Source organism: Dermochelys coriacea, chromosome 4, assembly GCF_009764565.3.
Source record: "Dermochelys coriacea isolate rDerCor1 chromosome 4, rDerCor1.pri.v4, whole genome shotgun sequence".
NCBI classification, from domain to species: Eukaryota; Metazoa; Chordata; order Testudines; family Dermochelyidae; genus Dermochelys; species Dermochelys coriacea.
This window is the reverse complement of record NC_050071.1, coordinates 21,241,339-21,529,696: the sequence shown is the minus strand read 5'-3', so window position 1 is coordinate 21,529,696 and position 288,358 is coordinate 21,241,339. Positions and strand designations below refer to the sequence as shown.

Genomic DNA, 288,358 nt, shown 5'->3' with positions numbered 1-288,358 from the left:
GTGTGTGTGTGTGTGTGTGTGTTTTGGAGAGGGGTCACACACACACACACACACACACACACACACAGTGTACATCCTAACAAAGGATGACATTAAAGTCATGTTAGGCACTGGCTTAACCCCAGAACAGTAAATGGAGGAATATCAGTGTTAATCTATTGTGGTACAGATATAGCAGATATTCATTATCTTAGCATAAATGGGCAATGTCTAATAGTTTGTGACTGAAATAATCCTTTTCCATCCCCTGGATATAAAGGGTCCAGAAAACAACAGCATTGGTGTGTTCCTCTCTGCATGGGGGCAGGATGCCAGCATCCATGTGAAACTCTGCTCCTGTGTGGAAGTGGGATCCTTTCTCTCCACAGCAGAGGAGTTGAAGGGTCCAGGAAAGAGCAGGTTGAGGTAGGTGTATCAGCTATTTCACACCTCCTTTGGATGTGGTCCATTACTGCCCTGGGGTAGCTGCAGAGCGCTCTGCAGCCTAAGGGCAAGGATGCTGGCCTTGATGGAGATTCCCAGCGCCTCTCTGGAAGACAGCTAACTGATCTTGGGGTCCAGATCATCAAAGGAGTGTGCAACGGATGAGCCTGCAGAAATGCATGCTGGCTCAGTGCGCCTGCAGAAACCCACATTTGCACATGTAAACTACCCTGTGTGCATAGAAAATTGGTAATTGCAAACAATAGCCCATTTTGCACACATTGGTGGAGTTTTGCAACACGCCCACAAAACCTCCCCACCCTTTGAAATATTTGGCATTTAATGTCAAACCCTGGAACAAATGATGTATATCATAGGAATGTTGCCAGCAAAGACTCTAGCAGGTGTTGCTACAGAATATTATCCATTATTTACCAAACCCTTCTAAGCAGTTCTGACACAGTAATTTATCCTTTTATTCTGAGAGAGTTCTCCCGATAGCTTTTTCCTTTATAAGTAACGAAGGGTTTCAAAGTGCTATATGAAACTCCCAAATTTAGAAGCTGTCTTGAAAAACTGCACCTCTGTGGAAGAGAAGGATCTGTCCACTTGTGGTACACAAAGCCAACTATAAAAGCAAGAGTTAAAGTCTCAGCAGCCCACTGACGAATTAATGGAATTTGACTCCAAAGTTAAATGGAGAGATGGGGGTGAACTTTTAAATGCCTGGCCATTCTAAAATGTCATTAGAAAAATGGCCACAAATCTGTTGTCAAAAGATTAGAACCTATTTATGGGTCCTAATGCTGACTAATGTTCTTTTGGCTTCATTCTTTTTCTAATCAAAATGACTGAATGTGGCATACTGTACAAAGTAGAGCTAGTTCTAGGCGTCAGACTGTACTTTAGCGTTAATTTTAGACCTAACATTAGAAACGTGCATGTAAAGAAGTTGTTCAGTGATACTAACATTGCATTATTGACCTGGTCGTATCCCTTAGGAAATCCTGTTCACTGTTTTACATCACTTGGTTTCCACAATAAATACAATAAAATAAACAGTCTTAATTACTTTTGGGTCTCTGGGTGTGGACTGGGAATGTGGAGAAGAAATAGGTTTATAAGAGTCACTGTAAGAGTTTGTTGCATCTAAGCCTATGAGTATCTACATGCACCAATAAGAAATGAGTGCTTTCTGAAATTACGTTTGAAGCTGGCTGCCTAGCAAAGACTACGGCTATGTCTACAGTTGGAGCTGGGCCTATGATTCCCAGTTTTCATACACATCCTTGCACGAATTCTCATCAAACTAGTGCACTAAAAATCGTAGTGTAGCCACAGTCATGCAGGGAGTGGCGGCACAGGTGAGGCACCTTGAGTTCTTCCCTACAAGGTCCAGCCGGCTTTGTACCCATGGAGGCTAACCCCTGCTACCGGCTGCTGTGGCTACGCTACTATTTTTAGCATGCTAACCCAATGGGAACTAGCCTTAGTACATCTACTTGAGCTGGGAATCATAGCCCAAGAGGGATGGAAAACCAGCATACTTAGTCCCTGCGGGGGAGGAGAAGAGATTGTAGCCAGCTTTTATGGAGCTAGTTCAGATAACAGTAGCTGTACCTTCGCACCTGCCATCCTGACTACATACCTGTTGAGTTCTGGGAGGTGGGCGGGTACAAGTCCACCCACATCAAAAGGCCCCTCTCCCCAGCCTAAGGTGAAGAGCCACTAAACCCGGGGCCCAAATGATTTTGGGGGACCACTAATAAAGCGGGAAACCACGGACAGTACCTACTGCTCCTCAAAGGTATCTAGGGAGACAGCAGACTAGGTAGTCCATGCTGCACTGACTTCTCTGCTATTATTATTCAAACTAGCTTGACCAAAGCTAGCTTAGGTGGACTGTAGTCACACCTCTGATTGCAATGCAGACACGCCCTTAGCTTCTTCTCACCCCCTGTCCAGGAGAAAAGTATGCTACATCCAGCACAGTTCCCCAGGAGGCATATCCTGTTTCCAGGTCAAACAGTTGTTTAGCCCTATAGAAATGTAACTTAAGTCACCACAGCCGTGGAGGAAGCTGTCCTCCATCTTCCCCACATTTCTCCTGTGGAGGAGGGTGTTCAGAGCGCGGGTATCAGACTAACCCTCCCGGAGACAACAATACTGTTGTCACAGCACAGAGGATGACTGACTCACCCATTGTCGCAGTTTGATCACATAGGGAGATGTGGTTTTTGTCATATGCCTTCCTGCTCTCTTCCAGCAGGTGTCCCAGATGGCCTGACTGGCTCGTCCGTGCATTGACACCGGGGAGCAGGTCCATGAGTTGCATTCTGCTCTCTAATCTTGCCTGGAGTACTAAGAGCTCATCTGGTGTAAATTGTCATCACTGTGTTGACTCAAATGGAGCTATGACAATTTACAACAGATGAGCATCTGCCCCCAAAGGTCACATGATGATGATGCTGCCTGTGCCACATGCACATGAGGCCTCACACGCCCTTTTGTTAGATGAAATAGCATGAGCCCAAACTGCTAACAACCATTTCTTTGGACAATTACACAACTTGTTTTATTAATGAGCTCTCCTGGATCCTATTGAGTGTGGTTCAGTTCATCCAGGTGCCATTGTCTGCCAGGGATTAGCTGGCACATGGAGCTCCTGGAGCCTATTGTATTTCAACAACAGATGTGGCTTTCAAGGGTTTTCCAGCTATCTGCTGCAAATGAGTCTTTTGGTTATCGCCAGCAAAACCTATGAGAGCTCTCCCTTTCCTACCCTGCTAAGGGATGCTTAATATGGTGCACATGTACGCTAAAGTTTAAAGAGCCCATCCAGCCCACGGAGGGGGCTTGCAAAAACATGACACTTCTTGGGTTGCTTGTATAAACCCATCACTGCCCAATACCATCCTGCAAAGATAAGCGGACAGTAAGTTGGGAGCCAGTTCATGTGAGCGTGAATCTAAGCAGCCAAGAAATATGGCCCATTTTCACTGCTGATACAACGCCAGGAAACAACTCCAGTGGCATTGCATCTGCCTACATCAACTCAAGAATCAGTTTGGTCTTATCTCTTATAAATCTTATCAGATTTATTCTATTTATTGAGGCCACAAGATTCACAACATAAAAGGAGAAAACATCAGAATAACCCGAGCTTAGTAAACTATGAAACCAGAAAACAAAAGTGCAAAGCGGTTTGGGACTCAGTTTGTGTCAAAGACACTGTGCAACATGTACGATAAGTGGAAATCTCAGGAGCTTTCTCATGAGATTTCAAAGCTTAAGTTACACATAGATAAGCAATCTGCATTTTAAATGCTTCTCACTGTTTTCTAGCACCAACATATTTAAAGCTAGGCACTGAAATCCATAAGCAGGCACTTAAATAAAAATGACTGAATTTTTAGTGGCAGTGAGCACCCAAAACTCCCACTAAAATCACTGGTATCTGTAATAGCTCAGTATCTCTGCATATCAAGCCACTTTTCATTAGATGCCTTTATACAACTTAGATATTTCACTGTAGGCAGTTAGGATTGAAAAGGTTAGCGTACATTTTCAAAATGTGGGCCTGCAGTGAATTGTGCATGCAGCCACATGTCAACTGGCCATCAAGAAATGGTAACGTGTTACCCTTTTTTATACCAGTACTGGTAGGCATGTGTGCAGGGGAATGCGTTTGCCACAGAGATGCACATTTTTGAAACTAGTCCTGTATGTTTACTAGAATCCAGGAAGGTGAGATCAGCGAATCAGAGCTGTGGGGCTAGCTGTAAAGGAATTTGCCTTTGCTATTCCAGCTCAGTGTTGAATGAACTTTGAAGAAAACCCGTTGCTTCATGGCCTGCTGTGTGCTCCAGCACAAAGACGGGAATTGGGTCATTCGTGCTGAGGTTCTGCTTTAATTCTGTCACTCCATTTATTTCCTTTCCTAATTAATGCTGAGAACTCTGCTCATGCTAATGGTTTGTCTCGCTGGTTATGCCTGTTACTCAGTCCCAGCTTAACCTGTTATTACAGCATATCAGAAAAATGCAGGTGAGCGATGATTTTAAGAGCTCAGTTCCCAAAGGCTGCTGAGCAGGGGTGGAAAACGTGCAGAGAGCTAGAGAACTAGCATTCATGGTTTCCTTGGCACCTATATGGAAGGCTTCCATATAGAAATGCCCACAGGGCTCAGTAAAGGAAGTAAAGCTGTGTACCTGCACTGTTGCATGTGGTCATTGTCATGGGATGGTTAACCCTAAGGGAGTCAGGGCCCACTCAACCTGTGAAGGGCTTCTTTAAGGAGAATGAGCCCAACTCAGCCCTCCTATAAGCAAGTAACTGCTAGCCAGGCAGCTAAATAACAATCACCTGAAGCTGGTAAGAAGCTACAGAACTCTGCCCAAGAAGGTTGATTTTAGAGATGGAAGGCTCCTAAGGAGAGGAGCTCCCAGAGAAGGCAGTAGCAGCAGAGGGTGGCTGCAATTACCTGCCTGACAATCTCTCCCAAGCCAGCAGGTGACATGACTGATTTAAAGGGAACCAAGGGAGCAGGGTTGGATAAGCTGACTAAGGTTTATAGCTAGCATGAAACACTGGTCTAGTAAGAGGAGTGGCATCCTTATTTGAGGAGTGTGAGTTTGTTTAAAACTATAACCTTGCTTTTGGGGAGGAGGATGCTCAGAGAAGATGTTTGTTCGGGTTGGCCTTGAGGGACTAATGAGGTAGGTTTGCACTTGGTAAAATGAGTTAGTAAACAAGACCCCACAAAGGGGGCATCTTGTTCTCAATTGCTGAGTCTGAGTAAATGATTTTAAGCACCCACCGGGCTGCAAGGTGAAGTGCTTGATGATGGTGCCCTGTGATAATCAGTGTATGGATCGCAGAGAGGACCCATGTGATGCTCAACAGAGGTAAGTTTTCATTAGTAATAATCTGGAAATAATAATGCATGTCAGCACTATCTACAGCACTAATTTTTCAAATGCATGTCAGCAAATTTCTTCTAGACCTTCTGGCAGAGGTGGGCCTTGAAGTGAGGGTTACAAATCAGTCCAGGGAGAGCATTCCATGTGCCGGGGAGATGAGAGAGGTTTTTTTGAAGAGCTGTCGAGTAGGCAGATGAGGATGGAATCACTGGCAGAGCAGAGAAGACAATAACAACTCAAGAAGAGCAGACATATTTCTTCCCCTTGGTTGTGGAGTTGCCCTTCACCTTCTCATGGACGAGCTTTCTACATTTAGCTTGCTGGGATGAATTCAAGGCACAAGTCTTTGAGGCTTACTGTCTATATCTTACCAACCTGATCTCGAGGAACAAGCCACTGTGAAGTTACCAGCTAAGAATATCTAGCGTACTGCTCTTTAGTAAAGGTCCAGAGTTGCTGACTCAGCAACTCCTATTCATGTGGCTAATGTCAGGGGACAAGATCTATGGGTATCTGTATCTCCACGGGATATCTGTGATTCAGTAGCTCTTACATGCTGCTCTGGCATCAAGGCACAGGCCTGAGGGGTGTGGCACAGCACTTCTAGCTGGATAGGCATGGGGAACAGTGCTGACACTTGCTCAGGTGTGTCTCTTTCCCTTCCATGTATGAACCTCACCACTGCTACTGTTTTCCCACACTCTAGTATCGGTCCCCTGATCAATTAGTTACATCAGAAATGGTGACTTATGAAACTAAGGGTTTGCAGAGGTTGGTTTTTTACTAGAAAAGAGGACTGACTTTTCCATCTCTCATAAGTCAAATTAAATGAGGGCCAATACAAGGCTGTTCCCTAAAGTATGTTCTCAAATGTTTTGCCCACATCTAAATATCCCAAGCAATGGGTGGGGAAAATTCTGCATTCTAATTTACTTCCTGTCACGTTGTAGGGGTGCAATCCAGACCAGTGAGGGGTTGTCACTGCCTGCCCTGGAATCCTGGATGCCTCAAAATGCCCTGCTACTGTAGCTCACAACCTGGACACCAGCAACAGCAGACAAGCATGCAAGTCACACGCTGAGCATCTGTCCACTAGACAGCCCTGGTTCAGCAGCTCTGACCCCAGCTGCCTGTGTACAGCCCCTCACTGGCTTTCACCAGCCTTTATTTAAACTAGCAGGGTGAACTCAACACACTGGCAGTCCTGAATTTCCCCCAAACTGTGTGCCCTGAAGCGTCCAACCCTCACCTGAACCACTCAGAAATAATAAGGTTTGTTGCTCCTTTAAAGAGATTAAAGCTTATTAACTTTGAAGGGAAGGGGTTACTTACTCCAGTAAACACTGCACTGAGTTGGCTTATGGTAAAAATAAAACTTTTTTTGCTGGGTCCCCCTTTGAAAATATTTCAGGTTGTGACAACACTTTCCCCTCCCCCCCCCCCAAAAAAAGTGACAACCACCCTATACCATGCCACCCTTACTTTTGCACTGCTGTTGATGGCAGCACTGCCTTCAAAGCTAGGCACCCAGCCAACGCTCTCTGGCCGTCCAGCTCTGAAGGCAGCACATAAGTAAAGGTAGCAATGTCATAAACCCCCTATTAGCTTGTGACTCTCTTTTGGGTGAGGACCCCCAGTTTGAGAAATGCTGTGTTAAGTGATGCCAAGTAAAAGGAATAGAAGTAGAGCTTGTTGTAGGCAAAAGTGAAAACGTGCATCTAAAAGTCTAAAACTTGATCTAGCAAGGTACAGGCTTTGTTCAAGGTAGTTTCTCTCACTAGCCACTCACCAACTATGGCCAACTTCCCCTCCTTCAGAACCTTCTTCCTCAGAAGAACAAGAGGCTGGCTTCCCTTGTCTTCCTAAAAAGAGGTCTGCCTAAGCAGGTTTCTTGCCTATATTCAGATCCTAGAGACTTTAATCTCTTTAATCCCTTCACTGAAGGACCCATCTTTCCCAGCTTGCAAAAGCTCTGGACCCTTATCTGTCTAGTGATTGATGTCAAAGATGGCTTCGGTCTTTGCTTATATTGTCCCCAGTTCAATGGCTTTGTTTCAAAAGGCAGGATGACCTCATGCTGTTTTTTCCCCTTCCTGTGGGCCTCCCATCTCCCTGCATGTAAATGGGCTTTCCATTGTTTTGATTCTACCATGTTTAATTTATGTAGGAATCAGGTACATTGTGTGATGTCCCCTCCTGTCCAGGTGATTTCAAACAATATAGTGCATATCACCTTTTAAAATAAATATCATGACATTAGTGTCTGAGGTGCAGTATGTCAGGCCTGACGAGTTGCTGACACACGGCAGTGAACCACAAATGGGCCTCTGTGTCACACCTCCTTGTTAGGAAGTTTTCCTGATATTCACCCTAAACTTTGCTCTTTTTTTCAGTTTAATTCCACTCTATCCAGTCATGTCCCTTCACTCACCCTAAGTAGAGGTCTCTTCTCCTGGGTGTATATGCCATTCAACCACTGTGCTTACATAAATCCCACATTTGTACATCACTACCTGCCTTATTGTTTCTTTTGCCTCTGATAGTCAATATTACTCCCACATTTGACCTTGGCAGGTTCATTGAAGAAACATGCAAGAATTGCACAGCAAATATTCTGTGCCAAAAAAAAAAGTGACAGGGAGCTGAATGACTGGAAAATGTGCTTGAAGCAGTAATTCAGCTCCATCCTTCTGCTATATGTTTAGATGCTGCAGTTCTGTATTCATGGCAGAAGGCTGCCCTTCCAGCAACAAGAAATATGATCCTGACAACGCAGTTTTCCCCTTGCTTCAGTGTTTTATACAGAGGGCTTCCTTAATGGAAAACATGGAGAAGCAGCCAAAGCATGCACTGGAATTATTGTGCGGGGTGGGGGAGGGTAAAATGGGGCCCAGTCAAAAAGCAACCCCTTTTTGCTTGTGATTTTTTTTTTTTGTAAGCAACTAGTTTTTGAATGTAGGTGAAACTTGGGGTATGCAAGACAAATCAGACTCCTGAAAGGGGTACAGTAGTCTCAAAAGGTTGAGAGCCACTGAATTAAGAGTTAGATCAGAGGGGTCAAACATGGCCTGTGAGCTGCATCTAGCCTGTAAATCTAGTCAGACTCAGAGCCAGCAGACTCCCATTTAAAAACAAGTTTCTATCTTTCAGGCCTACAAAGAGAACCTTCTAAATGTAACTCAAGTGTAATCAATGCAGTCCTGTTTGCCTAAATCTGCAAGCAGCCTGAAACAATTCCTCACAGTGTGAAATCCTCTCTCCCTTATTAATCTGATAGGAGTGCTACCTGTAAAACCCAGTGATGATATGTTCACGTTTTAGTGAAAGGCCTGGAGAATGGGGGTGGGTGGGCTTGAAGCCCATGGAGTGAGGGGAAATGAGTGTCTTGCTGCAGGGAAGAAAATGTAGAGGGGGGGAAAGAAAATGGGGATCATTCCAAAGACAGGAAAGGAGGAGAGGAAGGAAAAGAAACCCAGGGCAGAAATACCAGCTGCTTAAAGAGAGGCAGATTTTTCTTATGGAATGATGAATGTGACAATAGTGCCCTGAACAAATAAACACTTATGACACAGGTCATTTTTTGTCTTGAACTCTCTGCAAATCTCTTACTGACGTCAGTGAGCATTGCACTGTGTAGAGTGGGGAGTACCTAGTCTTAAGTTTATACCCTGGCCGAAAGACTGCAATTTTACACACGCAATTCGCTCTCTCCTCTGACTGAGTTTGATCCCCCTGAGCTAGATCCTGCTGTTAGCTTTGTTGTGGCACACGGGAGCCAGCGGGTGTGGCGGGCATCTCTTTTTCCCTATGCAAGTAAAAGGTTAGAATCTCTTCCTAGCGATTGCATCAGGAAGCAGCCAAATCTTTGGAGTAATTCTGTTGGTTCACTGCAGTTTCACCAGAGATGATTTTGGCTCAGTTCTACATTTATGTGTTTTCAGGATTTGAGGATCACACTTCAAAACTTTCAATGAGCTGTCAAACCTTGACAAGACTTGAAAAGACAAAAAGCCTTGGCAGCACTTTTGCATTGCATGGCTAACTGTCTGCCAGGAGCAAAAGTGACCCTACTCATGTCTACATAGTCATGTGATCAATGAATTTGCATTCTTCATGATAAAATATTGCTACACACTACCGCCTAAGCTGCATGTGTGACAATTCTATTGTGGTTTGAAATGTAGAATGTGGTGTTCACAAAGAGTTAAATCCTCAATGTATGCACAGGCTTTGCAGAAGGGGAGCATCAGTCAGTCACACTGCTCCATGGTTGCTATGACAGGGTTTCAGTACTTAGTATCTGGAGCCCCTGTGCCTCCCTTCCATGAAGAACAGTGTAAATGCATCAGTGGATCTGCTGCAATCCCTTCCCCCTCATTTACCCCCTCCCTTCTGCAGTGCCACAGAGTGAGCCATGGTGGAGCATAACTTAATAGCATGTAGTAGATGCAGAGTCTACTCATGAAGCCTGCTCCTCCTGCTCACAAGAGCAACACTTTGGCTGCATTTGATGCACATGGCAGGAAGGAGGCAGACTTCACCCTAAGAAGCTGAGCATTAGACACATGTTTGTTAGGTCTAGAGCTTAGTTCCAGCATTATTGCTTTAGTAAATGGGGAAAACCAGCAGTCTACCATTTACCCACCAAACCAGGCAGCAGTGCCGTCTTCGCACCAGCACCGTCCGCCAATGCGCCTCCAGCCTGACTTAGTGGACCTGCCTCCAAGGGTGAGCCTGTTCTCCAGTGCCCATCCACGCCTTCACAAGGTGGCTAAATGGTGCCAAATGTAGTGGCTGTTTTTGGAGCTGCGGTATCTATCCACTGGAAACTGGACTGAGACAACCGTCCCTTTCACCTAGACCACCAAATAGCCACCAGGCAGTAAGAACTTTTGGCCGCCAGTGCCTGGGTTGCATTTGAATTGATGACCTAGAAGTGAAAGGTTCTTCTATATTCCATTACACAAGTTCTGGCTTAATGCTGGATAACCTTGTAATTACATAAATCTAAATGAAGTCCTTGCATGTGATGAGTGCACCAGCCCTCACTCAGAGCCTGAGGGAATATTTTTCTTCATGACACTCATAACAGGAGCCAGGGCATGAGTTCTTTACCAAAGGTCATCCAAAAGTCACGCTGCTTGTCGCAACATATTTCAGCTTCTCTGCTTTGTCCAAGTGTGTTCGTCCATCTGCTTCAGCGGGCACAAATGTCGGACAGGAAATTTTTAAAGCCATCCAACTTGCAACTAAGATCATCTTCCAGAAAATTTAAACAAGATTTAGTGTCTAGAAGTTAAAGCTAGATAAACTGGGGCTAGCAATAAGATGCATGGTTTTAACAGTAAGAGTAACTAATCATTGGAACAACATACCTAGGGATGTGGTGGATTCTCCATCGCTTGGAGTCTTTAAGGTTGAATGCGTTTCTCAAATATATACTCTACCTCAGCCCCAAGATATGTGCTTGACACAGAAATTACTGGGCAAGATTATCTGGCCTGTGTCATGCAGGAAGTCAGGCAAGACTATCGTAATGGTCCTTGCTGGATGTAAAAATCTAAGGAGCTCCTCTTCCTCCCTGTGGCTGTGCATGATGTCATAGAAGGTTTAAACTTGCAAGATACTGAATGTTTCCTCCCCCTCACCTTCCATTGAGAACAGCTGAGAGTTGTGATGCTCAGCACTCTCAAATTGGTCTGGAAGTAAGCTGACGGAAAGGGGAACACAACACAGACCATGTGGTCTAGACACGTGCTCTACAGTTTGAAACACCAGCCTTCCAGCAGTGCATGTTTTGTTTTGTTTTGTTCTGTTCTGTGTATTGCTACGTGTGCAGCTCTTTGCTGATTAGCACTGAGAGCCTTTGTGGGAGAAGTGGGCTTTATGGTGGGTCCAAGCGGTGGCTACGGTGGGTCACAGCTAAGAATGCCAAACTGAGGGCAGAGTGGCAAAACAGAGCAGACACACCCAAACTCATGGCTTATTCTATAATTAGATTCACCAAATCAGTATCAAAATTGAGCTCTTGTGTCACCACACTGGCTAAAAAGACAGTCCTCCAGGCAATCCAGCCCTTATCACCACCCAGACGTGGACTGGATTGGGGCTGGTTGGATAGCCCTGGGTCTGGTAACGGACAGCACCTGCCAGCCTCATTAGCCAGGCCTATAAAGGCTGTGAGGAAGTTGGGGACAGAAAAGGCTCCTTCTGTGCCTGGCCTCTAGTCTGTTGCTGGCTAGACCTGCACTTGGCAAAGTTAGCTGCACATAGGTGGAAAATGGTGGTGGGAAAGCAATTGTAAATAAAGAACACTGGTGTCGCATTAAGCTGAGGCATTCCTGACTGATTGGAGCGGGCAACAGGGGCCGAAACCAGAGGGACCCAGTGTGCACCTCGCTACAGAATCATATCCATGGCAAGTGATTTTCAAGGTTCATAGATGAGGATCACAGCAGTGATGTTAAATGTGGTAGCTTGCAAAAAAGTCTCTGGTTTACCCAAGCAGGTTGGGGGTCATTCAGTCCATTGTTTAAAGCTCCTCTGTGTTAGAAATCCCATCCAGAGATGTGGAACAGAAGTCAAGACAAAGCAGTGATGTCACAGCTTGCTATTTATAGCTCAGCTTCTCTGTATGGAAAGTTACATACTAACCAATACGGAATCTTTGATCATATGTCCTTACATGCTTTGCTGAATCATAGGGGTAGCCATTGACTCCACTGTCTCTGAGGTGTCTTCAGGAAGGACTGACTGAAAAGCTGATTTCCTTCAATGGCCCATCAGCCAATGATAGCTAGCCTGAATGTAAACTTTCATGGGGGGTGTCACCCAGAAACACAACACATGGTTGAGATACAAATACTTAGCAAATATTCCTAACTTCAGATACAAAGATGATAAATGCTTATAAACAGGATTATCATATTTAACAGAATGCAACTTTTCCATTGATAACTTGCATTACGTACTTTATCAGACTTAGTGCAACTGTGCATCACTAGTGATTGTAACAGAATTGTGCACCTGGTTATCATTCTTTCTATATAGCATCACAGTGGGATTTGTATGAACACAGGGTATTCTCGAGGCCTGATCCAAAGCCCAGAAGTCATTGAAAAGGGTCCCATTGACTTCAAAGGGTTTTTGATCAGGCCCTTAGCGTGCTAGGAGAGGACTCAGACTACATAATGCATGTCACGGGGATGAGACTGTACCTACAGGAGAAGTGACATGGTTCAAGGAATCGGACTCTAGACTGGAAGCCAGGAGATGTGGGTTCTTTTTCCTGCTGTGTTACTACATCTCAGCTTTGCTTCTCTTTGTCTGTTTAGACTGTAAACTCTGTCTCTGAATAACACAACAGAACTCCAATCTCTGTTAAGTAATAGTGATAAATGAGACTGATAGAATATCAGTGAACCATTTCAGGAGGGCAGCTGGACTGGATAGCTCCTATTCGGGAGCAGGACAAAGGGGAGGTCAGCAGCAGCTTGAAAAGATCACAAGTTTCTAGAACAAAAGCCGCTAAAGGGTGCTCACTGAAATAGTGCATCCTGGGTACAAGAGCCCTTCAGATGGATTACAAAGAATCTCACAGGCCCACGCACAATGGAACAGGTGGAGCTTCCTGGCTAGGAGTCTGTGCTATATGGAGCAACGCTAAGGGCCTGAGACTGACCTGACCTGACAGATGCTAATGTATGGTAACAAACTTCCCCACTAACTGGGAGGAGGTCTACGTTGTCAAGGCTTTTTGCACCATTTCAGACTGTTCAGTAAACGTGGGAGATGCTGTGCTATAGCTAATGCCATCCATAGCACCCTTTGATATACTTTGCGATGTTTTCTGTCATGCAGTTTTCTGGTAGCTTTCTTTCCACTGAGCATAAACTACATTCTGATTTTCCCCCCCCCCCCCCCATTGAGGCTGACTGACAGAGGGCATCCCTCTGACCTTTACCTGTGAGTGATGTTGAGATTTAAATACAATTCCTAAATTCTTTGGCCTCCCAGAGAAACTCCTGCTCTATGAATGCTCTGGTGGTTGATAATTTTATGCAATTAAGGGATTTTCCAGGAAAAATTAAGTAACTTGATCTCCATCTGGGAGCCATAGGGAATGTGCCTTTTGCTTTTACCTATTTCCTGGAAAAAATTTCATCTCTGGGCCAGTCAGCCTCCAAGTTCCTAGCTTCTTCACGGGTTACAAGCAGATCAGAAGTTCACCATGGCATGATGTGAGAGCCTTCTCCAAGGGACACCTCACCAAATACTGCACATCAACACAGGCTTTATTAGCTATATATCTTTCATGTTAAACTTTGGTTTAGATAGCATATCCTAAGTAGAGTATTTAAAAAATAAAATCTAAGTACAAGTTAGAGCTAAAGCATTCACCTCTTTCTGAGGGTGCATGCAGTCCAATACATCTGTCTCATTGTCTCATAAGTTACAGCTGAGTCTGAATCAAAACCAAATGGGCTAGATCCTGAGCTTGGAATTAATTGGTGTAGCTCCATTGGCTGCAAAGGCACTATGCTACCTTTCACCAGTGGAGGCTGTGGCTCTGATTCAAAATACCCCTTCAGATCTCAATCTGAATTTCACTGCTGGCCTCACAATATATTAGAAGCCAAATCAAAACCCTAGATCCCAAAAGGTTTGGGGAAGCTTAGATTTGATTCTGATCCCAACTTGGAGGCTCAGGTTTATTGACCCATAATTTGGTGGCCTATGCTCCACTTCAGTCAGGTCTATTTTATTATCTATTTGCTGTCTCATCCCCTGCCCCAATCTCTCTTTTTTTACTTCACTGTTTTGTCATAATCCTTGATTATGAGCTCTTGCGGGCAGGGAAAACCTTTATTTTTATGAGTCTGCATTGCACCTAGCACAACAGGGCTCTGATCCCTGATTGGGGCCTCCAGGTGCTATTGCAATTAAAAATAATGTATTTGTTAAATGCTGACAGCGCAGTTAGACAGTAAGCGCAGCACAGTTAGTGCTGACCGTCCCTGCCCTGACCTGCGGCTTGTTTTGTATTTCTGTGAATTGAATTTGCCATTTGTCATTATGTTCCTGTTTACAGTAAAAGAGGAATATTTTTCAAACTGTTTGAAGTCCTAGACAGTTCTTTTAGAACTATGGTATGATGAATTAACAGGCCTGGAGACTGAACTTTGGTCTGACACCTGATGTTGTCCCACAAGCAATGAGGCGCACTGCTGATGCGCCATAGGGAAGCTTGCATGGCTCTTGACTGTGCTATACTTTATTTCCAGGGCTCTTATGGTCCCTTTGAAATGCTCTTAATCCACTAGCTAATTGCTCAGTATACAATCCAAGAAAGAACATGGGTTAAAAAAGGTGTAAACAATTAAATGAACAGGCTATAAACTGTCTTAAAGCAAGCACTATTGCAGAAGCAGGGTGTCGTTAACTCTTCCAGGCACCGATGTATCTGCCTTTGGGGAAGAATTAAGAACTTCAAGTAAAGCCCACAAGGGCTTAACAAGTTGCTGTGACATTGCTTTAATATTTGCTTCTCTCTCTGAGCAGCAGCTCTGTGTTTGGGCATTATTACCACTGTGCCTTAAAATATAAACTATGGGGGGCTCCTTGGGCAACACACAGTACGAAGGATGACTGCAGCTTTCCCTCTGGTTTTAATGTCTGTCTCAGTCCTGATTTCCTGAGTCTTTACAAAGAAAAAAGTACATCTAGCAGTGAATTTGCAGGACTGAAGTAACTCCTGCTGGGAGGGTTTAAAGTAATGTCTGGTCCATCTCTCCCAGTGATGGAATATCATTAGGTTGTAACAAAAGCTGTTTGCACTAGACACTTCATTCGATTGATTAATTTGCAATACTATAGTAATTCTTTCCGTGGAAGGGGTAGGGAAAGAAGTGGATATGAAGGGGAAAGGGTCTGAAATTGCCCAGCAGTAACTACATTTGCACCCACAGAGCTGGCTGAAAATCTGGCCTTATGGAAGTCAATGTTAAAATTCTGATAGACTTCATTAGCGACAGGATTTCACCGCAGGTAGCTAGATGTTTCCCAGCATGCATTTCAAGCAAAAAATGCAGTAAGAATTATTTGCCAGGTTGAGGCTCAGCTGAAAAGCAGACTCTGAAAGCTTCCCATCCAGACTTTAATGCAGTGAAGTTCTGCTAGGAGTCAAGTTCTTATTACCCCTTTTGCCCCAAGTGGCTACCCAAAATTTAGGATCCTGTAGGTTGTCCCAGTCAGGAGGAGAAATTGATGGAGTCTGGTACCTTTTGATTCAATCTTCTTTACAAAGAATGTACGAATTCCTCTTTCCGCAGATGAGAGGAGGAACCAAATCACTGTTTCCTTGCACCAAACTCCCTTCAGCCAGCACCCCACCCAAAAGCCCTCTCCAGTCTTTTCTCAGTGTTGTGCTACAGAGAGTCTGTTCCAGCTGTCTCTTACTTCCTGGTCTCTCGCTCTCTCTGTGCGCCAAAACAATATCCAGCAACACCAATCTCCCCACATCGTTTGAACTCCTGAGTGGACTTGCATATCGGTGTTCTGCGCAGTGATGTGTTTACCTGTCTCATCTATCTTAAATGAAAGGTGGCAATTAACTCTATAACATTATTTACATTCCTTTATCAAGCATATGTCAAGGTTCCTTCCCCACTCTGAACTCTAGGGTACAGATGTGGGGATCTGCATGAAAACCTCCTAAGCTTACTTTTACCAGCTTAGGTTAAAACTTCCCCAAGGTACAAACTATTTGCCCTTTTGCCCTTGGACTTTATCACTGCCACCACCAAGTGTCTAACAAGTATATAATTGGGAAAGAGCCTGTTTGGAAACTTCTTTCCCCCCCAAAATCCTCGCAACCCTTATACCCCCTTTCCTGGGGAAGGCTTGATAAAAATCCTCACCAATTTGCATAGGTGAACACAGACCCAAAGCCTTGGATCTTAAGAAAAATGAAAAAGCAATCAGATTCTTAAAAGAAGAATTTTAATAGAAGTAAAAAGAATCACCTCTATAAAATCAGGATGGTAAATACCTTACAGGGTAATCAGATTCAAAACAGAGGATCCCTCTAGGCAAAACCTTAAGTTACAAAAAGACACACAAACAGGAATCTACATTCCATTCAGCACAGCTTATTTTCTCAGCCATTTAAAGAAATCAGAATCTAACGCATATCTAGCTAGATTACTTACTAAGTTCTAAGACTCCATTCCTGTTCTGTCCCCGGCAAAAGCATCACACAGACAGCCCCAGACCCTTTTTCTCCCCCCCCCTCCAGCTTTGAAAGTATCTTGTCTCCTCATTGGTCATCTTGGTTAGGTGCCAGCGAGGTTATCCTAGCTTCTTAACCCTTTACAGGTGAAAGGGTTTTTCCTCTGGCCAGGAGGGATTTTAAAGGTGTTTACCCTTCCCTTTATATTTATGACAGCATAAAATGACTCCAGTTACAATGAAACAGTCTGTCAGATCCACCCATGACATTGGCCAATAAGTATCACTTTTGCTGACCGACAGCCCGGTTTGTTCCTTATCACAGCCTGAGTAATCATGAAGCATGTCTTGCCAAGACCTGAGAGGTCAGCTTTGTTCAGAAAGGTTATCTGCTTTTATCTGTTATGCATTTTCACTTCACTGCTCAACTGAGCCCCTGACACAAATTCCCTGTGAATTTCCCTTCCTTAGTATTTAAAAAATTATTCCAAACCATTAAGCAGCTTGCTATAACTCTTTTCATGCAGTGTTTGTGACATTTTTAGGAGGAGAAGGGATAGCTCAGTGGTTTGAGCATTGGCCTGCTAAACCCAGGGTTGTGCGTTCAATCCTTGAGGGGGCCATTTAGGGAACTGGGGAAAAAATTGGATTGCTCCTGCTTTGAGCAGGGGGTTGGACTAGATGACCTCCTGAGGTCCCTTCCAACCCTAATATTCTATGATTCTAAGTGGATGGTGCACCAGACTAAGCTAAACTAATCAGCACTGTTATTTATGAGATGTTCCTTGCCTCAGCAGCAGTGAGCAATCTTGCCTTTCCTTGCCTTCCCAGGTAGGTATGTCTCAGATTTATACATCATTCAATGACAAAAATGCCCCTCAAATTACACTGAGCTAGCATTCTTCCTCAGTGGTTAAAAAACCCACTATTAAGCAGTAAGAGGAAGTGTGCCTAAGAGAGAGAAATAGACCACTGTCCTGAACAAAAGTATTTTCTGTGGTCATTGAAATGGCACTCTCCAAGAAAAAGTCAAGGACGCTTGCACCAAATGCCCTGTGATAAATATAAATGCAGCCCTCCATCAGCAAATGTAAACTGTTGTCTACTGTCATACCCTGAGGGGCATTGTAACAGGAGGAATTGTTTGTGTCTGTTTAAAGGAACAGGAAAAATTTCAAGCACAATATCACTAGATTTGAATTAGAGGTGAGTTACAAACAGAGCTCAGACCTTATTTTACTACAATCTTGTCTCCCTTTTCATTCCTTCCCATTTTCTTCCCTTCAGATTTGGTTTGGGAGACTATGCAAGAAAATGTAATGGTCCTATCAGTATCCAGGCCCTGATTCAGCAAAGCATATAAGAACATGGGTTGGGTGTTTTGGGTTTTTTTTAAAGCAAAGTGTATGCTTCAGGGCTGCTTTGAATAGGGATAGTGGTATGGCTGGCTGGCCCCATAATGGGAGACAGTAATTCTCTAGACTCAGGTGTCCATATAAACTATTCCCCAATACTGGATTAAAAAAATCATTTTTTTTTAAAAAAAGAACAAAACAAATATCACTATCAAAAAACTTGCTTGCTAGATCAGCAGATTGAACACAGAAGTGACATATGAACAGTCAAAATGTATTTGTTTAAAAATACAGCTCGGCTTCCAAGAGTCAGATTTTAAAGCAACATCAACCATATTTTAGATTCACAGACTTCATTATGAACATCTGGTATCTCCTTCTGTATACACAGGCCATAGAATGTCTTCCCAGTGATTCCTGCATCAAGTCCATAACTTATGTTTGAGTTAGACCATATCTTTTAGCAAGATGTAAACCATGATCTAATAATGTCTTAAGCCACATCTACACTAGAGACCTTACTGTGTGTGGCACAACTGTACTAATGCAGCTGCGCCGTGGTAAAATCTCCCATGTAGCTGCTCTGTGTCGACAGGAGAGGGCTCTGTCATCAACATAGTGCTGTCCGCACCTGTGCTTCTATCAGTGTAACCTATGTCGCTCACAAGGGTGTTTTTTCACATCCCTGCGTGACATAAGTTATACTGACAAAAGCGCTAGTGTAGACATAGCCTCGCCATCTCTTGGATAAACTGAATAGACTGAGATTCTTGAGTCTCTCGCTACAGGGCAGGTTTTCCAGACTTTGTATTGCTCTTAACTCTTCTCTGAACCCTTTCCAATTTGTCAACCACCAATTTTTGAATGTCTTCTCATTTGGCAGATTTGAACATGGCCCTAGAACAGTCAGTCTCCAGCTACAGGTTCAGAGACATTGTTAATGCAAGCATTTCCACTCCCTCTGCTGTGTGCCTGTCCTGTGGATGCATGGACAGTTCTCCAGAGTTGTTGATGCAGAAACTTTCACCAAACCCACTTTCACAAATAAATACATGTTGTTAGGGGGGCTTATTCCTTCACCCACTTACTTCCCTGGTCCTTCTCGCATGAACAGAGAGCAACAAAACCCAAGTCCAAAGGTGCAAACAATTCAATGTTTATTGGGATGAACTTCCAGCAAGCATGATTCCAGTTTCCTTCTTTAGTATCCCCCTTCCCAGCTCTGACACCACAGAGCCTTACACCTGTGTCCCTGTTCCCATTCCTGCCCTTAGCCAAACATGATTCCAATTTCCCCACCTCCATTCCCCGTTCCCATTTCCCCCCACCCACACACCCACTCACTTCCTGATTGACTGCAGATTATATAGTAAAACTTGAGTTCTGCTTAGCTATACCTTAACCAATCATTTTACTGAAATTTAACTAACCAATCCTAACATATTGTAACATGATTATTTAATCAATTATATCCCAACACCTTAATTAGTTTACACCCAGCAAAATTAATTATACAGCAGAAAGAAATAATCACAGAACCAGACAGAGATTATACAGACAAACAATAGGGAAATGGGGACTACAGTGATAGAACAAAAAGAAAAGGAGTACTTGTGGCACCTTAGAGACTAACAAATTTATTTGAGCATAAGCTTTCGTGAGCTACAGCTCACTTCATCAGATGCATGAAGTGAGCTGTAGCTCACAAAAGCTTATGCTCAAATAAATTTGCTAGTCTCTAAGGTGCCACAAGTACTCCTTTTCTTTTTGCGAATACAGACTAACACGGCTGCTACTCTGAAACCTGTCAATAGCAAAGTGGGAACTATAATGACAAATCAATACAGAAGTGAGGATTTCACATCCCAGCTATTGATAAGTGAGTTCTTGCCAGACAGGATGCTATCCAAGTTTCCTTTTACATTTTCTAGGCACTTCTCTTTCTCTGGAGGTGATAGGCACTATCAGGACAGGATTACAATCCGCCCAATAGCACCTTATTTCAGTGTGACTAGTTTGGAATGTGAGGGGGTGACCGGTCGCTTCCCAGCTTATGGTGCTTCTGCTGCTTAGCCAAAGGCCTTAGCCTAAGCACAGGGCCTCAGACTGTCCCAGTAAGAGAAGGACCTTACACTGGCAGACAGTGATTTTGATTCTCTCTTTTATACCTCTAACTAGCCAAGTGATAAGAATACACCTAAATTCTTAGAGTATAGGCCTTTACAGACAGGCCTGAATATCTATATCCTAACATATGTGAAGACTTTGGCAACAAGTTGATTGAAGAGAGCAAATGCTGCCAAAATGGCAAATCATGCAGTATGAGGGACTGTTTGTGTTGGAAACTTTTGTTTAATGCCACAGACAACATAAGTAATGAAAACAAGATCCCAAGAACTGCTAGTTTTCCTAAAGAAGCCTTTATGTTGTTCCTATTTTTGACTTTGCTTATAAAAATAAGAGCTGTGCTAAGTAAGCAGCATCTTATGACAGTTTTCACTTCATTGTGTGCTTGTCATTTTTTGCTCATTTATTTGAAGCCCTTTTATACTTAGACCTTTCCTGTTTACTTTGTTGGAGGCATTTTGAATAGTGGATTCAGAATTTTAATACCCCAGATTTCTCACTTTACAGATGTTCATTAAGGTAATGACTAAAATGATTGTTGCAGAAAACTAAATATCCTTGATTACATCACCCTGATCACTCTTAGAGGTCTATCTCTTTCCCAAATAACACCAAAGCCTGACAGCAGCACCACTGCTATTAATGGTGTGTCAGCACTGTCATTATCCACACCTGGTATTTTAGGGATTTGCACCTAGGCTGTGAAAGACAAACAAGGCGGTGTGATCTGTCATCTCAGACCTGGTGCACACCTGAGAAATCATTTCCTCTTAATTAATAAATCAACACTAATAAAAAGGGAACTAAAGCTGTGAACATAGTATTCTGGAGCATTATTTGACGACAGGTAGGGGATAGTACGTGTAGACAGTTATTACTTGATTGTTGTTGTTTATACTCTGATTTCAGAGAGACAAGGTGTGTGAGGTGATATCTCTTATTGGACCAACTTCTGTTCATGAGAGACTGAGACACAAACTTTTGAGCCACACAGAGCTCTTCTTCAGGTCTCTGTGTGGACCAAAAGCTTGTGTCTCTCTCTCTCCTCCAAAAGTTGGCCCAATAAAAGGTATTATCTTACATTTTTAAACAAACACACACACACACACACACCTTTGTCTCTTTAATATCCTAGGACTGACATGGCTAAAACTGCACTGTATTGATTTCAGTAATGCCAAATCCACCCCCCCACCATTCATTCAAACTTTAAATCAGACCCTCCCCCAGAATAAGACAAGACTAGCTTAAAAATAATTTTAAAATCTGGGCTCTTTCTCTTCTGGTTTCTGAGCTTTTAGGGTTCATGTTTTCAAGATTTGGTCTACAACCATGAGGCTAGAAACTTCTTCTTTTTTTTTTTTTTTTTTTAAGTGAAAGTTGAATCCTCACACATTCACGTGACTCCAAAACTTGGGCTCTAAGAAAAACACCAAATAGTGTGATTCTGGCAATCAATTCAAGAGAGCTGACAGCACTGTTAATACTTGGACAAGACTTTTCAGAATCTTCTATTTTAATATGTAAAACCTCAGGTCCCGCTCCTGTTCCCTGTCAAGTCAATAGCCAAACCTGAAGCAAGACTTGCGGCCTCAATACATTTTCAAAACAAGCTTTAAAAAGGAAAATTAAATACAGACAATATTTTTATAATAGGCCAGACCCTCAGGTGCCATAAATCAGCATAATTCCATTGACATCAATTGTGCTATGCACATTTAAACCAGCGGAGGATCTGACCCATAGGGGTTCACTGAAACTGGTCAAAGTCAGGAAATGTAGAATTGAGAGGATTTTTGTTCTCCTTAACCTACCCTGTGTATAGCTCTTGCATCTACTCTAGGCTCTATCTACAGTAATCTGTTTGCTCTAACATCTCTTTCCATGGTATCTGAGCACTAAAAGGAAAACCCACCACTGTTTGCTTTTCCATGTAAAAAAAACAAAATTCTCTGATAACATGAAACATGGATTTTTGTTTTTTTTAATAGTGGGAAAATGCTGAACTTTAGTTTACCTATTTATAGGTATCAGTTGAACACAATATTTTATTGCTATATTTACAATTTTTCAGCAAGTTTGAAACCTACCAGTGCCATCAGTCATTATAATAAAATTAATGCAATGATCCAGTAATAGTGCATTGTTTCTTTATTGTTGTCAATGGCCCTGCTGTTTCAGCCTCTTGTTTTCAGTTTGTTTAGTGCTTTCCATGTGTTCTACAATTGTTTGCCTTCGAACGTAACCCACCGCCTTGCTGCTTAGAGTACAGAACAGCACATTACCATCAACATGAAATTTGTCCTTGGCAAACTCAGTGACATGGTCTTTAGGGGGGATTTTTAAAGTTTTCGGCATCTTTTCATAACTTTAATTACTCACAGCTGAAGGCTGAAGTAAAATTTGTGATGCGTTAAAACACAACCCTATGCACCGTTGAGTAACCTATATATGCCGGAAGCAATTTATTGGAGCTTAGCTGTGTAAATTTAAAGCACATTCAAAAATCAACTACAAGAGTGGGAGGTTGTGCGCCTTGAATAAGTGACACCGGGTACTTTCAGTAAAATTTTAGTATTTATTTTTTCACAAAATGTAAAAACTAAAGAGTCTCTGTGGGTTTTTTTTTGTTTTTTGGTTTTTGTTTTTTGTTTTTAAAGTGAATTCTGCATTTTTCCGTGGCAAATGGATTTTTAGGATCCCTGCTGTTCAGTGAACACAATACTGAGGCAGAACATGTGGGTTAAAGATGCTGTTTTTGTGCATTAACTGTGCATGTCATGGTTTGAATTGGGTTCAGCCTAGCTGTTCCTACACTGTTTCATTTAAATTATGAACTTTGTCTGAGATTGAAAGAACCAATTTGGCAAGAATTGTCTCAAATGTTCATCCATCTCTTGAACTGAATGGAAAATGTGGGGCAATGCTCAGCTGTCCTTATGAAGATAAATATCTTCTAAAATACAAATATGACTTAAATTTGCAGACCAAAATCTAAGAGGTAGTTTTCTGCCCCTGAGAAAGTCATGTTGCTTGGCTCCATTGTTACGAAGTGTGATGTTGCCACTAGAGGGAGCTTTCATCTAAACACAAGAGCCTTGTGCTGTATTTTTAGTAGGAGAGCATCTGCAGAGCAAGTTAGCATTTCTACTTGCTAACTCCAGCAGTTTATATGCTTCTCATAGGACACAATCGTGAGTCAAATAAGTAATAGCAGCCTGTTCTTTATATTCCAGTGTGACCTAATTTAAGAACAATCTGAAGACTACTTATCTGATCGGCCCTCCCCCAAGAACCAATTAAAAATGTTGGCTAGTTTCCTTTCCCCTGGAGATGGTCCAACTTTGGGGTGTTGTTTTGTCATAGAAGTAAATGTTTCAAGATCACTTTCTACTAATACAACTTTTTTGGTGAATTTCCATGTTAATGGAAATATTTTCGCAGTGTGTGTATGCACAGGTGCAGAAATTAGACTTGCAGACTGAAATTGAATCCAGTTGTGTGTGACTGGCATGAAGCTGAGATGAGGCTCAGGGTAGAGTCATTAAAACCCTGCTGAATGCAGGCTGCCATCCAGCTATTTACTGAAATCTGTTTGTTTTTCTGCAGACCTAGGTACTGCAATCTGACACTGCTTATAATTAAAACTAGGAGAGCTGCAATTATAGCAGGGAGTGATTTCTTTAGCAGAGATTTTGTTAACTAAACAAAAGCCTAAGAATCAAGGCCCCATTTATTATATGGCCATAGCATTTATCAATGAATCCGCCCCTTTCCACAAAATTGTACACACAGACTCAGGCTTTCATTTTATAAACAAAAGTTTCATATACTTAGAATTGTGAAGAAAATCTTGAAAGGGTGACCAATGCAGTGTTGTCTTCCTAAATTTTCAGATAGCCTGAAACTTTAGCTATGGGAGGAGCAAACTGCCCAATTCCACTCCAATGAGTGGCTGACTCTGAAACCTAAAGATGACAATTGAACCAGCAACACTGTTAATTTCACTGCTGCTCAGTTGAGTAGAAACATCCACCTACTGTGCTGATCCCAAACTTACTCCTGCTCCTCTACAAGTGTCAAAGCCTCACATGACCCTTATCAAGCTGCCAGAAACTCGAGCGTCCTACTTTTATGCTGGTGTGTTTTGTTGGCATGAATGTAGGATTGTTGTATTACTTACAAGGGGAGAAATCAGGAGTGAATAATATAGGGACTCCTCTGCTGATAATACCTTTGTTACAATACACCATCACAGAATTTGTATTTGCCATGTATGTTACAGGAAATTCTTTTAGAAATGTTTGAGAGTTTTTAAACTTTGTCAGGACTATTTTTATATATCTTCCATCTGTAAAGCCTGGTGAGAAATAAATGTAAAACACCCCCTACAATGATTTGAAATAGTTTTTCCTATATCTAGAAATGTCATGATTTTAAAGTCCAATATCTTGGTCTCTTTGAGAGGTAGAAGCGAGTGCTGTGTGTTCCACTGAGAACCCAAGAATCTTTGCTTCACAGTAGTACAAAGTGTTGGGAGGGCAGCTCCCTATTTGGAGTAAGGAGGAGGAAACATTTTCCCGGCAGGCTAGCTGATTTTTAAAAGATATTGAAAGCAGGTTGCAGTTGTTCACAGTTCTGGAATGTTTGTCCATCTCTTCAGTATTTATTCTGGCAGACAGAGTACCGGTGATGTGATATTGGTATACAATTATTATATGATTAGAAAGAGTGAACAAAAGGAATCCTATTTTGTATCAACCGGTAATACCATTGGGTTCAGACCTAATTTGCATACTGTGGGGTGGGGTAAAACACCAGTTACAAGCTAACTGGCTTCAATGTAAATAGACTACACTAATGGTGGGTTTAGACACTGGACTCAAGTGGTTATATGTCCCAGTAGGAAATATGAATTTGAATTCATAGTGCTGTCTGCAGCTGCAGCTAATGGAGCAATTGGTGATGACACCGTAAATTGGGATTATCCACCACTGATCAAAATGGTGAATTTCTCACGAGGCCTGAGGAGAGCTCTGTGTAGTTTGAAAGTTTGTCTGTCTGTCTCACCAACAGAAGTCGGTCCAGTGAAAGATATTACCTCACTCACCTAGCCTCTCTCCTGTCCTGGGACTGACACAGCTACAGCACCACTGTATGCAGGAGAATCCTACCGTGTTTTGAACCGGGAAGAGTTGTTCACCATGACAGGTCACTTTCCCACTGAATCCAGTGAAAAATAAGAGAGCAGAATTTAAAAATGTTTCTTTCCATGGTCAGGTGATTGTTAGAGACACTTAAATACCATTGATGGATTTAGATTATAGAAACTAGATAGGTATCCATCTAAAGTTGTCCATTACTGTGGTCAGTGAGTAGGTAGGTTGCTCAACTCATAGATGGTCAAATGTTTTGTTTCCACTTTGGTCAGCAGAGCTTACTCAGTTTTTTGCTCAGCTTTGGTGACACTGATTTCTACAGTCCTGATTAGTCCCTCTTTGAATAACTGATGTCCCAAACTGATTTTTATTCATGCATTATTATTTGTAGTGCTATAGCACCTAGGAGCCCATTGCACTAGGTGCTGTACAAACATGGAACAAAGACAGTCTGTGCCCCAAAGAGTTTACAATCTAAGGCTAAGACAAGAGGCAACAGATGGAGACAGACAGATCAATGGGGAAGTACAAGTTTTGTTAACTTGATTTTAACAGTTCCCTTAAAATATCTGTTAAAGAAAACTAGATGATGTACCATATTTGAGCCCTAATCCAGATAAGCACTTTGAAGCCAATGGGTTTACTCATACGCTAATCAGATGACTTGTGTGCTTAAAGTTAAGCAGATGCTTAAGTATTTTGGTGGACTGGGATCTTATTTTTGTCACCATAGAACTCTTGAAATTCAAAATACTATTGTCCTGACACATCCATAAAAAATAGAACAGATAATAAGTTAGGGCCCAACATGACCCATGTATGTTGTACATGTAGCTTGCAAAACTGGAGTGATTGATTTATTTGGATATATTGAAAAAGTACCTGCCTCAAGCCCTAGACACTGATTTAAAACATAACAAACTTCAGATAAACATCCAAACAAATTATGACTTCCTCCAAAAATTCAGTTCAGCTCCTAAAATAAAGAGCACACCAAAAATGAATCCTACTTGTCATACTGAGGTGTGAATTCGTGTTTATTCTTTGGAGTGCCTACAGTCCTTGCCTTTAAGCTCATGCATAAATAACATCCTGCCAGGTGTTTAAAGATTTTGGTGTTCCCACTCCAGGTGTCCCCTGAGAAGGAGTGATTTGTAATACAGATTGGTGGTAACCACAGTGTTCCAAGTCTTCGGATATTTGGTGGTTTTCTTAAAGCCCCAGCTGCTGGAATCCTTTGATTGAGGGAAAACTTCAGCTTTGATTTTTTTAAAAAGTCAGTTTTCTAGCCTTCGTGGTTGCAGAGAAGTCATATAAATGTAAAATGTTAATCAAGGTATATTTTCACTAGACACCCCATGTTATTATAATGATACAACATGTCTATATCACTAGCACTGCCTGCTAACTTTAAAATGGTTGGAAACACACTTTTTTCTTTAAAGCCAGTTAGGTGGTACAGGGACATTAATAAAAGAGGCTTTTCTTCAAACAGCACCTCTGTTCCTATTGGTTGAGAGATCTAAAGCTGTCTGCTCACCCATGTCAGGACTCCGTATGATGCATCTACACAGCAGAAATGAAACCTGCGCCAGCGAGTCTCAGAGCTGGGGTCTGCTGAGGATTCGCACTAGTGGGGCTTGCACTGCAGTGCTAAAAGTAGCTGCGTAGACATTCCAATGTGGAGTGGAGCTCAGGCTCTGGGGAGAGGGGAGGATTTCAGAGCCAGAGCTGGAACAGCTACATAGCTATTTTTAGTGCCATAGCCTGAATCCGCAGACTTGAACTCTGAGACTTGCTACTGTGGGATGGGTTTTTTGGCTGTATAGTTGTATCCTCAGTGATGGAGGGGGAACCTGCTGGAATCCTGGGATGGCAAACATCTTCCTTCTAATCTCAAAAAGAAAAGGAGTACTTGTGGCACCTTAGAGACTAACAAATTTATTGGAGCATAAGCTTTCATGAGCTACAGCTCACATCCGATGAAGTGAGCTGTAGCTCACGAAAGCTTATGCTCCAATAAATTTGTTAGTCTCTAAGGTGCCACAAGTACTCCTTTTCTTTTTGCGAATACAGACTAACACGGCTGCTACTCTGAAACTTCTAATCTCAGTGCTTCTGAGTCCTGTTTTTCATGCCTGTTATTCCTCTGTTTTCATACATGTGTCCTTTGAAAACCCCACCCTCAGTCAGTAACACATTGGAGAAAATAATATTCTTGCTATATATTTTTCAGACTTCTCCATGAGCCTCTAGCAGCTCTTTAAAGCTATCCTTTAGGCGCTAATTGGCTTTGACTTCATTTGTTCCGGAGCTCATCAGCCACAGATAACAGCTGAAAGGTTCAGGCTGAGACAAAATCCTATTTTTGCCATGTTACACTCATGGCATTTGTATTTGATGGGGGAGAGGGTGCATTTTTTTTTTAACCGTGTCCCAAATACAGTTACAAAACTGATATAAAACACAGAAGCAGGTGGAAATTAGCAAGTATGAACAGGAGGGAAATGAGAGAACTTTGAGGATCAAATTTGAAAAAAGATGAAAAGTCAGTGAGATGGAGAGATACAGGAAGGCTGCTACAGGAGAGAATGTTCATACACCAAGAGTGGTGAGCTTATTTAGCACTTTCTGGCCCTTTACCTAAACGGAGCGAGCAAGGGACCAGGTTTTCAGCTGATGTAAATACAGGATCTCTTATCATTGTGATCTGGCCCATGGTGAAGTTACACCAGAAGAAGACCTGGCCCAAGAACTATGAGGTAGGCTGAGGCAAGCCCTCAGACCATTTTTTTTTTAATTAAAGGAGCATATATTTTAATTGAGTAATGAAATTAATGGGCAGGGGGAGGTCAGAAAAGCTGCTTGAGAAAGAGGGTGATATGGTCATGTGTTTGTGCACATAGATTATGGGCTGCATCATGGGCCTCGAGGTTTCTTCCCCAAGGAACTGCAAGATCTGTGCAGTTTGGAACTCTCTTCTCTCACACTCCTGTAGAACAGGTTTCAGAGTAGCAGCCGTGTTAGTCTGTATTCGCAAAAAGAAAAGGAGGACTTGTGGCACCTTAGAGACTAACAAATTTATTAGAGCATAAGCTTTCGTGAGCTACAGCTCACTTCATCGGATGCTGTAGCTCACGAAAGCTTATGCTCTAATAAATTTGTTAGTCTCTAAGGTGCCACAAGTACTCCTTTTCTTTTTACTCCTGTAGAACATGATTTGAAGTTCTTTCCAAGATGAACCTTTCAGAGATTATGGGCCCTTTCATCCCTGTCCCAGGGGTTTATAGTTTCATTCCTCCCCACTGTCACTTACTAGAGCTGTTCCAGATTTACCCTGTGGTAAATAGGAACAAAAACTAGCCTACTGAATTGTTATAAGACAGCATGCATCAACTTAAATTTTAAGAGGAATTTAATTGGTTACACAGATGCCAAATGTCCTCAAAAGGTCACGGCGTTACTATTCGGTTTGGGAGTAAAGAAAGAAATAGACAATGAAACAAGATCTCCTAGACAGAGCTGGCAGTGATGCTGTGGTGATGTGTCATTTAAAAAAAAAAAAAAAAAAGCCGGAAGGAAATGTATAACTTCTGTATTCAGTACAGCGTTTGGATGATGTGCAGTAAATAAGGCCTGGGGCCGCACATTGAATGATGAGCATAAAAATAAATATTGAATAGTCCATCTGGTGCACTGAATGAGGGGGAAAATAGTAGGTGGCCATGTAATTAGAGACTGGCATTGTGCATATGAGCAAGGAGGCTGCATTAAGGTTGCAGCGGGACAGAAAAGGACAAATAGCTGAAAACCATACAATTCCCATCCACACACTAATGTTAACTGGCCATTGTAGATAATTAGGTGGCTGTATCAAACAAAGACAGGAGTGACCATAAGAAATTTGAAACAATGTTTGAAATAATTATGTGATTGAATAAAAATGAAGTCCCTTAGGCCAGATCCTCTGACTATCAATCATTGTTGCTTGATTACCTTCAATGAAGCTATGGCAGTTTACACCAGCTGAGAATATTTGTGGTTGGTTAGGTCACCAGAGCTACAGTTAAGGTTATGGGCCTGGTTCTCATCCTACTAATACTAGTTTTACACCAGTGTAACTCTATGAATGTCAGTCAAGCTGTTCCTGATTCTCACCAGAGGGAGAGGAGAACCAGGCCCTGTATATTTATTTCAAGATTCCAGTGATTTTGTTTTGTTTGTTTGTTTTTTAACAAACCATTTATGTGGATAAAAGTGCAACCTTATCAGACAGCCGAACATTGTAGGCCCTGATTCCCCACTGCCTGGCACCTTGTGTGGTCATTTACACCTGTGTAAAGTGGATGTAGCAAATCAGAGCAGTTGTATTTCTCATTTTGCCCAGCTTTAAGAGAAAACACAAAGTGCCAGGTAGTGGAGATTCAGGTCCTTGTCTATTTCCATAAAATAAAAGCTTCTGTTCTGTCCATTGTCTAACGGCTGTGAAAAAGATTGTACCTGTCTCAGCCTTGAGTACAGGGACAAAATAATTGCCAGTTTCAAGAACAAAAGAGCCCTTCGCAAATGTGCTTTCAAATAGGTGGTTTGCAATGTCACCAAGCCCCTGCTCTGAGACACTTTATAGTAAGACAAAGGCAATTGAAAAGGTTCAAAGCTTCAAAAATGATATACTTCACACGGCCATGTCATGGGAAAACCATTTACAATCCAATCTTTTATCAGCTAATGTGGTTTCATCCCCTTTATTTTTACATCAACTCTCATTTGGAAGGGAGGAGTTTCATATGGCACACGTTCTTTGAGCTGCTTGACCCTTCAACTCCATTTTCAGTACGCAATGGTCTGAGTATCTGGGGAACAGCAGACCCACTGCAGCATGAATTTCCTGATGGGACTGAACACTTTGGTCAGGAGCATCTTTGGGATTAATGCTAACCCAGAACAGAGCAGTAGTCGGAGCTCAAGAATCAGGAGTCTGTCACTCACCAGATGAGAAGCCAAAGGGTAGGGTCTGACTAACTCCATACATGTGTGTTTTGGGATGGGGGTGGTGTCTTGTGAATCTCTTGCTTAAATAGTTCATCAGTGGGTGTAACTTGGTGTAGCTCCATTGGAGTCAATGCAGCCATGCTGATTTACACCAACTAGGGATCTGTGTGCTATAATAGATTTAGATATCCATTGCTGCCAACATTTAGAAATTTGGGGCTCTACGATTTCTCCCCAAAATAACACTTGTTGAAGAGGAAAATCTGATGGCTTCCCTTCGTGGTACGTGTAGGTGCCTAACCCTTGTAACTGAAGTGGTAGTTCATTGGTGGTGTGCAGGCAGTGGTGGTATTTTAGGCCAGGTCCTCAGCCTCCAGCATGACTGCTTTGCAAAGCTCATGGCTGACCTAAGAGGCCTCAAGGAATCTCCATGTGGCCTAGAGCCAGAAAAATCAGCGCTGTCTCACCCTCTCACAGTCCTCAGCACAGCGGCAGGTGGCATTTAGGCCCTGGTTCAACCCCCAGTGTAAGTTAGAACTGAATCCCATCCGTGAAGAATACTTTAACCTTGGACCTCGTGCAGGTCATTCTGACTTTGTGGTTGGCTTTGTGCCAGGGGAATGGCAGTTCATAGATGGAGCTGTGGTTGCTAATGTAGCTGGATTCTGATACTTTAACTGCTTTCAAGGTTAGGACCAAACCCTTAAATTGACAACAGAAGCAGGCTGAGAGCCTGAGGAGGGACCAGAGCATAGGCATCTGTGTGACCTCTCAGCCCTTTCCTCAGGTAAAGTCTGCATGTTCTATATCTTCTGCTTGGTCAAATGGCAGAGTAACCAAGGCCATCTGCTGCTTAATCCCTGCTGGTCCTGAGTACATCCTGGCAGTATGTGAAGGTGGGGGAGCAAATATTTTTCAATACTTTGCATTTTCCATCACCCAGAGTCAGTGCATTGTTTTCACACTAAGTTTAGATTCAGTGAATTAGTTATCTAGTGTGGAGGTGACAAATGCATTAGATCACTGTGGCCAGGTCCTCATCTGGGAAGATATAACCTCAGTGACTGTTACCTCATCTGTAAAATGGGGTGTATGTTGCTTACTCGCTCTGATGTTGTGCACTGAGATCTCTGAATGAGCAGTGCTCTAATTGCAAAGTGTTGTTGTTGTTGTTTACAGACTACATGAATAGTCTACTGTTCACTTCATAAAGTACATAAAGGTAAAGCCATTCAGGAACTAAGAAATGTAGCTGGGATCATTTGAGCACAGAGACCTCCTGTTTCTATTGAGGACAGACTGAGCAGTTAACAGCAAGTCCCTATGCTGCATATTCCCATGTATAGGCAAGGGTGCTAGACTTCACTGGCTAGAAATCACTGGCCGCTCCATGGGGGAGAGACAGTAGAAGTAACTTTGTATTCTCCAAACCAGCACTGACAGCTAAGTCAGCTGTCAGCTACAGCAGGGAAGGAAGGCTGGGGAAATTGGGGTAAAGCAGAACAATCAGTCGCTGATGTGTCAGGTATGTCGACAGTCTTTCCATGCAGCCAGGGTCAACTGGGGACTTGCTGACAGAGAGTGAGCGTCGGATTCTGCTACTTCTCCCGGAAACTCTCATGCATTTGGAATCCATGAAGAGAATACAGTCAGTGTTTGTGTGTATTTCATAGCGGCTGAGATGGCTTTTGAGCCAAATCCTGGATCAGGATCAAAGCATACCTGAACTCTGGGAAATAATGAGTTTGGATCCACCTATAAATTTTCAGGCTCAGCAACCTTTCTAATGTGGTGTTAAATAAACGGGGTTTTAAAAAGTAGTGTAAGAATAAATCCAAATACAGTGCTAGTTCAGGCTTCGTGAACTACATTTCCCAGGATGATGTTGGAGCAGGGGGTGAAATGTACACAAGGATGGTAAAAAGAAAAGGAGGACTTGTGGCACCTTAGAGACTAACACATTTATTTGAGCATAAACTTTCGTGAGCATAAGCTTTCGTGAAACAATGGGTGTGTTCTCTATGTATATAAATCTCCCCACTGTATTTTTCACCGAATGCATCCGATGAAGTGAGCTGACGAAAGCTTATGCTCAAATAAATATGTTAGTCTCTAAGGTGCCACAAGTCCTCCGTTTCTTTTTGCGAATACAGACTAACATGGCTGCTACTCTGAAACAAGGATGGTATTTACAGTATGACTAGAAAAACAAGAGAATGTGGAAAAAAATATTTCCTGGCAAAGGGCCAGATTTTCAGAAGTGGTCAGCAACTGCAGCTAGTGGGAGCTTCTGGGTGCAGAGCACCTTTGAAAATATTGTCACTTCATTTAGGTGCCCAAATGGGAGCAGCTGTGGGCTGAGCCCTTCTGAAAACCTAACCTAACATGTATTTGTTTTCCAATTATCTAGTATCTGTCTCTACAGCTAACATCTTCAAAACGTAGGCTCCTACGCTGGAATTTTCAGAGACCTATGGGAGTTGGGTGCCTAACTCTTTTAGGCATTTTTGAATATTTCCAGCCCTGAATCCTTATTTAGACTCCTTAAAGAGTAACTGAGTGTTCAGCACTTTTTTGAAAATCAGGTTACTCAGGTGCCTAAATATCAACTTGGGAGCCTCTTTAAAAAAAAATCTAAAAAAATAAAACCTTGGCCTAGAAATATACCAATTCTTTTTACCAGTTTACGGTGGGACTACTCATGTATTTCCAATTGCTGAACGACATTGTAAATAAGAACTATTCGGCTAAATCCGTCCTTGGTGTAACTCCAAACACTTCAGTGGAGTTACATTAAGGATACATTGGAATCCTTGCTCTGAGGTAATTTTGCGCTGACCATGGAATCCCTTCCAAAAATTTGAGCATATTTAGTCAGGCAAATAATTCATATTGTTTCAATTACCATCCTGGAATGCTTTGTAGTTACAGTGGAGCCAGTGAAAAACAAAACCGCTGTTGACGGGAAGCTGATGAACCCATTAAGGGGAGCCTGCAGTGAACTGCCTTAATAATACCAAGAGTTAACTTACTGCTGAAGAATGTTAATACTTTGAAAAGTGACTATGTAAAAATGGCACCTTCTTGCTCACAGCAGGGGTGTGTATTTAGATTCAAATCTACTTCCTCTAGTCCTCCAGAGCCAACAAAGCTTAGGGAGAGTGAGCTGGATTTTGTTCCTTTTTCAGGACCCACAGAATTGCTTACAGTCAGTAATACCTGTGCAGCCTCATTGAAGGTAATTGGGTTATTCAGGTGTCACTGAGGACGCATTTTGGCTTGTAAAATACTGTTATTCCTGTTGAAGATATACTGAGTTCTTTCAATCTTGTGTAACTCAGATCCAAAGGTAAGTTTGCAGGGCTGGTACTCAGGAAAAAAAAATAATCGCTTTACCAGAAACAGAGTACGTTGATATGGAAATCACAAAGCCACTAAAAGTGGAGCCTTGCGACACCGTTGGCATAAAGTTCTGTTTCAGAGTAGAACTATACTTTAAATGACTATTGCCCTTCTAACAAATCTGAACACCTCGTGCTGGATTCACTGCCATATGACTCCACTGAAGTCACCGGGACTGCTCATATAGGTAAGGATTAGCTGCATGAGTGTAGGTTCCCAATGCAGTTTGCATTTTGATTAGAAAGCACTTCACAGGCTCTTTGTAGGCCAATGCTGATCACTAGTGAAAAGCCCAACTCTGCTCCCAACGCAGTTAATGGGAGGTTTGCAATTGACTTCCCTGAGAGCAGTGTTCGGCTAATGCTGAGCACTTTTGAAAAGCCCACCCTCTGTGCAAGGATCACTTCACCCACCACTTAACAGCATCTACTTTGGGAACATGGCAGCTCTGTAACGGTGCACAGCAATACACAATACACACAGGTGGAGAAGGAAATTTATTAAACACATCTTAACAAATTAGAAAAAAGTCTGTATTTAATATGGATATTACAAGCCATGTAGCTACTGTATGAGGTGAATAGGATACTATTCATATAGCCTGCCTTTATGGGCAGACCCTAGATCAAATGTAATATAATAATATTGAGCTCAATGTGCTTCACTAGTGTAGGTAAGGAGGATAACCCCCTTTTACAGATGGGGTAACTGCCAATATCTCGTTCCTGAGAATATTTTTGACCCCAACACTTTGGTTGCATCCTTCTCAGGTGTCTGCTCGGTCTTTGCAAGTTCAATAGACAGAGTGTATCTTGCAGATATTATGAGAGCACTGTCATGATTCACAATGGGCCACTGTAAAGCATTTCACTGACAGCTGAACGCAGCAATAGAAAATAATGTAAGTGTATAATGAGCTGCAGGTTGAACCCAGATAGTGACAAAGCTAGGAGTAGATGAATGTGGAGAAAAGACTTATTTTTAGACTCCTTAAAGAAGTGGATGCCTTTGCCAGGAGGGCTGGAAGTTCAGAGAGCATGAAAACTCTAGTCAAGTGATCCTGAGTCTGAGTGATAGGTTTTATTATTACTATGCTATTTCTGTATTGTGTTTATTCTTCAATACACTGTACCTTGCCTTTCAAGCCCACCCAACCTCCTGGGTCTGAGCTTGGGTGGCTAGCCTGAGTCTCCCCCAGATCTTCAACATCCACTCCGCTAGTTCGAGCGAAGTTAGTGCAAATCTGTCCCCCGACACGGAGCACCTCAACCCAGATCTGCCCATAGTGATCAGGCTGAGGATAATGGGTGGTTTAGAGCTATCTTCCCCTCAGCCCAGTCCAGGTCATGAGCTGAGTAATGCAGGGATCTGGCCGTATGTGCTTAAATACTATACAAGGGCTAGCAACATAGCTATTACACAAAGCAAAAATGGAAAAGGCCCAGGAATCACCCACTGCAAAAGACACGCTTTGCGAAGTAATGTCATGACATGTTCTCCCCTCCATATTAATGGGAGTTATATGCATCCAGTATCTAACGTAGAATAGGTTTCCCCCAACACAGACTCTCTGCAGGCATATGTTGAATGGAGGCACTACTAATATTGAGGTTGTCAAGGTTCCTTCCCCACTCTGAACTCTAGGGTACAGATGTACCCTAGAGGAAGCAAAAGTGGATGGGAATCTGGGAGGCAGTGACCATGAGTTGGTTGAGTTCAGGATCCTGACGCAGGGAAGAAAGGTAAGCAGCAGGATACGGACCCTGGACTTCAGGAAAGCAGACTTTGACTCCCTCAGGGAACAGATGGCCAGGATCCCCTGGGGGACTAACATGAAAGGGAAGGGAGTCCAGGAGAGCTGGCTGTATTTCAAGGAATCCCTGTTGAGGTTACAGGGACAAACCATCCCGATGAGTCGAAAGAATAGTAAATATGGCAGGCGACCAGCTTGGCTTAATGGTGAAATCCTAGCGGATCTTAAACATAAAAAAGAAGCTTACAAGAAGTGGAAGGTTGGACATATGACCAGGGAAGAGTATAAAAATATTGCTCGGGCATGTAGGAAAGATATCAGGAGGGCCAAATCGCACCTGGAGCTGCAGCTAGCAAGAGATGTCAAGAGTAACAAGAAGGGTTTCTTCAGGTATGTTGGCAACAAGAAGAAAGCCAAGGAAAGTGTGGGCCCCTTACTGAATGAGGGAGGCAAGCTAGTGACAGAGGATGTGGAAAAAGCTAATGTACTCAATGCTTTTTTTGCCTCTGTTTTCACTAACCAGGTCAGCTCCCAGACTGCTGTGCTGGGCATCACAAAATGGGGAAGAGATGGCCAGCCCTCTGTAGAGATAGAGGTGGTTAGGGACTATTTAGAAAAGCTGGACGTGCACAAGTCCATGGGGCCGGACGAATTGCATCCGAGAGTGCTGAGGGAATTGGCGGCTGTGATTGCAGAGCCCTTGGCCATTATCTTTGAAAACTCGTGGCGAACGGGGGAAGTCCCGGATGACTGGAAAAAGGCTAATGTAGTGCCCATCTTTAAAAAAGGGAAGAAGGAGGATCCTGGGAACTACAGGCCGGTCAGCCTCACCTCAGTCCCTGGAAAAATCATGGAGCAGGTCCTCAAAGAATCAATCCTGAAGCACTTAGAGGAGAGGAAAGTGATCAGGAACAGTCAGCATGGATTCACCAAGGGAAGGTCATGCCTGACTAATCTAATCGCCTTTTATGATGAGATTACTGGTTCTGTGGATGAAGGGAAAGCAGTGGATGTATTGTTTCTTGACTTTAGCAAAGCTTTTGACACGGTCTCCCACAGCATTCTTGTCAGCAAGTTAAGGAAGTATGGGCCGGATGAATGCACTATAAGGTGGGTAGAAAGCTGGCTAGATTGTCGGGCTCAACGGGTAGTGATCAATGGCTCCATGTCTAGTTGGCAGCCGGTGTCAAGTGGAGTGCCCCAGGGGTCGGTCCTGGGGCCCGTTTTGTTCAATATCTTCATAAATGATCTGGAGGATGGTGTGGATTGCACTCTCAGCAAATTTGCGGATGATACTAAACTGGGAGGAGTGGTAGATACGCTGGAGGGGAGGGATAGGATACAGAAGGACCTAGACAAATTGGAAGATTGGGCCAAAAGAAATCTAATGAGGTTCAATAAGGATAAGTGCAGGGTCCTGCACTTAGGATGGAAGAATCCAATGCACCGCTACAGACTAGGGACCGAATGGCTCGGCAGCAGTTCTGCGGAAAAGGACCTAGGGGTGACAGTGGACGAGAAGCTGGATATGAGTCAGCAGTGTGCCCTTGTTGCCAAGAAGGCCAATGGCATTTTGGGATGTATAAGTAGGGGCATAGCGAGCAGATCGAGGGACGTGATCGTTCCCCTCTATTCGACACTGGTGAGGCCTCATCTGGAGTACTGTGTCCAGTTTTGGGCCCCACACTACAAGAAGGATGTGGATAAATTGGAAAGAGTACAGCGAAGGGCAACAAAAATGATTAGGGGTCTAGAGCACATGACTTATGAGGAGAGGCTGAGGGAGCTGGGATTGTTTAGTCTGCAGAAGAGAAGAATGAGGGGGGATTTGATAGCTGCTTTCAACTACCTGAAAGGGGGTTTCAAAGAGGATGGCTCTAGACTGTTCTCAATGGTAGCAGATGACAGAACGAGGAGTAATGGTCTCAAGTTGCAATGGGGGAGGTTTAGATTGGATATTAGGAAAAACTTTTTCACTAAGAGGGTGGTGAAACACTGGAATGCGTTACCTAGGGAGGTGGTAGAATCTCCTACCTTAGAGGTTTTTAAGGTCAGGCTTGACCAAGCCCTGGCTAGGATGATTTAACTGGGACTTGGTCCTGCTTTGAGCAGGGGGTTGGACTAGATGACCTTCTGGGGTCCCTTCCAACCCTGATATTCTATGATTCTATGTGGGGACCTGCATGAAAACCTCCTAAGCTTACTTTTACCAGCTTAGGTTAAAACTTCCCCAAGGTACAAACTATTTGACCTTTTGCCCTTGGACTTTCGCTGCCACCACCAAATGATTAACCGGGATATAATTTAGAAAGAGTCCGTTTTGAAACATCTTCTTTCTCCCCCCCCCCCCCCCCCCCCCGCCTCCAAAATCCTCCCAAAACCTTGAACCCCCTTCCTGGGGAAGATTTGATAAAAATCCTCACCAATTTGCATCCTCACCAATTTGGGTGAACACAGACCCAAACCCTTGGATCTTAAGAAAAATGAAAAAGCATTCAGTTGCTTAAAAGAAAAATTTTTATAGAAGGAAAAAAAGTAAAAAGAATCACCTCTGTGAAATCAGGATGGTAAATACCTTACAGGGTAATTAGATTCAAAACATAGAGAATCCCTCTAGACAAAACCTTAAGTTACAAAAAGACACAAAACAGGAATACCCATTCCATCCAGCACAGCTTATTTTCTCAGCCATTTAAAGAAATCAGAATCTAACTCATATCTAGCTAGATTACTTACTAAGTTCTAAGACTCCATTCCTGTTCTGTCCCCGGCAAAAGCATCACACAGATAGCCCCAGACCCTTTGTTTCTCCCCCCCTCCAGCTTTGAAAGTATCTTGTCTCCTCATTGGTCATTTTGGTTAGGTGCCAGCGAGGTTATCCTAGCTTCTTAACCCTTTACAGGTGAAAGGGTTTTCCTCTGGCCAGGAGGGATTTTAAAGGTGTTTACCCTTCCCTTTATATTTGTGACAGAGGTTAAATGCAGTGAGGCGTCCTTGTGGCACCTTAGAGACTAACAAATAATATTGAGGTGGTATCTATCAATGCTCAGAAATTAGGCCATCCAGTTTTCTTTGGGCTAGAAGGTAACTTACCTACCCAACAAATCCGTAGATGGAAATATCTGGGACACGCTTTGAGAATGAAGCCAGAGCATTTGCCATGGCACACATGCCATTGGGAAGCTGGAGGAATGCAGAAAAGTGGTGGACCCCAAGAATCCCTCCATCAAACGTTACTCAGAGAAGGAAAACTTATGGCACTTTACAACCGAAAGGCCTCACAAAGAGTAGCACAGTATAGACAGGGATGGAAGAACCTTGTTCATGCCCTCAGCAATGTCTCTCAGTGCAGGAAGGATTCAGAACAAAAGATGACGACAAAACCACAAAATACCAGGACCCTTTTTTTTTTTTTTTTTGTCCAGAGTCCCAGGCCAAACATCTCTTGCCCAGTCAACAAACTGTGACAAACCAAAGAACAAAAAATCCAAACATGGGTAAATCCTCCCCGTCGCTAGCGAGGCAAGCATCCTTCCTGTTTGCTTTCGGGCCTGTCTCTGTGATCTCTAAGCCCTTTCCTCAGGTAAAGTCTGCATGTTCTATATCTTCTGCTAGGTCAAATGGCAGGGTAACCAAGGCCATCTGCTGCTTAATCCCTGCTGGTCCTTAGTACATCCTGGCAGTATTAGGAGTTGGGGGTGCAAATATTTTCCAATATTTTGTACTACTCCCCTCTCCCCTACCCCCCCCTGACAATTAATGACTGCCTTGGATCCCAGTTTATAAGACCTAATAGCTATCTCTGAAGCCTTCCTATTCACACAAGGAAAAAGTAGCCCTGCAGGCAGAGCAAAGATCTGTGCTGGATGGCTCTACTTTATTGCATCTCCAACAAACACGGAATAGTTTAATCTGATTTGAGGTTTCAAGGGGATTGAACATATTAATAACACCCTGCAGAGCTACAGGGATATTGAGAAATAGTTTCTTCTGATGGACAGCCTGGACTTGCTCACTTACAATGAAGAGTAGTAATAAAAAAGCAGAAACCTAGTGAGCAATGGAAAGTATGGAAGCATGGCTGACCAGCGGCTGTGTTAGGATATTGTGATGCACTGCCACCTTGTGTTGCATTGGCTATAAGCAATCAGCATCTCTATGAAACAACAATTATGGCTCAAATGTCTGGCCTAGGGTGACCAGACAGCAAGTGTGAAAAATCAGGACAGGAGGTGGGGGATAATAGGAGCCTATATAAGAAAAAGACCCCAAAATCGGGACTGTCCCTATAAAATTGGAACATCTGGTCACCCTACCCTACCCTGAAGTGCCTGATTAATGACTTCTTTGCTCATGCATAGTAATTAATGCACTTCCAAAGCAAAACTGATTAAGTTGGAGTCAAGGTAGCAAATTTGTATCAATTATGAAAAGGGAGGGGGAAAGTAGAACATTGTAGTTTGTTGGAAGGCAAAGAAATTCTAAGTTATTGTTACAATTTCAAAGTGCATCAGATCATATGGAAATAGAGTTAAGGTTTCTCAAATAAAATTCTGTCCTTCCTCCCTGTATTCCCACATGCCCTCCACTTGAATTCATGAGAACTTTTCACCTGTATGCCAATTGCATTCACAAATTTTAGACATAAATCTCCACGATGTTGTCTCTCGTTAGACATACTACTGTATGTATTGGAAAACTACTACATGTATGCCCTGGATATTACACAATATACTCCTCCAGTTATTCTTTCCTTGATGAGTCAATATATGCCAACCTCTTGCCATTTTTTATATGTCCATCCCAAAGCCACAGGTTAGACCCACCCCACTTTCTTGGTGTTTACTCAAGAGTCCCCAGTGCTACACATCTTGGGCTTGAGTCATCCCTGAGAGGCTAGCTTTCACCAGGAAGGAGGGTGCCTGATAGTAGAATTCACCCAAAGGGGTTCACCACTGGGCCAGATGCCTACAACCCCACTCACCAGGGATCCATACCCAGCAAAAGCCATCCCACAGCTAAGCTTGTTCTTGCTGAGACAGAGCTTTAACACAGTGACTCACAGCTCTGGATGACCCAAAACATGCTAGAGAGGCTTAAAATAGGAGAGAGCTGAGAAAGAACAGAAAGTGGATCCACTGCTCTTAGTTGTGCTGTCATTATCAGCATTTTATTTTTCCAAAAAGGGTGAGAGTGACTAAAAAAGGAAGTGGAACAGGAGTTTAGTGCACAGACTGAGCCCCTGAAAGAGTATTAGTGAGTTTCTTTGGGATGTGGGCCTGGACTGTCTCCAAATATAGAGAGTAAAGCAAAGAGCCGACTCTTCCTGTCACAGCTGCTCTCAAAGGATAACTGCAAGACAAAAACTAACACGCATATCTTCCAGAGTCTAACAACTTCTTCAGGTGTTAAGAAAAATAACTTGTAAGACTTTGTGTCACTGTGCCATCTGGCGATGTCTGTCATAACAGTGTTTCCTACAGTTGAACATTTTTTAGGAATTGGGGTAAATAGTTAATAACTCAACTTCAGTTACAATCAATCTATTGTAAATGGTCTGGTTTAATTGATTTATGAACACTTATTTATTATTACTATTTGAAGTATTTGCCTTATGGCTGTCCAAATGACTTTTGCTTTGTTCAGAGGGTTTAGTACCGTACCAGGAAATACAGTAGAGAAGGGTTTTCTGCCCTAATGTTTTTGCTTCCCATCCCACTGCACTGCTGGTCAGTATGATACTCTGAACTGATGGGAAAGCGGCGCTGAAAGCTACTTCCCTTGATTTCTGGCATTTGTTTGGATTGTTTATTGCTTTTTAAACTCCAGCAGCCCCACACTCAGAGAGGTACTTACCTTCTCCCAACAACCAGCGGCATGGATAGGCCAGCACTGTGGGCTCAGACTCTCTTTTCAGTAAAGCAGGGGTTGCAGCTGGATTCTAGTGATATCTAGTGTCCTATTAAATCAGCTGACCTCTCCCATCATTTGTAGTAATGCATAAATACATATCCAAACAGAATCTGTGGGTACTTAAGTTTCTACGCCAGAAAGAGAGGAATTGAACTATCAGCTCTTGGGCCCAGATTTTTAAAGGTATTTCAGCATTGCTGTGCTCAGTGTTGCAATGCCTTACTGATTTGCTGAGCACAGCAATGCCTAAACACCTTTCAGTATTTGGCCTGGGGCTTTATGGTGTGTGTTTTTGAGGCAGCTGGGAGGTGGGGCTTGGAGAATAAGTCCATATCATTTTGAACTAAAAATATTACAATCCTGATACAAGTGCACATGGGGCTCATCATTTCATATTCCTACACTGCTTGTCTCATATGCCTCCTAAAAATCCCTAAGCAGGCTAGATCCTGCCAAGTGCATGCACAAAATATGACGGGTTTAGAAAATCTGGGCAAGGTTCATCATATATCATACCTCACTTTTCTAATATTATTGCCATTTATCACTGGACAGCATTTCATTACTGGGTAATAATGCCATCAGGCACCAGCATTTATCTCCTCTTGTAATGTAATTCATCTTCAGTAGTTTAATCATTCAAGTAGGCTCAGTTAGTGGGGACAACACAGTCTGTTGTCTGTTCATAGAACTCTTTTCATTGTTCCCAAATGGTTGCTGGCAACTCTGCACTACATTATGGGGCCGCATTTGTACATACGGTACATTTGTTACAGGCTTTCTGCTCTCTTCCTTCCCCTCCCACTATCAGAATGGTTATTCTTTGATTCTTTTTGCAATGCCCACCAGACTAATTATGTAAACAGTTTATAACCCTTCCTATCTCTTGGGACTCAATGTGCTGCATACTTCAGTCCTCTCCATGCCAAAGCGGCAACATCAGTCGTCCAATGTAACTACTAATCACTACAGAACCATGGCTGCCATGTCCTTGTTCTGAAGGTGAAATAAATGTGTATATACTATGAATGAGCCAACCAGCAATCCAGTGTACATTCACAACAGCCTTGGAGGCAGTGTGGTAGGGGCACTTGGTGGCAACGGTTGCTGTTGTGTTTGGCTTTTTGTATGAACTCTGTCTGAGATTTGCTTCTTCTCCCAGGCCGTTAAATTTTAAAGATGTTTCCCAAAACTTAGCTGGAACGAATTCTGACTAAACAAAGGGAAGACAAAGCGATCACCAAAGCCAGAAAGTTATGTTTCTAGAACAACTGGGACACAGGAACCTTGGAATTGCCAGACTGCTTCACAACTGAGGTCCATCTATTTCAGTATGCCGTCTCTGATGGTGGCCTCTGTGACAGATAGGGCAATTTCTTGCAATACCCTGGTCAAACCTTATTGAATTAAGTTAAACAGTGAATTAGGCTTATGTATCCTTGTGGTCCCAGGGCTGGTATGTATTTTCCATAGGAGAGAGGGACCACAGCCTTTCCTGAACTAAGAACAGGGGAGGGCAGTTAGGCAAATTCACTCAGGTTGCAACATCTCTAGAGATGTTAGTTACCACTAACTGGAGAGAGGCATGAATATACTGTTTTAAACTGGATTCTCCAGGAACCCTGTGACAAGAACCCTGCAGCAGGCAGATGTGGGATAATTTCCTCCTCCCTGTCCCCCACAAACATTAGTTCTCATCCTGATCTCTAATTGTTAGAGATAGTCTTAAACCCTGAAGTTTGAGATTTAATATCACTTCCAGAAAATTATCATTAATTCTGATAACTGAATATTCTTAATGTCCATATACATGCCCATCCCTTTTTGAATCTGGCTAAATTCCTAGTCTCAGTTTCATGTGGCAGTAAGTTCCACAATCTAATTATACATTGTGTAAAAAAATGTTTCATTGCCTGTCCACTTCTTCTTGTGTTATGGGAAAACAGAAGCTCCCAATCTACCTTCCCTAGACCATTCATTATTTATATACTTTCACCATGCCCCCTCCTATTCTTCCCTTTTTAAGGTAAACAAGCCAATCTCCTAGATCACTCAACACTGACCTACACTGCATGCAGTATTCCGGACGAGGTCACACCACTGATCTATAGTCTCCCTATTATTCTCTTCTTTAAATCTTAATGTCTTTGCTTTTTTGACTGTGGCTGCGCTTTGAGCAGTGATCTTCACTGACCTATCTACAGTAATACCTATGTCCCTTTCTTGGGCTGAAGAGTATAGGTATGTGAGTAGTCTAAATTGTTCTCTCCAGTGTGCATTTATGACACAGAGGCCCATTGATGCCAGCTGGTAAAAGGTTCACTACTCTATCAGCAACTCCTACCAGGCCTGACAAACTCACTACACCTAGCACACTCCTTTCATAATGTTCACCCATAAAGAATAATACATGAGATATCTAATAGTGGCTGATGTCATAATGATCCGCATAACCATTGTGAGATGTATGTAGGCCACTGGGGCTATATAAATTGCAGATCCACTAGCCTCACCCTTCTGCCCACACCAGGCTGCTTCTTAATGCACAGGGAAGTCACAAGGAGCAGAGCTGTTCAGCACAAGGGAATCACACATTCCCTCCACAGGCTTTCTAAGTTTTGCCCCCAGATGCAGGGGTAACTGCTCAAGGGACAGTCACGCAGGCAGAAGGGGTGGATTTTTGCCATGGAAGGACTGATTTTTCAAAGATGGAAATAAATAATCATTTTGCACGTAGGACCTAGACCCGCAATCCTTAGTTACGTGAATGGATCTTCATGTGTGAGAAAGGGTTTGCAGAACTGGGCCTTTATATAGCACATTTCATGTAAAGGTCTCAAAACAAATGTGGAAACTGAGGCACAGAAAGGTTAAGTGACTTACCCCAGCTCACACAGCATGTCAGTGGCAGAGCTGGGACTGGAAACTGTCTCTTCTCCTATTTCTGTGCTCTACACATGACTCACTAACTAATTAATTAATTACCCTCTTGCACACACACTCATTGAATGTACAGGTGGAAATAATGCTGATTTATGGATGCACCGTTATTGCTCCTCCACTGAAAATGTGCCATGTTTTAGATCAGAATTGACTCAGGTCCCAGTGCTGTAGTGCATAGTCCAATGAGAGTTTTATCTGAATAAGGATGGACTAACCACATAGAACTTGGGCCCTGAATGCTTTTATGCTCCAGAAAGAGGGAAAATTTTCTATAGTAAAATTTGAGAGATTCTCTTCATAAGAAAATCATAGATTTTTAAGGCCAGAAGGGACCTTCATGATCCTCTAGCCTGTTTTCCTGTATATAACACTGGCCACAGAATTTCACCCAGTTACCCCAGTATTGAACCTAATAACTTGTGTTTGTTTGAAATTATCCACCACTTCCCTTGGTGGTTTATTCTAGTGGTTGATCCGCCTCTGTGATAGTTTGGGGAATTTGTCTATGTAAAACTTAAGAAATTCGGACTGATTTTTATGAAGTCTATGTATAACACTGACCATCAATGTGTATTGAAATAGCCATTTGCTAGCAAAGACTGGTCATGTATCTCACAAATCCTGTGTGGAAACTGCTATGGGAAGACAATCAAAATGTTAATGTGCCCTAATAGAACAATGAATGTGCTAAAGTGATTGTCTACCTTCACAAAAGCTGGTTCTCACAGGTTCTTTTGCAGGGTGGGGCTGGAATGGAAAATCCCCAGGAAAGAAAAGGGACAAAGAAGTGTTAGGTGCTGATGTTCAAAAAACACATGCTTTCTGTGTGGGGAGGCCTTTTGACTGTGGGACCTGAACAACCGAAGGACTGAGCGCTCCAGGGTTGTGGGGACAAGACCTTGACTGGAACCTGAAGGCTAAGCAGGAGGAGAGGTATCTGGGGAGAGCCTGAGACCCCAGAAATGACTGACCGATGACCAGAGGGCTCTTGGAGTGGCAAGGACAGTGGAAGAGAGATTTGTGTACAGGTTTTGTTGTTCTATAGATCTGTATTCCTCTTGTACTTTCTCTGTGAGGAAAGTGTGAAATCCCTTTGCAGAGTCCAGGTGTTACTTGCTTACACTGTCATGCACTCCCTGAAGAGGGAAATAGTAAACTAGAGAGTCCACAGCTTTGGTGGAACTCGGAACACATAACAGCTACTAGGGAGGCTTGGGAGAGCTGGCACTATTCCAGGGCCTAGGCAATTGGCCTAGATAGTCTCTTCTGCCAAGTTATCTGCACTCTCCGGGAAAGACCCAGAGACACTGCCTCAGCTCTACCCAGCAAGCCAAGAGCACATGGTTTGGGTCTGGAACAACAGCCTAGTGAAGGTTCATGGGGGTTATTCAGGAAAGTTGTAACAAATTGATGGTTAAAAATGTGTGCCTTGTTTCTAATTTTGTATTTGTCTGGCTTCAGCTTCCAGACATAGGTTCTTGCTATGTCTCTTTCTGCTAGATTAAAGACCACCACCCCCACTCCCCCTTTTCTTTTTCCTCCCAGGGTGTTTTTTTTCTGTGAAGGTACTTACTCACCACCATCAAGTCATCTCTTCATCTTTTTGATACCCTAAGAGCTCCTCCAGTGCATGGTCTCCTGAGGTATCTCCTCAAGAAGATAACAGCAGCTGGGAGAAATAGGTTTGGACTCCCCTGCCTGGCCAATTTTTGCTCCTGACCAACAGTGTGCAAAGGATCAGGGTGGTGGAACACCATCTGTCGCCTCAGCTCCAAGAGGAAACCACTCTCAATACTGAGCACCCCAGGGCCAGCATGCTGGAGATTTCTCACATGCACTTGGTTGGTTTGTTTCATTGGCTATATATGTATTTAAAATTAGGATAATTTCCTAATGTTGTTAAAAATGTTGATAACATTTTAAAGTCTCTACAGAGAACACAGATCTGACATTGAAGTCTAGATTAACTTCCATCAGACAAGTGTAGCAATCAGCTTTCTACACTGTGAGGATGAATCTCCAGGGCATTCTCCCACTTGGGAACTTATTTAATATTGCAGCTATTATCTGTAGAGTCCACACAAGCAAGATTTTGTTCATTTAGAAGTACCAGCTTGAATTCTTCCCTGTAATTATTTTCAGAAGTCTGCATCTGAAACACTCCTTCCCTTCACTGAGGATAAAACATCTGTCTCATGTAATCTATTCTATTTTATATAATATATAAATATTATATTTCATATAATATTGGCTTGTGACAACTCCACATCAGAATTACAATAGCATCAGTAGGAGACAAGCCTCTATCTAAAGAATTTTATATCCATAAATACAGGCTAATATTTTCCTTACAGACAGGTAAAACTAAAGGAGGCTAATCTGAGACCCTTTTAAATTTTGCATCAGTACGTATCAGTAATACTGTAGTTATAATATGGCCACTGAGGGGGACAGTCCAGTCTTAAAAACTCTCTGCATTAGACTGCTATCCAGCAGATTTGCCCTGTAAAGCTGGAGGATCTCTGAGCTGTCTTGCTAAATTGACAATTACTTGCTATTTGTGTGAAAGTGGGGAAATACAGAGGGAGATAAACTGGAAGTGGCTGACAAGTTGGACACAATAAGTATCTCATTACACATTGTATCATAATGCTATAGTCCTCCCTTGCTGTTTTTGGTGGAACTTTGGCATTACTTATGTGTTTGTTTGTTTTTTTTTTTAATTTTTGTACCATGTATTCTCCCATCCCCTTCTGAGCTAATTCAGTGTCTTGCACTCTTGGCCAGCGTCCTACTAAATCTTTATCGCTATGTGTTAGTCTAGTTCATTAACTAGCTCACTCACCACTGTAGGTCTGATCTCGTGCTCATAGACGTCAATAGGAGTCCGGCCATTGGATCAACTTCAATCACATTGTGAGATCTCTAACCGGTTTATGCAATAGTATTTGGAGAAAAGAGATAATGGTGGATTATTCCAAATGTCCTAAACCTTCAAGTACTATCCAAAACAAATATTATATGTAAGTACCTGTATTTTATTATCTTCAGCATTTCCTACAGGCAAGAAGTCAAACAGCAGATTTACAAATGATTAGACAGATAGATATTTGGTGTTAGCAAAAACAATTTCTCCTAGACATTGCCACTTTTTTTTTCTTCCTGAATTGATAACTTTTAGTCTGACAAATAGTCAAGAGACAGACTTTTCAAGCTATTTAGTTTTTTCATCAAAGTAGCCACACCTAGGAATTTATTGCCTCCAACAAGAATTAACATTAAGTGAAATAATCGATATATCAGTAAAGTGGGGGTTAAAAAGACAGCTCAGGGGAAAACTCATCCTGCTGAACAACATCATTCTAGTTCCTCACGTGGTTAATTTTATTAAGAGCTAAAATAAATACAAGTGTCCCTCCTCTGTTGACTTTTACATTGGTGTCCACCCTCATAGTAGCTGAGCACTTCCTAAGAGTAAGAATAATGATCTCTCCCTCTCTCCTCCAGCAAGAAACAGGATGAGTTTGAGGGGGGTGGGGTTACATTGATGTAAAACTGGAGTAACACAATCATATCTCCTAAATTATTGATTAAAACTGGAAGCATTTTCAAGATTTAATTTATTCTTCACTATTTGTGCTGCCATATTCATTTCTCTAAGTCTGGACAATGAACATAGGCTAGTCAGTTTAGTCCATTTTAATTTTTGATTTTCATACATTAGCACAATGCTGGCACGCTACATGAGTGTTTGCTTGTTTTGGTTTCTTATTGTTTTCAACTAAATCAAAATAAAAACAAGGACACAGTTCTATGATTCTTAGGTTTTCAAAAATGTTTTGATAGTTTTTATCACAAAACAAAAACACATTTTGGGGGAAGGTTTGGTATTCTATTGACCCTTCAGTGATTGTATTTGGCAGGTGACATATGACTGTCATCAAGCAAAGATGAATGGAAAGCTGACTAAACCAGAGTGGCAAATAGAACCTCATCCACACTCAGCTTAACAAACTAATTTTTCAATAATGGCTGTATAATTGTGCCAGTAGAGCTTGAATTTGCATGCACTGATTGGATCTATAAGTATCAATTTGTGTGCAGTTAACTAGTTTACAGGCCAATTAAAGCAGTCAATATTGCTAGTCTTAGAGTTCTGTGATTTTTTTTTTTTTTATTGTAATCCACAATATTTGGTGGAGGTTTTTTCTTAAAGCCCTAGATCTTGAGGTAAATACACCTGGATCAGAGCTTTCTTGCTTGTTTTTTTTTTTTTTTTAAATCAAGTTTCTAGCCCTTGTTGCAGAGAAAAAAAATTGAAAATGTAACCTCTAAGGGTTCAAAATCTAGACGATCAAGAAAAAATGCAAAATCCATTATTTCAAAATGTCATGTTTTAAAGCCAGTTTCATGATTTCTAGGGAGCCTGATGCATGATTTTTGAATGCCTAGGGCTAGCAATACTGCAGTTTCCCTCTCTCTCCTAGCTGCTATTTGTGCAAATAATTCTGCCTTTTCCAAGCAACTGGTGATTTTTGTGGCCCTTCTGCAGGAGTTTTGCAAATTGAAAAATGGTGTGTGCAACTCAAACTACAGTTATTTTCAGTAGGTTGCTGTAAGAATCTTTTCTGGTAAGAGTCTGAGTTCCTGAACCTTTGCCAAAAAGCTTGAGGCATATGACTTCAACTATTTTCTCTAGTATTGAAATTTGACTGCCAGCTCCGAGGGACCCACTGTGATGTAGCCATGATGTAGCCTCCCATCATGAAAGGTACTTGGGCTCCTTGTTGAGCTATGTAGGAGTGCTCAATGCTGGCATAATTCCAGCACTACTCCCTCTCCTCTCCATTTTTCACCCTTTCTCATCTGCTTGGGCCTGATTGTGCATCCACTGCATATGAGAAACTCCTGAAAAGGCCAATAGGAACTGCTTGCATTGCAGCAGCTGCAGAATCCAAGGTGTATGAACTTTCTTTTTAGAGTCTGAATCAAAGTCATTACCATAGAAGTGTCTGGGGAAACACATCACAAGAACTGTCAGTGCCGTCTTTACGCAATAATGTCATTGACTCCCCAGACTTCCACTATTCAAAGAATCTTTCACCTGCAGCTCTTCCTCGTTCAGGAAGCTAGGATTGGAAATGATGGGTTTGGCTATCCTCCATGAAAGAAATACTCAATAAGGAAAATTGTGGTTTGGGGTAGATTGAAGAGAGAGGGAAGCTGAAACTGTGTGTTTAGAATTAGTGCTTTGTTTTGTTGAATGATATCTTGACTATAACACAACCCATCCTAGAATGCTTACTCTACAACAGCTTACTTGCAGCTAATTTTCAGGTCTCTCAACATGTAATGCCAAGAACACTCTTGGAAAGGTGAGACTGTTCTGATTTTGAATCAGAAATAAATCTTACAAAAGTTTGACTTCTAGGAATTTAGTTTCAGAGGAGGCAATCCTCAGCTGTTCTGACAAAGTAATGGTTAAAAATTTACAGGTTTCAGAGTAGCAGTCGTGTTAGTCTGTATTCGCAAAAAGAAAAGGAGTACTTGTGGCACCTTAGACTAACAAACTTATTAGAGCATAAGCTTTCGTGAGCTACAGCTCACTTAAAAACTTACAGTAACTCAGAAGCACAGGAGAAGGGATTAAAGGGTTTAGGATTAAAGTCCATTAGAAGAAATTACTCGTCTGGTTCACCAGATAAACTGTTCCTCTGAACAGAATGTAGGCAACTATCTTCAATTTCTAAAAACTGGGATGAAAAGGGGGAAGGAAGGAAAAAAAAAAAAAGTAAAATCCATAGATTTTTTTTTTTTTTCCTTTGCTGAAGACGCATTCTGTCACTCCTTCACTGAGGTCGGAAAGACCAAGGCATGGATCTTCTGTAGGCTACAGATGGCAGGGATCAGATCCCAGCACGCAGAGAGAACTAATGTACCACAGCAAGCTTCCCAAATGCCTCCAGCCCTAACACTACTTCTGGGGCCTTTTCTCTCTTTGGGATCAAATGGTTGTTTTAGGGGCCATAAACTTTCATCTACAAATTTTCTCCTTAGCTCAGCTGAGCTGAGGACAAGTTGTTTTTTTTTTTTAAAGCAGCTCCCAAACAAAACATCATTTGGATTTGCTGTTTGAGTTTATTGTTATATTTTGTGATTTTTTTTTTGTAGCCAAAGAAATAAAAAAATTTAAAAGGTGAAGCATACATCATTCACTACAATTGTATTAAGCAATCAACTTCTATTTAAAATGTGCAGAAGTAATACTTGTGTAGGCTCCTAGCCAGCAAAACATGAAAGCATATTTCATTAACTTTATTCAGCTAGGACTATCCATGTACTTAGTGTCACAGTTGTTGGCTATCTGCTTTGTAAAGTTGTCAGTCCAATAACTGAAGTGTTAATTATCTCTCAATGTATGTGTATAGGCTGAGATGAAATTCAGGTGAGTTCCTATTTGCTACAGGTGCTTTAGATCAGCAAAATGGTGATGCTTGCTATTGTTATTCCACCCTGTGTCAAAGCAGTTCCAAAGCACTTGCTTCTCAGCTGATTCTACTGTTGTTTGGATAATTTATTCTTTGGCATTCTTCATGCTATTAAGAAGTGCCAGAACTATAACACTTGTGTACAAATGTACCTCCCTTGCTATTAGGAATGGTAATAAGAAATATTTATTAGATAAGTGCCCAAAGACTCCAGTGGGGCTTGGGGCTGCGCAAATATAAAGACAGTCCCTGCTGTAGAGGGTTCACCATCTAAAAGGCACCAACCAGGAAGAGCTCAGGGAGGGAAAATAACGTTAAAGAGAGTGAATGTGGTGAAGGATGGGCATAGCTGGCTAGTTCAATGGGCCCAGATTGTCGATGGAAGTTAGGAGTCTAAATATCTGTAAGGAGCTGGGCCATGGTTTTTGTTTTTAGGTGGGAGAAGCAGTAAGGTGAGGCAGGGCAGGAGCAGAGGCATTAATAACCATGAGTGTAAAAAAAGGAGGGTAGGAGTGGAGGGATGGTCAGAGTTCCTTGCTTTGCCATGATCAGCAGACAGGGTTTGGTAGGCAGCCAAGGACAAGCTGTTGTCCCCCCTAAGACAATGGCCTTTCTACTTCCTCCTGGTGGAACACTTCTTTTTCCTGCTGCTATTGCCTAGCCTCCCCTCCCTCTTCCACATCAAGCACTATTATTCTCTACAGGCTTATGTATTCAGTGATCCAACCCCACCTTTTCCCTGGGGCCAGGCTAGGAAAAGGTATCTAACCATGAACCCTTCCACTGTGCCTGGGCAGGCAAGGTGCTGCACTTTGCTCCCTTCAGCCTGCAGTGATGGGGGCCATGCAGCATCAAGCCACTAGTGAAAGGGAAAAAATGTGGAGACCCTATGTCACTCTCCATGGTAATCTGCTCCCCTAGGAAGCCCTTAAGTTTTAGGCTAGTACTAGTTATGGAGTCAGTTTCACTGGCAGGTTCTCACTTTCACAGGCGGCCTGTTGCAGGGCCAAATGCTTGTCTGGCAGGGTACCCTGGGAAAGCCCGCCCTGCTGTATGTCCCCTTGTAACCCTGCACTCAGCAGCGGGGCAGCGCTGCAGCCAACCTAGCTGCGACTGTAGTAAGAGGGGGCAAGTTATGTTTGCTGCAGGGCTGCGCCCCTTCCTGCTGTGCGCCTGCAGAGGCGGGGAGATGCAGCTGGCATTGAAGCGAACGGCAAAGCTCCCATGGATTTCACAGACTGTCATGCGTGCACCCCTACCCCGCTTCTCCTCCTTTGTAGAGCGCAGCAGGCGCTGGGACGCGATTAACCGGCTTTGGGCGGGCTGCCCCTCCCCGGGAGAATGGAACGCTGGGTCGGCAGGCGCGAGCCAGGGCCGCCGGGCAGCCACCGCAGCTGCTCGGCGGGCGCCTGGCGGCCTCGGGCGGCGCCTCCCCAAGCGCGCGCGGCGGTGAACTGCGGCGGAGCGGGAGGGATGCGCACGTGGAGCGTGTTTACAAAGGGAGCTGGGACGGGGAGGCGGCCCCGCTTTACCCCACCCAGGCACGGCCCGGGGAGGGGACGGGGGAGGGGGGGTCCCGACCGCGCTCCCCCGCCTCCGGCTGCGGACAATGAGGCGGAAGGCGGCACGTTAGGCAGGGAAGCGCCTTGAGCCGCGGCTGCAGCTTTCCGCGCTGCGACTACTCAGGTAGGAGAAGGCGGAGGGCCGGAGCCGCTGGCGGCGCTCGGCCCTTTAACCCAGGCACGGAAGCGCCGCCGCGCAAGGCAGCGGCGATTGGTCTAGGCGGAGGAGGAGCCCGCCGCGGCCGGGGGGGGGGCGTGACCGCCCGCCCGCCAGCCCGCCCCTGTGGCTAAGGGCGGGCCGCGCTCTCCAGCCTGGGAGCGCCCCAGCTATGGAGCGGCGCGGCGGGGGTCGCCCTGCTTCCCCCCACGGGAACCCCTGGACAACCCCGGGAACCTCTGTCCGGCGCAGGCGAGGAAGGAAGTGGGTTGGCAGCATCGCCCGCGCCCCATGGTCCCTGCTCCGGCGCCGGGGGAATGGCGCTTAGAGGAAAACAAGGGGCTGTGCCTGGTTGCGGGGGCGGGGAACCCCTTCGTGATCTCTCCGCGTGGGGGGGGGGAGCGCTCAGCTGCCTGTGCCCTCGGCCGCCCTCTTTCCGGGGGCGTTGGAGATGGGGAGCTGCAGGCCCGGGGCACAGCGCCGCTACGAGGCTCGTAATAGCGATCGTACTTCGTGCGTGAACCAGTGAATCCTCCCAAAAAAGGAAAGGAGGACTTGGGGCACCTTAGAGACTAACACATTTATTAGAGCATAAGCTTTCGTGAGCTATGCATCGGATGAAGTGAGCTGTAGCTCACGGAAGCTTATGCTCTAATAAATGTGTTAGTCTCTAAGGTGCCCCAAGTCCTCCTTTCCTTTTTGCGGATACAGACTAACACGGCTGCTCCTCTGAAACCTGAATCCTCCCAGTGTCCCGTCTGTGAAATAAACAGCCCAGCTTTGCAGCTGGTGTAACTGAAAACAAGGAGGCCAAGACCTTCATTTTCAAAAGTGACCCCTGATCGCGGGGGCTCCAAATTTCCAAAACCGAAGTGTGTGAAATCGGATCCTCAACCCTTGGACGCAGCGTCTGGGAATGTGGCCCTACAGGATTTGTGGCAAAGGTGTGAATGGAATCTAGGCGCTCTGACTCCACTCTCAGCCCTGCCTTCTAACCCCTGGGCAGACGAATAGGTTTTTTTAAAGAGGTGCTGTTATCTAGGCCAGTGGTTCTCAACCTTTCTAGACCGCTGTACCCCCTTCTGGAGTCTGGTTTGTCTTGAGGACCTCCAAGTGTCGCTTCAACTTAAAAACGACTTACTTACAAAATCAGACATCAGAATACAAAAAGTGTCTCAGCACGCAATTACTGAAAAATTGCTTACTTTCTGGTTTTTACCATATAAGTATACAATAAATCAGTTGCAATATAAATATTGTACTTGCATTTCAGTGTATAGTGTATATAGACCAGTATAAACAAGTCATTGCCTGTATAAAATACTGGTTTGTACTAACTTTGCTAGTGCTTTTTATGTAGCCGTTGTAAACCTAGGCGAATATCTAGATAAGTTGATGTACCCCCTGGAAGACCTCTGTGACTCAGAACAAATTAATTCAATTAAAAAAATCAATCTCGATTAATTACAGTTTTAATTGCAATGTTAATAATAGAATGCCAATTTGAATTTATTACCTACATTTTCAAATATATTTATCAATTACAACACAAAATACAAAGTGCACAGTACTCACTTTGTGTTATTTTATTACAAATATTTGCACTATTAAAAAGATCAGATAAATGGTGTTTTTCAGTTCACCTTATACAAGTACTATAGTGCAATCTCTTTATCAGGAAAGTGCATTTACAAATGTAGAATTGTTTTGTTACATAACTGCACTCAAAAACAAAACAATGAAACTTCAGAGCCTACAAGTCCACTCATTCCTATTTCTTGTTCAGCCAATCACTAAGACAAATAACTTTGTTTACATTTACGGGAGATAATGCTGCCTGCTACTTATTTACAAGTGAGAGTAGATGTTTCCATGTCACTGTTGTAGCCAGCATTGCAAGGTATTTATGTGCCAGATCTGGTAAACATTTGTATGCCCATTAGTGCAATCTACAAATCAAAGCACAATCTTTTGTTTATCTTTTTTTAGAGTGCAAATATCATTTGACAGCCCTACCGTACAATAAATCAAACTCTTCTGCCATCCCCAATTCAGAAAAGGGTGTGTACATCTGGCAGTGGTATTTGTGGTATAGTTGATGGGCTGACTTTTTTGTAAACCTTCTTGTCCTTTGTTGCATTTTCTTTTTCATACTTCTGAGAGTCCCAAATTCAGCTGGTTTTAGTGAGTATTGTTGCATTCTTTTATAAAGTCACATTGCAGGGGATGCATGAGAAGATGCACTAAATTTGTAGAGCTTGTCTTCTATCTGTTAATAAATTGTTTCCTGTATCAATATATCGGCCCTGGATTTTTTTTCATGTTCCCCGGCTTTCTGAAACTCCACCACACACTGAACTAGTTCTAGAGCATGAAAACAGCAAGGAGTTTCAGTGCTGGTGCTCTGCCTGCACAAGCTGTAAAGCAAGTGATTATGAATATATGCCATACTTTCAGGATGGGGGACTGTGTCATGGGAAGCAGTGACTCTGAAAAAGATTTGGGGGTCATGGTGGACGATCTGCTGAATATGAGCGCCCAGTGTGACACTGTGCCCAAAAGAGCAAATATGATCCTGGGATGCATAAACAGGAGAATTTTGAGTAGTAGAGAGGTTAGTTTACTTCTGTATTGGGACTGGTGCAACCACTACTGGAACACCATGAATTGTGGGCACTAGAGCTGGACACAAAGGACGTTGGAAAATTGAAGCGGGTTCAGAGAAGAGCAAAGAGAATGGTTAAAGGACTACTTATGGTGCCAGAGAGACTGCTATGAGAGGAAATGGACCAGATTGGGTCAGTCTGTACATTTCCAGTGCTTTCTGCACTCCGGCCGCACCTGAGGTTTCTTGTCCTGTCCAATTCCCTTAATCTTTCTCCAGATCTGTGCTAATCACCATAGTATCTGAGTTTATTTTTTTTTCCACTGTTCTAAGTTGTGGTATCCAGGGATGCGCATGCCTCCCGTCCCACGGGAATTATTAGTGGGAAGAGGGAACTTAAATTTAAAAAAAAAAAGGAATTGGGAGTGTGGAAGTTCTTCAGCCCAGCAGAAGGTCAGGCAGTGTGGTCAGCAGTAACTGTTTTCTTATTGCGGCTGTCCATAGCATTTTCCACTACATGCATCCAATGAAGTGGGTATTCACCCATGAAAGCTTATGCTCCAATATGTCTGTAAGTCTATAGAGTGCCGCAGGACTCTTTGCAGCATTAGCAGAGAATCCTCTAGTTCTTTATCTGTGTGGGCAAGAAAGGAATGAAGGGAGGGTCCAGGAATACATAGACTGGCTGTTGTCAAGGCCAGCTCCCTGTTATGTATGGGCTGTCATGGTAGCAATGCTGTATTTTGGTGTCACGGTGGAACCCGTGAACAATAGTCACTTTTTGAACCGTTGTGATATCGCGTACTGTGGAAGAGGGAGATTATTTGTGGGAGGGGAGAGATGTGGGGAAGTTCCTTTGAACATTTAAATACTTCTCCAACCTTTCCTTTCCTCTAGGGAGTATTGATTCATCACCTGAAGTTTAGATTTATATGCCTAGCCAAATAATTTTGGAGTTAGCTTGTGCTCTTGAGTGTCTTTGCATCACGTGCTGGTTATTACCTCTAATTAGAGAGCTGATAATATAGACCTGTACATCAAGCTGTGCAAAGTATGTCCTCTGGATTACAACAGAGTGTATTTATTCAAAAGCCTTCGAGCAGCATCTTCTGCAGGCGTTAATATGGTGGTACAGTTGCGTGCTGCAGGAAACCTCTATGTGATTAAAGCTAGCTGGCGGCCAGTGATACTCAGCTTGTGGCTCTAGAGGGCCCTGGATATATCGCTTGTGAAATGCACAGTCTGATCGGAATCCTTCATGTGCTGGCTGTTCTTGGGGTCGGAACAGTGGTTGCATAAATGTTTCCCATACAGGAGTACTCTCCTTGCTGCCTGACACATTTAAGTGCGTAGGACTTGCTAAGATCAAAATGTAATGTCTGTTCTTATCAGTTTAATATCTGATATGTCCTTTATTTGAGGACTGTATATTTAATTGATTTTTGAAACAGGAGGATGGAAGAGGAGCTTGCTTTGTCCACCCCATGCATTGACCAGGTATTGCAGTGTTTCCAGAAATGGTGCATCTCCTTTTTGGGGGAGGGGGCTAGGGGGGAGTAAGGAAGAGAGAGAGAGAGGCCAATGTTCTGTCAAATGGTGGTGTAGAAGCAAAAAGCAGTCATGGTGGAACATGGGATTAAGTTGCAATGTTGCATCACTGAGACTTTACCACATTAGTTTCATGCAATACCACAACCAAATACCCTGAAGCAGTGTTGGGATGTCTTACAGGAATTATTTGGTGGCTCTCTGTGATAGGGATGATTGCTACTGATTTTGTTCTATACAGATTTTGTGCGTCACTTATGGCAAATCATTGAAGGTTTCCTAGGTAGGGAGATTCACTGCAGTTAAGAACCTCAGTGTGTCTGTGTCTGCCTTACTTCTCCAATGGCAGAAATATGAACTGATCCTTGGAGCTGTTGATGCAGCCTGCTTTCCTTTTGACAATTCTCAGGCTGACCCCTGGTCCAGTAACTGCTGGGAGTGGGGGGAACAAGTCACCCAGGAGCATGTATCCAGGGGAAGGACCAGGGAATGCTTAAACCTAGGCTGGTATTAGATGGTAGGTGTAAGAGAAGATTGGACTGCATCTGTGTGGACAATGGGACGTTGAGTTGCGGTGCTGCAATGGGCAAAGTAAGTGGAGGTGGGATGGGGATAGCAGCATTTGGGAAGCATCTCTGGTTTGGAAGAGGGATAGAGGAGTAGACGATGCATGTACTTGTCAGCTCTCTGAAGAGGTTAAGCAAGTACATAATAATAATACTGAAGGAGGAGACCCTATGCATTTTAATGAAGATAGTGAGTTTAAAAAAATGTAGGCTCTGGCTCCTGCCCATTCTTGTTAATTGCATCTTTCAGTTGCAGTAACTTCTCCTTGGTGAACACTACTCACCATTGCCACCTTTGGCCAACCGATAATTTTTTACTCTTCCACTATTATGGAAATGAGAATTTCTTGTCCACTCCGATAAATAGGTTTATGAAAGCCTTTTAATAAATCGCTTGTTATTTATCTTGGGATCATGGTTTAAACCCATCACTCTGGCGGTCCACATGGACAGTCTGTTCTCCAGAGACTGTTGACTAGATCCTAGTCTGAGATGTTATCTGGTTTCACCTTTGTAACTACAATGAAGGTTAAGAAAAACGCGGCTTTGTGTGATTTTTGTGAAAAGTACATTAGTGGCTTAAGGAGGGGAATGGAATAGGAGGATGTTGACTCAAATCCACTCTTGAGTCCTATAATTCCTTAAAGGAAATAGAAAACTAAAAAGACAGTTGATGTTACTGTTACCTTCACTTGCAAAGTGAGGGAATGAACATATTAAATTGACAAAACTTTTCTTAAAGGAGAACTGAAATTTAATATAGGAGATTCTAATAATTTCACCTAATTACAAAAAAAGACTCAGTCACTTACAGAAAAAATCTCCTTGGTCCCAAGGCAATATTTATATGGCTGATATCAGTTGTGGCTATCCCCTTCCCCTCTGACTTGCAGTTCAGTTCCTTCCAACCTACCCCTGAAAAAACTCTTTTCTCTCTGCTCCGTTTTCACTCAGTCTCTGGACACCTCATCTTCTCTCTTGAAGTTTAATGTTCCTGTACCTGATGGCCCAGCCCACCTCTAAGGGCCAGGTTTTCAAAGGAGCTCAACCTCTACTTAGGCACCAACGTCCTGATTCAGGAAAGCAGCAGGTATTCCTGAGAGTACTATAATCACATGTTTAAAGTTAAGCACATGCCAAAGTGCTGTTCTGAATAGAAATGGACTTCAGTACATGCTAAAGTGCTCTTGTGAAGTGCAAAATCAACGAGGAGTTCTTGTGGCACCTTAAAGATTAACTAATTTATTTGGGCATAAGCTTTCGTAGGCTAAAGCCCACTTCATCAGATGCATGGAGTAGAAAATACAGTAGCAGGTATATATACACAGTACATGAAAAGATGGGAGTTGCCTTACCGAGTGGGGGGGGGTCAGTTCTAATGAGACAGTTCAATTAAAATGGGCTATTATCAACATGAGGAAAATCACTTTTGTAGTGGTAATGAGGGTGGCCCATTTCAAATAGTTGACAAGAAGGAGTGAGTAACAATATGGGGAAATTAGTTTTTGTAGTGACCCATCCACTCCCAGTCTTTATTCAGGCTCAGTTTGACAGTATCCAGTTTGCAAATTAATTCCAGTTCTGCAGTTTCTCGTTGGAGTCTGTTTTTGAAGTTTTTTTGTTGCCACTTTTAAGTCGGTTATTGAGTGTCCAGGGAGATTGAAGTGTTCTCCTACTGGTTTTTGAATGTTATATTCCTGATGTCAGATTTGTGTCCATTTATTCTTTTGCATACATGGCAGAGGGGCATTGCTGGCACATGATGGCATATATCACATTGGTAGATGTGCAGGTGAATGAGCCCTTGATGGTGTGGCTGATGTGGTTAGGTGAAGTGCGGTTTCAAAAGAGTGCCGAATATTCAAAAGAGCTCAGCACTTGGAATGCAGTTGGAAGATCTGGGCCCTTATTTTAGTGCCTAACGGGAGCTGAGCTGTTTTGAAAATCCAGCCCGGAATTTCAACTCCTAGTTGAGTAATTTCTGACCCTTGCTGGAAATCAAACTCTGGTACAAGCCTGTATGAAAGGGAACTGGGCAGAGTCTGGAACTCTCCAGTTCTCTTCTGAGTGTTGCAATCTGGAATTTTATGGATGCTTGAATACTGTCAGTTACTGGTAGCATGTCTCATGCTCCTTCCCCCTCGCTGTGTTAGGGCCTGTGTACATGGAGCTCTAGTGTGCGGCAAGCAGGGATGTGAATCCAGAGCACATTAACTTGCCACACACAAACTGGCCATGTGGACCCTGGTACCATGTGCTATAAGTTCTGTAGTGCACTTTGATGTATGTGGTAACAGAGTCCACTTGTCCAGTACATGACAGGCTACCATGCTGTAGATTTAAACCCTGGCTTGACATCCACTAAGTCTCTGTGTAGACAAGCCATTAGTCTCTCTGTTCCTTTTGCCATCTGACCAATACCACAGGAGAAGAGGACCACCCAGGAGGATTGTTTGTGTCGTTTAAGCTTTAGGGGAGAGGAGAGAGGAATGAGAGATATCACAGGCATTTCAAAATTCAGGTCATGTTTCCTAGTACTGTACTCTACCCTGCCACTTCTAAGTACATTACTGGATTGAGATGAAGTGGCATATTAGTGCTGAATTTCAGGTTAATAGAATTATGCCTTCAGAAACCTTACATGAAAATTAATCAGCTCATGCACCAATCTACTTGCCTACCCTTTGCCGTGATTGAGACTAATAGCAATGGGAAAAGATAACATTCACCTGTGTAAAAATAATAATTCTCTCTGGGTGAATGGAGACATTTTGCAAGGCTGATCTAATCATACGTTATATTGGTGACAGAACTGTGATGTCTAAGACTTTTTCACTTTAACTGTTAAATGTATCAAGTGAAAAAATGCCACTGTAAATTGCTGTAGGAACATGCCCCATCAATGCAAAAGGCCTAGATGTTGCCCCTGTTCTTATGCCATCCAGAAAGGTGTCATGGTTATTTGTCTATAGCTACTTAATTATTTTTGTTGCCAAAATGTTAGAAGGAATGAATGCATTTGCTACTTTGAATTGAATGGCAACTGCAGTTTACTAGGTGAGGCTAAATGGAGCAGTTAAAATGATATAGAGGGAGTGACATATGCTAGATGCACGCTATGCAGAATGAAAAGGAGTACTTGTGGCACCTTAGAGACTAACAAATTTATTAGAGCATAAGCTTTCGTGAGCTACAGCTCACTTCATTGGATGCATTACGAAAGCTTATGCTCTAATAAATTTGTTAGTCTCTAAGGTGCCACAAGTACTCCTTTTCTTTTTGCGAACACAAACTAACACGGCTGCTACTCTGAAATCTATGCAGAATGTATTTTGTTTTGAAAAATCAGCATTGCTTCAGAAAGTTGAAAAGTTTGTGTGTTGACGTAGTGCAGTGTGGAGTCTTCGCAAAGGGATTTGTTCAGCCTGAAGGTATGTTTGAGTTTTGTAACAGGCTGGAAGAAAGAGCGAAGTATTAGTGTCACTAACTCAGAAATGGGAATAATGATGCTAGTGCGGCAGAGTCACTGAGCGTTAGCCTCTGCCTGCCTGTAAGAAATGCCTGGTAATTAATGAAGAGATGTTAACGACTTAAGTACCAAGTCACATGACTCCTCCAGACTGCCACTAAAAGACTCCCTGGAATCAGATTTCAACTGCAGGGGGCTGATCCCAGTCATGTGTATTGAATCAAAAGCTAACTTCGCAGGAGATTCATCCAACGAAATTATAAGAGTTCTGTAGCAATTTTTGGCCCATTTTGGGGAGATATTTTTGTCTTTCCTGAACTGTAAGACTTTCATGGCATGGAATCGTAATAGCCCTCAGTGCTCTGTTTAATGCTTTCATCCCATCTTCATCAGTTCATCCAGACGCTTCCTGAAAGAATGGGGGCAGGCGCATTAGCCATCTGTGTGAGTACAGACTGTCTGTTGTATGGTGTGATTACTCCGAGTATGCAGAGGGAGGCCTCTTCCAGCCACTAGTTTATTAAACTGCGTATACTTAACAATGGGTTTCAGAGTAGCAGCCGTGTTAGTCTGTATTCGCAAAAAGAAAAGGAGAACTTGTGGCACCTTAGAGACTAACAAATTTACGCATTTGCAGGGGAAGATGTTGGATAGTATCAGTATGTCTCAGATTGGCTGGCTTACTTTTTTATCTTTCAAATCTAAACTAACCAATCACTGTGGATCCAGTCAGGATTTTCCTCTTCTGCTCCATCCACTACATCCTTGCACTGTGAGCGATTGTTAATTTCATGGGGGGAGATGAGTGAATATTTCCTAGTTTTTCTCACTTTTACTCTGAATTGAAATGCAAGCGCTCTCTCTCTCCTGTTTATATTAGACACCCTGTCTCGGAGGCTCTTACACTGGGAGCATGATACATATACTAGAACTGAAATGTTTTTGGTTGATTCAGGAAACTAAAATGGTATGATTGGTATTTCTCCTCTCTTGTTTTTGCTCTAGTCTTTTCGCTATATTTTATGTTTAGATGACCTGTTGCCCCTTCAAAACAGTGTCTAGTGATGGTGAAATTGATTGACAGTGTTGTTTTTTAACCACAGGCCAACTGCAACATGTAGTTTAATTAAGATAAATTGAAAAGGGAAGATGTGAAAAAACATTGTTTCTGAAGTGTGTGACTTGTCTTCTAAAATTCATACTGCTGTCTTTTGTTTCACTCTGCAATGCCATTAAGCAAAAGTAGTTAAGTGGGCCAATCATTTATAGCTTTATCTAAAAAAAGCAACTGGTTACAGGAATCAGTGAATTTAAAAAAGAGAAGTATACCCATATTTTGAATTTTTTTTTTCTCAACTGAGACTAGGTAGGATTCAGTCTGCTGCTTAGAGACTGCCACAGGGAATGATAGGTTTCAGAGTAGCAGCCATGTAAGTCTGTATCCGCAAAAAGAAAAGGAGGACTTGTGGCACCTTAGAGACTAACAAATTTATTTGAACATAAGTTTTCGTGAGCTACAGCTCACTTCATCAGATGCATTCCACAGGGAATGGTTTCTTATCACTTAAGTAGGGGTTTTTCTTTCTGCTAGAGGCAAGACTTTTTTATATTTTACATACTTAAGTCTAACAAAGATTTATAAATATGTCAGGAATTACACAGGATATGTCAGCTTTAAACAATTTCCTTTTTCTAGTCTCTGTTAAAGGATAGGACTGGGAGATTTGAATTCTGTTCCTGGATCTTTTACAGACTTCCCTTGTAAACTTGAGCAACACACCTCACCCCTCGGGGCTTCAGTTTCCCCATTGTGAAATCGAAATGGGTTGCCACTTACCAGCCAATGATTCTTTGAGGCTAAGAAGAAAAGGAGTACTTGTGGCACCTTAGAGACTAACAAATTTATTAGAGCATAAGCTTTCGTGAGCTACAGCTCACTTCATCGGATGAGGCTAAGCACATGCATAAGAGTTTACAAGTTTGAGGCCTTTACTGGAAAAGCGTTTCAAGATCCTCTGATGGAAGTATTATTATTTATTTGTCTGGTCCTTACAACCCAATCTTTGCACTGGCATATATCTTAAATGAAAATAGCTTATGGTACTCACTTGTAATTCTCATAAGAAATATTATTTCTTAAATGGCATCTTGGCAACAGTCAGTGGAAGCTGGAACTTGAACATTAACTATACTTATTTATCATATGTATTTTTAAGGTGATCGTTACTACATAATTTTTAATTATGTTGACTTAAACCCTTTCTCAAAAGTATGGAATATTTATAACTTGTTCCATAGCCTTAGATACACAAGCAACATCTTCTGTATATGTCAGACCAACACAGTCCAAGAAAGTCATTTATATACCAAATAGAATGAAGTTGCCAAGTCCTGGTATCAAATAGATGATTCTAGTACACATTTCCTCAGAGAAGCTGTGCTTAGCAAAAAGATGCAACAATCTTGGTAAGAAACAATTAATGCAGATTCTGTCTTGTACCGGGAACAAGGTACAGCCTGGCTTAATAGCAAAGTCTGGGCAAGTGTTCAAGTTAGTTAATGAGGTGGAATTGAAACATCTTGTTGCATTTAAAGAGATTAGAAAATAGTCATGTTTATTTGAAAACAAAATCATCAGTGTGAGTATTGTTAAATTGCTCTGTCCCTATATGTTGTAACGTACAAATCACAGACAAGACTTGAGACATTTCTACCAGGTGTCAGCGAGGTATCAGTGCTTGTTATCAATACATTCCCAGATTCCGCTGTTACTTATGAGCCACACTTTGAATTCCATTATGTCATGGATCATGGCCACAGGTCTTGTTAACTGCTAATAAACTTGATGCCAGAAATACGTGCAAACACTTTTTTAAATATGCTGGTTGAATGGATTTAGGTGAGTTATATTCTGCTTACCTATAATAAATAAACCAAAGATGATGTGATGTATGGTGCGTTAAGCTACTGCTAGATGAAAAGAGTTCCTCTTTCAACAGCAAGCTACCCTATCTTGGTTTCAGAGTAGCAGCCGTGTTAGTCTGTATTCGCAAAAAGAAAAGGAGTACTTGTGGCACCTTAGAGACTAACAAATTTATTAGAGCATAAGCTTTCGTGAGCTACAGCTCACTTCATCGGATGCATTTGGTGGAAAAAACAGAGGAGAGATTTATATACACACACACACAGAGAACATGAAACAATGGGTTTATCATACACACTGTAAGGAGAGTGATCACTTAAGATAAGCCATCACCAACAGCAGGGGGGGGAAGGAGGAAAACCTTTCATGGTGACAAGCAGGTAGGCTAATTCCAGCAGTTAACAAGAATATCAGAGGAACAGTGGGGGGTGGGGTGGGAGGGAGAAATACCATGGGGAAATAGTTTTACTTTGTGTAATGACTCATCCATTCCCAGTCTCTATTCAAGCCTAAGTTAATTGTATCCAGTTTGCAAATTAATTCCAATTCAGCAGTCTCTCGTTGGAGTCTGTTTTGAAGCTTTTTTGTTGAAGTATAGCCACTCTTAGGTCTGTGATCGAGTGACCAGAGAGATTGAAGTGTTCTCCAACTGGTTTTTGAATGTTATAATTCTTGACGTCTGATTTGTGTCCATTCATTCTTTTGCGTAGAGACTGTCCAGTTTGGCCAATGTACATGGCAGAGGGGCATTGCTGGCACATGATGGCATATATCACATTGGTAGATGCGCAGGTGAACGAGCCTCTGATAGTGTGGCTGATGTGATTAGGCCCTATGATGGTATCCCCTGAATAGATATGTGGACAGAGTTGGCAACGGGCTTTGTTGCAAGGATAGTCTCTACGTAAAAGAATGAATGGACACAAATCAGACGTCAAGAATTATAACATTCAAAAACCAGTTGGAGAACACTTCAATCTCTCTGGTCACTCGATCACAGACCTAAGAGTGGCTATACTTCAACAAAAAAGCTTCAAAAACAGACTCCAACGAGAGACTGCTGAATTGGAATTAATTTGCAAACTGGATACAATTAACTTAGGCTTGAATAGAGACTGGGAATGGATGAGTCATTACACAAAGTAAAACTATTTCCCCATGGTATTTCTCCCTCCCACCCCACCCCCCACTGTTCCTCTGATATTCTTGTTAACTGCTGGAATTAGCCTACCTGCTTGTCACCATGAAAGGTTTTCCTCCTTCCCCCCCCTGCTGTTGGTGATGGCTTATCTTAAGTGATCACTCTCCTTACAGTGTGTATGATAAACCCATTGTTTCATGTTCTCTGTGTGTGTGTATATAAATCTCTCCTCTGTTTTTTCCACCAAATGCATCCGATGAAGTGAGCTGTAGCTCACGAAAGCTTATGCTCTAATAAATTTGTTAGTCTCTAAGGTGCCACAAGTACTCCTTTTCTTTTTGCGAATACAGACTAACACGGCTGCTACTCTGAAACCTGTGATTATGCAAGGCACTGAATTTAGCCGTATAGAGTGGAAATCTGTCAACTTCATGAAAAAACTCGCACAGATACAGACAGACATCATCTTCCTCTCCAAATGCAAACAGATGGACATCATACCGAAAGGACTGAAGGTAAAAAATCCATTACAATCTACATACCACACAGACTATGCTGACAGCTTGTGCCACACACTCTCAAGGAAACTGCGGAACCACCTGATCAACATCCTCTACAGCAAACAGGGAAAGATTAAGAATGAGCTCTCAAAACTGGATACTCTCATAAAGAACCAACCTTCCACACAAACTTCCTCGTGGCTGGACTTTACAAAAACTAGACAAGCCATTTACAAAACACACTTTGATTCTCTACAAAAGAAAAAGGACACTAAGCTATCTAAACTACTATATGCCACAAGGGGCCACAACAATGGTTCCCGTAACCCACCCAGCAATATTGTTAATCTATCCAACTATACTCTTAGCCCAGCGGAAGAATCTGTCCTATCTCGGGGCCTCTCCTTTTGCCCCTCCACCCCCACGAACATGATACAGTTCTGTGGTGACCTAGAATCCTATTTTCGACGTCTCAGACTCAAGGAATATTTCCAACACACCTCTGACCAACATATTAACCCACAGAGACCTTCCTGCCAACACTACAAAAAGAAGGATTCTAGGTGGACTCCTCCTGAAGGTCGAAACAGCAGCCTGGATTTCTACATAGACTGCTTCCGCCGACGTGCACGAGCTGAAATTGTGGAAAAGCAGCATCGCTTACCCCATAACCTCAGCCATGCAGAACACAGTGCCATCCACAGCCTCAGAAACAACTCTGACATCATAATCAAAAAGGCTGACAAAGGAGGTGCTGTCGTCATCATGAATAGGTCAGAGTATGAACAAGAGGCTACTAGGCAGCTCTCCAACACCACTTTCTACAAGCCATTACCCTCTGATCCCACTGAGAGTTACCAAAAGAAACTACAGCATTTGCTCAAGAAACTCCCTGAAAAAGCACAAGAACAAATCCGCACAGACACACCCCTGGAGCCAGGACCTGGGGTATTCTATCTGCTACCCAAGATCCATAAACCTGGAAATCCTGGACGCCCCATCATCTCAGGCATTGGCACCCTGACAGCAGGATTGTCTGGCTATGTAGACTCCCTCCTCAGGCCCTTCGTTACCAGCACTCCCAGCTATCTTCGAGACACCACCGATTTCCTGAGGAAACTACAGTCCATTGGTGATCTTCCTAAAAACACCATCCTAGCCACTATGGATGTAGAAGCCCTCTACACCAACATTCCACACAAAGATGGACTACAAGCCGTCAGGAACAGTATCCCCGATACTGTCACGGCTAACCTGGTGGCAGAACTTTGTGACTTTGTCCTGACCCATAACTATTTCACATTTGGTGACAATGTATACCTTCAAATCAGCGGCACTGCGATGGGTACCCGCATGGCCCCACAGTATGCCAACATTTTTATGGCTGACTTAGAACAACGCTTCCTCAGCTCTCGTTCCCTAATGCCCCTACTCTACTTGCGCTACATTGATGACATCTTCATCATCTGGACCCATGGAAAAGAAGCTCTTGAGGAATTCCACCATGATTTCAACAATTTCCATCCCACCATCAACCTCAGCCTGGACCAGTCCACACAAGAGATCCACTTCCTGGACACTACGGTGCTAATAAGCGATGGTCACATAAACACCACCCTATATCGGAAACCTACTGACCGCTATTCCTACCTACATGCCTCTAGCTTTCATCCAGATCATACCACTCGATCCATTGTCTACAGCCAAGCGCTACGATATAACCGCATTTGCTCCAACCCCTCAGACAGAGACAAACACCTACAAGATCTCTATCATGCATTCCTACAACTACAGTACCCACCTGCTGAAGTGAAGAAACAGATTGACAGAGCCAGAAGAGTACCCAGAAGTCACCTACTACAGGACAGGCCCAACAAAGAAAACAACAGAACGCCACTAGCCATCACCTTCAGCCCCCAACTAAAACCCCTCCAACGCATCATCAAGGATCTACAACCTATCCTGAAGGACGAGCCATCGCTCTCTCAGATCTTGGGAGACAGACCAGTCCTTGCTTACAGACAGCCCCCCAATCTGAAGCAAATACTCACCAGCAACCACACACCACACAACAGAACCACTAACCCAGGAACCTATCCTTGCAACAAAGCCCGTTGCCAACTCTGTCCACATATCTATTCAGGGGATACCATCATAGGGCCTAATCACATCAGCCACACCATCAGAGGCTCGTTCACCTGTGCATCTACCAATGTGATATATGCCATCATGTGCCAGCAATGCCCCTCTGCCATGTACATTGGCCAAACTGGACAGTCTCTACGTAAAAGAATGAATGGACACAAATCAGACGTCAAGAATTATAACATTCAAAAACCAGTTGGAGAACACTTCAATCTCTCTGGTCACTCGATCACAGACCTAAGAGTGGCTATACTTCAACAAAAAAGCTTCAAAAACAGACTCCAACGAGAGACTGCTGAATTGGAATTAATTTGCAAACTGGATACAATTAACTTAGGCTTGAATAGAGACTGGGAATGGATGAGTCATTACACAAAGTAAAACTATTTCCCCATGGTATTTCTCCCTCCCACCCCACCCCCCACTGTTCCTCTGATATTCTTGTTAACTGCTGGAATTAGCCTACCTGCTTGTCACCATGAAAGGTTTTCCTCCTTCCCCCCCCTGCTGTTGGTGATGGCTTATCTTAAGTGATCACTCTCCTTACAGTGTGTATGATAAACCCATTGTTTCATGTTCTCTGTGTGTGTGTATATAAATCTCTCCTCTGTTTTTTCCACCAAATGCATCCGATGAAGTGAGCTGTAGCTCACGAAAGCTTATGCTCTAATAAATTTGTTAGTCTCTAAGGTGCCACAAGTACTCCTTTTCTTTTTGCGAATACAGACTAACACGGCTGCTACTCTGAAACCTTGGTTTACATTGTTACCCTTATCTATTACTTACCTTGTTACCATTAGGTTTTTATCTGGACACTTTATCTTGTGGATTCTTTATTTCTTGCAGTCTTAAATCAAGGTGGGTTATCTTTCCAAAAGATAATGCTGTCGTTCAAACAGAAGTTATGGGCTTGATGCAGAAATTATTGGGTGAGGGAGGTTCTTTTCTCTGTGTTATAAAGGAGGTCAGACTCAGTGGTCAGAGTGGTCCCTTCTGGCCTTAAAATCGGAGTCTAAGTTGACGATTGAGATTTTGCAGCTGACCTATGTGATCTCTTCTGAGTCTGGCCCCCTGGCTACTGTAGCAGTATCGCTTGGATACTCAGCAGTGTATTATCCACCCTATCTCTTAGTTACAGATAAGTTGTGGATTTGGGCTCCTCCTCCTTACTTTCCTTTTCCTTTCTCTCCCCTTGTTCTCTGTCCTACCAGTTTATAATGTGCTACTTCATAGAGATTTTGTTGTGGATTAAAGTAAAACAAAACAAAAACCCAGCCCTGCAGACTGTTCTATTTCAAAACCCAAAAGCTTAATTCTTAACTGACATGCTTGTGCTGTAACTATGCAAATAAATGTAGAGTAAATGTGACTGACTGCTCTCTTTTCTTGTACTACCTTAAGCAAAGTAAATCAGCAGTGAAGCTGAAAGAAGACATGAAAAAGATAGCAGCACTGCCACTGAACAAGCAGAGGGACGATAGCTGTCAGAAGGTGTTCGGTGTGAGTCTCCAGGACCTCCAGCAGCAGGGACTTACCAAGAATGGCCTCCCAGCAGTGGTGTGGAATACAGTAGAATATCTGACCCAACATGGTAAAGTTAACACGGTCTCTTTCATTTAATAGTGTTATTTATGTAAGCTTCTGCAAAGGAAGTTTTCTGTTTATTTATTTTTGTTTATTTGGCATGAAAACTGAATTAAGTTGTGGATCAAACTGTGTGCTGAAAACAACACTGCATTTGGCTTTCCTTTCTTGGTTTGGTTGCCTTTATGTGGAAGTATATTCAAAGGGACATTCGCAAATGTAATCTGCTGTGTTGTAAAATGACTATAAAGAATCTGTTCATTTTATAATGTTTTTATAACTAGCCTTCCATTATTGCTTGATTAAAATTAACCAGATATGCCCATCATTTCTGACTCTAGGTCCTACATATAAACATAGTAGTGAATGTGTATGATAGTGAATAAAATGCCATGTGTAATTATAAGCCCCAGAATGGGCTTTTGGTTTTTATCAACTAGCACTGGAAGGTTTCATGTAAGCCTCTGAACTTCCAAAGTCTGCTTACATACATTTAAGTTGTAGAATAGAATGAACTTCTTTCTCAGCAGATAAAATGCACCTCTTTGCAGAGGGCCAATGAAGGCCATTGGTATGTATGCAAAGCCCTTCTGTGGCTCTTAAATGATTGGCTAAGCCTTGTGCTGGCCTGCTACATAGGAGTGAATTTCACCCTGTGAGAATTTACATCTTCTCGTCTGACCCTGGAGAGTGGCACAGTGTCCTTTTTTAAGGATCCTCCTTCATGCCTGCTTTTTAAAAGCCCTGTAACACTGGTTAAATTGCAGTGTTTTGGGTTTCCAGCCCACACTTTGAGAAAATAACCAAGCTTTTAAAAACAAACTCATAATAAGCTAACGGGGATTAATATAGGAGGTGAATTCCCAGTGCAATAGCTGTTCGTGATTAACTCTCAGCAAATAACTTTCCAAGTAGGTTAAGCTAAACAGGGACAAAGCACTCTTCTTCTGGAATAAGTGTCCACCTATAGTTATTTAGGAACATCCATTCCTGGATAATTCCACGGTCAGACAAGCCGTAAGATATTTCAGATGTGAGGGAAGAGGGAGAAATCAAGGGCCTGAGTCTCTTTTCACTTAAACTTGTATAACTCCATTTCAGTCACTAGAGGTACACTGGTATAAAAGTGGTGTGAGAGCTCAGTCACCCCCCAAGACCTTTTCATAACAGGTGATTTGTATGATTGCTGTTTGGGGCATGGTTTGGACCTCACTTTTGTTTAATTAATTTGGTTAGTGGGAAGAAGGGTTGATCATTTTTAGATTAATTTTCATTTTGCGTCATAGCAATGAGGAGGCCAATTTGGTAATATCTTGATGTAGTACTTGTAGCATGTACAATCCTTTGGAATTGGAGGCACAATACCAGTCCACTGGTATTATATTGTACATTGGAGAATGATTATGATTCTCTGCATACTTTATGGTGAAATCTTCCCATAACCCTTGAGAAGGTTAGTAATAAGTATTCCTCTGTTATATGCGTTGTGAAGGGCCAATAGTCTGCCCTTGGGAAGTAACATACAGTGCTTGGGCCAGATTCTCCACTACTTTGTCTGTCTGACACCAGGGGAGGGTCATTGTCATAAACAGCAGCGCAGTGGGGTCTCAAGCCACGTGTATTTTATAGTGCACCTGTATTACCCCATAAGCTTTCGTGAGCTACAGCTCACTTCATCGGCATCCGATGAAGTGAGCTGTAGCTCACGAAAGCTTATGCTCTAATAAATTTGTTTAGTCTCTAAGGTGCCACGGGTACTCCTTTTCTTTTTGCGAATACAGACTAACACGGCTGCTACTCTGAAACCTGTATTACCCCATGGCTAAAGTGTGGTCGGGGGCCGGGGATGAAGATTGACTGTTGCTAACTGGCATGAGAGAGCGTTGTGGTGATAGCACTGTGATAGCATACAGCAATGGCAGTAGGCTGGAAAACTCAATTGTTTTTGTAAGAAGGTTCCTAGAGCAGATGTTCCTGTGGATTTTTCTCCTCTCCACTGAAAACATTTCTCTGCAACTATAGTTGGCTCTCCCAAAGTCTCTGCGCAAGACTGTGGACTTTGTTTAGAAGGCTTCTTGGCATTGATCCCCAGTCATGGGTGAGTGTGAATGAGCAAGCCTCCTACAGTGCCATGACCACTCAAATGAGTATTTCCCTGCGTACATGAGATGCCGCTGGGTTTTGTACAGCTTCTTCAGCTCCTTCTGTTTTCCCACAATACCCTTCTGGCCATCATCTTGTCTTCTTTCACTTGGGTTTCCTCGGGGACTCTTCCTCTGGTTTTGTTTTTTGTTTGGATTCTTCTTTATCCAAACTTAATAGCTTCACATCTTCAGTTAGTGAGAGAAACAAACTCCTCTGGAGTTTACAGGCTGAGAATGGCTCCCCATTCTGTACCTCTGAGCGTGGCCTCTTTATGTATCATCTGACAGATTTCCTTTTCTTTATTGTCCCAACACCTTGCTGTTTGAGTTTAATATTACATTACATATTTTCCTTTTCTACTGTCACTTGCACGAGGATGGCAGGGGAGCAGAGATGGACGAACCGGAGCAGTCAATTTCTGTGGGATTTAAAAAAAAAAAAAAAAAAAAACAACCCATGAACCCTGTTCTAGTCTGTATGGCTGGCAACATAACCTTCCAAATGTGAATCAATGAAGTGCCTGATTTTGTCACCCCTATTCATTCTGAGTAGTGTGTTACCATGCAGAACACAGTGCCATCCACAGCCTCAGAAACAACTCTGACATCATAATCAAAAAGGCTGACAAAGGAGGTGCTGTCGTCATCATGAATAGGTCGGAGTATGAACAAGAGGCTACTAGGCAGCTCTCCAACACCACTTTCTACAAGCCATTACCCTCTGATCCCACTGAGAGTTACCAAAAGAAACTACAGCATTTGCTCAAGAAACTCCCTGAAAAAGCACAAGAACAAATCCGCACAGACACACCCCTGGAGCCCCGACCTGGGGTATTCTATCTGCTACCCAAGATCCATAAACCTGGAAATCCTGGATGCCCCATCATCTCAGGCATTGGCACCCTGACAGCAGGATTGTCTGGCTATGTAGACTCCCTCCTCAGGCCCTTCGTTACCAGCACTCCCAGCTATCTTCGAGACACCACCGATTTCCTGAGGAAACTACAGTCCATTGGTGATCTTCCTAAAAACACCATCCTAGCCACTATGGATGTAGAAGCCCTCTACACCAACATTCCACACAAAGATGGACTACAAGCCGTCAGGAACAGTATCCCCGATACTGTCACGGCTAACCTGGTGGCAGAACTTTGTGACTTTGTCCTGACCCATAACTATTTCACATTTGGTGACAATGTATACCTTCAAATCAGCGGCACTGCGATGGGTACCCGCATGGCCCCACAGTATGCCAACATTTTTATGGCTGACTTAGAACAACGCTTCCTCAGCTCTCGTCCCCTAATGCCCCTACTCTACTTGCGCTACATTGATGACATCTTCATCATCTGGACCCATGGAAAAGAAGCTCTTGAGGAATTCCACCATGATTTCAACAATTTCCATCCCACCATCAACCTCAGCCTGGACCAGTCCACACAAGAGATCCACTTCCTGGACACTACGGTGCTAATAAGCGATGGTCACATAAACACCACCCTATATCGGAAACCTACTGACCGCTATTCCTACCTACATGCCTCTAGCTTTCATCCAGATCATACCACTCGATCCATTGTCTACAGCCAAGCGCTACGATATAACCGCATTTGCTCCAACCCCTCAGACAGAGACAAACACCTACAAGATCTCTATCATGCATTCCTACAACTACAATACCCACCTGCTGAAGTGAAGAAACAGATTGACAGAGCCAGAAGAGTACCCAGAAGTCACCTACTACAGGACAGGCCCAACAAAGAAAACAACAGAACGCCACTAGCCATCACCTTCAGCCCCCAACTAAAACCTCTCCAACACATCATCAAGGATCTACAACCTATCGTGAAGGACGAGCCATCGCTCTCTCAGATCTTGGGAGACAGACCAGTCCTTGCTTACAGACAGCCCCCCAATCTGAAGCAAATACTCACCAGCAACCACACACCACACAACAGAACCACTAACCCAGGAACCTATCCTTGCAACAAAGCCCGTTGCCAACTCTGTCCACATATCTATTCGGGGGATACCATCATAGGGCCTAATCACATCAGCCACAATATCAGAGGCTCGTTCACCTGTGCATCTACCAATGTGATATATGCCATCATGTGCCAGCAATGCCCCTCTGCCATGTACATTGGCCAAACTGGACAGTCTCTACGCAAAAGAATGAATGGACACAAATCAGACGTCAAGAATTATAACATTCAAAAACCAATTGGAGAACACTTCAATCTCTCTGGTCACTCGATCACAGACCTAAGAGTGGCTATACTTCAACAAAAAAGCTTCAAAAACAGACTCCAACGAGAGACTGCTGAATTGGAATTAATTTGCAAACTGGATACAATTAACTTAGGCTTGAATAGAGACTGGGAATGGATGAGTCATTACACAAAGTAAAACTATTTCCCCATGGTATTTCTCCCTCCCCCCCCCCCCCCACTGTTCCTCTGATATTCTTGTTAACTGCTGGAATTAGCCTACCTTGCTTGTCACCATGAAAGGTTTTCCTCCTCCCCCCCCCCCCTGCTGCTGGTGATGGCTTATCTTAAGTGATCACTCTCCTTACAGTGTGTATGATAAACCCATTGTTTCATGTTCTCTGTGTGTGTGTATATAGATCTCTCCTCTGCTTTTTCCACCAAATGCATCCGATGAAGTGAGCTGTAGCTCACGAAAGCTTATGCTCTAATAAATTTGTTAGTCTCTAAGGTGCCACAAGTACTCCTTTTTCTTTTTGCGAATACAGACTAACACGGCTGCTACTCTGAAATCTGTGAGGAATTGTACTGAAATCAGGTAGGGTATTGGCTGAGACGCATCTGGTGAATGTATCCTTTTCTTTAGATACATGACTCCTTCCTCTTGGTTGTTCTGTGTATCTCTGATCTTTAGATTATAAACTTTCCAAGGCAGGGCCTGTATAGATATTGCTGACCTGTGCAATAGTAAGGATGTAATAACAACTAATGTGAGATCATTCATCAGCAAGCCTAGCACAGTCACCTAGGTCAAAAGTGAGACTGATGGAAGACAAATGGCTTCTGTGAGTGAGCGGGGTTGTGTAAGGAGGGGTCAGGAGGGAGGAAAGGGATCTTTGCTATTCACCCCTTCCTTAACCTTCTGGCTACACTTATTGAGAGAAAAGGGAATGTATCTGCTACTGTGTCCTTCTTCCAACCTCCATTGTTGAACCCAGGGGTGTCCTCTATTTTTCTACAAGCAACAGGAGAAGAAAATCAACTTGCTTTTTTATTGATCTAATCTGCATGATGAGAAATACTCTTCTTTCCCAGTAGATTCACGAGGCCATGGGCCAGGGTTGCCAATTTCCTAATTCCAGAAAACCGAACAACCTTGCCCCTCCCACTGTCCCACTCCTTCCCTGAAGCCCTTCCCCTTCCCTAGGCCCTGCCCTCGCTCACTCCTTTCCCACTCCCTCCGTCACTTGCTCTCCCCCACCCTCTCTCTCGTGCTCATTTTCACTGCAAGGCCTAAACAGGCATATTTATTGTTTTGAGAGATGTATTATGCTAAATTCGGTTTCATTTGTTACAGGACGCTAGAGCTGGCAGCAAAATAATCAAAAAGGGTAATTTAAAAAAAAAAAGAAATTTCAAAAGGTTTTCCTGATTCTTTCCCTCCCCTCTTCCCATTTTTCATAACCAGCTCCATGCACAGAGATGCAGTGAGGGGGATGGGAGCGTAGGGGGGTTGGGACGGGGAGGGGTACAATGATGGGAGGTGCGCAGTGGGACACAGTGAGGGGGACAGGGGTGTGGCCCCGTTCCCAGTACTCGGAGACAGGGATATACATACCTCAAACTCCTGGGTGCTGGCAATGGGGCGACAGATAGACCGCGGCTTGCCTCAGGGCATACGTCGCAGCTCAAGCCCAGCCACACGAGCAGCACGAGGAGAAGAGGGCCAGGCAGCAGAGAGAGAGGAGAGACGTGCACCACGCGACCCTTCAACTGCCATCTGCTGAGTGCTCGTGAGTTGTGCTAGTTCCTCCCCTGACTTGACCCAGCCAATGGGAGCTGCGCCTGCAGGTGTGGGGCGGGGCATCAAGTGGACCCCCCCCCCGGCCACCCCTAAGACTAGGAGCCGGACATGCTGGCTGCTTCCAGACCCGGGAGCCGCGCGGCCACTAGCAGGGAGCTTGCCGACCCCGCTGTGCGGTGCAGCACCGCCGCGAACCGCACAGTCAACGGCCTGCCAGGATCCCTTTTGGACTGGGTGTTCCGGTCCAAAACCGGACACCTGGTCAGCTTACTGTGGGCTGCCTTTGACTGCTAGGGTTAACTGCTGACATTCTAGGGTGAAGAGACTCTGTGGGTTTGTTTCCACTGCAATTAAAAACCCGCTGGTGGCCCATGTCAGCTGATTTGGGCTCATGGGGCTCGGGTGAAGGGGCTCTTTAATTGCAATGTAGGTGTTTGGGCTTGGGCTGGAGCCTTGGCTCTAGGACTCCATGAGGTGGGAGGGTCCCAAAGTTTGAGCTGCAGCCTAATTCCAAATGTCTGCACTGCAATTAAACAGCCCCTTAGCCTAAGCCTTGTGAGCCCGGTCAGCTGTCCCAGGCCAGTCCCAGGCATCTCATTCAGTATAGACATGCTCTGTATATTACAGATGATTGGAGCGAGATTACCACCACCATGCTTCAGTGTTGTTTTATTCATGTGGCCCGATGACTTGTGAGGATGATGGATAGGGAGAAGATGCTTGGGAGCCAATCAACTAGTGGTCAAGGGGAAAAGATCATGGTAGTATCCTACTGGTGTATTGATAAAATGGACTGGTGGCAGCACACTACGCTCCCTTAAAGAAACCTGAAACCCAAATACCCCCATCTGTCTGCAAATATAAACTGATTGAATTAGATCCTTGTTCCTGGTGGAAACTTAAGTGAGCCCTGGGTTCTAAACTGAGAAGGCGATGGTCTGATAAAGATATAATCCCCATCCTTCTCCAATGTGAAGATCTAAAAGCTGTCCACTTGTGTGAGAAGAGCCTGGGATAAACTCATGGTTTTCAAGACAGCCATGAGCTCCTAAGCTAACCTGGAAGAGCAATTTTCTGCATAGATGTTGAAGTTAACTAGGAAGAATAACTAACACAGCCCTCCATGTGAATTTGATTAATTTAGATGGGAAATAAGAGGTACACAGTGCACCACCACTAATGCCAATTCAGTTCCATCCTGGAACTCTCACAAGAGTGAAGACACACATGAATGGTCGCTGCTGACAACTGAAGTTAGATATGGACAACCCACTACAGATTTCCTCTTCAAATTCATCTTGAACCGAATACTTATCCAAGCTAGCTGATCTGGCTGTAGATCAGCTGTATCATCTAGTGACGCTCTGTTATACAGACAGAATTGGCATTTTATGGGGGAAGTTACCTCTTCAAATGTTAAAAATAGCCCATTTTTTCCCAAAATCATCTAGCCTAGCCTTTTTCCAGAATGACTTTCTTATTGGAAGGTAAAGAACGTCTTATCTGTGTGGGGAATTTGTTACTTTGCCCAACTTCTCGCTCAGAAATGTCATTTGTTGATGTTCTGCAGTGCTTCCCATTGTCCAGTAGATGTCAGAATAGCATTTCACATTGCAAGATTTCAGAGTAGCAGCTGTGTTAGTCTGTATACGCAAAAAGAAATGCATCCGATGAAGTGAGCTGTAGCTCACGAAAGCTTATGCTCAAATAAATTTGTTAGTCTCTAAGGTGCCACAAGTACTCCTTCACATTGCAAGACTGCTTTCTGTGCACAGGTGTATTGTGCAAGTTGGGCCTTGTGTTTTAACGATGTCTCTTTCTGACTCTTTAAAATGATCCATGCTTTGTTCGTAACCCTCTTAGTATTAAGCTTCAGCATGAAAGAGTAATTCTGCAGAACTGGTTTGAAAGAATGCTACGTTTTGGTTACTGGGGTGCTTTTAAAAAAAATATACTGACGCTCTTCAGTTTTGTGGAGTTGTTCTACTTAAGTGTTTGAATCTAGGAATGTCCTTGGAATGTAGTGAACTTTTTAATATGATGTAGTTCTCCTGGTGTCCTCTATGGAAGATGTAAATTTCTTTTACTTACCTGAACAGGTCCACTGAAGCAAATAGGGGACTTTTCACATGAATTAAGTTACTCAAATAAGTGGTAGCAGGATCAGCACCTGACTGGGCACCAACTGAAGTATGTGGAAATAGGTTCCAGCCATTCGTGCCCAAATCCAGAATGGTGCTGAATATTGACAAGTTATACTGAAGTCATTAGGCATTGTGGGTGCTTGGTAGATATTTGTAGGACTCGGGATCTCGTCTTCAACATTTTTTATTACTTCATCTAGAGAATCCATTGGCTAATAGCTTTCTGATATTTGTGGTGTCTTGGTTACTTACAGAATAGTACTGTTATCAACAGGGTGTGCTAATTGAAAGCCAAGTGTATGTTGTTTGTTTTTACTCATGATTAATATGTAATTACAGGGCTGACACAGGAAGGTCTCTTCAGGGTGAATGGTAACATGAAAATGGTGGATCAGTTGCGTCTGAAATATGACCGAGGGGAGGAAGTGGAGCTGGCTAAAGATGCTGATGTGTGCTCAGTAGCCAGTCTGCTGAAATTATTTCTGAGGGAGCTGCCAGATGGGGTGATCACTTCTGCATTGCATCCCAGATTTATACAGCTTTACCAGGGTGAGTACAAGTAAAATCCCTTGATAACTTTACATGTAGTGGCTTTCTTGGGAACCAGAATTTACAGACTCTATCTGCCTGTATAACATTTCTTACTGTCTTGCTCTTTCCATTTTGGATTTCCCTTGGCATCAACCACCATCTCCTCCCAATGCATATGCTTGCTTGCATGTGCGCGCACACACACACTCCGAACAATTTGAGTGCAAAACATCATGGTTGTGTAAGAGATGGCTATTGCATCTTTAGATAGAAAATGGTTTCTTCCATAAATGGCAAAACCTGCGTGGTTTGATGTGACTCCTATAATCCAGTTAAAGGCTGCTGATCTTAATTTATAAGTTTTCTAAAATGGACAAATAAGTTTGATAACTGTTCTTGTAGACATGAGCCCTATATGGTAAGATGTGGTCTTTTCTGGACCAAGCTTTGCTGTCATTCTCTGAGGACAGGGACTTGTTTTTGTTAAAAGACTTGCTGGTGGATTCTGGGAAAGGAAAATCTATAGCTGAACGTGACCTGCTTCTCAAACTGAACACCTACAGGGACCCAAACATTGTTTATCGCGCAGTGTGTCACCCCGGTCTCAGTCCCCACCCCAAGTTGGCTGGAGGAATGAGTAGGGATGGGATTCAGTGCCTCCAGTCCTCCTTGGAGGCGGATGAGAAGAGAAAGCAAGGCCACAGTCCCACTTTCTCCGTGCCCCCCTTGGGGTGATGTTCTCTTGGAAATGCAGTGAAGAAGCAGTCCAGGAGTGCAGGAATTGCTTTTGTAACTGGCCCTTGTGCAGGCTGTGCAAATGAAGGAGAAAGTTCTTTGTGCCCTTCTCCACACTGTGTACACACACACACACACACACACACACACACACACACACACACACACACACACACACACAAGGACACACTGTCCCATCGTTGAAAAGAAGGTGTCATTGTTTAGAAGGGCCCTTTCCTGGTTACAGCCATACTTACTGATTATGATGATGATGATTATTTTAAGATTTCATCAGCTGCGACTTATCTACCTATAGTGCCTCTTGTATTTCATTGCTGTTATGAAATGGAAAATTGTTTAATGCCTCATCCTCCAAAAGGTCATACCAGTGCATTATGTTGGGAATTACCAACATAGGTAGCCAGCCATTTGGAAAGCTCCATTCATACTTTGGAATCCACAGGCAATTTCCCCTAGGAATGGAGAATTCCTCTGGATATATATATATCTCATTTCCTCTCTAATTAACAGAGAGATCTGGCCACTGAATGCCACTGTTGCATTTAAAACACATTGGTACAGTGACAACCTATATAGAACAGCAAATAGAATCTTTGGAAAACTGAGAATCTTGTAGAGCTTTAGAGTTCTGCATGACAGAGTCAGCTCGTGGGAAACCAGAAACGCTACCTGTTAGTGATCTTCCACTTTGCAAGGCAGGGTGGATGGGTCCATAGTGCTCCAGTGGCCTAATGGATATGGCATTGGCTTCCAAAGCCAGAGATTGTGGGTTCAAGTCCCATCTGGGGTCTCCTTCCTCTAGAGATTAAAGAAACCTTGGTCTTATTTTCAAATGTGTGTTAGGGGTTGGTCTGGAAAATTTAAAGGGAGGGGAGGGATAGCTCAGTGGTTTGAGCATTGGCCTGCTAAACCCAGGGTTGTGAGTTCAATCCTTGAGGGGGCCATTTAGCGATCTGGGGCAAAAATTGGGGATTGGTCCTGCTTTGAGCAGGGGGTTGGACTAGATGACCTCCTGAGGTCCCTTCCAATCCTGATATTCTATGGTTCTATGAAAGAGAGAGAGAGAGGGAACTCCTAAACCCCACAGTTCAGTTTAAAAAAATTGTTGAAGTGAAATTGACAACCAAGTGTGTTACTATTTATTTCCACTAAAAAGAGGATTAAAATGTATGGAAATGAACACCAATACACTCTCAGTTCATACAATCCCAGATAAAATATCACAACATACTCTAAAGGCACCCTTAGCTCCGCTCCATAGTCTCACCCAGGCCCAAGCACAAGTCTTCCAGGAGAGGGTTTGCAGCAGTGCAAGTCGCTGCCACACCTTTGGCAAGGTGCTTGTAGCAGGCCACTATTGCCCCCAAAGTGGGTGGCATTGGCCAGAGAAGATGCATGGGTAGGTGATGCACTGGTTCTAGCACATCCCCTATTGCAGCCTCTGCCAACTGGCTCCTGTGGTGCACCTGGCAGAAATTAATGCTCCCTGCCATGGTGGAGGACATGTCCGTCCGTCCGTCCATCCGTCCCTCCCTCCCTCCCTCTGTCTGTACAGAGAGTCTCATTGGTACAGGGAAGTGTGATTGGTACTCGCCCACCCAAGCAGTGTGAATCAAACCTATAGACTAACAGGAAGCATCACTGCTTGGATATTTTGTTGTTGTGATCAAGTCCCCCTTGGAAGTGCTCTGCAGCCCCCCAGACTAGGATCCCCTGTCTAAGATTGTTTATTCATTCATGTCTTATCTTTTTGCTTCTTGATTTTTGCCTTGTAAAGACCTTGGTACATTCTAGGAACCAATCAAGCACAAGCTCTGTACATACAGCCCTAATCCCCTTTCAGAAGTCACTTCCTTTCAGCAGGCCAAGTTGTTACGGTAACTTTCCTTCCAGAACACAGGAAGCTTTTTCTTGTATAAGCCTTTTGTTGCATTCCTCCCTGGAGTAGGTATGTATTGTTTGTTTTTGGCACTCCGTGTATTTATGTTGAAGAGCAACCTAATTATAATGCTTGCTAAAGATTGTTCATGTGCAGTCATGGCTCCATCTGAGAGTGTTCTTTTCTTCATATGTTGCATCTAGAATGAGGTCATATATTCCCCATTCTCATCAGTAACCTTGTTTGGCAAGATGAGGCACATTTCTGGCTTTCTGTAGTATCATTGGAAGGGATTCCTAGTATGAGAGAAGGGAAGATCTGTTCTGCAACAACAGTTCATTCCGGTGCATCCCTTTATATCCTGCTTCATAGCCAAGCGCTGTCCCAATTAACTCCTTAAAGACAGAGCTAAAATATGGGTTCTCAACTTCTGTTGGCCAAGTTTCAGCCTGAGAAATGGTCCAAGAATGGAAATGGAAGCGGATCTCTTCATCAAAGTATTTCAAATCCAGCATTGTAATAAAGCTGGCCCGACTTTCTGCATGGTGCATTGTTATTGGCTATTGCTGTTCATTTTTTTCAACGTTGTATTTTCATTTTGATTAATATCATGGTTAGCAAGGAGCTAGAAGAACAACTTGTTTGTTGTCTAAATGCATAAGATACTTATCAACCAATAATAACACTTGAACCTGCATTTCATGTGTAGATAACATTTAGTGCAGCAGTAATAACAGTGAGGACGCAAAGCTGTAGAGAGGGAGAATAAATGCTGCTTTATGAAGTGGATTATGAGACCCATCTCTGCGTCATTATGTTCCTGTTTTGGGTGGTTTACCCCTGAGCTATTTACATTATTATAGAAGGTGGGGTTTTGGTATTTCTTTTATTGACTTAAACAAGGTGTGATCTGTTGCCCTAAGGCAGGATGTCATCTTAAACATGTCACTGTGTCTGACAAATGAGCTGATGTAGGTATATTTTTAGGATGGTGTATGAAAGAATAAAAGAGGGTTTCAAAGTTTCCCAACTCCCCATTAGCCACAGTGGCAATTGTAAAACTTAACTCATTGCATGGCACTTCTTAGTTATGCTCAGTCATCATGTTTTGAAATCGGAGGGAAATGAGTAAGGGGCAAAAGGGATTGAATTAGATGATTAGCTCATGCTTACTGCTCGTTCAGAGAAACCCAATATGTATAGCAATATGATGACCCATTACAAAGCTGTCCCTATTGTTCAATTATGTGAATGGGTAGTGACATGCCATGAGACTAAAAACGACCACACAACTGTATCCCTCCCCTCACGGACTATAGTCTGTTTACTTCTCTCTCTTTAATGCACACAATCACAATTCTGTGCATTTCTAGATGCTGTGCATTATGGCTGGAAGTAGCTCCCTTTTTCTCCAACTTCTCTCTCTCCTCCTTTCTTCAAGTCTTCCGTCAAAGCGCACTTTTTCTAGCTGGGCTTCTCTTGTTCATCTCTGCTCCATCTTGTTGCCTGACTTTTTTATTTATTTATTTATTTATTTATTTATTTTTTAAATAGTATGTGTGCTCACACACAAACTAAGCAAACCTTGTTGTCACTATACTCACCAAAGAGCAGTTTTCACTCGTTCCCTGTTACCTTTCCTCCTCCTTTCCACCATTTAGGGCCAGATTTTCGAAAGAGCTCAGCACGCTGGATCCTGTACTGTTTTTGAAAATCTGGCTGTGTATGTCACAATAAGAGCTGCTGGGTGCTGAGCACTTCTGAAAATAGGGCCCTGATTCAAGTGCCTAAACTGGAGCTGTGCTTCCTTGAAAATCTGGGCTGTCACGTGTTGTTGCAGTGATGTTCACCTGGTAATTTAGATCACAATGCTGTAAAGACTTAAGTACATGCTTAACTTTGTGCATTGTATGTAGTCTTATTGAAGTCAATAGGACTATACAAAATCCATAAAAGTTACTGACTTCAGTAACATTACTCACAGTGCATAAAGCTGAGCATAAGATGCATAAGGATCAGAGCTTTAGATTGTGAAGTCCTGAGGCAGGGACTTTGACTACCTGCTTTTTACTTGTCTGTATAGTACTGTGAACAGCAATGGCACTCAATAAATAATTGTGTTTTCTGTGCTGTCCACTAGTTGTTAAGTGGTTCTTAATGCTCGATTTAAAATGGAATAGAAAACTTTAATAGCAGATGATCAAACAAGCCAGGAGTAGTCTGTGTGCTTGGTTGTCATAGCACAAAAACATTTGTGCCCTCTGATAAGCTTCAAAGAGAGTGCCCCATTTAGAGAGATACGGTCAAGTGTGGTTGAGACAGATTTACCCTAAAACATTTACAAAGCCCATGCAATGCTATGTGAGTGTTTCCTGCCTCCTCCCAATTCATCAGTCTTTATATTTATTGTAAGTATTAAGAGGACTGAATAAAATGAAGAGTCACTAGTGGAGCAACTTGTAGATTTGTGCCTCTTTTTTAAAATTGTGGTGGCGAGGGAGGGCTTGACTTCCAGCCCCTCTTATATGCTTCTCCCCCCTTCCCCCTGCCTCGCAGGGGGTGTCAATAGAAAGCAGTCACCTTTGCATATCCCCCTTTCAGGTTGATGCGGAAAAGCCACTATATAGATACCTGTTCAATGAAGGAGAAGAGGGATCGGTGCTTCACGCTGTTCAGTAGAAATGAGTTCTCACTCCCAGATTGTTCCTGTCTGATGACCAAACAATCTGAGCTTCTCTTGAAATCACTGGACATGGCATGCCTAAGATCAGAGTAATGCTGGGCGAGGGTGAGGGTTGGATCCTGCGCAGGGCTAAATACTCCTACTGCTCCTGATCAATACCTTGCAGAATACTACACTTAATGAATAGGGAAATCAAGCCCATTGAATTAAGTCTGCTTCTGTGATATTGGTAGCTTTGTTTACAGCAAGAATGCCCTCCTGGCTTCAAAATATAGCGTCAAGGGGATTAGCATCTTGCCAGTTTTTCCAGGAATGAAAGAACCTTCAGTAGATGGAAAAGTACCTAACAATCTCAGTTGCCAGTTGGAAGGTGAGAGAGACAATTAGCTCTCAAAGGCATTTCCTAATCAGGTAGTTAGGTGTGGGGAGACACGTTTTCCCTGAGTGTTAGGATTTGGCTTTACTGATCATAACTGTAAGCTTCTTAGGGGAACAAATATTTAGAATAGTAGGCAGTGTTTGCTGCCTAATCAGAAGTATTTGTGGAGGTTTAATTCTAATGTACTCACAACCTCGTGGCAGTGATACTGACTTGGCTTTTTAACCAGTTGTTAAAACAAAAAAGGTAGTTAGTAATCAAATCAAAGGGATTACCCAATTATCTGTGCAAATTGAGATACTATTAACTTCCTTATTATTATCCCTTATTATCGCAGCCTTTCAAAATTGTCATAAAAGTCTTACCAGTCCTAGTAAAAAGAAAGAAAGGAAAAAAAAAACACCCTACTGTCTCACCATATGTTGATGGATGATAATGAGGCATCTAATGGTATTTTAGCATATTTCTTTTAAAAAAAAAATTACTTGCCCTGGATTAAGTGAGAGAGCAGAATTTTGCAAATCTGCTTCATGCCATGTTTAACCTTTTCCCTTTGAGGAAGGCGCTAGCTTTTGGCTGCAGAGAGACAAGCACAATTAAAATTAATGTGTGTCCTGGAATTGTCAGGTATGTTTACACATACATTTGACAACACAAACTATGAATGAATTCTGATTTAAGCTTGTAGTGTAAAAAGAGATAGAAATAAGCTTAATTTGTAATGTGCATTGAAATTTTTTTTAAAGGGCTTCTCAAATCAGTACATCATATAATCACTAAACCACAGCCTGAGAAACAGTTGTCTCTGATATTTCAACATGCTGTAATTCCAGTTAATCTAATTTATGAGAAACTATATTGAGTGACAGATGTGAGAACATTTATTGCCTGGCCTTCCTAAATTACATGCAAGATAAGTCTTGTTTAATTTTTAACTGTAAGAATGTCTGACTGTGCAAAATATAAAGCGCATCCCAACCTAATGATCATGCCCTCAGTCCCCAAACTGTGGCAGTTTTAACAATGTTGATCATTCATATTTTTCTACTTAGCGCTCTTCTTTCCCCAGGATACTCTGTAATTCACCCTGAAAATAGTTACTGGACACAAAAGTGTTTTTTAAAACAGCAACTACTTTTTTTTTTATTTTATTTTATTCACAGTCTCTGTTAAAGAGGTTTGGGAAAATGTAAGCCAAAAATATGATTGCTTTGAAAGTCCTTGTACCTGTGACTTAGTGTACGGAATTGTCCCCTACTGGTATTTGAAACTGAGGGCACTATATCAAAAACATCAGTTCAGGCATTAGAGTTAAAGCATAACCGCCATCTCTGCTGTCAGTAGAAGTAACATCATTTTACGTATCTTCTATCCTAGCCTCCAGCCATGAAAGAGCAAGCCCACAACACAATGTCCTGTTCCTTCTTTTGCAAAGCACTCTGCACGAAGTGCACAAAACATAGAGCTGTTCCAAAGCAGCGTGTACTTGGCACGTATATTGTTCCAGTACGCACTTGCTGAGCTGCCTCAGGCACAACATGCATGGTTTAGGCTGTTTACTGGACACGGGTCTCAGAAGTCCCTAACCTCGTTGGGACTGAGCCAGAGGATGCTCTGTTCCAAAACCAGAAGGCTTTACCTCTTGAACTAAAGAAGCTCTTTTGACTCTCACCATTACGTATTCTCTCTTCAAACCACTAGCTGCTTCGGGACAAGACACTCTTCTGCTAGGAACACGTAGTACAGGGATGGGCAACTTTAAGGTAGTACACAGTGACAAAATCCTCTAAAACCGTTTGGTGGGCCTGGGGATGTGATGTGGTGGGGGAGAGAGGTCAGGTCCTGGGGAAAGGCTGGGTAGAGGTGCTCCCACCTCTGTGCTTACCCCTCAGGGTGGCTGCTGTCCTGAAGAGTTGGCACAGCTCCCCGCTGTGGCCCGTCGGATCTTGCCTCAGCATCACGTGACATGCATGTCTGCACACAGGTGGGGCCTCCCCTTGTGACTCCATGTCCTGCCCCCTTCTTGGCCCTGTGCTGCGGGATCGCCTGCCCTGAACTAGTAAAGTTCAGGCCAAGTAAAGTTATCCAGCAGATTGGGTATGGCCCCAGTTGTCCATCCTTGACAAAGTAGGTCAGTATCAGTGAGACAGAAGAGTTCAAGTGGGGTTAGATGGAGCAAGGACGTCTCTCCAGTAGGAAGAGAGAAACATGAGGAGCTATAAGTGTTACTGAGTACATCTTAAATCAGTCTGAGGGAAAAAAACCTTTGTTACTCGTCAGTTTTACTTGCAGCATTAAAACTAGGTAGAAGCAAAACATTTCTGAACGAAATGATTTTGTCAAAACAAAATGATCTGATTGATCCAAAATGACTTTTTTAAAAAAAATCAGAGAACCTTCTTCATACAGCCACAGAGCAAAGGGAATGGTAGAGCTGCAGTAAGATACGTGGCAATATCCAAGAGCCATCCTCTGGGACTGGGAAAAAGTCCATGGATGAGTGGGAGAAAGCGATTGGATAAATTAGAAAGGTATGGTACAAAGAGAGAGATTTTGTGACTAGTGGAAGAAGCAAGGGGAGTAGAGAGGGAGAGCAGGGAAAAGGGAATCGTAGCCCCCTCCCCCACACAAAAAACGCCCTTATGAACCGGTGATGGTGTGGCTGATCTGGTTAGGTCCTGTGGTGGTGTCGCTGGTGTAGATATGTGGGCAGAATTGGCATCGAGGTTTGTTGTATGGATTGGTTCCTGAGTTACTATGGTGCAGTGTGTAGTTACTGGTTAGAACATGCTTCAGGTGTCTACACCAGTGACACCATCACAGGACCTAACCAGATTAGCAACACCATCACCGGTTCATTCACCTGCACATCCACCAATGTAATATATGCCATCGTGTGCCAGCAGTGCCCCTCTGCTATGTACATCAGCCAAACTGGACAATCCCTACGTAAAGGGATAAATGGACACAAATCAGATATTAGGAATGGCAATATACAAAAACCTGTAGGAGAACACTTCAACCTCCCTGAACCCACAATAGCAGATTGAAAGGTAGTCACCCTGCAGCAAAAAAATTTCAGTACCAGACTTCAAAGAGAAACTGCTGAGCCTCAGTTCATTTTCAAATTTGACACCATCAGCTCAGGATTAAACAAAGACTGTGAATGGCTAGCCAACTACAAAAGCAGTTTCTCCTCCCTTGGTGTTCACACCTCAACTGCTAGAAGAGGGCCTCATCCTCCCTGATTGAACTAACCTCATTATCGCTAGCCTGATTCTTGCTTGCATATTTACACCTGCCTCAGGAAATTTCCACTAAATGCATCTGACGAAGTGTGTATTCACCCACGAAAGTTTATGCTCATATACGTCTGTTAGTCTATAAGGTGCCACAGGACTTTTTGCCGCTTTTACGGATCCAGACTAACATAGCTACCCTTCTGATACTTGAATGGTAAAAGTGTGTTTTGAGGCAGGATTTGTGGGCAGAGGTTTGTCACACAGGTATAACTGCACTGAGTTTAATTTGAGTTAATCTGGATTTAATCTTATGTAAATACGGACTGGTCTACACACAAGCTTGCATCAGTTTCTAATCTAGTTATTTCAGTGCAAGTTTGTGTGTAGACTAGCCCTTACAAAAGAATCTGATCCTGATCATTGAATTAGTTTAGTTAATAATGTCCATCAATAAATTGGAGGTGATGAAAGATGGAGCTCAGAAACCATGTTCTTTCTCCCCCTTTTCTTCCCAGACACTAGAAACAATGCTGAGAAGGAGAACAACTTGAAAGAACTAATAAAAGAGCTGCCTGATGCCAACTATTGCCTGCTGAAGTACCTGTGCCGGTTCTTGACCCGAGTTGCTGAGCATCACACGGCAAACAGAATGAACGTTTTCAATCTGGCCACCATTTTTGGACCAACTTGTTTTCAGTAAGTTCATCGGGTTTTTTTTCCTCCCCTTTCTTTCACTTCAGCTGAGCACATTTTGAAGCAGGTGGCAAGAGACACAGCTCAGAATTCTCACTGTTTCAGTTGATCCTATAAATTCCCTGAACAATGGATGCAGGCTTTAGCGGTAACATTTGGGGTTTGGGTTGTCCTTTTGGGGCGTGAGGAGGGAGTTCTTTGGCATTTTGAAACACTTTTTTTTAAGCAGTTTGTTAGGTGGTGTAGACAGGACAAAAATGCAGCAGAAAATCCCCCAAATTTGTAGAAGGAAGAAAGTTGCATCTACCCAACTTTCTTCCTTTTCTGCCTCATACCATGGAGGCTTCTCTACACAACATCTAGAGAGGGGGGCATTTAGGGAAGAGAGCATCACAGGGCAGCTGCTGGATGCTCCCTGCTCCACGCTTCCAGGTAGTGAGACATGCAAACCCTCTTGATTCAGGAGTGTGTGATCCAGATCCAATGGCATTGTGGCGCTGACAGGAGCTGTGCTCCTAGAGGATCCAGAGATCTATCTGGAGGGGATGGGGCTCTGCAGAGAGAAAGGGAGTGGGATTTGCCACTAAATTCATTGGTTCTACTGACCGCTTCCTTCTGATCCAGACTCCTCCTCCTCCTTTCTGGAGGCAAGGATGTAATGGACTCCTCCAGTGCTAATGTGAACTTTGGAGTACATTGTGATGGAGTTTCAGATAGTAGGGCCCTGCGCAGAGATGCAGAGTTTCTTCCTACTCACTTGTTCTTACAGCTATTAACCTCCATGCTTCAAAATCCCAGGTGGTTGCTGAAGTAATGATTATTTTAGATAACCTCACTGCATTAAGTGACGAGTATTCTAAGTCCGTGCTGCCAGAAGTGTTAAATTATTGTCGTTTGAAACTTTAACCAGCCTGTTGGTGGTGGGGACATGGTGTGTTTGGTTTCCTTTGAGGTAGAAGAGTCCATAAATAAATCTGGAAGTTACAGATAATCTTGTAAATTTTATTGTGTTGTTAGTCTCCATCACTGGAATCAGAAAAAACAAACTCAATACCACACAATTACAAACATTGGTGTATACAGAGTCGCATATGTAGGTCACCATTAAAAAGCCAACATTTACCAGCACTTACACCCCGGGGTAGAAATGGTCATGAATCGTGTGACTGAAGATTTGCATTGGAAAATGCTGCTTTGTTGAAACCAAAACTTTTCCTGGAAATAGGCAAGTTTCGATGAAATTTTCGTTGGGGAAAGTTTCTGAGGTCCAGGATGGAACTTCTGTTCGGAACACAAGAATAGTTAAATGCCCAGAGGTCCGGGCATTTGCCTGCGTTATGAGAGACCCAGTTTCAAGTGTCTGTTCCGAATCAGGCAGGACTTGAACCTGGGTTTGCCGCATCGTAGGTGAGTGCCCTGACCATCAGCCTGTTGGCTAGTTTGGGTTGGGTGTGTCTTTTGGGGTTTTTTTGTTTTAAAAAAAAATTTGAAAGGTCTTGGTTTTTTCCTTAATGTGCAATGGGGGAAACATCTGAAATCTCAAAGCTTTGCAGGACAGGAAGGCTGCTGCCACCCAGCGCCAGAAATGGGTGTCTCGGCAGCTATGCAGGGCATAAAAAATATGTTCTTGGGCTTCTTTTTGTCATTGGAGTCTGTGGTCTTGCTCATCAGTAAGCAAGCAGAGAAGTTAATTTTTTACCAAAGCAGAACAAAACTCTTTACAAGAAGAAAGTGAAGTTCTGCATTGTAGCCTCCAACTCCTCATCACTCCTCATTCGTTTTCTTAATGAATGACTCTCAAGATGATGTTTCTGTCCAACAGAGCTAGGTGGAATGATGTATTCTGATGAGAAGGGAAGGAAAAGGTGGCACGACCCACAGGTGGAAATGGAAAACTTCCAAAGAAAAGCAGATCAGTGGATTTCAAACCTAAGGTATTTGGGTACGCTCGAGCTGAGGCTGTGCCTGGACACAGGCAGACGGGGATGCCTTTGGCCTCATGTAGGTTAGATTTATTTTGCCAGAAAATTCTCCACCATTGCTGCCATTGGGAGTGCTAGCATAGATGGTAGCCTGGTCGCTGCTGGCGTTTTAGACCTGCTCTGACAGGGTTGAAGGACCGGGTGGTTACAGTGCTGTTGTCTGGTCTGTACTAGAGCTCTGCCACTGTTGTTGGCAATGGTCAGAATTTAGAGACAAAGGAAAAGTGACTGTTGATGCCAAGGAAAGTGAAGTGCCAGGATTCTGTGTGTTTCCACCGTTTTAGTCACTCTTTCTCAAGTGAAAAAAAGAAAAGATCAAAATACCAGGTCAGTGTAGTTCTCCATACAGAAAAAATAAAGCCCCTATGCCTAGTTACTGTTGTTTTAAGGTTGAAGTGACTGAGAAGGACATGGGGCTGATCTGTATTAATTTACAAACTGTATGTTACCCAGTGTTGGGGATGGTAACAGTATGACAGTACTGGGTTAGTAGAATGTTTTATACGTATGCTGGTTTAGTTTAATAGCAGGGCTGATAGGAAACTAACAGGAAGGCAACACAATGGCCCCAGATGAGCAGCCTCCTGCCTGAGCTATTAACTGGGAAGTACTAGCAGAGTAATAAGCCTTGTTTTGCCACGGCTGGGATCCAAACACTCAGAAGGACACTAAACAATTCAATAGTCCCTCTCTTGGGCAGGGGAGTTGTTGTCAGGGAACTGTCCCTTGGGAACAAATTGATATAGAGACATGCTCCACTGGAGGGTCTGAAGAATCAAAACCTCCCTGGCCCCCTGCCAAAGGGTGATGAGGCTTGGATAAGACAGGCACGCCTATAAATGTGTTGTTTTTATGCTTTGTTCCAGCTGCTAAAATTAAACAATACTCTCGTTTAAGAAAAATGTCTGGTATTCACTGCTGATGGTAATCTCCCAAAGGGAAGACATGCAGGTGCCGGTCCCTGTTGGCTTATTTTTCTTCTTAGCTTTTGACAGTTAGCTGCTATATCTTTACAAGATCGAGACATGTCAGAGAGAAGAGATATAGATTCTTATTCTAATAAGTCCACATTTACTTTCAACCCAAGAAAATTCTTTTAAGCATTTCATCAGACCCATTCTTCTAGCAGCATGGTGCCATTGAAGGAACGGTCCTCAGTTGTTCAGGGATATGCTGTTAATAGGTAATTATACACTATAGTGAGGAGAGAGAGGTTCTAAACCATGAGCAATCATTCAGATTTCTTCAGCCCAGTTTTCTGGTTGTGTAAGTGCGTGAAACTGCAACTCTGTGGTACGACATCCTGTTCAGCTCTCCTGGCTAGCATGGAAAGGACCAAGGCTCTGTCCTCACGCTGCTCTTCCCTACCTTCTTTGCGTCCAGTACCAGAGGCGCCCAGATGTGTCCTGTTCTTGAGCTCCGGAAGCGCTAAATTTCGGCTCGTGGATGGTCACCTGTAAGGGGTACAGTGAGGAGGGAGGCTTTTTGCACTGTCTTTTCTCCTAGTCCCCTTTCAGGGTTCTCTGGCTAACAGTACACTGTGTGTCACCCCAGGGTTTCTGTCCTGAACAAATCTATCTCACTCTGAAGTAGATGAAGAATATTGTTGGTTCTTTTCTCCCCCACAGAGAGGTTTGTGTTGAGAGGGAGAAGCTCATGTATCCAACTGTAAGTGTTGATATAAGTTGTCCAGTGATGCCGGTTACATTGCTTGGAAATAGTACAGGAAAATTTCCTCATCTGATCTGTGGAGTGGAGCGTAGTTAGCAATTGGATATTTTCCTTTGAGACTTCCCTTCTTCTTTAGTTTAGCTTGCCCAATCATCTCCTGAGCTCCATACTCCTGATCAGGCCTCCTCTACTTGTGAGGGAGAGGGTTCTTGGAAGGTCTTCTACAGGGGCCGTGGTGCAGAGATGGAGCCAGGATGCAGCCGCACTCCATGGCATTCTACTCTGCAAAGCCTGCTGACAACAGAGTCGATATTCATACCCAAGTGAGTGCTGCTGGAATAGTCCATGCCTGCATGCCAGTTAGAAAAGGGAATTTTGTGTAAGAACTGGGTGGGTGGTGAATGGTGGCATGCTCCTGTGGGGGTGAAGGGAGGAGAGAGGAGGAGCAGGCAGGAGCTAACCATGCATAGAGGTAGGAGCCAACACAAGGATCTCTGGGGATTAGGAAATTCTTCCCTTCATGGGAGTTGCATTAGACGGGAACTCCGTAGGTGAGCTTCTTGGAATCACCTAGGTCCTCTGTATACCTCCAGTAGGTATTTCCACAGGAGGGTATGGTGTGGTCCCTCCAGTGTATGTCTGTTTTTATTTGGATAAGGCCATCCCACCTGCCATTGTGGAGCCAAGAAAAATATAATAAAAATGCAGGTTTCCTGCTTTCCCCCAAGGCCTTGTCTGCAATTGGAAATTGCTCTGACTAAGCAGTTGATGGAGCTGTGCTGGGACTGACCCGTAAGAGTAGACAAGGGCAAACCAAGTTTTGCAGTGATTGAACTAATCAGGTTTTACCCCGATTATGAGAAGGGATAAACCTCCATGAGCTCGGTCTGTGTAAACCCTTGCATGCCTTTGTCTATGCTTAGGGGTCAGCATTGATGCAACTATATCTATTGCTGAATAAGACTATTCCTGAGTGTGGGCAAAAGCTAAGAGTTGCAGACATGCTGATTTTTCCACTGAGGAGTGGAGCTGGAAGGAAGAGGAGTTCAGTAAATCCTAACCACTAATTCCAGTTCCAGTATAGTCCAAAGTGAAATATTTAGTAAGGGTATATTTTGAACTAGGATAATAAGGGATTTATTTTGTACTGTTGTTTGTAATACTCTCCTAGGTCCTTGCACATGTCTTTCATTTCTATCAATCCTACTTTATAATCACTACATCGCAGCAGCTGTTGGAACTGGTGGGGATTTTCATGCCCAAACCCTTGACTTTTTTTTTTCTTCTCAATTTCTTCATGTAAAGACGGAGGCAGCATGCTAGAAGTTCTAGCCCCCACAGGACAAAAGACAAAATTGCCTTCTGACATGAACTAGGAGAATAGAAATAGCAATTAAAGCATGAAAAGTTGCAAAACTGCCCCAGAGTTTATGCTTCTAAAAATTAACAAGTACCAGAAATGTGATACTGGTGTGTAAATAATTATTAGATCAATCATGAATATTTTTTGACGTTGTTGCTTTGCATGCTGCATGACAATTTCCCCCTTTCACTCCTCCTTTTCTGTTACAACATTAAAAGGTTGCCTGTTGACACATTTACAGTGCTCACTGATGACTGTTCATTTCCCAGTATTGATTGAGAGAGGTCAGTGAATGCTAAAGTGATTTCTGGTTGTGTCGATTACTTGATGATTGTTTCAAAACCTGATTGTCGACTAACAATTTAAGGCCTTGATTGTTTAATGGATTGTTTTACAGAAACATTTCCTTATTTGAGATTGATTGCATGGTAAATGAGTCCAGAGTAATAGCTTTATTAAAAAAAACCCATCCCATTAAATTGTTAAACAATGAACAAGGCTCCCAATGTCAGCAACATGGAGATCCGTTTTTATTAGTAAATTAAATGCTGGCAAAAACATTCGGGCAGAACAATGTAATATACTCATTTGACTTCCTTTTCTCCTTTGGAACACAGTTGCTGCATGTATTTGTGAACTGTCACAAATCGTTGCAAAGTGTTACCATCCAGTGTAAATGGTGCAGAGAGAACCTTTAGAAAGATGTGCCCAGCTGAAACAAAGAGAGAGACCTTGCACAACAAACTAATAATTTGTTTATAAAATAAAATGTAGCCAAGGGCAGCATCTAGCCTTGAATATCAGGACTGGTGGTGATCTAGTGTTTGTGTCATAGTCTACAAATTAATGACAATAAAACCTTGTAGTTATGTAGCACTTGGCGTCTGGAAGGACATCCAGACAACTTTTCAAGCTGTATTTAGTGTGACAAAGCTCTGTCCTTGCCTCCATGGGTCCCGCATTTCCTGGCAGATTTCGCTAGCCTCAGAGGCTCACTGTGATCCTGCACGTAACCCTTCTCTCTCTAGAGACAAGGGTCGCAGTCTACTGAGCCATTTTCATCATAAGCCAGCGAGGGAGATGAGGAGAAGTTATCCTTCCTTGCACAGTCTCTGTTGTCTCCCAGTCTCAGTGATTAATCAGGGGGCAAAGGTGGGGGGGGAGCCCGGGCTCACCCTCTACTCTGGGCTCCAGCCCAGGGACCCTAATAGTATCAGCTATGGTAACTGACCTTTTAGAAACATGACATGTACAATTCCCTGGGCTACTTCCCCCACAGCAGCCCTCACTTCCTCAAGCTCCACTTCACCCTTACCTCAGGGCCTCCTTCCTTGTGCCTGTTATGGTGTGTACTACTCAGCCCCTCCAACCGCGCAACTTCTTCCCACAGCTCCTGACATGCACCCCCACCTGACTGACTGGTTTTAACTGACTTTTAACTAATTTCAGCCAGCCCCTGATTGGCTTCAGGTGTCCCAATCAACCTAGCCTTCTCCCTGCCTTCTGGAAAGTTCTTAATCGGCCCCAGGTGTCTTAATTGACCTGGAGCTGCCATTTCACTTGTCCTGGTACCAGGGATTTGTTTAGCCTGGAGCAAATCTCTCTCTCCCTCCCACTGCTCTTCCATAGCATTCTAGCTTGGAGGGAGGTGGGAAGCTGCTGCTCCTCCTGCTACTAGGCCCTAAGCTCTCCCTGCTGCTCCAGCTGCTCCCCTGGCTGGGCCATTCTCTGCTACTTGGCTGCTGGACCCCCCACTCTTGGGTGCTGCTACTGCTGCAACTGCAACCCTGGGGTGGGGAGGGGGCTGCTAGCCCACTCCCCAGAGAGGAGGAGTGAGGGACCCCAGCAACTGCTGTTGTGGATACCACCACCACCACCACCTGAGAGGGGTCCATTCTGCCTGCCTGGACGACCACCTGGAGTTCCTGGAGCTGCTGCTGCTGCTGCTGTGGAGTCTGCTGCCTGGAGCTGCTGAAGCCCGAGGAAGAGAAGAAGAGGATCATCTGCCAGTGGGGCAGCACCTAGAGACTTTGCAGACCACCGTGGAGGGGGCCCTAAGACTGAGTAATTTTCAAACTGTGCTCTTGTGGTGGGGGTTTTGACTGTGTTTGTAGGGACACGGGGGGTGTGGCGTGGAGCTGCCCGCCGATCCATCTGTGTGTCCCCACCACTGTTACCACCACCGCTGCCCCCTCCACCACCCCCACTGGCTGTATACCAGCTGCCTCAGCTCCTGCCTCTGGCCTCAGCTGCTTGCTTGGCTTGCCACGCCCTATTTCCACCCTTTGGGTCAGAAGCAGCAGCAAGCTAAAAAAGACTTGTGCAAGTGCACATGGGCACATGTGCCCCCCCCGGACTGCCTACCCCCCAGCTTTGCCCTTTACTACCTGCCCCATTTGCCACTTGCTTTGCCTCCTCTTTTGCTCCAGCCCCCCTTACTAGCTTCAGTTTGTTTGCCTGCCCCGCCCATTTCCTTCTGCAGCCTTTGTTTGTTTGCCCCGCCCCAACCTCTGAAGCTAGCCCCTTGGTTTCCCTGTTCTACCCCCAGACCGCTTAGCCCCTCGCTCCGTGTGCCCATGCCCCCTCCCATGCGCTTGTGCAATTCCCCTTTTTAGTTGCAACCCTCTTCACTGCACCTTCAATGTTGTTGAATCCCCCCCCCCACAGTGCACCAAGAGGAGCCGGAATTTCCACCTTGTGTCGGTGACTGACTCCTAACCCCTGATTGCCCCCCGTCCAACCCACCCCTTTTGGCGCCCTCCTCCCCTGCCTGCAGCCTAGCGGGGAGGAGTGGTCGACCTGCTTCCCCTCTCCCCTCCTCCTTTTGATGTCCTCCCTTTCCTCCTTGCTCATGATGGCGGGGGATGAGACGGGTGAGACCTCTCCAGTAGCCCGAGCTCCCCCTCCCCCGCCTGCCCCTCTGTCACCCCCCCAAGCTTCTACGTCCGCTGCCAAACCATCTGCCATCGCCCCCGCTGGGGCACCAGCAGCGACGGGCACCGGGGTGACCTCCACTGCTGCCACGTCTATCACCCCCTCAGATTTGGGGGGAGTCCTCCCAGCCGGCGGGAAGGGCCAGGGGAAGAAGAAGGGGAAGGGCCCCGCTAAAAAGACCAGGTCCTCCATGGCAGGGGCTGCCCCCAATGCCCCGGCCCCATCTCCAGCTGGGGCGCCCCTCCCCGCTGTTCCCTCCACCGGCTCTGCAGGTGTCCCTCCCCCGGCCCCTAGAGCATACGCCCAGGTGGCGGCAGCCCCCCCGCCTGCCGCTACATCATTTCTCCAGCCCACCGCCTCCGCTACCATCTATAGCGGCCGGGGCCCCTTTCCCACCATGACCAGGAAGCACGGCGTCCGTTGCCTCCTGGTGCCCGCCTCACCCCACGTGGAGACCTATGTGCGGGCATTGGCGAGGGTGGTGGGGCCCACGGCCATTGTGGCGGCCTCCAAAATGTATGGCAAGGTCGTCTTCTTCCTAGCATCGGAGGCCGCCGCCCAGGAGGCGGTGGAGAAGGGCCTGGCGGTGGGGGGCGTGTTCGTCCCCTTAGAGCCGCTAGAGGACCTGGGCGTCCGCCTGGTCCTGACCTCCGTCCCTCCCTTTCTGCCCAATGCCGCCCTGTTACCCACCCTTTCTACCTTGGGAAAGCCCATCTCTGTCATCAGCCCGCTCCCGTTGGGCTGCAAAGACCCCGCCCTCCGTCACGTCCTCTCGTTCCGCCGGCAAGTGCAGCTTCAACTGCTGCCGGCGGCGCGCGACGGAGAGGCACTCGAGGGGTCCTTCCTAGTCCCCTACCAGGGGGCCCGTTACCGGGTGCATTATTCCACGGGGGAGGCCCGGTGCTACCTCTGCCGGGCGATGGGGCACGTCCGGAGAGACTGCCCCCTGGCCCGGGAAGGAGGGGCATCCAGGACACCCGAGCCCCGGCAGGACACCGGCCCCGTCATCGCCGACGCCCCTGGCTGCCCGGCACCTGAAACCGCCCCTCCTCCTTCCCAGTCCACCATTGCTCCCGCTCGGGCCCAAGGGGTACCTCCCCCACTATGCCCAAACGAGCGGGAGAACCCCGCCCCCGCTGTTTGCAATATGGCGGGGCCTGTGGAGGAGGGTGCGGCAGGGACACCGCCAAGTATGGGAGAGGGCCCGCCCCAAGGGGAATCTTCCCTCCCTTGTGCTGCCCCACCGTTACCCCCTCGAGTCCCTGAGCCATCGCCTCTGCCCCCTGACACAACCCCTGCTAGCCAGCCCCCGGATGATGCCATGGAGGGCTGGGCCCTAGTCCAAGGGAAGCGGGGCAAGCGGAAGGCTCGAGCTCCGCTCCTCCCATCTGATGCGGAGACCCCCCGGAAGACCAGGAAGGGGGGCACCGATGCCGAGCCTTCCGCTCTACCCACGGGTGTGTTCCACCCACCAGAGCCGGCTGGGGAAGACGTGGCAGCACTGGAAGGCGGTATCTCCCCTCCACGGGAGTCCCTCCCCTCCCAGACCCCCGAGGCACCATTTGAAACCCCAGTGTGCCCCGAAGTAACCATCGCGTCAGGTGCCGGCGGGGAGAATCCCGGGGTAGCGGAAAACAATTTTCCCTCTATATATGAGGAGATCGAGGCCCTGGGTCTGACCCCGGTCACCCAAGGGGAGGACGATCCTATGCCAGCGGGCCTCGATCTGGGCGACTTCTTTCCGGCCCCCTTTTCCCCATACTCCCTCCCCGTAACCGTTGCTTCTGCTCCCACCTCAGAGGAGCCCCTGGACTCCTCCATCAACCCGGCTGCAGAGGGCACCCCGCTGAGAGCCGCCAAGCCAGTTAAGGCGACGGCCAGTGCCACGCGGCTGGAACCTGAGCCACCAGGGGCATCCCTCGCTGGTGAGGAGCATTCGACCTCCTTTCCGGGAGAGGACCCTACAGAAGAAAGTCCACCTCCTGATGCCGTGGCTGCCAAATCCACCAGACAGCTTGCGCCCGGCATCGGTGAGAGCCCTCTCCCGACCCAGAATCTCACCTCTACCCCTGCCCCTGCCCTTCTCCCGCCCACCTCCCGAGATATTATTGCCACCCCTGGGACAGTCTCCTTCCCCTTTCCAACAGATGACTCCCAGGGAATGGCCTTTGTGTTTGCCCGTCCCGACCCACCAGGGGCTGCTATCCTCCCTCCGCCGCCCCCTATCGCCCCAGCATTCAGGTCAACCCATCAAGAGCCCCGTCGGGGGTCCGCACCCTGTCTGCCCGTCCCGCTGGGCCAGGGGGCTGTACCAAGGGCCCCATCGGGAAGCAACCAGACCATAACCCCAGCCCCCCATGCGCTGCGAGAGGAGTTGCGGGAGTTCCTAGAAGACGTCCGTGGCTCCCGCAACAAAGTCCAGCTTGCCCTCCAGCGATGGGGGGACTTTAATCAAATCCTCCGGGCCGCAAGGGCCCTCATGGGGGAGGGGAAAAGGACCGGGAGACAGGGCGCCGCGGCCTACCAGCGGGTCCGCCACTTCCGTGACTCCTTACTCACCTACGGGGTGGGTCACGGACTGCTACGCGGCCCGCCGGGAGCCACGAGCATTCCTGCCGGCGAGGATCCCCCCCAGCCCTCCTCATGGCACCCTTTACCATCGCAACATTGAACACCCGTGGCTGTAAGATGGGTCTCCGCAGGTCCCAGGTGCTCTCCTTCCTTCGAGAGGGGAGGTACTCTGTGGTTTTCCTGCAGGAGACCCATACGGATCAGACCGCCGAAGACAGCTGGCGGCTGGATTGGGGAGACAGGGTCTACTTTAGCCACCTCACAGTTCATACGGGTGGAGTGGCGACCCTGTTCTCCCCCGACCTACGGCCCGAGGTGCTGGGGGTCGCCGAGGCTGTGCCGGGTCGCCTGCTGCACCTCCGGGTCCAAATGGAGGGGCTCGTAGTCAACCTCGTCAACATCTATGCCCCAGCAGCGAGCCCAGAGCGGCTGCAATTCTATCAGCAGGCATCCGCCTTCCTCAGCACCTTGGATCCTCAGGAGTGCCTGGTCCTGGGAGGGGACTTTAACATCACCCTTGAGGAACGGGACCGCTCGGGAACCGAGCAGAGCCCGGCCGCCGTCGCCGTCCTCTAGGAGATAGTCGAACACCACTCCCTGGTGGACGTCTGGCGCGACCACCACCCGGATGACACTTCCACGTTCACCTTTGTCCGGGTGGAGGCCCATCGGTCGCGCCACTCCCGGTTGGACCGCATTTATTTATCACGCTTTCATCTTACACGAGCCCACTCCTCCAGCATCCGGCCGGCCCCATTTTCTGACCATCACATAGCCACCGTGACAGCCTCCCTCTGCGCGGAGAGGCCGGGGCCGGCCTATTGGCATTTTAACAACAGCTTGCTGGAGGATGCGGGCTTCGTGGCGTCCTTCCGGGAGTTCTGGCTGGCCTGGCGAGGGCAGCGGTGTGCCTTTCCCTCGGCACGGCGGTGGTGGGACGTAGGGAAGGTGCGCGCCCGGCTCTTCTGCCGTGACTACACCCGGGGCACCAGCCGACGGAGGGATGCAACGATAGAGCAGTTGGAACGGGAGGTCTTAGAGCTGGAGAGGCGTCTGGCCGCCAGCCCCGAGGATCCACCCCTCTGCGGAGCGTGCCGGGAGAAGCGGGAGGAGCTCCGGAGCCTCGAGGACCATCGGGCCCGGGGTGCCTTTGTTCGATCCCGCATCCGTCTCCTTCGGGAGATGGATTGCGGCTCCCGCTTCTTCTACGCCCTGGAAAAAAAGAGGGGGGCTAAGAAACATATCATCTGCCTACTGACTGAGGATGGCACCCCCCTCACGGATCCGGTGGAGATGTGCGAGAGGGCGAGAGCCTTCTACGCAAGCCTTTTCTCCCCGGAGCCGACCGATCCTAACGCTTGCAGAGTGCTGTGGGAGGAGCTCCCGACGGTCAGCGTGGGCGACCGAGACCGGCTAGAGCTGCCCCTCACTCTGGCTGAGTTCTCGGAAGCCCTCCGTCGCATGCCCACCAATAAATCTCCAGGCATGGACGGGCTGACCGTGGAGTTCTACCGCGTGTTCTGGGACGTCCTGGGCCCAGACCTAGTCACCGTCTGGGCCGAGTCTTTGCAGAGCGGGGTCCTCCCTCTTTCGTGCAGGCGAGCCGTGCTGGCCTTATTGCCAAAGAAGGGGGACCTCCGCGATTTACGAAATTGGCGTCCCGTCTCGCTCCTCAGCACGGACTACAAAATCGTGGCAAAAGCCATCTCCCTGAGGCTAGGGTCCGTGCTGGCGGACGTGGTCCACCCAGACCAGACCTACACCGTCCCGGGCCGCAGTATCTTCGACAACCTATATCTGGTCCGGGACCTATTGGAACTTGGGTGTAGGGATGGTCTGTCATTCGCCCTCCTGTCTTAGATCAGGAGAAGGCGTTCGACAGGATGGATCACGGGTATCTAATGAGCACTCTGCAGGCATTTGGCTTCGGACGCAGGTTTGTGAACTTTCTCCGGGTGCTGTACGCTTCCGCAGAGTGTCTGGTAAGACTCAACTGGACCCTGACCGAACCGGTCAACTTCGGGCGAGGAGTACGGCAGGGGTGCCCCCTCTCAGGCCAGCTCTACGCTCTGGCGATCGAGCCCTTCCTCTGTCTCCTCCGAAGGAGGTTGACAGGGTTGGTGCTGAGGGAGCCGGAGCTGCGGCTGGTCCTGTCGGCGTATGCTGATGACGTGCTCCTCATGGTCCAGGACCCGGGCGACTTGGTGCGAGTGGAGGCTTGCCAGGCCATCTATTCAGCAGCCTCCTCCGCGCGGGTCAACTGGGTCAAGAGCTCTGGCTTGGTGGTAGGGGACTGGCGGCAGGCGAGCCCCCGCCCACCCGCGCTTCAAGCCATCCGGTGGAACACGGGTCCGCTGCTCTATCTGGGCGTTTACCTTTCTGCCACGCATCCCTCTCCGCCGGAGAACTGGCAGAATTTAGAGGGCGGGGTGATAGAGCGGCTCCGGAAATGGACAGGACTGCTCCGGTGCCTCTCCCTTCGAGGGAGAGCGTTAGTGCTTAATCAACTAGTCCTGTCCATGCTTTGGTACCGGCTCAACACCCTGGTCCCAGCCCCGGCTTTCCTGACCAACCTGCGGACATCGATTCTGGAGTTCTTTTGGTCAGGACTGCACTGGGTCCCTGCAGGGGTTCTCCATCTACCTGTGGAGGAGGGAGGGCAGGGCCTCAAATGTCTGTTTACTCAGGTCCATGTCTTCCGCCTCCAGACCCTGCAGAGGCTCCTTTATGGTGCAGGTAGTCCGGCGTGGAGCATACTGGCGCACGCCTTCCTGCGCCGCTTCCGAGGGCTCCGATACGACCGGCAGCTCCTTTATCTCCATCTGAGAGGTCTTCCGCGAGACCTCTCCGGGCTGCCGGTCTTCTACCAGGACCTCCTCCGGACCTGGAAACTCTTTACAACGAGCAGGTCCGTGGCGGCCACCGAGGGGGCAGATCTCCTCGCGGAGCCCCTGCTACACAACCCCCAGCTCCGTTTGCAGGTGGCGGAGTCCCGCTCGGTGCGCCAGAGGTTGGTCCTGGCAGAGGTCACAAGAGTCGGAGACCTCCTGGACTATGACCGGGGAGACTGGCTGGATCCCCTAACCTTCGCTCAGCGCATGGGGCTTTCCAGACCTTGTACTCCCCGATGCATACTTCAGGAGGTGAAGGCCGCTTTGCCGCCCGCTGCTCGGGTTTATCTCGACCGGGTCCTGCACGAGGGCACGCCCCGCCCACCCACTACCCCAGGCCCGCCGGACCTTTTAATTGGACCCCTCCCTCGTGGACCCAACCGATCCCTTCACCCCTTCACTAGAAGCCGGCTGCACGAGATGCAGCCGGTCTGTTTTCAAACCGCGCCAAGAAAACATCTCTACACACTCGTGCTCCACACCCTTCACGCCCGCACCCTCGTGTCCCGCCCCGATACAAAATGGCGGGACCTCCTGCCACCTTTGGAGGGTGCAGAGCCCCGGTGGGGCAGCCTATATTCCATCTTAGTCCCAAAGCCCGCCGGGGATGTCAGTTGGCGGCTCCTTCACGGAGCCGTGAGCACGGGCGTGTACTTGGCGCGGTTCACCACAATCCCAGACACCTGCCCCTTTTGCGGCGTGAGGGATACCCTGGCACATGTCTACCTGGAGTGTGCCAGGCTGCAGCCCCTATTCCGGCTCCTCACCAATATCTTATTACGTTTTTGGTTGCACTTCTCCCCTCACCTTCTCATTTATGCACTCCCTATCCGTGGCCCCACAAAGTCCCGGGATCTCCTGGTCAACCTCCTCCTGGCCCTAGCTAAAATGGCCATCTACAAAACCAGAGTGAGGAGGTTGGCCGATGGAGTCTCCTGTGACTGTGGGGCCTATTTCAGATCCTCGGTCCGTTCACGTATCCGGGCAGAGTTCCTCTGGGCGGCGTCCTCTGACTCCCTTGACGCCTTTGAGGAGCAGTGGGCTCTGTCCGGGGTTCTCTGCTCGGTGTCCCCGTCCGGTTCCCTTCTTTTGACCCTTTGACCGCACTCCTGTCCCTGTTATTTTATTAGTTGTCCCCCGGAATTTTTTGGGTATCTAGGTCCTGTGGATCCCCCTTTTAGGCTGGGGGGGACCCTTTAGCAGTGGACGGGCTTCGCCCGCCCACTTCCCGGATCCCAATAAGACTGCTCTTCCATAGCCGCCTAGCTTGGAGGGAGGTGGGAAGCTGCTACTCCTGCTGCTGCTAGGCCTTAAGCTCTCCCTGCTGCTCCAGCTGCTCCCCTGGCTGGGCCAGACACCACCCCCCTGTTCTCTGCTATCTGGTTGCTGGACCCCCCACTCTCGGGTGCTGCTACTGCTCCAACTGCAGCCCCGGGGGGGGGAGGCTGCTAGCCCACTCCCCAGAGAGGAGAAGTGAGGGACCCCAGCCACTGCTGTTGTGGATACCACCACCAGCACCACCACCTGAGAGGGGTCCATTCTGCCTGCCTGGATCACCACCTGGAGTTCCTGGAGCTGCTGCTGCTGTGGAGTCTGCTGGCTGGAGCTGCTGAAGCCCCGAGGAGGAGAAGGAGAGGACCATCTGCCACCTAGAGACTTTGCAGACCACCGTGGAGGGGGCCCTAAGACTGAGTAATTTTCAAACTGTGCTCTTGTGGTGGGGGTTTTGACTGTGTTTGTAGGTACACAGGGGGTGTGGAGTGGAGCTGCCCGCCGATCCATCTGTGTGTCCCCCCGAACCCCCACCACTATTACCACCACCGCTGCCCCCTCCACCACCCCCACTGGCTGTATACCATCTGCCTCAGCTCCTGCCTCTGGACTCAGCTGCTTGCTTGGCTTGCCATGCCCTATTTCCACCCTTTGGGCCAGAAGCAGCAGCCAGCTAAAAAAGACTTGTGCAAGTGCACATGGGCACATGTGCCCCCCCCGGACTGCCTACCCCCCAGCTTTGTCCTTTACTACCTGCCCCATTTGCCACTTGCTTTGCCTCCTCTTTTGCTCCAGCCTCCCTTACTAGCTTCAGTTTGTTTGCCTGCCCCGCCCATTTCCTTCTGCAGCCTTTGTTTGTTTGCCCCGCCCCAGCCTCTGAAGCTAGCCCCTTGGTTTCCCTGTTGTACTTCCAGACCGCTTAGCCCCTCGCTCCGTGTGCCCATGCCCCCTCCCATGCGCTTGTGCAATTCCCCATTTTAGTTGCAACCCTCTTCACTGCACCCGCAATGTTGTTATATCCCCCCCCCCCCCAGTGCACCAAGAGGAGCCGGAATTCCACCTTGTGTCGGTGACTGACCCCTAACCCCTGATTGCCCCCCGTCCAGCCCACCCCTTTTGGCGCCCTCCTCCCCTGCCTGCAGCCTAGCGGGGAGGAGTGGTCGACCTGCTTCCCCTCTTCCCTCCTCCTTTTGGTGTCCCCCCTTTCCTCCTTGCTCATGATGGCAGGGGATGAGACGGGTGAGACCCCTCCAGCAGCCCGAGCTCCCCTTCCCCCGCCTACCCCTCAGTCACCCCCCAAGCTTCTACCTCCGCTGCCAAATCATTTGCCACCGCCCCCGCTGGGGCACCAGCAGCCACGGGCACCGGGGTGACCTCCACTGCTGCCACGTCTCTCATCCCCTCAGACTCGGGGGGAGTCCCCCCAGCCGGCGGGAAGGGCCAGGGGAAGAAGAAGGGGAAGGGCCCCGCTAAAAAGACCAGGCCCTCCATGGCAAGGGCTGCCCCCAATGCCCCGGCCCCATCTCCAGTTGGGGCGCCCCTCCCCGCTGTTCCCTCCACCAGCTCTGCAAGTGTCCCTCCCCCAGCCCCCAGAGCATACGCCCAGGTGGCGGCAGCCCCCCCGCCTGCCGCTGCGTCATTTCTCCAGCCCACTGCCTCCGCTACCATCTATAGCGGCCGGGGCCCCTTTCCCACCATGACCAGGAAGCACGGCGTCCGTTGCCTCCTGGTGCCCGCCTCGCCCCACGTGGAGACCTATGTGCGGGCGTTGGCAAGGGTGGTGGGGCCCACGGCCATTGTGGCGGCCTCCAAAATGTATGGCAAGGTCGTCTTCTTAACATCGGAGGCCGCCGCCCAGGAGGCGGTGGAGAAGGGCCTGGCGGTGGGGGGCGTTTTTGTCCCCCTAGAGCCGCTAGAGGACCTGGGCGTCCGCCTGGTCCTGACCTCTGTCCCTCCCTTTCTTCCCAATGCCGCCCTGTTACCCGCCCTCTCTACCCTGGGGAAGCCCATCTCTGTCATCAGCCCTCTCCCGTTGGGCTGCAAAGACCCCGCCCTCCGTCACGTCCTCTCGTTCTGCCGGCAAGTGCAGCTTCAACTACCACCGGCGGCACGTGATGGAGAGGCGCTGGAGAGGTCATTCCTAGTCCCCCACCAGGGGGCCCATTACCGGGTGCATTATTCCACGGGGGAGGCCCGGTGCTACCTCTGCCGGGCGATGGGGCACGTCCGGAGGGACTGCCCCCTGGCCCGGGAAGGAGGGGCATCCAGGACCCCCGAGTCCCGGCAGGGCACCGGCCCTGTCATCGCTGACACCCCTGGTTGCCCAGCACCCAAAACCACCCCTCCTCCTTCCCAGTCCACCATTGCTCCTGCTTGGGCCCAAGGGGCACCTCCCAACTATACCCAGACGAGCGGGAGAGCCCCGCCCCCGCTGCTTGCAATCTGGCGGGGCCTGTGGAGGAGGGTACGGCAGGGACACTGCCGGGCATGGGAGAGGACCCGCCCTAAGGGGAATCTTCCCTCCCTTGTGCTGCCCCACCGTTACCCCCTCGAGTCCCTGAGCCATCGCCTCTGCCCCCTGACGCAACCCCTGCTAGCCAGCCCCCAGATGATGCCATGGAGAGCTGGGCCCTAGTCCAGGGGAAGGGGGGCAAGCGGAAGGCTCGAGCTCCGCTCCTCCCATCTGACGCGGAGGCCCCCCGGAAGACCAGGAAGGGGGGCACTGATGCCGAGCCTTCCGCTCTACCCACGGGTGTGTTCCATCCACCAGAGCCGGCTGGGGAAGACGTGGCAGCACTGGAAGGCGGCATCTCCCCTCCACGGGAGTCCCTCTCCTCCAAGGCCCCCGAGGCTCCATCTGAAACCTCAGTGTGCCCCAAGGCAACAGTCGCGTCAGGTGCCGGCAGGGAGAATCCCGGGGTGGCGGAAAGTGATCTCTCATCAATATACGAGGAGATTGAGGCCCTGGGTCTGACCCTGGTCACCCAGGGGGAGGACGACCCTATGCCAGCGGGCCTCGATATAGGCGACTTCACTCCAGCCCCCCTTTCCCCATGCTCCCTCCCCCTAACCGTTGCTTCCCACCTCCCAGGGGCCCCTGGACTCCTCCATCAACCCAGCTGCAGATCGCACCCCACTGAGGGCTGCCGAACCTGTTGAGGCGACGGCCAGTGCCACGCAGCCGGGACCTGAGCCACCAGGGGCACCCATCGTTGGTGAGGAGCATTCGACCTCCTTCCCGAGAGAGGGCCCTACAGGAGAGAGTCCACCCCCTGATGCCGTGGCTGCCAAATCCACTATAGAGCCTGCGCCCGGCATCACTGAGAGCCCTCTACCCGCCCAGAATCTCACCTCTAACCTTGCCCCTGCCCCTGTCCCATTCCCGTCCACATCCTGAGATGTTATTGCCGCCCCTAGGGCTGTCTCCTTCCCCTTGCCAACAGATGACCCCCAGGGAGCGGCCTTTGTGTTTACCCGTCCCAACCTACCAGGGGCTGCTATCCTCCCTCCGCCGCCCTATCGCCCCAGCATTCAGGTCAACCCATCAGGAGCCCCGTCGGGGGTCCGCACCCTGTCTGCCCGTCTCGGTGGGCCACAGGGCTGTACCAAGGGCCCCGTCGGGGAGTAACCAGACCATAACCCCAGCCCCCCATGTGCTGCGAGAGGAGTTGCGGAAGTTTCTAGAAGACGTCCGTGGCTCCCGCAACAAAGTCCAGCTTGCCCTCCAGCGATGGGGGGACTTTAATCAAATCCTCCGGCCGCAAGGGCCCTCATGGGGGAGGGTAAAAGGACCGGGAGGCATGGCGCCACGGCCTACCAGCGGTCCGCCTCTTCCGTGACTCCTTACTCACCTACGGGGTAGGTCACGGACTGCTGCGCGGCCTGCCGGGAGCCGCGAGCATCCCTGCCGGCGAGGATCCCCCCCAGCCCTCCTCATGGTACCCTTTACCATTGCAACATTGAACACCCGTGGCTGTAGGATGGGTCTCCGCAGGTCCCAGGTGCTCTCCTTCCTTCGGGAGGGGAGGTATTCTGTGGTTTTCCTGCAGGAGACCCATACGGATCCGACCGCCAAAGACAGCTGGCGGCTGGAATGGCGGGACAGGGTCTACTTTAGCCACCTCACAGTTCGTACGGCTGGAGTGGCGACCCTGTTCTCCCCTGACCTATGGCCCGAGGTGCTGGGGGTCGCCGAGGCTGTGCCGGGTCGCCTGCTGCACCTCTGGGTCCGCATGGAGGGGCTCGTAGTCAACCTCGTCAACATCTATGCCCCAGCAGCGAGCCCAGAGCAGCTGCAATTCTATCAGCAGGCATCCGCCTTCCTCGGCACCTTGGATCCTCAGGAGTGCCTGGTCCTGGGAGGGGACTTTAACATCACCCTTGAGGAGCGGGACCGCTCGGGGACCGAGCAGAGCCCGGCCGCCGTCGCCGTCCTCCAGGAGATAGTCGAACACCACTCCCTGGTGGACGTCTGGCGCGACCACCACCCGGTGGTCCACTTCCACATTCACCTTTGTCCAGGTGGAGGCCCATCGGTCGTGCCACTCCCGGTTGGACCGCATTTATTTATCACGCTTTCATCTTTCACGAGCCCACTCCTCCAGCATCCGGCCGGCCCCATTTTCTGACCATCATATAGCCACCGTGACAGCCTCCCTCTGCACGGAGAGGCCGGGGCCGGCCTATTGGCATTTTAACAACAGCTTGCTGGAGGATGCGGGCTTCGTGGCGTTCTTCCGGGAGTTCTGGCTGGCCTGGCGAGGGCAGCGGCGTGCCTTTCCCTCGGCGCGGTGGTGGTGGGACCTAGGGAAGGTGCGCACCCGGCTCTTCTGCCGTGACTACACCCGGGGCGCCAGCCGACGGAGGGATGCAGCGATAGAGCAGTTGGAACGGGAGGTCTTAGAGCGGGAGAGGCATCTGGCCGCCAGCCTCGAGGATCCACCCCTCTGCAGAGCGTGCCGGGAGAAGCAGGAGGAGCTCCGGAGCCTCAAGGACCATCGGGCCCGGGGTGCCTTTGTTCGATCCCGCATCCGTCTCCTTCGGGAGATGGATCGCGGCTCCCACTTCTTCTACGTCCTGGAGAAAAAGAGGGGGGCTAAGAAACATATCATCTGCCTACTAGCAGAAGATGGCACCCCCCTCACGGATCCGGTGGAGATGTGCGAGAGGGCGAGAGCCTTCTACGCAAGCCTTTTCTCCCCGGAGCCGACCGATCCTAACGCTTGCAGAGTGCTATGGGAGGAGCTCCCGATGGTCAGCGTGGGTGACCGAGACCGGCTAGAGCTGCCTCTCACTCTGGCCGAGTTCTCGGAAGCCCTCCGTCGCATGCCCACCAATAAATCTCCGGACATGGACGGGCTGACCGTGGAGTTCTACCGCGTGTTCTGGGACGTCCTGGGCCCAGACCTAGTCACTGTCTGGGCCGAGTCTTTGCAGAGCGGGGTCCTCCCTCTTTCATGCAGGCGAGCCGTGCTTGCCTTATTGCCGAAGAAGGGGGATCTCCGTGATTTACGAAATTGGCGTCCCGTCTCGTTCCTCAGCACGGACTACAAAATCGTGGCAAAAGCCATCTCTCTGCGGCTAGGGTCCGTGCTGGCGGACGTGGTCCACCCAGACCAGACCTACACCGTCCCGGGCCACAGCATCTTCGACAACCTATATCTGGTCCGGGACCTACTGGAACTTGGGTGTAGGGATAGTCTGTCGTTCGCCCTCCTGTCCTTAGATCAGGAGAAGGTGTTCGACAGGGTGGATCACAGGTATCTCCTGAGCACTCTGCAGGCGTTTGGATTCGGACCCAGGTTTGTGAATTTTCTCCGGGTGCTGTACGCTTCCGCAGAGTGTCTGGTAAGGCTCAACTGGACCCTGACCGAACCGGTCATCTTCGGGCGAGGAGTACGGCAGGGGTGCCCCCTCTCAGGCCAGCTGTACGCTCTGGTGATCGAGCCCTTCCTCTGTCTCCTCCGAAGGAGGTTAACAGGGTTGGTGCTGCGGGAGCCGGAGCTGCGGCCGGTCAAGTCGGCGTACGCTGATGACGTGCTCCTCATGGTCCAGGACCCGGGCGACTTGGTGCGGGTGGAGGCTTGCCAGGCCTTCTATTCGGCAGCCTCCTCCGCGTGGGTCAACTGGGTCAAGAGCTCTGGCTTGGTGATAGGGGACTGGTGGCAGGCAAGCTCCCTCCCACCCACGCTTCAGGCCATCCGGTGGAGCACGGGTCCGCTGCTCTATCTGGGCGTTTACCTTTCTGCCATGCATCCCTCTCCACTGGAGAACTGGCAGAATTTAGAGGGCGGAGTGATAGAGCGGCTCCGGAAATAGACAGGACTACTCCAGTGCCTCTCCCTTTCGGGGGAGAGCGCTGGTGCTTAATCAACTAGTCCTGTCCATGCTCTGGTACCGGCTCAGCACCCTGGTCCCGGCCCCGGGTTTCCTGGCCAACCTCCGGACATCGATTCTTGAGTTCTTTTGGTCAGGACTACCCCAGGCCCGCCGGACCTTTTAATTGGACCTCTGCCCCCTGGACCCAACTGATCTCCTCACCCCTTCACTGTAAGCCCGCTGCACGAGATGCAGCCAGTTGCTAACAAACCGCACCAAGAAAACATCTATACACGCTCGTGCTCCACACCCTCCACGCCCTCACCCTCGTGTCCCGCCCCGTTACAAAATAGCGGGACCTCCTGCCACCTTTGGAGGGTGAGGAGCCCCTGTGGGCCAGCCTATATTCCACTTTTGTCCCAAGGCCCGCTGGGGATGTCAGTTGGCGGCTCCTTCACGGAGCTGTGAGCACGGGCGTGTACTTAGCGTGGTTCACCTTAATCCCAGACACCCGCCCCTTTTGCGGCGTAAGGGAAACCCTGGCACATATATACCTGGAGTGTGCCAGGCTGCAGCCCCTATTCCGGCTCCTCACCAATATTTTATTACGTTTTTGGTTGCACTTCTCCCCTCACCTTCTTATTTATGCACTCCCTATCCATGGCCCCACAAAGTCACGGGATATCCTGGTCAACCTCCTCTTGGCCCTAGCTAAAATGGCCATCTATAAAACTAGAGTGAGGAGGTTGGCCAATGGATCTCCTGTGACTGTGGGGCCTACTTCCGATCCTTAGTCCGTTCACGTATCCGGGCAGAGTTTCTCTGGGCGGTGTTCTCTGACTCCCTTGACGCCTTTGAGGAGCAGTGGGCGCTGTCCAGGGTTCTCTGCTCGGTGTCCCCGTCCGATTCCCTTCGTTTGACCCTTTGACCACATTCCTGTCCCTGTTATTTCATTAGTTGTCCTCCGAAATTAATTGGAATCTAGGTCCTGTGGATCCCCCTTCTAGGCTGGGGGGGATCCTTTAGCAGTGGACGGGCTTCGCCCGCCCACTTCCCGGATCCCAAAAGGACTACTCTTCCATAGCCATCTGGCTTTGCCCCATCACAATAGGAATCTCTCTGCTCCTCAGTGGAGTTCAGCCATCTTTAGAATTGAATGTGACAACTATTACTATTAGTGCTCACAACTGACATAACAATTTAGGACAGGAAACAAAGAAAAATATTTCAGCTAGTTGAAACTGATGGAAGAATTTGTAGGCAGAGTGGGCCTGATCCAAAGCCCACTTTAGCCAATGGGTATCGTCCATTTGGTTCAGGCCCATTATGATCTCTCTAATTGGAATATGGCTGAAATGCTTGGGCTAACGCTCCTGTTTCCATAGGATCCCACAGAGCACATGTGGTCATGACTGTAGTTTTGTGTCATCTGAAAGACAGCCCAGTGCCCCTAACACCATGTTGGGACATTTCATGTGTCACCCAAAAATTCATTAAACAAAACATAACTTTTTAATTAACCACAGTGGCTTTCACTGGAGCAGAGCAGCAGCAACAACAAAAATAAAGTGTCAAAGTGAGTTGAGTTGGCACAGTGTGAGGGATCCTTATTTTTGGGTGTTGTCTCCAGATTCCCATCAACTGCAACTGATTGCCTTAGAAAATGTCCCACATCTGAAAGGTGCGCTTACCATGGTTTATAAGATGTATGCTGCTCCCCTGTAATTTTGAAAGGATACACTTAGCCATTAAAACTCCACCTTGTTTATAAGCGTCACAAAACATTTTGTAAACTCCATAGTTTGTGGAGTTTGTAAACTGTAAACCAAATAGCCTTATTCAAGGAGTTTGGAAGCTTGACAGATCACAGAGCAACATTTGTACGCTCTGCAAACCAAACAGCTTCTATTCTGGAAACATAGCTCTTTAGGAAGGTGTAATTTTATACCTTCCTCTGCCAGCGCTGGTAAACTGTGGTCCTGTATAATTGTTTCTTGAAATCATAGCTAAAAACATGTTTTTCTTTTATATCTTCTGATTTTTTCTGCTTATTACTTTATTCTGCATTTGTATTACTTAAATATGTAAATTGGTGATGAAGGTCTATAGGAAAGCTCCTTTATGGAATGATGATGTGATGGATCATCAGAAAAGACAAAGCAGCCACAGTGATGAAATTTAAAATAGTGCAAAGTGTGAGTGCCTTTAAAAACAGATGGATGCTATTTTAAAGCGCAGTATTAAAAGGCGTTGCCTCTTGTTGCTTTTTCTGCTTGCTGGATATTTGCCCTTTTGTGATGACAAAATAAGTTTAAGTTTAATTGCCTCAAGTGAAGGCTTATTATTGTGATGGACAAGAACATTTTTAATTCTGATATTGTTGTTTTGCAGCTGGTTTCCATAAATAGGCATTGTGCCCTTTTCTCGTCCCTTGTGTATTTCTTTTTTGTTGATGGCAATGTGGTAGCTGAAGAACGCTTTCCAGAGGATGGTGTTAACTCTTCAGAAGAATTTTGTACATGTACATTTGGTTGTTGTCATACATGGATTTTGACGCCTCTGGATTTTATAACACATCTTACACATTTTATAACAGGGAATAGAGGAAACTTACAGAGATCAAATGCACAACAAATATTGGCTGTTTAGTCCAGTAGCTATTGGTTCACGCCTAAAAGGTATGCATATGTTTGGTTTCAGGAGGATTACTTGTGCTGAGTAATTTTTTCAGGATCTGGCCCTATGAATATCTGAAATATTTCATATGGAAGATTACTGTGGGTTCTGAATAAGGGTCCCCCCTACTCCGTCCTCTTAATCAAACCTGTATGGCCTAGTACTTTGTGCAACTCTCAATTTATGTATCTGCAACTAATAAATTGCAGCCTACCTGAAACCCACTCACAGATGATGGTGTGGGGCTGCACATGTAGCCTCCTGTCAAGAAAAAGCCATCCCTTGGGGTTTCTTTTCTTTTTTTAGTGAGACATGTTCTTTTGCTTGGGCAGGTAAGTTTGGACATTGACAGATGCCCTGCTAGGAATAGGGTTGAAGTCATGGCCAAACAACAGTAGTTTGACTTGTGATCTCTTGGAACCAGGCTCTGGCGCATGAATGGAACTTTCAGAGAGGGTGCATATTCTCCTGTTTGCATGCACCTTGTGTTTTCTGCTCCCACAAATTCTCCTGTACTCAAATCTGGCTATGGGGTTTTAGGCCAACAGTGAATTGCACCATTGCACAGACTGCACTTCTGTTTCATTTATTTGCCCTAGATAACTATTTCACCCACAGCTAAATAATTATACCCCCTTGTAGTCTGCCAGTGTACAAATGCCAGTGTGTGTGCATTTTAAGTACCGGTAAATTGTCTCTGGTTTACTCTTGTATCACTGTGTCTGAAGAATGCAAGGAAAAGGAAGAAAAGGTGTGGCGATAGACCACAGTATAACTCTAATAGTATGCTGTGAACCAAATGTCCTTTTCAACTTCTGTTTACTGCTTGGAAGAATAAAATCTCTGTGTAAAAAACCAAAATAGGATTTTAATATTTGTAATGGCTGAGACTTAGATTTGTTTTCCCCCTCTATAATGTGTCAAGTATTTCTTGGGATTCCAGCGTGGAATGTATTGATTTTTGTGCAAGGGCTGTTTGCTGGGCATATTTGCTGTATGAAATCCAAGTATCCAAACTGCGCTTTTGGTTTATTGCTTAATTTGCAAAAGTTAAAAATGTGACCTAAATTTCAACAGGGGTTATTCATTTGAATTGTACCTGTTTTGGCTGCTGGTGACATATAACATATACAGACATAGCACACAGACTATTAGAATGAAAGTAGAGGGACTGAATCTTTAAAATTAGAATTGTTGTTTAACTTTCAGCATTGGCCCAAAGTGACTTTCAGGCTATCTTTGGTTGCATTTTGTCTCAGCCCTCACTGACCCTGCTCCTGCAATGAGCTCTATACATCTGGACTGAATGTTTGGGGCCAGGGTATTCATTAAAAAATACCCCTCATAACATGCATACATAACTGCTGTAATAGTCACTATCACAAATTAAGTTTGGAATATAACTCCTGTTATGTACAGTGCTATTGACACTGGTTGAAACCTTTTTGAAGAACTTTCCCTTTGAGGTGAAACTCTGTAGGAGCTCACTCCAGATATTATTTTTTAATTTTGGGTTTGAAGAAAGCAATTTAAGCCATTTTTGAGCTACTGAAGAATGAAGGAAATACAGTTTTTAACTAAAATATATAAATGCCTTTTTTTTTTTTTTTTTTTTTTTTTTTTTGCTGACTGGTAGCTCAAAATCACTTAGACAAAAAATTCAGATGTGGCACATACCTAGTCCTCAATGAGGAATAGTTATTGTCAACTCTGAAGGAAGAAAATTCAGAGTTTAAAAAAAAATGACGAGTTGAAATATTTGCTTTTGAGCATGAAGAGTAGGGAATTTCTAAGACTTTTGCAGAACCTAAGGAAGCCTTGGTATAATGAAATCCAAATGCTACAGACATGGGTTAGTTGATAAAATTACCCAGCCAAGAGTAAAATTCTGGTTCTGAGCTCCAAAACACAAGCCCTTACCGCTTGAGCTAAAAAGAAAATTTCTTATCAGGCAGTAGTGCAAGGCCACATATCCTGTGTGTGGGGAAGCACTAGAGCTAGACCTACATACAAACATCATTATGTCACAGCCAGGCATGAGGAGATTGCTGAACATTTGTCCTGCCTTGCTAGGGGTTGGCCTGGAATTAATCCCTGGTGCTGCTTGTAAGAAGTGTTGTTGATTTTTCCCTTGTATTTCTCCACAAAGATGTGACCAAAGGGTACAATTTCCCTTCTCTTACTAGACCCAATGTTAGTCCGGACTTTAGTACTGCCACAGCTACAGCAGCTCACTCCTTTGGTCCCCAATGATCATGTTCAGCCGAGTAGGAGTAGGCATTGTTTCAGCTCCCCATTGAAGGGCTCATCAGTGAGGTATGAGGGGAGCCTCTGAAGCCACTCCTTCTCCGTGATGCTACTGGAGCCTTCATTGGGATGGGCAGAGCTCACAGGGCAGGGATCAAAAGGACTCTGTTTCTGGACTGATTGCAAAGTTGGACAGATGTGAGTAGGAGGAGAGGAGAAGTAGGAATAATGAATGTGAGTGGGGGGAGTTTTAGGGAGTCCCATTTGTTTCTTTTTCCTGTTCACAAAAATACCGAGTTTTTTGCATTTAATTTCCTTATTTCAGTGCCATGTTAAGGCAGTAAACTGCAACATGGAAAATATCAGAATATGAAAAAATGTTCTCAGAAGAGTGTCAAATCATTCCTATTTCACATATCTATGTAATAGCTCTTTATTGTTAATTAGGCAGTTACCATTACATTTTAATGCACAGTTGGAGTAACGTGGAGGAGGTAATGTTATTCTGAGGGCCTTAACTTTTAATATTGTCTGACTTCTTTCCTGTATAAATTATTAAGTTACCATAATATACTTGTTGGCATCTAATTATTAGTTACAATACTATAATTCTGTAAGGTGCTAAGTGAGTTCTGGAAAAGCTGTTCTTGAGCAAAATGGGACTGATTTAAAAAACCCACGGATGTCAGAGGAAAGATTCCCATGGACCTCGATAGACTTTAGATCAGGCCCAGTGTTTGTCCTCTTTGGGGAATTCCTATAGCACGAGAAGTTCTGACACAGAAACGGTGTGAGAACCAGTCACCTGTTGTAGACCATGGGTGAGAACAACATAACCTGAGGCAAAGCCTGAAGACTTATCTCTTCTAAAGCATTCCGAAGTTAGTTCTGATCCCCAGCAATCTAGCATTTTAGTGTTATCATCTAAGTGGAGGTGTTAGTTTTTTGTTTATTTGTTTAAATTCTGTGAGTGGATTTATTGTTTGTGAAGGTGAGGGATGAATATTATGGCTGGAGATTAAAGTTTGCACCTTAGTGCTTACTCGTTGACCTGTCAGACACCTGTTATTATACACTGGGCTACTGCCTCTGACTACAGGCTGCCCCTTGCGTGTGGTTAGGTGTTAGTTTTGTGATGTGAACCCACTACCAGTATAATTTTCACTCCTCACCTGATCCAAACTAGACAATCTAGGCTAGGGGATCTCAAACTCAATTTACCTTAGGGCCAGTGCCAGTCCTCAAATCCTCCGAGCGGGCCAATAATGTCACTCATGCCACCCAGAACCCGCCCCCCCAAAACTCCGCCCCCCCACCTGCCTAAGGCTCTGGGAGGGAAATTGGGTGGGGGAGGAGGTGTGGGGTAGGGGATTTGGGTGCAGGCTCCGGAAGGGAGTTCGGGTGCAGAAGGGGTGAGAGGTTGGGCTCTGGGAGGAAGTTTGGCTGGGGGAGGGGGTCTGAGGTGCAGGCTCTGGGGTGGAGTTTGGGTGCAGGGTGCAGGCTCTGGGCTGGGTCAGGGAGTAGGGGTGCAGGAGGAGGGGTGGTGGTGCAGGCTCAAGGAGGGGGAGGGGTGCAGGCTCTGGGGAGGAGTTTGGGGGTAGGAGGGGGTGCGTGGGGAGGGGGTGCAGGCTCTGGGATGGGGTCAGGGGGTGCGGCGCTTACCTGGGGCTCCAAGGCGGGGCAGGCCGGGTTGCCTCAGTGCGCTGCTGCCCCCAGACATCACCCCCCCAGCTTCCCATTGGCCGCACGGGCACTCGGGGATGGGGCAGCGTGAGGAGGCACAGCCCTGCCCCGGCTGACACGTGGAGTGAGCAGGCAGACGCCGCTCAGCTCCACTGCGCTGCTGGGGCCCTGAGCCATTGTAAATCACCGGGGCGGGGACATGCCCGGGGTGGCAGGTGGGGCCAAGGGAGGTGGGGTCCCAAAATTGGTGGAGCCCCGTGGGCCACATTGGGGAGGTTCGTGGGCCGCAGAAGGCCTGCGAGTTTGAGACCCTGATCTAGGCCTTAGAGGCAGTAATAAGGTTTTGTGGGGGGAAAAAAACATTCCTGAAAAGTAACTTTGTGGGGTTTGTTTGTTGCCTCTTACTGATCTCTAGGTTAAAAAAGCTCAGTTTACAAGTAAAGAAATGTTTACTTTTCTAATTTTCAGCTGTTCAGACTCGCCCTGCAATCTGAGAGTCATGTTCTATTTCCATTATATGTATCATCACCACTAAAAAGGTTCAAGGCCTCTGTTACAAGGCAGGGCAAACGAGGCCCCTGGATACACCTGTGGTTGGATTTACAACACTGTTGTTACTGCATGATGCCCTTGGTGATCTTTTGGTTGTGGCATAGAAGTGCCAGTGATTGGATTGACGATGCATGAAAATGGAATAGATTTCAGCTCATTCTCTCTTAGATCTATCAACTCTGAAGGAGGAGCAGGAGTAAAGTGCAGTAAAAACTTGATTTTTGTCACTATCATTGGCGGATATGACTCTGAATGCGTGAAAGGAGCAAATAGTTGCTGTTAAGAGTAGAACTGCATTGTAAAATTGCGTGCGTGTGTGTGTGTGTGTGTGTGTGTGTGTGTGTGTGTAAATAAAATGTCTGGAATGTTTGTAGAGTGTTACTTCAATGGAGAGTTGAAGTAATGCAATAGCCAATGAGAATGAAAATAATAGATCCAATAGAAATCTAGCACACTACTAGATTATCCTATGTCTAACATTAATAATTTTGAATGATAAGTAGTACTTATAATTCAAATTATTAATGTTAGACATAGGATAATAACACCAAAATTGCACCCAGTCATGTTCCTAAATAACATGAAAATATTTGCAGGTGTGACATTCCTCTGGTGTATTTTGTGGGCTGTTACATATGTAGGATTGTTTTGTATATTTTCCCTACTTTTTGAGTTTCTGTTGCACAACTGGGTTTCAGTGGTAATTATCATATGTCTGTTCTGTCACCTCACGTCCTGTATATGAAATGAACTGGTGATTACTAAAGATTGCAACGCCGCTCCTGGAGATGGTGTTACTGTGCCAGTGTAATGGGCCACTTAAGTCAGTGGGAGGCAAATTTAAGTGTAGGCGCATGCATAACTAGGGCAATGCAAGGCAGCTTTTGTCAACATAGCTTAGTAGTGTAGACCAGAACTAAAACCAATCAGAGAGATTGTGAAGCTGAAGGCTTAGGCCAACTCTAGGCCTACATATCAACTAAGAGTCTGTCAGGCTTAATGCTGGTGGAACATTATTAAATTTAAGTTATTAAAATTGCAGTAAAATATGTAGTGTTTGGACTTTCCTAAATGCTGGTGAACGGATGACTGTAATACTCATGCTAATCTCTGTATTTCTCCTGTTAAGAGTAATATTTATACATGTGTGTTATATAACTCTCATATGTCTGGGACAGATTTCATAATAACGAGTCATTGCTGAGTTTTGGCTGCACCACTTAGAGGAGAGGGGTCAGTTGATGCCCATTAAAAAGCAACATGTCCGGAAGAAACTCCTTGAGTCTCCTTACAATAGGTAGCAAACCGTTTACGGGACAATGGAGAAGGAGGAACTCCCACACAGGATGACTTCCCTGAAGAATTACCTTGTGGACTCCTCCCATCACCTTTTGCATCTGTCAGAACAGTCATATGGCAGGGTTTTGGGGTAAAAGCTGATTAGTGGAAGGAAACAAGATTCTTTTTACCAGAGTGGATCCTAAGAGGCAATGACTTTGTCAGGTAAAGGATCCTTGGCTGCCACAGCTGGGATAAGATTCAGAAGCTGAACCTATAAGACTGTTACTTTGATCAGAAGTTTTATAAAATAATAACCTAAGTTTGTCTTTGTCTGTCTCTTCAGTATTCTTATTCAACTGTTTCTTGCTACATTTTCATTTAAAATGAATAAAGCCTAGATAAGTTTATTACAGGATCGGACTTAGTGTTGTTTTATTGGATAGGGAGATATGAGGAGGAACTGACCAATGGTATGTGTTTGGTCCTTCGGGAACAGAGGAACTTGGATGTTCTGTGATATTACGGTGAAAGGGGCCTGATATCACCTGCGTACATTTACTTAGTATCAAGAAGGACTGGGATTTTCAAAGGGACTGTTTAAATTTGATATTAAGGCTGACAAAAGCAGAGGGAGTTAGTGAGCAGTGTGGTTAACTTTCCTGTTGTTGAACAGTCTGCCCTGACATGGAACCCAGTGTTGAGATAGCAAGGGGAGTGACAGAGACAATATGTTAATCCTCTAATGTTTCAGTGTGTTTATGTTGCACATTTAATAGCACTTTTGTGTATAGTCAGTTTCAGTGTTCCACCAAAATAGTCAGTCAGTCCCCTGTTGTTTGTGTGGGTCTGTCACATGGCAACAGGAGAGAGAAAACATTAAAAAAAAAAAAAAAAGAAAATATGATTGTAAAACCACAAAAATTGTCAGAGGGATACAAGGGCAGGTGTAATGCTTGAAACTACTTTTTACTAAGTTTTTAAATTGAGTAGATTACATGTAGCCCCTGTTCCTTTAAATGTTTGCATTTTTGGTCGCACTTTATAATGTTCACTTATAAATAGTTTAAGGGGTTATAAATGACTAATTGCTAATCAGTTAATAAATGATTTAACAACTGATTAGCCATGTATTGAGTCCAATGTGATAAATTACTTATAACCATCTATGCAACATAGTGCTCATGTCTGTAACATGCTTATAATCTCTATTTAGCAATTTCTAAATTATTTATAAATGTACCATATTATATAAGGTGTGACCACATTTTTAATAGCAGGTCAAAGTAATTGAGAACAAATGCAATAATTGTAACCAAGGTTAAGTTTGAATGTTTAGAACTTCTTTCATTGAAAGTCCATTGACAGGTAAAGGGAGTTTTTTCTATGTACCAGCAAGAGTATCTATTACAATATGATGGCTATGTCCAAGAACACTGGTATTTTGAGTCCTTCTAATGCTCTGCTTGATGTTTCATCCAATTTTGCAGCGTGCCTTCTGGATTTGAAGGTATGAAGGAACAGGAAATCTGCAACAAAATAATGGCCAAAATGCTGGAAAACTATAATACCTTGTTTGAGCTGGAGCACACAAAGAAGGATGATGAAAATCATGCATGTGAAGAGCTAGCAAGAATTATTTTAGTGAAAGTGAGTACCTGTAATATTGCTCTTTCAGTTTTGATGCAATGCTGTGATACAGGTGAGACCATGCAGGGTGCAGTCTAGAATTCTTCACAAGCTGGATGGGAGGCATTGATACTGGTATAATACATTTCTCTGATATTGACCTTCATATGCTGCTACCACCATTTCACTTGTCTAATGACTCTGTCCTTTAGCAGGTCAGTTTTCTACTGCCATTTGCCTTTTGATGCCCTGGAAGTTTATTCTATTTAACAAGTTTATTCTCTATTAAATTTAACATATCGAGTGCGTATGATTAAACAGGAAACATCTCGAATAATTTTGTTTAGTTAAAATAAAAAGATGGATCTAATAGTGGTGGAGTGGAGGGGTGACGGAGGTCAGTGTCCAAGACAAGCGAGTATGATGCCCAGGGGCCATCTTGGCAAAGTTTCAGTCATGCACCAACCTAAAACATTATAGTCCCTCACCATTGACCTGCAGTAAAGAAAGTAGCTTCCTGGAAAGACCTGTACTTCTGGAAGCAATTAATTGTAGACCTGTGGCTAATGTTTGGTGTTATTCACAGTCTATTTGGTATGATCTAACCAAACATTTAGGCAAAAAGAATAAGAGCAACCTATTTACTCAAAGCTGCATAACTACTTAATGGGCCCTTTGATGATGTGTGTTCTGCCATTCCTGAAAGTCACCTTCCTTGTGTCCTGGCAAGTGTCCCTAAACCTGCTGATTGTGTAATAAATTCTAGATGGCGCAGTGGAACTTAAAAAAAGGAATGATAATAAATTAGTTCAGTATGTAGGAGAAAGTCAATGAGGTTCCAGATTACAAAAACTCATGCATCGGCAGACGGTAGCAGAACGTTGCTCCCTATCACAAATATAAAATTACTTTACCGATGTATTGACTTACTCCAGGTCATGCGGTCCAGCAACTTACATGTGGTTTGTGTGCAAAGTCAATTCTTCTTGCAAAGCTATTGAGTAATTCCCATGTATTGCTGGCTAGTGGGAGATTTACAATAATTGCAGTGTTTGCACATGTGAAGAGTTTGGTCCAGATTCTGATCCGATTTACACCCTCATGCAATCCCGTTAAACTCTGTGGTGTTGCATGGGGTATGAACCAAGACAGAATCTGGTGCAGCAAGCACTATCTACAATTTGAAAATGCAGGTGTGCCAGAGCCTTCCAGCTCCTCTTCGTCAGGTCCAGTTGGTTCACCCTAGGGTGCCAGTCTCAGTGGCCTCCCAACCCTCATTCCACATGGAGAAGAGCAGTAGCTGGGGGGAGCCTTTGCAGCCTCCTGACATCATCATTCCCTGGACTCTGAAATCTGGACGTGGGGTATTTCCATCCCATTCATCATTATCAGTATTGCCATTGGTTGTTACTGCCCTTTCATCCAACTCCCTCTCCTACCATTGCAGTCCTGCAGGTATCCAGCCTCACCTTCCCAATCCACAGTGCCCATCTCCCCCTTTCCCTGCCTCTTCGCTTCTCCCTCTCTCCTCCCTTCATCCCACCATTTCTGTCCTTATACTTTAACCCCAACTTGTCCTTCTGCCCCCAATCCAAATTTAAATTTGTATAGTAAAAATAAAACAAATATTGTAAAATAACCACTTTGTGCCATCAGGCCATGGTCTCTCCTACCCCTGATCACTGTGTCTGTATGTTATATACTTTCCTCCACCCTTTTTGGTGTATTTTTAGCCTTGTTTCCTCCTAGGTGTGTGCTGTGACACTAGGGTACTGGGACACGATTCTGTGGGAATCCATTATTTTGAAACACTACGTGAAGAGACTAGGGGATGGGAACAGAGGGGTAAATAGGCGAAGAAAATGAATTAAAAAATGTGTTTCTCCAGCACTGGTTTAGACTTTTAAAAACATCAGTGTTGGCACAGAAAGATTCCTGATGCAGAGCTGGGGGCAAGCGCCAAGGGCCTTGGACAAAGGCCTTTTGTGTTTTTGTATGGTTCTGTGCCTCTATTTTGTTGCTGAAAGGTGGCGTGGAAATTGGGAAACTGCTCTTAGACAGAGCCTTAGTATAGATTTTTTTTTCTTTTCTTTTTCTTCCCCGTATCTCCTCTGTCTTTCATGAGTGCATTTCAGACACGTGATTGCCAGCTGTTCTCGCATCCTGCGTACGTAATGCTCTACTTTTAGAACAGGCGCCAGGCCTATTCTGGGTATTTGGTGGTAAAACATGATACAAGGGGATTATGGCTTTTGCCATTGCTTCCCACTTTGGGACTGTAGCATCTTCCCTTGAACTCTGTTATGCTCATCACCTTCTTGACCTCACGTGATGCATGACGCCCTGTGGCCTGGATATCTTAAGATCTGCCCAGACTACAGATAAAACCTTTTGCTTCCTTAAAGGAAGGGAATATGCTCTTTTTAAAACTAAAAACATGGATCAGTCAACCAAAGCCGTGCAAAAATCACAGGTGATTTTTGAGTTGCATTTTGAAAAAACACTTGAATGCGAAAACCATGCAAGATGCAAAGCATTTAAAACTCAGCACCTTGGAGTTTTATTATTGTACAAAGTGCAAGAGTGTTGAAAAATTCAGTGTTTTGGAGGAAACCAAAAGTAAATAGCTTTATGAGAAGGAAAAAAGAGAAGTGACTCCACAATCCTATAACAATGTAAAATATCAAAGGCGAGATTGTGACTCTTGTTGTGTGCCTGCACAGGGTCGGGGGAGCCTAGTGAGCATCTTCATCCCTGCATGTGTTTCACCTCTCTCAGAGACGGGCAAGGGTGGGGACAAGACATTGGCTCCACTCCCCTACGTGCTCAGCTGCTGTGCACAGGAATATAAAATGTGCCAAGGAAAGGGTTGGCTTTCCCCATGGGTCAGTAGGGAAGCAGGGACTGAATGAAGACTTTCCAAGTTACAGTTGAGTCCCTGCTTTGCTCGTTCCTGGGACAGTACAACTGCATGCTGCCTGTTACTCAGGCCATATTGTAAGATCATAATCTCAAAGCAATGAAAAAATCAGCAAGGCTGTTCCTTAATTTTAGGTACCGTTCAATGACCTTGAGAAAGTTTCTGGACCACTATCATATAGTGGCATAATTATCAAATTGAGGGTGACTCCTTTCTGTGGTATTTGCTAGCCTAAAGATAAGAGATAAACTAGTAAAGTAGGCACACGTTAAAAAAAGGATTATGTGTACAGATTAGATATCTATCTTGTGTTGCATACCCCTGATTTACAAGAGTCATAAAATAAAACCTCAGTGCACCCTCCTAATTTCTGCATTTATAGAGTAGTGTCACATCAGAACTTGGATTCCTTGACAATCCATCCAGGAAAGGGAACAGCATAACTGGACTGCTGTGTATGAATTGTACTGTGGGTATATGTGTGCTAAAAGAAAATGTTACTCACGTTCTGCTTTATAGCAGAATTCTCAGCGTGTTTAGATATGGTCTTGACTCCGTTTTGTGGCATTAAACTGAAAAATAACGCACATAATTAAAATATAAATCAGTTTCCCATTTCACTATTGCAATTTATCACCTGAGCTGTGAATAAACTTGTTTAAGAAACCTACCCAATAATAATGCTTCCTTCCATTTTTATGTAGTTCCTTTCATTCTAGAGGATCTCAAAGTGCTGTTCAAACTGCAATTATAGACAGTCCAATAATACACAATTAGCCATTGTTATGTAGCCACATCTGTGATGAAATGTGACTACTGATTAGCAGTGATCAGCAATGCTTATTGTTATGAATCCCAACAGTTATGAATTGGAAGTGTAGAATGCCTTTATTCAGTTTGAATTGCAGAGGGAATCTAGGCAGGCAGAATATAATTATCCCAGTGCGTCTGGCCACATAACTACTTCTACCAAAAAAGTATAGTGGGATTTTTAATTACCAGAAACCATCAAGACCTCAGTTTTACATTGTATCTCAGGTGAAAGATGCACTCCATTAGCAGGGTGACTCTCAGCAACATGCTAAGACCTTGGTTGAGTGCTGACTTGAATGGCAAAGTGCAACCTGGCTCCCGGCCACGCAAAGTTTTTTCCTTTGGAGGTCTCGCACCCAAATATCTTTTTAGCAGAACACTTTAAATTTGTAATCACTGACCAGCTGACAGCACAGAGGGGTGTAAGTGCCTGCACTGAAACACAATAGAACCCGCTTAAGCAGTGGGTTGAACAGGGCTTGATGCTGCTCCTCGTTTAGCTATAGGAGATATGGCAAAGCCATGGAACTGTCCTTTTTCTTCTCCTTTTAGTGACAGAGCAGACAGCCCTTGTTTGCCTGGATGCAAAATACCAAGTAAACTCTGTTTATAAAATTACAAGTAATCTCTAGGTACATTCCAATGAGTAGCAGGGGAGGGGAAGTTAGTTAGGGGATTTAAAACTGTGGAGTGATATGAAAACTGATCTCCTGCCAGCTTTTTCTTTTTATGTGGACTGTACTTTTCCCTTCACCCATTTCTGATATTCAACTAAATGGTTCCACTTCACATAGGGGATTAGCTGGCAAACCAGATTTCTGCACTTTGTGCTTTAAATCACAGCAGTGTTCTAGCAGACGTGTGTGCTGCTAGCACAGCATTATGTCCACTGTTGGTCTATGAATGCTTAGTTAGATTTTTGTGAGAGAACTATCCAGTGCAATTGTGTTTGGAAATGAAATCGTTTGGGGCCTGATCCTCAAGGTGCTGAGCGCTCTGGGCCCAGTCCAGCGAAGCAAAATACTTAAGCATGTGCCTTACTTCAAGAGTATGAGTGATCCCGTTGACTTCAATCTTAGCCACATACTTAAATACTTAATTGGATCAGGCCAGAGGGCTCAGCCCCTTGCAGAATCAAGCATGTTATCTCCAGGTAGAACAATGAAGGTTGAGATTCAAAAGTAGTTAGTGTTGGTCTAAGTTTGCTCCCATTGAAGTCAGTGGTAAAACTCTATTTCCACTTTGTACTTTTGCAAATGCCACCCTGAGATTACTGGAAAGAAAACATTCTGCACACAGCAATTTTTAAAATAATAGTCTCCCTCCTTTTCCTCAGCCCTCTTCTCGCAAATATGTAAAACAGCCTAAGCACTTCTATGATAATGTCCAGAAAGAGTTTCCCAAAACTGTCCCCTTGGGTAACTGGTGGTGAAGTCCCTCACCTTCCTCCCTAATTTTAATCAACTGATCTTCCCCTTCACTCATCTCTGCTGAGATACTCGACATTATACATGCAACAAACACAAACGAGTTGTCCCTCCCCTGGTCAGGAAAAGAAGGACCCATGTTCTAGTCCCAAATATGTGTCTTGCCCCTGGGAAGCTTTTGAAGTTCTGAACAGCTTCTTTCTACTTATGTCCAGTTTAATATTTTTCCGTGCCATTCTAACATTGTACTAAGGCCAGGATTTTCTAAAGGGCTCCTCATTGGCATAACTCTTCTCCCATTGAAGTCAGTGGGAATTGATCCTGTTTGAAAATCCCACCTTAAGGCTATAGTAGCCCTGATGAACCTTGCAGGCTTCTTTTCTTTCTGTATTACCATATTTGGACAAGACAACAACAGGTCTCTCCCACCTGGCCTACAGAGCAATCAGCATTTATGATAGCAGACTCAAATAAGAGAGCAGGGAGCAGTGTGGAGAAAAGCACCTGTGGATATCTTTCTTTGGCTTTCTGGGTAATGTTTCCTTGTTTAGTGACTGTTGTACTTCAGTGTTGTCCACCAATGAGCAGATGGGCATATTTATAATAGGAGCAAAAAGTGATTCAGCTGGGGTGACATTTTAAGATAAGAGCTGACTGGAAATGAGCAGTATGAGATGTGTAAGGGAAAGTTTACAAGCCTCCAAATGCTTCACCTACAATAGTGTGTTAAATGCCAAGGGGGGGAAGGAATGCTATTATGTTTAGTCTATGTATAAGTCAAGTAGGAACGGGAAAGATCAGATGGTCCTCAAATAATCACATGTATAATTTTGGCATCTCTTTCTAATGCTCTTGACTCAGGAGCTTTAAGTATTATTATTATCATCAATAATAATTATTTATTTGTATTACTTTAGCACGTGGGAGCCCTATTAATGAACCAGGATCCCACTGTACTACACACTGTACTTAGGTAAAACAGAGTTATTGTGTTAGTGTTATTAATACATAATAGTTCATTTAGCTGAATTTAGCTGAAGCACTTGCAAAATTATAAAGCAATAGATAGTGGTGTTACTAAAGTCAGGTCTACGCTGCAAAGTTTTGTTGGCATAGCTTTATTAATTAGGGAAGTGAAAATCACATCCCTAACCCTCATAGCTATGCTCCCTCCCTCCATGTAGACACAACTTAAACCAAAGTCTAAGTTGCTGGTATACTTACGTCCCTGAGGGAGCTAGTTTAACGAGCCCTTAATATAATCCTGAAGAAATGCACAGATCGACATATGCGGCAATGATGTAAAATTTCGCTGCACCATATTTTTTTACATAGAACGCCACTGTGAAGTGATACACTGCATTTAAATATTCTGTTGTGAGGCTAAAATAGAGTACTTAAGGTATGCAAATCTCAACTATGATTGAATCAGATGGCAAATCTTTTCCTGCCTCCTTCCATCTCTATTTCTCGAGTACCTTCTTTAAAGATAACCACCAAATTTTTGTCATTTGAAATCATGAGGGAGCTTTGCTTTTACTTTGTTCCCTGTTGTGTATCTATAAACAGGCAGGTGCTTGGCAGTAATGCTGAGTGATTTGAGTAAATAGAAAGTTATTTGTGTGTGTGTGCATGTTTATTTTTAAGTATTTTTATTGTCTGTTTATTTTTGGGGTCTCCTTATATTAGGCCAGTTGTGAGCAGTCCCTGCCTATCAATCTGACAAGAGCTTTAGAAAGAGAGGCACTGAAGTCAACACCACGAAGCAAGGTACAGTAAAATGGGCATATTCGCAAACACACCATTCTGTTGTGGTTCAGTTTCCCCGCCAGATTGGAAATAAGAATTTTTTTAACTAGGGATAAAGGGAATGAGAGTTTTCATGTTGTCAAGATCCCCTTGGTCCTCTTCTTCAGATTCCTCAATCTTCATGCTGCTTCTCATTAATTAGTCACACAATTGATCAGTCAAGTTTCACAGGAACCCTGTGCAATAGGTATGTATTATAACCATTTTAAAGTTTGATAAACTTGAGGCCGTGTTTAGAAGAAGGGCATGTTACAAGCAGGCAGACCTACTCCAGACAGGTTAAGTGTAGATATTTTTCACTGTGGGGAGTTCACCAGATTCTGAACTATGGTGTTTTGATCTACACTGCTTTTAGGGTGGGATTTTCAGAAGGGCTTAGCATTGGTGCAACTCTCCTCCCATTGTGATCAGTGGCAAAACTCCCACTGACTTCAGTGGGAGCAGAGTTCAGCAGGCACTGTGCACTTGCGAAAATCCCATCATTAAATACGTTTAAGGACAGGTAATGCCTAGTAGCATACCGGCCTGTGTTGGGGTCTGAGTGAAGTCACACCACCCCAGGGGCTGTGCGGGAAGGCAAAATGCTTCCCTGGGTTCCTGGGTGTACAGTCCAAGCACAGCTGCTGCACTATTTCTTAAGAGAGTGCCACATGATCTTCTCTGCATTTCTGGCCATTTCTGCTGGTCCTTGCGGAGCATGGGGGTTGGGGTCCTTGCTGCACCTCTAGTGTAGCTCTTTAGGTTGTGCCTTGTGCCCCAGGGTGTTCTAGAAGTAAGCAGTCCCTGTTCTCAGGACAGCCCAGTAAGTGAGGTTGTGACTGGTTCCTGTGCAGGTCTGAGAGGGAACAAAAGCTCTAGCTATTGGTTACACACATTCTGCGTCTCTTCTACCAGGTCCAACCACCCTTAGGCCCCGATTGTCTATACTTACAGAGAACAAGCTTGCATGTAGTTAATAGCACATTTCCAGTAATTAGAAAGGTCCTATCTTGTGTACAAAGGGAATCTCTGGGACAGTAATTGAATGAACTACGTAAGTAAATTTAAAAGTAAGTATTTGTCATTCCAGTAAATTTATTTATTTTAAAATTCAAATTGATGAATTCTCTTTGGGCTGTTTCTCTATGGCAAGTTTCTGCTATTGTGTGTGTGCTTGACTTTTAGATCAGCAGCCCAACTTCTACTTTTTCAGGGCTGGCTCAAAGCAAAAGTAACATGAGACGCTAGTCTGGAGAGCCTGAATTTCTCCCACATCTAGGTCATGCTTTTCTTTGAGATCATGTTCTATTTATGGATTACTTTACAATAAATAGATAAATCAGACACCTGTTCTTAAACCACTCAGAGAGAACAATAAAGGTCCTTAGTGCTGATCCGAGCTTTGCTGTTCCATAAACAAACCCATGTTACAGCATGTACACCTAGCTTTCTGATAAGTTGCAAGGAATGTTAGCCATGCATTTGCTTTGGCAATGTTTCTTTGCAGGTTTTATTTTAATTTTGATACTGATTCCTTATTTAGCATGACTATGAGGGTATGTCTACATGGTAGTGTAAGCCCCAGGTTAGTGGGACTCGAATCAACAGACCTGGGGTTCAAGAACCAAGGGCTTGAGTGTCTACATTGATTGATTGATTAACCGTACTTTAAGAATTTTCTAACCCGAGTTTGAACCTGGATCTCTGATGTCCACGCTGCAGCACGCAGATCCGAGTCAATCCAACCACATCCCAGAATCCCTAGCACCCTCTTGAAATGTGGCTGCTCTAGCCCTTTGACTGTGATGCATTGTGGGAAAATGTGACTGTCCGTCCTGCACATTGCAGGAAGTTTGAACAGCCAGCCAACACATCCTGCCAAGCAATCATTTTGGTCTTTGCGCTCCTAGCTACAGGACCCAGCAAAATGGAGAAGGCATCTTTTGATGAACTTCTCTTGCTTGCACTTTCACTCCTGTGTCAGGAAATTGACAGAGCTTCTGTTAGATGCGGATGGATGATTCAGCAGTGTTTTCTGACCCACCAAAGGCACCTCACAGAGCTTATGATGGAGAAGGAGGAAGACACAGACCTGGTGGACTCAAACTATTTGTTGCTGCATATGACACTTGATACAGCCACTTCTGAAGCACGGCCACAAGCACAAATTGGTGGGATCCCATTGTCATGCAGACCAGGGATGACCAGCAGATAGTCCAGAGCCCCCTCATGAAGAAAGATACATTTCTGGAACTTTGTGAGCCGCTTACCTTAACCTTCCAGCATGTAAAGACACATGCATGAGAGCACCCTTGCTGGTCCAAAAGCAGATTGTTATAACTCTCTGGAACCTGGCTACCCCAGACTGCTACAGATCTGTTGCTAACCAGTCAGGTATCAGAAAGTCAACTGTGGGTAAAGCAGTGGCAGAGGTTTCTGAGGCAGTCGGGTGTGTGGTTTACTCCAACGTGATGGGATATTCCTGAAGTAATTGCTGGCCTTGAGAGAATGGGGTTTCCAATCTGCGTCGGGGCCATTGGTAGGACTTGTGTCCATAGTTTGCCATCCTCAAGTTATACATGAGTACATAAACCACAAAGATGTAGGCTTTTGTGGATAACAGAGGTTGATTTATGAATGTCAATGGGATGCAATGAAAAAGTTCATGATGCCAGAGTTTTTTGCCGGTTGGGAGTCTACATTCTCGGACAGGCTGGGATGCTATTCCTACCAAATGATATTGTCATAAATTGAATTACTGTCCCCACCATTGTTTTGGAGGACCCTGAATACCTCCTCTGGTCTGGGCTTATGAAACTGTGTCCTGATTTCCGAGGCCCTGACAGAAGACAGTTTAATTACACTCTCAGCAGGTGTAGAATGGTGGTTGAATGTGCTTTGGCAGATTGAAATCCCTCTGGAGGTCTCTGCAGATCTGTTTGGATTCCATAGTCATCAGTGCTGTTTGTATTACTGTAGCTTGCTGTGTCTTTGTGATGCCCGTGGTGAGCCATGTCTCCCTGTGACAGCAAGGGGCTGCTGAATGCAACAGGTCAGTTCACTGTCTTCACTCGGCACCTGCTGCTGGCTTCCTTCAGGTTCCATGCTGGGTTCTGGGGCCAGTAGGGCGCCATCCCAGCTGACCAGGTCATCCTGCACCACCATTGACTCCATGCTCGGCACAGCACCCAATCAAACTCCTCATAAAACGGGTGTGGTGATGGGTTGCCCAAGGTGCGGTTCTGGTCTCTGTTTTTTCTGTACTCAATCTTGAGATGCTTAATCCGCTCCCTGCACTGGTCATTGATCCAGTAAATTTGCATCATTCCCAGTTTCTTCGCTATTTGCTGGTATGAATGGTCATTCCTGGTCCTCTTACTGAAGTCCATTGTTTTTTCTGGCCTTGCACCAGAGATTTACCAAAATCTGGCTGTGCTCCTGTGACCATGAAGCTGCTTGCTTCACGAAAGACGACTTCTGGTCAGTCTCTACTGCCGGCACAGAAGGCTCTCTCCTGGTGTGTTTGTAACCCGGTGTTCAGAAGCCAATGGAAGGGTTAAATGCTGACTGACCAAGCTGCTATACTGTACCAAGGGGAGAGGAGTACTTGTGGCACCTTAGAGACTAACAAATTTATTTGAGCATAAGCTTTTGTGAGCTACAGCTCACTTCATCGGATGCATCTAAGATGCCACAAGTAATCCTTTTCTTTTTGCGAATACAGACTAACACGCTGCTACTCTGAAACCTGTCTTTATAAGGATTGTGGCTAGAGAGGAAGTTGGCCCATGGGACTGTGGGATACTTTTGGTGGACTCCCAAGTCGGGAGGGCTGTCTCTAAACTGCAAAGCAATAGGCCCTATCCTGAGAGATTTGTGTGTAGATGGAAATGGGGGTTTGGGCTCAAGCCTGAGTCTCAGCCCAGGCTTACATTGCAGTGTAAACATATCCTGACCGTCATGAGACCTTGAATCATTCTCATTAACTTTGCTTATGGCATCTTTGCTCTTAAGGTCGGGTGTGACAGATGCTGAATGTGTGCAGATGGATATGCTAGATGGAAACACATGTGGGTCTTTTGTCTCCTGAACCCACTTGTTGAACTAATAACAGTGGGGGTTACAGTCACAGAAAGGGGAGAGCAGAAAATGAGCCACCTTAAAATGTTACTGATGTGCCCTTTCCAAACTCAGGACTCACAAGCTCAGCATGTGCTTGCAGGATTGTCTGTTTAACCCTTCATGCATTTATTATTGAATGCCCCTTGATTGCCCAAATGCGTGTTTTGCTGTATGAAAAGTCTCTCTCTACCTCATGCATATAATTAAATAAAATCCCTATCCGGCAACTGCGGAGAGAACACATTTTAAGAACAGAGGAAAATGGAAAATTTTAAAAGTTGACCAATTAAGAGCAACTTGGCAACAGGGGAAAGAGTGTATTTCATATGTGTAGCAAAACTTTTTTGTAGATGCTTTTCATTTCCTTATAAAAATGTTGCTACATTCTCTAGCACAGTCTCCAACATTCCGGCTTATCAGAGTGTTCCTACTGTGTTTGGACCATTATTATTGTATGCTGTAGTGTTTTCTAAAAAATGGGTGTCTCCATCTCTTTATCATCACAGACTACATTTCAAGACCCTTGTGTATGTTTTGTTGCAGTATTTATAACAAATGAAGTAGATTAAGGCTGTGTCAAAGCAGAGCAAAGTCATGTTTATTTTTTTAGTAAGAGATATGGTCTCAGGTAAAAGGCCGCATATATATATAATCTTGGGAGGACAAAAGGAAGTGAAAGGAGAACTGAATGTGGGTATTAGTTACACAGTGAAACAGTGGTGATATATATTTGAAAGCTATTTGGCTGTGCTTTTTATTACTTCCATCTCAAAAGTCTCTGTTGAATTTTTAGACAGATTGTAAAATAGGTTCTGATGCACCTTAACTTTCCTTCCCAGGCCTCAGTAGCAATTAAGATGAAATCAGCATGTTTAAACCAAGAGTTTTTATACCTTGTTAATCATTCTTTTATCTAAACAACTTTGCTTAAATAATTTCCTCTTTCAACAAGGATGTTTTTTCTTCTTTTTCTGGGAAGCTGAAAGCAAATAGGTTTACATAGTGGGGGATGGGATGTGGAATACTAGTAGCAACAGAGCGTTTTTATTGCTTATGTTAAATCACTGTACATGTTTGTTTTTACCCAGAAGAAAACTCACCACAGTGGTGGTTTCATGAACAGATAAATGAATAAAAATGAGTTAAAAATATAAGAACGGCCATACTAGGTCAGACCAATGGTCCATTCTGTTTTCTGACAGTGGCCAATGCTGGGTGCTTTAGAGGAAATGAACAAAACAGGGCAATTTATCGAGTGATCCATCCCCTGTCATCCAGTCCCAGCTTCTGGCAGTCAGAGGTTTAGGGACACTCAGAGTGTGGGGTTGTGTCCCTGACTACCTTGGCTAATAGCCACTGATGGACCTATTGATGGAGTAGTTCCTTTAGGCTAACTTTCTTGACTTCTAGGAAGCCCTTTGTTTTGAGAGAACTCCGCTGCACTAGGACTGCACCCCGCCCCTCCCCCCTTTTTTTTAGGTCAGCATTTTAACTTAAAGACTTACTGTTATAAGATTAAAGTTGTGTCTGTTTGAACATGGTTCTTTGCGCTAAGAAGGGAGTGTTAAAGCAAGGCTCGAGGATGTCGAGGCTCTTGGGTTCTGTTCCAACCGCTCTTTGACCCTGGCCAATCTATTCAGGCTCAGTTGTTTTTTTTCAAAGGAGTCCAAGGGAGTCAGATACCCAAATCCCACTGAAATTTGATGTGAGTTGTTTGCCTAATTCCCTTTGGCTGCTTTGAAATTCCCAGGCTTAGCCTCTTTGTATCTTAATTTAGCTCTCTAGAATAGGTAAAGATTATTACCATCTCAGAGGGCTATTGTGAGGCTTAATTCATTAGGGCTCAATAGTGAACCACTTTACACAACCGTGCAGGGGAGAGAGGTGGAGTAAACTGCCCTCTTACTTCCTTTGGTGAGCTACCTTCACTGCATGGGTGGCGGGAAGAGCTTCCATGAAGTAGCTACTCCCTCTTATACCCTCACATTGCCACTGGCTAGCACAACTGAGCCGGGGCAGCTGGGGAAGTAGTCTATACAAGGTATAGATCTGGCACAGATTTTACACTCCCCCCATCTCCACACACACACACACACACACACACACACACACACACACACTAGTTTTGCAGAAACTGTGTGGCATATTCACTGCTGATATAATGCCAGCACAGCTCCATTGACTTCAGAGCAGCAGCCCCACGTTGATATCAGCAGGGAATTTGGCTCTATGTCTTGAAGAGAAAGTGTTGGTAAAGGTTTGTTTGCTTACTGACTGATTCTATGTGAGCAGCTCCGACTGGAGAAACCAGTTATTAAGCATTTGGAGGTTAAGTCTGCAAATGTCAGTGCTAATCTAAGTTTTCATTAAAAAGGGAGAGAGCAATGATGGTTGGTCAAAAAATATTCATAGAATAACTATTCAACACGTTTGGGTATTTTTAAAATATCACCATTGCTCTGCATTACGGAATCGGAAATGCATTGGTTGTGATTAGATCAACGGCAATAGGGAACGAGAGTTGGTAAACGCAGTTTGTTTTGTTTTATTGGTGGATGTTAACTTTTTCGCTAAATACTATGGAGGTAGTGAGACAGGGTTTACAGTCAGCTTTGCCAGCGTCCCATTTCCAGCCCTATTTTCATGCCCCCCCCCCGTGTTAATTTCGTTAAGTAACCTCCTTTTGGCCTCTCAAAACTCCATGCTTAGTCTCAGAGGAAGGATTATTTATTTATTTATTTATTTGACAAGTTCCAAGGAAACGGACCCAGCTGAATGGAGTCAGGGGCAAGTCACGTTTGAAATGTTGGCAGAAGGATCTAACGTGTTTTGGTATTTGTTAATACCTAAAAAGAGCTTAGTTTTCAAACCTCAAACTTAATATAAACTTAATGCACTTAAGCAACTGCAATACAAAGCAATGGTGTGCTACAGATATAAAAGAACTGTCAGCGTTTCCTTTATAACTCTGCTCTTTTACAGAGAAGCTTTATAGCTCTGAGGTTACACTATATTAAAGGTTAATGCCTGGCTGGCTGTTTACACTTGTTCAGCATTTTGTTTTAAAGGGCAAAGACAAATGTAATATCCTATCCAGTTTGAATTTCGTATCATAACAGGACAATAATGCAAGATACAAATATGTAATATGGACTATCCCTACTGAGTAATGACAGCCTAAAAAGGAACCAATGGACAGTCTGTACTATCAAAAATAAATAAACAAATACATGGCTGCAGATCTGCACTATTCAAAGTCTTTTTGTCGTTACTCTTTACAGTCATAATGCAGAACCCACAGAAATATTAACAACACACTGTTTGATATGTGGACATCTCAGACCCATTACCAAGCCAGCAGGAGCCATGTTTTTCCAGGTATCTTGGCTTCAGTCCAGTCTTCGCTGATGTGTGTCACAGAGAAATCTAGTGGCTACATAATCCCTGCAGAGAGTTTAGCCCCATGAGGGTCCCCTATGCATTAGCACCTAAGGGGAAGGCCAGGCGGGAGGACCAGTGGAGGCAGAGAATTCATTGGGATGCAGATTCTCCTTTTCCCCCCCAGCTCTATGAGGTCAGTGTAAGGGGGTGTGGAGCCTGCTCTGCAGCCTGAAGCAGGATTCCCTGGGCAATTGGCAAAGAAAGGATTTGCCCCATAATTTTAAAGTACTTATTGAACATTAAGTCATTGCTAGAAGACTCTGAGTCCCATCTTGCTTTCTGAGCACTGTCAGCTTTGGGCAGTTAGAAAAATTAGTCTGATTTTTTTCCCCCCCCTTCGAGAATTTGAAGAGGCCCTTGTGCCCACATGCAAAAGGACCACGCTCAATTTTCTGGAAAGGTAGCATCAATCTATATACCTTACTTAAAAACTGTATGGATAAGAACTGGGATAGCCTGAACTGGTGCAGACTCGTCGATTCTGTGCCTGGGTGGACACAACAGGCTGGCATATTTGATGCACTTTCAACTCTAACAGCTGTCATCTTTATCAGTGATCAGAGCTAACAGTGATGGGAGCTGACAGGGAACCTCCTTAGTTTGCTAATGGAGGGGCCCCACTTTTCCCATCTCCCTGACTCTCCCCCTTCACACATGCCATCCTCTCCAGATTTGCTCATCCAGCTGTGTTCCCCTCTCATCCCCCTTTATGACCTCATGTATTGTTCCCACCCCCCTGGCTCTTGCTGTAGCACTCCTCAGCCCATGGTTGAGCTGTGGATCACAGGCTGACTGCCTCCCCTGCACGGAATTCCCCTTTCTCCCTGGCCATGCTCCCCCTCATGTGCTGCTCCGTTATCCCCTCTAGGAACGCCCTGGGCTCTACTCTCCTCCTTTCTACTTGCCTTGAGCAGTGTCAACTCAATTTCACATCCAGGGATTATTCAAAATAAGTGGGACGAAAAGTATTCTTGAAGTGATGTAATCTTTTCTAAGCAGGGAGATCTCTGTAGTTAATTGGTTTAAAATAATATCCAAGTGAGCTCTCTAATACATTGAAAAAGCAGAAACTTCCTTTAGAGTCACTTCTGGATTGTGTGAGGAACTTGGGAGCACGAGAGAGAGATTCTTGGCCAGCGAGATCTTTTTGGTGGTAGGGAGAAGGAGCTCATAGCTTGAGGAAATATACAGTCAGCATGATCTAGGGTATTGGGCTGGGACTCGGGAGAACTGGATTCTCTTCTTGGCTTTGCCACTCACCTGCTGTGTGACCCTAAATTACATCTCTCTTTCTACTTCCACTCTTTTCTGGCTTGTCTATGTAGACTATGTAGCTCTTCAGGGCTCTGTCTTTCACTGTTATTATTTATTATTTGTATTACCATAGTGCATAGGAGCCATAGCCATGAACCAGGACCTTGTTGTGCAAGGATCTGTACAAACCCAGAGCAAAAGGATTGTCCACACTCCACAGAGATTAGCCTTACTCTGTACAGTAGCAAGCACATTGGTTGGGGCCTCTAGATGCTATTGTAATACAAATTATAAATAATAATGATAGTAATTTTGAGCTAAATACATGGTCCAGAAGGGGTTAAGCAAAGCATTTGTTTCCACAGAAGGTCGATTTAAAAAAAAAAAAAAGGTGGGTGGTTTAAAAGTACCTCAGTTCATGAGCAAGTATGTAAGGGATGACAGAGGTGTCACTTCATGCTGACAGATTTGTGACAGGAGTCACTACTTATCAAAGAAAGCAAGTTAAATGTACGTTCTCTGCCATTCCTTATTATTTTGCACCTACCTGCTTGCGAGGGGAGTGCTGTTAAGTGATGTGACCAAAAGGTGGGTTCTGACAATTTTATCATAAGGATATTAGATATTTATTTCAGCCTACCAAGATGTGGACTTACATTTTGGGGTTTTATTACTGGCAGTAAACCCTACATGGGAGAAGTCTCTGCAGGTGCTGAGGGGGCCAGCTTCCCCATCCCCAGTTGGCAGAGGGTGTTTTTTTGTAAGAGCCTTGCAAATGATCAGGGTAGTGGGTAATTTTCCAAATGTAAACAAGCTGATTACACAGGTCAGGAATTTAAAAATAGTAGAGAACGAACATGCAGAGGTCATCTGGAACTGCTGTTAAGAACACAAAACAAAAGTCCTGCCTTTCAGATGCTAGCCTGAAATCTGGATGGATACAGCATGATTTTTCTAAGGTTTTTGGCAACGGTGAGGAGAGGATGCAAGTCATCAGTCTTTTCCTCCCTCCCCCAGTGAGACTGTTTGGAAATCTAACCCAAATATTACTTTTAGCTTTGGTAGTCTATAAAGCTGAAGATGGGGAAGACATGCAGGAAGGGAATGCATGAGAGTAAAAAAGATCAATATGGTGGGATGTCATCTTTTGTGGGAAATTCATCCTTTGTTATTGCTGTCTGTTAAACCTTGATACAGTATTCGATGTGGTGCTTGCCATGCACCTGTGAAGTATCATAGCACTTTCCAGGAGTTTTACCAACACTGAGTGGAAATATTCTTTTAGAGCCTGACCAGCAGAAATTCTCCAATTTGGTTTATCAAACAAACTTGTAATCTCATCAAAAAAAGATATTAAGTTAATTTGACAGGATCTATTTTCCATAAACCCATGTTCATTTGCATGAATCACATTTCACTCCTTTAGTTGGTTATTTTTTGAGTCCTGACTCAGCCACTCCATTATTTTGCCTGGTATCAATGACAGGCTGGCAGGCCGATAATTACCTGGCTCATCCTCTTTACCATAGTTAAAAATTGGCACAACATTAGCTTTCTTCCAGGCTTCTGGAACTTCCCCGGTGCTCTAAGGCTTATTGAAAATTAACATTAATGGGCCAGCAAGCTCCTCAGTGAGCTCTTTTAAAACTCTTGGATGAAAGCTCTCTGGACCAGCTGATTTGAAAATGTCTAACTTTTTAGTAACTTCCAGTTTAACATCCTCCAGACATACTAGTGGAATGGAAAGAGTGTTATCACCACATGATGAGACTGCATCGTTCCCCCCTCCCCATACAGAACTGAAATATTTATTGAATACTTCTGTCTTTTCTGCGTTGTTATGGATAATTCTACCATTTCCATCTAGTAATGGACTGATACCATTGTCAGGATTTTTTTTTATCCTAATATATTTTAAAAACTCCTTATTGTCCTTAACTCTACTGGCCATAGATTTTTCCTTGTGTCTCTTGGCTTCCCTTATCAATTTTCTACCATTCCTAACTTCAGATTTATATTCATTACTGTCAACCATCCCTTTTGTCCATTTGTAATATATATATTAATTTTTTTACAGCTCCCTTTGCTTCCCCTCTAAACCAGGTTGTTTTTTTTAATCCTCACTGTGGCCTGTGGGATTTCGTGGCATCTAGGAAGGTGTTCTTAAATGATTTCCAATTGTAATTCACATTTTTCTGATTAAATTCTTTCTCCCAGCTGATTTGGCTCATACTTGTTTTCAGGTTTGTGAAATTGGCCTTATTAAAGCACCAAGTATATATATCACTCGTCTGGACTTTATTCTGCTTGCATATTATAAATGTGATCAAGTTATGATCACTTGTACCTAAGCTACCATTAAATTTTAGTTGTGTGATCAGTTCCTCTTTATCTGTTACGACAAGATCTAATATAGAATTCCCCTATGTTGGCGGCAACACTTTGTGAGTTAGGAGATTGTCATCTATAATGTTTAGAAATTCCAAGAATGTTTTAGTATTGGCAGCATGAGACCTGCAACATATGTCACTCAGATTGAAGTTCCCCATGATCACACAGTTCCAAACCCTCCCCCCACCCCCCATGCTTTGTAGATAAGTGCTTAATGAAGCTATCCTCCTGCTCCCTAGTTTGATTTGGTGGTCTGTAGAAGACACCAACTGATACCTCATATTATGCTTTATCTGTTAGGACCTAGATCAGGGCGGGCAAACTTTTTGGCCTGAGGGCCATATTGGGTTTCCAAAATTGTATGGAGGGCCGGTTAGGGGAGGCTGTGTCTCCCCAAACAGCCGGCGTGGCCTGTCCCCTATCCGACTCTCCTCCCCCCCCGGGACTCCTGCCCCATCCACTACCTCCTGCTCCCTGTCCCCTGACCACCTCCAGACCCCCCAACCCCTGACTGCCCCCTGCTACCCCATCCAACACCCCCTCCTTCCTGACTGCCCCTGGGACCTCTGCCCCATCCAACCCCCCTGTTCCCCACCCTCTGACCGCCTCGACCCCATCCACACCCACACCCCCTGATTACCCCCCCAACTCCCCTGTCCTCTATCCAACCCTCTCTGTCCCCCTACCGTGCTACCTGGAGCACCGATGGCTGGCGGCGCTACAGCTGCACCGCCCAGAACAGCGGATCAGGCCGTGGCTCTGCAACTGCGCTGCCCGGCTGCCCAGAGCATTGCGCTGTCAGTGCAGCAAGCTGAGGCTGCGAGGGAGATGGGACACCAGGGGAGGGGCTGGGAGCTCAGGGGCTGGGCAGGAGGGTCCCACGGGCCGTAGTTTGCCCACCTCTGACCTAGATCCATCTGAGTTATCAGTGACTTAGAAACAGGTAATGCCAATTTTGACATAGAGTGCCCGCTCCCCCTTCCCTTTTGCTAACTCTATAACAAATTTAGGAAGTCTAGATTTTAACAGTCCAGTGGTGCTAGTCATCCTACCAGGTTTCAGTAATACAGACTAGATTGAATTTATGCTCTTAAATGAGCAATTCCTAGTCCTCTTGTTTGTTACCCAGGCCCCGAGCATTGGTATATAAGCAAATCAAGAATTTCTTCTCTTCATGTCCTTGGGTTCCTTGATTAATTTTATTCTCAGTATCTCAGTTTTGTGCTTAGTGCCGATATCTTCCTTCTTCTTACCTTTCCCTTTTGCTATTAGTTTTATCCGTCCTCCAGCTAGCTTGTTTACTCTTTTTAAGCCCTGAGTTTCCAGTGGGACTGAAAAACAAAAGAACCCATTTACAAAAGAGCAAAGACGAATATAAAGAATAACAAGATCAGACAGAGTGACAGTAATATTGGCTAGTTAGTATGTAAAAGCAAAATTGGCAATAGCAAGGAATCTAATAGACTTTTTCTTTAAGTCTGAGTCAATATATGAACACGAATATCCTGCAAATGTTAGGCCTTCAGGTACCATGTTTTCATTTTTGTTTGTGCCCTTATTTCTGTTCTTTAAGAAGGTGGACTTGTTAACAATCATTGAAACCAATAAGAATGTTGCTGCTGACTTCAACAAGTGAAGGACTGGACCGTATTAAAAATAGGAGCAATCTGTCACTTCTTACTCTGACAAAATTCCTGTTATTCATTTATATGGTTCTTTGAACTCTCATCAATTTGAATGGGTGTTTTGCCTGGGTAAGGAATGCAGATCATGGTAATAAGTGGCAGGCAGAGGAGGGCCCTAGGAAAAATTCAACATTTCAGCAAACCATGATGTAGGACTTCTCTTATCGTCCTGTGGCTGAGCAGATTTTCTTCAAGCATTTTGTCCTAATGAGTTGCCTCTGCTACCCGTGTGACCTACGCCACCAGAATAATAGCAATAATTAATAATCTGAAGTAGTCCCAATGGATGCTGATTATTGGCTATTTTTAACATATTCTGAAAACAAATGTACAAATTACAGTAAAGGAATCTTCAAGCAGAGACTCTGAAAAGATCAGTCCTAGTGTTAAAAAACAAATAGTAATATGACCACCAAAGGGTAGGATTGATGGTAAGGAAACAACATGCCAATCATATATTTCCATCCTTTTAGCAAAGTGCTTTTGCTGTAAATACGGAAATAAGATTTCTGCACTAGTAAAAGAAGCAGATGTGCCAATACAACAGAGCTGCTCCACTGAAGTCCATGTATGTAGGTCTGAAAGGCTCAAATACATTGCTGGGAAACTTGTCTTTCTCCATTTATGGTGTTGCTCAACTTACCATCATCACAAAGAATTACAGACTAATAAAAGTATTTGTAGTGCCTGACTGACATCATTGGCATTGTCCTATCTTGCATGATAAATCAAGAGACATAGGCAGGTCCTTCAAGGAAAGTGAATAGTTTATATTTACACCCTATTTTTCTCCTACCCCATACTGTATATTAACAACTTGTTAAAAAGGGGAAGAATCTAAAGCACTGAAATAATTATCCTGGGTTCAATTCTGCCACAGTTACTCACATTGAGTAGTATTTTATCCGTCCAAAACAAACTGGTAAAACAGCAAGAGAAATACATTTGCTCTGTCACCGCTGTTAGTTTGTTGTGGCCATCTGAATCAAGAGCAAAGAACCACAGAGGAATAAAAGTGACCCACTGTAAGATATCCAGTTTGTAGCCTCTCTCCTGTTTCTCATTTGGAGAGACTTTATTTAAACTTGTACACACATAATTACAGAATTAAATTTAACAAATTTAGGCTGATGATTAGGAAAATCTCTGTAATGGTGAGACTGTATAAAAATATACCATGGGAAGAGGCAGAAGCTTCCATTTCTTGGAACGTTTAGAACTGGACAAAGCATTGGAAAATAAACTGTGGAAAATAACCTTGTATTGACACAGGGTGAGCAGGGTTATCTCATACATCTTCTCCATCCCCAATTTTCATAACATTTTGCTTTTAGTGTTGGCTCTAATTTTAAATAGGAGTTATGACAGACAAGTGACTTATAAGAGAAGTTACTCATCTAGTCAAGTTAGGCCAGATTCTTCTTACACTAGCACTGGTGGAAGCTAGAAGGAATGCCCCTGAAGAGAATTTAAAACTGGGAGTTAAGTGAGAGGAGAATCAGAAACCCACTTTAGATGAGAACACCACAAAGATGACTATGTAAGACTCTGTTATTGCAGGAATGAAATAGTACAATAATTGCTTTCATTATGCTGAACTGAGATGAAAAACAAAAAGAGCCTGAAAGCAGGTGACCCTTTGATAGTACACTAGTAAGTGATTCATTATGATACTAAACAGCTTATTGTAGACAGATTCATTTTAATATAAACTTGCATTTCATTTATACGGGATGACACTCAGAATGAACTAGGGGTATGCACACAGACAATGCAACAAAAGCACTCAGGAATCCTTTAAACCAGGGTTCTCAAAATGGGGGTCGGGACCCCTCAGGGTCACGAGGTTATTACATGGGGGGGTCATGAGCTGTCAGCCTTCACCCCAAATCCCTCTTTGCCTTCAGCATTTATAACGGTGTTAAATATATAAAAAGTGTTTTAATGTATAAGTGGGTGCGGGGGGTCGCACTCAGAGGCTTGCTGTGTGAAAGTACACCAGTACAAAAGTCTGAGAATTCCTACTTTAAGCATTAACCTGTATGTGTGTCTCTCTCCTATTGATTGTGGCAAGAGATCATATTTGTACTGGAAGGCAGTATACAAATAATTTCTGTAGTTCTGCAGAAACACTACAGACTGACAGTTCATTACAAAATTTGCAAATCCCTCATTCCCTCTGTCAGCCTCCCTTCCCTGCTCGCTTTCCTAGGGTGATTAGCCAGGATTGCATTATTCTGCATAAATCTTGGTGTTCTTCTCTACTAGTTTTACTTTATTGTATATGTTTAAAAATAATAGTTAGCAAAGGGCTGACAACAAAGCTTAATTTAGTAATTTGAGATACTGAACCATTACTATACTGTAAGCCCTGTCATTTAAAAATCTGTGTCTAAAATACAGTCACCAACATGCAGGTAGGCACCATTCCAAACATCAGTTATCTACTATAGCACCAGAAGTGTCACCCTGCCAGATTCATGTAAGCACAAGACATTTTGCATAAATTTTTTTACCCATGTCTGCATGCAAAACAGAAATGTTGGAGAGAGGAAAGAAGAAGGATTTACAGCTAAAGAATTACTGGCATATTAGGCCTGATTCACTTCTTTGCATTTGATGGTTGCGTTTACACCATGTATGGACTGAACACAAAGCATGTGAAACAATCATTGTGATATCAGTGATCTGCACAAGTGTGAGAACCACAGGGTGTGCAAGACAGTGAAAAATCACATTTGCGTCTGGGGTGGAGGTATTAATGATTAGGGCTTCTTATTTTCGGTTAAAATCAATAAAACTCTCTAGTGCAGTTTTTGAGAATAGGTCTTCGAAAACAAAGCCCATCCGTATCTCTTGTACCCCCTCCCTGTGACTAATAGTTGGTCCATTATTGAAAATTGTATGCAGGGATCTCACCCATTCCTTTTCTAGAATCCAAGAAAAATCTTTTTATTTTTACACACCAATTTAAACAAACCAGTCATCATCAAACTAAATTCATCTCAACTTGCCTAAAAATAAACAGCGAAAATTGAGGGGGGAAAGATACACTCATGAGCTTGAATCCCCATTTCTGGTGGATAAAGAAGATTTCTGGCTCCATGCGGAAATACATACACAGAGGACAGAATGGTCAATGCAGTTCCCTTTGCAGAGTTTCCTCTGAATCTTTTGATCATGGAGGGGTTTCCCCCCCCTTCAAAAGGAAGCAGCATCCAGTCCATTGGATGGGGTACAGGACTATGCATGCGGAGACTGGGTACCCTGTGCTCTGTTCCCATGCTGCCAGCAGATACCTTCCTCTGGAACCCCCTCTACTGAGGTTCCCCAGTGCAGAGATCATATTCACATTCCTCTTCTATTTGCACTGGGTGCAGTGGGCACTGTGTGTGTCGTCCTGCTGCAGGCAACCCCTACGTGCCCATTCACAGTTTGTTGACTCACAGAGAGCTCTGTAGACTGAGCCCCCTGTTCCATGGGCAGAGGGGGACACTTCACACGGAATATCGCCTGCATGCTCATCCTCAGGGCCAGGTCTGTCCCATAATTCTTTCCACAAGAGCCGGATCCTGTATGTGCTGCGTAGTGCAGAACATGGGCAGAACTCGCATGGCAACCAATGAGCATTCCGAGCACAGAACATCTTCTGGACTGAGCTCTAAATATATTTGATATTGTTGGTATTTTAGCAAAACACTCTTAGATTCATAGATTTTCAAGGCCAGACGGGACCATTAGATCATCTAATCTGAGCTTTTGCATAACAGTAGAGCAAGTCTACTGTCTTTTCATGGCACCCCATGTCAATAATGAAAAGTGAAGCTAAAATCAGAGCTACAGTTCCCCTGTATAACACAAGCCAGAGAATTTCCCAAGCCAGAGTTGCCCCTATATCTTTGTTTGCCATGTGGGAGAATTCCCAGTTCCAACATAGTCTAATTCTTTGGTTTATTGCATATGATGAATTTTAGAAATACGTGGCTGTCGGAGTTCAGTTATATTATGTTCTGTCTTTACTGTTTGTGTGAGAGATTTGGAAACTCATGTATTCAATCCATCCTGTCAGAAATGCTTCCAGAGTTAGTTCTTGGTATTGGACTAATCCTTACCATACTGTACAACAGCTGATTTATAGTAAGAGACCACCTATCACTGGAAGCTTGGATGAGTTGATAGGAGTTTGGGGGAAGAACTTAGTTTAAAAAAAAGTGGGGGTCAGAATTCGGGTCTTATCATGAGCTGTACGCGTAGAGCATTATTTAGCCTAACACCAGCCCTTCTGAGTCAAACAAGGAGCAATTAGGATCAGGACAGCAGCTGCTTATGTAAACAAGTATGGAGGCACAAGGAAATGCAGTACGTCTTGCTCCATCAAGAAGCAGCAGGCATATGGATAGGCCTTTCCCACAACACACACACCCACTGCAGCTAAGGCCAGGGATGACAAAATGTGGCATGTGGAATTTTGCAAAGCTGTTCAAAGCTGCCTTATTTTTAATACAGACTCAAGTCATATTAATCATGTAAGTATGCAATGCTCTCTCATGATTTTAGTAGCCTGAGACGTCTGGTATACATGGGCTGCATTTTCTTATTAAGGATGAGGACAGCTGCAGTCTGTTCCTTTTTAGTGCCTTCTTTCTTTACGTGCTGTTACCAAGAGCAGTGAATAAATAAGTTCAGATATGCTTAGCATGCTGCCATCGTTTTAGGAGCTCTGATAAAGCCATTCAGAAAGCAGTTTCCCAAACTGGTCTGATGTCTCTAGAACAGAATGAATCTCCCAGTATTGATTTTTCCCTCCTTCTCAAAACAAATTCCTCCATCTGATTCCTTGATTCCTCCGAGGTTATATCTCAAAAGTATTTTATAGAAGTGGTTAAGCTCAGAAAAGTGTCTATGGAGAAATGGCATCATCTTTCACAACAGATCTACTCCTTGTCTATGTTCAGAATCATATCTGTTTACTTGACTAACGAAACTTATTGCTCTTTACTTGAGTTTGCCTTCAGAGACAACATAAGTGAGAGACCGTGAAGTTTTGCATATCAACAATAGAATTGTTAACAAAATTGCAATTACAGTGCCAAATTATACCTTGAGCAATACCTGTTCAATCCGTTGACTGAGTTGGGTAGCTATAAGTGAAGGCAAAAGTTGGCACTGTAATTGCAATTTAGTTAACAATTTTGTTATTGGTATGCAAACTATAATAAAAGTAATTTGTGTGCTGTTTGAAACCAATGGGATTGGACAGGTATAACTGAGGATTGAATTTAACTCACAGAATCTTTGTTGTTGATGGTGATTCTTGAGCAAGAAAGAAAGGACCTTGCCTTCACTGTGGGGAACAGCAGGATTAGGTGAGTAGAGGGAAATACCTTTTTCCTCGTAAATGGAGCACACACTTGATGTGGAATTCACCAAGGGGATAATAAATAGGGAACCCCATAATGCCCTACATACAGTGTATGCAGTTATTTTCTAGAGTAAATTTGCTTTTTAAATCAAATAGAGAGGTTTCTAGAACCAAGATTTCTTGAATGAGTGAACTGTTGCTTGGAAGTCATCCTGACAGAACCCCACCCTACTAGTGAAATATTGTGCTATATATTCCAGCAATTCTGACACAGATTTATCCTCAGTAATTAGTATCTTCTGGCATCTCCTCTCTGGAATTAAAAAAGGCTAACACTCCAGTCCAACAATGTATTTAAATGTGCACTTAACTTTAAGCACGTGAGTGGTCCTGTTGACTTCAGCGGGGGTAATCACATACTTAAAGATAGCATGTGCTTAGGAGAATCAGGCCCCAAAGTAATATCCAACCCTGTAAATCCCAACAAACTTTGTCCTCCATAAGATTGGAGTGGAGAAACATTCCTTAAAATATCAGTGCCAGGTTGAGTCTTAAAGCTTCAGACAATTTTAATATAGCAGTGAATCAAAAGCGTTGATGTTTGAAAAGGCCAGCTGCACAGAGTAAATGGTTTAGTGATATATTATTTAAACATACAGATACAGTAACCATTCAAGCTAGATCATTGTAAATGAAAATTATGTTGATTCAGTTAAGATTTTTGATGTCAGATAAATCCTTCACACATATGGCATCTTATTTATAGTAATAAGCCTTATTTAACCCTTCTCTGGTACTTATTTAGATTTTTTTTTAAGAAGTTATTGACAGCCAAAATGGCTCAACCATGTTTCTTCAGAAGCTGCTAGCAGCATATGATTTACCAGGGCCCTGAATAACAGAGGCCAAGTTTCTAGTCTCTGTTACACTGGTGTAAATCCAGAATAACTCCACTGAAGTGAAGTTTCAGCAGTGTAACTGAGATCAGAATCTGATGTAGACAGTGGTGGATATGGCAACAGCAGCGTAGGATGTGATGACAGGGTATGTGGAATTTTGTGACATCACTCTGGCAGTTTGGAAAGGCAGAGCTTGTGCTTTGGTTTTGAGCGAGTGTGAGAATTAAAGACTGAATCTGGTGTGTTCAGCTGCCTTTGCTGCCTATACTAACCTTTCTGGCGGTGTGCATAAATAAATCTTGGTAAGACGTATCGCACTACTAAACTTTCTCTCGCTTTCTTCAGACTTAGTGGTGTGTTTTCTAGTTGAAAACTTGATTTGAATTAAACCTCTTCAAACATGCTTTGGGTGTATATTTTTAACATTGGTTACAGAGTAGCAGCCGTGTTAGTATGTATTCGCAAAAAGAAAAGGAGGACTTGTGGCACCTTAGAGACTAACAAATTTTTTTGAGCATAAGCTTTCGTGAGCTACAGCTGCATCCGATGAAGTGAGCTATAGCTCACGAAAGCTTATGCTCAAATAAATTTGTTAGTCTCTAAGGTGCCACAAGTCCTTCTTTTATTTTTAACATAATGTCTACAGTATTTTAAATGATTGGTCAAGTTATTTTCTTAAATATTCTCACAGTTTAGGCCCCAGTTCAGCAGGGTGTTTAAGCACATGCCTAACTTTAAGCACCTGAGTAAGCCCACTGACTTCAGTAGGGTACTTGTGCTTAAAGTTAGGCATGTGCTTAAGGACTTTGCTGAATTGGTGCCGTAGTTGTTTGGGGAAAATGCCGTTATAGTTCTAATTTATTTGGTTAATAAAATATCAGGGAGAATGAGTGACACTTATGTGTCTATGTTGGGAGAGATGGAAATGAAGCCTGGTAGATGTGCAGAATCAAGATTGGCACTTGCTTCTGCATACTGGGATATTCTTTAATGTGTTTTGTCGTGTAATGAATCAGGCCCTGAATTGTTAGATACAAATTGTACTTGAGAGGGGATGGCATTTTGGCAACAAGGGGAGGGGGTAATTAATTTTATTTTTTTAAATGACTCCCCAGATTTAAAATCCGAAATTTAGTTCCTCCATCCTGGATGACACAGGTGTGTGGTGTCCAGACACAACATACTCCTGACTTTGCTCTGTCTCCAGGCAAGTCTATAGCTGTAATGAATGGCTGTAATGTTGGGCTGGTCGGAGGGTTGTGACACTGCACAACCTTTGATGGAGTATAATGCAGGAAGAAATTGAGATCTCTGGGAGTTCCGTAATGGACTTAAAGGATGCTGCTGCCCCAAAAATGTGTCCCTACCCCATCTGGGAATAAACAGCTAGGAACAACATGAAGTTCTTGAGAAAATCTGTCTTAAAGCAGAACCTAAAATAGTTTATCTTGAATGACCCAGGTGGTAAGCTTACAGGTCTGTGTATATGTGATTTGAAACCACATCAAAACTATTGATCATTCAAATGGAGTGAATATGTTTGCGTCAAGAGGCACCAGTGGTCAAATACAAAATGTAGGTAACTAGGCAGGCGGCTCATTTCCAAGTTACCTGATTAGACAAATTGGGTAAGTCAGGTTCAGTGGAGCGAGTTAGTTGTCCTATAGGTGAGAGATGCATCTGGCTAAGGTCCCTCCCACTTCCCCAATTGTTATTCATGAAGCAGAAATAATGCTGATAGATAGATTGCATGTTAAAATATACAGCTTACACTGAGAGCTAATTGAAGTGTTTTAGGCAAAATCTTAGATTGGTGTTAAATTCAAATAGCATTGTGTGGGTTCTAAATCAGTCTGTCTTGTCACAGCTTTAGCAAAACCAAGAGCCTTTACCTGTTCAGTATAGTGATTAGGCTAACATACATCAACCTGGAAGAAGAAGAGGGTCTTTGCAACAGATTAGATTGGTAAAATGTGGAGCCCTTCAAATAATACATACATCTGTATCTAGGTACGTATATGGTTCCTATCATCTTAGTATCAGACCACTTTTATATTTTTAAGATTATTTTTTTAAATATTTTATTAACCAAATAAATCACTTGTATAAATCATGTTTTGAATGTAGTTGATTTTGCAACCAGGAGAGTACTGTTTTAATGAAATACTAACTGAAGGCATATTTTTGTGTATGCTATTTTAAACTATAACTAGCTGATGTTATTTCTGCTTTATTTTGATTGCCTTATTCTGACTTCATCTTTGTTTAAATGTATATAATTATGAAGTTATCCTAACTATATCTGTACATGGATGTATAACTTGAGATACTGGAGAGTATCTTTTTTCCTCCCTCAGAGGATGAGTGAAGGTCTTTGGTGAAGAAGGATGATCTGTATTAGGATCTGCAACTTTACTGCGTGCCAATGAAGATATAACTAGTTATCTTCACTGCCTCACTCATGGAATACTTGTTATCCCTTGTGACTCTGAGTGCCAACTGGCCAGGAGTACAGAGGGTGTATAGAGTCTGCAGGGATCTCCTGGTTCCAGTGTATACATTCTAGTTCACCAAATAGTGTCCTATGAGGTCTCAAAAAGAGCCAGTGTCATGCTGGTCAACAGTATCATTGTGAAACACATGTACTAATGGTGTGTAAGACATCACTTATGTACACTGAAAATTATGTTCTTAAAGTCTGTAGCTAGGGACTGGTTCCATGAAAGGTAAGAAACAGGATTTCTGTCAGATAAGAAATGTTTATCTGCTTACGTGATGGATACTGTCATGCTGGGTCTCCTCTCACCAGTCTGAACCAAATGCTAATGAAGGACTGTGCAAACTTCAGAAAGATAAAAATAACAGGAGGAAGTAAACAGTGAGGTGTGGAGGGGGCCTACCTTGTGGTGCACATCAAAGATTTGATCAAGTATAGTTGGGGGGCAAAGAAGAGACCCTATCATCCTTCACATAAGTAGTAAATGGACAGTGAGTTTGTTTCATGGAAGAGGGGTCTCAGCCAGGCTTGGTTGAAAACTCTGGAGAGAAATTTGGGTGCGATAAGCTTCTTTAGACAGGAGGTAACTTGTTAGTTAAGTTTAGTCTCTAGAAGCATGTTATGATTTTGTTTTTATATGTAACCATTCATTTCCGATGTTCTTATTCACTATCACTTGAATCTTTGTTCTTTGATAACAAACTTATACTTGTTTTCACTATAAATATATCTAAGTGCTGTGATAATCCTAAAATGAATCTTACAAACTGGTACATTGTGTTCCTTTGTGAACAGCTGGTCTGGTAATTCTGAGAGTGTCCAGTGGATAAGGGGCTGGATGCCACAGGAAATGCTCGGAGGACTCAGAGGTTGGTGCGTGCCTATTGCTGACCCAGATAGAGAAAGCAAGACCTGTGGGGGCCTGGAAGGTAGTGTTTGTGTTGCCAGGAGGCTGGTGGTTTCAGTGAGTTGACCCATAGCAGGCACAGACAAGATTTCCTTATGCTAAGGGCAGGTGATGGTGAGGTGCCTCTCAACCCTGAATACCTCTGGGGAGCATCACAACCTCCTTTTTAGGAATACAGAAAGCTAGGATTTGCCATACTGCACCAGATCTTTAGTCTATAAGATCTGTTATCTTTCCTCTGAACTTGGCCAATGTCTGATGCTTCACAGGAAGATGGAAAAACCCCCATAGTGCACCTAGCCAGTTGTGAAATACTAACAGTGTGGACTGCAAATGGATGCCTTCCTGAATGGTCAGTATATGCCCTGAGGGGAGAGATTTAATTATCCTTATTTCAGCATGATTCAATACAAATTTTTATATTGGTCATAAAAGTATCCAGTCTCTTTTAAAATTCAGAGACAGTTACTGACTTCTGTGACCTTGCTGGGACAGTGAATGGCTGAAATCCAGTCTGTGTGAAGTGGTATTTCCTTGTATTAATTCTACATGATCCTATGGCTAATTTCACTCTGAGACTCTTTGTTTTCATATTGTTGGACAGCCCCTCGCACCTTAACCAGAGCACAAAATCTGTGTATTCAGCACAAAATCAATTCACATTTCAAGTCATGAAACAACTGTCTCTGGATTTAAAATATAGGTATTTTTATTGTCTTAAATAATACATACAGTAAAATGTATGTACACAGACATGCCCTAGCTCTGCTTGAGCTAGAATGCTAAAAATTACAGTGTGTCCATGGCAGCATGGGCAGTGGCTTGGGTTAGCCACCCAAATACAGTCTCATCTGCCACCCCGGTATGCATACAGGTGGCTAGCCTGAGCCACCGCCTGGGCCACACAGCCACTCTATTAGCATGTCTTGTCTATTTGACTTGGGAACACAGGTGCCGGCTTCCTGCAGGCCCCAGGGATGCTCAATCTCCCTCCGCCCCCCCCCCCCGCACCTGCATGTTGCGAAACAGCTGATTGCAGCAGGTGGGAGGCGCTGGGAGGGAGGGGGAGGAGTTGATCGGCGGAGGAGAGGCGCTGAAGGAGGGGGGAACTGGCAGAGTCGGCGCCTATGCTTGGTAAGCACGTTCCCTGCTGCAGTGTACCCTTCCTGCACAGACCCACCTTTTAATATGGTGCAGCATATGCTCTCCTCAGAGAAAGCCTCCTTCCGTTGAGAGGGAACCATATCTCACTTTCCTACTGTCCCGCTGGGATAGCTAATAGCAGTTGTAGCACAGTCTTTGCATTGGGGGTCAGGCATACTCCTGTCTTTGTCATATGTCATTTGAGGTTCAGCTTCATCAATGAAAAGGTTATCAGCAGACAGATGTTAGGCATTTCACTTTTCCCTAAACAAAGCTTGCTGTTTGGGCTGTCCTTGAATTTATTGGTATCTCTTAACATCAAACGTTAAGTTGTTTACTCATTCAGAAAGATTTCTGTTCTGTGGTTCAGCTTGGTGTGAGGCTTATGCACTAGTTTTAATTCTAGCAGGAGACAGTCCCCATTTGGTACAGTTAACATCATGCCAGAAAAAAAGCCCAGCACTTTTCTCCAGTGCAATCTGCAGCAACTCCTAATTTTACCAGGATTACTGTGTACTAGTGGCGGGGAATGCAGGATGTTGATAACAAACATAGAGAGAGTAACAACTTTTGTGGATGTGATGGTGATGGTGTGATGTGAACTTTTTAAGGCATCTCCCAAAGCAAAAGCAAGTGGCCTTAAGCAAAAATTAGAAACACACTGCAGTGTCCAAAGGTCAGCCCGAGGGAGGCAAAACTATTGCCTCCATGAGAAGTTATTTGTAATTAATGAGGAATGGTATCTTTTCTTTTTTTAAGAGTGCAGCTACCTGCACAAACTTGCCATGTTGTGCTAGTGTTGTCCTGTTTGTGAGGAATTAAGGGGACATTTGGGATTGCAGCAAATCTTGACCCCTACGGAGCCCAACAGTGTGACTCTGATGAGCTGGAGGAAGGGGCTCCTTGCAGAGAGAGCTTTAGAGATGGGACAGAGACATACATGGGCAGCAGTTCAGGCCGGGACTGGCAGACCAATTAATCCCACCATGAGAAGGCAGAGGTTGCTAGTGCTGACCTCTGATTCATGACATTTATCCTCCCATCTGTTACCAGATTTGCCTGTTACTTCGGGGTATGCTCATTTATTCGGGTTACTCTTTGGGGCGGGGGGGTTCTGTAATTCTGTCAGTGTACTCCTTGTGTCACTTGTGCTCTCTACTTCTGCACGTTCCCTCCCAATGGAGCTATCTTGCAGGACCTAGGTTCCCCAGGGCTGGGATCTTCCAGCCCCAGAATCAGATGAACACACACATAATAACAGAGCGCATCTGAGAGGACCAGGTTCATCAGCACTCCCAAGCTGACCCCTTAAATGTCCCTGGACTCAGTAGGCTGAGTCAAGGAGCACTTCCAAGCTGTCACCCTAAAAGGCCCTTGGACTCAGCAGGCTGGGTTGAACAGCACCTCCGAGCTGTCACCCTCATATGCCATAGGCACCGCACTGGAATAGAGTATGCCTGAGCAGGCTGGGTCGAGCAGCACTTTCAATCTGCCACCCTCATATGCCCCTGGACTCAGCAGGCTGGGTCGAGCAGCACTTCCAAGCTGCCACCCTCATACACCCCAGGTTCAGCACGTCCCTATCCTCACTTTCACATTACAATTGTTCTGGTAGTAACACAGTTGATGAGCAAACCCCAGAGGATTCTTGGACGCCGCAGGGATCTTTAGCTTAGGCATGAGGAGCGTTGCTGCAGAGCGAATGAGAAAGCCAAAAAACACCCATGAGGGGAAGAGAGAGAGAGAAAAGCAACCAACTTAACCATGAAAAGTTATTTATTGCCAGGTAATAACCACAGGGGAGCCAAGCAAACAAATTTATAATATTTAAACATTTATAATATTAAATCTAATTTAAATTTGATTATAAAAGTCAGGTTTAGAAAACTGGCTGATCACACAAGTCAGGTCAGAAGGTTATTCCTAGAGAGAGAAAGAGAGAGATGGGTTCTCACCACTCCGTGATGCTTGAGTCGATTGGTGGTGGCTGAGGTTCCGGAGTGCTGGAGACAGGCAGAGCCCCCAGCACAATCAGTCAGGAGAAGATGAAGTCCCAATAGAACTGATGCAGATTTTGGATCCAGGCATCAGAGCACTTACTTGAGCATGGGTAGGGGTTTTTGTAGAGAAAGAACAATGGTTCAAGGGAGAACACAAGATTTGTTTGTGGGTAAACTGATGGCTCAAGAGAGTATACTAAAGTTGTTTTGTTCAGGCTAGACAATAGGAACTGATCATTTCTATGGGCGGTGTTCTTTCGAGGGAGCTCACAGTGCAATTAGGCATCTTCAGTATTTTGGATATCAATAAAGTATTTATTACTAGAATTGGTCTGATAACTACTGAGCTGGGTGTGTGCAGACATGGGTTCATTAACATCTGGAGCAGAGATTTCCCCATCATGCAGTGCTTTCCTGCTTTTCTGGTCCGATAGTTCAGTGCAGTTCTTGCCTTGGAATTTCTGTTCTCCATTCTGAATGCTAATGGAGATGCCTCTCTGTCTCATTTTCGATGCAGATGAGGCTAGGGGAGTTTCCTTAATCCTGTTACCCTTGTCCAGAGGGGTTTAGGTGCGTCTCTCCCTACCTTTTCATTGCTTTTTGTAAGCCTTTCAGAGGCTGGGGGAGCCGGGGGAAGGGGAGAAGGTATTTTGTGAGTCAGACAGGCTGGGTACTGCACCCTGGTTCCCCAACAACATAGAGCTGATTGATAACACACCCCCATCAGCTCTCACTGTATAGCCCTTGAATTTCAGTTCCTAACCAGCCCTAGCTAGCCCAGTGTGTAGAATTATGACATGTGAGGCAGCAAGATGGTATTCCCCTCAGGCAGAGGAGGTCTCACAGGGGAAGTGGGGAACTGTGGTCCAGCAAATAACCACAATACTATGGTGTTGTGTTACAACATTGTCTTGTTGCCAGGTTACAAGTAGTATGGAATAGAGAATGAAGCATTCCTTTTTTTCTCCCTTTACCTATTAGGTTTGGTGTGTTGTAATTATGCAATGAAAATCCTAGCCTAAAATTTGGTCTTACAAGCATAATTATCCCTCAGAGTTTGTGTGTGATACATATATTGGCTTGTAGCAGTAGCATTATATAAGTGATCCCAATACCAACACAGGAAAGAGGGGGAAAAAAACTTTAGAGAAAAATAAAAGGATTTTTTTTCCTCTTATGGACACCTGTGTGACAGGTGCGATCACAGAAACCCCTTTGGGACTGCCAACAGGTGAACTGAGACTACCCCTAAGCCCATTTTCCCTGCCAGCTTGGGACTCTAGAACCTTGCCTTATTTGAGCCAGACATGCTTGCCTGCTGCAAACACAGACCAAGGTCTGAACCATGTCCCCTAAAAGCTGCAGGCTTACCTGAAAACAGCTTAAGCAGTGTTCCTATCTCCAACACCCAGGTACCCAGTTCCCAATGGGATCCAAACCCCAAATAAATCCATTTTACTCTGTGTAAAGTTTATACAGGGTAAACTCATAAATTGTTCACCCTGTATAACACTGATAGAGAGATATGCACAGCTGTTTGCTCCCCTCCCCCCAGGTATTAATACATACTCTGGGTTAATTAATAAGTAAAAAGTGATTTTATTAAATACAAAAAGTAGGATTTAAGTGGTTCCAAGTAATAACAGACAGAACAAAGTGAAGTACCAAGCAAAATAAAATAAAACACACAAGTCCAAGCCTAATACAGGAAGAAAACTGAATACAGATAAAATCTCACCCTCAGAGATGTTTCAATAAGCTTCTATAATATACTGGACACATTCCTAGTCTGGGTACAATCCTTTCCCCTGGTACAGTCCTTGTTCCAGCTCAGGTGGTAGCTAGGGGATTTCTCATGACTGCAGCCCCCTTTGTTCTGTTCCACCTCTTTATATATCTTTTGCATAAGGCGGGAATCCTTTGTCCCTCTCTGGGTTTCCACTCCTCCTTTTAAAAGGAAAAGCACCAGGTTAAAGATGGATTCCAGTTCAGGTGACATCATCGCATGTCACTATAAGACTTCAAGCCCTCATTCCTCCCAGCCTGACTCACAGAAAGGCCTGCAAGCAAACAGAGCCATCCACAGTCAATTGTCCTGGTTGGTGGGAGCCATCAAGATTCCAAACCACCATTAATGGCCCACAGTTTGCATAACTACAATAGGACCTCAGAATTATATTTCATATTTCTAGTTTCAGATACAAGACTGATACATTTATACAAATAGGATGACCGCACACAGTAGATTATAAGCTTTGTAATGATACCTTACAAGAGACCTTTTGCATGAAGCATATTCCAGTTACAATTATATTGACGCTCATTAGCATATTTTCATAAAATCTTATAAAGTGTTAGGTCACAACCTGAACAATAAATAGTTTTTTATTTGGAAAGCCTCAAGATATCAAAGGATTTATAAGTTATGGTGTTACAGACGAAGGGGTGTGAACAGCTCTAAAGAATTCAGTCTGACGCATAGTGTCTTGTTTGTTTTGCAGACTTGCCAAAAGGCTCTCTTTCCATTACTTTTTCTAGCATTGTGTGAGGAAAATTCTACAGATTAAATGTCTGGCAGAAATATTCTGTGGTGGTATTGGTCATGAACATAAGAACAGCTATACTGGGTCAGACCAAGGGTCCATCTAGCCCAATATACTATGGTCCATCAGAGAGAATGAACAGAATAGGCAATCATTGAATGATCCATCCCGTCATCCACTCCCAGCTTCTGGCAATCAGAGGCTAGGGATACCCAGAGCATGGGATTGCATCCCTGACCATCTTGGCTAATAAACGCTGATGGACTAGCCTTAATGAATTTATCTAATTCTTTTTGAACCCAGTTGTAGTTTTGTCCTTCACATCATCCCCTGGCAATGAGTTCCACAGGTTGACAGCACTGTGTAAAGTACTTCCTTTTATTTGTTTTAAACCTGCTGCCTATTAATTCATTGGGTTACCCCGGTTCTTATGTTATATGAAGGAGTAAATAACACTTCCTTATTTATTTTCTCCACACCATTCACAATTTTATAGACCTCTATCATATCCCCTCTTAGTCGTCTCTTTTCTAAGCTAAAAAATCCCAGTCTTTTAATCTCTCCTCATACAGAAACTGTTCCATACCCTTAATCATTTTTGTTGCCTTTCTCTGTACCTTTTCCAATTCTAAAATGTATATTTTTTGAGATGGGGCGACCAGAACTGCACACGGTATTCAAGATGTGGGCATACCGTAGATTTATATAGTGTCATTATGATATTTTCTAATGGTCCCTAATGTTGTTCGCTTTTTTGCCTGCTGCTGCACATTGAGCAGATGTTTTCAGAGAACTATCCACAGTGACTCCAGGATCTCTTTTTTTGACTTTTTTTTGACAGCAAATTTAGATGCCATCATTTTGTATGTATAGTTAGGATTATGTTTTCCAATGTGCATTAATTTGCATTTATCAACATTGAATTTCATCTCCTATTGCGTTGCCCAGTCACGCAGTTTTGTGAAATCCCTTGGTAACTCTTCACAGTTTGCTTTGGACTTAACTATCTTGAGTAGTTTTGCATTGTCTGCAAATTTTGCCACCTCACTATTTATCCCTTTTACAGATCATTTATGAATATGCTGAACAGCATTTGACCCAGTATGGATTCCTGGGGGACCCCATTATTAACTTCTCTCCATTCTGAAAACTGACCATTTATTCCTACCCTTTGTTTCCTGTGTTTTAACCAGTTACTCATCCATGAGGGGACCTTCCCTCTTATCCCATGATTGCTTACTCCTTCGAGGCCCTTCCTTCTTATCCCATGACTGCTCGTGTACTTAAATCAGTTTGCATACAATTTGGCATAAGGGGAACTTTCTGCTACTTCCTGGCCTTGGATCACTACTCCCATATCTAGCACAGCATGTGAGTCTGTTCTGTTTACACACACATTTATTTATTCATTTATTCCTTATTCATTACAGTGTTGTAGTAGAATTGAATTCCTGCTGCCTCTAACGTGGACCTGTACCTTAAAGTTACAACCGAGCCTTGTAGTTTGCACAGAATAACGTGTGTGTGTGTGTGTGTGTGTGTGTGTGTCTGTTCACGGACAAATGTTGAATAACAACAATTCCATTCAAGTCACAGCAGCAGAAAAGCTCTCTATTCAAATACTAAAATAATAATAAAAATTATTTATGATTTTATTAATTGCATGGAGTTTTCTGCTGCTGTGACTTGAATGGAGTTGTTGTTTAACATTTATATTGTGGTAGCACCTAAAGGCCAAAGTCAAGTTGGTCCTCATTGTGCTAGGCCCTGTACAAACATAAAACCAATGACAACAGACCCCACAGCCTCAGGAAAGTGAAGCCTAGGAGTGCCAGTTTTCAAAGAAAAATACACGTGCCACATTAAGAAAAAATATTGCCACTGAGAGGTCATTTCTTCTTCCCTTGATGAGTTTAGTGACTAATTAAGTGTGTTTATTTTATAATGCTCTGATTCTAGTTTTAACTATGATTTTGCATGAGGAGCCTCTTTGAAGCCCACTGGCTGTCTGGGTAAGCAAGAGGCTTGTTGCATTTGTAAGGATTGGAGCATCAGGCCCATGTCCTCTTGCTCTTTGAAGTACTGCAGAGCAAACTCTGTTCTATTTAAGGCTTATAATAATGGTAAATCCTTTATATTTCATTCAGTCATCAATGTTTATAGCTTTCAAAGCAACACAACCAAATGTTATCTATATCAGCTTATATATATACATCTCCTTGTGCAACATAAACTATAGTAGCATCAGGGATATCTGGATAAATAAGGCATTCCATGTTGTCAAAAAAGTATCCAACAGACGTAATGAACTGGAGTCCTCACACCCCAGTACCCTTCGTGCTGGCTTCAGACACCCCCCATATCTCCCTGAAGAACACACAGTTTCACTTTTTGTTTCCTCCAGTCAACTTCAAACCAGTCCAACCTGCAGTATGGAGCTGCTAAGAGCCAGATTCTGAGACTCATACTTCAATGCACACAGCCCCACTGATTTCAATAGAACATTGCTACTGCATGAGGAGCGGTGGCAAAATCTGCCTCTAAAGGTGAAATCCTGGCCCCATTGACAAATGGGCCCTATTTACCCCTGGCAAAATGCCTATTGACTTCAGGGAGGCCAGGATTTCACCCTAGGTGTGCAGTCTACAGGCTGTAAGCCAGAGACACTGAGCAAATGCTATTTCACTTAGTTTATTTGTTGCTGAAGTCACTCTGCCTCTGGTGCATGTGACATAAATGGTAGAAGAGGGAAAGGTGACTCAGCCTGAGCTGCCTGTCTCTTCTCAGTTCATCTTAGTCCCACCTTCCTCCTTTATTTCCATAGCGTCTGTCCCATGCTCATGCAGGAACAAGGGTAAATGCTTCTGATGGTCATCTGTACCCTTATTTTATCTACTGTAGAAACGTAGATCAGGCCAGCTTCTCTTGTGCCTGTGCATACAAGTGGTGAAATGGTGGCTGAATGACGTGAAACACAGAGCTCTTCTTCAGGTCATTGTGAAACGACCTTCAGGGCCTGAAGAAGAGCTCTCTGTAAGCTCAAAAGCTTGTCTCTGTCACCAACAGAAGTTGGTCCAATAAAAGATATTAGCTTACCCATCTTGTGTGTCAGAGATATATATTGTTATTATTCAGAACAGAGAGGAGTGGCTGTAAAAATCAGCGTCCAGTCACCCCAAGGGGAAAAAAGAAGGTTTAAACCCCCAAAATAAGCAGTTAAATCAACTGATTGTATCCAGTACTAGTGTACTATAAAATATATTGAGTAAGGTCTTTTATGAAAGTGTGCATTGTTCTGTACTTGATGGTCGCTATCAGATATGTACACAGACTATGGTTATAAATGTATGTATTTGTGTATGTAGAAAACTGTACTTCTAATCTTTGGGGAAGCTTCAACTCCACCTAGGGTGACCAGACATCCCAATATTTAGTTGTTTGTCCTGTGAGCTGACCGATATATGGTTGGGATGCCATTTGTCCTGATATTTTGGCTCGGGACTGGAGGAGTACACTGGTGAGAGCTCACCTAGGATCCCGGCGGTGCTTATTTGGGGTGGCTCCCAGGAAACGGTGGGCAGCAGGACCCTGCGGCCCCTAGGCACGGGGTGGCCAGCGCGGGGTCTCTGCATGCTGCACCTACCACAAGCGCTGGCTCCGTTGCGGCCAATGGGAGCTGCGGGTGCGGACAGGGCACAGAGCCCCCCTGGCTGACCCTGATCCTGGGGCGCTGCGTGCTACTCACACCCCCAAGTAAGTCCCACCCCCACTGCTTCCAGCCAATGGCAGCTGGAGCCAGTGCTTGTGGCAGCTGCAGCACGTGGAGTGGAGACTCCGCCGTTGCTGACCCTAGGAGCCAGAGAAACCTGCCAGGTGCTTCCCAGTGGTGGGCACTGACCCCCAGGTAAGTGGTGGGGCTGCGGCTGGGGCCCTGCGCCCGCAGTTTGTGGCCGGGCTGCGGACAGTATCTGGGGCCATGTGTTTCTGACAAGGCTGGAGCGGGGGCCATGTACCCCTGACCCATGGCGGGGCTGGGGCCCTGCACCCCCAACCCGTGGCTTCCTCCGGCTTTGTATCCTCCTTCCCCCATATCTCCTGTGGGGGGGACAGTGTGTGGGGGGGTGAGTCTGTGGCTGCCCCCCCACCCCCATGTGTCCTGATATTTTGTTCTTGTCATCTGGTCACCCTAGCTCCACCTCACAGCAGGGTGGTGAAGCAGTCAAGAAGGGAGAAGCATCTCCCAAGCCAGATGTTTACACAAAGCCAACTTCAAGTAACCTTCCATTATCCAGCCTGGGAAATGACAGTGAGGGACCATTAGAGTTAATGTGAAGACATTGACTTAGCTGGGAATTTCCTCACATTTCATACCTATAGTGACTAAAGAAAAATACCGACACCCCTTTTAAAATGGAAGGGGTTTGAAGTGAAATCCATCCAGAAACTGAGGGACAGCCTCTAGGCGGGAGGCTGTGTGTGAACGTTGGGTTCCCCTCTTTTGACAGGAGAGATGCTGGGAAACTGTGCAAAGGCAATAGTTAACTTGTATTAGAAAAAAGGATTTTATCTACTATGGAAGTGTAAAACCCAAGGAAGCGACTTTTAGTTTGTGTGTGATTTGTATGTGTTTGCTTCCCTATATTATTTCATCTTTGAATCTGTGGTTTTTCTATTAAATAAACTTTTGTTTTTTATTCCAAGCAGGATTCTGATGTGTAAACTGTGTGGAGTGTGGAGAGCCAAAGTGATGTGATAACTGGGGGGGCTGGTTTCACGCCGTCAGTGGTGATGAACCAGAGGGGAACTGTCTGATAGTTAAGAACTTGGGGAGACTTGGGACTACAAAGGCTATTGGCGTCATCCTCCAAAGGGTAACTAGGCTGGTGGAAGCCAGAGTGAGACCTTGTGCTTGTGGGCACAATACTGATGTCAGGGATCTGAGCCATTGCAACACAGAATTAAGACACCTTAAGGTTACAGGGCAGGCGGTGACAGAACCCCTTAAAGGTCTGGGTGATTTCAAAAACATCACAGTGGCTTCATAGCAAAAGTTTTGGCAACAGAAAAATGTAAATCCCTTTCCTCCCCAAGTAACAGGTGTTCCATATGTAATTGCTTCAAGAAAATCCATCCTGTCCCTCCTTTTAAGTCTAATTCCTGCATGACTTCTATCAGTTGCTGTCCCCAAGAACTAATATTTTTCCTGTGTTGTAAAAATGTTTTTCTTTTGGCTCCTGTTTATACTTCCTAACCTTTCCGGTCCAAATTCCCCATTTGGATATGTGTGCCTGGCACCTGTCCAAGTCAGTGGGAGTCCTGCATGGAGACATGAGTGCAGAATTCAGCATTGAGAGATTTTGTCCAAAATTAAACCATATTATTTTTGAGCATTGTTGTGGATGTATTTATCTTGGGGAGCAGACATGTAGTATGTGTTGACATTAACTGCAGTTAGAAGTTTGGGCTTCCCTAACAGATTTTAATTCCATTGCTAGTACTTCCTGTCTTTTACAATCTATGTTTCCTATTGATCTCAAGGAGAAATAAATAATTTGTCTTTTAGTCATCTATGATATCCTACTGTCATGTAGAAAATAACTTTCCAGTGATTGCAATGACCTTCCTTTGGTTAATTTCCTTGATGATCAGCTGACACATCTTTTCAGTCTTTATTTTTTTAACTGTTTTCATCTAGTAAAAGGTTTGGTTTAAACAAATGTTTTGCAGTCTGTCATTCTTTGTTATTTATACACTATTCTAACTTGGCTTTCTACTACAAATTAGCTGGAAAGGTTGCTGTGCCCTTCTTTCATTTTGTTCTTTTTTTCTTCTCTAGATCACAAAGTCCACCAGGGAAGGATCTATACAGGAATGTCTCTTGCCACAACCAGAGTTGTCGGATGGAATTCCTCAGGTCAGCCTCCGATTAACTGACAGTAGTGCATGTTTGGAGGAAATGGATTTACCAGATGAAATCTCTTACATTAACAGTGCTTCATTCTTCTCCAGGTTAGTGCTCCTTTCTTTTCATAAAATACCTCTGTGTTTATATTCAGAGTATTAATATATGGTAAGGACAGAAAGCAGGTGTGTAGCTTTTGTATCAGTATTGTAAATGCTGCTGATGCTCAGATTTTAATCTTAAAGCAGCCAGTTCCTTTTACATTAAATAGGGCCTGCGTCGTGTTACCATCTGCATGGAATAAAACATTATGCTACATGCCTAACTAAGCAAGGGGACCATAATTCACCCAGATTCCCAAATGCCCTGATGCTCTTTGAAATGCAGTTTAAGACATCCATGATTTAAGACTAATGTATTTCTAAGATACTAACTGGGAACTATGGAAAATATTCAAATATACTCTTAAGAAGAGGATACATCCCTAAGCCATTTTTATAATGTCTTCAATTTTATGTTTCATAGGCATGTGGGGGCAATTTCTAAGCACTCCTGTTGTGAGCCAGTGAAGAGAGAAGAAGGGTAGCTTAAAAATACTTTTAAAAAATAAAATTTCTCAGTCATACTGTAATAAAAGGGCATCAATTCATTTTTGCTTTTTTCACAGTTTATTACGTTAAGTTTAATATTGAAACAAATTTCACTAACTGGTAGAACTTAATCCCGTATTGCTTTCTGTATATACCATTACCTGGCAATCTAGCTCTTTTCTTCATTTATACACATGTTCATGCACACATGTGCCTACTCTTATGGAACACTTGCGCATAGGGCTAAATTATTAAAAACATGCATGCTCCAAATGGAGTACTGTGTGCAAACAGATATTCAGATGCATATATAAAAAGAACACACAAGTTTGTTCCCCATAAAAATTTGCATGTATATAAACCTGGCCTGTTTTGTAAAGGAATGTGGTTGAGAAAGCTGTTAAGCATTTGAAACTGTGCTGAGAAATGTAGATGTGTTTCTGGAATAACTGAACACACAAACTGAAGGAAGGTTGGTTTTGCCGCAGGCTTCCTATGTGACTTTAGTCTTGTGACTTAATCTTTCTGTGCCTGAGTTTCTCTGTTAGTAAAATGGGATAATAATACTTACTTGGCTTATAGGAAGGTTTTGAAGCTAAATTCATTCAAGTTTTTAAAGTCACCCTTGAATGGAAGGAAGTACAAAATATTAAAATAATTTTAAAAATGCTCAATATGGTGCAGTGGTTTCTGAGGATACTGTGTAAATGTGAGCACACTAAAAATGTGTGTATATGTATATTATATATTACATCTGTATGTGTCTGCATGCGCACACACAGGATGGACGATGCGCTGGGAATGAATGAGTTGTGTAGAGCAGTGGTTCTCAACCAGGGATTCGCGTACCCATGGGGTACGCAGAGGTCTTCCGGGGGTATATTAACTCATATAGATACTTGCCTAGGTTTACAACAGGCGACATTCCAAAAAACACTAGCGAAGTCAGTACAAACAGATATTCAGATGCACATGTACAAACTAATATTTCATACGACTTGTTTATACTGCTCTATATACTGTACACTGAAATGTAAGTACAATATTTATAGAAAAGTACAACCCCTGCCAATGAGTTCCACGGGTTGACTGTGCGTTGTGTGAAGAAGAACTTCCTTACATTTGTTTTAAACATGCTGCCTATAAATTTAATGGGGTGACCCCTGGTTCACGTCCTTATTCATGTCCTTATTCACTTTCTCTCCACACCATTCACGATTTTATAGACCTCAATCATGTTCCCCCTCAGTCGTCTCTTTTCCAAGCTGAGCAGACCCAGTCTTTTCAATCTCCCCGCATACGGAAACTCTTCCACACCCTTAGTCATTTTTGTTGACCTTCTCTAACCTTTTTTCATTTGAAATATACTTTTTTTAAGACGGAGTGACCAGAACTGCACACAGTCTTCAAGGTGTAGACATACCATGGATTTACATAGTAGCAATATGATATTTTGTCTCTTATTATCTGTGCCTTTCCTAAAGGTTTCTAATATTGTTAGTTTTTCTGACTGTCACTGCACCTTGAGCAGATGTTTTCAGAGAACTATCCTCCATGACTGTAAGATCGTTCTTGAATGGTAATTTAGACCCCTTCATTATGTGTGTATAGTTGGGATTATGTTTTCCTATGTGCATTACTTTGAATTTATCAACATTGAATTTCTTCTGCCATTTTGTTGCCCAGTCACCCAGTTTTGTGAGATCCCTTTGGAATTCTTCTCAGTCTGCTTTGGATTTAACTATTTTGAGTAATTTAATATTTTCTGCAAATGTTGCCAGCTCACTGTTCACCCTCTTTTTCCAAATCATTTATGAATATTTTGCATGGCACAGATCCCACTGTTTACCTCTCTCCTTTGTTTCCTATCTTTAAACCAGTTACTGATCCACGAGAGTACCCTCTTTTATCCCATGACTGCTTACTTTGCTTAACAGCATTTGGTGTTGGACCTTTTTCAAAGACTTTCTGAAAGTCCAAGTACACTGTATCCGCTGGATTATCCTTGTCCACATGCTTCTTGACTCTCTCAAAGAATTCTAATAGATTGGTGAGGCATGATTTCCCTTTACAAATTTAACTATGCAAATTATTGTTTGCAGTCAAGGTATATTGCAGTGCATAAAATATGTATTTTACCCTTTCTGGAGTCCCTGAAGTCCATGTTGACTGTTGATATAGAGAATAATTTTATGTTGAGGTTGACGTATTTCTGTACGTATAAAAAAAGATAATTTTGTCTTTCCAAAATAGGTGGAGTACTGTTTGTACCAGCACCTAATATATATGTTCTCTCAAGAATTACATCATCTTTAAAACTATGTGCTAAGGGCAAACTGCTTTGCATACAGTAGCAGAAAAACAACTTTAAGCCAGGCCCTGTGGAAGAAGGGGTAAAGTGATTAAGCATGCGCGCACACACATTTTCCTAGGACTTCTCCCATTTTTGAAAGTGCGTGGGTATAAATGGCTGTCAGAGCTCTACCAGCTAGAAAAGAGGAACATGCATAAGGATCTGATCCAGCAAAGCACATGCTTAACTTTAAGCACTGGTCCCATTGACTTCATTGGGATTAATTGTGCACTTAAAGTTTTGTGTGGATTAAGTGTTTTGGATTGAGGTTCAAATGGATTTTTTGTTTCAGGAACAGGGTGTGTGAAGCTTATTCAGTCACAAAGGAGGAAAGGCCTCCTTCTGCCAAAGTCTCTAACACACAAGTTTGAAGCTACTTGTGCCCAAATATAACAGTAACAGAAAGCGTAAGGCTTTCTACAGCCCAAAGGTAAGAGTGAAAAATGCTTCCCACAGCCAAAGCCCAAGGTGGGAGTGTGTTGTGTTGAGCAGAGGTCCTTGCCGGATGCTGTTTATATTTCTGTAGAGTACCAGATGTTTGCTACCAAAAGACTTGTTAACATCTACCATCATGAATCCCCTGCCAATTAATAAGGCTTTGCTGCATATCGCTCATAGCCATTGCATATTGGGGCTGCATCCATTCTTGATCCTGGCAGCATTTTCAAGGACATCTGCTTGTACTGGGAGATTAACACCCTCCTTGCTAGACACAGCCATTACACACAGACTTACCTGGCTAACAAGTGTTTTTCCAGGTACCTGCCTTATCACCAATTTACATATTCAGGTGGTGGGGGAAAAAATCTGCAGGGAAATTGAAAGAAAAATTACATTCAGATTCCAGAACCTGAAACCTTAGAGCAAGCAGCCAGTCTGAAGTCATTTGGGGAACATAAAGTGTAAACCAGCTTTTGGAGTGCTTTCCATCCATTCTCACCTTGTGTCATAGATCATAAACGCTTGTTTATGGCTGCAATCTTAGCTGCCGTGGGATTTGCCAGCAACACTACCCTGTAGTAGCTTTCCAACCTTTGAACGTTTTCAAAGGGAAGCTTTGTTTATGTCAACGTTTCTTTCACAAAGTAACTTATATTGCCTCTTGTCCTAATTCCTACCATGGTATTGGCTCATATGTCATTAAAACAAGGTGTGGGTTTGTGTACATAGCTGCACCCTGTTTTTAAGGATGATGATTATGTGTTCAAACCGTAAACTGCTGAGGTGTCAATACGTATATCTGTACACTTTAAAATATATACATAATATAAACACTTGCCTTTTCTTTTGCTTACTTGTGACTTTCTTTTTAGCAACTTTCCTTTAAAAGCAACACAAGCAAAAACTTGTCATTGTTCTGTGGTATGTGATGTGATAAGAACTTGATTACATAGTGCTGATAGAACAAATCAAGCAGACCTGTTTTTTTAGTTTATCTGGGCATTATATTTGGTACATATTTATTACCCAAACAAACAACTTCCCTTATCACTCAGGAGCCTCTATAACAGGTTTACATAAGGGATCAGAGCCAAACAACAGTCCCTGCCCTGTGAGCTCTCCTGAATCTTGGAGAAAACTGCTGATTTCTCAACAATGGAGCAAAGATTTAGGGTGAGGTTGATTATAGAGAGTGGTAAGTTCTTTGGGACAAGGAATATCTTCCTATATGTCTACATAGTGTCTAGCATCTTTGTGGGGCTGTAATAATATCCTTAATAAATAATGGCTCAGTGAGGCACTATTTTTCATTCAATTGAGATTTGTTTTCTCTGTGTCTGTCTCTCTCTGTGCTTTAGGCTCTGTTGAGTTAGTTTTTCCAAGCTGACTCAATTAATCTTGAGAGTACATTTGTCTCCACCCTCATATGCAATCAGTTCCCTTCTTTCTTGCATTGTGAGATGCTGGCAGTATGAACTGTTACATAATAAGTTTTCAAGAAATACATTCTCCCAGGCACAAGCAACAAAGACTTTTGCAATTTATGTTTTTCTTCAGTTTAGGTGATTGTGATATAGGAGCTGGTTGTGGTCTCAACTTTACCTTTGTTGTCCCTTGGCCATCTATAATCAGGTCACATTGTCAATTAAAATAACATGTGAACACATTATTTCTCCTCCTGGTTTGATTGCGAAAATAAATAAATAAATAAAAATTCAGGTGCCCCCCTCTTCATCAGCCCAGGACCGGTAATTTGCTACCTCTTTGGGCTTAGGGTCTGTATGCTAGAATCAAAACACCTTACTATCAATCCATGTGGGCATTGGCACCTTCTTGTTTCTAGCAATCATGTTTTTGTCTCTTTGCCTGGAATTTCTCTGGTGACACAGTGGTGGCTGGAGAGCTGAAGAGCATTCTAAATCTTGTGGTCTGAACAGTGCATCGTAAGCAGAGGTTCAACCAGTGGAAACAGCAAGAGTTCTTGATGGGACTAAGAGCTTACATGTGAGAGAGAGGTCTATCACTAGCTGTACGTGTGAGACTGCATTTGATTGACTCATCTTTTTAGTGACTGATCTGGAAAAAAGATACTTCTTTCATTTTGTGTGCAAAGTGACTTTCTTTCCTATGTGTGGAAACTATTCTGGGGAATCAAGGACTATAAGGGTATGTCTACACTGCAGTTAGACACTCGTGGCTGACCTGTGCCAGCTGACTTGGGCTGGGGCTGCGAAGCTGTTTAATTGTAGTGTAGACTTCCAGGCTCACACTGGAGCCTGGGCCCTCGGACCCTGTGAGGTCCCAGCGCTCAGGCTGCAGCCCAAGTCTACGCTGCAATGAAATAGTCCTGCAGCTTCAGCCACAGGAGCCCAAGTCGGCTGTCCCAGGCCAGCTGCAGCTTGTTGTTTGCAGTGTACATGTAGCCTCAGTGGCCCCAACAAGCACATCATTCTAAGAATGATTCTTTATCCCAGTTGAGGCATAAAGAGAAATCTGAAATGAAACTCTTTCCAGAGTTCAGGCTTTTCTTCACTGAATGGGAGGATTGTTCTGAACTTTCTGCTTTTCCCTGGTGGAGAAAGACTTTTCATCTCATGAGGCCAGTGAGAACTCCTTACTCTGGTGCCTGGGGAGTCAGATGGAGTAGTCATGCTACATTTTGCCATAAGCAAATTGGACTGCACTCCTCCTTGAAGAGTTTGGAGGCCTTTTCAAGCATGAGATATCAATGGGCTCTTGCACAGAAGAACAGGCAGTGCTCAAATGGCTGATGAAGTTTCAGCCTATCCTTGAAAAGTCAGTTGATTTTTAACACTGACACCTAGATGTCCATCTCTGCACATCCCCAGCAGAACCCCCAGTTCATTATAAACAGATAAAATTGACAGTTCAGAGCACTGACCATTTAATCTTGAGAATCAGTGGATCCTTTTCTCTTTATTCTTGGTGTTTTCCCTCATGTGCCGGTTGCATTGTTCAGCACTGAAGATCAGTGTAGCAGGCAGGGCCGGCTCCAGGCACCACCTTTGCAAGCAGGTGCTTGGGGCAGCATTCAGTATGGGGCGGCAGTCCATGTCCCGTGGCAGCAATTTGGTGGCAGCTCCGCTGCTCTTCCCATCATGGCGGCTTTTGAGCAGCAGCTCCGCCGCTCTTCCAGGTGCGGTGACTGCTTGGGGCGGCAAAATTGGTAGAGCCGCCCTTGGTAGCAGGATTCCTTTTCAGACATGAATACACCAGGTATTTTTGCATTTGAAGTTGTGTGATTTTTCTTCCTGTTGTGCTTTCCAGAGAGCATCTTCCCTGGCCGTCTCCAAGAAAAACTGGTATAAAAGGTCCCAGTTCTGAATCAGAATCGTGTATTTACTTGTGCACTTTCCCCAGTTCAGCTGTAAGAAATGTGGTGTGGAATATTGTGTGCAGTGCAGTGTTTGCTGAAGGAGTTCAGCTATGATTTCCCATGACAAAGCAATATTTTTAATCAAGGTAGTCACCTGGATGTCTAGTGAAGAGATGGGTTAGAAGGGTAGGCTTGTCACTTGGTGCTCCTGTCATTTTGCTTGTACACCGGACCCTCGCTAGAATGCGCGTCTATATAATGCAAATTCAGATATAACGCGGTCGCGGCCATGGATCCCAAATTTAAGTACTGTACAGTACAATTTTTTTGAGTATAGACATGATAAATCAATTGCTGAGCGTTCTCCTGTCGACTCTAGTACTTCACCAGAACAAGGAGCACAAGCACAATCGATGGGAGAGTGTCCGCTATTCACGCTTGAACAAGGTGTTATTGCCATTTTTAAGCAGCACTATTGACGGAACTTGGTACGACAAATGATAGAAAGTGAGTTGTCTGTCACCAATTTTCTGAAGAAGTTGACTATAAAAGACTTCTTTTACATTGGCGGCGATTCCTGGAATTTATTACGCGCTGAAACGATAAACCGCTGTTGGATGATGGGATGAGAGAATCGTTTGGCCACCCGCTCCTGGAAGAAAATGAAGTAAGCAGATCACAGTCTGATGAGGAATTCGACTTTGAGGGATTTACAGGCAGTACGACCAAACAACATTCCAGAAGCTGAAGAATTGGCCTTCGCCATGGAAGAAGAAGATGATGAAGTGGACGTCGTTCCAATGTCAACTGCGACCGTAGCCGGCTTAGAGACTGCTTTGAGATGGTTTGAGATGCAAGACGTTGAGCCTATAAAAATTAAGCAGCTGCGTAGTCTTTTGCAGTTTGCTAAGCAGAAGCGGCATGGCAGCAAGAAGCAAAAGCAACTCACCGACTTTTTAAAGAAAAACTAGTTTATTTAAAAAACACAGTTTATTGTAATGTCTACTTTAAATCTCTAATAAAGCAACACTTCTTTTCTTGTTTGTTTCCTTCAAGTAGGAGTTTATTTTCTAAGGTTCTCTATACTTTATGGATGTGACATTTACTGTATACAGTCATTTCATTTTAACACAGTCCCCGCTATAACGCGGTATTTGGCATGGATCCCAAATCCCGCGATCGGGTCCGGTGTATCTGTAATCTGAGTATTTCAATCCTGTAAAATTCTTCTCCTTCATGGCCTAAGGAAAAATAGATTTGTATTTTTATTTTTTGTAAGTGATTTGGGTACTGAAAGAGTCTGCTTACCCAGAAGTAGTGGAATCTGCACTTCGCTGCATTATCAACCTGCCTCAAACTTGACTCAGAAGGACCACTGGTTTAGGGGTCAAAAAGTAGTGTTGTCTCCATATCTGTTTGGTCCCTGGTCACTCTGCCAATTGTGGTAGCATGATTTGAGTGCTATGGTGCTGTAGATCACTGAGAAACTCCCAAATGTCCATCTGCTGTTAATAACTTCCTTAATGACTTGGCAGGAATCTGACTAGTGACCCACAGTCAGAAAGAAAAGGAGGACTTGTGGCACCTTAGAGACTAACAAATTTATTTGAGCATAAGCTTTCGTGAGCTACAGACACGGCTGCTACTCCACAGTCAAAAGGTTCTGTTACCCCATTGCCAATTCATTGAGTCAGCCAGGCCTCCCATGATTTCTGTACTTCCTTATTTTATTTTATTCCCTCAGAATTTTAGAATCAAGTGGGGATGGATTCATAATACTGTGATTTGTAGTGAGTGAATGTTAAAGTGATATACATAGGTTAAGAAAAGAGAAGGGTACGTATGGGTACAGTGCTTAAAGTATTCAAAAGTACAAAGGTTGGTTTGAAAGTAATATAATATACATAGTACATAATCAGCAATAACCCAAATAAGATTAATAAATGTAACGATACAATTTAGATATTAGCATCCAAGTATTCAGATGCATCACATAGGGAAAAAGTTATACAGAGAGTTGCTTGTGGAAAGCAAATTGATGGCTGAGTGAAGATTGTCCTTCAGTAATTGAGAATTTACAAAATTGTATTTAGAAAATACAATCCATCAGGGAAGTGTTTCAGTTACTTTCTCAACTGCACTTCTCATTGGCACTCCAGCTCATCTCTCCTAGTATTGCTGATGTCCAGTGATGTGTTCTAGTTAAATTACTGTTAGAAATTACCCAGACATAATTTGATTATTATTGCTGTGCATAACGCACCATTAGTTTATGCAGCATTTTACAAACACAAACCAAAAGTTCCCTGCTCCAAGATGCTTACAAACTAGCATACTTATTCTGAATCTTCTTACCATTAATTGTTTACCTTACTTTGGATTGTTGGTATCATGAGACTCTGTGAAGGGATTGCAGAGTATTTTTAGAAATGTAGTTGCCCCTCTTGGCAGCTCTGGCTTTTTAAAAATTGTAATCAAGATTTTAAAAATGAGTGGCTCAAGTGTTGCTATGTCTAAACATTTATTACTGCACAGGCATGTTGTCTGGTCATTTCAGGAATTAACAGTTGCAGTGGCCAGTACCAGATGCTTAAGAGGAAAGTGTTAGAAATACTACAGTAAGCAGTTATAAAATAACAGGTCAGTAGGGAAAGTTTTCTCTTAAAGCCCTCATTAGTTTGTGATTATCTTATGCCTTGAAGCATGAATGTTTATATCCCATCCAAACCACTTGGGGTTTGGTTTTGTTATTTTAATCCTTTCTATTGTAACTCTGGATGTTCTTGTTATCTATGCAAATGGCCAGTCCTTTTCTGAATCCAGCCAAGCTCTTACCCTCAGTGGTATCTTGTTCAGTCATAAATTGTTCAAAATGGCCACTTCAGAATCACAAGAGCATCTTCTGCCTCAGATTTCACAGACAAAGTGTTCTCTTTTTGCAGTGCTCATAGCCTGTATCCTCCTGAGACTAAGGATCAAATGTGAATCTTAAACACTGGTCATAGCAATGAATGACACTGATTAATAGGCTGCTGAGCTGGCACCATTGTATTCAGCTGTGCAGGAAAGCAACGTTCATGTCCGTTAATGTGATAGGTCAGGTAAACTGAGGCTAGCGTGCAGCAGAAACAGCCCACAATTTTGGGTTCAGAGAGCTAAAGGCAAATAGGATTCTTGCAGTGGGAGGTTAATATGCATAAGGCCTTGTCTACACTGCCACTTAGAGCGCTAAAACTTTCTTCGTCAGCTGTGCAGACATACCCTAAGTCACAGGGTTTCTCACAGCCTACATCTCCCCTCCTCCCAGCATTGGTCTGACTGCCAGTTCTGTCCAAATGCAGAGATCAAGTTACTAGCTACAGCTCACTCTTCGCATAGTGACAAGTTTCAGAGTAGCAGCCGTATTAGTCTGTATCCGGAAAAAGAACAAGAGTACTTATGGCACCTTAGAGACTAAAAAATGTGTTTGAGCATAAGCTTTCGTGGGCTACAGCCCACTTCATCGGATGCATAGAATGGAACTTATAGTAAGAAGATATATATATATACACACACACACACACACACACACATACAGAGAACATGAAAAGGTGGAAGTAGCCATACCAACTGTAAAAGACTAATTAATTAAGATGAGCTATTATCATCAGGAGAAAAAAACTTTTGTAGTGATAATCAAGATGCCCCATTTAGACAGTTGACAAGAAGGTGTGAGGATACTTAACATGGGGAAATAGATTCAATATGTGTAATGACCCAGACACTCCCAGTCACTATTCAAACTCAAATTAATGGTATCTAGTTTGCATATTAATTCAAGCTCAGCAGTTTCTCATTGGAGTCTGTTTTTGAAGCTTTTCTGTGGCAAAATTGCCACCTTTAAGTCTGTTACTGAGTGACCAGAGAGGCTGAAGTGTTTTCCTACCAGTTTTTGAATGTTATGATTCCTGATGTCAGATTTGTGTCCATTTATTCTTTTGTGTAGAGACTGTCCAGTTTGGCCAGTGTACATGGCAGAGGGGCAATGCTGGCGCATGATGGCATATATCACATTGGTAGATGTGCAAGTGAACAAGCTCCTAATGGCATGGCTAATGTTATTAGGTTCTATGATGGTGTCACTTGAATAAATATGTGGACAGAGTTGGCATCGGACTTTGTTGCAAGGATAGGTTCCTGGATTAGTGTTTTTGGTGTGTGGTTGCTGGAGAGTATTTGCTTCAGGTTGGGGGGCTGTCGGTAAGCGAGGACTGGTCTGTATCCAAAGATCTGTGAGAGTGAGGGATTTTTTTCTGGATAGGTTGTTCACTTAGTGCCTTCCAGCTGAACCTGAGCCCAGTCATTTCCTCCCAACACCCCTCTCGTGAACCACTTGACTTTCTGGTAATTGCTTCAAAAAGAGCATTCCTTTGTAGTATATCATTTGCTCCGGAAGAGGCACTAACTCTGGAGGGTATTACACCACTTGTCACACAACCCATCATTGTCAGAGTTGGCTTCCATGAATCTGCTGCTTGCAGATTGAGAACAGTGGATTTTTGTGTGATTCTTCTAAAACTTCTTGTAAACAGTTGCAGCTTATCCCCTTCCATACTGTCTATTCCAGAGTAAACAACGTGCTGTAAATATGTAGAGCGACTGATTAGCTTTTAATCAAAAAAAATGAGATTTTGTATGATTCTCTCTTTTAATTCTAGATGGATATGAAGATTGACCTTTCAAAGCTGCATGTTTTTGTCAGTGTTTGTCACATCAGTTAAAAAAAATTGTTTGTAATTTTAACTGTTAGGGCTTGATTTTTAACAGTGGGAGCTGCTGGGTGCAGAATAAAATCTGGCCATTAGAGTGGACTTTTTCAAAGTGCTCAGTGTTGGTCGAACTCTGCTCCCTCTGAAATCAAGACGAGTTTTACAGTTGTCATTGCTAGGAGCAGAGTTAGGTGAGTGATGAGCACTTTCAAAAATCCCACCTGCAGCAGTTAATATTCAAAGTGTTTGTCATTGCAAAAGCAGGAAAAATCAGCTCATACTAGCCAGTCAATGTGAATGAAGCATTGCACTCAGGAATGGCATCGCAGGGGCTGACTGAGGCAGAATTATCCGGAAAGCTCTGACAGCGAGTTTACATTGCAGTGCCTGAATGTATTTGGTTGGCCTTGCATTCTGCCAGCTCTAACTGGCAACCAGAGAATGGTTTTCTCATCATCATGGGCTCACCCTTATCTTGTTTTTCCTCACTATCTTTGGGAAAGCTGCTCTGTCTGTGGCACTATCCTCACACAACCTCTGCATTTCCCAGCCACTTGGTAGCGGTCCCTTGTGCTCAAGAAGGTTATAAAAATGGTTCCAGGCTCCAGGGCCTTGTCTGTACTAGCATTTCACCCAGTGGTAAACCCTCTCCACCCCGAGAGCATAATTGTTCATTATTTTCAACTAAAATTGATGTTAAATCTGCTTAATGTTAAATATGCTCTTAATCTGCATTAAAAAAGTCTGTTTTTAATCTTCTGTGTCACTGTGCTAGAGAAGTAGTTAGCTTTCGATCTAGAAGTGTGACACCGCTATGGGATCTTGTCTGTTATTTTATTTATTTGTGTTACATGGAATATTTGTATTCCGTGCTACATGTAGCATGGAAAGACACCACTCAGGATTAGATTAATAGACTCATAGATTTTAAGGCCTGAAGGGACCATTATGACCACCTACTCTGACATAACAGGCCAAAGAACTTCACGCAATAACTTCTGCACCAAGACCTTCCCTCCTGAAACGGGTATCTAGATGCATAACTAGCCACCTGCACATGCATTTGCATGTACGATCACAATAAATGCTGCTACACACACCTGTGAAGTCTCCTATCTTCCCTGTCAGACTCCTCATTTCAGGAGCTCTCTCTTTAGCTCCTAATTAGGAGTCTGAGGGTATGTCTACACTACGAAATTAGGTCAAAATTATAGAAGTCGGTTTTGTAGAAAGCGTTTTTATACAGTCGATTGTGTGTGTCCCCACACAAATGCTCAAAGTGCATGTAGTTGGTGGAGTGTGTCCACAGTACTGAGGCAAGTGTCGACTTCCGGAGCGTTGCACTGTGGGTAGCTATCCCACAGTTCCCGCAGTCTCCACCGCCCATTTGAATTCTGGGTAGAAATCCCAGTGCCTGATGGGGCTAAAACATTGTCGCGGGTGGTTCTGGGTCAGGCCCCCCTTCCCTCCCTCCTTTCGTGAAAGCAAGGGTAGACAATCGTTTTGTGCCTTTTTTCTTCAGTTACCTGTGCAGACGCCATACCACGGCAAGCATGGAGCCCGCTCAGCTAACCGTCACCATATGTCTCCTGGGTGCTGGCAGACGCGGTACTGCATTGCTACACAGCAGCAGTTTTTTGCCTTTTGGCAGCAGACAGTGCAGTATGACTAGTAGCCGTCATCGACATAGTCCTGGGTGCTCTTTTAACCGACCTCGATGAGGTCAGGGGCACCTGGGCTAACATGGGAGTGACTCAGCCAGGTCATTTCCCTTTTAAGTTTAGTCTCAAGATGATTGAGTCCTACTGGCAGTGCACTGTATTTTAATCAGCAGCCAGCAGAAGATGAAGGGCAGTAGTCATACTGCACTGTCTTCTGCCGAGCACCCAGGAGATGATGATGGCTAGTGGTTGTACTGCGCAGTCTGCTGCCAGCAAGGTGTATAAAAATAGATGAAGTGGCTCAAAACAAGAAATAGACCAGATTTGTTTTGTATTCATTTTCTCCTCCCCCCCTCCCCTGTGAAATCAACGGCCTGCTAAACCCAGTTTTGAGTTCTGTCCTCGAGGGGGCCATTCAGTTTCTCGCAAAGCCACCCCCTTTGTTGATTTTAATTCCCTGTAAGCCAACTCCATAAGCCATGTCGTCAGTCGCCCCTTCCTCTGTCACGGCAACGGCAGACAATCGTTCTGCACCTTTTTTCTGTGCAGAGGCCATACCACTGCAAGCATGGAGCCCGCTCAGATCACTTTGGCAATTAGGAGCATTTTAAACACCACACACATTATCCAGCAGTATATACAGCACCAGAACCTGGCAAAGTGAAACCGGGCAAGTAAACGACATCAGCGCAGTGACGAGAGTGATGAGGACATGGACACAGACTTCTCTTAAAGCACGGGCCCTGCCAATGTGGGCATCATGGTGCTAATGGGGCAGGTTCATGCGTGGAACACCGATTCTGGGCTCGGGAAACAAGCACAGACTGGTGGGACCGAATAGTGTTGCAGGTCTGGGATGATTTCCAGTGGCTGTGAAACTTTCGCATGCGTAAGGGCACTTTCATGGAACTTTGACTTGCTTTGCCCTGCCCTGAGGCACAATAATACCAAGATGAGAGCAGCCCTCACAGTTGAGAAGCGAGTGGCAATAGCCCTCTGGAAGCTTGCAATGCCAGACAGCTACCAGTCAGTCGGGAATCAATTTGAAGTGGACAAATCTACTGTGGGGGCTGCTGTGATGCAGGTAGCCAACGTAATCAAAGATCTGCTGATATTAAGGGTAGTGACCCTGGGAAATGTGCAGGTCATAGTGGATGGCTTTGCTGCAATGGGATTCCCTAACTGTGGTGGGGCCATAGATGGAATCCATATCCCTATCTTGGCACCGGAGCACCAAGCCGGCGAGTACATAAACCGCAAGGGGTACTTTTCAATAGTGCTGCAAGCACTGGTGGATCACAAGGGACGTTTCACCAACATAAATGTGGGATGGCCGGGAAAGGTACATGACGCTCGCATCTTCAGGAACGCTGGTCTGTTTCAAAAGCTGCAGGAAGGGACTTTCTCCCAGACCAGAAAATAACCGTTGGGGATATTGAAATGCCTATAGTTATCCTTGGGGACCCAGCCTACCCCTTAATACCATGGCTCATGAAGCCATACACAGGCAGCCTGGAGAGTAGTCAGGAGCTGTTCAACTACAGGCTGAGCAAGTGCAGAATGGTGGTAGATGTGCATTTGGACATTTAAAAGTGCGCTGGCGCAGTTTACTGACCTCAGGGAAACCAATATTCCCACTGTTATTACTGCTTGCTGTGCGCTCCTCAATATCTGTGAGAGTAAGGGGGAGACGTTTATGGTGGGGTGGGAGGTTGAGGCAAATCACCTGGCTGCTGGTTACGCACAGCCAGACACCAGGGTGGTTAGAAGAGCACAGGAGGGCGCGGTGCGCATCAGAGAAGCTTTGAAAACCAGTTTCATGACTGGCCAGGCTACGGTGTGAAAGTTCGGTTTGTTTCTCCTTGATGAAATCCCCCGCCCCTTGGTTCACTCTACTTCCCTTTAAGCTAACCACCCTCCCCTCCCCTCCTCCCTTCGATCACTGCTTGCAGAGGCAATAAAGTCATTCTTGCTACACATTCATGCATTCTTTATTAATTCATCACACAAATAGGGGCATAACTACTAAGGTAGTCCAGGAGAGGTTGTGGAGGAGGGAAGGACAAGGCCACACAGCACTTCAAAAGTTTAAAACTTATTGAATGCCAGCCTTCTGTTACTTGGGCAATCCCCTGGGGTGGAGTGGCTGGGTGGCCGGAGGCCCCCTCACCACGTTCTTGGGCATCTGGGTGAGGAGGCTATGGAACTTGGGGAGGAGGGCGGTTGGTTACACAGGGGCTGTAGCAGCAATCTGTGCTTCTGCTGCCTTTCCTGCAGCTCAACAATACGCTGGAGCATATTAGTTTGATCCTCCAGCAGCCTCAGCATTGAATCCTGCCTCCTCTCATCATACTGCTGCCACCTTTCAGCTTCAGCCCTCTCTTCAGCCTGCCACTTACTCTCTTCAGCGCACCACCTCTCCTCCCAGTCATTTTGTGCTTTCCTGCACTCTGACATTGTCTGCCTCCATGCATTCGTCTGTGCTCTGTCAGTGTGGGAGGACAGCATGAACTCAGAGAACATTTCATCGCGAGTGCGTTTTTTTTCACCTTCTGATCTTCACTAGCCTCTGGGAAGGAGAAGATCCTGTGATCCTTGAAACACATGCAACTGGTGGAGAAAAAAAAAGGGAGAGTGGTATTTAAAAAGACACATTTTATAGAACAATGGGTACACTCTTTCACGGTAAACCTTGCTGTTAACATTAAGTACATAGCACATGTGCTTTCATTCCAAGGTCGCATTATGCCTCCCCCCAGCGCGTGGCTAGCCCCTCCACTCTCCCCCGCCCCCGTAGCTAACAGCGTGGAATATTTCTGTTCAGCCGCAGGCAAACAGCCCAGCAGGAACGGGCACCTCTGAATGTCCCCTTAAGAAAAGCACCCTATTTCAACCAGGTGACCATGAATTATATCACTCTCCTGAGGATAACACAGAGAGATAAAGAATGGATGTTGTTTGAACGCCAGCAAACGTACACTGTAATGCTTTGTTCTACAGTGATTCCCAAGTACGTGCTACTGGCCTGGAGTGGTAAAGTGTCCTACAATGGTGGATGGAATAAGGCTGCCCTCCCTAGAAACCTTTTGCAAAGGCTTTGGGAGTATATCCGGGAGAGCCACGAATGTCAGGGCAAATTAATCATTAAACCTGCTGGCTTTTAAACCTTGTATAGTATTTTAAAAGGTACCAGAGGTCTCTTCTCTGCCTGGTGGGTCCGGGAGGCAGCCTTGGGTGGGTTTGGGGGGTACTGGCTCCAGGTCCAGGGTGAGAAACAGTTCCTGGCTGTTGGGAAAACTGGTTTCTCCACTTGTTTGCTGTGAGCTATCTACAACCTCATCATCATCGTCTTCCTTGTCCCCAAAACCTGCTTCTGTGTTGCCTCCATCTCCATTGAAGGAGTCAAACAATACGGCTGGGGTAGTGGTGGCTGAATCCCCTAAAATGGCATGCAGCTCATCATAGAAGCGGCATGTTTTAGGCTCTGACCCGGAGCGGCCGCTCACCTCTCTGGTTTTCTGGTAGGCTTGCCTCAGCTCCTTAAGTTTCACGTGGCACTGCTTTGGGTCCCTGTTATGGCCTCTGTCCTTCATGCCCTGGGAAATTTTCACAAATGTTTTGGCATTTTAAAAACTGGAACATAGTTCTGATAACACGGATTCCTCTCCCCATACAGCGATCAGATCCCATACCTCCCGTTCGGTCCATGCTGGAGCTCTTTTGCGATTCTCGGACTCAATCATGGTCACCTCTGCTGATGAGCTCTGCATGGTTACCTGCAGCTTGCCATGCTGGCCAAACAGGAAATTGAAATTCAAAAGTTCACGGGCCTTTTCCTGTCTACCTGGTCAGTGCATCTGAGTTGAGAGTGCTGTCCAGAGCGGTCACAATGGAGCACTCTGGAATAGCTCACAGAGGCCAATACCGTCTAATTGTGTCCACAGTACCCCAAATTCGACCCAGCAATGCCGATTTCAGTGGTAATCCCCTTGTTGGGGGTGCAGTAAGGAAATGGATTTGAAGAGCCCTTTAAGTTGAAAAAAAGGGCTTCTTCATGTGGAGGGTGCAGGGTTAAATCAATTTAACGCTGCTAAATTCGACCTCAACTCCTAGTGTAGACCAGAACTGAATCTCCTGGGAAAACAAGGAGACATAAACAGAAAGTGGAGGTAAGATGCTGTACTCTCAAATGCTTCTGCTTTCTGTAGTCTCACCTTTAATCTCGGCCACTTACCATCCAGCCTACCACCAGACACCCAATACATTCTTTCTCACCCCCCACAACCAGTCACATCCCAGCCAGTTTCCACAGGATGATCATCATCGTTCACCATCCCTACTGCAGTAAGAATCAATTGCCTGATGGGCTGACAGCTTAAGAACTTCTGTGAGGTGTTTGAGAAAGTACAGTGAGTGGAGAGATAGGAGATCTGGAGCACGAGGGAAAAAGTGAGTGTTTTGTGAGTGGCCTGTGTGTCATATTTGTTGGAGTTATTTTGGGAATGGGAAACAGTGAAATTGATGCAGGGTTTTTTTGTTTGGTTTTTTGATGTGGGAAGAATTTTATGCAGAGAAATGGATCATCCCTGAAATTCAGTTTGCAAATGACAAAGACTGTGGTCATGGTGAAAAATGAAGAGGACAGGTCAGTGATACAGCACTGGGGGATCGAGGGGGAGCTGATAGGGAGGCTGCCAGTGGGTGCTCGGCACCCACCATTTTTTCCCTGTAGGTGCTCCGGCCCCGAGCACCCACGGAGTCGGCATCTATTCATAGGGTCACTTCATTCATAGACTCATAAATTTTGAAGGACCATTGTGATCATCTAGTCTGACATCCCTGCATAAAACAGGATTTAGGACTTCCATTAATTAGTTCCTGCTTTGAGTCGAGTATCTGTGGTTAAATAAGAGCATATCTCTTAGTAAAACACCTAATTGTGATTTAAAATTTTCCAGCAATAGAGAATCCATCACAACCCTTGGTAAATTGTTTCAGTGTTAATTGTTCAGAGGGTTAATTACCCTCCCTGTTAATTTTTAAAATCGTATTTCTAATCTTAATTTGTCTAGCTTCAGCTTCCAGCCATTAGATGTAGTTATACTTTTATCTGCTAGATTGAAGAGCCCTCTATTATCAAATTTGGTTCCCCATGTAGATACTAGAAGACTGTGTTCACGCAGGTCACTCCTTAACCTTCTCTTTGTTAAGCTAAATAGATGGAGCTCCTTGCGTCTTTTGCCATAAGGCATGTGTTCCAATCCTTTAATCCTGGATGTGGACACCAGAACTTGACAGAATTTTCCAGTTGCAGTTGTATTGTGCCAAATACAGAGGTAATATAGCCTTCCTACTCCTGTTTATACCTCCAAGGATCACATTAGCCCATTTAGCCAGTGTTGCACTGGGAGCTCATGTTCAGGTGGATTAGCCACCATGACCTCCACGTCTTTATCGGAGTCAGTGCTTCCCACAATAGAGTCCCCTAGCCTGTAAATATGGCCTGCATTCTTTGTTTCTAAATGTGTGACTCTGATTGGCTGTTCTGAAATGTGGTTGTGGAATCCCTGCCACTGCAGGTTAGACAAACATCTGTCAGGGATGGTCTGGGTTTATTTAATTCTGCCACAGCACAGGGGGATGGACTAAATGACCTCTTGAGGTCTCTTCCAGCCCTACATTTCTATGATTGTTTGCTTGCTTCCAGCTCACCAAGTGATCCAGATTGCTCTGTATCACTGACCTGTACTCTTCATTTTTTACCACTACCACAGTCTTTGTCATTTGCAAACTTGATCAGTAATGTTTTCTTCCAGGTCATTGATAAAAATGTTTAAAATAGCGTAGGGCCAAGAACCAAGTCCTTCAAGGCCTGAGTATAAACACACCTCCGTGATGACAGTTCCCTGTTTACAGTTACACTTTGAGATCTATCAGTTATTCATTCATCCTTTTGAAATAAACTGAATCCCATGCAATATATATAGCTATTTTGGACAGGACTGTTTAAATGGGATATTCAGGCTGCTTTACGTGGACAATTAAGGGTTACATTTTGAAAATGCAACTTCTATTTATATGCACACAGTGTTTTGCTTATGCACAGGAACCATCTTACATAAGCAAAACTCTTTCCAATGGATTTTTCACATAGAAATGCCATCATTTACATGCACAAATTATATTACACCAAAAACTGCACCTATCCATCGTGTTCACAATTAGTATTGGGTTATTTTTTTTAAGTTGTTTAGATATTTTCTTTTCCTTGTAACATACATCAGACTTCCATCAGGCATCTGATTAGGAGGTGCTTATATCACTGCTTCACATGTGATGTTTCCGAAAAGGAGAAGCTACTACATAATTTACTAAATATTAAAGCAATGTTTAAGAGGCACTGAACTGATCTTTAGCTTTAACTAAAAGTTTCATCAGAACAGTCAGGATCTTATTTTTTCAGTGGGTATCTTATGTGTGTATCACAGTGAAGGGAGGCACTGGATAAATGCTATACTGCTTTTCAAGTGGCAGACACCGCCACAGTCCTTATAAAGACAGGTTTCAGAGTAGCAGCTGTGTTAGTCTGTATCCGCAAAAAGAAAAGGAGGACTTGTGGCACCTTAGAGATTAACAAATTTATTTGAGCATAAGCTTTCATGAGCTACAGCTCACTTCATCGGATGCATCCTTATAAAATCCATTAAGTAGATCAGTTATTTCCTCAACGTCCCAGTTCTGTGCTGTTCACAGTTCCTGGTCTCTTGTCTCTTTTCATACTCTGGGGAAAATACTTACTATGCAATAAAGTGTTTAAAGTAAGGAAAGAGGAGAAAGCAACAGTATAATAATGATTGTCATGATGCTTCCTGTCCAAATCCTTATGTTCAATCTCTAAACATTGATTTTTGGGAAGCTGAGATTAGTTGTGTGTTGTCTCAGCCGGTGTCTTTTTTTTTTTTTTTTTTTAAGAAACCTTGATAAAAGATTATGAGTGCAAGTTGTTCAAATTTGGTGCCAATATGGATTTAGATGCCTAGTTTTAAGTAACCCAGTTGGAATATTTTGGCCTCGGACACTTTTACTTTTTTCATTCATTTTGTTGTTTATTTCTACTAGCGCATACAATATGCTAAGAGCAGTATAGGTACAAAAGAAGGCCCTGTCCCTGCCCAAACTAGCTAATTTCTATAGTGCCTATACTCTTTTTATGCAAACACACACACCTTTGTGTATGAGAGTAGGGGTTGTATAATAACAATGTCTAGCTCTTACATCTTTTCAGCAGTCGTTCTCAAAGTGCTTACAAAGGAAGAGAGTATTATCCCCATTTTATAGATGAGAAACTGAGCTTTGGAGAGGTGACATGACTTGCCCAAGTTGATCTACTAGCCTAGCGGAAATAGCTAGCTGGAAATAGAACCCAAGTTCTCCCATGCCAAAGCTCTGTCCACTAGGCCATTTTGCCTCTCATGTAAGAATGATAGTTGATTCCACTCTGAGCCCTTTCTGATATATGGTAGGGATAAACCTTGAGCTAATGTTCTCTTGAGGTGGTGATGCCATTTATCCCATGATAAGCACACAGTTGCTGAAATGTACTCCCACTGCAGGCAAATTAGTTTTTGCCAGCCTAAACAATAGAAATTTGATAGAGAGATAAAACATGCATAAGAGACTTTATTTCGTTTAGTCTTGGAAACAGATTTAACAAGTACAGACAACAATCAACAGTAACAAAACTTGTGTGATGCCCAAGTTTTACATGTGATAGATAACTAGCCTCAATTGTGCGGGAGCATAATTTAAAAGTATGATTGGGGGACAGAAAAAAATCTCTGCTACATTTAAGATAGTGAAATGACTTCAAATTAAATATGCATTGTCCAATCTGCTATTACTATTACAGGTAATTACTGTTAAAGGAGGGATATATATATATACACACAATATCAACAAGCAAAGGTTTTTGGGTTGTGACATAAAGTGTTCCTGGGCTGCATAGTGTATAGTGAGAAATGTCTCGTATTGAGAGATAAAGGATAAGGGAATTTTGCACTGATGTAGCTACACAAATGTAGTAATGGGATAAAATCCCCAGTGACGCACTGCACCAGTGTAAATGCAGGTTTGCACTGGTGTGACTTACCCCAGTTTGAATAGCAGATAGTCCTAACCATAGACATGACTGACCTCAGTCCCACAGAGTACTTTTTTGACTCCTTTTCACATTTTCCAATGTCTACACCATTTGATTCTTAAAGTTGCCTTTACTCCAGAAATAATTAAAGCCTTGGGAAAACAGGGCTTCTAGCAAAAGGCCAACAGATTTTTCCATCTTTGATCTCTCTGCACTTAATGGGCATTAAAGTTTCATGCCAGCGAACATGTGGGGAAACAGGAGCCATGATACCTTGCTGCAGACTTGGCATTTTAGAAATGTTAAAGATTCAGCTGAGGGAAGGGGTGCAGGAAGTGGTGAAGGCCCCTTGAAGGGAAACACCATGGGAAAAAGGTACAAAGGGTGAAGCTGAGTTTGAAAGAGGTGGCTTTGTAGGGAGCATTAAGCATACTGGCCTGAGCCCTACAACTTATTTTAGACTAATGCCAGGAATGGTCCTTCTCTTCTGATGCAAATTTCCAAGTTAATCTTTTGGTAATTATCACCTTCCCTTTCATCTGAAAATTCTCTGAAATCAATAGACTTTGAGTTAAATGTGGGAGCTAATTTTTTTTTTAAGCTGATTTAGCATCCTGTTGGCAATACAGTAGAACGTCAGAGTTCTGAACACCTCAGGAACAGAGGTTGTTTGTGACTCTGAACAAAATGTTATGGGTGTTCTTTCAAAAGTTTACAGCTGAACATTGACTTTGAAACTTTGAAAGCTTTGAAACTTTACTATGCTGAAGAAAAATGCTGCTTTCCCTTTATGTATTTAGTAGTTTACATTTAATGCAGTATAGTCCTGTATTTGCTTTTGTTTGTTTGTCTCTGCTGCTGCTTGCTTGTGTACCTCCAGTTCCAAATGAGATGCGTCATTGACGGGTCAGTTTGTAACTCTGGCGTTTATAACTCTGAGGTTCTACTGTACCTGGATTTATAGAAACATCATATGGCAGTAATTGCTGTTTTATATGAAAAATAAAGGACTGCCTGATAAATATCAGGTGCATTTAATATCAAGTCAGGAAACTATACTATGCAAGTTTTTTTAAGATAAAGAGCAATTTTATATATAAGATTATGTAAATCTTCCTCTTATGTTGTGCTTGGTTTTAGATAAATAAAAACACATTTAATTTAACAGGAAACCATGGAGATTTATGTGTTGCAAATAGTCACTTACATGAGAGAAAGGTCAATAATGATACCCAGGATCTGAAAGGGCAGAGAAGCCTATATAAGCACTGCTGCTCTTGTTTTAAAAACAGAATCACTTTATAATGTGCATAGGTGTGATTGTTATGCCACAGAGCACTACGTCTGAAACAATCTACAGAAGCATTGCTAATGACCTTTCAGTGAGCCTGTCAATAGTAGCAAGCATAAAACAAACAGCTTAACACACTAAAGCAGAGCCACTTCTCAGTTTATTAGCCTCTTTTATGTGTTTCCATGACACACCCCCTGCTCCTGGGTGTCTGCAGGACTGTCCATTGTTTTTGTTCTGTTTTGTTTTTTCAATGCAAACTTTTCCTTCTCCTGCTGTGAGGGACCAGGAGGTGCAGATTTTAAGCATCCTTGTCTGATGTCTGGCAAACCTCTGCTAATCCCTGGGGGTCTTTTGGTTCTCAAAGGATCTGACTGCTCATAACTAATCCATATGATCTACATCCACATGGAAGCTTTAAACATGTAGTTAACAGACTCTGGCCACAGCTTCCCCTGAGTCTGTGTCTGGCTCCTCTGGGCCTTAATGTCTCTTTAGGCCGATGTTGTCAATGTTGATATTAAATCAGGGTTACAAGATGGGGTTGGAACCACTGTGTTAGAACCAGCCCATAGATCACTAGAATTTTAGCTCCTAAATGGGAATGACCGAGGGCATTATCCAGAGCACTATTTATCCTTTCTTTGAATCCCTTCCTTTAAAGCGAGGAAGATGGCAGAAAGCTTCCCTATCCAACAAGCAAAATCGTTCATTTCCAAGGGGTAACTTTTGCTGTACAGTGGGTTTTTTATTTATTTTAGATGTGGCAGCAAAGTCATTGCTCATTTTCTGGGAATTCTTGGCTAGTGGGTAACGCGGGGATGCCAGAAACTCTCTGCATGCCTGCCTCAGTGTCCCTTGAATGCAGGATCATGTTCCAGGTATCAGAGAATTTGTTTTCCAAGACCCCAGTGTCCCAGAACAACTGGTTAGTGACTCCACGCATCCCGCCATTGGTGGTCCCAGTCTATCTCTCCCCCCCGCTTCCCTCCAGCTTTCCTCATCTTGGAACATGAAGATCGAGGGGTCAGGGTTTTAGATTGCCATTGGCAGCAGCTACAGAGTATGTGGAGGCAGCAGATTTTGAGGGCAGAAGTAGGATTGTCAGGTGCCCAGTTTTCGACCAGAAAGTCCGGTTGAAGGGGGACCTGTAAGGTGTCCGGTCAAAAGTACTGACCGGACACCAAAAGTCCAGTTACCACTTGCAAGGGTACCGAAACAGGAGGATTGCTGCCTGCAAATGCCACCACCAGCCTGCCCCCTGCCAGCCTGGCCTGGGGATTGGGAGAGGCCAGGGCAGGGGCCAGAGCACCGCGGGGCGGGCACCGAGTAGTCAACCCACGCCAGCCCCTTTTCAGCCAGGGCCACCTCCTACCTGCAACTCCTGATTAGGCAGGCAAGCAGGCTCTGGGTCAGCTCCAAGCCTGGCTCTGCAGGCCACAGGAAAGTCCTGAGAGAGTGGGGGGAGACTGGAACCAGCAGGGAGTAGGGCGGGGGGGGATCAAGCAATGGGGTGGGAGGGTGTAGTGTCCAGTCTTAAGAAATTGGAAAGCTGGCAAACCTAGTCAGAAGGGGCATATTGGGAACATCAGTAAAACTAACCTGTGCTATTGCTCCAGTGCACTTTCCTTATACCATTTGAAATGTACAGTTCCTGTCTGTTCTCCTCCACTGTATAGAGCCTGGCTTTGTATTGTTGAATACCATGTAAACTATTTATTATTTATTTGCATTATGCTAGTGGCTAGGGGCGCCAGCTGAGACTGAGGCTCCATTGCGCTGGGCCTTGTATATACCCAGAGTAAGAGTCAGTCGCTGGCTTGAAGAGCCTAAGATCTACATAAAACAAAATCCATATAAAGTATTATTAATAATATAATCTCCTTGTTAAAACAGATTTACTGAGATCATAGGCGCTGACTTCCTCTCTACCTGGGGGCTACTCAATTTCCGCCCTACCCCCTCGGCCCACTCCACTCCACCCCACCCCTTCTTCCAAGACTCCCCCACCCACCCACCCTGCCTCTTCCCGCCCCCACTCCACCACTTCCTCAAGCCCTATCCCCACCCGCCTCTTCCCCCAAGGCCGCAACCTCACCCCGCCTCTTTCCTCCCCCAAGCGTGACCTGTCCCCGCTCCTTCTCCTCTCTCCCAGCACCTCCTGCATACCACGGAACAGCTGTTCCATAGCATGCAGGAGTCACTGGGAGGGACAGGGGAGGAATTGATCAGCAGGGCCACCGGCGGGCAGAAGGCACTGAGGGAAGCGGGGGGAGCTCCCACAGAGTTGGCGCCTATGACTCAGATCCTCTGTGTGGTTAGAGAGGAGAAATCAAATCTGCAACACCATGCTCTGGGTTGTCCCTAGGCCTCTGACTGCCAGATCCTCGGACGAGATGACAGGGGATGGACCACTTGATGATCACCCTGTTCTGTTCATTCCCTGGTATTCAATATGTCTATCCTGATACATGGATTTTAAAACCAGGGTAGAAGTAGTAAAGTAGAACACGAGTCAGGCTAGAGAGCTATTCCTTAAATGAAGGTTGTGTGTGTGTGTGTGTGTGTGTAAAAGATCTCATGGTATTTTTCATAAGAGTATGGAGTGTATACTGTGTACTTGGTGAGAATTTCACCTCCTTGCACTTTTTTGTAGTGTGATGTGTGCCTTTTACCCTCAGCATCAGAGATGGCTGCATTTCAGAGATGTGTCTAATTACTAAAGCACTTTAGGATCTTTTTGATATCAACGGCAGTCACTGTATATACAGTAAAATATTAGAAAAAATGTACAAGTAATTAGAATATTTATCTGCTCAATTTTATTGCAAAGATTCAGTTATTTTGATGCTTTTTCTATATAATTTTTGAACATTGAAGAAAAAGCCACTGGGCCAGATTCAAACCTGATGCAACTCTGTTGAAGTTACTAGAGTTGTGCTTGTGTATACTAGGTTTCAATTTGGCCCATTTTTATTAAGAGACTGATTTCTGGCATTGAAGCTTATGCTCTTTGGGGCAGGGACCATGTTTTTGTTGTGTTTGTACAGTGCCTAGAATGGTGGGGCCATGACAGGCACTACCACAATACAAATAATAAATGATGATGATGATGATTGATTATTATTATTAAGGTTTAAAGAGATCACTTCAGGCTGGTGCATTCTAAATGCCTTTAGAAACATTGGTACACATTGCTGAGGATAGCAGTGATTCCTTGAGAATCCCTTTGCAGCTAGTCGGTGTCTAAGGGAGACAGTTTGGTTGAAATCTCAGGGCACGGCGACACTTGCAGATGTAGAGTGCTGTGAGTTAAACCTGCCTTCGTACAGCAAGTAGGGAAAGTGCTGCAGTCTGTCCACACTGACAGCTACAAGCACACTGGTGTGGCCACGTTTGTGGCACTTGCAGTGGCATTGGGAGCGGTGCATTGTGGGCAGCTATCCCACAGAGCACCTTTTCCCATTCTGGCGCTGTGGCTTGTGGGAAGGGGGCGGGGAGTGCGGGGCATTCTGGGTCCTGTCCCAATGCCCCGTGATGCATTGGTTCGCATCCCAGCATTCCCTTTGGCTGTTCCGTGGCACCATCTTTCAACAGTTTTTGTTCTGCGTGCTCTGTTTTCCCTTTTGGTCTGCGGGAATGGAGCCTGAACTGCTGAGGAATATGCTGATGAGTCTCTCCAGCACATCACGTTTGGCAGTCAAGTTATTCCTTAAGATCCAAAGTGACAGTGAGGACTCCAACGATGATATCGACTCGAATAACGCATATGACACGAGTTTGCTTGTTTAAAGGGTCGCTGGCGCTCTTTGTATGGGAAGCTGGATCTGGCCGATAACAGCATCCCTGTGGTTATATCTGCGTGCTGTACCCTCCATAATATTTGTGAAGGGAAGGGTGAAAGATTCACTCAGGCATGGAACTCGGAGGTTCAACACCTGGAGGCTAAATTTGAACAGCCAGAGAGCAGGGCTATTTGAGGGGCCCAGTGCGGGGCTGCAAGGATTAGGGATGTCTTGAGGGAGAAATTTGAGGCTGAAAGCCAACAGTAATGTCTGGTATGGTGCCCTGCACAGGAGTGAAGTGCGGTAGGAAACTGTGTTTTCTACGTATGATACACTGACTTGCAGTGCCTGTTGCTTTTCTGGGCTAAGGTTTCTTTTACGTTATGCAATAATAAAGAATGTTTTCAAAGCCAAAAAATCAATTTATTGAAAAGAAAAACAACACAACTGCTTGGGAAACACAAAGGGCAAGGGGGGTGAGGTGGGGTGGGGAACGGTACAATCACAGATTTGTGTATGTCCTGTCTGGAGTGCTGTGCAATGTGTGCTGCAGTTCAGGATGGCTATACTGCATGGTGATGGGGGTTGAATGCAGTGGGTAAGGGTCGTAGTTTTCAGGGCTGGGTGGTGAAGCTACAGGTGTTGGAGGCAGCAGGTGGCGGTAAGAACCCGGATGCTGGGGAAAGTGGTTTGGAGGTGACATGGTGCCACAAGTGAAAGAGTTTTGGGACAAGGGCTGCGGGGGGGGAGAGGGGAGGCTCAGTTGTTCTCCACCTGCATGGCTACGAGCGCCTGGATCAAGTCCGCTTGGCGCTCAATGATGCTTATCAGCTGCTCTGTGCTTTGGTGCCGGCGATCCGCATTCTGCTGGTGGACCCTCCTTTCACTCTCCCTCCACTTCTGCACTTTTATGTTTTCATTAGTTGAATGCTGCATGACTTCATGCAGCATGTCCTCTTTGCTTCTACGTGGCCTCTTCCTAATTCTTTGCAGCCTCTTGGCCGTTGATAACACAGACGGCTGAGATCTCAAGGTTGCATCTGTAAAGACAAAATGCAACACTTAACAGAGGCAGCATTGTTCATGCCAGACAGAGCAATGATTCCCCCATACTCAAGAGCAAGCACAGTCTACACATTTGCCTGTCCCAAATTTGCCTGTCCCAAAGCGAGCGCACATAAACCACGGGAGCCCCAAAATGGTGAGTAAGCACAGAGTCAAGCGTGACTGATGGTTTCACGGCTGTACTATCCTCTGGGTTTCTGTGCCTTGGGGAGAGCCAACAGCGGCAGGGGGCCCGTATACTGAACACTGTCCCACATTTTCCACTGGAGTTTGTCCTGGAAGATAACTTGCTGCTGAGGGGGACCTGGGAAGCAAGGGAGGGTCTTCTACTGCAATGCGGCTTCTGCCGTGGCCCATATGCAGCTTGCCTGTGTGTAGCAATGGTCCCCCCGCCCTCACGGCACAGTGGCACAGACATGTTAGACTGACTGGGAAAAGGACCACAGTGGCTCTCCCGAGAAACCTATGCAAGCGCATTGCCCAGGTTCTTGCTGTGACCTTTGAAGAGCTCACTGAGGCCGATTACCGCGATTGAGAGAGCACGTCAATGCCCTATTCTGCATCTAGGCATGCATGCAGCCCTAACCCTCCTCACTCCAAGAGCCCGCACCAAATAACTTCCTTCCCAAAATAAAAGCCACTTACCAGGAACCTCCTCTAGTGTTTGTCCTTCCCCAAGCACCGGCCGCGCGACTGGCTGCCTTCCTCCTGGCTTCAGAACAGCTCTAGGGAATCTAGGGATTCCAGGGTGTCTTCCTCCGCCGGAACAACCTCGCTCCCGCTTTGCTGCTCCTCCTCCTCCTCTTGCCTTGTTGAACTGGCCTCTGAAGTGTCCATGGTGGTCCTCGGCGTGGAGGTGGGGTCGGCCCCAAGTATCGCATCAAGCTCTTTGTAGAAACGGCAGGTCGCAGGGGCAGCACCAGAGCGTTTTTTGCCTCGCAGGCTTTGCTGTAGGCATTCTGCAGTTCCTTCACTTTAATCCCGCATTGCAGTGCATCCCTTTCCATCATATCCCTTGATATCTGCCCGAAGGTATCGTAATTCCTACAGCTGGAGCACAGCTGGGACTGGACAGCTTCCTCCCCCAAACACTGATGAGGTCCAGCACCTCGCCATTTCTCCATTCTGGGGATCGCCTGGCACGTGGAGGCATGGTCACCTGGAAAGATTCGCTGAGAGCACTCCGCGCCTGGCTGAGCAAACAGGAAGGGGATTTTCAAAATTCCCAGAGAATTTAAAGGGTGAGTCTGACAGTTGGTCACCTGAGGGCAGGGCAGTAGAGTTCAAAGTGACAACCAGAGTGGCTAGCACAGGCATTGTGGGACACTTCTGGAAGCTGATTAGAGCGCACTAACAGATCAGGGCGTCCACAGTGGCACCACGGCGCTCCAGCGGTGACGCAGCAAACGTTATTCCACTCGCTAAGGTGCAGTACCAGCAGTGCTGTAGCCACGGAGACAGAGCACTCTACGTGCTTTGCCAGTGTGGATGGGGAGTGAGCTAGTGTGCCCGGGGCTCCTTTACTGTACTGTAACTCGCAACTGTAGCCAAGCCCTCAGTCTTATACCATTAGTCCAATTCACTAGGACACACAGCTCCACCATGGAGCTATGCGCATGGCTGGAATAAGTCATTGTATTTTCAGTAAAAAGAAAAGGAGTACTTGTGGCACCTTAGAGACTAACAAATTTATTTGAGCATAAGCTTTCATGAGCTACAGTTCACTTCATCGGATGCATTTAAGAACAGACTACACTTGATCTTAAAATTTTCAGTGTTTCTTAAAAAGAAAAGGAGTACTTGCGGCACCTTAGAGACTAACAAATTTATTTGAGCATAAGCTTTTGTGAGCTTTTGGATGCACATCGATGAAGTGAGCTGTAGCTCACGAAAGCTTATGCTCAAATAAATTTGTTCGTTTCTAAGGTGCCACAAGTACTTCTTTTCTTTTTGCGAATACAGACTAACACAGCTGCTACTCTGAAACCAGTGTTTCTTAGTCACTCATTTAAAACTCAATGACATTTTTGAAACACAAATAAACTTCTAGTTGAGTTATGGTGAATTAGGCAAGAGGCTTTGCTCTCTGTTTCATGAAATTGTATCTGTGCTGTAAATGCAAAGTATATAAGTTTGGCATCTTGCTTAGGTATGTAGCATTTCCAGTAGCCTCTAAGGTTGGGGTCTGTGCTAGCAATTTATCCCAGTACAGTAGTGTCGATCCAGGAGTGATTTTTTTTTTAAATGACATTTCTATACTGGCAAAAGCTTTAGTGTAGATGAAATTATACAAGTATAAAAGTACTTCTGCCACTGTAACTTATTTCTTTCGGGAAACCATTATAAACTATACCAGCAAAAGCACCCTTTTGCAAGTATAAGCTGCATGTAGACTAGGAGGGTTTGCTGGTATAGCATCCTTTCTACTGTAGATTAAGAGGGCCTAACCTGGTTGGCCTCTATGCACTATGTTAACATTATTATTAATTATTTGCATTGTGGTAGCACCGAGAGACACTAACTGAAATTAGGGCTCTCTGTGTTAGGTGCTGTATATAGTTAAATAATAACTGAAGTGCTGCTGATTCCCGTGTGTTTCCTGTTCTGAGGACAAATAGAAAAGGAAAGAAAATGCATCCGATGAAGTGAGCTGTAGCTCACGAAAGCTTATGCTCTAATAAATTTGTTAGTCTCTAAGGTGCCACGGGTACTCCTTTTCTTTTTGCGAATACAGACTAACACGGCTGCTACTCTGAAACCTGAGGACAAATAGATTTCAGTCACCAGGGCTTTCAGCGTGGCACTTTTGACTTGCACAAAATTCACTGGAAAGAAAAAGATCTCTTCCACTTAATGGCTCAACAGCTGTGACTTGCATTTTCAGGACAACTGGATTCTGATCTCCCTTGGATTACGTCTGTGACTTTATGGCTTTTTAACCCCCCAAAGCTACACATTTTTTTCTTTTTCCACTGTGACTCAGGACCCATCCAATCCCTTCGTCATTAGAAACCAGTTGTTTTTCCAGCGTGCTTGGGTTTGACATTCATTGATTGTGTGTATGTGGCACCTCCTTGTTTATTAAGAGCAGGACACAGTTGCATCAAAAGATGTTCTGTTCCTGTCCTCCCCGCAAGAAGCGAGAGCTACGTGCCTGACGCGGTGCCATGGGTCTGGAGTGAGGGCTGCAATCTGCAGCAGACATGCCTGCAGCAGGGTGAAAGCAGATACCGACAGGAAACGCAGGCAGGCATGGCATCACGCAGGGATCACGGAGAACGTTTCCCCCTAGAGGCACCCCTTGTGCCTTTTCACGTCCTCGCGTCAATTTAAAAAACAAACCTATTGCCGCCGCCGCCGCCACCTGTGTTGTTGTTTCTAAATCTTCCTGCTGGACTAGCAATTACTTCCTCGTGCCAATGCAGTTTCTGGCTGGAACCTTTTGTCTCCTCCAGAGGCTGCGTGTGCTTGTCTCGGCAGCAGCCATTGGTTGCGTGTCCTCCGCTTGTCAGCCTCAGCCGCGGAATCGTTGTTGGGGCAAGTTTCAAGTTACCAGGCTGGCAAGGCCACGGAAGAGGAGGAGGGAGGGAGGCAGGCAGCGCTGTTGCGGCTGCTGTTTCTGATTGGCTGGCCGCTTCAGCTGCTTCTCTGGCACAAAAGGTCGAGGAGCACTGCAGCAGCGCGAAGCCGCAGCGCGGACAGCATGACTTTGACTTGCAGAAGTTTGCAGAGGCTACTCGAGCGCTAGCTTCCTATAGTGGAAGTAGCTTGCTGTATTCTCCAGCGAGTTTTCTCTGTGTCGCGTATTGCAGTATTAATCCTGCGCCTCTCTCTTGTGGCTGGGAAATAGGAATGCACTAGTGTGAGAAGATCTTCACTGCGGAGAAAAACCTGTTGGGGAAGAAACAGTTGTATGTTACCAATATAAACTTCCATTTCAGGAATGGCTTGTGAAATCATGCCTCTGCAAAGGTATATTGCTGCTGTTTTTTTTTTGTTGTTGTTGTTTTTTTTTTACTAGCTATTATTTAGATTCGTGTAGACATTAATCCTTACCAGGGTTGGAGTGATGCAATGGCAGAAGTACTTGTACATTGTAATAGCACGGTATATTATGTATGGATGACTTCTTTCTAGCAGTTTACAGGATATGATTTTTTTTCATTGCTGCGTGAGACTTGAGTAGTTGTTTAAAAGTTCATCTTATTCCTGATTAGCTCAATGTAAAATACTAGACTTGCCTCCTTAACCTCCTCCACCTCAAACATAGTTGCATATTCTTTATAGAAAATAGCTGAATTTCTAGAGTTCCTGAGGCAGGTTTACAGGATGTGTCTGACCATCTCTTTACCAATTCTTTGGAGCATATGAGCCACATCTTTGTTTTGTTTTCTGTGTGAAGGTTTCAGTCATAAGTGCTGGTTTCAGAGTAGCAGCCGTGTTAGTCTGTATTCGCAAAAAGAAAAGGAGAACTTGTGGCACCTTAGAGACTAACAAATTTGTTTAGTCTCTAAGGTGCCACAAGTACTCCTTTTCTTTTAGTCATAAGTGCTGGAACTCAGGGTGTGGGAAGTGCTGCAGCACCCCCTGGCTTGCAGTGGTTTCCATTATATCCAGGGTTTACAGTTTGGTTCAATGGGTCCCAGCACCCCCACTATAAAAATTGTTCCAGCACCCCTGATTTCAGTGCTTAGTACAAAAATGACCCCATTCCTTTCCGGAAAGCCTACCATGATGACACAGAAAGGTATTTTGAAAGGGCGCAAAGAGATTTAGATGCCCAAATGACTTTCAATGGGATTTGAGTGCTTAAAAGCCCTTTTTGCCTTTGTAAATTTCTCTCATATTGATTGATAGGAGTTTCCCATCCCTTTCCTGTAATGTATAGCTGTCTGCAGTAATGAAGAATTAACAGCTGGACTGACAGAACACAACTAGAGATGCCCTGATCCTCTGAGTAGTTGCTTTAGAAACAGAGGAAAAGCTGGGGTTTTCACTGGACTGTTCTCTTTTCATAGCATCTGGACACACAGCTCCTTAGAAGTGACTGCTGATGTGTGTCTGTGCTAAAACACTGTAGGGTAAACTGCAACTGGGCTCTTAAAATGAAAATATATAACTAATTAAGGGGGAAATGTAATCAGTCCCTTGATTATGTCATTAATATTTTTGCTGGCTGGTATTTTAATTTTCTAAATGGTGTGTTTGCTTCCGTCTTCAATAAAATATGGTGAATATTCACCTTCATGCAAACTAAAGACCAGTGAATGCAGTAAAAGATTGGTCGTGCTTTATCAGCATTGTTCTAAGGAGTTAGCGTTGTTATTTTAACAGCTTCTCTGAAGTTGCTGTATTTTCCTTGCAATGATAAATAGTAATTGAATTAGATGTCCAAACCATATTGCCCTGCTCCTGGACTCAACGTACTGTGGAACATGGAGAATCAGCTCTGTGCAGGCAGATGTAGTGGAGCTCTGTTTTGCAGTGATGCAGTCAAGGGGCCTTCATGTTGATGTCTGCAGAGAAACAGAAATACTGTCTGTGCCTTACAGGATCAAGTATTCACTGTGATGATTTCAATTCCAAGATGCTATCTCTCTGCTGTCAGAACCAGTGGCTGTTACTGTGTTCTCTGTAGCAGCCTCTTGACTGTAAATGTGTGCTCTTCTGGGGAAAGTAGCTCTTATTCATAGGGCTGTCTTGACTATGCTCCTTGTTTCTGTTAGTTGAAATGATTAACTTGAGAGCAATCAGAAATGCAATGTATTTGAATAATAATGCAGTTGATTCAGAAAGGAAGCTTTTTTTAAAAATTCTTAATTGGTGATGAAACTGTGCACATGGTGTAGAATCATTTGGGTTTCCTATTTTAAAGTAACAGTTTAGAATAGACACATGAATATTGTATCTCCTTGGTTTCTACACCCCCTAAATTCCCTTAACCTCTAGACAGATGCATATAAAGTCCTGTGGGCACCCTACAACATCATTCTCTCCACCACACAATTCTTTCATCCTAAAACTTCCTAACGTAAAATCTCCTTTCTTTCTACCTTGTGTCTTCACTGCAAAAAAGGTGGGGGAGGGGGGATTACAGTGGGATCACTGTGCCTTACCGATCCTGTGCCTTACCTTCATAGCGGAGACAAGGGACCGGGTGTTGACCTTGCTTAGTTTACTTCATGATAAAACTGCAGTGCCTTGGCACCATTAATACTTTACAAATGGAGAGCTGATGTGTGTTACGGTATCCTGTGGTAAAACATATTCTTTTCAGCAGTGAAGACAGAGCCTTAGATTCCTGGGTGCACTGCTCCCATTAGCTAGGCAGACTAGTGACAACCTCCAACTGCTACTCCACAGACTAGCAAATGGAAGCACTTGTACAATGAGCTGCAGTCCCCTTCTCCCTTTTCAGAAAACAAATCTCTTCCCAGCAACCACCAAACTCTGGCTTGAATCCTGCAATGAGATCTGTGTGGATGAACCTCTGCATCATGGACCGGGGCTCATAAGCACAAAATAGATTGTAAGGTCTTGGGGACCCAGACCATCTTTCTGTGATGTGTTTATGCCATGTCCACAACAGTTGGTCTTCGATCTATATCTGAATCTAGCCCGAAAAATCAAAATATTTCATTTTGTAAATGATAAAATGAACCATTTCAATACTTCTGAATTTTTGTTTTGTTTTCATTTCAGCCAAAGCATTTTGGCAAAATAGACACACATTGGCAAAATGTTTTGGTTGACCCAAATCTGCTTTTTTCGGCAAAGAAAGTTTCAGCTGAAAAATTTGCCCAGCTCTAATCAAGATATTCATGTAGGGGAAGGTCTGTCTAGATGTCACAGAATATTATATAATTATATATGCATGTAACCATGTGTACTGCACATACACATTTCATACTATATATAGATGTATATCTAAGAATGGTATGTGAATAGATATGCTGTCTTTGTAAGAGAGAGAAACAGTATACGTGTCCAGGGCGCACTTTCTTGTGGCGCATGAGGTGGAATGTCGAGTGCATGTGGTACTTCACTGTTCCCAAAACACTTACAGCACTCCTGTTTTTCAAAGTCAGTATCAGTAAATTACATTTTTCATTTCATTTAGTTGATACAGGGGTTCTCCAACTTTGGGGTCCTGACCCACAGTTTGAGAACAGCTGAGTTAGTACATTAAGTATTCTTCTGAATAACAGTAACATAATTTTATTAAGTTATCTTATTAGCAGTACTATTGACTCAGAATTTCTTATTTATTTTAGCTGAGTGTATGTATCATATTACAGACTTCATGAAGTTGAAACATATGGCTGCTTTCACAAAATGTACCTGCCACATCTCAGGTTCAAGGAGCTGGCTGATAAGAGAGCCATATATGTGATTTAGATTCTCAGTGGCCTTTTATTTTTTTTACAATCTGCCGGAAATAAACAAATTGGAGGAAGGAGTAAGAAAACCATGTCAGATATTTTTAAACCCTTTTATGGGCTGAGGAGTGTAGCTAATGATTTCCAACTGGGCTGCTGGTGATGCCGAACTCCCTTCGTTCCCAATCTGATTGTTTCATTTACCGTCTCTGTTTTTATGAGTACAACTGTATTTTAGCTGGAGTAAAATGTTCCTGTTCTTGTGTGTTTTCTTCTTGGTGGAACTGTGGATACGTTGTTTGTTTTAGCTTTTCTTTTTCAGAGCAATGAGCAGCTGATCAGAAAGTCATATTGTAACATAAGCCTGATGAAATCATATCGATCTTTTGGATTTCTGTATCACCTTCCCTCCAATGAACTCAAAGAGCTTTATAAACATTAGTGAAATAAGCTTCACCGTTGAACTCTGGGGGTAGAGGTTGGAATTATTAAACTCATTTTACAGGTAGGGGAAACTGAGGTACAGATCATAAATGACACATGCAAGGTCAGACATGAAGGCGATGACAGAGCAAGGAACACAGTCTATATCTCTTGACTTCAAGTCCCAGGCCTGATCTGCTAGATCTGTGACTCGGTGCCTATTGAAACCATTGAATGGGAGTCTTTATATTGACTTGAATGGGAGTTGGCTTCCAGCTCCTAAAGTGCAAGCCGATCTGTAAATCTTCTCATTTATTAAGCTTTGCCTCCAGTTTTTTTTCTGTGATAAATATTCTGGATGTGATCAACATTGTAAATGAAATATAGTATTGTTAACTTGAACTATCTGTAACCAAGTTCAATTACTTTCTCTTGCCACAACGGCAGATTAGAGGAGAAAATCTAGATTTTTATACTGAAAGATTGTGCCTCTCCACATGTTCACTTGACACCCATCAACTTTTTAGAAGCAGTCCTGAAACAAAAAGGCCTGCAGTTACTTAGTCAGTTTGGTTCCTTTATTGTGCAATGTGTGTGTAAGTGATTGTACAACTTGCCACTGTTAAATTCTAGGAAAGGGAGCAACTTTGGCTGGAGTACACTTGGAGTCATTCCTTCCACCTCCTTATAACCTATTTTCTGGTTTTATCCAACTGGAGAACATTGCCAAACCACAAATAAGGAGACAAAACTCTGCCCTGTCTTCTTTCTTTTTTTTTTTTTTTAAGATTAAAATTAGTTGAGCTTTATGATAAAAAAAAAAGAAGGAAGGAAGGAAGGAACAGTGTTGAATACTATTTACAGCAGCTTATAAAGGTAAACATATCAGTAATAAGATACGAGCAGAAAATAATTGTACAAAATTACACAATCATAAGTTTCCACAACATGCAAATAAATAAAATTAAATGTAAATATGGACTGTAGTTTGCAGTGGGAAGGGCGTGATTCCACTCTGCTTATCGTGCTGTTATAATTAGCGCTACAGTTTTGTCACAGAAATTTTTAATAAATTTCATAGCAGAGGGGTGCGGGAAAAGATAAGTCAGGGAAAGGTGGGAGTGAGGAGCCCATACGGGGGGTTTTGGAGAGCAAGCCCACCCACACTCACCCTTCTGCGATGGCTCCTGTCTCGTGGGGCTGGGCCTGGCTGGGTGTTGGAACATGGCCCACGTGCTCGTAGGACCAGTCCATAGATGGAGACTGAGGGACAGATGGACCAAAACTGAGTGGCATTGTAATCCTATGTGCTAGGTCACAACGCTGATCAAATTTGACTCACTGCCCCTCTGTCTCCATCTACGGAAGGGTGGATACGCCAAACCTGAATGGGCCAGGTCACAAAGCCTGAAATGGGGAGCCAGGCCCAGCTCTGTGGGACAGGAGGTACTGCTGATGGGTCATGGACTTCATTCAAATTCACAATTACTGTGAAAACTGTGACCTCTGCACCAAAATTGTAGCTGTATTAAAATAATTTCTCTTTCCACGCTGCTGTTTTGTAATGTGAGAACACCAGTAAAATATACAGCAAAACTCTGCCCAGGCTGAAGGAGGTGTCACTGCTCTTATTGAGTCTGCAGTCCTTCATCTCCTTGTCCTTAGGAATCAGTATATATTATTGAGGCAGTGCACATGTAGATACTTGGTAGTGGTTTAAATGATATGTGCCTATACTGTATAGTGGATTTCTCTAGGGTTAAAAGAGAATGACTTCCTATTATAGACTTGGTACTGATGACTGAGTCTTGTTGTTGAGACATAGGTTAGCTAATAATAAGACACCTCAGTGGTACGACATACTGATCCTGCACATTTCTCTCAGCTTGTTTTTATAAAATTGGCCATTTTTAAAATGCCAGATAAATCAGTGCTTTGATCAACACAGATGCTCAACCTCATACTAAGAGGTCATTCTGCCTTCCTTGCAGCCTGCAGTCATACCCCCACAAGCCATAATCTTACAAGCTAAGGCAGGGTCTACTTGGGTCAACGCTTGGATGAGAGAAAGAGAAAGTCTCCGGTTTTGCGGAAAATGGAGTAGGAGACTCCTCTGAACCTTCTAAGTCAATGCCAAGCTGGTCCCTGAAATATTGTTAATGGCCTTTTAGATTATATATGTGGCTTAGGTTCAGGAGAAAGATAACTGTTACTGAATAGATGTCTGATGCTTTGTTGCATAGGCCCTAGTCAGCAAAAGTACTTATTTGCCTAACTTGATTTCAGTGGGATTGCTGACATGCTTAAAGTTATACACGTCCTTAAGTACTTCACTGCATTGAGGCCATCAGGAAGAGAAGTGCTACAGACATAAAATCTTTCTGAAATTTGCTGAATATGAAAGTTGATCTTTAGGTCATTCACAGAACAAATGAAGAGCACTGGTCTCTGTTTAAAAAAAGTCAGGTCATGCCAACAGTTACTACACAGTGGTTTCTGAAATGCCACAGCACCTCCTGTGTAATTAAAGTAGGAAACCACAATGGTATCTCTTAATAACTGAAGCAAATGTTGATTTTTAATGGTGGCCACTCAGTATGCTGAAACAGCTATTACAACTTTAAGTTAAACTTGTGTTTCCTCTTATTTGCATAAAGGAAGCTGGATTTTATTTCTACCAGTTATTATACCTTCTCCTTTCTTTTTTCTCCATCATCCACTTCAATGATATTGCTAATGTTTTTGGTCTGAAACTTCTTCTCTTCAAAGAACCTGAAATATCCTGATAATATTTCTCATTAGCAATCCTTCCCTTTCTCCCAGGGTTGTGGAGGAGGGGAGTACAAGGAAACAGTTGTGATGTTAAGAAATCACATGCAATAAAGATTAATCAGGTATATCAGTCTTGCACCTTTCACTCAGACCACATCGGCTTTAAAAAATAATGGAGTGCTGAAGAATCTGTGGGGATTATATATTCAGTGCAAAATACTACCATACCATGATATATCGGTTTTCTGTGAGGACTGTTTTATGTTTCCAATAACTTAATTATGAAATATTCTATAGAGATTTATAAATATTGAATATCAAAATAAGTAAAACAAAAAAGTGCCACTAAAATCTTTTGCAAAAGAAAAGTGTTGCTGTCTCTTACACATGTGCATTAGCCTGACATGCTCATTGTGAATGGAAGGAAGAAAACTAGACTGTGGTATCTTTTTGGTCTCAGAATAGCAGATTTCCCAGTTGAGCCCAAAATAAAAAAAACTGTTTTAGCATAGATACCGGTAGTAAACTGATAGCCGTTGGCTTTTCGATGGCTCCTCCAATTGTCTGTATTAAAAGTAGCAACAACAGTGTATTTCCATAAAAAGTGTTGTGACAAAAAATAAATCAAAAAATGGATTTATTTTGAAGTCCAGAATAGCTTTTTGAAATGTGATGGAGAGGAAAGAAGAGCCTTTATTTTTATCTAACTTTTGGGGACAGAACAAACATGCAGTGTATGGTACGGCAGTAGGAAAACATGACCTTGGCTGAATAGTATACCCTGCTGATGTCTAGCTCCTTTGTCTCCACTGCAAAACATTGACCTTTCAGTCAAAGTACATTTTGAACTATTCTAATTTAAAACAAATGAAGAATTAAAATCAAGGTCCTTCCCAATCTCTGTACCTTTGCAGAGCTGCCTTTCTGACAAGGGTGTGATTGTGGAGAGCTGTAGCCAAGGACAAGATTGGCCATTTGGTATCCTGGGCCGTCAGGGTTCTGGGATATCCTGGGATGAAAAGTTTGTCAGTCCTCAGTACTGGTTACCCTAATCAAAAACTATCAGTCCAAATGAACAAGAATTAGCTCAAGATCTGGGAAAGGCTCACCTGTTCTCTTATTTTATCTAACAAGAAATATGGGGAATATTTTTTTTTAAATATTCTTCACTGAGAGCATGAACACAGGTCAGCAGCAGGTACAGCCTACCTTTAATGACCATGGGAAAGGGAAATAGCTTCCAGGATAGGTACTCACAGATGCATTGGCTGTGAATGTTTGGCCTTCAACCAGAGGCACGGTGGAACCTTGAGAACTTGCCATATGATGGTGGGAACATCTTTGGGGAGCCATTAGAACCTGCTAGTCCTTCTGTAAACTACAGAACACATGAAGAAAATAATAACTAGTAGGTTTTTGGTTGGTTTGGCCATCCTTACAAAGGCTCAGGAAAGCAATGGCGCAGCTTTGTATTTTATAAACATTCAGAAGTTTAAATTCAGATTTCCATATTCATAAAAATAGTTGTCCAGTGTGTGTGTGTGGGTCAGTTTTTGTAGAGAAAACAGTAACCCTCTTTTGACTTGAACTGAGTCAGAGTTCATGAATACATCCCTTACAGTGTGTTACCTGCGTGGCACAATTCCTGCCAAGCTATTGACAGCTGGCTAAATATAGTGCAAGGGTGTTCTTGTTGTTTGTTTTGGATTATGACAGTGTACCCATAAACAGTTCAAACTTCATGGATGTCATAGCATTAAATATTTTTTTGGTTTGTTCTTTATGGGTAATATGTTTTGTGTGTTTTCCATAAGAAAAATATTTGCTTAAAGATCAAGTAGCCTATTATGTGTTACACCAGCTAGGGAACATTACTGGCATTCTCCCAGTCTTTCAAATCAGATTTTTTTTTCATCAGCTCAGTAGGAGACAGGAATGCAACATTTCTTTAGCAGCAAGGACAACTAAAGATAAATGCATTGAGATTATTATTTTAGCAGCAAGGTCATGATCAGGATTTAGATGTTGCTGGGGGATGAGCAAGAAACTGCCTCCTTTTGAAGGATTGTCTGAAAATGCCATGCATGTCTGTTCAAAATCCTAATTGTGGGAAATCTATCAAAGTCTGAAGCAGAGTTAGCCCACTCTGCTTCCCAGGCAACTGCTTAGCCATGCCAGTGAATGGAAGCTGAACAGACAACTATTAACTTAAATCACTTCTCCTGTCCCCATATATATTCAGTGCCTTGTGGCTATAAATAGTGTGTAACATTTAACAGGGAGATGGTGGGAGTGGAAAATCATAATTTACAACCAAAAACCCAGTAGTTATTATTTTCTTCATGTGTTCTGTAGTTTACAGAAGGACTAGCAGGTTCTAATGGGTGGATATTCTGCTAGGACTGTAGAAGGTACTGGAAATTAACGTTAGAATTGCTCACTCATTCTACCACTGTGCAAACAGTTGACTTGGTTTTACAGTGGTAAGTGCTAAGTAATTCTTTCTTTCTGAAAAGGTCATTGTCTAATCCCTATTACACAGTGCAGTCCACTTAAATGTTTACGATTTCTTAAAGACTTCAAGCATTTTGTTCAGGGCCATGTTCTGAAAGGGAGCAGGTGAGGAGTACTTTTTACTGTGTGTCATCAATGATAGATCTCTCAGAAAATATTTCACTGTGCCACTCAGTGATCTTTCTTTCAGGAAACACCTTAAGTGTCGCTGGCAGTAAAGGAGTCTTGTGCAAAATACATTTCAATCCATTACCATCCTACTGATATGGTGTAACAGTTGGAAGATAACCCTTTATGGTTTAAATCACATTGTTCATTCGTTTGTTTTTATATCTTGCATCTGATTTTTCAATGCAGAAATTAGTTTAAAAGCTCTTGTATGAGGCTTCCAATTCTGCTTGTACTACAATTTGTGTGTTTGTGTAAACAAGATGTCACCTTACAGCAGCAGGCTACGAAATGTAGTTTTAAATTAAAAATTGTAATAATTTATATGTGGGAATTTTATTTGGATTTCCAGGGGGCTTGATGATCTAACATCCAGTTTTGGGAATGCCTAGACAAGCCATTTACAACACACACTTTGCTTCTCTACAAAAGAAAAAAGACACTAAACTATCTAAACTACTATATGCCACAAGGGGCCATAACAGTGGTTGCCTTAACCCACCCAGCAATATTGTTAATCTATCCAACTATACTCTTAGCCCAGCAGAAGAATCTGTCCTATCTCGGGGCCTCTCCTTCTGCCACTCCACCACCACGAAAATGATACAGTTCTGTGGTGACCTAGAATCCTATTTTCGATGTATCCGACTCAAGGAATATTTCCAACAGATCTCTGACCAACATACTAACCCACAGAGACCTTCCTACCAACACTACAAAAAGAAGGACTCTGGGTGGACTCCTCCTGAAGGTCGAAACAACAGACTGGACTTTTACATAGAGTGCTTCCGCCAACGTGTATGGGCTGAAATTGTGGAAAAGCAGCATAACTTGCCCCATAACGTCAGCCATGCAGAACACAATGCCATCCAAAGCCTCAGAAACAACTCTGACATTATAATCAAAAAGGCTGACAAAGGAGGTGCTGTCGTCATTGTGAATAGGTCGGAATATGAACAAGAGGCTACTAGGCAGCTCTCCAACACCACTTTCTACAAGCCATTACCCTCTGATCCCACTGAGAGTTACCAAAAGAAACTCCAGCATTTGCTCAAGAAACTCGCTGAAAAAGCACAAGAACAAATCGGCACAGACACACCCCTGGAACCCCAACCTGGAGTATTCTATCTGCTACCCAAGATCCATAAACCTGGAAATCCTGGATGCCCCATCATCTCAGGCATTGGCACCCTGACAGCAGGATTGTCTGGCTATGTAGACTCCCTCATCAGGCCCTACGTTACCAGCACTCCCAGCTATCTTCGAGACACCACTGACTTCCTGAGGAAACTACAATCCATCGGTGATCTTCCTGAAAACACCATCCTGCCCACTATGGATGTAGAAGCCCTCTACACCAACATTCCACACAAAGATGGACTACAAGCCATCAGGAACAGTATCCCCGATAATGTCATGGCTAACCTAGTGGCTGAACTTTGGTGACTTTGTCCTCACCCATAACTATTTCACATTTGGGGACAGTGTATACCTTCAAATCAGCGGCACTGCAATGGGTACCCGTATGGCCCCACAGTATGCCAACATTTTTATGGCTGATTTAGAACAACTCTTCCTCAGCTCTCATCCCCTAATGCCCCTACTCTACTTGCGCTACATTGATGACATCTTCATCATCTGGACCCATGGAAAAGAAGCCCTTGAGGAATTCCACCATGACTTCAACAATTTCTATCCCATCATCAACCTCAGCCTGGACTAGTCCACACAAGAGATCCACTTCCTGGACACTACGGTGCTAATAAGCAAAGGTCACATAAACACCACCCTGAATCGGAAACCTACTGTCCGCTATTCCTACCTACATGCCTCCAGCTTTCACCCAGATCACACCACACGATCCATTGTCTACAGCCAAGCTCTACGATACAACCGCATTTACTCCAACCCCTCAGACAGAGACAAACACCTACAAGATCTCTATCATGCACTCCTACAACTACAATACCCACCTGCTGAATTGAAGAAACAGATTGACAGAGCCAGAAGAGTACCCAGAAGTCACCTACTACAGGACAGGCCCCACAAAGAAAATAACAGAATGCCACTAGCCATCATCTTCAGTCCCCAACTAAAACCTCTCCAATGCAACATCAAGGATCTACAACCTATCCTGAAGGACGACCCACCACTCTCACAGATCTTGGGAGACAGGCCAGTCCTTGCTTACAGACAGCCTCCAAACCTGAAGCAAATACTCACCAGCAACCACATAACAGAACCACTAACCCAGGAACCTATCCTTGCAACAAAGCCCATTGCCAACTGTGTCCACATATCTATTCAGGGGACACCATCATAGGGCCTAATCACATTAGCCACACTATCAGAGGCTCGTTCACCTGCACATCTGCCAATGTGATATATGCTATCATGTGCCAGCAATGCCCCTCTGTCATGTACATTGGTCAAACTGGGCAGTCTCTACGTAAAAGAATAAATGGACACAAATCAGATGTCAAGAATTATAACATTCAAAAACCAGTCAGAGAACACTTCAATCTCTCTGGTCACTCGATTACAGACCTGAGAGTGACTATTCTTCAACAAAAAAAACTTCAAAAACAGACTCCAACGAGAGACTGCTGAATTGGAATTAATTTGCAAACTGGATACAATTAACTTAGGCTTGAATAGAGACTGGGAGTGGATGGGTCATTACACAAAGTAAAACTATTTCCCTGTGTTATTTCCCCCCTCCCCCCCCCCACTGTTCCTCAGACATTCTTGTCAACTGCTGGAAATGGCCCACCTTGATTATCATTACAAAAGGTTTTCTTCCTCCTCCTCCTCCCCCTCCCCCCGGCTGGTAATAGCTCATCTTAAGTGATCACTCTCCTTACAGTGTGTATGATAACACCCATTGTTTCAAGTTCTCTGTATATATAAATCTCCCCACTGTATTTTCCACTGAATGCATCCGATGAATTAAGCTGTAGATCACGAAAGCTTATGCTCAAATAAATTTGTTAGTCTCTAAGGTGCCACAAGTACTCCTTTTCTTTTTGTGAATACAGACTAACACGGCTGCTACTCTGAAACCTCTGTTACATGGAACTCGTGGTTCAAATCTGGGCATGGTTTACAGGTGTTCAACCTTCCAGTGCACAGTAGATAAAGTAATTAACATGTACTTGTCTGGGGGAGGATGTGCTTTTTGGAATAGATCTTATGAGACAATTCGCTCTTTGCGGATATCAAAGCACCAGAGCATACTTCATAAGTTTAGGGTAAAACCCAGTGTTCCTGTCCAAAGTCTTCCCCTCTCCCTGTGATGGTGCTGTGTCGCTATAAGTTGCCACCATCCATCCCAGAGGTGGCTGTATGTTAGTGCTGGTGGATATGGACAGTTATAAAGCATTTAAAGTTATTATTTAGCCTGTGAAATTTCATAACTCTGTAAGCTAAATGAAATGGTTCTTTTTTCCCCCTCTGACTAATGCTGTCAATATAGTTTTTCTTCTGGTTTACTTTGCAAAAATATATAGTGATGAATATATGTTTGTGTTCATAGAAAATTGTTTAATGGAACTCATAATGCAATGATTTTACTTGCAATCAAATAAAAATATGATAACTCAAACAGCAACTTCTTCTGATAATGCTATCAGTTTAACAAACCCATCAAAAATCTAGAGTGGATATCTATATAAGAAAGTTATTTTGACCTTTTAATGTCATTGTAATGTTTTCTGGGACCTGGGAACTAACTGGTAGCCCTAAGATAGGGAAAGACAATGTGTATGGTTGCGACAAAGTTGATGTCTGTTCTGTACTGAAATGCATTTTATGTTGTCATACCAAATTACACTGATGTCTAGAAGTTCTGACAGCACTGTGGATTGTTCTGCACTTTGGCTTTATTTTTTTATGTTCCATGTAGACCATAGGGACTGTATTGGCATTCAGGCTATAAATAAAGCTGTTGTGTTATTGAAGTATAATGAGTAAATGATGAAAACTCTGCCTCTGGCCTTATGACTCATAAGAACTTTTTTATTGATTTAATAAAGAATGTGCAACAGATTACAAAGAGACAAATATACACACAGAAGGACTACATAAGTTGTTGTGATTAGTTTCTTTCTGTTATAGATGCTTGTCTTTGTAGAATGTGTTACGTAAACATATGCTGTAGTTTGTCTTCTACAAAGCAATAATAATAATAATTGGCACTTACATGACTCTTTTTAATTCTTCAGAGTACTGTACAAGCAGTAACTACTGCTCTCAGCTCTCCTGGGAGATGGGTGTTATTCTCACTTTAAACACAAACAGAGATGCTAACTAAGTGACTTGACACAGCACAGGGGAGCCTGATTGCACAGCACCTCTGAAAAGTGCATTGTGTGCTCCCCTTTACAGGAACAGCTAAACCAGCCAGTGCAGAAGGTGGGGGAACCATTGCACCTACCCCCGCTTCCCCCTCTCCCTGAGCCTTGCTCACCCATATAAAGCTGAGCATAATCTTGCCCAAGCAGTGTAGAACTAATCTTTGGAAATGAATAACAAACTTTCCATGGATGATGGTTGAATTGTTGGATCAGTTAGAGGAATGGGAATGCTGCAGAGTCATTGTTGTTCCAGACAAAGGAGTCATCCTGGGTTTTGCCAGATTTCGTAATTTCAGCAGTAGCCTCCATTCCCTTCTCGGTGGCATTTTGTGTTGCCTTAGAATTCTAGACCACTGTGGAACCTAAAAACACAGATAGCACCTTAGAGACTAACAAATTTATTAGAGCATAAGCTTTCGTGAGCTACAGCTCACTTCATCGGATGCATTTGGTGGAAAAAACAGAGGAGAGATTTATATACACACACACAGAGAACATGAAACAATGGGTTTATCATACACACTGTAAGGAGAGTGATCACTTAAGATAAGCCATCACCCACAGCAGGGGGGGGAAAGGAGGAAAACCTTCCATGGTGACAAGCAGGTAGGCTAATTCCAGCAGTTAACAAGAATATCAGAGGAACAGTGGGGGGTGGGGTGGGGGGGAGAAATACCATGGGGAAATAGTTTTACTTTGTGTAATGACTCATCCATTCCCAGTCTCTATTCAAGCCTAAGTTAATTGTATCCAGTTTGCAAATTAATTCCAATTCAGCAGTCTCTCGTTGGAGTCTGTTTTTGAAGCTTTTTTGTTGAAGTATAGCCACTCTTAGGTCTGTGATCGAGTGACCAGAGAGATTGAAGTGTTCTCCAACTGGTTTTTGAATGTTATAATTCTTGACGTCTGATTTGTGTCCATTCATTCTTTTACGTAGAGACTGTCCAGTTTGGCCAATGTACATGGCAGAGGGGCATTGCTGGCACATGATGGCATATATCACATTGGTAGATGCGCAGGTGAACGAGCCTCTGATAGTGTGGCTGATGTGATTAGGCCCTATGATGGTATCCCCTGAATAGATATGTGGACAGAGTTGGCAACGGGCTTTGTTGCAAGGATAGGTTCCTGGGTTAGTGGTTCTGTTGTGTGGTGTGTGGTTGCTGGTGAGTATTTGCTTCAGATTGGGGGGCTGTCTGTAAGCAAGGACTGGCCTGTCTCCCAAGATCTGAGAGAGCGATGGCTCGTCCTTCAGGATAGGTTGTAGATCCTTGATGATGCGTTGGAGAGGTTTTAGTTGGGGGCTGAAGGTGATGGCTAGTGGCGTTCTGTTGTTTTCTTTGTTGGGCCTGTCCTGTAGTAGGTGACTTCTGGGTACTCTTCTGGCTCTGTCAATCTGTTTCTTCACTTCAGCAGGTGGGTATTGTAGTTGTAGGAATGCATGATAGAGATCTTGTAGGTGTTTGTCTCTGTCTGAGGGGTTGGAGCAAATGCGGTTATATCGTAGCGCTTGGCTGTAGACAATGGATCGAGTGGTAGGATCTGGATGAAAGCTAGAGGCATGTAGGTAGGAATAGCGGTCAGTAGGTTTCCGATATAGGGTGGTGTTTATGTGACCATCGCTTATTAGCACCGTAGTGTCCAGGAAGTGGATCTCTTGTGTGGACTGGTCCAGGCTGAGGTTGATGGTGGGATGGAAATTGTTGAAATCATGGTGGAATTCCTCAAGAGCTTCTTTTCCATGGGTCCAGATGATGAAGATGTCATCAATGTAGCGCAAGTAGAGTAGGGGCATTAGGGGACGAGAGCTGAGGAAGCGTTGTTCTAAGTCAGCCATAAAAATGTTGGCATACTGTGGGGCCATGCGGGTACCCATCGCAGTGCCGCTGATTTGAAGGTATACATTGTCACCAAATGTGAAATAGTTATGGGTCAGGACAAAGTCACAAAGTTCTGCCACCAGGTTAGCCGTGACAGTATCGGGGATACTGTTCCTGACGGCTTGTAGTCCATCTTTGTGTGGAATGTTGGTGTAGAGGGCTTCTACATCCATAGTGGCCAGGATGGTGTTTTCAGGAAGATCACCGATGGATTGTAGTTTCCTCAGGAAGTCAGTGGTGTCTCGAAGATAGCTAGGAGTGCTGGTGGCGTAGGGCCTGAGGAGGGAGTCTACATAGCCAGACAATCCTGCTGTCAGGGTGCCAATGCCTGAGATGATGGGGCGTCCAGGATTTCCAGGTTTATGGATCTTGGGTAGCAGATAGAATACCCCAGGTCGGGGCTCCAGGGGTGTGTCTGTGCGGATTTGTTCTTGTGCTTTTTCAGGGAGTTTCTTGAGCAAATGCTGTAGTTTCTTTTGGTAACTCTCAGTGGGATCAGAGGGTAATGGCTTGTAGAAAGTGGTGTTGGAGAGCTGCCTAGTAGCCTCTTGTTCATACTCCGACCTATTCATGATGACGACAGCACCTCCTTTGTCAGCCTTTTTGATTATGATGTCAGAGTTGTTTCTGAGGCTGTGGATGGCACTGTGTTCTGCATGGCTGAGGTTATGGGGTAAGCGATGCTGCTTTTCCACAATTTCAGCTCGTGCACGTCGGCGGAAGCAGTCTATGTAGTAATCCAGGCTGCTGTTTCGACCTTCAGGAGGAGTCCACCCAGAATCCTTCTTTTTGTAGTGTTGGCAGGAAGGTCTCTGTGGGTTAATATGTTGGTCAGAGGTGTGTTGGAAATATTCCTTGAGTCTGAGACGTCGAAAATAGGATTCTAGGTCACCACAGAACTGTATCATGTTCGTGGGGGTGGAGGGGCAAAAGGAGAGGCCCCGAGATAGGACAGATTCTTCCGCTCCCTGAAAAAGCACAAGAACAAATCCGCACAGACACACCCCTGGAGCCCCGACCTGGGGTATTCTATCTGCTACCCAAGATCCATAAACCTGGAAATCCTGGACGCCCCATCATCTCAGGCATTGGCACCCTGACAGCAGGATTGTCTGTCTATGTAGACTCCCTCCTCAGGCCCTTCGTTACCAGCACTCCCAGCTATCTTCGAGACACCACCGATTTCCTGAGGAAACTACAGTCCATTGGTGATCTTCCTAAAAACACCATCCTAGCCACTATGGATGTAGAAGCCCTCTACACCAACATTCCACACAAAGATGGACTACAAGCCGTCAGGAACAGTATCCCCGATACTGTCACGGCTAACCTGGTGGCAGAACTTTGTGACTTTGTCCTGACCCATAACTATTTCACATTTGGTGAGAATGTATACCTTCAAATCAGCGGCACTGCGATGGGTACCCGCATGGCCCCACAGTATGCCAACATTTTTATGGCTGACTTAGAACAACGCTTCCTCAGCTCTCGTCCCCTAATGCCCCTCCTCTACTTGCGCTACATTGATGACATCTTCATCATCTGGACCCATGGAAAAGAAGCTCTTGAGGAATTCCACCATGATTTCAACAATTTCCATCCCACCATCAACCTCAGCCTGGACCAGTCCACACAAGAGATCCACTTCCTGGACACTACGGTGCTAATAAGCGATGGTCACATAAACACCACCCTATATCGGAAACCTACTGACCGCTATTCCTACCTACATGCCTCTAGCTTTCATCCAGATCATACCACTCGATCCATTGTCTACAGCCAAGCGCTACGATATAACCGCATTTGCTCCAACCCCTCAGACAGAGACAAACACCTACAAGATCTCTATCATGCATTCCTACAACTACAATACCCACCTGCTGAAGTGAAGAAACAGATTGACAGAGCCAGAAGAGTACCCAGAAGTCACCTACTACAGGACAGGCCCAACAAAGAAAACAACAGAACGCCACTAGCCATCACCTTCAGCCCCCAACTAAAACCTCTCCAACGCATCATCAAGGATCTACAACCTATCCTGAAGGACGAGCCATCGCTCTCTCAGATCTTGGGAGATAGACCAGTCCTTGCTTACAGACAGCCCCCCAATCTGAAGCAAATACTCACCAGCAACCACACACCACACAACAGAACCACTAACCCAGGAACCTATCCTTGCAACAAAGCCCGTTGCCAACTCTGTCCACATATCTATTCAGGGGATACCATCATAGGGCCTAATCACATCAGCCACACTATCAGAGGCTCGTTCACCTGCGCATCTACCAATGTGATATATGCCATCATGTGCCAGCAATGCCCCTCTGCCATGTACATTGGCCAAACTGGACAGTCTCTACGTAAAAGAATGAATGGACACAAATCAGACGTCAAGAATTATAACATTCAAAAACCAGTTGGAGAACACTTCAATCTCTCTGGTCACTCGATCACAGACCTAAGAGTGGCTATACTTCAACAAAAAAGCTTCAAAAACAGACTCCAACGAGAGACTGCTGAATTGGAATTAATTTGCAAACTGGATACAATTAACTTAGGCTTGAATAGAGACTGGGAATGGATGAGTCATTACACAAAGTAAAACTATTTCCCCATGGTATTTCTCCCCCCCACTGTTCCTCTGATATTCTTGTTAACTGCTGGAATTAGCCTACCTGCTTGTCACCATGGAAGGTTTTCCTCCTTTCCCCCCCCTGCTGTGGGTGATGGCTTATCTTAAGTGATCACTCTCCTTACAGTGTGTATGATAAACCCATTGTTTCATGTTCTCTGTGTGTGTGTATATAAATCTCTCCTCTGTTTTTTCCACCAAATGCATCCGATGAAGTGAGCTGTAGCTCACGAAAGCTTATGCTCTAATAAATTTGTTAGTCTCTAAGGTGCCACAAGTACTCCTTTTCTTTTTGCGAATACAGACTAACACGGCTGCTACTCTAAAAACACAGATGTTTTCTCAGAGAATGGAGCTGTCATTTCATCATGAAGATTATTTGCCATCTAGTGACATGGATATCTGTCATCTTGTCTAGACATTTCCCTTACTTGCACTCCAACAGGGGATGAAAAGGATAATGCAGAAATATGCCTATAGTACTCTCCATATGCTGGCTTGATTTCATTCTGTTTTCAAAAAATTGTTTATGGATACGTTTGGTGTTCATTATGGTGGGGCTGTAATTGCATTGGCTAGAGTCAGTAAATACAGACCGAGGCAGATTTGCTTATGAAGCTGTATGTGGCTGGCTCAGGGTCAAGTTCAACTTGTGGATGCTCAGACAGCTTCCGTTTGACTCCATTTGGGAATTGCTGATGTATGTCAGAGTACAGTACTTAGCCCTATTCCAACAAATCCGCAGAAACTTTCTTTTCACTTTTATTCTGTTCTTAAAGATGTATATCAAGATACTTTTGTAAATGTACAAAATTACTCTGTTTAACATCTCAAACCAGTCATGGAGTTAAGGGTAGGTGTTTCGCTAGTCCTCGCTGCTGTCCTAGCTCTGCTCCCATTAAAGCCAGTGGGAGTCTACACTGACTTCAACGAAATCAAACTCAATTGACTCAGTGTAGGCAGAGTTAGGCCAGCCCTGTGTAAATGTAAACATTAGCAGTAATTTTCATATAACAAAATCAGTTTCCCTCTTGATTTATCTGATAAGACCAAAGTCCAAGATTCTGTATCTCCCTTTCAAGAGCTGATGACATCTTAAGTGTCAACCCTGGTCTAAACTAGGCATTGAGGTTGATTTTAGCAGCATTAAATCGATTTAACCCTGCACCCATCCACATGAAGAAGCCCTTTTTTTCGACTTAAAGGGCTCTTCAAATCCATTTCCTTACTCCACCCCCAACAAGGGGATTACAGCTGAAATCGGTTTTGTTGGGTCGAATTTGGGGTATTGTGGACGCAATTAGATGGCATTGGCCTCCAGGAGCTATCCCAGAATGCTCCATTGTGACCGCTCTGGACAGCACTCTCAACTCAGATGCACTGACCAACTAGACAGGAAAAGGCCCGCGAACTTTTGAATTTCAATTTCCTGTTTGGCCGGTGTGGCAAGCTGCTGGTGATCATGCAGAGCTCATCAGCAGAGGTGACCATGATGGAGTCCCAGAATCGCAAAAGAGCTCCAGCATGGACCGAATGGGAGGTATGGGATCTGATCGCTGTATGGGGAGAGGACTCTGTGCTATCAGAACTACGTTCCAGTTTTCAAAATGCCAAAACATTTGTGAAAATCTCCCAGGGCATGAAGGACAGAGGCCATAACGGGGACCCGAAGCAGTGCCACGTGAAACTTAAGGAACTGAGGCAAGCCTACCAGAAATCCAGAGAGGCGAACAGCCGCTCCGGGTCAGAGCCCCAAATGTGCCGCTTCTATGATGAGCTGTATGCCATTTTAGGGGGTTCAGCCACCACGACCCCAGCCGTGTTGTTTGACTCCTTCAATGGAGATGGAGGCAACACGGAAGCAGGTTTTGGGGACGAGGAAGACGATGATGATGAGGTTGTAGATAGCTCACAGCAAAAAAGCGGAGAAACCAGTTTTCCCAACAGCCAGGAACTGTTTCTCACCCTGGACCTGGAGCCAGTACCCCCCGAACCCACCCAAGGCTGCCTCCCGGACCCACCAGGCAGAGAAGAGACCTCTGGTACCTTTTAAAATACTATACAAGGTTTAAAAGCCAGCATGTTTAATGATTAATTTGCCCTGGCATTCGTGGCTCTCCTGGATATACTCCCAAAGCCTTTGCAAAAGGTTTGTGGGGAGGGCAGCCTTATTCCATCCACCATTGTAGGACACTTTACCACTCCAGGCCAGTAGCACGTACTTGGGAATCGTTGTAGAACAAAGCATTGCAGTGTATGTTTGCTGGCGTTCAAACAACATCCGTTCTTTATCTCTCTGTATTATCCTCAGGAGAGTGATATCATTCATGGTCACCTGGTTGAAATAGGGTGCTTTTCTTAAGGGGACATTTAGAGGTGCCCATTCCTGCTGGGCTGTTTGCCTATGGCTGAACAGAAATGTTCCCCGCTGTTAGCCATGCGGTGGGGGGAGGCAAAATGCGACCTTGTAACGAAAGCACATGTGCTATGTACGTAATGTTAACAGCAAGGTTTACCGTGAAAGAGTGTACCCATTGTTCTATAAAATGTGTCTTTTCAAATACCACTGTCCCTTTTTTTTCCTCCACCAGCTGCATGTGTTTCAAGGATCACAGGATCTTCTCCTTCCGAGAGGCTAGCGAAGATTAGAAGGCAAAAAAAACGCATTTACGATGAAATGTTCTCTGAGCTCATGCTGTCCTCCCACACTGACAGAGCACAGACGAATGCATGGAGGCAGACAATGTCAGAGTGCAGGAAAGCACAAAATGCCCGGGAGGATAGGTGGTGGGTGAAGAGAGTAAGTGGGGGGCTGAAGAGAAGGCTGAAGCTGAAAGGTGGCGGTAGCGTGATGAGAGGAGGCAGGATTCAATGCTGAGGCTGCTGGAGGATCAAACTAATATGCTCCAGTGTATGGTTGAGCTGCAGGAAAGGCAGCAGGAGCACAGACCGCCGCTACAGCCCCTGTGTAACCAACCGCCCTCCTCCCCAAGTTCCATAGCCTCCTCACCCAGACGCCCAAGAACGCGGTGAGGGGGCCTCCGGCCACCCAGCCACTCCACCCCAGGGGATTGACCAAGTAACAGAAGGCTGGCATTCAATAAGTTTTAAACTTTTGAAGTGCTGTGTGGCCTTGTCCTTCCCTCCTCCACCACCCTCCTGGGCTACCTTGGTAATTATCCTCCTATTTGTGTGATGAATTAACAAAGAATGCATGAATATGAAGCAACAATGACTTTGTTGCTTCTGCAAGCGGTGATCGAAGGGAGGTGCGGAGAGTGGTTAGCTTAAAGGGAGGTAGAGTGAACCAAGGGGTGGGGGGTTTCAACAAGGAGAAACAAACAGAGCTTTCACACTGTAGCCTGGCCAGTCATGAAACTGGTTTTCAAAGCTTCTCTGATGTGCACCACACCCTCCTGTGCTCTTCTAACTGCCCTGATGTCTGGCTGTGGGTAACCAGCAGCCAGGCGATTTGCCTCAACCTCCCACCACGCCGTAAACGTCTCCCCCTTACTCTCACAGATATTGTGGAGCGCACAGCAAGCAGTAATAACAGTGGGAATATTGGTTTCCCTGAGGTCTAACCGAGTCAGTAAACTGCGCCAACGTGCTTTTAAATGTCCAAATGCACATTCTACTACCATTCTGCACTTGCTCAGCCTATAGTTGAACAGCTCCTGACTACTCTCCAGGCTGCCTGTGTATGGCTTCATGAGCCATGGCATTAAGGGGTAGGCTGGGTCCTCAAGGATAAGTATAAGCATTTCAACATCCCCAACAGTTATTTTCTGGTCTGGGAAGAAAATCCCTTCCTGCAGCTTTTGAAACAGACCAGCATTCCTGAAGATGCGAGCGTCATGTACCTTTCCCGGCCATCCCCCGTTGACGTTGGAGAAACGTCCCTTGTGATCCACCAGTGCTTGCAGCACTATTGAAAAGTACCCCTTGCGGTTTATGTACTCGCCGGCTTGGTGCTCTGATGCCAAGATAGGGGTATGGGTTCCGTCTATGGCCCCACCACAGTTAGGGAATCCCACTGCAGCAAAGCCATCCACTATGACCTGCACATTGCCCAAGGTCACTACCCTTGATATCAGCAGATCTTTGATTGCGTTGGCTACTTGCATCACAGCAGCCCCCACAGTAGATTTGCCCACTTCAAATTGATTCCCGACTGACTGGTAGCTGTCTGGCATTGCAAGCTTCCAGAGGGCTATTGCCACTCGCTTCTCAACTGTGAGGGCTGCTCTCATCTTGGTATTCTTGAGCCTCAGGGTAGGGGAAAGCAAATCACAAAGTTCCATGAAAGTGCCCTTACGCATGCGAAAGTTTTGCAGCCACTGGGAATCGTCCCAGACCTGCAACAGTATGTGGTCCCACCAGTCTGTGCTTGTTTCCCAAGCCCAGAGTCAGTGTTCCACCGCATGAGCCTGCCCCATTAGCACCATGATGCCCACATTGGCAGGGCCCGTGCTTTGAGAGAAGTCTGTGTCCATGTCCACATCACTCTCGTAACCACGCTGACCTTGCCTACTCACCCGGTTTCACTTTGCCAGGTTCTGGTGCTGTATATACTGCTGGATAATGCATGTGGTGTTTAATGTGCTTCTAATTGCTAAAGTGATCTGAGCGGGCTCCATGCTTGCCGTGGTATGGCATCTGCACAGAAAAGAGGTGCGGAACGATTGTCTACCTTTGCCCTGACGGAGGGAGGGGTGACTGACGACATGGCTTACAAGGTTGGCTTACAGGGAATTAAAATCAGCAAAGGGGATGGCTTTGTGAGAAACTGAATGGCCGCCTCAAGGATAGAACTCAAAACCTCAAGGATAGAACTCAAAACTGTGTTTAGCAGGTCGTTGATTTCATAGAGGGAGGGAGGGAGGAGAAAATGAAAACAAAACAAATCTGGTCTATTTCTTGTTTTGAGCCACTTCATCTATCTTTATACATCTTGCTGGCAGCAGACTGTGCAGTATGACTGCTAGCCATCGTCACCTCCTGGGTGTGCGGAGGAAGACAGTGCAGTATGACTAGTGGCCATCGTCTTCTGCTAGCTGCAGATTAAAAGACAGTGCACTGCCAGTAGGACTCAATCTCCATGAGACGAAACAAGGGAAATGACCTGGCTGAGTCACTCCCATGTTTGCCCAGGCGCCCGGTTAAAAGAGCACCCAGGACTATGTCGACGACGGCTACCAGTCATACTGCACTGTCTGTTGCCAAAAGCCAATAAACTGCTGCTGTGTAGCAATGCAGTACCACGTCCGCCAGCACCCAGGAGACGTACGGTGACAGTTAGCTGAGCAAGCTCCATGCTTGCCGTAGTATGGCGTCTGTATAGGTAACTCAAGAAATAAGGCGCAAAACGATTGTCTGCCCTTTCTTTTACGGAGGGAGGGAGGGAATGGGGACCTGACGATATGTACTCAGAACCACCCACGACAATGTTTTAGCCCCATCAGGCACGGGATTTCTACCCAGAATTCAAATGGGCGGTGGAGACTGCGGGAACTGTGGGATAGCTACCCACAGTGCAAAGCTCCTGAAGTCGACGGTTGCCTCGGTACTGTGGACACAGTCCGCCGACTACATGCACTTAGTGCATTTGTGTGGGGACACACACACTCGACTGTATAAAAACGCTTTCTACAAAACCGACTTCTATAAATTCGACCTAATTTCGTAGTGTAGACATACCCTAATGGAACCAGCTGCAGCAGGATCAGTCTCCTGGCAACTCACTGGGCACAGCTGGCAGGGGCTGCTGGGTTGACTGCACTTCCTCACGGGCGAGGGGTGTAGCTAAGCTCCTGCTAGGCCCAGCAGCAGCCAGAGCTTGCTTGGCTGCTCAACACATTCAACGCTACAGCTGCTCTTGCTTCTGCTTCCTGTTCTTATGCCCTCTTTAATTCCTGCCCTTCTCCATCCTTGATTTCTCTGGCTCACCCTTTGACTGTGGCATTTGGCTTCTGATCCTTGGCTCTGACCTCCAGCTCTGCTTCCCTGCCACACTCCTGGGTGTCTCCCAAGGTCTTGATTCTTGACTTCGGCTCCACGCTAACCTCGAGGCCTGGCCACCCCTTGGCTCTGACCATTGGGCCTGACCACCCATGTACTGGTTGTGATCCTGATATCAAGCTTCTGAAACGACGGAAAGTCTATAGAGAAATTCTCTGTTTCCAGTGCACATGAGTTTTTCAAATCTTTTACTATGATTATTCATTGTGTTTAAAATAATTTATACAGACCCCCAAATTTACACAGCTCTTTGTGGGCCTGATTCACAGCTCAATGACAACGTTGGAAAGACTTCCACTAATTCCAGTGGGCTTTGGGTCATGTCCTATATGTGTGTAGAGTAAGGCAAAGTTTCTTGCCCCAAAGACTTGCAATCAAAGTCTCTGTCTACCCTACGCACCTGGCCATAACATGCATTTTTGTATGGCTTGATTAGGGAAGTTTGTGTTCTAATGCTGGGTTTGTATGGTGGCTGGGACATGATTACATAACCGTGTTGGAGGAGGGTCCGTGAATAGGAGTTGATAATACCAGAAACAGTCTTTTCCTGCACTGTTCAGTCTGCTTTAGAATCTGGAGATCCCATTCCTGAAGTGGGAACACTGAATTGCTGCCCAGTGTCTTGTCTAGGTATGACCTAGTGCAACACAGTTCCTCGGCATGAGTCTCTAATCTTTTTTTTTACAGTAGACACTTCTGTTCCCTGACACAATTCGACTTCTAGCCCTTATCCTGCAAATACTTACGTGCTTAACTTTACTGTTGTGAGTAGCCCTATTGACTTGAGGGGAACTATTTGCAGCAGGAAAATTAAGCACATGCGTAAATATAAGTAGGATCAGGAACTAGAACAAACAGGCCTTTAAACAATACAAAGGCAAATACTGAACAACACTTCGGAGAGGAGAATCCTTTAGCGCTAAATTGATTCTAATTGTCAACAGCCCTACAATCAGTGGAGTTGGGCCTTGGCTGAATTTGGCCAGTAATCTCAAATCAGAGACTCAATGGACTCAAGTCAAGGAAGAACTGTTTTTTTTCATCTGTCTTTATTTTAAAAATGGTTGAGTTTTTTACTCAGGCCTGACTCACGACTGTGCGACTCCAGTTTTATACCAGTGCTACTCAGTTTCATTTAAGTACAGTAAAACCAGCATATTGCAGTGGTGAATCAGGCCTAGAATTTTTCACTCTACGCACACCTAGTTACTAAACTGGCATCTTAAATGTTTTTAAATAATCTTTCTTGTTTAACAGAAGCTTTTTGGTTTACCTTTACTAGCAGGTTATTCAATTCTGGAACTGCACGAAGCAAAAGGTCCGATTATTTTGTTGACAAAATTTCTGTATTTTGCTATGGGAATTGTTGCTGAAGTGCGGCAGAATTGCAGTGACTCCTGACAGTTCTACAGCAGATCGTTCCACATTCATGATCACTGGCAAATTAGTTGGGATTTCATGACTTTGAGGACTATAATTTAAAGTTCCCTTCCATAAGTTATTGTAGAACAAAATACATGCATTAAATATAGCCTCTGGGCCAGATACTAGGTGTTTCATTTTTATCTTGTTTTTGAAAGAGCAAATGTTTTGCTACAAATTAACCTGCTAATAAAGAACAGAACTACATACTAACTTTAAAAATGTGTTTTATTTTTAGTTCCCAAGAAGATGAGCGGCCTATGTCACCCTTCTATTTGAGGTATTTACTACTCCTCCTTTTTGTTGGTTTCTCTGTGTGGGAAGGACTTGATATTTTAATATAATGTTGGGGATGAGGCCAGATATGTGTGAACAGGCTCTAATTAAGTCTAAGATTATTGTTTAATGCCATGATCACCTCATCAGCAGGGCAGGTGAATCCTCTGAGATGTAAAAAGATTGAAAACTTGTGGGCATGGGGTTTGATTTAACATCAGACTGGTCAACTTTTCAGTTAGCGGATGAACTTTGATTTTCATGTTGATTACATAATTTCATTACATCATTTCGTTCGTTAGATAATACTCATTAAAAACAACTCATACTGTATCAACTCAATGGTGGCTTTGCCACAAGTCTGAGTAAGAGACAGCACATAGTTGCACTGCCCCAGAAACCGGGTGGAAAGTCAGCAGCCATGCAGTGGCAGCTCTCCCGCTATTGCAGGAAGCCAGTGCAGGAAAATAAGAAAATGCCTTACTTCCAGACATGCCTGTTCAGGGGGGAATTACCATCTGTTTGGATGAGAGAGAGAGGCTTGTGTAGGACTCCTAGATCTTGAAAGGTGTGTTTTTGGAGGGTGGTTTATTGATTGTCATAGCAGTGGAGATACATTTGCAGATTGCTAGGTAGCCTAAAATTTCAACCCATCACTCTAAGCTATATCTCTGTCTACCACTCTGAATAATTCCCCTCCCTCTTTGGTGTTTACACTTGGATACTGGTGGACTCTCACTGTATTTCCCCCTTTCCCTGTTAGTTGTTGCCTAGAAACTTCACTCCTAGCTCTCTGTCAGAATTACTGATTCCCATAGAAACATAGAATAGAATATCAGGATTGGAAGGGACCTCAGGAGGTCATCTAGTCCAACCCCCTGCTCATAGCAGGGCCAAGCCTCAATTTTTGCCCCAGATCCTTAAATGGCCTCCTCAAGGATTGAACTCACAACCCTGGGTTTAGAAAGCTAATGCTCAAATCACTGAGCTATCCTTCCTCCCCGTGTTTCTCCCTCCCATTTAGATTATTTTTCCTTCCCTTACATTTTTCCATGTGGAATCTCATTTTTGTTATTTTCTGCCCATATTTTGAACCTCGTTAGTTTCCTTTGTTGTTGTTGTCTCTCTATCCCATCTGGTGTTGCAACTCTACCCATTTTAGCATCATCTGCAAATTTCATTAACATGCAGTTCGTTCCACCTCCCAGATCATTAATGAAGATGTAAAGCAAGATCAGACCCTAACATAGATGCCTGTAGTATCCATGCTAGGCAGCTTCCCCACATCTCAATGAATTTTCATGGATCTATTATGCCTTAATGCTGTGTTTTATTTTTACTCTAAAATAGACAATTCCTTGTAGATATTGTTACAACAATAGCTAAAAATAAAAGATCATTGGACAAAAGTTGAAACAGATATACTTCCTTCTGACTAACCCTGAAGGTTGTGGTAGGGGGAGGGAATATAATAAGGACTCTTATTAATTATGTGCCATACTGTTTTCCTTTGAGTTTCCTTTCTGTTAAAAATGAAGTGTATATTCCTTTAAGATCTGGTTCATGAAAGCATTCCTATTCAGGAAAGCTCTTAAGCCTGTACTTTTTTTGTTAAGGATGGACTAAGCACATGCCCAAGTGCTTTCCTGATTTGGGACCTAGTGAGGGCTGAGACCTCCCTTAGAGCAGAAATCTCCTGGAAAGAAGATCCAGGAGAATATCAGTTGAGCTGGAGTGATCAAGAGAGATTAGGATGCATGGTTGGAGTGGCATTATTGGTGAAGAGTCAAGAAGCCTATTAGAGGGAAGGATGGACTTTGTGGGATTAGAGGAACAATATTTTTTAGAAGGAGGAAATTGGAAAGATTCAAGTGGTCTCCTAAGTATAGGTTTGGCTTTAATGGGAATGGATGAAGGCGATCTGAAGGAGGGGTGACTTCTATGGGAATGGGAGGATGTACTTTGCAAATTTGAAGAGGAGTAAATGAGAGCCAATAAGTAGTTTGAAAATGAAGAAATGGCAAATAAGAGCAAAAAGGGAGTAGCACACCTTGTGATATAAATCCTCATGCCTAGCTTGTTTCTTTGTAACAACACTGAGAAGCAATTACTGGTAAATAAAACCAACAGCTTGTAACTCTTGCTGTTGTTTCTCACACATCAGAAATGTGTAATTGTTAGGCTGGTTGCCAGGTGGAGGTAATTTGGCAGGAGAGTCAGCGCATGCTGGGCAACGGCTGGTGGTTTTTCAGTTCAGAGCTCCTATGGTGGGTGGCAGATTTTCCCATGTGACTTTTACAATTTTTATTGCTGCTCCAGGGAAGCAAATGACATGTGTTGTAATCAACTTTGTTCCATGCAAGGGGGTGGGGGAGCTCTTTGAATCAGTACATAAGTCTGTCTGGTGGTCCATTTTATTTGTCCTGGTTTGCCGTTAGCCAAGTTTACATAGTCTGCAGCCTTATTCATGTGATATAACAACTGAATAATTAATGTAAATACATAGGGATATGGGTTGCTAGGAGTGTAGCGGTTTCTGGGTTTGTACTGTAGTACAGTAATTTCGTGCAGACAGTTATGTAACATGCTGGGTGGATGTGAACAAGAGCTGTTCATATTCCAAATGCTACGTAATTCTTGGCTTCTGCCAACTAGAAGAACATTCTATCACTTTTGCGAATGTCATGATGTTTTTATTAAACTCAGTTACTTGATTCTGTATTTCACAGTCCATGTCTGGTGAGAAACAACTTTCTTTTCCTTGATCTTACTTAAAAAGAAAGAAAGAAAGAACAACCAAAGGGCAAGAATTAGTACCTAAATGATGTTCTGCATGTTATTTTGAATCACAACTGTTCTTAACCCATTATTATTAAAATATACTAATTAAAAAAATCCATCTTTTGGGGATTTTATTGGAAACTGGGGGGAGAATACAACTCAAGTAAGCCTGATCAAGAGGATCTAGTTCACTTGCTCAGCAGTGCTGTATTAAATACCTTGCAAAGTGAATATTGTAATAATAAAAGAAAAGGAAAACCTTACTGGCGATTGTTCTAGCAGTTCGTGCTTGAAGGGCATATGTGTTCCAGAATGTCTTATAATGAAAGCCATGTGAACATTAGAACTGAAATTGTTACATAAGAGGGAGTGCTCTGGACTACTTAGCTTATACAACAGGAAAGCTAATGTCAGCTGTGTTAGATAACGCAGGTACACGTGCAAGTAGCAGCTGGCAAAGTCAATTCCAAGTAAGGGCAGTTGCGCCCAGTCTGGTAAGATGAACTAATAGAAGGTAATAGTGATCTGTGGTGAAGTCTATGTTCTAGAAATTATGTTGTCATATAGACTATTTTTAAAGAAATTTCTCAGTGGGTATATCCTGACATAAACCAAAGGAATGGAAAAAGAAAATAGCATGATTCATGAGTTACTATTAATGAGCTGCTTTGAGATGCAGGGCTGTTTCACGAATGAGTACCATAGGCATAGGAACTAGAGGTGTGGGGGGTGCTGCAGCACCCTCAGGTTTTACAGGACTCTGCTCCCAGGATCTGGTCCGGGGCTCTGCAACTGGCCCCGTGCCTGTCCCCAGCCTTTGCCCTCTTACCCCTATCCAGGTCCCCCCATCACAGAGACACGGTACTGCTCCCGGTCCCAGCTGTCGGGGGGGCACAGACAGGCGTAAGTGCCTGGCTGTCAGCACCCCCCACTATTAAAAGGGTTCCAGCACCACTGATGAATACTGTATTGAAATGATACAATGCCCAACCCAGCTCTTACTGAAGTCTATGGCAAAACTTGCATTGACTTGAGGTCTGGCCCTGCACACACTGCATTCAGACATCAGGTGGTTTTTCCTAGTGTTATCCTTGTGTTTTTCCTTTCAATCCCACCATTCTCTTTCTTTGTGGTAATGCCCCTCCCACTCTTTCTCTCTTTAATATCTGTCCCATGTTACACAAGAGAAATGGTCTTATCAGTGCAGCATTACTGACAAGAGTCTTAGCCTGTGGGGTGTGTATGGGTAAGTCATGCAGTGACATTTACTGTATCTATTCAGATGTCAGCCTTTCAGGACAAAATTGAAAATCTGTTCGCAGAGTTATTGGCTGTTACTTAAGGTGCTGATCCGTCAATGTCTTGAGCACCTCCTGAGAGACTCAAAGTCATAATATTAGCTAGTCAGAACCCTTTCAGTGTTGGGCCCTTTTAAAAAATGAAACGTTGCTTGGCTGGTGATTCTGTGCTCCACTGCATGTGCACTAGATAAAAGTGGAAGGGGCGACGGAAGCCTGGAGTATAGAGCTCTGTGTACTTGCTGTACTCCAGTAGAGTTCTAGCCTTAGCCAGGGTACTTGCGTCACTCAGATATCTCTGCTTTGAACAGTAGGTGCCAGTGTGCACCAGTCACAGGAGATTATACTGGAACTGGGGATAAAGGGAGACATATATAAGAAAAGCAAAGGAGAATTGCTATTCTTCATGGGATTCATTTTTCCTGGCATTAAGATAACCATGAAAATACAATATACCACATTAAGGTAGGCTAATTGTGTTACATTTGAACTTCCAAAAAATGAAAATATTCAGAGAAGGTTGAAATCAAATCCTTACCATGGTTGGACATAGCTAGGCATTTGCAGCACATCACCATTTTCAGATTTTATACACAAAAAAAAATCCTCTCCTGCTTTGAAGATTTGTACATCAAATTTCAGCATGAAGCAAATTTCTTATAATGGAATTGTAAATTCCAGACAAAACAAGGTCTATTACAGACCGTAAACTATAAAGGAGAAAGCACCTAACATTACGATTCTAGATAATAAATAACTTTTAGATAGATTCCAACATCTTCTGATACATTTAAATATTGAAAAGTCCCATTGTTAAACCAGAGGAATTATGTACCAACTAGACTTTGGAATTTTTCTGTTTTTAAAAAGCTGTAGAAACTGTTTTCATTGGCAATTTTTCCTCAAGCAGCTTTGCTAGAAGAGTGAACTTGTTTGCCTCCACTGTAATTTTTCTTTGGTTATCATTTACATTTTCTTTTTGAACATTTTGCTTCTCTGCATAAAGTATGTGTATTGTAAGTAACCTCCTGTGCAAATGATAGCATTAGTTCCAAGCTCTGAGCTCTCCATAGCCTGAGACCTTGATAATTATAGGTCATTATTGATGGCCAGGAAGCAACATGGTATGCTTTTAAAAATATTTTTAATGTTTTAGATTAAATTTATAGATGTTTTCCATGCTGTTTTAATGCACCTTCCCTGGGGCAGAAGGGAAAAGCCAGTCCTGTGCAAGATTATAGTACGGTATGTTCTGACGAATTCTAATTACAATGCTTAATATTCGACAGTAATACATTTTGCTCTGCAGTGCCTCTGTTATTGCAGGGGGAGGGGTGGGGGGAGAGGGGAGAAGGTTTTCAGTTCCTAAGTAACATCACTCATATGGCAAGTGCAATAATAGGTAAATTATACACTCTGCACAAGGTGCAGATATTGGGAAGTTTAATTCGAAAGCATGACAGGGTATATTCAGTTTAGATTAAAAGACTAAGATTAATTAAAGAGGTAAAGAGTTGTGGTACCCAAACTTTTCTAGTTGCAACCTCTCTGGGAGCCATGACAAATGTGTAGGACCAAGTGCAAAATGAAATCATCCTCATTTGCACATTTTTGGTAGCTTTATTGTAACAAAGAACTATAGGTGAAATTCTGGACTATGCCTCTAAGAGTATGTCTACATTGCAGAAGAAATTGTGTTCTTAACTGGGGTTAAAATAGCAGTGAAGGGAGGGAGACTTGGCTTTAAATTCAGGGTAACAGTGTGAGTTAAAACCTAGAGGGCAGGGCAGCCTGGGGTTGATCATGAGTTAAAAGCCAGTTGCTGGGTCTTCACTGCTATTTTTACCCAAGTTAGTTAACTTGAGTCAAGAACACATCTTTTTTTTTCAGTGTAGACTTTCTCTAAGAGACACAAACACAGAATTTGTAGACCAAGTGCGGTGTGGCTAACATGGCTTAAGCCACCTTCGAAACCTCCAAGTCTTGACCTGCCCTGGGAGCTGGAGAGGACTCTGGCATAATTTAGACAGCCCTGAGGGCCTGTCTAAGTTATGGTTGCTTCCTTGGGCTACCCCAAGGGCCACAGCCCTGCCCAGAATCTCCACTGTGCTGTGTGCTGCAGCCCCACCCCAGCAGCCCCCGCTCCTGTCTCCATTCCTCTTTCCCAGAAGCTTTGCTACTCCTGGCCTTGTAATGGGGTTCTCAGAGGACAACCTTATGGCTGTCTTCCACAGTGCTTACATTGGAGGGGAATACTCCTCAAGGCAGAAACAGGGTTTTTAGGGCCCATTTACACCACTCCAGCTCTTTTACCTCGTGTAAAGGTGCCAGAGCAGAAATGAGAATCTCACCCTATATTTTTACCTTGATGACTTACATGTGAAATCACACTCAAGATCTTTTAAGATTAATTTCCAAAGATATCTAACCAGTAACTAGTTATCTTGAGATGCATGCCTCTCTGTAACATTGCTGTGTTCAGTTTGCCTAAGTCCATGCTATACTGATTGTAATTTCCAGCTTTCAGTGTATTCGTGTCAGAAGTTTATTTGTAATATTTAAAAATAACATAAATAAACAAGGAGAACAGAGGCAGAAATGATTGAGCAAGTGATGAAGGCTTACTATTTGCTAACAGATCCTTTGGGTCAGATTCTCCTCTTAGGTCAGTTTGAAACCATTGGAACTCCATTAATTTCAGTGAAGTTACTTCTGTTTTGCCTTTGTGTAAAAGGAAAATCAAGCCCCTTACAATGAACGTGCCCAGCTTTGTAATATTTAGGTGAGACTGGAACTAATTCTGATAAAAACTGGTCTATTGAACTATAAGAGAAATAAATCGGACCACTTGCCTAATGGGCCTAAATGGAATAGTATATAACACCCCCCCCCGACACTCTTTTCATTGGAGTTAATAACAATGAGAGCTGGGGTTGCTCAGTACCTGTAAAATTCAGATGCCCATAACTAGGTGCCTAAATATGAATTTGGAGGCCTACCTTTAGGCACCCAGGTTTGAATGTTTTGGCCTTTATGTAGCTGGATATTAATGGCGTGTCCTGTATTAATGGAGTAGTACTCAAAAAAATTAGCATCTGTTGTCCGAGATGGACAGGGACCTGGAGGATGTGGCCCGTGAAGTAAATAATTTTTTCCTATGCATGGGAGAAGGTACCTTGAGTTGATAGGGTACACCTGGCAGAGGCTGAGGTGTCCATGAGACTTAGGATGTATTTGCAAGTCTAGGGAGCCAGGTGTAAGCTAACACTGGGGCTCTCTGGTGATTCAGACCCCTCTCTCCCCCTCAGGGGAAGAAGTATGAGGGGGTTGTGGGAGCATGTCAGTGAGGAGTTGGTGTTTAAAACAAGACTTTTGTCAGGAATTAGTGGCCTAGGCTAGTTCTGAGTGAGCATGAAATCCCAGAACTGGATAACTCTCCAACTAATGTCAGTGGGGCATGGGGTGGAGCAGTAGAAGTACAGTATAATGTAATGAAAATAATCGACTGTATATATCAATGAGTCAAACGCAGATGGAGAAAATTATTCACCAAGCAGGACATGAGTTCACATTGCTTCACTGATTGAATGAACAAAGCTGCTATTTAGAGGCTATTAATTACGCAGTAAGACATGACACGTAATGTGTTTGGGGCATTCATAGCATGCCTTTGGGTGCCTTGTGAAGCATGAAGCTGAGGACCAAGTGACTTCAGCCACCCAAGAAGTTCAGCAAACCCCTAGGAAATTGTTACCAGAAGTGTTTCTTTCCTCTTAGCTTTTTGAGAATTTCTCTTTAATTATCGCCATGTATTTACTGGAGATTAACATAGTCAGAAATACACACATATCATTTGTGCCTAACATTCTAAAGCTATTTCATAATTCTGTTGACTCCGTCGAGATTTTTTTTAAAAATGGCCTAACTTCCTGGCTAATGTTACAGAATAGAATAAATAAACCAATTTAGCAGTGCATTTAATTAAGCTTCAAAATTAAATAGCATGGAAGGCCAATTACTGTGGAATTATAAAAAATTTAGTGTATCTGAAAACTTCTCCTTCAAAATCCCACTATTATTGAGAGACAGGCCCAGTAAAGAGCATTAACATATCACAGGACCAAGAAAAAGTTAAATCCTATTTCTTTTATATGGCCATGCTTACTACATAAAGAGGTAGTTTCTAAATTTAAAAGGGCTAATGAAGCTTAAATTTTTTTTGAAGTACTTTCTCTTCACTAGGTGCTGGTGGGTGGCTGGGTGTGTTTTGTGTGTGTATTTACTTCATGCTCTCTATGTCCATGAAGTAATTTTAAAATCAGTATTGTCTAGCTCTCAGATAGAAACTACAGTGCCTTAGTAGATATTTTAATACCTACCCCAAAATAATTGCCATATGTATATGTGTCATCAGAAAATAGCAGGTTTAATGGACTTGAAACTGAATCAGTGTTGATGAAGTCAGGTTTGTTATGGGTTAAAATCACTACTCAATATACGTGAAGGTTATGAAAATGTTTGGAATTTTATACACTGTCTTGCATTTGATTTTTTTATTTACTTTTTGCCTAGAAGAAGGAACTGCATGCTCTAATAATCCTTTCTCCCCAAGTTTAAATGAAATTACATGATAAAAGGCAAAAAATAATTTTAGGGAATAATAATCATTCCCCCATACACCTTCAGAATTCTGCCCAAAGCGTGAAATATCACTAGTAAACAAGTGGAATGAAGAGCTCAACACTACAGTCATGAAACAGGAGTTTCCTTTTTTTCCACAATAGTAATTTTGCTGGAATTATATGGTATAAAGTGAAGGAAGATGCTGTTTTCTGATCTCCTCTTAAGCATCCTCTCCTTTTTTAGACCCCATGTCTTTTTAACAGAAAGCTTATTGGGGATGGAGAAGCGAAGAGAGATGAGATAAAGGGCAAGTGTATATGTGTGTGTTAGATTTCTAATATTTACATATAATACATATCAAATATTGATATGAGAAAGTACAGAAATTTGATGTAAAGTTAAAGTACAACCACACTTGTGACAGTGATACATTTGTGAGAAATTACATTTATTATGCAACTTTGGTCACTTCATCTGCCTTCTGCCAAGCAACCCATTCTCCGTGGGATTTATTCAAACCTTCCAAGAAAAATATTTAAAATTTCAACTCTTTGAATTTGCTGAGTAGTCCAGGGGAGAAGAGACTGTAGTGGGTGGGTAGACAGCAGGTGAAGTGGTCAAATATGTATGATCAGTAGTATAGCCATGGGATAAATTAAATTAATCACCTAGATATTGCCTACATGTGTGTTGAGGAGAGTCTTCCTCTATATCTGTCTCTGTGTGTGTGTGTGTGTAAGGATAATATTAAATACAATAAGATGATACAAATGATAAGTGTATTAATCTGAAATATACAACTGTATGTGTATTCTCTAGGTATAACATCCATGTATATACATGGAATCGACTGCCAAATATACGTGTGCTTTCATGTTGTGTGAATACTTTGAGGAACTGTGTCTGAGTGAACAGTGCAGAGGTGAAGAGTGCACAGGTGAAGCCATAGTTGAAAGGAGTGGCGTGTGTGGGTGCACTGCACTAATTTACACACACCAAGCTGGTTAGTGGGGATGCACTCAATCCCTTGCAGGAACTAAAAGCTTTCTGGCTTATCTACAACATGTAGGCTTGCAGTAGTTCTATCCTCTAGACCTGTAGAGACGTGTGCTGTTGTGTGACTTTACTAAACTGATTTTTGTGACACTTTTATTTTATCTCCTCCCACCAGTTCAACCCCCTCTCCCTACCACTTGCTACCAGTGACGTGACAATGTGCTTGCTTGCCTTCTGAGGAGAGCGAGTGCTCCAGCCTTTTGGCTGGTATCAGGTCTCTGCAGGGAAGCTACAATAGTTTGGTGGGGGGAAATATTAAAGAGAAAGGATAGAAGAAACCTTAGAAACTGTGATTGGTTTAAAGTAATAGAGCAGCTGTTGAATCCTCAGCAATTAAAGTTTCTGAAAGGATGCACCTTGCATGTATAGATTAAAAACACTAAATTTCTATTAGGGTGGCACAGTAAACCTAGAATTCTGGAGTAAGACTTTCACAAGTCCCTCTTGTAATCTAGCATAGGGTTGATTTACTTCTGAGTACACCAGCCAACCCTGCTACTGATTCTGTTGCTGTTAAGAGGATAAAGCCAAATGCAATGTTTAAACTAACTTATTTGGTTTAATTAATACTGTAGGCGGGATGAACAGGAGTGAAATCTCATGTGCCCTCTTATCTTCAAAGTTGAATCAACACATGGGGAGCAATCTGATGGTACATGGAAAGGGGAGGGACTTTCTTTGGCCTAATCCAATCTGACCCTGCAGTTAGAGAGCAGAGCAGTAATGCCATGCGGGATGGCACATCACCTTACTTGAAAGTGCTTTGAACAGTGAGTGGTGACAACTAGAATTATGTTATTTTACCTCTTCCTGAGCCTGGAGTCAGATGTAGAGGCAAACAGAAAGGCAAGAAAATATACTTAAAAACAAATGGTGGCGGGGAGCCAAGAACATGAAAATGTGGAGTTGGGGAAGGGGAATCTGTGAAGAGGAAATATGTTTTGTCTTTTTCCTGATGAGTAGTTTAAAACCTGTTAAATGTTAAGTCACTTTATAGTGTGTACATTTTGAAATCTTGACTCAAAAGAACAGAGCTCATTTGATTAAACTAAGTGTGATCTACAGCTGCAGAATATTCAGGAGGAGAAGAATCATAATGTGCTATACCTAAAATACCTTCCTTTTGACTACAGTCTCTTGGTAGTAAATGACAAGCAATCCAATTCTGAGTGTACTAGCCTTATATAAATGTGCATTCTAATAGTGTGAGTCAAAATTCTGTTGAGGGGTCAGATAGCTCAGTGGTTTGAGCATTGGCCTGCTAAACCCAGGGTTGTGAATTCAGTCCTTGAGGGGGCCATTTAGGGATCTGGGGCAAAAAAATAAAAATAAAAAAAATTGGGGATTGGCCCTGCTTTGAGCAGGGAGTTGGACTAGATGACCTCCTGAGGTCCCTTCCAACCCTGATATTCTATGATTCTAAGCTTGTCATGTGCATATGTAATTCTAGGAGATGAATTCCTGCTGACGAATCATTCATTAATTTAGTAGATGGTGTAGTGTCTAAGAAAAGGCAATGAGAGAAGAAAAGCCAACATTCTCCTTCAGGTGTTCCATGACAGTACTTTGCTAATTAGATCTTTCTTCCCTTTCCACAGTGCCCAGGTATCCCAAGTGAGCAGTAACATTCCTGCTACTGGAGAGTAAGTGACTCTGTTTATTTTTAAGTTTTTTGTTGCTATCATTTGTTGTCTACTTAAGCTTTTAAAAATGTTGTTCTCTTATTTTTCTGTAATAGCCTAGTACTGTCCAAAGAAAAGTGCATTGTGTATAGTGATCATAAGCCACTTCCTCTCAAATAAGTGTGTGGGTGTCATAGTTCCTTGCTTTTTTCCCCAAATCCGTGGGATGTTATGGTTATGTAATCACGGAGATTTCAAGAAGCACAACCTCACTGTGCTATAAAGAGACTCCTTACCTGCCTGACATTCAGGTCCCAAATTTTGGCATATGAATTTATTCTTGCCCATATGTTACACACACACACACACACACACACACACACACACACATTTAGCAAAGTTAAAATACACTTTTATGATATTGCTAATTTTTTTGATTTGTTTGATTTTTTTGAGGGTTTACAAACTCAGCTAACATAATAGTTAGCAACAAGTTTATAAACTCTTCAGTGGCCTCTTGGCCCATGTAGAGGTTCACATGCATAGCTAACAGTTCAAAATTAACCATAAATTTCGATAAATCATTTTAACATAAGAATATTTTAGTGCGCTAAATGTTATTGAACATGAATGAATGAAACAGATCTGGAGTTTCTAATCAAGTCTTTTGTGAGCCATGATCCAGAGAACATAAGATTTTTCAAAATATTGGGGGGAGTGGGAGAGAAATTCCTTTTTTTCAAATTGTCATGTATCAGAAATGTTTGTCTGATTTATCTGTCTTTACCTCCAAAGCCTCCTCTGTCCCAAAAATAAGCAGAAGAAATTTCAAGAAAAAAGGAACTTTTTTTCCACAAAGTGAGAATGGGAGGGTTCAATTAGATTTACAAAGGAAACAGTCTCACAACCTTGACTCTAGTGTCATTATAGTGACTCCATCGCTATACTGAAGTGAATAAAAGCTCTGTTGCTCACAGTAGTTCTTATTCCAATCTCACACCAGAATCAAACAGGAGTCATACCATCAAAATCAGTAAGTTGCAGCAGCGTTAAAACAGCATGGGATCAGAATTGGGCACTTATATATATATAGTTGAGTAAAGTTTATGATGAGTTGCCCTACTGTGTGGTCGTCATACCTGTGAGAAGGTAATCACTCATCATTCTCACAGGTGCTACTATTTCTTATATAATTTCGTTTCACCTGGTGGAGATATATGATGAGTGTGACTATGAATAGCATTCACCCTGATAACCTGTCTAACCACGCTTTCAGTAGCATGCCCTTAACATACACTTATTAAAGAACTTGCGGCACACATGTGCATGGCCTTTATGTATGCATCACTTAAGGTCCTTACTTCAAAGAGCCTTTCCTTCTGGCAGGCCTTTCACAGGGGCCAATCACAGTTGCAGTCTGTGCACTCTGTCACAAGGGTCTGCTTCCTCCTAGCTTCTCTGGGAGTCAGTCTCCCCAAAAGGATGGGGGCAAGTTAAAGAGGAGGCATGACTATAGCTCCAGCCTCACATCATCCAGGCCAACAATGCTGGTCAGGTGCAGTGAGGGAAGTGCACTGCACCATCGGAAGTGGAGGTGCAGCAGGAGCATTCTGCCAGTGCACCAGGGAGCTGTGAGAAGTGTTGCTCCCCACCCGTACACACCACTCCACCCGCTAGGGGTGTGGGTCAGTACATGAAGAGCCGGTGAGAGAAGGGATGATGCAGGGCCGTTTGTGCATATTTGCATCGTGCATGCACCAGCCATCCAAACCTAAAGCAACCCCCCTACCCTGGGTTTGCTTGTCATGGGTCACCCAGCACGAGGTGATTCTTGGTTTGCCCATGTTGTATCCCTCTTTCCACCACCACCCCCAGTTTTCCCCCTCCCTCCCCAGAACTGGGAGTGAATTTAAAAACACACACTAAAAAACTGTGTACCCTGTTATCTTGGTATGGGTTGTCTAATCACTTGAATCTTAAATTCTCATTTCAAACTAAAGCTCTTCATGTCGGGGTCTGTTAATTCCGGGGGCGGGGGCTCCAGTGAGGCACCTAAGTAAAAATGGACTCCTTTATACAAGTATTGAGCGACCATAACGGCCGTTGACGGTAATGGGAGCTGAGAATGCTCGGCACTTTGGAAAATTGGGTCACTGCTTTACGTGCCCCATTTTAGTCAACCACATCTGAACAACTTAGCTGATGCCTTGCCATGCGTCTGCTGTCCTCAGCATGTTTTTGACACTGCTGCAGTTATTAAAAAATTTTGACTTTTAAAAAGGGAGAGGTTTTCTGGTAAGTTTGTAAGTTTAATTGACCTCATTGTTCATCTCGACAGATACTTAGAGAAGACGATCCGCTCAGCAGTGGAACAGCATCTCTTCGATGCTCATGGCTCAGGTGGGCAGAGTTCAGAGGACTCCGAATCGGGAGCATCGTCAGCCTCTTCAAATGTGTCCACCAGGCATAGGAGGCGGCATCACAAAGAGCAGGATGAAGGCCGACGAAACAGAGACGTGTATGTTCATGATTTCTGCTCCTTTAAAAATTATATTTAGTTGATAGCATCATAATCACACCCATTAAACAGGCAAGACAGTAGCTCCGTTATTGTCAGTAGCTCCGTTATTGCAAGCCGTGACCCCAGTGCCGCAATTGAGAGCGTGCAGAGTGACTGCTGCACCCATGCTGGGCTCCATTGACTGACTTGGAGCTGTGAACTGCAGAACCAGGGCCTTGATTTGTGGTTGTCTCACAGCGGAATGGGCTGACGGGTGTCAGCCTGAAAGTAGTGTTTGGTTTTTGTTTTAATTGTATGTACCTGGAAACAGTAATATTCTTGGAAAAAATCGGTTTGGGCATTTGTAACTAAATACTGGACAAAAAATAACCCTTTCAAATGCTTTTGTATAACAAAAGAGCTACAAAATTGGGACCAAATTCTAGTTTCACATGTAGAAAGACAGCTTCTGTTCAAATTTTGTAGTGCTCTGTGTGTGCGTTTGGGAGAAGAACGTGCCCCTTTTATTAATCAAAAATCAACCATTTTTGTCTAAATGGTTATAAAACAGATAAACAGTATTTTGAGACAGCTTTTTTTAAATGCCTCTCAAGGATTAGTCATACATAGTATTCCTCCTGATAACATACAGCATATAATACAGATGTGTCACCATCGCATTCTGAATAGAGGTGGTGTTCACGCACAGATCTAAGGATTTTTTTTTTACTGAAAGGAAAAAATGTGACCTTTCCCCACTTTTAGAAAATAAAAAGTATTTTTAAATGGGCAAGATGTTTGCACAGTCTAAGCTGTTTCAAAATACATATATAGAAGACTTCATCCCAAAAATGTGTAGTATGGGTGTGTGAGGGGAAATTGATATATTTCTATTTTTTGTAGGGCACTACAACTGTATAGGATGGCCAACATTTTTAAACTCAGACTCTGATCTTGCAAACCTTTAAGCATCTGTTTAACATTAAACATATGAGTAGTCATATTAAAGTTAATCATGTGCATAAGTGTTTGCATAATTGAGGGTCTAAAGTTAGGCTCTTAAATACATGTTATAGGTGCCTTTATAAAAATTAACTTATTTTCAGAGCTGCTGAATACCCACAAATCTTACTGGAGCTACAGGCCTTAGTATCTTTTAAAATCAAGCCACTTTTATTTAGGGGGCCTAACTTTAGGCACCCAGGCTCAAAAATTATATAAACCATGCTACTTGACATCCAGGAATATAGATTCATAGATTCCAAAGCCAGAAGGGACCATTATGATCACCACTGTGTATAACACAGGCCATAGAACTTCCCCAAAATAATTCCTAGGGCATATCTTCTAGAAAAACATCTAGTCTTGATTTAAAAATTGTCAGTGATGGCGAATACACCACGACTTTCGGTAAATATGGAATGTTAACATAGCAGAGAAATGTTACTGCAGTAAAATCATTTCTGACTGACTTTTCAGGTAAGTAGGTCAGAAGCGGGCTAGTGTACGTGTTTGGCAGCATATATAGCACTGCAGTTTTTTCTGCACAGCCTCCACATTGCATTGTATACTTGCTGTTTGTGCTTTTTAGCCCATTTAGCTGCTAACTCTTCAGTACTGTATTTACCCCAAAACCCCAGACATTAATTTAAAGCAAATCAAAAGTCCTAAATGGCACCGAGAAATCAGGTCATTTCTCTGGTTTCATAGGGATAAATTGTCCTGGAATCTGTTATGGTAAATAGTGAAAATTGAAAATTTCATTTGAGACCTTTTTGATTTTGGCTGGCTTTATCTCTTTTTGCTGTCTGGACACAGATCTAAAGAAGATCCATGGTGCCACACGACACAGTGGCAGCATACAACTGGGATAATATTTATGGCATAAATATATGGATGGGCTTACATTTTGCACACCACATGACCTACTGTCTAAATGTAATGAATCACATCTCAGTGGTTTAAAAATAATAATTGCACAAAGTTAAATGGGTCTGATAAGCTTTATCCAGAGATTTATAATTCTCTGTCATCTATCTTTTACAGGGACAAAACATAGAAATGACTTGTGACCTAGAAAATAACTAGAGCATTTTTTAAAAATCTGAATATTTTTTCCCTCATGAGGACTAGCCAAACACGTCAGTGTCAGATTCTCCTCTCTCATTTACACCAGTGCCACACTAGAGCAACTTCACTAATGTTACTGAAAGCAGAACTTGAGCTTCGTGCCTTGCTGTACAAAACCGCTGTGGATACTTACAACTGTTACCCATCATTCCAGCCTTCCATCTCTGGCATGATAGATGTGCTTTTAGCCTGAGGGAGCATAGAGATTGGGAGGAAGGAGATACATATGGATATACAAATAGAAGATACAGTGATGCATGTATTTTTGAAAGTGTCTCTATTATTGCACATAATAGAAAAACACCTATTAAGGGGAGCAGAGGAGTGGCACTGCAGAAGAACAACTGCAGGGAAAAGGAGCTAGCAGAAGATCTTCACCCTCCTAAACAAGGAGGCAAAGATGAGCATAGATGACATGTCTGGAAAAGTTTGAGTAGCAGCCATGTTAATCTGTATTCGCAAAAAGAAAAGGAGAAAAAGAAAACACACAGATCTGACTAGACAAAACAGGAATTTATCCCAGTGTCCGATAAGAAGCATTTAAGCAAGCAAACACATTTCCATGCAACACAACAAATCAGACAGCCCTCTCTCACAGCAGTCCAGTTATTCTTGATGAGGCATTTTCGTCCCCATCCCGTTCTCTGTTACTTATCACTCCTTCACCCCTCCCAAAAAAAGGAGGGGGGTTGCAGTGGAAATCCCTTGTGTGTTCTTACCCTGCAAACTTGGGTAAAGGGATGAGTTACAGTAGGTTTGGGAGACATGCCCAGATTCTGCTTTCAGTTATACCGGAAATTATTACAAGTTGTTAGTTGCTAAAAAAAAAAAAAACCCCAAACATTTGTCTCTGGGAAAGTTAACCGGCATAACCTTTTAAAAATAACTAGTACAGCCAGGGCTGATCCATTCTTTCCACTGACTTTGGTGGGAGTTGGATCAGTTCCCCAGTGCTGATCACCATGTTTTCTCATGCGATGTAGTGCACCTGTTTTTAACTCCTTGTTGGGATTTAGGACATCACAACCTGTGTTGTGTTTCTTGCAATAGGATGAAGGTGCGGTTTAAGAGATGGGGTTTAAGAGACAATTCCAGAACTGCACCAGTCAGCATAATGCATTTCTCTGCCGATAGCTTAAATGCAATAGGATTGTGTTTTTAAAAAACAGTTCGTTGCAATATAATTTGCCTTCCTCAGAGAGGTCATCAACAAAGAAAACATTCCTTCTGGATTCGGAAACCTTGAAGATTGTATTCTGACTCCTCAGGAAGTAGAAAAATTACAAGAAAACAACTCCGGGTATATTGGAGAAAGGAATAAACCAAAACGGCAGAAATCTAGCACCAAACTTTCTGAGCTTCACGATAACCAGGATAGCCCTGTGGTAAGCAAACATGCCATACAAAGTGCAGAGCACGTCTGTATCATGTTGGGAAAGAGCATCCCACTCACAATTAAGCATCCCGCTTCCCCACTGCCTTGTACCTTGTGTAGCCATTGACACAGATGTAATCACTTGCATTTTGCACAGATGTAAATGGCTGGTTAGGGCCATGGAGAATCAGGCCTGACACTTTTAACAAGTTTCAGAGTAGCAGCCGTGTTAGTCAGTATCCGCAAAAACAAAAGGAGGACTTGTGGCACCTTAGAGACTAACCAATTTATCTGAGTATAAGCTGTCGTGAGCTACAGCTCACTTCATCAGATGGATGCACGAAAGCTTATGCTCAAATAAATTGGTTAGTCTCTAAGGTGCCACAAGTCCTCCTTTACTTTTAACAAGTGCATTGTGGTTACAGAAGGGCCAAATTCACACACTGACCCTCTTAGTCTACACATAGCTATTTTTGTTTTTAATAGAGCAAAACAATATGGTTTCAAAAATAGAGTAAGGAAGTGAAATTTGTCCCCAAGCCTGCAAGATTTTAGTAGGATTGAGCCTGTTCAGCACCTCACAGGTTGGACCATCAGCTTGTGTGGGAGTTTTTTCTTTTTTAATTCTGTTCGATAGTTTTCTGTCACAATGTAGTTTATCAGTGTGGTGTTTGTTGTGAGTGAGTGCCAGGGGCATTATCAGTGGGTGAATTTGGTGGTTGCCCTTCCTCACAGCAGCAGCTGCATTTCAGAGGTGCTGAATACAAAATGCTTTGGAGTCCTTTAGGATAAAAGGTGATCAATCTAGATACATCACACCTTTTGACTGCAAACATATCTGGTGCATTTGCAATGTACCGCAAATCGCGAGCACAGTGGAATATGCACAGCCTATAGAAGACATGGGTTTACACTGTGCAGTCTTTTTGTTTTGAATCACAGAATGTTGCGATCCCTCTTTGACCTTCCCAGTAGAAGACAGTTTGCCCACTGTGACAAACCGCAAAAATTGCTGATGCAACATCTCCTTCTCCATATAGCCAACACAGGCATTAAATGTTGTGTTAGCAGTTACAGCATATTTCAACTTTGACCATTGATAAAGACGGGCATGCAATGCCGCATGATACCTGGCACGTCACAAACTCTTAGCACCACTGGTAGCATTACAATACCCTGAGAAAAGAGTAGGCTTTACCAGCTGTGGAATATTTTCTCTGGTTGTTGATGGTTGAGTTCCAAAGTCTCCTATAGGTGAGTGCCCGTTAAATGTGATATGTTTTGTTTTGAAAAAGTACATCATGTTCTGGCACACTTGTTTTAGATTACACAGCCGTGGTTATTTATCAGGCTAAAATGTACACAGATACCGAAGAGGGAATGAGTTGGGTTCTTTTGTGTGTTAGATAGAAATGGCATTGATAAAATGAAGGAAAGAGACTGAAAAATCATAGGCTCTGTGTATTAGATTTCGCACGAAGCAACAGTATCCGATCACATATAATAGACATTTAATGTCTGCACCCTTTGAGACACTCTCTCCTTAGAGCTGCCGCACGAGACAGATTTCAGCGTTTGGGCCAAGAGTGCAAGTGGCTCTTTTGTGGGTGTCCAGGAGGTGGGGACATGCAAGGAGCCTCCCCTATCCAAAAAAGACCCTCTTGCACAAGGTACTTACAATTCTAAAGTAATTGGCCAGAGTAGAGCTAAATGCCCCCTGGCTACTACTGACCGTGCAGTAGCGTCCATGTGGGACAGTATATGCAGTTGCCTCCCTTCCCCCTCTCAAATGAGGAAGACTCATTATTTTCTTTAGTGGGGGATTCTTCTTCTGCTTCCCATTACTGCGTTAATGGATGGTATAGTGACAGTCCACACACATTGGAAATATTTCTCTTTTTCTTTTAAATACATGTAAAGCAAATTAATTTCTGCAGATGTGGGGCCATGTTCTGGCTCTGGATACACATGTGCAACTTCCACTGAAGTACCACTGAGAGCCTGATTTTGCTTTTACACTAAGGCCCCTTAATACCACTCCTGCAGTGTAAAGGGGCCTGAAAGTGGAAGGACATTACACTAATGTCCCCATTCAGGCCCCTTCACTCGGCCAGAGTGAAGTCTAAATGAGAATCTCGCCCAGACTGTAGTCTTTAAGAAGGAAAGACTGCCAAAATACCTACTTGACTGAATACCTTTGGGGTTGAGGGGTGGGCGAGGCTCTAACCCAATGGTCTCCAACGTTTTCATGTCCAAGATTACTTTTTGAATCTCAGGGCAACCCAGGATCTACCCTGCCCCTTCCCCAAACCCCCGCCCCACTCACTCCATCCGCCGCTCCCTCTGTCGCTTGCTCTCCCCAACCCTCACTCACTTTCACCGGGCTGGGGTAGGGGGTTGGGGTTCGGGAGGGGGTGTGGGCTCTGAGCTGGGGGCCAAGGGGTTTGCAGTGTGGAAGGGGACTCTGGGCTGAGCCTGGGGCAGGAGGTTGGGGTGCAAGCTCTTGGAGTTTGGGTGCAGGAGGGGGCTCCGGGCAGGGGGTTGGGGTGCAGGAGAGGGTACGGAGTGCTGGCTCTGGGAGGGGGGTCAGGACTGGGGCTTGGGGTGCAGGAGGGGGTTCAGGGTGCTGGCTCCGGAAGGGGGCTCAGGGTTGCATCTTGGGGTGCAGGAGCAGGGCAGCACTTACCTCTGGCAGCTCCCGGTCGGCAGCGAGTGCAGCGAGGCTCAGGCAGGCTCCCTGCCTACCCTGGCCCCACACCACTCCTGGAAGGAGCCAACACACCCCTGTGGCCCCTGAGGGAGGGCGAGGGGCACGTGGCTCTGCATGCTGTCCCTCTCTGCAATCACTGCCCCCGCAGCTCTCCCAGTCATTGGGAGCTGCGGGGGCAATGCTTGCAGGCAGGAGCTGCTCACAGAGGAAGACCCCGGCCACTTCCGGGGGCAGCGTGGGGCCGGGATAGGGAGTCTGCCTTAGTGGCAGCCACACTGCACTGCCAGAGATTGGGAACAACTGGGACATCCTCTAGGATTGACCATTTGGTGACCACTTCTCTCAAATGAAGGGCCATCAAGTTGCATTGCCTATAACGGTTCGGCAACCTTTGGCACCTGGCCCGTCAGGGTAAAGCCGCTGATGGGCCGGTCCGGTTTGTTTATCTGGAGTGTCCACAGGCACGGAGCCCCACAGCTCCCACTGGCCATGGTTCGCCGTTCCCGGCCAATGGGACTTGTGGGAAGCAGTGGCTAGCACATCCCTTGGCCCGCGCCAACTATTGTTTGTGAAACGCTTTAAGGGCTTCTGGTGACAGGCACTTGTTTAAGTGCCACACTGTTGTTTCTATTGCAGGAAATTGATAATAAAGCATGCTTTTTAAAATTGTAATTGTATGAAAGATAGACCTATGGCTGTTCCCTTGTTCTATGTAATACTTGGTTTGGATACAGTGCTGTAATGGCCTCCAGCATTGTTATTCTTTTTCTCTAATTTATTGTCTTAATATTTGCTGTGTTACAGAGTATGGAAAGTTTTAGCTCCTCAAGGCCGACAGCCAGAGCAGGACCTGATGACATGGAGGTTTTGTCTGACGAAAGGTGACTTTTATAGCTTACGGTTTGCTCTCCAAGTGGTTCTATATGATGCGATTGTTGTTTCTTCCGTCAACACTGCAGCTGAGAACATGCTTCCTAGGGCAAGCAGACAGACGCTTGCTAGTTCTGCTCAAGCTAGCTTGCTGAAAATTGCACTGTAGCGTGGGTAGTGGGCAGCAGCTTGGGCTAGCCACCCTATGTGTATGTAGGGGCGATGGGTGGGTGTGTACTCAGGCACTAGCCGGAGCCACCCTTGTTACCGTGGCTACCCTGCTACTTTTAGTGTACTAGCTTGAGCAGGGCTAGCATGTTTCTGTCTCCCCGCGCTGGGAAGCATGCTCCCATCTGCTGTATAGACAAACCCTCAGTAGTCCATGGGGGTGACTTTCAGTTTGCTGCAGAGGGGCTTCATCACCGCATTAGCCCCACATTGGACTCGTATAGAGAGGAGATTGGCTCTGCAGGAAAGCCTCGTCCATCTCTTGTATACCAGAAAGGGGCTCGGCCCCTGTGCCACATAGAATAGCATGGAGAGTAGGGAGATAGGCCCCAGGATCTGCTTTCTCATGGGTACTGTAAACCCCAGCACACACCCCAAGACAACTGTTGCAGAAGGGCAGCTGATGCACTACAGCACAGCTCCCTGGCCCCAAGTATGGGGGTCCCAACCCCCTTTTCTGCACTTCATTTTCCTCCCCCACCCCCTGAGCCCAATCACTCAGCTTTGCTTGAGTGAGGAGAATTTTACTCCATCCGCTGTATTTGTGAGTGTAGGGTTTGTTGGGAGTTGTGAATTTGTTTAGATTAAGGGCAGCAGAATTTAATTCCGTTATATTTTCCACAGATAGCTTCTATGAGGAAGCAAAATGGATGGGATAACAGCTTAAAGTGCTGTGACACTGAGTATCGCACCTTTACTGTATTTACAAGCAATAGCAAGTACACTCAAATCCTTTTAAAAGAGATGGTATTGGCAATGGTAGACAAAGTATAAAAAGTAGAGGGTACAAAAGTCTGTTTCCTTTCACTATGAGACAGTCTGGTTTATTTTTCTTTTCTTTTCTTTTTTTAAATAGCAAAGAAAATGAAAACGATGATGTGTTTTTCAGGCACTCACAGGTTGGTATCTTCATATTGTTGAGATTTGGTCCTGGGCAAAACAAACAAAAACACTGAATTTTATAGAACTAGCTGGTCAGGAAGGTAAATGCTTCGAATGAAATGTTGTAACTGTGAGGCAGCGCCCTGACCTCCAAAATGGAGTTTGCTTTGTTTTTCTCCTGGGTATAGTTGAACAATGAGATGTCTTAAAACATCTGTTCCTTTCCCTGTAACCCCTACTTATCAAAAAAAACAAAGTCACTGAAGTCAGCAGTTTGACATTGAGTTCCATAAAGATCCTAGTGAGCAGGGCATGTGACTGATTAGTTCACCATGTACTGAGATTAACTTTGTCTCTCCTGTTTTTTTCTGAAATAATTTTGGTCTTCCCATTGTGGTTTCCTAATCTTGGTGGATAAATTTTCACGACGCTGTCTGATGCAAATTGAATTTTTTCCCCCCTTTCTGTCTTGGGGATGGTGACTTGAGGGAGGGAATTGCTTATTTAGAAAGGGTCTGTTTCTGCCCTATGCTAATCATTTTTCACCCTGGCTTCTTGCCAGCGACTCTGTAAGTATTCTAACATACCCTGAGAAGCCAGCAAGATACGGTTTAATTGGAGTTATGACCTGAAAAGCATTCATGCCATCTTTTTACCACACATTTCTTTTCCTGTGGCGGTGCCTCCACAAGACTTTTTTTTCCCTTAAAGTTGCAATACGACGAGTGCAGCTCTGCTGGTAAGTGCCAAAAAGGAGTGCCAGCATAAGTAGGCTGCGGGCATTTTAATCCCTGGTTCATTTAGCACTGCTCAGCAGGTCTAGACAGCACAGCAGTTAAAATGCCACGGGCGACTTATCTGCACCAGTGCCCCTTCAGTTACTACCTCTGGTGGAGCTGCATCAGTGGCAGAGGGAGATTTTAAGAGGCATGGGGAAAAGAAAAAGCTATTGTGAACAAGGGCTATCTGTATTCCATGTGACGGGTTGGAGGTTGAGAAGGGGTCTGCAGCGGATATTTTTTAACCCATCTCTTTGTGTGGTTTAAAAATAGTTGCTGCTCTTCTGTTGACATTGTTAGACTCTTTGATTTCCAGCAGTGTCGCTCTCAAGAAGCAGGAAGGGTAGGGAGAACGGGAAGTGATTGTCTGAAAATGATGCATCACTGGGCTCAGCATAGCTCTGTCATGGCACATTGCTACAGAGGTTATGCAGGCCATGTTTTCAATGAGGGGGGTGGCTCTGCCTTAAGGCTCAATTTGTAGCTTTGCCACAAGCTCTCAGCTTGACCAGAGTTCACCCGGTGACTCAGAAATGCAGTGTAGTCCCCAGTTTCCCCTTGGCTCCAGAGAGGGAAACAATCTGTGCCAGCCCTGCACCAGGTACAGATAACTCCACGCTGGCTCAGCTGGGCTGGCTAGCACATTTATAGGGACACAGGGAGTAGTACCCAGCCTTCAACCATGCCTTGCCCCTACCTCTCCATGCTGTGTGGGAGAGGACACAGGGGTCTGCAGAGGCTGCTGTCTGCATGCTCCTGCATGGTGTGGACAGGAACTTCCACAGGAACTTCTAAGAACTGACCCTTGGATTTCAAACTAGTTTTGTTTTGTTTCATTTTATTTTAAAAAATCTGGAATATTAAATTATGGTTGCAAAATGAACTTCTCCTTATAAAGAACTTAAAATTCAATAAGAAAAGTGCAGCATTAACCCTGAGATCGCATTATATAGGAATTACAAGGTCAAGAAAATGTTGCATTCCTTCACGGTCGTTTTACATTCCTTGTGCCTTGTAAGCCTGTTGCTTAGGGGAGCTTAAAACATACCTTTTGTAACAAACAACTCACTCACAATAAATGAAAGGCTTTTACTTACCCTTCCACCCACCCATTACACCGCCAAAATAAGGATTTTGAAAAAGATATGAGGAGCTTGCAAGTTGAGATAATTGAATAGGCATTGGTTGTTGCGCATGGAGTTTTTGGTTTGCACTGGACCCTAGATGCATGCATGTAGAGCCCCATGTATTCTGCACTTCTGGAGCATTGGAATTTGCCAGAGTCTATCCTTTGCTGTAGACACGTGCTCCAGAATCTAAACTTTCATTTAAAAAAAAAAAAAAGTTTCTAGCACTTAGGGTTGCAAAGGAAACCTTTCCAAACTGGAACTGAATGTAACCAGTATAAATGATGTCTGTCTGCATCTGCATCCACCCTGAAACAGTAGCTCTCAGAGGCATGTAAACTGTTCCCATTCATTTCAGTGTTGACTTCGAAATGTAACGATGCCAATCTGTTCGTCAGCATATTAACTGCTGATTATATTGACATCCAGCTGATGTGCTCATTCCACAAACTAGAATGGCTTCCCAGACCTTCCAGGTCTTAAAAAAAAAACAAAAAACAAAAAACGGGTGTCGGGGCTTCAACTGCAAAAACCTCTAGCTTCCACCTGCCAAGGTTTATAATATAGTTATTGCATTTCCAGTATTCAACTCTGCAGCACATTAAACATGTCAGGGGTTGAGTAAAATAAATGGAATGTAATGCCAAATGAACAGAGGGGTCCTGTCTGGTGGTATTGTCTTTCCCCCAGTTAAATCACTAAAATCTTTCATTTTTTACATTTATGCAAAGCTGCAAATGATTCCCCAGATGCAACGAGACTTGCATAATTCAGGGGGTTAGCCCCAGAATGGATAGTGTCTTGTCCCTCTTGGAAGGTGTTCCGTGTTTCACAGTTCTAGTAGTTTGTTGGTGGGAGGGTCAAAGAGCCCTTTAAAGCAAACGCAAAAGAGACTTGGATCCACTTCTGGATGTTAGTAGAATACAGACTTCTGCCACGTGTCTGTTTCTTTCTTACATTTTGAGATGGCTGAGTACAACATTGTCATACACAGTTGAGAATAAGAATCATGATTTGGTCTCTGTTTAGACGGCACCTTGTACACTTACTATAACCAAAAGGATAATCGCTATTATCATTCCCCATAATAAGCATAAAAGGTTATCTCTGCTTTGTTGTCTTACCCATGAAGAAACAGGAATGATACCTGTATCTATGTCATTCACTTCCATTCTGGCTCTAGCACCAGCATTTCAACTATGGTGTTGAAATGTGCTGCTTGCCCCTATGGCATCTTCCATCCCTAAAACGAACAGCTCAATAAAGGAACTGATTTTTAGAAAGGGATCAGAACCTGACCTTCTCTTTTGCAACTCCAGTTTTGCCAGGTACAAATAAATCATGTAAATATCAGCCTACCTGATTTATTGATTTAGTCATGTAGTTAACCTCTAAGTGGCATCAGTTGCAATCCCAGTTATTTACAACTACAATATTTGTTCCTACAAAATGTAGCTGTGAAAGATTTCTAAAAATCATATCCAAAGTGTCTCATTGTAACATTTTTGTTGTTTAATGTTACTAATGCCAACAGTATATTCTGACTTCAGGCTAGTAAGATCAGTACAGAGTTCTTTAGATTTGTAAGGCCTGGTACTCTGTCGACCCCTAAAGCATGCCACTTCCCATTTCTTCTGTTGCTATTTATACTGCCAACACAGCTTCATAACGGCTGGAAGCCAGTTGCATCAGGCAACCAAAAAGAAAATGTTTGTCATTAAAATAGTGAACTATCCATGGAACTGTAGGTTGAGATTGTTAATTCAAATGCATTAGGTTACACTAGTGCACATCTGTCGTCTTTTCTCTCTTGGGTTTATGCCACCATTATTCTTCAGAATATCTAATGGTTTATTCATAATACTAGGAGCTACATGAGTGAGTACGTAGCCCAGGCCCTCAAGAATTGAGAGTAACTGATTGTTATAACAGTTATTGTTATAACCATTTTTAAGCAAGAATTTCAAATATTACAATCAACTAAATGACCTCAAAGGAAAATACATGTCATTAAGTTACTATGTCCATGCAAATATTTACAGTGCAGTGAAATGTACCCATCTGGAACATGCATTTATATCTGCTGCAGATATAATGTATCCAGAATCATGATGAATCATGAAATTATAAGGTTGTTGTGGGAAAACAGTTAATTCTGTAATAACTAGAAATGATGGTAATGAGGTAAATTACATTTTCTGGTTGCTGCCTTCTAAATGGTCCATTTATTCCTGAATGTTCTGTTAGCTGCTAAAGAAAATAGTTTAGTATACTCCAGTTGCTGTAGAAACTTAGTATGTTTTTCCCCTCAGATGCTTTTATTAATTATATCATTTTGAAAGCTCATTGCAGGATTTTTAGTCTTAAATTAGTGTGATGATAACACGAGGGCAGATTATAAAATGGTACAGTTTGTCCTTTAGGGAGTGGATAACACTCTTTGTTTCTGCCCTGTCATGAATCTTGTTGTTATAGGAGTCTGTAATCATTTAAATCTCTTCAGGAAAAAAACCCACGTTTTTGTTGACTGTAAGGAAATATTTTAAGTCCACATGTGGGAAGCAGCTTGTAAGATATTGGGTAGGGAATTGACATTTGTATTCATGATACATACACTTAGTGTTGTCAAGTATTTCCTTGGTGCACTGTAAAACAGGGAGAGTTAAGTTTCTAATTCATAGTAATATCAGCTAGCATTGCCTTATTTTTGTTATATAATGTTTAAAAAAGCTAACCTACAGAAAAGAGAAACAAAATGTAAAGTTATACAAATGCATTACATAGCAGTATTTATAAATACCTGGAACTTCAGCATCAAGGTTATAAATTTTTTAAAAAGTCAAGATATCATGCATATTCTCTGAGCAGTTTTCTCTATTGTAGAATATTCATTGCTTTGCTGAATATAATAAAATTGTTATGTCTTAGAATATTGTAAGTAGGACACACAATTCGTATGCGAGTTAGGGACACACTTCAGAGTAGCAGCCGTGTTAGTCTGTATTCGCAAAAAGAAAAGGAGTACTTGTGGCACCTTAGAGACTAACAAATTTATTTGAGCGTAAGCTTTCGTGACCGATGAAGTGAGCTGTAGCTCACGAAAGCTTATGCTCAAATAAATTTGTTAGTCTCTAAGGTGCCACAAGGGACACACTTGTATGCAGTGTCAATTCTGACAGCTCATTCCGTGCAGCTTTGAAGTGTGGGCTGGATCCAGTGTCATTGTCTGTACAATGACAATTCTCTTTAGAGTCAAGTTTTTTGGACACAGAAACTCTCAGTATCATCTGTATCACTCACTAGATTGCTAGAAGGTCTTTTTGTTGGTTTGTTCGTTTGTTTTTAACATTCTGCTTGTCAGTTACTTACTTCACTGTTATCTATCAGTTAAGAATAAACTATGCTTACTGAAATCAAGTATTATGTAACTGTTTATGTATAGATCATCACTACTGTTTTTATCTATCTATCTATCTATCTATCTATATGTAGATATATATCTATATATATATAACTACTGCCCACTCTGAATGCTCTGTGTTTGTATAGGTATATATACATACATACGTGCTTTACTTTCTCTTTTCTCTGCCCCCTCCCCTCCTTGAGTATTTATGAAGTTCCTTATTCAAGACTGTTCAGATCCTTGTGCATTAGCAGCCCTCAGGGATAGCGCCCCTACTTTGTCTGATAGTGACAGAACTATTTAGGAGATCAGAAGGTGATACACACCATGTGTGCACACGCACAGCATCTATGCTGTTATGCACACACACTTGCAGTGTATCTGGAGTGGGAGAAGAGCAGTGATTTCTGCATGAACACGCAGCCTATGTAGTATTCAGCAGGTGAATAATAGTGAAGCAAGCAGCCGTTGCTTCCTGCTAGATATAAATTATGGATCACACACAGTGGGTTGTGTGCTTAAAAAAAAAAAAAAGTACTTGCTATTTCCTTGCATTTTTTTGGCTTTTTCCCAGGGTCTGCACTACTTCCAGCTGAGATGCCAAACCCTACTGCCGTTTAGATTTGCGCAACATTGCTTTAAATCCCAGAGCTCCTCCATAAATAGTTCTGCTCTCCCCACGCCCAGCTAGAAAACAACCACAGGAAATCAGGGCATGTACAGCCAGCACAGCTTAGCTGGCACTAATTGATCTGAGCCTGCCCAGCCTGCATGAGAACATTGGTGTACGGGGCCTGCGCTTCTCGCTCTCCCGAGCTGCTGCCTCAGGAGCAGCGACAGCTGCTTTTAAGAGACACCATGTTGCTACTGTAGCCTTAGCAACAACAAGGGCATTTTTGTTGATGATCCAAAGAGTTTCACTTCTTTAAGGAAACACACCCACTCTCTTCCCCCCTCCATCCCTGTTCTTCCCAGTCAGTGATTCGAGGCTTTTTTCAGCTGCATGCAGTTGTCTGGACAAGCAGCCTCGGGAGCTCCTTGTGGCTTTCTAAACAAGGAAAAGTTCAAGGAAAGCAGATGGACGGATGTTTTTGCCACTGTGAGTGACCAGTTAGCATTTTGGGATCACTGAACAGGGAATTTAGTTTCTGAGCTGGAAGTATAGTGGACGGTTTGTTTTTAATCTTTTAGCTTAAAGGAACACACTTGTTGCTGCAGCTATAGGTATTTTTTACCTCCCTCTCTGAACATTACTTTTTTTTTTTTTTCCTTTTTTGGGATTATAGCAGATTTCAGGCATGAAGATTCAGGAGCACTCGAGCATTCCCGAAACCAAATTACAGAGGAACCAAGATGCTGATGGTCAGGAAGATAGCTTCATCTCAGAAGTGCCTCGGCTGGACTTGACAGCATTGTGCGATGATAACAGCTGGGAAGGTACAGTTGTGTACTTGGGGTATGACACAAAGACAGAGTGAGGGAAACATGAGTGGGGTGGGTGTATCTTTGGGCTTATAGTGCCTGGCCAAAAACAACAGGAAATATATTTTGATCTGAAGTCTGGAGAAACTGGAAACGGAATATTGGATTGGTGCCAAGTCTGATTGTAACGTAGGGAAAGGAGGGAGAATGTGTTTGCTCCTTTCTTGCAATGATTCTTCCTATCTGATTAAGGATTATTCTTTTCATGGTGTTTTGCAGCTCAGGCTGTGAGGAGCTGGATCCCATTTAAACATTTTATAGACAAAAGAGAATATCCTGCTTTCTCCTTGTGCTACCCCTCCCCACTCCCACCCTACATAGACATGAAAATCAGGGTTCAAGAAAGACTGTTCTCTTTCCTGTCCTCCAGTGATCCTTAGGGACAGGCTTCCCTAGTCTATGTTATACTCCATGTAGAATTCTATTCACCATGTAAAAAAGTGATGTTAAGTTGCTTGCAGTTCAAATGTCTTAATGCTGTGTCTTAGTTTGGTTTTCCAGAGGTTTTTTTGCACTGACTCCATTAATGGGTTACATATATTCAGATGCACTCAACGATCTTTTCAGTATAGCACTTTGCGGAGATGAATGCAGGGGTTGTGTTTGTTTGTTGTTTACATTGCAAGTAAATAAGCACTGAAATCATTCTCCTGAGTAATTTACCACCATGTACGCTGCATGTTTGTGGGGAGGGGAGCCACTTACTATAATAAGCATTTTCCAATCAGCAAAATGTCCAGGCTTTCTGATCTATCCCAGAGATGCTAAGGGACCAAGTTGCTAAGGAAAATAACTTTTTTTTTTAAAATGCGTATTGTTGAATTACACACTTTGGGCCTAATCCTGCAAGATGCTGAGCAACTCCACTGTCACTGACATCAAGAGGAGTTGAAGGTGCTCAGCATCTTTCAGGATCAGATCACTTATGATTCCTGCATATATCCCTTTCTTCAGTGTGCAAGTGAGTGTGCTTTTGCTGTTAGTCCTGAAATTTGGCAGGCATGGATTGGGAGGAGCTCTTGATATAGAAAAAAGAGTGTTTAAAAAAGAGAGAGAAGTGTGTAACAGGCATCTGCTACTCTGAAAAACAAAACCTGTGAGCTGTGCAGGATGTTGACAATGGCCAGGTTCTTTGTTCCTGGTTCCATAGCCTATGTGACACGTCTTTTGCTTTCCATGACAGTGTAGGGCTGGGCAGACCAAACCAGTAGCAGTGGGTGTTCCTGATTCAAAGTCAGGCCACCAGCTACCTTCAATTGCATTGAATTTCTCCACCCCCACCTCCAGCCTGGGAATTCCTTGGATGATATCATCATGTACAACACATCTGATTAAAGGGCAGCACATACTGCAAGGAAGTCTCCCAAGAGACCTCCGATTCATTATATTTTATTGGGATTCTCATTAGCCATAACCTGAAGGATTTGGACAAGCATACGAGTATTTGTGTTTTCAAAGGTGACATAGGCAAGAGTCTCCCCTATGTATTCTGCTGTTACTTGAACATTTTAAAATAAAAAATATTTTCTTTCCTTGATGCCTGCGCATAACTCCCATTGACATTAACAGAGTCATACATACATCTCAAGGGGAGAATAGACTTATAAGCCTGTCTCCCAGAAACTGTCCCACCTCGTATTACGTGCTTTAGTTCCGATTCAAAGAACTTTTCTGGAGATGCTCTGACTTGCTTAGAGACTCTGCACGATTTTCATGAAAATGAAAGGGGTGTGTGTGTGTGTGGGTATATTTTTAAAAAGCACTTCTTTCAGACTGTTTTTCTTCCTCCTTCCTGTTTAAAATACATATGTAATGGAAGAGGAGTTTGGCAAAAGGGACAGCCAGAGCAGGTGAGACATGTGTCAGTTTTCTCCAAATGTCACCATTTTGTAGCTTCAGTATGAGTGCAGCAAAATGGTGGCTGCTGTCTCTTGGTGAACAGGAGACTTTGAACCCATTTCAGCTATGAACGTGTGATCAGTCTGGCAGTGGCTAAAAAGAGGAAGATGCTAGCCCAAACTCGTAGATAATTTCCACATCTAGTGCCTGGTTTTGTCTGTGAGATGACTCGTGAGACACTGCTCACAAATATGAGTAAGGGGTTCACAGTCTGGCCTCATTCTTATGATCTGGGCAGTCTGACTCGCGTGGCAGTGTACATCCCTGCATGTCTTCCTTCTTCCTCTGAATTGGCACTGCAGCTGTGCTCGCTTCCATGGTAAACAGCAAAATCTTCCAAATTCAAATACAGTAATAGTGTTCATCATTGTGTTCTATAAAATTCTGGTGTAACTGAGCTCAGAATCTGCCCTTAAAATCAGTGAAATGGCCATTTCCTTAGAAAAGCAGATCAGGTTGCGGTTTGGACTGCCTGTGAAATTCTAGCATTGTGTACTCCTGATTGTATACGCTGTTACATGTTTAGAAGCCACAGAACTCTGGGTTCCTGGTGGATTGGTTCATAATTGGCTTGTGAACACAAATTCAGTAGCTGAGATTCCCTTCACCTCCAGGTATCACAGCCTCCAATTAAAATTCTTAGGAAAGATCTGAGGGGAAGCAGATATGAAAACAGTTCTACAAGATAGTCTTGTGTGGGGAATGGCTATTGTTCTCTTACCTTTACACACACAGACTAAATCTCATCATATTTAAACCACAATGTCTTAAAGCAAATTAGAGTCTCTCTCTCGGGGGATTCTTCTAGGCACTTCACTAGAACTGTGGCTGTTATCACTGAGTATCCTTTGCGGGTGAGGACACAAAGTAGCAATTACGTAACCCACCTGAAGTCAGCATCAGGTTAGAAAATGTTCATCTTTGGGACCGCTGAGACTTCAGAGTGCATGGATAGCTCTGTGAACCCCTGCCCCTCTGTGCTCCTTGCTCTGATCTAAGCGGTCTACTGAGGTGGCCCACTTGTTGGCAGCTAGAATGAATTCAGATTTGGGGCTTGTCTACATGTGGAGTTGTTGCTGATTAACTTTCTGTATGTTCAGGCCCTTACACAGAGAATGGTCATCCCCACATGGGGTGACATTTGTTCTGTCTGCATAAAGACTGACTATTTGGGTCCTATGCAGGAGGAGTTTGGGGAGGTGCAAACACACACACCAGAGCTATCAATCAGCTGGAGTAACAGCTGCAACTCTCAATGGCTGGAGCCAGTGGATCTGCATAAAAACCATCCGCGGCTCCTGATGTGGGCCCTCCCTGGACCACCCCCCACATAGCTGGCACACAGACCAGTGCGCTACATAGGGTGTGTACAGACACTCTGGTGCAGCCCCTGCAGGGCTTAGAGTATGGAGGGCTTTGCAACAGCCCCTTGCACCAGAATGAATTTGAGTGTGGTGCCCATAGGCATTGAAAAAAGAAGCTATTGCTCTGCAGCAATGCCATGGTTTAATAGGATACATTCAGCTGACACAAATTGAACAGGTTTTATTCTCAGTCAGAGCACGCAGTGGGTGAACTGGGCTGTTTCTGTATCAAATGCTAAGGTGAGGTACAGATAAAATGCATTTCACAAAGAGCAACACTGGCCTTGCACCTCATCTCTGCTGCCTGTAAATGGGTTCTGTACTGGGCTGTTTTTGACTGCTAGGGTAGTCTGCAAAGTCAGTGAGTCTGTGCAGGCTGGCAACAAATAAAACAGAGCGTTTCCAGAACCGCTCCCATCACAAAGGATTTTAATCTAGTCGTTGTGGATCATGTGGATCAAACTGCCAGGAGTGGAAGGGACACCCTGCTGCTTTCATAGTCAAACATTGCTTTGCAAAATTACCACAAAACTTTACTAGCTTGGGCCCCAAACCTACTCCCCCAGCCTTTACTACAATGAAAATGAAAGTGAAAACAACTAATGATATGTAATGTTCCCACTTGCCTAAGGCTAGTCATGTTTTTTTCAATGGGAAAATGGAATATTGCTGGGGTGACCCAAATTGTCTATCCTCCAGTTTGCTGTCTACTTTGCCTTATTTATTTTCCTTAGAGTATTAAAAGAACGCTATAAACCAAAATTTAGACCAGATTTTGTCATAAAAAATCTTCTATAAAAACCCACAATCAACAGCAGTGCTTTGACTTCTCTAATAGAAATTTTTTTTATCCCTGAGCTAAGATGTGATAATGCTTCATTAGGGCTATATATTATTTTGATACACTAAGAGAGGCCACAGTATAAGAATATTTTTTTAAAATAAAAAGTTATTCTCTCTACTGATACAACAGATTTCATTCATTATAAAACTAGTATGTGTGTTAATTAATACAAAAATTGTATTAATTAATTTTAAAAGATCATTTTAATTCCTCTCATTTTCTTCAGCTTTTTCAAATGGAATTTAGCTGATAAACACTGGTATAGGTCAGTTGCTTCACCGGTTTACACTATCTGAAAATCTGGCCTTCATATTTTAGTCAGATATCTGTCTCCTTTAAGAAATACTGTACAGCACTTTATATATCATTGTTCAGTGTATGAATCCATTTTGCAACTGCATTTGCATCTGTATGCATAGATTTTAAATATGGTTAAGTGACGTTTCGTCCTGTAGAGGACCACATGAATTTTGTGAGGGTAACCCAAATAAAAATATAGAACATTTCCCATAAGAGGATAACAGATGGTCTTGAGATAACCATTTACAGTTCTTCAGCCTAGAGACCACTACACTGCATTTTCCACACCTCTTGATTTAAAATACTTTTATTGTCAACTGAAGAACATCACTTATCCTTCATATGGCCATTTATTAAAGAGGGAACATGGTAACATATATATTTGCACCTACAGAGTTGCACGCATGCACAACAGGTGGCTGAAAGATTCAATGGCAGATTAGCTGTGGAACTGTGAAAGGTAATATACCAGTATTGAAGAGGAGAGTGAAGGCTACAAACATAATATTCACATTTGCCTTTTCCACACAGACTCGGAAGAGGCAAGGCTAAAGGAATTGAAATGGAAGTTCCAAACTGACAAATAGAATGTTCATACATACACACTCTGAAGTGTTTACACCTATGTGCACAATCTCTAAGTAATTTCTTCCTTATGCTTTTCTTCCTTATGACTTATGCATGTCCCTTATTACTGAAGAATGAAAAAAGATATCCTAAAATAGAAGTTGGTTGCTGGGTAGAGGCATGGAGAGACTCCCCTATGGAGGAGTGGTTGACAAGACTGGTATTGTTTAGTTGAGAGAGAAGGTGAATAAGAGGAGACATGATAAAGGTATTCAAATTAATGAATGACTTAGAGAAAATAGATAGAGCACTCCTATTCACCTTTTTACTAATGCAAGAACAAGGGACATTCAGTAAAGCTGAAAGAACATGTAAAACTGATAAGAGAAAATATTTTTAACACAAAACATAAATAACCTGTGAAACTTATCCAGTCCAAGAACTTAGCAGGTTTTGTAAAGTCTTAGTTGTTTAGATAGGGAACGAGAGCTTCCATTATGAAAGTGTGACATTAGGTAAGATAACCACATAAATAATACAAATCTTCATGCTTCAAGCCATAAGCCAACCACTAACTGAGAGGGATAGGAGGAACTTTGGGTCAGTTATTCTATAATTGTGCATGACAAGGAGCATTTGACACTAGCCACTATGGGAACGAGATACTGGATTAGTTGGACCATTCATTGATCTGATTCCATACAGCAGATCATGTGTTCCTTTGCTACTTGCTTCATTTCTGGTCAGGCTTTGTGAGCCATTGTGACCTCCTGATCTAATTTTTTCTAAATATTATACACTGTAAGTGGAACAACTAACCCAAAGAGTCAAGACCTTGAGGAATGAAAGTGGGAAATAGTCCGTTTTCTGAAGCAGCCATTTGTTCCATCCACGTTTCAAACTTTCTTTCCTTTTAGGACTTCCTTCTCCTCCCCCTTTCTGAACCATTCTCCTTTAGAATGTGCAATTCAGCTTGTCATCTGTATTTGAAATTAATCTGGTACCGCACGTGCCTCGATCATTGCTGACTGTAAAACCACTTATCTCAGAGCCCTCTTGAGTCATTGTGATACTTTTTATGGTATCTGATATCAGGAATGTAAATCCACCTCAGGACAAAGTCAGATACATCTTTGTTCACAGGTTGGGTAGTAGTTGAGTTTGTTTACTACAGTATGCATTCCTTTTTGCCCTCATTTTTCCCCTTCTAAATCCCAGCAAGGCATAATGCTAATCCCACTGACTGTAAATCACCCAAATACTGCTTATTTTAGAAGGTCCGACTCTAAAGTTGTTAATTCTCCGCGATGGGAAGAGGGATAAGTGGAAGAATTATATGAGATTAATTTGACCAGTGAGGGTAGGGAATCAAAGGATGCCCCTTTTCTACTGGACATTAGTTTCCACATTTCACTACCACGGGGCCTCAAAAGACCTTTCTGAAAACATCGGGCTCTGTTAAATTCAGGGAAATGGTTGGATTCTGGAATGCATATGGCCCCAAATCATCAAAGTTTGATTCAGGGCTCGTAGATTGTGGGTTTATTTTTTAACCTTAAACCTCTCTCTTTATTATTGGGTTCCTTGAGCAAAGCATTTTCAACACCAGGAAATGTCAAGGATAAGGCAATTTAGAAAACATTTGCTGCAGAGACTGTGCAAGGGAACTGAAATTTACATGTGTATTTATAGAGATATATATATGGCCCTACCAAATTCACGGTCCGTTTCGGTCAATTTCACGGGCATGGGATTTTAAAAATAGTAAATTTCATGATTTCAGATATTTAAATCTGAAATTTCATGGTGTTGTAACTGTAGGGGTCCTGACCCAACTCTGAAGGCAGCAGGGCAGAAGTAAGGGTGGCATGGTATGGCATTGCAAACCTTACTTCTGTACTGTTGCTGCCTTCAGAGCTGGGCATCTGGCCAACAGCCACTGCTCTCCGGCCACCTAGCTCTGAAGGCAGCATAGAAGTAAGGGTGGCAATACCACAACCCCCTACAGTAACCTTGTGACTTCCGCGACAACTCCCTTTTGGGTCAGGACCCCCAGTTTGAGAAACGCTGGTCTCCCTGGTGATATCTGTATAGCATAGGGTAAAAATAGCCAAAAGACCAGATTTCACTGGGGAGACCAGATTGCACGGTCTGTGACATATTTTTCATGGCCAGGAATTTGGTAGGGCCTACATATATATGTATAAACTAGTGGTAACATGATGTACACATGTCTTGTGGTTAAAAAAAGTTACACATCCATCACTGCTGAATCAGTGCATCTTCTCTGCATCTGTGGTCCTTTTGGGCTTTTCTGGAGTCTGGCCACAAGTGAAAGTTTGCCTTTTCCATCTCAGAATGAAATATTCTATAGAAGGGCCATTGTGCAGATACCACTTACCATTCCTTCAGGAGTGAGTTAACTTTCTGGGAGCAGCATCAGTAATTGAGGCAGAGGGGTGCAATTTTCACTCCCATACCAGTGAGGCGACATCTAGCTTTTGATGCATAAATAATGTAAAGCACTTTACTCCCCAGTTGGTACTGAATAGAGTATTCCCATTAATTCAGTAATGCAGAGGACATTGGGGCATTCGGTGATTTTACAAGAGGACAGGAATACGGAAATGTAACATTATGCTGTAAATAGAAGGGCTACATTTTTCAAAATTTACAAAATAAAAAGGCCTGATCTCTCTCATTGGTATAAGATCGGGATCAGAGCCTGTATCTGCAGGAAGCAGATGACTCTATCGCTGTTTTCAGGCTCTTTCCAATGATTCATCACCCACTATTTGATGATTTTTCTAACATTTTTATTTGACTTCAGAACTTCTTGTTAGAATTACATGTTCAAAGCACAAGTCTTAGATCGTCTAATCCTGTGGTGCTAAGTAGGAGCATGCAAACCAGCTTAGAAAACTATCTGAACAGAGAATGTTAGACCCCTTATGGCATCTGGACAGAATGATCACGGGATTGAGATGATTTTTTTCAGTTTGTTCCAGTGTGCTAATTGGCATTCCCAAAACAGATTTCCCTTTCTCACACCCCCAGTCTTCTGAAATGGTTACTTTTACCGTCAGCCGATTAATTCAATCCGTGGATGGGAGATTTATGAACAGTGCTAGTGTGAGAGTGACTGGGTGGCTCTTGGTGTCTTTTTTCTATTTATTTATTTATTTATTTATTTAATTTTAATGTGAGAATAATTTAGCCTGGATGATTAATTGTTATTAACACTTCTACAGCTGTAGTAGGCTGGACACACCACAGAATAATAGTAAGATCTGAACCATGCCCCCATGAGATAAAAATTGACTTTTAGCCATGATGCAGTGATTGAGGGTATCATAAAGCAGGGAGGGGATAAGGTGGGGAAGGATGAGGGGTTATAACAATGTGGTCACTTTGTTAATCATTTACGGCATTTGCACAACTTGTGAATCAACTGACTCCTCCTGCATGTACCGTTCTGCAGCCTTGAGTTACCTCCTTTATACCTGAATATATTCAAGTCTGTTCTGTTCCAGCCCTAAAGGTTTGGACAGCAAAGGGGGAAGGTGCTGTCAGGTTTAATGTCTCTTGGAATCAATGAGCAATGATGACTGGGCAGATTTAGGGCTTAGTTCTTCACTGCCTGGCACCTTGTGTAGTCATATACACACCTATGCAGCGTGCTCCCATTCAAATCTGGTAGCATTTCACACTCCATCTGCACTCACTTTGCACACAAGTAAAGGGTGATGGCGGGTGCCAGCCAGTGAAGAATCAGGCCCTTTCTGTAAAGGAGGGGAAAAGTTGAGAAGAATAGGGCTTTAAAATATGTCCCATGTCTGTGGTGATCATTGAATGCATTTAGAATAAGGAAAATTAAAGCTCACTTTCATTGAGTGGTTTCAATTGATTTCCAGAGCCCGTCCCAGCTTTCTCCTCCAGGCAACGAGATGGCTTAGACTCTGACGAAGCTCGCCTGTCCCCACAGGCCGGATGTCTAATTCGCCAGCTTCTGGATGAGGACAGCGATCCAATGCTGTCCCCTCGTTTCTATGCCTATGGGCAAAGCCAGCAGTACCTGGATGATACAGAAGTGCCTCCCTCCCCTCCCAACTCCCATTCATTCATGAGGTAGGTGGTGATTTCACAGCAGCTATCTGAGCTGCAGGCTTTGCTCCCAGCGCTGCCCAGTAGCAAAGGACTGCAGAGTGGTAATGAGCCGCATCTCGTTTACCAAGATAATGCCATGTAACCTGATGTGTGGGTGGGGCTGGTGAGCCCCACAGACAGAAGCCTCCTCACTTTCTATTGCAGTGATTTCTAGTAGTGGCTTCCAGGTTCATGCGTGGATCCCCAGGATACTTCTGTCACAATAAGGAGGTTGTTGCATCTTGCTGCAGTGTGTGTCATTACGGAGAGGCAGTGCGATACAGTGGACACCTGATTGGAGTCCCAGCTCTGACACTGTCTGTGTTGCTTTGGAAAAGTCAGTTAACTTTGTGGGCCCCAGGTGTCTTCATCTATGACATGGGAATAATGGTATTTCCTGTCCTGTGTAAAAGGCTTTGAGGTCATCTGCAGGTAAAAAGCACTTGAAGTGCTAATGATGACGATGAGGTTTCCCAGATATTGGCCTGGTGAAAACTGTGTTGTGATGTCCTATATACTGGTTGATATGTATTTTAAGGGATTTATAATTTGGTCATAAAAACTTTCTCCCCATTGAGATCAGATCAGTGGTCTGAGATCAGATTTGTTTTTAAATGGAAATCATTCGGACCTGGGAGTATGACAAATGTGGTGGCAATTCTGGCAAAGAATGGCAAAACAAATGTAGACACTCCCCCTATTTTTATTACCAGTTCCACATGATATATATATATGTATTTATATTTTTAAATTCAGTCTGAACAACAGCACATCACAGGCTATGCATTTTGGCCCAATTGTAGCTCATCCCAGGTGGTGTTACTCTTGTTTTAGCATGCGGGCTAAGGGTGGAGTAACTTGAACCACTCCAGAAGTATGAAATATGCTGGAAGTAGTGATGCAGGAGTGGCTCATCATTGACATTCAGGTGTTTTTATTTGGAGCTCCTGCTCTTTGGAAAATGTTTAAACTTTGGACAATGAATAATGTGAGACTATTCCCTCACCTCCATCTGGCTTCCTTGCCTCCACCCCCCCCCCCCGCCCTTTTTAATATTTAAGGTGTCTTCTGGAGGGAGGGCCAGTTATCCATCACATCTCTGGAGTTGGCCAGCTAATCTTCAGGTCTTGTACCTCATTTTAGAGAGCAAGTTGGTGGGTCTGCTTTCTCCTAAATTTCCTGCTTACTTTCTTCTGAATTGTAGCAAACAGTTAACCTATTCACCTTCAGTCTTCTGCAAAGAGTCTAACACCCCATTTCTTGGTCTCACTGCTCCTGGATTCTAGCCCTTTAACTACCAATTACATCACACCTGAATTTGGCTTCGTGATATCCATGGGAGTTGAATGAACTTACAATCAGGTGTAATTGACTCTCTGTGCATGCAGATGTACATTGGCTGCTTGCATAGGATCTAACTGCATTCTGTGCTCCCTACAGGAGACGGAGTTCTTCTTTAGGATCTTGTGAGGATGACCAAGAGGATCTGACACCTGCACAGCTGACACGGAGGATTCAGGGGCTTAAGAAAAAGATCAGGAAGTTTGAGGACAGATTTGAGGAGGAGAGGAAATACAGAGTAAGTTCTCCACAAGTGAGCACATGTAAGCAAATGAATAGAGCCCAAGCTGACAAGATCTTCAGGGGAGATTTTCAGATACAGCCCGAGTACCTGGAAACAGAGGGAGGTGGAGCTGCCACACAACCAATGGAAAGCACGTATTTAGCACTGCCAAGTGAATTCCCTTCCAAAGCATTAGGTGCTGGGAGTGCATGCAGGAAGCAATCTAAGAAACTGCTAGGATTTTTATTACCTGTTTAGTAAATATGCCCAAAGCTGGTAACTGTGTGAGAGAATGGCTAAGTTAAACCTCTTATTTATTGACAGTTGGGCTAATGAGATGCACATTTTGTTTTAGTGAGGTTCTCACTCTGGGGAAAGCAGTAACTCCAGGGTACTCATGTACTCGGGAGGGGAGGGGAATGCGCTCCTTGACTCTGGTTCCTGCACCCTTACAAAGTGCTGCTGAGCAGCACATGTGAACAGTACTCCAGTCACTGCTGATGTTTTCTTCTGATGCACAGGAAGCTTTCTAACGGAGAAAAGATTCACACACACCAACATTTGCTAGTGATTTAAACTGAAAAGATTAGTTCTGAAACAGTCTTGTCTGTGTTAGGAAAAGCTGGCATCAAACAGGAAGAGTGCCCTCCTGCCTTGTTTTGGAGCTGCTGCAGATGGCAGTGATGATTCAGTGTTTCTCCTTTACAATATAATATCTCGTACTTTCCACTTTCAGAGTGCTTTACACACATGAATTAACCCTTGCAACACCCTTGCATGAGAGTTGTTATCCATGTTTTACAGAGGGAGAAACTGAGGCAAGAAGTTTTAAGAAAGAAACCCCAAGCCACAGAAGGAGTTAATAGAATTGTGATGGGAAAGCAGTTCTTGGCTCCCTCTGCTGTCGATAATAAACCTGTTTATACAGATCTCAGTTTGAGGTTCTCCACTCCCTTCAGGATGATTCACTGTGGGTCTCTGTTCTCCTCCTCTAGCCTTCCCACAGTGACAAAGCAGCCAATCCAGAGGTGCTGAAATGGACAAATGAACTGGCAAAATTCCGGAAGCAGCTTAAAGGTGAGTAACTGCAGGGGGAAATGGCTTAGATTGACTTTGACCTATCTTGAAATGCTTACCCAGTAACAGCAAACATTCTGTTTCTCCATCACCACCCAAAAAAATCCATTTAGAGTCAAAACTGAAGAGATCGGAAGAGGATCTGGCTCCTGTGATGCGCCAGCGAAGCAACACGCTCCCCAAGAGCTTTGGGTCGCAGCTTGAGAAAGAGGATGACAAGCAGCAAGACCTGTCAGATAAATCTGCAAAACCCGCAGTGGAGGTGACCTTAGACTCCATCCAGAAGAAGCTGCAAGAAAAACGAGCAGACAAAAACCGGCCTGAGGACATTAAGGTACAGTGCACCCAGGTCAGGCTAGATGTCAGGACTTCAGATACAGTCCTGTAATGCTCAGCTGTATGACAACTTCTGAAATCCATGCAAGGCCTTGCAAACTGCTGAGTTTAGAATCTAGTGATATTGATATATGTATAACATACAGCATTTTTAAAGTAGTTTTACTTTTCACTGGAGCACTGTAACATCAATTTTTGTCTGATAATCTTTAACTATGATAGTATGCTAGTCTTGCTTAGTCTTTCTTGCTCTCTTTTTTTCTTCTCTCTCGTTTTTCTGTGGCATCTCTCACCATAGGCTTGAAGTACGGAATTGATCATTTAGATTCTCAAAGAACCATCCACACTGAATTTCGTAATAGATTCTGTTCTTTGCCTCTCACAGGTTCCAAGAAGTGTTTGATGTGCTCTTGTTTGTGGATTCCCCCTTCCCATGTTTGGGTTTCCCTATCTTCTGTTATGACGGGAAGGCTTAGGCAAATCACATGGGTCTTTTTGCCCTTTCTGAAGATGGGCATGCTTTGGCTTAGTCTGATCTTTCATGGTAGCTCGTTCAAAGTCGATCACCCTTGTCTGAGGGCACTTTATCTCCACTCTTAAGCATTTCATATCTGGCCCTGTTGGCTACATGGTTGTTTCTGAGGGTGTTTGGCAGAGAAGCGATCTCGGTCTGATGTAGCTAGTTCCTGAAACGTTGATAGCCTCGTACATTTAGGCCTTGAGTTCGCTGACATGCCAACTAAGCAAAATCTTTTTTGAAAAATAAAAATATAATCCCTGACGAATGCTTTTAGAAAAGGTGCAGACAGAATTCTCTCATCACTTTGAATTTTCAGGACAAAAAGCTGCAAGTTGAGAGAGTTAAAAAGAGTCTGTAGTTGTTCTGTGGGGCCTACTGTAATATTGGGTGCAGTGATGGAACAAGAGAATATATGGTGTTGGATTCGAAGGGCAAGTGTCTCATGAAAGACTTACACTGTTATGTCCTCTTACATCAAAATAAACAATAAACCTTAACGATTTATATAGCACTTTACATTTTCAAAGCACTGTAAAAACTAGTTAATCCCCTTGATAAACACACAAACCCTTACCCCTGAAATCTAAATGTCATTTAGCAGTAATTTGTTTCCATAGCACATAACGTGGGCCCCTTACGGTAATGGTTTCTTAAAGCGCATCACAGGATAAGGGATTCGGGAAGTAGTGGCAAGTATTGCAGTCTTTATTGCAAAATAATGTGGCTTATTTTTTCAAACTACAGTATGAATGCAGATAAGGCTAAAGCTCAGTGTTCTTGGAGTGCAGAAATATGACTTTTTTCTCTTCCCCTCCCTCCATCTTTTATCTAGGACATGACTAGAGATGAGATAGCAGCTGAGAAAGTGGCTCTTCAGAAAGCACTCTTGTATTATGAAAGCATTCATGGAAGACCGGTACGTACAGCAGCACACATGTAAAATAGTTGCTTGACTTGTCTTCGCCTGTCATAATTAACCTCCCGCCACCTTATAAGTATACTAACACCCATGCAGGTGGGGGAAAGCACAGTGATTTTGTTAATCAGTCCCAGCCCCTTAGTGCAGTCACTCATCTGGTGAGAAGTGCTTTTAGCCCTGCATTAACTGCTAGGTTTAGTGTATATCAGAGCAACAGGCTCTTAATTATGATAGGTGCCCTGAGCCTTGCACTGGTGGAAGCTGGCTGGATGTAAAGGGAAACTCATTTGGGATGTTGATAGTATGAGGGAGAGTAAATTCATTTATCACCTTTTTGAGACTGTTGTAGCAATCATTTAAACAGTGCACACCTCTGGTAAATGCTAACGTTTTCTCGTTCTACTTCGCCTGCCTTCTGCTGCCAATATATCAGAAGGTGCCAAGTTGGCAAATTATCTCTCCCCTTCAATGTGCTGATGCTTTGGAGTCCCTGATCCCTTCTTTTCCCTCATGCCTGAAATATTTGCTTATCAGCCCATTGTTCTAAAATTATTTATTTTAATTTCCCCCACTCATCACCATCTAGATGGCTGCCCAAAGGCCACATGATTATTACTGCCTACACTCAGCCATCTAGGTAATAGACTTTTATTACTGTGTAAGGCACAGCAACAAAACCATTCCAGGGAAGTGATTTGTCCTTCCTGTCTCCTCTCTGAGTCTAGCTTCTGCTCTCACAGTGTTGAAAATCAGGGGTAATCACCCACTGAAGTTAATGAACCTACACCCATGCAAAACCAGTGTGATGGCAGAATCTGGGCTATTGTTATAATATATTTTTCTTTGTTTTTTATTAGCATAACTGCTTCTTAATTTTTTTTAAATAAGCTACTTTTACAACCCAGCAAAACTGAACCCAGAAGCCAGGGAAGCTGCAGCTGACCAGCTTTCCTGTTTCCAGCTACTGGCATTGCTGCAGTGGAAAAGTACTGAGAGATCCAGGATAATGTGGATAGTTGGGCCACTTAAAAAAAAAATAATTATTAAAAATCAGTGGAGCTCAGATTTATTGTGTAACTGGGTCTGCACCAGTGTCAGATGAACCTGCAGAGGTAGAGACTGAACAACTGTAGTTAAACCAGAGAGTCTATTTTTGCAGAATTCCTGGAGCCACTCTAACGAAGCAAGAAATGGTCTGTTCTTCATTAGCTGTTGTTCGCCACATGGTGTGGGCCCAAAATTTCGACCAAAGGCTCTGTTATGCTAACTGCTTTTTCATAGAATCGTAAGACTGGAAGGGATCTCGAGAGATCATGTAGTCCAGTCTCCTAAACTCAGGGCAGGATTAAGTGTTGTCTAGACCATCCATGGCAGGTGTTTATCTAACCTCCTTTTACAAGTCTCCTTTGAGTGAGATTCCACAACCTCCCTAAGCAATGTATTCCAGTGCTTAACCACCCTGACAGTTAGGAAGCTTTTCCTAATGTCCAACCTAAACTGCCTTTGCTGCAATTTATGCCATTAATCCTCAGAGGCTAAGAAGAACAGTTTTTCTCCCTCCTCCATGTAACAGCCTTTTATGTTCTTAAAAACTGTTATCATGTCCCTTCTGTCTTCTCTTTTCCAAACTAAACAAACCCAATTCGTTCAATCTTCCCTCGTAGGTCATGTTTTCTAGACCTTTAATCATTTTTGTTGCTCTTATCCGGACTTGCTTCAGTTTGTCCACATCTTTACTGAAATGTGGTGCCCAGAACTAAACACACTACTCTAGTTGAGGCCTAATCAGCGCAGAATATAGCGGAAGAATTATTTCTTTTATCTTCCTTACTACCCTCCTGCTAATACATCCCAGAATGATGTTTGGGGTTTTTTTGCAACAGTTAACACTGTTGACTCATATTTAGGTTGTGATACACTATGACCTCCAGATCCTTTTCCACAGGACTCCTTCCTAGGCAGTCATTTCCCATTTTGTATGTGAGCAACTAATTGTTCCTTCCTAAATGGAGTATTTTTCATTTGTTCTTACTGAATTTCATTCTGTTTACATTTCTCCAGTTTGTCCAGATCATTTTGAATTTTAATCCTATCCTTCAAAGCACTTGCAACCCCTCCCAGCTTGGTATTGTCCACAAACTTTATAAGTGTACTCTGTATGCCATTATCTAAATCACTGATGAAAATATTCAGATATACAGATAGGGACCACACTGTGACGGGTTCGATCACAGAAACCCCTTTGCGACTGCCACCTGATGTGCCTAGACTACCTCTGAGCCTGTTTTCCCTGCCAGCTTGGGATTTTAGTGCCTTGCTTGTTTGAGCCAGACACGCTAGCCTGCTGCAAACACAGATCCAAGTCTGAACCTCATCCCCCACAAACTGGAGGCTTAACTGAAAACAGCTTAAGAAGTGCTCTTGTCTCCAGCACTCAGATACCCAATTCCCAATGGGGTCCAAACCCCAAATAAATCCATTTTATCTTGTATAAAGCTTATACAGGATAAACTCATAAATTGTTCGCCCTCTGTAACACTGATAGAGAGATATGCACAGCTTTTTGCGCCCCCCCCTTCCCGGCCAAGTATTAATACATACTCTGGGTTAATTACTAAGTAAAAAGTGATTTATACAAAAAGTAGGATTTAAGTGGTTCCAAGTAATAACAGACAGAACAAAGTGAATTATCAAGCAAAATAAAATAAAACACGTAAGTCTAAGCCTCATACAGTAAGAAAACTGAATATAGATAAAAAGAAAAGGAGTACTTGTGGCACCTTAGAGACTAACAAATTTATTAGAGCATAAGCTTTCGTGAGCTACAGCTCACTTCATCGGATGCATTTGGTGGAAAAAACAGAGGAGAGATTTATATACACACACACAGAGAACATGAAACAATGGGTTTATCATACACACTGTAAGGAGAGTGATCACTTAAGATAAGCCATCACCAGCAGCAGGGGGGGGAAAGGAGGAAAACCTTTCATGGTGACAAGCAAGGTAGGCTAATTCCAGCAGTTAACAAGAATATCAGAGGAACAGTGGGGGGTGGGGTGGGAGGGAGAAATACCATGGGGAAATAGTTTTACTTTGTGTAATGACTCATCCATTCCCAGTCTCTATTCAAGCCTAAGTTAATTGTATCCAGTTTGCAAATTAATTCCAATTCAGCAGTCTCTCGTTGGAGTCTGTTTTTGAAGCTTTTTTGTTGAAGGATAGCCACTCTTAGGTCTGTGATCGAGTGACCAGAGAGATTGAAGTGTTCTCCAACGGGTTTTTGAATGTTATAATTCTTGACGTCTGATTTGTGTCCATTCATTCTTTTGCGTAGAGACTGTCCAGTTTGGCCAATGTACATGGCAGAGGGGCATTGCTGGCACATGATGGCATATATCACATTGGTAGATGCGCAGGTGAACGAGCCTCTGATTGTGTGGCTGATGTGATTAGGCCCTATGATGGTATCCCCTGAATAGATATGTGGACAGAGTTGGCAACGGGCTTTGTTGCAAGGATAGGTTCCTGGGTTAGTGGTTCTGTTGTGTGGTGTGTGGTTGCTGGTGAGTATTTGCTTCAGATTGGGGGGCTGTAGGTAAGCAAGGACTGGTCTGTCTCCCAAGATCTGTGAGAGTGATGGGTCGTCCTTCAGGATAGGTTGTAGATCCTTGATGATGCGTTGGAGAGGTTTTAGTTGGGGGCTGAAGGTGATGGCTAGTGGCGTTCTGTTGTTTTCTTTGTTGGGCCTGTCCTGTAGTAGGTGACTTCTGGGTACTCTTCTGGCTCTGTCAGTCTGTTTCTTCACTTCAGCAGGTGGGTATTGTAGGAATGCATGATAGAGATCTTGTAGGTGTTTGTCTCTGTCTGAGGGGCTGGAGCAAATGCGGTTATATCGTAGCGCTTGGCTGTAGACAATGGATCGAGTGGTATGATCTGGATGAAAGCTAGAGGCATGTAGGTAGGAATAGCGGTCAGTAGGTTTCCGATATAGGGTGGTGTTTATGTGACCATCGCTTATTAGCACCGTAGTGTCCAGGAAGTGGATCTCTTGTGTGGACTGGTCCAGGCTGAGGTTGATGGTGGGATGGAAATTGTTGAAATCATGGTGGAATTCCTCAAGAGCTTCTTTTCCATGGGTCCAGATGATGATGATGTCATCAATGTACCGCAAGTAGAGTAGGGGCATTAGGGGACGAGAGCTGAGGAAGCGTTGTTCTAAGTCAGCCATAAAAATGTTGGCATACTGTGGGGCCATGCGGGTACCCATTGCAGTGCCGCTGATTTGAAGGTATACATTGTCACCAGATGTGAAATAGTTATGGGTCAGGACAAAGTCACAAAGTTCAGCCACCAGGTTAGCCGTGACAGTATCAGGGATACTGTTCCTGACGGCTTGTAGTCCATCTTTGTGTGGAATGTTGGTGTAGAGGGCTCCTACATCCATAGTGGCTAGGATGGTGTTTTTAGGAAGATCACCAATGGACTGTAGTTTCCTCAGGAAGTCAGTGGTGTCTCGAAGATAGCTGGGAGTGCTGGTAACGAAGGGCCTGAGGAGGGAGTCTACATAGCCAGACAATCCTGCTGTCAGGGTGCCAATGCCTGAGATGATGGGGCGTCCAGGATTTCCAGGTTTATGGATCTTGGGTAGCAGATAGAATACCCCAGGTCGGGGCTCCAGGGGTGTGTCTGTGCGGATTTGTTCTTGTGCTTTTTCAGGGAGTTTCTTGAGCAAATGCTGTAGTTTCTTTTGGTAACTCTCAGTGGGATCAGAGGGTAATGGCTTGTAGAAAGTGGTGTTGGAGAGCTGCCTAGTAGCCTCTTGTCCATACTCTGACCTATTCATGATGACAACAGCACCTCCTTTGTCAGCCTTTTTGATTATGATGTCAGAGTTGTTTCTGAGGCTGTGGATGGCACTGTGTTCTGTATGGCTGAGGTTATGGGGTAAGCGATGCTGCTTTTCCACAATTTCAGCTCGTGCACGTCAGCGGAAGCACTCTATGTAGAAATCCAGGCTGCTGTTTCGACCTTCAGGAGGAGTCCACCCAGAATAAGAGATCCACTTCCTGGACACTACGGTGCTAATAAGCGATGGTCACATAAACACCACCCTATATCGGAAACCTACTGACCGCTATTCCTACCTACATGCCTCTAGCTTTCATCCAGATCATACCACTCGATCCATTGTCTACAGCCAAGCGCTACGATATAACCGCATTTGCTCCAACCCCTCAGACAGAGACAAACACCTACAAGATCTCTATCATGCATTCCTACAACTACAGTACCCATCTGCTGAAGTGAAGAAACAGATTGACAGAGCCAGAAGAGTACCCAGAAGTCACCTACTACAGGACAGGCCCAACAAAGAAAACAACAGAACGCCACTAGCCATCACCTTCAGCCCCCAACAAAAATCTCTCCAATGCATCATCAAGGATCTACAACCTATCCTGAAAGACGAGCCATCACTCTCACAGATCTTGGGAGACAGACCAGTCCTTGCTTACAGACAGCCCCCCAATCTGAAGCAAATACTCACCAGCAACCACACACCACACAACAGAACCACTAACCCAGGAACCTATCCTTGCAACAAAGCCCGTTGCCAACTCTGTCCACATATCTATTCAGGGGATACCATCATAGGGCCTAATCACATCAGCCACACAATCAGAGGCTCGTTCACCTGCGCATCTACCAATGTGATATATGCCATCATGTGCCAGCAATGCCCCTCTGCCATGTACATTGGCCAAACTGGACAGTCTCTACGCAAAAGAATGAATGGACACAAATCAGACGTCAAGAATTATAACATTCAAAAACCAGTTGGAGAACACTTCAATCTCTCTGGTCACTCGATCACAGACCTAAGAGTGGCTATCCTTCAACAAAAAAGCTTCAAAAACAGACTCCAACGAGAGACTGCTGAATTGGAATTAATTTGCAAACTGGATACAATTAACTTAGGCTTGAATAGAGACTGGGAATGGATGAGTCATTACACAAAATAAAACTATTTCCCCATGGTATTTCTCCCTCCCACCCCACCCCCCACTGTTCCTCAGACATTCTTGTCAACTGCTGGAAATGGCCCACCTTGATTATCATTACAAAAGGTTTTCTTCCTCCTCCTCCTCCCCCCCCCCCCCCGGCTGGTAATAGCTCATCTTAAGTGATCACTCTCCTTACAGTGTGTATGATAAACCCATTGTTTCATGTTCTCTGTGTGTGTGTATATAAATCTCTCCTCTGTTTTTTCCACCAAATGCATCCGATGAAGTGAGCTGTAGCTCACGAAAGCTTATGCTCTAATAAATTTGTTAGTCTCTAAGGTGCCACAAGTACTCCTTTTCTTTTTGCGAATACAGACTAACACGGCTGCTACTCTGAAACCTGAATATAGATAAAATCTCACCCTCAGAGATGTTTCAATAAGCTTCTTTCATAGATTGGACGCCTTCCTAGTCTGGGCACAATTCTTCCCCTTGGTACAGTCCTTGTTCCAGCTCAGGTGGTAGCTAGGGGATTTCTTATGACTGCAGCCCCCTTTGTTTTGTTCCACCCTCTTATATAGCTTTTGCTCAAGGCAGGAATCCTTTCTCCCTCTCTGGGTTCCCACCCCTCTTTCTAAATGGAAAAGCACCAGGTTAAAGATGGATTCCAGTTCAGGTGACATGATCATATGTCACTGTAAGACTTCATTACCCAGTTGCCATCACACAGGTATACAGAAAGACTTACAAGTAAACAGAGCCATCTACAGTCACTTGTCCTGATTAATGGGAACCATCAAAATTACAAACCACCATTAATGGCCCACACGTTGCATAATTACAATAGGACCTCAGAGTTATATTTCATATTTCTAGTTTCAGATACAAGAGTGATACGTACATACCAATAGGATGATTGCATTCAGTAGATTATAAGCTTTATAATGACACACTTACAAGAGACCTTTTGCATGAAGCATATTCCAGTTACAATTATATTCACACTCATTATATGATTTTATGAAAATATGCTAGAGTGCAGCATCACAGACACGTCCTGAAGACCCTCTAGTGACAGGTAAGGAGCCTCCATTTCCTCAGTTGCCTTAGGGATTCTTTTTCCCAGTCCAAACCTTATATTTATTTATTTATGTTTTTTTCCAAAACATGGGAGTTTATCCTCTTTGAAGTGGCATTAGCTGACAGTTTGGTTCTCTGCCTCAACAGGCATCTTTTCATGTCGTTTTCTAACCCTTAAGGACAGCATGGTCCAACAGCAAAGCAGTGCCAGGGCATTCTGCCCATTTTTAGGGCCCAACATAGCCTAGGCAGGGAGGATATGATCCTGATTCACCACTGCATTACTCCGTTTTGTGCCCTCGTAACACCATTAAAACCATCTAGTTACAGACAATAGTCCACAGTTTACAAGGCAACACTGACTGCACTAGCTAATGAATGTACTCTCAGCAGCATGAAACCCAGTGAAGACTGTGCTGAAACTAGACTTGTGAATGCTGTAAATGGGTGGTTAATGCTGTTAATGGGTGAGCCCAATAAATCTTTGGGCTCCATGCTGCTGGTTACATTCCTCCCTTCTATCCAAAACACCCAACCAACCCCACAAAAAACCACCTTTAGAAAAAAAGAAACCTATCCTGAAAAGAATCAACCTAAAACAAAACAGCAAAAAAGGAAATTAATAAAATCTAAAATATCCGAAGTGCACTTCCTACGCCAAGCAGAGTTTTTACGCTAGGGACTTTTCTGTTGCTATCAGTTTTACATGGAACGTGCTCAGATACTACAGTGATGAGCAGCACTTTAAAATCCTAATGTAGGTAGATAGAAATGACATCAAAATCAGTTAAAGAGCCCTTATAATGTAAACTTAGAGCAAAGATACAATGGAAGAACAGACCTAGGATGTGCGTAAGACATTGGTGAATAAAATGAAGAGGATAAACTATAAGGTCATGTGAAATATTCTACTTGCTGTTTTCCAGTCTCACCCATGAGATATTAAAGATACAGAAACCCATTTAATCAAACGATAGTGTAGAGCTTCACTTTCTCATGCACCACTGTTAGCTAGTGTAGGTTTAAATCTCCCCCTCTCCTCTCGTCCATTCTCCCCAGTCATTACAAGGGAGTTTTACTCCCTAGCTTTGTTCAAGAAGATGAGCTGGAGAGTAAAATGAGCAATTCTGTGCTAACAACTTCCACGCATCCTAGGGAAGAAAGTGCAGAGGCAGAGGAGAGTCATTGCAATGTCAGTTTACGTAAGGTCTGTAGATCAGCATGCTTGGGGAGGGACCTGCAAGGGAAGGCAGTCAGTTAGTCATCACAGCTCCTTTCCCTTGTTCCTCGGTCAATATTATCACCCTGTTCCGGGATCCCAGACACAAGAATGTGGATGTGAGCCCTGTGCTTTTGGCCACAAGTACAGAAGTGGCTACAGATGCAGACTGCCTAGTGTGTAGTGGATCTTGTGATGAGAACAAATGAATACTAGTTTGAACCTAAATGTCTTACCTCCGTTTATCCACATTACAAAAGCACCATACAGCTGGAAGTTAGGCCAAGGATTGGAAGAGCAGGGCTAAAGGTATATTGGCAGGTTAGAGTGGCAAAGTTCACGCTATACAAATCTCAGGACCGTTGCCGTTAGCACATCACTCTTTTGAATCCAGATAAATGATGGTGCAGGAGCATACATTACAGACTAGAATATCTGCTGCCAGCTTCATGGTCCCATTCTTTCTTGCTTTTCAGGTAACAAAAAATGAGCGCCAGGTGATGAAGCCCTTGTATGACAGGTATCGGTTGGTCAAACAGATCCTCTCCAGGGCCAACACCATCCCTGTTATTGTGAGTACAGCACTTCTCTAGGGGGGGTTGCTTTGGTTCGGTGAGGGAGCTTTTTTGGTGGGAGGAGGACAGGAGAATCGCACCTCTGCACTCCGCACAGTTACAGAGGCCCAACCTCTCCCGTCACCAAAGAACTGAGTACCTGAATGACTGCAAGTCAATTATACCACAGCAACTGGGACTAGTGAAGAGCTGGTCAAGGCTTCCAATGACCATGGATGTTGAGCACTTTTCACCTTGTGGTGCTCCTCCTTCCATTGGGTTGCTGTTGATTTGTCATTACATGGTTTTTGGCTAAGGCCTCACCTCCTTTTTCACTCAACATCATAGATTCAGTGTTGGTCACTTACATTGGCAGGAATGGAGACTTGTGTCTTGCCTATGCTGCTGAGGAGCTCAACTACACCAGCAGCCAGACTGCCCAGTTTGTCTGAAGGAGAGGACAGGACGGGACAGGCAGTCTCCCAATCCTCAACACTTACTAGCAGAATGCACAAATGGCTGCTGCTTTCTAAATTGATGCAAGGAGTTCTACCACTTCCATGGAGTCCCACACATCTGTCCTGCGGGATCATTGTCATCAGTTCCATTTACATGTTTTTATCTTCAGTGACCCAAATTTGAAGCTGCTTACGTCACACAACTGGTATTGCCCTCGTCACTGGCCCTAAAATTATTGTACTATAAAACACATACGCACACTCATTTCACCCTGCCAGTGAAAGTAAGCTGTTTTATATTGGTTTCTGTCTGGTGTTTGTTTCACAAATGATCCTGTGTCCTTTCTCTACTGCCAGACCATGATTGTGTCTTGGCAGTTGTTTTAACAGAGTGTCTGTTAAGAAGAACAGACTGGCAAAGTGTTACTCAGAGCAGTCAGACACACTGGCGAGCACACTTTTCTGGACATTCTTGGCATGCTGTGCTCTATTTTTAAAAAAAAAAAAAACAACTCCTGGAATCATTACTGTGAATAGTCCCCTGTGTGAACTAGGTACGTAAGGCTAGCAAGTAAAAGGAAGTCATCCAACCCAGTGCCACCTCTTGACAGTTTAGAGCCAGTTTCTCCAAGGAGCTCAGTTCCTTTTCAGGCACCAAAATTGAAATGTCCAGAATTTCAAAAATGCTCAGTCAGCCCCCAGCAGCTGCCATTGAGAACAACAGTACATGTCTTTCCCCTTCCCCCACCCCTCTGAGAACAGTGAGAGCTCCTGGGGACAGAGCACCTTTGTAAATCCGGTTATGTCAATTAGGTGCCTAAAGGAGAACTGCGTTATTGAATGTCTGGCCTCGGTTGTGAGTGCTGAGCGCTTTCGAAAATTGGCCCGATGGAGTTTTGCAGGGCATACAGAGCCACATGTTGTCTTTATACATCTATGGGGTTGTTTTTGTTGTTGTTTTTTCCTTAAAGCATTTATTTTCCCGCTCATGCATAGCTGGCCCTTCCATGCATAGTGTTTTGTTTTTACGCTCTTGGCACTGATGTCCATTGCTAAGCAGCGACTTGAAAAAAAACAACCTCTCTCTGCTTCAGGGTTTTCGCCAGGAGTTTTTTCTTTTTAAGCAGCAGTTTTGTTACGATGGTCTGGATGAGCTAAAAGAGTCATGGAGATGAGAGGAGAGCAAGAGAACAGGTGGTGGAGGAGAAAGGGGTTCACAATGTAACCTACTTGTTAACACCTGTCACAGGGTTCCCCCTCCAGCAAGCGGAGAAGCCCTTTGCTGCAGCCAATTATCGAGGGTGAAACAGCTTCCTTCTTCAAGGAGATAAAGGTGAAGACCTCCAGCTGCTAACTAATTGCTCAGTCTGCATCAGTTTCCCCTTCCCGCCAATGACAGATTGATTGATTGATTTTTTTCATTTAGTATTGATTTTTTGCAGTGTCTCCAAAAAAAAAAATCAGTAGCTGCTTAAGCCTAGCCAGTTTTGAACAAATCTCTCCTTTCTGTTACTGCAGATCAGCCTACAATATTTCCTTGGCTTTGTGTTTTTCCTCTCCGCACATATTTTACTTTGTAAAAACTTCACGATTATTGGTTGCACCTCTGCTTTCTTTTTCTTTTAAACATTCCTCACCGGTTTTTTACTGTTGTTTTTCTCACACCAAAGTTCTGAGGCTTTTATGCCACACCATGGCTGGGTTGGGCTTTCCCAGAACACAAATAGGGTATAGGCTCACATACACGTATAGGTTATGGAAATTTACCCACACCTGTTCACCTCCTAGCTGTGTCCAGTTCTTATTTTACACTTGAAACTACACTTCTAGAAGCTGAGTGAATACAGTTTAGTTATGTTAGTGAATATTTGATCTGCTTGGTTTGGTTGGATTTTTTTTCACTCTCTGCTGCCATGAATTGGTATTTCCCATCATTAAGCACTGATGTGAAAACATTGGGCCAGATTCATTACTGGCCTAACTGCATGTGCCTTAAATAGTTAATGCACTAGGGATTAATTTGGTCCATATTACTTTTGTCCAAGATAGTCCACCAGCACCAAAGGCTTAACATATGACACAATTATCTGCATGCTTTTTATTGCCATCACAGTATGAACAAGAGAAATGTACAGCAGTGCATTCTGATTTCATACCCCCTCTGCCCATTTGTCTGTTAACCATCCAAAACTGGGTAATATTGCAGATACCATGAACTAAATATTCTTTGGTTATATTATTTCAGGTTAAATATTAATTGCATATATGAAGAACATATTAATTAAGGTGAAGCTACGATATCAGACTTAAGTGGCTGTGTGTTTACATAGCTGCTTATCCCTCAGTGAATTGTTCTTAATATTTAATAGATAATTGCTGAACCAAGCTTGAATTAAGGGCCATATTCTTTTAAAATGTCCTCTAATTTTGCACCACCAACTTTGTGCTGTGATTTCTTCCCAACTCAAGGTGTGATTGCAATACGTGTAGACATACCCAGGCTAGCTTTAATCTAGCTAGCATGAGTACCAACAGTAGTGAAGTCGTGGCTATCTGCCCAAGGGCTTGTCTACGCTTAACACGCTCCAGCAGCAGAGCCGTGCCGCTGAGCTGGGTCGCGGGAGCACTTCAGTGTAGACAGTACCTACCCCGATGAGAGGGGTTGTCCTATTGGCATAGGTAGTCCACCTCCCTGAGAGGCCATAGCCAGGTCGATTCATTGGAAAGTTTGTTCTCTGGGAAAACTGATGCACTACAGTACTGGGTTTAAAATTGTGTATTTTAGAATGTTTTAAGGTGCTGGGGGCTCCAAATAGATGCCCGCAAAGGTGAAAAAATAATTAAAAATAAATTGATTGCAGATGTAAATAGTCACCTGCAGCCAATCAGACTGTAACCGCATAAGTGAATTGATTGTGGGGACAAAATTAGAGGGCAGGTCGAGGCCCATTTAAAATCATACTCCTGCACGTCTGTCTGAGGCATTTCCAGTTGAATTCTTACTAAAGAGCCTCCTGATTTGCCCCCTTCAGTTCAAGGAGCTGAAATCTTTGCAGATGATCTGTGACCATAAATCCGAAGCACTAATGCCCCGGACAAGTGACAGTTCTGTGCTGTGTCTGATGGTGTCTTGTCATCCCTTTGGTTCCAGTTGGCAAAAGCTTGTTACCATGGTTTTGAATTGCTCTACTCCTTGGCAGTTGTGGCAGCGAGTGCAGTGCGGTTAGAACTGGAACAAGCCACTTGAACCAGCTCCACTAGGATAGACTTCATTGACTTATAATATCCACCGCCCTGTGGAGGGGGAGAGGCCCGAAGTAATCAGTTTTAAAATTTCTCTCCCTATGTCAAAGGAGAGTAGCAAACATTCCCGAACATTTGAGCAGGATCTGTTGTTGCCTTCTCCATTTTTCATTGCTTTTATCATAGCACTTAGGGCTCGTATGCACAGCACCCTGTCTCTGGATACAAAAACCCATGCACCGCTCTCTGAATTAGCCAGCAGGATAAGGTGTGAGAACAGTACACAACGGGAGGCACTGGCAGTCATTCTTCCTTGGCCTAAGTTTTATAACTGGCAGTGAAACTGTGTCATGGTCTGTCTCTAGAAAAGCTTCAAAATCTAATCATCAATCAAAAATCATGTTATCTTTTACCTGTTCCCCTGCTGTTTTCCTTCAGATGTTTTTAGGTTTCTGTTTTTATCTCATTTCTCCCTTGCTAGCCAGTGAGTGCTCAATCTGTCGTAATTCTCAGTCTGTGGCTTCACATCACATTTCCATGGGAAAGGCCACGGACCTCATAAATCCATGATTACAGGCCAAATCCAGACCTGGTATACACTTGGCCATTTAGACATCATTGACCTCAATGGGTTCTGACCTGAGTACACAAGCTCTGAATCTGCCTCTGTTGCTTCCTTTCTGAATAAACACAGGTTTCAGAGTAGCAGCCGTGTTAGTCTGTATTCGCAAAAAGAAAAGGAGTACTTGTGGCACCTTAGAGACTAACAAATTTATTAGAGCATAAGCTTTCGTGAGCTACAGCTCACTTCATCGGATGCATTTGCATCCGATGAAGTGAGCTGTAGCTCACGAAAGCTTATGCTCTAATAAATTTGTTAGTCTCTAAGGTGCCACAAGTACTCCTTTTCTTTTTTCTGAATAAAGCAGAAGGAGATCTAGGTTCGAAAGGGAGAAAGATCTTATAGAAACAATTGCAATACTAGCAAAGGGAACGCAGGAGAAACAGCAAAGGAAGTTGCTATTTTTAGCCACAATTCAGCAGTGCATGTTAGCACATCGTTTCCTTCAAGACTTCATTGGGACTGCTCAGGAGCTCATTAAAGCTAGAGGGGTGCGTCAGTACCTTGCTGAACCAGGCGCATGTCAGTCCCTAGTTGAAATATTTCTTCCCTATCCTATTATTTCTTTTATCTCATTTGCTGTCTCATTCCCTTGCTGCCTATATTGTAGCATACAACTGGCATACAGCAACTTAGCTTGAAGTGAGAGGAGGACAGGGCCCAATTGGTTAGAAGCCGGAACAAGGTCTGAACAAATAACTCAATCCCAGAACAGGTTCCTCATTTGGGAGCACCAGGGAGTGGGTGTGTAGTTGGCTGTTCAGAGCCCTTCACATTGTGTAGCTGTAAACACAGGGCTCACTTAGCCGGGCCCCCAAATGTAGCTTGAAGGAAGCGCTCTCGCTAAAGTATTTCAACTTTTTAATGTTATAGTTTCATCAAGATAGACAGTCTAATTCTTGAACTCCTCCATTGGACTGAAATATCACAAACCCTCCCTTTGTAACTCCTTGTTACAACACAAATTGGTCCTTTAGCTCTCTGGTTCTGACAGTTCCTTGCTGTGTTCTATCCACACCATATGCAAAAGTTATCAGCAACATGCCAAGCGCTGTAGAGCCTTTGGGAGGCATCCACCACAGGAGAAGTTTCATGCAAATTACTTGGGCAGCTTGTGGATTTGTCACAACTAAATCACTGAGGGGCATAGGTGTGGAGGGTACAGAGAGAAAACACTGGTACCATTGAGACATGGTGTCCAATGGTTGTCAAGTTCGGAAGTGCTTGTAGCTTAATCAAGAGTGCTGAAAATGAACAAAATATAGCAGGATGCCAAGTATTCTGATTTTTTTTCATCATGGTGATTCTGCCTCACTTTGTCTCACTAACAAAGCTGAATTTGTGGTGATGGTTTCTACTAATAATGGGTTGGGGCTGTGTGTGTGTGCGCGTGTGTGTGTGCGCGCGTGTGTGTGTGTGTGTGTGTGTGTGTGTGAGGGGGGTTACTACTGATATTTCAATGCACTGTAAATCTTAGAGCAATTAAGGTGCTGTCTCTGTCTATCGACCTCTTTCCATATCTGTAGCCCAGTGCTTGTGGTGAAAGAATATAATATGTGGGTTGTGTCTGCAGAGAGAAGTAGTAACCTCTTGTTATGGGGGCACTGTGTCTCTTTCTGTAGGAGGAAGAGGAGGGTTCCGACGAGGACAGCAATGTGAAACCAGATTTCACAGTCACCCTGAAATCAGATGTCAGCGTGCGGAGTTTCCTGGATCAACTAGAAGATGAGGCTGATGGCTTCATTTCTCCAGTGGATGATAAGATGCCTTCAAAGAGTAGCCAGGACATGGGGCTTTCTACCCTCCATGCTGCTTCTATGTATGTCAAGTTTCTTGAACTATACCAAATGTGGGCCTGGATGCAGCAAACCACAACATGTGCTTAAATCTCATTGAAGCCAGAGGGACCTTAGCACATGGTTAAAGTTAAACACATGCTTAGTTGTTTAGCTGATCAGTGATGGGACTATTCAGATTCTTAAACTTAAGAGTCGTGTCAATTTGTTAGGGAGTGTTTGTAGAATTGGCTACATATGTTTTTGTAGAATTACTATACCATTCCATTTTAATTTTCAATGTAATTTTTATATCTATAATTTAACCCTACAGGCCAGAACTCTTAGAGCAGCTCCAAGAAGTCAGGGAAGAGAAAAAACGGATCAGAAAAAAATTGAGAGAATTTGAAGATAATTTTTTCCGACAAAATGGAAGGTATTTCATTTCTAATTCATCCATCTATCTCTATAACTACTGCCAGTAATACTCACTGAGAGCAAAAGGCTCTGAAAATAGAAAGTGCCCTATGTATGCTACCAAATTAATCCTCATTTTGTTATCCTCAATTTGTTGATAGGAAAGCTGGGATACAGAGCATCTGTTCCAAAGCCTGTTGAAGTCAGTAGGGGTATGTCTATACTACCTGCCGGATCGGCGGGCAGCGATCAATCCAGCAGGGGTCGATTTATCGTGTCTAGTCTAGATGCGATAAATCGACCCCCGAGCGCTCTCCCGTCGACTCCTGTACTCTACCGGTGCAAGAGGTGCAGGCGGAGTCAACGGGGGAGCGACAGCCATCGACTAACCACAGTGAAGACATGGTTATTCACGTAGCTGAAGTTGCGTAACTTAGATCAATTCCCCCCAGTGTAACCCAGGCCTGAGAGTCTTCCTGATAATTCTGTGAGCCACAGCCCATTGAGTTTAAGAGTAACATTTTCAAAAGCACCTAAATCCCATGAGGAGTTAGGCTTCTAAGGAACTTAGGGCAAAATTTTCAGAAGTCCCAAACGCAGCAATGGAGCCAAGATGAAAACCCTAGTGTTCTAAGCTCCCTCTCATGTGCTCAGAGCAGTAAATCACATAAACCATAAGATAAAATCTAGAGCCAACTCATGGACTGACTCCTAGAAATGTAATTCTTTGGGACAGAAGAATAATCTTGTCTGAAGGGACACTATAGAAATGTATCTCTCTATCCTTCCCTCCCATCTGTAGGTCTATGCAAACACTACTTTGGTACTTCATTAAATAAATTAATGTTAAATAACAGCACTGTAAAACAGTACAACAAGAGGTGTAATCATCTCTCAAAAAAAATGTGAAACTTGGTAGTTAAATGCATGTGATTTCTTGTAACATATTGTGTATATGAAGAGTCTATTCCATATTTGAGTCTCCATAATGAGAAATAACATGCTACACCCTAGACTTTCAAGATTCTGGATACTGAAAATATGTGCTCTAGTGGGAAAGATGGTCCGACAGTGAACACAAGGGTAGGCCCACTTTGGGGAGGGGCTCAACTGATATCATAAACCCTACAAGCCGAATTTTCTCCTTGTACGAGCATGGTTCCCGTTGACCTCAGTATAAACCAAGTGAATCTGAGTGGAGAATTTGGCCATAAGCATGCAGCTCAAGCACTCACTCTGTGTACAGCATCAGAGCTCAGAAAATGAATGCAGCTGGGAATTCACTTCAGTTGCATCGGCTGCTGGTGTTTGTGTGTGTGTATATATACGCTTGCACATGGACATGTTTCTATGGAGCTTATGAGCTGATAATATCCATGTGATAAATTCATGTATTTATGCTCCTTTGACTACCTCACCAGCCCTTTTGTCCCGTGACTCATCACTCGCAGAGACTTTTTCTAACATTCTGAATCTCTCTGCAGCTTCAAAAAGTACCTGGGGTTAACTTGCAACAAAAAGTTTCCTTCTTTCAGTATTCGCAGAAGTTTCTGCCCAAAATGTGTGGCCCAGATCCCAGGATGGGCAGTAGTCAGTCTTGCTCCCTTGACAGACTTATGGTCTGATATCCCATGACGCTCCAGAACTGGAAATGGAAACTTTTATACCTTTGGAAAGGAGTACCCACTCAGAATAGCTTCTGTTATAACCAGTGAGAGAGTTTCAATGGAACAGGAAGCTGTCATAAGGCATGATAAGCTGAACACTGTTTGAAGTCTGGCGGGGAATAGTATAACTGGCTCTGATACAAGGATGTCAATATGTTTTGACTCTAGAACAGTATCACGACCACTTTCAGCTTTGACACAGAAATATCCTGAGTTTCACACCCCATTATTAGGTTAGTTTATGCACCTTTTTTTCCTTTTGTAGCTAACTAAACATGACATTCATCATTTTTCTCTGCAGATGACAAGTAACGGAGTGGGGGATAGCTGGGGAAGTAATGTCCTGCCAGAAAATTCTCACATCTCCTCCTTGTTTCTGTTAGAAATGTCCAGAAAGAAGATCGCATTCCCATGGCTGAAGAATACAATGAATACAAGCAGATTAAGGCAAAGCTGAGGTTGCTGGAGGTGCTGATCAGTAAAAGAGATATTAGTTCCAAGATTATGTAATGAAGCCGATCGTCTTCGCAGAGCAGCTAAGAAGAGACTGAGACAACCAGATGAATGCATGAAGGGTGCAGCAGGAGCCCTACAATGAGGGGCTTAGCAGCTCCCCAAAAACTGAAAGGCCATTTTTAGAGGTGGGAGGTGGAAGAAGGGTGGCTTACATCGCTCTCTGCACTTGCTGTAGTCCATTGTGCCACCAGGCCAGTCACCTAGACTGGGGTTGCCAGCAAGAGAGAGGTGATGCTATGCTCAGAGACTGCACCAAAAGGGTCCTTAGCTTTGATTCGCTTCCCAGTTCTGTCATGCTTAGCATATCAGTCAGATTACGTTTTTCCAGAGAATCCTAGTAAGCGGCTGACTGGTATGAATTGTGGTGAATTGTCCAATAACCTCCTCTTTCTCAACCGAATGCCCTGTCCAGTGCAACCTGACACATGGTTCCTGCTGTTGGGACGTCCTGAGGCTGTTCTCTCTCAGCTACAGTGACAGCGAGCTCAGGCTCCCAAATTACCTGTAGATTTGGGGTTTGGAAATTTGGCCTTTTCAGTTACCCCACTGAGTGCTGGAGAATTGCTATTAATCAACACCCTGCCTACTGCATTGGCCTTTAGTGTGACTTTTCCCAGTGTTTGATTTTCTTACCCATGTGTTTTCTAACTGTCACTTCTGCTTAGGTAGATGGTAGCTGGCTCTGATCAGAAAAGCACTGTCAAAGGAAGTTCAGCAATACGCTTAGTTGCTGGGTCGTCTTAGCTGGCATTTTCAATTGTGACACAAGGACTGTGATTGGGCATTTGGATCAGAGTGGAGGTTCTGATGGCAGCAGTCAGAATCCTATTGGATTTTAGTAGCTGAGATGTTATATTGAAATGAACGAGCTGCTCTGTCACTACAGCTCTCCCCGTTCAGGTATCTGGTAAGCAGATTGAAGATCTGTCCACATCAACATAAATGGACCACCAATCTTTCAGTGTCTGGTATTGACATGAAAGACTGAGCTGGACAGTCCATACACCTATAGTGCACACACCCGAAAGTTTGTTCTTTTGTGCACCTAAATGGTAAGACCACATGGATTGCAGCACTCAGTGTGAATTGCAGAGATGGGGATGCAGAACACAGTGAACTCATGGTCTTTTCTTCCTGCTCATAATTGCAAATATAAATACTTCGGAGGAGAGAGGATGCTTCAGGAAATGGGAAACTTTGAGCCAGATTCTGCCCTTGGAAGTGTGCAAATCTGAGGTCAAAAGTTGGAACTTAACACACTCAAATCAACATGAACAATTTTCAGAAAGGAAAACTTTGTTGTGAATGAATTATAGACAGGTGTTTTAGATGCTGATGTTAGACATTTGCTATTTTGAAGGGAGATGAGCTCAAAAAAGTATAAGGATCTTACTACTATCGTGCTGAGCATTTGGCCTCCATTATTTCCTTGCATCACCCTCAAGAGCTTCAATGTGCAGCTTCACACAGCCTAGGGAGACACCCCTACTTGGAACTAGGACAAGAATTCTGACTTCCCGGGGCAGGATTCATCCCTGCTGCATGTAGATGGAGCAAGCCAGCATACTCCCTCCTGCATACTGATCCCATCCGTGAGCCAATGTGGAGGAGCAGGGCAGTGGATATTGAGTGCAGGGATTGCAATTGTGCTTGGCCCTGGTGTAAGTCAAATGAGGAGGTGGGAAACCTGCTTGTGCTCTACCCCATGCTTACATACAAGGACAGTCTGGCTCCAAGATGCGTGGCAGCTCATGTTCCCTAAGCGCATTTCCCCCACGTTGCTATGTTATATTTATTCTTGCCACAATAGATACAGAACATCTACAGTGTGTTTCAATAGCTTCTGTATCTCAAAACATTAAAAAGAAATCTCTCTTTCTCCCCCATCCATGAACCCTGGCAAGATTATGTAGAACTGTCAGGCATCAGACAATGCCCGTGAGAAGTAGTACATTAAAGATAAGCCAGCGCCAGTTAGTAAGAGGTAGTATAAGTTGGGTCTTTTCTTTTGCTAGTCACCAAATTCATTGCACTTAGGGGGATTTTCCAGGTTGTTCTTCATCGATCACAGAATTATCCCCTCCACCTAGAAGAAATAACAGAAGTAGGAGAGACTGAAGTCTATATTTTAAAAGGTAGCCTTTAGTTTTTGGGTGCCCAGCCTAGGGCCTGATTTTCAGAGGTGTTGAGCACCCACAGCTTCCATTGACCTCCGAGTTGTAGGCACTCAGCACCTCTGAGAACCGGACCCCAGAGATTTCTATACCTGGGCACACAAATGCAGAGGTGACTTTTGAAAATGTGGGCCGGATTGGCTGACTACAGTCCTCTTTCCCTTCTGCATGCAAGATGTCTGAGAGTTCCAGCAAATAATAATGGTGCCGTTGTCCTCCAAACCAGCTTTATGCCAGTTGAAAGGGTGCAGGGAAGGGTTGGGTATTTTGGGCATAACTTTAATATGACAGTGGTGTTTAGTAGCAGAAATGGTAGGACAAAAATGGCTGCTGCGTTCCTCAGAAGTCAGTATTGCTAGTTGCCTTTTGTATGATTAGGCCCCAGTTAAGTGAAGCACTCAAACCCATGCTTAACTTTAGCCATGTGTCAAGTCCTATTGAAATAAGCACATGCTTGAAGTCAAGCCTGTGGCTGGTGTTCTTGTGAGTAGAGATCGACTTAAGCACAAACTTACATACTTTGCTGAATCAGGGCCTTATCTCCTTAATACCTAAATTACAGTGGCTGTGATTACCTAGCCATCAGTTTTCTATAGCCATCATGCAAAACTCCAGAAGTCACAAAGACTACATTTTGTTGTTAAAAGCCTGCTTGAACTGTGTACTGATAATTAACTGTTTTATTGCCCCTGACCATTCTTGACCAACCGTATATAGCAAAATATTTTGTTTTTAAATTTATAAGACTGTAGGGTTTTCTGACTGCCTAGCTACTGCTGTTTACATGGCACGTTGCTATGATTTCAGATACTTTATATAAATTATAAGTATAATGATGCACTTTAGAGAGATTATATTTTTAAAGTTTGAAAGCTAATAACAAAACCTGTATAGCCAAAATTGTACTCTAAAAATCCTTGTCTAGCTCTCTGTTGTTTAAAAGCTGTTCTTTATACAAAAACATAAAATGAATAGCACCAGTTGAGATGTATCTCCTGCAAACTAATTGAGTTTAGTAGAATTTACTGCAATTCACAAAATAGCCATTCAGGTACTGATCAACCCCTGCCACCTCCAAAAAATTTCATGCAAAAATCAAATCATTGCTATCATTTTTTTTTATTTCAGTTTTCTTTGTTATTTCACTTAATGTAGGCCCTTGAGTGTATAGCCCAATTTATATTGCTGTTTATGTGAGAACATGTTTGAATGCAAATGAGAGTGCTTTTAATAGGAGTGAAGTACAGTACAAGTATCTATTTCAAATAAAATGAGTAAGCTGTTGGAATAAGACAAAATATACTTCCATGGCAATAGAACTTGTCTGTTCTCTGGTGGCAATATGGTCTGGTAACTGGCTTTGCATGGCCTAGAATGATACAGGCACATGTCCTTTTGTTTTTTCACGAGTGGTTGTGAATTACTAAATGTTAACATAATAAATGACTGAGGTTTATTTAGAGATGATGATGATGATAGGTACACATCAAACGGTACAAATATAATGATAAAACTAAAAGAGTTAAAGATGGCAAAAACTTGTAATTTTCACAGGTAGCATTTGCTTTTATTCTGTTTACTTTGGAGTAAACCCTCAATTAATAGATGTTTATATTAAATATGGTGTAATTAAAGCATCTTATCTCTTGACCATGCTGTTAGGATTCAGTTTTTATTCCATGTATGTGCAAAAATTCATAAGTGCCGTCAAGTCATTTTAAAAGCCCTTGTGCCTGAGAGGGAAAAGCATAGATTAGTGACATCTCAGCAAGACTTCCATTTAGGGGAATGTTTGCAAAATGGTGATTCGGACACACTGGAAACTGAACAGAAATAGAAGCGTGCTTGTTGTGCAGTAGTATAACATGGATAAATCACTGAGAGTAAGATATCACAGTCGATGCCTGGTTCTGTACAGATGTCATGTCTAGGTTATAATGGACGTAGCTGGTTAGAAGTCAGAGGGAATTTTATTTGCAGCCTTGGTGTTTAGGTGCGGTGTTTTTTAAACTTGCAGAGGCTTCTAGTGCAGTAGTTAATATGCTGTGTGTTTATAGCATGGATTTTGTCACACACGAATGCTTTGCAGGTGGTATGCAAAGTTGTACCGTTGACTTATTCACGTTTTCCGTGCCCCAGGGAGCTCGCAGCGAGGACCCACGTTAACATCTGGGTTTCTTATTGATGTGGGAGAGAAATTGGATTGGTGGCCAGTGATTGCGGAGGAGTGGAATTTGTGCACCCCTGTTCATTCTAGAGAGGAAAGTAGCTTTGAATTCTGGAATTGGTGCCATGTTGCAGTAGTTATCGTTAGCTATGTCTGTGTGCTAGTTTGGGGAATCACTGCACGTGGTTAACAGCTGCTGCCTGTTTGCAGCTGCTAATGTTGTGAATAATGTCTCTCATTTTTGTGTGTATTTCAGAAAGTAAGAAGCGCTTTGCTACACTGTGCACACTTAAAAAGTGTTGTCTAGTTGTTGAGAGATTACTGGCTCTAGTGATATTCTATATCTCGGGAACATTGTTAGAACTGGCAATATCTGCAGAACAAGAAGAACCTTTTCAGTGCATCGACAGTATGCCCACTTCCTGCCAAAATCCTTGTAGTGCAGTTAAATGCATCAGTTTGACTGCTTCCTCTTGCTTTTCCCCTCAGAGAGTCATTGGGTTATTGAAATGCCTGTGCTGTGTTGGGACCTGATCCTGCTGCCACTAGAGTCCACAGCAACCGGTACCTGTTGACTCACACAGGAACTGGCCCTTAGTGAAGGCCAGATGCCAGCTGGAAAAGGGTGTGGACTCTGACATCACAGATATGTGAGACCTGTCTGACTCTGAACCTCGCCTGCATGGTGACATACGCATGAGTCTGACATGCTGCTTCTGGGCAGCCTTAATCCAACACTCACCGTTTCAGAAAGCGGTTTCTTTTCTGGTTTCCCTGTAAGTGTCTGCGTGGCCCCTACTAAGCAGGGGAAGGGATTGACACATGGGAAATGTGATGACCTTCTAAATCCTTCCAGTTAACGTGGGCAGTGAGGCGAGCGGAGGAGACATTTCTGTGAGTGTATTTTATGCAAATACTCCAACAATCTGCAAACCTTTTAATTGGTAGGCAAAGGGGGAGGTACTTAGTGCCATTTATTTTTTTTAAGTCCTGTTTGTGCATTTAGGATGGGTTTCTGAAAGCAGCCCAAGGGAGGTAGGCACCCAGCTCCATCTAACTTCCTTCAGCGCTATTGAAAATTCCACCGTCAAATGCACGATATGGAGTTCTAGGATCCAGGATTTTAAAGGGGCATGACCAAGCTAAAAAAAATATTGGCCCTTCAAAACCTAATATTGGGGTAATGTTTTTTTTTTAAGTTCATGTCAGCCAGTTTCCATCTGAATGCAAACATGCCTATGGTAGCGTTGCAAACATGCCTATGGTGGCGTTTGCAAACAGTGTTGCAGCTGTGTGCTAGTGCATGCAAGCCAGAAAGTGAGACTGCTTGCTGTGTTTGTTCATGTCCCTGCTAAGTGAAAGTAAACTCACTGCATGATGGGTGAGAAGATTTATTGCAGTTTCGCTCTGTCTCGAACCCTAATGCATTATTCATAATCAGCATAGTTAAAAAAAATTTTTTTTTAAATATATGGGGTGAAATCCTGACCCCACTGAAGTTAATGGGAGTTTTGCCATTGACTACAGCAGGACCAGGTTTTCACCCACTGTGTTTAACCTGACAGTGTCCTTTTAAATTTCTCTTTTAGGAATCAAGGAGGAAAACTAAGCAGAACTAATCGTTTATATATTTCTCCTTCCCCCCATTAAAAGGAATGGAGCTGTAATTGTCAGCTAGGCCAACCAAAAATGCACTTACCTCTGCTGTCAACACTGGTGGGAAATGCAAGGTCACCCAGAGCAGATTGAAGTGGAAATGTAGGGGAAGTGTGCACAGCATTATATTCATTTTTCCAAATGTTGCAGACAGTTATGTTTGGAGGGCAAATTAGATAGACTGGAACGTGGTTTCATCAGAATGACCTCTGACCACTTTTCTCACCTACCCTATTTCTACATGCTTTTTATAAGCAGATACTGGGGGGGGGGGGGAAAAGGATGAGGAAAGGCCGCATTCTTTTGAGGCAAATAGATTTCTGCCCATGGAAACCATCATTTGCAGTGGAAAATGCCTCTTTATTTTTGGACGTGAGATTGGTGAGTCCTCTACAGGTTACCATATTAGCTTTATCCATGAAGGAACCATATGCTGTGCTACCCTTACACTTTGATATATCATTGAAGTATCTTGTTGTCCTTGGCAAAAAGAATTGTAAAAGTTCTTGGCCTTGTACATCTAGAGGATCTGCACATCCAAGTTATTCATGATGGCATGCGGGGCTCCCAATTCTGTCCAACCTGTATATTATCTGTTCTGTATGACACAGGGTATTTAATTCTTGCTACAACCTGTATGTTCAAAGTATTCATTGTGCCTACTTGTGCCTCTCTGTAGACATCTGCATGCATTGGTGTAAACCATCTTCTATTATGTGTATACGTATATACATAGAGGGGTATATATTTACACAAATGACTGTGAGTGTGTGTGTGTGTGTGTATACAATTTAATTTAGGAGTTCAGAAGCCAGTAACAGCCAGATGCATGGCTGGAGAAATCACTTTTGCAGACTTCATTCTCTGTATGAAAGCAACTCATAACCGGCTCGTGCAAATGACATATTTAACAAATAATGAAATTTTAGCCACTGTGGGCCCAGTTCTATGCTTACATGATTTATGTAAGCAAAATTAATTTGAATCTACAGTGTCTTTTTTAATGTAAACTGATTGACAAATGTTATGTGTACATTTTTGTACATGATTGTATTTTGTATGAAACAAAGGAAATAAAACTATTTTGACTGCAGGTCTCTAGCAATCCTTGCCAACTGCATGCCACGGTGAACGTCTGTGCAAATTGATAATAAAAGGGACTGGTGCAACAATCAACAGGCTCAGTAACCCTGATTAGGGATCTGGCTGGCTAAGATTATGGATGAGGAGAGGAAATAGGAGCTGCACGCATCTCCAGGGATAGAATACGATATTGTTCTGAGGTGAGGGCCTTGCTAAGTTAAGTCCTGAACTAGGGCTGCTAGCAAACTGCCTTGCTGGTCCTAGAGATTTGGCACTGATCACCATGGTCGGAAATAAATATTAGGTATATCCTGCCTTAGGAATTTTTGCTGATTTGGTAAAATAAATCTGGGCCATTTAAAGGCAAAATGTTTACCCTGCAAGAGTGTTTTTCTGAGCTTTAGGTTCTCTCACCTGCAGCAGGGATGATTTAGCAATATCCAAAGAGAAGTGTGCACCCCACGAAAGGTAGGGAAATCACCCCACCTGCCTTTGAATTTGGTGACAAAATGTTTCCAAGGGCCCCCCTTCAGCCCATCCCCTGCCCCTCTGATATGTTATCTCATAGGGTATACAGGGAGCTTCCTTACACAAGTCTGCTGTTGAGAGGGGGATGCCACTGTAAAGTGTGCAGGAAGATAAAAACCAAGAGGCAGGTCATGCCAAAGGCATCCATGTTTCCAAGTTGCACCCTCACTTCAAAGCTTTTAATTTTCTGCAAACAGAAGCAAACTTAAAGCCATTTTTAAAGGATTCTAGCACTCGCTTCCTAGTGGCAAAATGATGTTGTGGGTATGGCCCAGTTTCCCAGTTTAATTGCATTGCAAACTCCATCCCTATGTGGCTTTCTGGGATAGGGACTGTTGCTCATGGAGCCAGAGGGACTGGTGCACTTGTTTAAAACATCTGTGATCCTCTAATTATCCCACAGGCTCCTTTAATCTTGGAGCATTAAAGTGCTGACTCGCTGCCAAGTGCAAATGACCACCTCCTTCCAGGCTGCTGCCCTCCTTCCCTTAGTGGAGGAGTTCTATGCTGTAAAACTTTGTGAGTTTCTTACTCTGGGGGCTGGAAAGCATCTGCTGCTCTGAACAGTGCAGGATTGCTGCCAGGAGCATGGCTGGGAAGTAGAGGTCCCTCCTCCCTATCCAAGTTCTCTCCTGAACAGACCCAATCATGCTAACTCCTTCTCTCAAAGAAGACTCAGGAGCCAGGCTCTTCTAACCCAGCCTCTTGCCTCCCTTTGAGGCTTTAGCTAAGCACTTCTTACTCAAGCAAAACTCCCATTGGTAGAGTAGAAGCCTTATTTAGCACCCAATCCTGAGACAGGAAGAGCTATCTTGGGAGATACCCATGGGAGATGCATCCTCTGGTTGGTACAGGCTGCCTAGCTGGAAGAATGAAGCAGCCACATAGAAGCCAGGTGTCATAATCTCTAAGCACTACCATGCTACACAATGCCCATCATGAGAAGCAGAGCACCTAGAGCAGCTTCTCTCTCAGGAATGCGGGAACTGCCAGAGCGGATCCAACCAGTGGCCATCAAGCCTTGTTGCCCATCTCCAACAGTGCCTAGTACCAAATGCTTCAGAGGAAGAGGCTGCAGTAGGTAGCGATGGACTAACCGGCTCCTTCCCCCACCCCACTGCCCAGACAATTTCCTCCTGGAAGCTAGATGTCAGATTATGCTAATACTCCTATTTGCGTAAAGTATGGAGGCTTCAGTTACTGATCTAAATATCCAGTCCTTTTTTAATCTCTGCTAATGAGATTTAATCTCTTGGGTGGCAATGAGTTCCCCAGGTTCATTGTGCAAGAGAGTAATTCTTCTTAGCAAGGTTGAATTTGCCACCTTTTGCATCCGTTCAACCTGACATTCGTGAAGCAGGAGACAGGGAGAACAGAAATGTCCAATCTCCCTTCCCTTGAGCAGTTCTCTGTCCTCCAGCAAGCATGAACAACGGGTTCTTAGAAATAATCTCAGCATTGAACTCGGGTGCTGCCGGGGGAGGAGACTGAGAAAGTTCTTCTGAAAGCGTGGACGTAGCATCAGCTTTCGTGCTAAAACCTTTTCCTCCTCGCATTCCCCACTCACCTTCTCTTCCCATAGCTACCATATTTTCCAAAGCCTGAGAACCAGACTGGAAGTTGATCACCATCCTACCTTTGAGGACCTGGGCCTGACACTAAGAGGAACACCCTTTGACCCGGGGTGCCTAGGGTAGCCCTCACTGAAAATGCCAAGGGCAGGGCAGGCTCCAAAAAGAAGTGCAGATTCTCCAAAAACTAGGGGTTTGTGACCAACCAGTCACAAACTACTGATCCCACTGCTAGTTATTATGAAGCTGAAAAAAGGAATCACAGAGCCCCCTTTATTGTGTCCAGTTCTCTGGCTCCCAGTCAGTACCTAGGTCCAGTAAGGTGAGGAGTTATTTAAAACCTCTGCTCACTATACAAAATGTTTTTCTGAACCCCAAAGGGCCAGCCACATTACTAGGTCAATATTAATTTGGATCTTACCCAAAATGCCACGCTGCCAGCCAATCCTTTAGTACCTAAAAATAAAGGTTTATTAGAAAAGAATGAGAAGAGAGTTGTTAGATGGTAAAGCAATTAGATACATAACTAGGGCTTCAAAGTCCATATATCAGGTTCTTAGCAGTTGGTGAGTTTGCTGGCTTGGAGAGTCCCTCTGAAACGCATCCAAAGCTTGGATGAGTCATTCAGACCTTTGTTCAGCTTCCAGAGAAGTTACTCAGGCGTTAGGAAGCACGATTGAAGACAAAATGGAGAAGCAGCAGCAACCTTTTGCCATGTGGTTTGTACTTTTTGTCCTAAACACAAACTTACAGAACAGGGGCATGGAAAAGCAGAGTCCCCTGTCCACGGGCATATCCCTAGGTGTCCTGCTGACTCATAGGTGTATCCCTGCCTTCTCTCAATGGGCTCATTGTACAGCTGATTGCCTTTGCTAGACCATCAGGCAGGCTAGAAAGTGCTGATGCCAACCTGACTGGGGGTGTCACATAGATACAGAGCACAGGTTTGAGATACAGATATGCCACACATATTTATAGTGTGCCATACAATGTTACTCGTGTATAAACAAGATTATCATACTTGGCAAATCATAACTTTTCCACTGAGACCTTATATGGCATATTTTGTAATATTGGTATCAACAGCATTGTAAATAGTCACCCATAATCCACACAGCATCACACACCACTGTTGCATTCAGCTGCCACTACATCCACAAAGACGGCTAGGGGCTTTTAGTTACACTGCACCTGAGGATCATCCTTTAACAAGTTTTGGGTATTTGGGCATACACAATACCCCAGCCACACGAATCCAACTGTAGAGAAATCAGAGCCAAACCACTTCAAAGAATAAAATGGGGGAAGCACTGGTCCCCTCCTGCACTCCCCTGCAGAGCAACAGCCTAAGAAAGCAAATGAAAATAGTTATCCCAAGCTCCAGCAGCAAAAAAGACGCAATGAAAGGATTTCTCTGTGCACCTTATCAATGCTTTGAGCAGCTTGCCCTTTTCCAGGTTGTAATGACTAATAGCACCAAAAAACCATCTTGGTGAGCACAGGGTTGCCAACTGTCTAATCGTACAAACCCAAACACCCTTGCCCTGCCTTGCCCCTCCCCTGAGACCCCACCCCCGCTCACTTCAGCCCCACTCTCTCCGTCACTTGTTCTCCCTCATCCTCACTCACTTGCAGCGGGCAGAGGTGCAGGATGGGGTGTGGGCTGGGGCTGAGGGGTTCGGAGTGTGGGAGGGGGCTCCGGGCTGAGCTTGGGGAAGGGGGTTAGGATGCAGGAGGAGATTTGGGGTGCAGTTTCCAGGAGGGAGCTTGGGTGCGGGAAGGGGCTCAGGGCTGGGGCAAGGAGTTGGGATGTAGGAGGCGGTTTGGGGTGTGGGCTCTGGGACACAGTTTGGGTATGGGAGCGGGTTCGGAGTGCAGGCTCTGGCTGGGCAGCACTTACCTCAGATGGCTCCCAGAAGTGGCAGCATGTCCAGCAAAGGCTCTTAGGCTCATGGGCAGCTCTGCACACTGCCCCGCTTGCAAGCACTGCCCCCACAGCTCCCGCTGGCCGCGGTTCCCCATTCCCAGCCAATGGGAGCCGTGGAGTCAGTGCTCGGGGCGAGGACAGTGCACGGACACCCCTGCCTGCACTTCCTCCTAGGAGCTGCTGCCGGACATGTTGCCACTTCTGGGAGCAGCGCGGAGCCAGGTCAGATAGGGAGCCTGCCTTAGCCCCACTGCGCCGCCGGACTTTTAGTGGCCTAAAATCTCCCGGACTGGCTTCAGTAGCTCTGGGAGATTAAGCCAGCAGAGAACTTCGGCCTGGGGAAGTTCTCATGCGCCCACAGTCTTGCACCATAATGAACTGCTATTGGGACTGAGCCTCAAAACACCATTTTACAGAATTGCTTGTGCATTGACAGAACAGTATCCAGAGAAGATGATAGTAATAGGCACACACTTAGCCCCACCCTTCTGCAGCTCTCAAAGCAC

The 288,358-nt window shown here is 43.9% G+C and overlaps 1 protein-coding gene, 1 long non-coding RNA gene, 1 other non-coding gene and 1 pseudogene across 16 annotated transcripts; 3 read left to right on the top strand and 1 right to left on the bottom strand.

Annotated features, from left to right (window-relative positions):
- Positions 1–52,239: 52,239 nt before the first annotated feature.
- On the top strand, positions 52,240–283,006 carry FAM13A (family with sequence similarity 13 member A). Of its 14 annotated transcripts, none has more exons than XM_038398558.2 (24): positions 52,240–52,392; positions 68,724–68,913; positions 77,548–77,757; positions 87,194–87,374; positions 118,300–118,459; positions 125,288–125,368; positions 159,467–159,639; positions 216,748–216,789; positions 228,142–228,186; positions 230,504–230,683; positions 233,994–234,180; positions 237,685–237,761; positions 238,835–238,877; positions 245,459–245,609; positions 254,543–254,756; positions 256,215–256,353; positions 257,334–257,415; positions 257,529–257,749; positions 259,104–259,187; positions 267,971–268,066; positions 269,756–269,839; positions 273,994–274,190; positions 274,481–274,582; positions 276,614–283,006. In XM_038398558.2, the coding sequence occupies exons 2-24, from the start codon at positions 68,757–68,759 to the stop codon at positions 276,738–276,740; spliced, it is 3,033 nt and encodes a 1,010-aa protein (XP_038254486.1). In that variant the 5' UTR covers positions 52,240–52,392; positions 68,724–68,756; the 3' UTR covers positions 276,741–283,006. The 14 variants fall into 14 exon arrangements, with proteins under 14 accessions (XP_038254486.1, XP_038254481.1, XP_043370062.1 ...); XM_038398553.2 differs by lacking the exon at positions 52,240–52,392 and adding an exon at positions 60,802–61,057; XM_043514126.1 differs by lacking the exon at positions 52,240–52,392 and adding an exon at positions 60,826–61,057 and having other exon boundaries at positions 245,462–245,609.
- LOC119855326 lies at positions 56,350–56,561 on the top strand (annotated as a pseudogene).
- Positions 79,213–79,285, top strand: TRNAW-CCA. The gene has a single exon. It is a non-coding gene; the product is annotated as a tRNA-Trp (tRNA).
- LOC119854353 lies at positions 186,284–190,426 on the bottom strand. Its single transcript, XR_005292425.2, has 3 exons — positions 190,286–190,426; positions 187,589–188,136; positions 186,284–186,918 (listed from the first exon to the last, which is right to left on the bottom strand). It is a non-coding gene; the product is annotated as an uncharacterized LOC119854353 (long non-coding RNA).
- Positions 283,007–288,358: the final 5,352 nt, after the last annotated feature.

Bases quoted from the DNA above. Each gene is read 5' to 3' on its own strand.
- FAM13A (XM_038398553.2), top strand. From the start codon at position 60,983: ATGCTTTCATCCCATCTTCATCAGTTCATCCAGACGCTTCCTGAAAGA. The intron at 118,460-125,287 runs GTGAGTACCTGT...TCCTTATATTAG, and splicing joins CAAGAATTATTTTAGTGAAA to GCCAGTTGTGAGCAGTCCCT. The intron at 274,583-276,613 runs GTATTTCATTTC...TGTTTCTGTTAG, and splicing joins TTTTTCCGACAAAATGGAAG to AAATGTCCAGAAAGAAGATC.